Below are 226,187 nucleotides of genomic sequence, written 5' to 3' on the forward strand. Positions count from 1 at the left end.
ATGTGGGTGATAAAAACACTGCGATGTTGAAATAACGAGAATACCCGATGTATTATCTCACAACACTCTAGGAAAAACGTAAACAAAAGATTTTTGAATACTTTTCAGAAAGTAAATGCAGGGAAACAAAGGAATAATCAACACAACGTGAGTATAACTATTCTAGTTCCAAGTTTTGTAGTAGGGGGCGCTGCTAAGCGCTGTCAGTTATTCAAACCTCTAAAAAATATCACGAGTTGAATCAATCTTCATTTGTTTCGTGTGACAACATTAAATCCGTGTCCGACGTGTGCTTTTACGACTCCCCACAATCGTCGCAATGCAAAAACGCATTGCTCGAAGCCCGAACGCATCCTCACACGCAGAGATTTCACCGGAGACATCCCGAAGACATCGAACACGTTGGTAAACAGTAAATGTTCGCGCTTTAAATATTACGGCCGTTCATTCGTGCAGGAATCCGCATGATTTGGCATTACAGTAAAGTAGTAAACGCCACGCAATAACACAACACGGGGAAACGGGGCGCGCAAATAAATGTCCGGCGAGTTGTTAAAACACGCGCCGGAGCACACCGCGCGAAGAAGAGGAATCGTCGAAACCCAGGTGGAAGTGCGAAGAGATGCCAACCGGCGGTGTCGAGCAGTCGAGGAGTTCCCGGCGTGATTTATTGCTTTGTGAAGGCGATACCCGGCGAGCGTGCGAGGCCGCACGAGAACACCCAGACGAAGAATACGAGAGACACGCGTGGAATTTATCTTGTATTTGCTGCGAGAGGAGATACAAATTAAACGAGCTTCGAGATTGATAAGAATTTCTACTATCGTGGCAGCTATTAACATTTTTATGGTAAAGTTTTAGACAGCGAAGAGAAATAACTACTTTAACATACAAAAACTAAAGAAAAAACAATCATTTTTGCTTTCAGCATTTTTCGCATTTGAAAAAAACTTTAATAATTTAAATCAACATCCAAAATAACCAAATGATTAAAATTTATTATTTCAAATTTGATATGAAAATATGAAGATTAGAATATGAATTGCACCTGTGTTGACTTTCGTCTTGTTGGTGACCGTTAACGATCGTGTTATTACGAAAATTAATGGCTTCTAATTTTTCTAATGGCAAATCAAAAGTTTATAACCATAAATTTCATCAGCGCGCGTATGAATTATTCAAATTTTCGAATTTAAAAATTTAAAACTGATTTATGGCCTATCTCACGGTGGTACTACTATTTTTAAGCAATGAATCTACTTATCCACAACGTTTACATATTATAATTACAAAATTACCGCGTGAAACTTTAAATTACCTCATTTTAATATTAGATAATTCTAATACTTATCATTATTATAATGGAGTTATAATTTAATTAATATTGTAATTTATCAGTTACTAGCTTTTGCTCGCGACTTCGTTCTTGTAGTTTTTAGTAAAAATGTTGTTACTTTTTAATTTCTTGGACTTAGTATGTGTTTTTTCCATCAGTAAGTTTTGGAATTTTATTTTAAAGAAATGAGAAATGCTAATAATGTATTTTAGGGTAATTTCTCTAATATTTAAAACACTTTAGGTCATAATTTTTTGATATTTTAATAGTTATTCTGCTTTTCGGAACAAAGACTAATCCAACAAATCATAGATCATCAAAATCTGCCCAGTTGTTCTTGAGTTACCTATATGCGCTGTAACTAACACAACTTTATTTTATATATTTCTTATTATTTCTTATTAATTTTATTATGGATCAAGTTTAAATTCAGCAAATTAGGCTGTGTTGTCAATTATTTACTCTAAAAACAATAAAAAAGCAATTAAAAAAAAATCAAAATAATATCTTATTGTGATCAGAAAAATATAACTTTCGTATTTATATATAAACGAATTCAATAAGTTATTGTTTTGTGTGCAATTTTGAAAATTGGCCAGCCTTATTCTCTTCGAAGAGAAAAGTATTTATTTTCGTTAGTTATGCGCGTCATAAGTTACGACTAACAAGCCGCGCCAATACGGCATTAAAGTTTCCAATTAAATTCGCTCAATTATTTACGATCACACCGCAGCGGAGGCCTGAAAGGTGAGGTGTACCTACCGCACATATTTATGCGCGTTTATTTGCATTATTTCACTTTAAGCAAATTTATTATCATTTATCATACCCACATTTAATACAAACACACACGCAACACACCATGCCACACATCTTATACCCACGATAATGTTTTATTTTTCCTTTTTTTAGTTTTAAATTTTCGTGTGCATTGCACAAATGGCTCGAGAAATAAATCACTTACAGTTTCACAGTTTCAATTTGTTGCGCTTGTGTTTAAACGCACGTTAAACGACGAGTTACGAGTGTGTTAAGTGTGCGCAGCGCGAAGAAAGAAGAAAAGGTGCGAAGAATGAGCGCTCGCGGTGCGTTCGGAACGTGCCCACCCATTTCGATCGACGGGCAGCGCCGGCACGTCGTTTGTTTCACGTGTGCTTATTAATCGACGACTTATTACTGTGGGTTTTTGTTCATACCATACAGAGTGTAACAAACACACCCAATGATTATATATTTAAATTATCAACTGGAGATACTCAGACACTCAATAATATGATTCGCTTATGTTTACTTTTAAGGTTATATGCGGAATGACAACAAAGCGTGGGCGAAATGTTATTGCCTTCACGCTCCACCAACCAACCAACCAATCAACAAACAACGATTCCAATTGAAAATTCCGAATAACGCATTTGTAAATCGCAATATTGCAAATTGAAAATTGTTTCATTTACTATTTGCATTCGCAGAAACATAAATTAGAAACAGTTTGGAAACTTTGAAGTGCGTTTTTTTGTTTTAGGGAAAGTCGTACGTCAGGATGCATTTGAACTTAGCATGAAATTCGTGTTTCGTGCGCGCCTGCCTTAATTATACGAATCTGTGGCGATAAATCTCAATTTGTCGCTCGGCGCGCTGAGTGCGGCGCTAATATATGGCCGTTTTTCAATTAATTATCGCCGCACAACCACCCACCTACCCGTGAACCCACTGCGATGGTGGCAACAGGGTTTGACGTCCGTGCGGGCCCTGCACATTGCACACGCTGCAGTCGTAGATCATCTTTGAAGGAAATTTCCGTTTGGGTATTATTCTTCTTTTTCTTTTTATTTTCAATCATTTAAAGAGAGAAATTTAGTTTACAAATAGGCACCACAAAGATATTTATAAGAAAAATTGTTTTTTCGGTAAAATTCGTATCGTTTTCTTATCGAATTAATTCTAAATCACCTGTTAAATGATGTCAAATGACATAACCTTATCGAGCAAAATTTTTCATCTCTTTTAAACCAAAAATTAAATATTATAAAATTTGGAGAAAACATTTTTTAATCATAAATTTATCACAAGATTCTGGTAAATATTTTTCATTTTTGACGCGTGGTGGCGCTGGGAATTTGTACACTTTGCAAAACATAACCTCCATTATTACCTACCCAATATATTATATTTTATTTCTTGTGATATTTTTTATCTCTTTGTTTTTTTTTTTGCTAGGAAATGAGTTGACGTTTAGCGTCGTATAACAAACGAGCGTTTCACATGTTCGCCGGCAGTTTATTCCGGAATCCGGGCCGTTCATTCTCATTCCGCGTTTCGGCCGACCCGCCCGAAACAAATGGGGTTGCGTCGAATAAAATAACTTCTCGCAGGACGTTGGCATGCCCATTAAAACTCCAGTCGGACTTAAAACTTGCCTTGCAACTCGACGAGCTTAATAGGAAAAGTACAAAACGTTTTTCGTTTAATACTTTCGGTAATGTAATTCGACTTTAGACTTTCTCCGCGTTTGCATATCGACGTTGAAAACGAAATGAAAAACACAAAAAACTAAACTACACCAAAATGGCCATTTGAGATGTGGAAAGCATATAAAATACGCTTTTCTTATTAAACTTTTGTTTATCAAGTATATCAGCAACGGCTGTTTAGATTGAAATCTGTAATCGTTTTCGTTTATTATATTACACTTCGTGTTTTTTGCTTTCTTTTCTACGTCGATTAAATGACTCACATAATCGACAAACAAACAACGATTTCTTGTGTTTGTTTTATAAATTATGCTCATTTCCTTACTGGTAACGTAGTGCACGCAGTGTGAAGTAAATAATTGCCAGTTTTACGCGCGCATATAATCATCACAGCGTGTGCTCGCACGGGTCATAATTACACGCCATTTTTGCCATTTGCAATTTTTTGAATTTTTGTTTACCTTCGGACATATTTAACTGAAATTATTCATCTGCTAATTTATAAAGCAATGTTTACTTATGCAAATTTGAACAACGTGAAAACACTGCTTACTGCGAACTGAAACTGCGAAAGTAAGCAAAAACAAAACGTCCAAACATTTCAAGCCCGTGGGTGGTTCGTAAAAAACATGTGTTCGTCGAAAATTCACCGAATTCGATAAGCAATTTAATGCAAGCATGCATAATTGAGCAGTGCAGCCACGTTTGTTCTTGTTAAGTTTTGGTAATAACATAACGCTGTAATTATGAGCACGAGCGACTCAATAAAAAGTGCAAACGGGACAGCTGGTAAATACCATCGATAAATTGCATCCGGTGAACTGCATAAATGCGTGCTAATTACAATATTTACGCAGTAATAATTTAAAACAAAAAAATCTACACACTAAAAATGGCTGCTGTACAATATTTCGTGTGATTTGGGTTGCCTAGCATTAAAATAATATAAAATCTCTTTTTCGAGTTTTTGATGCAACATAATAGAAAGTCGAAAATCGAGATTACGATCACGAGCGTAATTTATGTGGGGTGTTAGGGTGTAAATATTCCGGACAATGGCGCCCCGCTGTGTTTTATTCGATTTCATCTCGATGCGTCGCGCGCTTGTCTCCTCCTCGTGATTATGAATTTCTCACTGCGCCCGTCCTCGTCTCGAACGTCGTGTTTTATTAATAATCAACTTATGTGTGCCACACACACAACACCTTAGCTATAGACACCAGCAGGCCAACAGCAATCATAAAATAAATAAATAGAATTAACACGAAAGACACAAGCACAGATTAAGATTAAGGAGACAACCAGGCACCAAGCGACACCAGATTTTAAAACAGTCAATGAAGCTGAGTAAGATCTATCTCTAGAATAATAAAGTATGATAAAATATAGATAATTGTTTAACATTCGAATTTTTAAAATTTTTCATTTTAGAAATTTTTTAAATTAAAATTAAAATTATTATTGATTGATTATTATCCATAATAATACTTCATTTGTTTTGTTGAATAAAGCGTAATTATAATCGTAATTAATTTAACATATAAACAATTGTTTCATATTTCATACTGCATTGTTGTTTTAATAATGTTTAATTAATCATCGGTTCAATAATAATAATTCAATAACTCTTTGTTCTTTGCAAAATTTCGCTTGTTATTATTTACGTCTCCAACATAAATTAAACTGATTAAAAATGTGTTGGTTTGTAAATGCAAAAGTGCAGTGTTGTCGCGTTGCAGGGTGTGCGTAAGTGTAAGTCATTCGCGCATGCGCCCCGCGCGTTGTTTATGCGTTAATGGTGTGTTAGCGTGTAATAAGTTAAAACCTATTAAAAGCGAACGAATTCCAATCACCATTGCGTATAATATATCCGTCGGAGTGCGCGCGCGCTCGCAATAAATATTTCAACTTGTTGGTGAACGAAAAATTGAAGTGCTTCGAATAATTTATTCAGAGGTGTATTAAAAACTGCACATAGAATTGTTTTATTCATTTTATTTGATAAATAATGAAAATTTTTAATTAAAATGTTTGTTTTGTAGGTTATGTAAGTTTTTGACATTTGTGTTGTGTCAACAGCGCCATCTGATGATGATATTGAGAAGTTCTCACTGTAAAATTAATGTTTCTAGGGGAAAAGAGTATAAATTCAATTAATACTCACCTGTGTTATTTCCAGATTGGTATACGAGCACACATAAGTCGCGCGCGTCGCCTAGATTTATACGACGAATGCGTTTTCTTTTCAATTTACGCGTGCCTCGCCACCACCGAAAGGTAGTCCTGGTTGTGCACTGCGCGTGTGGCATCATAAATAAAAACACGAAGCCGCTCATATACCGGAGGTGGGAAAACGCAGGTATTATAGAATAAATAAATAATTAAATAAATAACCGCTTGTTAGCGAAGTGTGTGGCACGCACCTCTCTCGCGACCGCGCTCGCCAATAAACAAAGACGGTAATAGGCAATTTGGTCGGCAGTGCAGCGATGCACGCGTTGCGCAACGAGTGTGAGCAGGACGCGCAATGGTCGCAGGGACTGAAGCGCGGCGATAAATAAACTGGCTAACAAGATGCTGTTACTCACGGGACTACCCCCCGAGGTGAAAAACACAAGAGCACATGAGGCGTGCGCATAAGAGATGCACACAAGATGCGCGTGGTATCCGAATGTGTTTACCATCAATATCAATACCGAGTTATAAACACTCGTATAGTACTACATATTTCGTGGGGATATGGTGTGTGACTGTGAGAGGTAAGGTATTAACTGGAAGGGTGGATAAATGTGTGAAAAGTGGAATGCATAATTCATTTGAAGAAAAAAAGTTTACTTTTGGCACAAATGAATTAAATCTGGAAAATTGTACTGAATTTGCCTATATTTACATTACTTTTATTATTTGCCGGTAGGTGGCAACACACGAGCATTAACAATAATCTATAATATGAAAATGAATCGCAAAATCTGTTGGTAAGCGCATAACTCAACAACGCCTAGACCAATTTGGACAATTCTTTTATTAAAATGTTTGTTAAAGTCCAAGGATGGTTTTTGCGGCGAGAAAAATTCGAATAATTGCCGGGAAAACCCTAGAGACAGCCCTTTTCATTAGGATAAAAGTTGGCATCGAGATTCAATCATAGTTATAGTTAAATAGTTGAATCCGAGATGGCGCGCTGAAGTGTATTATTAGCAACTCTTTATATAATTAATTTCTTTAAAATAAAATTACGAATCTTATTGATTGAATTAACACATAGGTACTATGTCTAGAACAAGAGAGTAAATTAATTAAAAAATTGAAATTATACTGAATTAGTGCCTATAAATAGAATACTTTTACTATTTGCTGTTAGACGGCAGCAAAAATCACACATAACCAATAAAATTGACTGTAATATTGTATTATTTTAATATTTTCTGAATGCTTTCGCTTTTTCGATCAAACATTAACCATAAAATTATCGACACGTTTTCGAAAATCGTTTTCACGCATCATTAATACTAAAAATAATTAAGTGCATCGCCAAGCACCAAATATCGATCTCCTTTCTATCAAATTTCTTCACATTTCGCTTATTTCTGGCGCTTCCGCATTGTAACTAAATTAAACGCATGCTCGATAATAAAGAGTGCATTTAAAATATTCATTCGGTGTTAATCGCCTGTCGAACACTAACCACTAATTGCCAATTGGTTCAATTTTACATTGACGACTTCCCGGCTTTCAAGGAGCACGTTCGACGCTCGATTTGTCTTCTTTGCCACGCCAGAATAGACAGACATTTAATTATATCGGCACTTAACCGCACAATAAACAGTTGTTTCATTGTTGTTGTTTTTTTCTTTGTTTCAACAGGTGCGCATTGACTGCCTCAGTTAAGTAGTTACCATAGATTACCTTCTGTTAATCGATGAATTGATGTGTTTAACTTTAAACGTGATGAGGTAGCGCTAACAGACAGAAGGTGGGCAACCGCCATTTAATTTTTTATTTAAGTAAAATGGTTTCAGGAAGCATTTTAAAAATTGATAGGATGAAAATGTCTTATACTAGATTTTGCTCGCGACAGGGTTTTTAGTAAAAATCTATTTAATTAAAAAGATTCACAATTTTATTTAAAAAAAATTGAGAATTGCCTTTTAGCGCCATCTGAGATTAAATTATTTAGTTATAATTATGGGTGAATTATTATAATAACTTTAATCTCTTATTTAACACCCTGTAAATCATAATTTTCGAATCCAACAAATCATAAATAATCAAAATATATCCAACCATTCTTGAGTTATCATTGTTGTAACTAACGCGACTTTGTTTTATGTTATACCTATAGATTAAGTTATTTCTGTTATAATTTTATGATGTACAGGTAGTGTACAATGCGCACGTGTGTAATCTGCAGACGTGTGCAGGCGTAATGAAGTAGCGACGCTGCGAGGGTGCAAAAACTAACCGACGCTAACTGAAAAACCTATTATTCTCGGCGGAGCTAATGTGACATGCTATTGTATGATGTGATGGGATAATATACCTACCTTGATGGTTTTAATTAACAAAGGCACGTGTAATACACGTGCATATAGTGCACTCACGCTACAATCAACACATTATCTACTGATTTTTTTCTTAAATTTTTTTGCAGAATATGTCTAGGTACTTTTATCAAAGATTTCATGTTATTATTGCAATTATGATACATGGGAATTGATTTACAATAACAAAACGCAACTATAGAAATAGATTATGATTGATGCATTTTATTAAAAAGGTGCCTAACTAATTAAATTTAGTTAATATTGTTTCTACTTCCACCTTTGAAACGCCAGTTTTTCAACGGTTTTGTGACACACAAAGATGTAGTTTAAATACGGACGGCCATGGACGTGACTAAAGTATTTTAGTCATGGGTGCAGCTTGCGTCAGTGCATTTGTCTACGGTGCAGCACAAGACCATACGAAATGCATGAATAAACAAAGAAACAAACTCATATTCGTATTCATAATATTAATTAGAATTTTGATAACTAAAAACAAGTTAAATGGTGGTACAATTACATTACATCGCTAGATACACTCCATTATTAATTTATGAAAAATATCAACTATATGAGTAAATTAATTTATAAATTAATTGGATGTTATGATCATAATGATGTTGATTGAATGTTTGAATGGAGTTATATTACATCATTATCTTAATTAGTTAATTAAATGCGTTTTGTGCCTAACAATAAAACCAATACAGACTATTTTATCATTTAATAGGTAAACAGATAATGCAAAACCAAACTAACAAATTGAAAAAGATCTTTTATTCAATTATTAAAACTGAATATTAATTTCTATCAAGTAAAATGATTATGAACTGCATTCGTTATTTCTAGTAGTAATACTAACAATAATTAAATAAATTTGTAAAAATGATACAGCTTCGTATTTGCATGTTGTGAATATTTTATGAAATGAGACATGGCGCTTTGTTTGTTTTAACAGTTGGAACTATAAATGAGCGAATATGTACACATGAATGTCAGACATAAATAAATTAATCACGTCATCTTGTAATCTTGTAATTGCATATCGAATTACATTAAATTGCAATTCAAGTATTGGATTACACTTTGGCACAACCGTAGACCACATTTGCACACCACGCCACAATCACAGATCAAAAATCAATAGAGTCCGACCGAAAGTGAATTTTAGCCGAAACCGAAACCGAAACCGAAATTTCGGCCCTGCAATCAGTTTCGGCCGAAACCGAAACCGAAACCGAAACTAATTTACATAAACATATTTTTCTACTTTTACCTACACATCGCCAGTTTTTCCACGTTTTTTAGATACATAATCCATTTCGGGAGTAAAGTACTCGTTTAGTCACTTGATACTTAATGTAGTATTAATATGAGCGAACTAAGATGGCAAGTAACGACCGCCATTAGCCGCGAAGTTAGCCGAGCGACGCACGACAATTCACGAAAAGTGAGTTTCGGTGCGGCCGAAACTTTCGGCCATTTTTGGCCGAAACCGAAACTGAAGCCGAAACTCGAATTCTTGGCCGAAACTGGCCGAAACCGAAACCGAAACCGAAATTTCGGTCGGTCTCTAAAAATCAACCAAACCACAATGGAAATAATAATCTAATAAAACAAAATCGTGTTAGTTACAGCATTTATAACTCAGGAACGGTTGAACAGATTTTGATTATCTTTTATTTGATGTATTTGTTTTCGCTTCAAATAGGAGAATAATGATTAAATTGTCAAAAATTATAGCTTAAATAGTGGTAAAGATGGGATGAAAATTGGTATAGAAATTCATAGTTACAACTAAATAATGCGAGATGGCGCTAAAGTGCATTATTAGCATTTTTCATTTCTTTTGAATTAAATTGCCAATCTTTTGATGGATTTGACACAAACTAGATTTTAAACAAAGTCAAACTAAAATTATTAACATTTATATTTAATAATTCCTATATTGGATTTTGTTATAATTCACCTATAGACACAAGATATTAAATCAGTAATCTCAAAACCGATAATTATGTAGGTATATCCAGAACGACGAGATGATGAGATGGGCGCGTTCCACTAATGTGTGATATGTGATGTGTGATGCTTTACACGCTTTATAGCATCCGACATGATCAACATGATCACTAACGCGTTTGATGAACAGCCACATGTTAAACAACCCATCAAAGAAAGAAGACTCTTCTGTTATTGAAACCATTGAGGCTAGTAACGTATCGTGATTTTAGAATGATGCATCATGTCAACATGCTTTTGGGATGTTCACAAATTGATATGTGTGTGCCTGCTGTCGCCAGATTAATAAACATGATATTTGATAGTCACATTTGTTATTGGTAGACTTGTTATATGTCGATATGACGAATTATTCTTTGTTTTAGTTATGTGTATGTATGTTTCCTATAAACTCTCAAACGTGTGCACTGAATTTGATTATATTTTCAGAGGATCTTTAGATTAGCTCAGGGATTAATGTTGTAAAGTTTTGTAGAGGAATTATAATTTTAAACATGAAAAATAAGGAATAAACGTTTATATGACAATTTTATTGATTTAAATGATTACAGGTGGCGCTAAAGTACAATATTTTTATTTATCATTTCTTTAAAATATAATTGAGAATCTTTTTGACAGAATTGGCTGTTTATTGGCTCAAAAAACGAAAAAGTATTTATTTGGCCTATTATTTAATAAAATATTGACAAGAGTAATAAAAATTAAACAGAAATATACTATAATTTCATGTGTTGAACTTTAATTTGCAACATTGTCAATCTAACCTCTAAAAATTTAGTTTGACATGGCAACACTGTTCTGTCAATTTAATTTCATGTTTTAGTTGTTCTTTAACCATGTAATAGTTCGTTTTTTCGATATAAAATGTGTTGAATAAGGATATTCATGTTTACGTGCATGTTTTCTATTCAATGATGAAACCTACAACGCGCTTTGGAATAATAGATTTTCAATAAACGAGGAAATAATAAATCAAGTCCGACGAACACGCCGTTAAGTGATATTAACAGGTAAAATTATAACGATGGACAAACCACAAAATGGGCATCGTACAAAAAAGAAAAAAAAGCAGAAACACAATAGCACAAGGGAGGTAGATACAAAAACAAAGCGAGAATGAATAAAAAAACATAATGATGAAAAAGAAAACATGTGAAACAAAATAGGAAGAGCCTAGGGATAGATAACAATTTGTTGCCACCGTGCTTTTTAATTTAATCTGATAGATTAAATGCCTTTTCGTGGCATGATGAAAGACCCGAGGATAATTTATGTGTTTATGAATTCTAAACGACTGGGTGGTGTGGAAAACTAATGAATATGATCAATTTTAATGAGGAGGTGAATTGTATATTTAAAACATTCAAATATTGTTTATTACGTACGCAAAATGTTTCCTTTTATTTATTAATGTAATACTGTTATTACAGGCAACAAGAAAACAATTTTTCGCCGTTATAAAATATTAAATCATTAATTATTCAACACGAAAAAATACTCCCTCAAATTGAATATGAATTTATTCGTATATAAATTCACAGCAGTCTATTGTTTTAAACGAGTGTGTTTTATATATCGCACCATCATGACACGAATGTTCCTCGAAGGCGGAGAAGCGTGAAGGCGATGAAAACCATGCTGGTGAATACTCTTTGACAATCTCGCGATTCTTCGGCTAGAAGAGTGAGTTTGGGCGATGGTTATGCCTAGAAATGTGAATCGTACGTGGCGATGTGGCGATGTGCGACCGCCTCCTTTTAACAGCGCGCCCGCAAGAAGCGGAGAGCGCGATCGCCTCGAATAATTTATGGTCCCACACCCTTCCGATTCTATTACGATAATTTTAACACCTGTACTTATGGTGAAATCGTTTTTAAGCGAAAATCACCCTTAATTATAGCGCCGGCTAAAAAGGTAATTGCCATGCCGCACTCGCAACAAGATACGCGTTACACCAACACGTCTCAAAACGCAAATATTATTACAAATTCATGCAACGGCTATAAGCAAACGGTGTGATGGTATGATCATCAATGGCGACACTAGTTGGGCTATAATATAAAAATGAATCGTGAAATCTGTTGGTAAGCGCATAACTCAACAACGCTTAGACCAATTAGGCCAATTCTTTTTTTTAAATGTTTGTTAAAGTCCAAGGATGGTTTTTACGGCGAAAATAATTTGAATAATTGCTGGGAAAACCCTAAAGACAGCCTTTTTCTATAGGATAAAAGTTGGCATTGAGATTCAATCATAGTTATAGTTAAATAGTTGAATCCGAGATGGCGCGCTGAAGTGCATTATTAGCAATTCGTGTTATAATTAATTTCTTTAAAATAAAATTGCGAATCTTATTGATAGAATTGACACATACTATGTCCAGAACAAGAGACTAAAACGAATTACATTTTTATTAAATTCTCCCTGTACGAAGTTTGTTTATTATATAAAGAACCTAATTAAACCTAATTAAATTCAGTGACTAATTAGTCTAAAACAATATTTATTGATTAGATATTTAGAAATTGACCGGTAATATTTAGCTGGTGTAATATTTAGTACATAATAATAATTTGATTGGAAACATATTTCTGGAAGTTAATGTTGTGTACACTTCGCCAATAGTTTTATAATGTTATTCAAAATGCACACAAACTGAAATTCCCTTGCGCAATTTGTAAAATGCGTGTCTTTATACCCGTTTGGCGTGCGAGCAGCGAATTACTTAACACGAACGTAAAAGCGTAATTAATAAAACTCTCAGCTCGTCGACGAGCCATAAAATCGCGTCATGATCGCCAACCAGCTGAAATTATCCTCGCATCCTTGAATCGCCGATTCGTCGTCTTCGTTCAGTCCTTTGGCGCGTTGCAAAGAGTTACGTGCTGCGTCCTCACGTGTTTTTATGCATTTAAATGTCCCATTTACGCGTTCTTTATTTTTCGTTCGCCTGCGCTCGCGTTTTTAGTGTTTTCCAAGTAGTTAGCCAGAGTTATTCCTCATTTCTTATTCTACGTCGGTTAAACTCACCAAACACGAAAGGAAGCTCAGAAAAAATGCATAATTGGAAAAGTTGAATGATAAATGATAAAGTTTAATATTAATACATATAATAAATTGTAATAAAATGGTGCAAAATGCAAAAAGGAAGAATTAATTATTTTAATCTAGATTTTCATAGGTTAATGATGATGTGTTTAAGTTAAATGACATTAAACAAATATAAATTGCACAAATGTAGCACGTAATATGTCGTGAGAACTGATAATTTTAATGCAATATAAGTTTAATTATTTTAAAAACAAAAAGACGATTATAATTTGTCTAGAGAATTAGTTTAGGAGAAAGATTGCTTGATTGAACAAGTTCAAACACGTTCGAATTTTAATAGCCTGCTAGCGATTGCTACGGACGTGTTAATGTTTTCTTTCAAGCGCATGTTCATGTTTCACTCTATTCACTCTATGTTAATGTTGATATTGTGATAACGCGCATGAAAAAGCGTTCCGAGATGTAATCGTGCGATTAATATTATAAATCGATTATAAACACACACAGAAATATATCTTATACGTGGTGTTGATAATAATTGTTGAATATAATACTAATATTACAAAGAGTATGTTTGTGACGCTTTCACGCAAAAACCACTCAGGCAATTTTGATAAATTTTGGTATAGATATATTTTGAACTTAGGAAAAGCAAATAGGGTACTTTTTGATGTAAAAATTTAACTAGAAGAGTGAAAAATAAGCGATTAAAGTTGATATGAAGATTCAATAATAGTTTTAGTTACATAATTCGAATCCAGATGGCGCTAAAGTGGAAATTATTAGTGGAATTTGAATAAAATCGTAATATAAACAAGAAACAAGAATATTTTTCATTAAAATTAACACTGAAGAAGTTTCTGGCAAAATCTTGTAATAATCCAATAATAAAATTGCAATTTACTTAACCTAACCTCCATAAAACTCACTTGAGTGTTATTTTTGTAGGCTGCTTAAAATTCAGTTTAAATTCGTTAATTAATAGCTGCATGGCGTGTACTTATTAGATATTTCGAGGCTTTCATTACCTGCTGGTTTGCGGTGCATGGACGAGTGGGGCACTAACAAGACGTTGAAATATTGAAATAACGAAGCAACCAAGCACACACACGCCTTAGCATCAGGTGTGCAACGCCAAGCGGGGCGCAGCACCTCGCGCTGGGTGTTGGAATGATTTATTAATCCGTTTTTTAATTAACGCCGCGGTTCATTATAACATTTATAAGCGTGTAACCGTGTAACAGCCAAACACGATTGTTCTGCGTGTGGCATTCGGCAGAAATTTAATTTCAGGGTAATTTTTAGGTTAAAAAAATATGAATTTACACGTTTTGCACATGAACCGAAAATTGTACATAACGTACAAATTGCAATATGAAGGTTATACTAGTATTTACAGATGAATTACACTCCGGGTAACAGGTATAATGAATCTGAAACGTAATAAATTTTAAAAACTAAATATTTGTATTGAAATTCCTGCAGGTCGGTAAGTGTGAGAATGATTACCACCAGGTTGTTCAGGTGTGCGCACACCGCCTCGTTATCGCCTGGGTCGTGAGGGCCTTCTCACATTTTCATCAGCTCGTATCGGCCGTCGGTGCTGCACACGGAATACGCGCTTGCTCGCATGACGCCGATTCGTGCCCGGCCACAGCACCCGGCTATCGGCGATCTATAACAGCCCATAATGAGTAGCCGCACCGTGGAATTGATTATGATTAATAGAAGGCGCGCTGCGCCGTTGATAGCGATGCGCTCAGCTTCATGCCACATCCCGGCGTAAACGATCTGCCTGCGCCTTCGAAACTTTTGATTTAACGCTCAATGTTAAGCGCTTGTGAATCTTATAACCCTCGGATGCAAATTCAGGGCAGAAAATTGATTTTTGTGTTGAAAAACACTCAAAAATCAATTTTTTAACCTAAAATTCACAGAGCGAAGCTTAACTTTGATACCAGATGGCGTTGACAACGAAAATTAATATTTTAGTTTATTTTACATGCAAAACAACATCTTTAGCACTCCAGGGTTAATTTCTGTATCGAAAACAACGCCATCACAATATTCTCAACAAGAGGAAGTGCAAGTAAAATTGATAAAATGCGAAAATCACCGCTTGCGTTTCATCCCCGGCAGGCATGACGTACTTAAGCTAAAAGACGATCGTTATTAAATTTAATATCAATGATGTTTATAAAAGGCGTTAAGTAGGCAAACGCCGACAGCGCGCGATTTACAATTCGCGCCATGTTTAGAAATTCGCCGCGATTTCCTCGTACGTTATAACATGGCGAATGAGTGTTTTCTGGTGTTGTTACCGCATCATTTTTATGAATCAAGCAATATTTCATTCTCTTCGTAAGCGGCCGGTTGAAGAGCGTCGTGCACTTCGATCGTGTCAATAATCACCGTTGTTATACTCACTCCCGATCTTCACACGTTTTCTGCATCGACGGCTTATAATTTGGTGGTCACGGTATCAATTTACAGCCATCTCCGGATAAAATCACGTAGTTTTTATTGGGTCAGCCCCGAAATCAATACAAACTATCATTTTACTATACTGGTTGTTGTATTAACGTGTGTAATAAACGATTAAAGCGGAATGATGCCCTCAAGACACACTTTTACACCGCTTTTCTTAAAATGTTTTATTTTTTGTAAAATTTTTTGATTATATCATCCTGTATATTAATATGTGTACTAAAGTTAACAGTACAAAGAGTTTCTTCTTGTTTTAATCATGTATTATTAAATTTCTAACAATTTTTGGTGAAGATTTCTTTATTACTCACACATAACGTTATATTACTCTACTAAAAAGTAGAAAAAATGCCCATATGATTATATTTTCTCACATTATTAATTAAATTAAAAACTTACATTAAGAACTTAATCGAGAAACAATTAATTTTTATATTCTAACTAATTTTGAACAACGAATGTGAGTTTTTTGTTGGTTTGTGACACTTTTACGCTTAAGCCACTCAACCAATATTGATAAACTTTGGTGTTGAGATCTTATTGATAAAGAAAAAGCAATTTGGCTACTTTTTGTTGCAAAATTATATTTTAAAACGGGTAAAATAAGGGATGAAAGCTTATATAGTGATTAAACACTAGTTAAAGTTGTATAATTTAACTCTAGGTGGCGCTAAAATGCCTCATTAATATTTCTTAGTTTTTTAAATTGAAAATGATATTTTTGTCGGTTTCTACTTTTATCAGGTCCAAAAGATTAAAAATTTCCTTTTAAATTATAATTTGGGCGTACACAATCGCAGACAAAAGTACGTGTAAACATTAAGATAAACAAAATTCTTCAACAATTATGTTATCGTATTGATTGTACACACACGAATATTGTTATGTTTTCATCAACAAAATTCTTCAAGATATGAAACATTTATGTAAATTTTAAACATTTAACACCCACAAAAAGCAAAAACATTCAACAATTCGACGATTCAACGAATTCAAGCGTGCATTGAAGATGCGATGTTATCATAATCACATAATGAGTCGGATGTAGTTGTTGAAAAATTCTTCACGCGTTTATCGCACACGATTCATCGTCGGAATCGGCGTTAATCACACGCTGAGTATCTTTATTCATTGCTATTTTGTGTACTCACATGGTAATTTCTGGAGTTATCATTAAATCTAAAATGCCGAAGATACAACGGTGATTTATAGTATATAACGCGCATTTTATTTAACAGTTTTAAACAGTAATAATTTATTACTATGTATTTATTTCTGCCTGAAAATAATATATTTTGATTATGATGCGACATCTCACGGATATATTACTGGACTGTAAGTATAAATACTAGGTTGGTGCGCCATCTGTTACTTATAATTTGAGAAGTGAATTCTTTTATATTTATTCAAATAATTCCATAATGATTATTGCATTTTCATTTTGAATGAATGCAGATTATGTATTATTAAAAACTCTATCGGACACAATTAAACTTTTTAGTTTGACTTCTTTCATTTATTGTGTAATTTTATTTTATTTTTTGCTGTCATGCAAACATCTGTTGACCTCAAGTTCATTTCCTATTTGTTGTTGTAGAACGCACATGTAAAATTACTAAAATTTTATAAAATGGGTAAAAAGAAAGGTTCCGCAAGTGGCTTAGGCCGCCAACTTATAAAGGACCGCTTCGGTGGCCCTAAACAACGTAAATTTGTTGCTGATAATTCAATGGTAAGCAAAAACAATTTTCTAACCTCACAGTTTAATTGAAACTGAAAATAATGATACAAATATTTAGTTAAAAATATTTTGACGGTGTTATATAGTTGCACACGACCGAAATCCAAGACGGATACGATTGGGGCAGGTTGAATCTACAATCAGTGACGGAAGAAAGTTCTTTTCAAGAATTCCTCTCAACTGCTGAACTTGCTGGCACAGAATTCCAAGCAGAAAAGCTAAATATCAAGTTTGTCAACCCTAGAAGCAATGTGGGTCTTTTATCTAAAGATGAAATGCAGCAGAAGGAGGAGCAACATCTTAAACATAAGGATATTGTCAAGATTCCTAGAAGACCTGCATGGGACTCCACTACAACCACAGAACAACTGCAAACTAATGAAAAAGAAGCATTTCTTGAATGGAGGAGATCACTTGCCAAGCTTCAAGAGGACCAGAAGTTATTACTCACTCCATATGAAAAGAACCTAGAGTTTTGGAGACAATTGTGGAGAGTTGTTGAGAGAAGTGATGTGGTTGTACAAATTGTTGATGCCAGAAATCCACTACTTTTCAGATGTGAAGATCTGGAAAAATATGTCAAAGAAGTCGGCAAGGACAAAGAGAATATGATTTTATTGAACAAGGCTGATTTTATGACAGATGAACAGAGACAAGTGTGGGCAGACTACTTTTCTGACCAGGGAGTGAGAGTGGCTTTCTTTTCAGCAAGATTAGCAAGTGAAAAGATTGATGAAGAGGAGGAGGAAGAAGAAGAAGATATAAAACAAGATAATACTTCATCAGAAGATGAAGAAGATGCAGGCAAAGATGAAGACCTTAAGACTGCAGTGCATCAACTTGCTGATAACATAACAGAAACTCTTGAAATGCTTAAAACTTCCATTTTAAAAGAAGATACAGATACAGATACAGAGGATGAAGAAGATGCAGAGAAAGATGTCAATGTTGATGAACTTAAGACTGCAGTTCAACAACTTGAAGACAGAGTTGAAAAAACTGCTGATAAACTAACAGAAACCCTGGAACAAGTTCAATCGGTCGTTTCAACACAGGCAGCAGATACACATATTCCAGATCATGAAAACAAGTCAATTAATTCAAATAAATTACTCACTAGAGAGGAGTTAATTGAATTATTCAGAAATTTTCATCACGGTCCCAAAGTAACTGAAGGAATCACAACAATCGGGTTGGTCGGTTATCCAAATGTGGGTAAGAGTTCGACAATAAATGCGTTGATGACGGTGAAAAAGTTTCCGTTTCCGCGACTCCTGGCAAAACAAAACACTTTCAAACCTTGTTTCTGGATAAGGATATTATGCTATGTGATTGCCCTGGTTTAGTGATGCCTAGTTTTGTATTCACCAAGGCAGAGATGGTAATAAACGGCATATTACCGATTGATCAGATGAAAGATCATGTTCCTCCGGTGAATTTGGTCTCTAGTTTGATTCCTAGACATGTTATCGAGTATCTTTATGGAATTATGTTGCCTCTGCCCATGGAAGGTGAAGATCCTGATAGGCCGCCGACATCGGAAGAGCTTTTAAATGCTTATGGATGTAAGACTATCACTTTTAACTTTAAATTACATATTTTTGTTTTTTAATTAATATTTTGTTTGATTTTTAAGATAATCGTGGGTTTATGACTGCTAACGGTCAACCTGATAATCCACGAAGTGCTCGATTTATTCTCAAGGACTACATCAACGGGAAATTATTGTATGTGCATGCGCCAGTTGGTGTAAAACAAGAAGAGTTTCACACCTTTCAAGAGCAAAGAAAAGTCGTATCCGAACGACATGTTCAACCGGCAAGAGAAGTCCGTGCAAGCAAAGTAAATATAAATTAATAAATAATTTTAATTAATAAACTGATTAATTCATATTAAAATTGTAGCCAAATAGATTAACAACTGAAGATTTGGATAAAATGTTCTTTAAAACTCAGCATCAAGGAGTGCACGCTAAGGGTGAGCGTGGAAAAGCAACAGGTCTGCCTGGAATGCTAGGCGGAGCTGCCGCGGGCACAAGCATGGAAAAACCGTGGAAAAAACTGCATAAACACGAGAATAAAAAGAAAAAGGAGAAACTGCGTCGTGTGTATCGCGAGTTAGATGAGCATTAATCAAACTTTAAAAAAAAATTACAAGGAATATTACAGATCACCTGCGATGTAATTTCGCTTGTAATATTATTACATATTAATAACCGTTTATATTATGTAAAATACATTCGATTTCGCACGTTAATTGTTACAATCTCGACGAGTTTAAATAATTTTCACATTTTGGTTCTTTTTGAAATAAGTCAGCAACATGGGACATGTTGTAAGTAATTAATAATTAAATTATGATCAAAAGAGGCAAAATTACTAGCTTTCTAGGCCACACAGGGAGGGACACGTGAAATATACCATTCAGATCATTTCGTTTTCAATCAATAGTGATTATCATCATAATTTTAAATCATTGTAAGCAAAGCCATGATATCGCGCAATTAATTTTTGTATAAATTTACAAAACCGCTGTGAAATATTGTTAATACTTGATGTATGTGGCCTAGCTACATCCGATTACATTCGCGTCAGTTAAAAACTATGCTGTGTAAGATGGGCCTTTTGCATTTTTCTTCAAAATCATGCAGGACTTCATCAATGTCATTGTCTAGATCTTCACTTTTCCTTAGCTGAAAATATTTTAAGAAAAACATAATTAGTTCTGAGTAATTTTGATTTGTTTATTAATATTTATTATTACCATTGAGCACAGATCTGAAATTAAAAATGCTCCAATTGTGGCCTCCTCCAAGTTATCCTGTATATCAAAATTAATAACATGCACAATGGTGTTGTCAACAGGTGTTCTGTTCTCCATGCATTCAAGCACTTGATCATAGACTCTCTCTTCACATGTGATTAGCACATGGAATTTATCATGGTTCTCTTGAAATCTCTCAGGTCTTGATTTGATTCTTCTATTTCTATCTAAGGTGTGCAACAGGCCATTCTGAGTATATCTGTAACAGATTTAGTGAAATTAGTATTGGTGTTAAACAATGATGATGATAGGAAATTTTACAATGATTTATCTTTGGACATTAGGTCTTGGTAGATCTCTTCATATGTGATTCCAAAGTCATAGATGTTGGGTTTATCTGCTGCAGAGCCTGGAAGCTTGACCTTGTCACCAGTGCCAAATGACTGCACCTGGAAACCTTTCTTGGCGAGGAAGTTGTGTGCCTCCATGCTGCGATTCATGTTGCTCGAACATATTACTGCGATGTGTAGATCATCGTCCATATTCGGTGCCATGGTTTAAATTTAATAGTTTTGTTTACAATTTAATAGTTATCTCGATGAGCTTACAGAGAATTTCTTAACCTATAAAGCGCTAATCGGCCGGAATTATGCTGCGTGAAGAGTGGCCTCTTCAGCAGCCTACAATAATAATAATTTTGCGTGTGATGAGAAAATTGTGTATAATGATTTGTTGGTGTTGTTGCCGAAATCGCAAAAATAAAATGTGTATTAAAAATGCAAATGATCGGGAAAAGATTTGGGAAGTCGACGCAATGCGTGACGAGGAATCATCTGACGTCGACAGATGACGGCTATCGAACCAACTGCAACGCACAAAAATCCCTAAATGTACTTTTACCAACTTTTGGCATAAATGAAATCAAATGTTTATCTTCTAATACTTATAAAATGTATACCTTCAAGTATCTTATCAAAATACAAAATAAAATATCTCAAATATAATTTATCATGACCAGTAAATATGTAGAAAGTTTTGCGGCGTTTACATATAATGTGACGTTTCAGAATTACACCAAAGTTACTAGATTTTTTATTGGTGCACTTGCAGAAGTAGTAGGGCAATGGCCGCCGCGGGCCGAGTTCGTGTCGATTCTTCTGTTTTGGTTTATGTTTATACAATTGTTGATAAATATTAGTGCAGCTCCAGTATTCTTCAAGCCGCATACGTAAGGTACGTGCGAAACCAGAGCAAATTTTCCAATATATCGCCTTGCCAACGCCTTTGTCGAAAAGCTTATATTTCACGGTCAAAGTGGCTCCACTCTTCCGAACATACGCATGATTCTACATGTAATTGTTTAAACAATCCGCGCATGAATGCCACAGGCGCGTAATTAATAGCACACCGTTGATTATTAGCGCCGTCACAATACGTTTCTTATCATACTCCTCGTTGCGATAATGTTTTTGCGAACAATTTAGGCGCACACACAAGAAACATTTTCAGCCTGTTTGTAATTTCTCGTTACTCGTTCCGCTCGGCTATTTTTAGGTAGGAAATCGAAACACAATTACGATGCAACTCAATATCACGAATGCATTTATTACAAGCAGAAGCAATTCGCAAACAGGTGTATTTATTAACAAAAATAATAATAAATAAGTGTAAACAACTACAGGTTGCCATAGCAACCAGATTTCTTCTAGAATCTTGTGTTGATCTAACAATGTTTAAGTTTTAAGTATAAATATTGATTAATTTTGTATTTGTTTGCCACTGTATCAAACCTTATCGATTCAAACGCATTCAGTGGCGGGTCGCACGTTGTTAAACTGTTTGACGACTCGATGCACAGTTCTGACATTAATGCCATTCGCCAGTAGTCGAGTGATGTTGCCAAGTGCAAGAGTTAAATCCGTTGCAACAGTTGTCTTCGCATCCATTAAGTAACTTCGTATGAAAACCTCCAACATCGACGGCAGCCACAACGAGGCAAAGGCCAAAATATATTTGCCAAGGACTTTCACTTGTTCTTCATTGTTTACTAGTTTCAGCTTGGTGTGAGTCACTTTGGCGTAGAAAATTGTCGCAAAATATGACAAAACAAACACAATCAGCGTGTGCAGCTTGATGGGCATCATCTCTAAACTGCATTTACGATTTGTTTGATGTGAGAGATTTATTTCTTCTTTTTTAGTAGGACTATTTGTAAATGCCTGCTTGAATTGGCGTGATTTTTCTATTTCTTCAGTGCTTTCCACTTTATCTTCGGGGACATCTTTACTATTTGTTGGTAATGTTTCTTTTAAAGTGTTTAAAGTATCCAAAATATTATACGGTGCTTGATTGCTTTCGGTTCCATTGATTTCAACAATTGTTGCGTTATTAGCATTATCTTGTAATTGTTGCATAATATCGTAAATGCGGTCGATTACATTGTCAATTTCCCTACTTTCATTCTGATTTACTTGAATATTAGTCACATTTAAAGGGTTTTCAATAATATTGATGATGTCGCTAGGTGAATCTGTGAATTGTGTGATGTCGAACAACAAATCCGCTTGTAATTCCGATGGCTTCATCGTCAAAGTGACGATTATTGCGTAAATAATTGGCAGGAACCATGCTAGGAGTACTTGCACAATCGATTTGAAGTCACGTTTCTTTGGTTCCGGTTCATCGTCGCTTTCATCGTTCTGCTTCGAGATGAAAACTTTGTCGTCATTTGCCGGGAGACTTTGTGATACTTGCGCACATGATTTACATTCAATTGTCGAATTGAATAAGGAAATAATGCCGTAAACGAAAGCGACTACTAGCATTATGTACTTGAAGTATACTTCATCGTACATGTTACAGTCTTCATCGTCAATGGTAGCAGGAGATGATCCTGATTGAGTATTTAATAACTCAGTCTCTGTTGACAATTCAACATCATCGAGTTCTCCTTTACGGAGTCTATTTCGTTTGGTGTGTTCTATTATTGTCTTGCCAAGTCGATTTATCGCTATGAGTTTACGAATTGAATTACCGCCTGCAACCGTTGAATTTTCGAAGCTTTTTTTGTAGTAATCAATGAATTCATTGAGTATTTCATTGGTATTTGAAATTATAGCACTTTCAGATGTGAATGTGACATTGGAGTCGCCATTCTGGAAGTTTTTCGGGTTGAATAAATCTCGTAGGGCTTTTTCTGCCACAGGATCGTATTGAGGTTGATTCAATGTTGCACTTGTATTTATTTCAATTGGTGGTGGAGTTGCCGGCGATATAGTTATTGTAATAGTTGAGTTTGTACCAATAATACATGCACAAACCACATAGAATATTCCCAGAATTAGTGTTGCTAATGCTTCTGAGATGTATAAAGGTGACATTTTAATGTGTTTCTTGCGAATGAGGGTGTAAGTCATGTACGCCAACACTGTTCCGCCAATTATTATTAGAATTATGCCAATAATCAAGTCAATGGTTAACATTTTGTTTATAAATTATATTTCACAATAATTTTATTGTTTGGAACACTGGTTACACTGGTGGCACTGAAGTAATTACTGTTTGGACCTCTTTTGAGTTGAGTTGAGTTCTGACAATGAATAACTGTTAAACTTGGCGATTACAATATTGCAAATGCATAAAAATACTTGATGTACAGAGTGACAATTGAACAATTCAAATTTTCAATTGGAATTAATGTTTTAGTGATATTATTGAATAATTGTTTGGAGCACGCTGTATAAAAACATTGAACATGATGATGAGGGTGACTTAACTGAACACACATTCTGTTATCACTGGACAACCTGCTGGTTGTTCCATTGTGGTGCTGTTGGAAGTTACGAGTCGTGAATGTACAGTTATTCCAAATTCCTAGTTGACTATAGTAGTTTATTTTGATTTTAGTACCTTATTTTCATAATTATATGCTGTTTTTTTTTCAGTAAATTTAGTTGCATATTTAATTTACTAGAATTTCTTCAATCAGCTTTCTCATATCTTTATTTTTTGTCATTCTATCCTATATAGAATGTTATTTTAAGTTTGTGCAATTGTTTATCATAAACAAATCAGAATTCTAGTTTTGCTCCCTCCTAATTACTGCGCATATCACGTTACGATCTATGCGTTGAGGTTAGTCGATTAAAATTTGCAATTGTGTTTCAGGCAAGATGCCGGTGCGTAGGTGCGCCGATCCTGTGAGCGTGCAGTATGTCTGGGACGCCATCAAGTCGTCAACCGTGCAGCGACAGACGACGGATGTGGCACGACTCGTGAAGATCATCCAGAAGTACGCGAATTGCAGTCAAGCGCAGGCCGAGCTTTACATTCAGCAGACGCTCGAGGATGATCTGATTCTCGAGGTGAAGCGCATCGCGCAGAAGGGGTCGAACGTTGGCACCGAGGTTGAGTCCTTCAAGATCAACCGACAGGAGGCCGGAGACTTGCAGACGGTACGCGGCTCCACTCTCATTATAAACTGCAAAACGTAACCGATCCGAGCGCGTATCGGCCAAAATAACTTAATTATCTGTGTGGTTTTGTAGCCCGCCGACGACGGTTACGACTGGTACTGCATCGAATGTCACTTGGCTGGAGACGTGATCACATGCGCCGGCTGCTATCATGTCTTCCACGCGGAGTGCTCGCGGAAGGCGAGTCGCAAGATCATGAATTTTCCTTCTCTCAACGTGCCGAAAGTCACACAGCCTTCGAATGATTCAAACACGCAAACAGCGACGAAAGCGGATACAGATAAAGATCCTCTGGCAGACGGGGACGCGGAGGGTAAGGAGAATGGGGATACCGAGGAGTCGAAAAACGATAAAGCCTTGAAAGATTCGGATAAGACTGATAATGCCGAAAGTGTTGACGGGAAGAAGAAGCCAGACGTGGAAAGTAAGAAGGACGATGCGCCAGTCAGCGTTAAGGATTACATTTATGACGAATCGCTGTGCAGCATTTGCAATATGAACAAATGCGACCCGGGAAGTGGCCTTGATATCGACGAGTTTAACTATTTACTGAGCTTTATTCTAACTCGAATTAAATCATGGGTAAGCATTGTCAAATCTTTTTAGAATCCAGTAATATTTCTGAGATGTTGCAGGTGCCAGATCATTTGACAAGTAATCTAAACGGTATGCTAAAACACGAGTGGTATACTCCGGCGGAGATGAGCTGGCGCGCCGGGCAATTGTTCTACACGCATATGGACATGGCAGCGGTGGAGCTAAAGATACGCACGAAGGACTACAAGAATTTCTCGCAGTTTAAGGCTGACGTGCTCACAATGTTGCATAATATTGACATTTTCCATGGCACAGAATCACAGGAACATGGCGCCGCTGAGTTTATGATCAGAGACATGGAGTACGACATCGCTGAGTTGCAGAACTGCGTTGATTGCTATCGTCATAGCAATGAGAAGATTAATCCAAAATGGTTTTGCTTGCCATGTCGAAAGCCTCATCGTTTGGTCTTTGCTAAACAGAAGGGATATCCGTATTGGCCGGCAAAGGTATAACATAGTTACATATTTTTAACTATTACTTATTTACTTATTTGTATATATTTTTGAAGGTGATTAAAGAAACTGATACAACGTTTGACGTGCGCTTCTTCGGTGGCAAGTACGAACGCGCGATTCTACCAAAGAACTGCGTGAAACCAATAACGACAAACATGTCGCAACTGCAAATCAAAAAGTCATCGGGTTTCAACAAGGCGATGGAGGAATTGAGATTGCACCAGCGATTGTTGGAGAATCCGAGCGAGGTTGCCGCAATCAAACTGACGCCGAAAGCTAGAGCGAAGCCAAAGCCCAAAAAGGCTGCGGCCCCGACGCTGAAGATTAATCAGAATCATAAACCTGCGTCTGTTGCAAATAAGTCAAATCTCTCGACTTTGTCGAATGTGTCACTTAATTCTTCTGCAATGTTGTCTACCAACACGAGTATGTCAAGCACGAGCGACGATGTTTACGAGTTTCACGATGATTTGGCAATTGACATCAACACGAAAGATGAGCCGAGGACGAGTAAAAGTCCTGTTAAAGCTGGGGGGAGTTAAAAGGAAAGTTTCATATCATGAAGAGGGTAAGTGTAATTTTAATTATGAATTTTAGTTGTTTATGTTATGATATGTAATTTGTAGTACCAGAAAAAACACGGAAATTATCATTGTCGACACCTGAAAAGACACCGCCGAAAACGGCCTCACCTCCAAAATCTCGCGACACTGATGTTATAAACATTTCGGATATTGATGACGATCGGGAGGGCTTCACCGAATTTCATGACCCTAGTCAGAATTTGGTCTCAAGTTCCACTGAGTTGTTACGAGAGGGCGAGGAACCTGGCATGCAAAAGTTAGACCAGCAGTATAGCGATGCGGTTGAGAAGGTAATACAAAGTTATGAAATAAATATTGTTATAATAATCAAATATTTTTAGATGAGGCGTAAATTGGAGCTATGTAAAGGCAACACTAAGCAGTTAATCGTCACCGCAATGGACTCGATGCAGGCGGAAATTGATCGAATACAGAACGAACATAACGAAACACTGAAAAGACTGTTTGAGTCACATAATGCGCAAATTTCCGAGACCAAAAAGAAACAATGGGTAAGTCCATTAACAGTCCATTACTTTTTTCGGTTTACTTATGTTCTTGTTTTCAGTGCTTCAATTGTGAGCAGGACGCGATTTATCATTGCTGCTGGAACACGACGTACTGTTCGCCGACATGCCAACAACAGCATTGGCAGGCCGAGCATAAGCAAGTTTGCAGGCGCAAGGATAAACGTTAGAGAAATACCTATACAATCTCGATGTAAAATTCAGTTGAAATCACAATGATATTTGATGGCGGGGCGCCAATAAGTCAATAAGTTGTGCCAGTCTAACACTTTGTCAACTTTTAGAAAACATTCAAAATAATTGCAACAATTGTAATATTTTAGCCAAAAATGTTATTTCTATCTAATTTTGACTTATCTTGGTTTTATAATTTTATTTATGTTGACTCAACGATTGTTGTTGATGTGTGTTATTTTCTGGCACGATTTGGTATATCATGGTACATGCTTTGTACAATTGGGGATGTTAAAGTTTGACTGCTGGGGGTGCCTACATAGGGTGCACAATATGCACACGTTTATGATAACATAAAACACATTTACTTATGGACGATTGATTTTCTGCTAGGACGCAGTTCATAACATAGTTGCAGCAAGTTATACAAATTAACTATTTTTTTGTCGCAATATTCTTTCCTATGTTTATAATTTGACTTTAGTTCCACTGTACGCAAAGAATTTGATCAATAACAAATAATTTTATAACTTGGAGTTGATATTAAGACATTTGATTGCAAGCAACCATTTGGGAAGTAGCATACTAATGTTATCAATTGCCTTGATGATTTATTATAAATGTATTGCAAATTATATAGTTAGTGACGAGTTGTACCTATGGGTATAGGTTTTAAGTACTTGGGAGTACATTTGGTTTGTATTCTCATCGATGTCTGATTATTTGGCAGATTATAACATGTTTTTTTTTTGAAAACTTGAAGTGATTTAATTCTAATATCCTGTAGAAAATTCAGACTTTTATTTCTTACAGAAATAAAGTAATTTTGATTATAGTTCTGGAATAGGGCGACAAAAGAAACCCACATCTTGTGAAAATTGATTTCAACGTTTCTGCTATCATAAAATGTTCGTAAAAAAGAAACAGAAGTTATGTTTTAAATTAAATTTTCTCTTAAGCCAGAACTGAACTTAAATTTAAATTAATTTTCGACAATGAGACATTTCTGTTGCAGAGTCATTGAATAGATAATCAAAATATTCTCCGCGTATCGGTGGATGTAGCCGCAGAGAAACGACAGGCACCAATATCCAGAAATTTATTTTACATCAGCTTAAAAATATAAAGTTAAAAATCTTAGATTTCTAAAATATTATGTGGAACGTAATTCCTAATTTCAGTATAAAATGTACATATGTATAGGAAAAGTATTGATATTTGCCCGCACACATCGCCCACAAAGGTATATCAGTCAAGCAACATTTATAATTATTACATTTCCATAATATTACTATCAAAATTAGACTGGATTTGATATATAATCCAACTTTCTATTTTGACTTCAATATAAACAAAAATGGCAAATCAGGGCACATTTTAAAAACACCAGCATATTCATCAAAGCAATATAAGATGAAAACACTCAAAATGCCTCATGAAAACTTGCCCATGATAAAATTATTCATTCACTTCTACAAACTCAACATTACTTAAATTATTAGCATTGTTTGTGTATTCATCCAGAAAGCAAAGCTGTCCAACACTTAATTCTTCTCCCAATTGCCTTAGAACAATTAAGATTTCCACCTTTAATTTATCAAAAGCTTCTTTGGTTATTTTGTTCAATTTGTACTCAGCTTCCAAACCAGTAAGCTTTTCTTTTAATTGCTGTGGTTCCATTTTTCCAAAGAGTTTAATAACTTCATTTGTGTTGAATGCACCAGATATGGCTGATTGGATAGCCTGTATATAAACATAACAAAAAAGTATTTATAACAATCTATTTTAAGCCTTATCAATACTTACAAGTTGCATAGCACCCATTGTGTTCACCAATGATATATCACCCTTTGCAAGTTTGGCTAAACTATCATTAAATTCCTGAAGTTGGTCCAGAGTGTCCTGTCGTGCTTCCTCATACTCTTCTGCATCTAGTTCGTCCCTATAGTATATTAAATCAATAATAAATAATCGATTATAACTTATTTCACAATAGTTAAATACTAACTTTGCTTCTTCCAAGTCTTTAAGTTGTTCAATCAGTCTATCCAATTGACTTTCCATGTTTTTCTTCAGGAGTTCCGTCTCATTTTTTCCGTGAGAAGTCATTTTTATGTATTTAAACACTTTAAACAAAGATTATGTTGTAATAGCCGCTGGTAAACCCCTGGAGTAAACAATATAAAATTCGTGGTTATGTTATTATTTTGAAAGTACAACTTTCAAATTTATAAAATCAGGTAGAAAGTGTGAAGAATAAATTCACATATTAATTTCCGTTTGTCGTACATTTTTTTTCACTTTATTAATCAAGTAATAACTACATACTAAACTTTGTACCGAAATACTATCTTATTATCAAACTCGTCTTTATAATTCTGACGACAGATGGCACTACCGTGTCAATAATAATATTTTCTCGAAAAGATAAATACAGATACGCATTCCAAACAAACCAATTATTATCTATGAAACACAGGTGTATCTCAAATATCACAAAAACATCATGTGACGCATTAGATAATACCACTAAAAAACAACTCTAAAGTGGGATTAAATCATTATTTAACACTCGATTGAATGAATGTTAATTTACGATAGTTTCGTGCATTTCATAGTTGCACGCCTAACGTGAACGAAACCTGCACCCCTTTTCGGATCACCCGAAGAGCAGTCTATCCGGGCAGGTGTGTGTCAGTTCAGTTCCCGGCGTTTTTCGGCGTTGTGCGCGGTATCACAATCGTTCTTGCGCCGGCAGCGCGGCGCGGGATACTCGCCGGCGCGAATACCGCGAATCATCTTCCGTCGCAGTCTCGTCGCGCTCGTGCTCCGGTCCGTGTCGTGCGCGGTCTCCCCCCGACGTCCCGCGATAGCGAGAGTGTAGCAGTGCGGATATCTGCGCGGCCCCCGGCGGCCGAAGAGTGCGCTGTGAGTGCGTGCGGGCGGTGGTAGTTTAGCGGCGGATACTTTTCTTCCTGCGATGGCGCTCGCGGGCGGCAAGATCGTCCGCAGGATCGGCACGATGTGTCGAATCGAACTCGTGCAGGGATTTCAACACGCCACGGCTAATTCTTCTTATTTAAATAACGTAAGTTAGTTAAGTTTCAACAAGCAAGCAACACAAAATACATTCATATTATTATTATTCTTGTTGTACAATATTAACACAACAAGTTTGTGATGAGTATTTTCACTGTTCCTGCAGGAGTTACACCCCTTTTGTTGCAGTCGGCAATGCGTACATCCCGGGCGCGTAGAAATGTGTCACGCACTTTCATTCAACAAATTATGTTTAATAACAATCATCGTGGTGCTTTTATTAAAACTATACAATGTTGAGGTTATGGGTGCATTTGTTTAAACAATCGTCAGACTAACTGGGTCATATTTTAATATTGTTTACACTTCAAAACCATTAGTGTTTCTTATCGATTAGTGTTTTTATTTTAAGTCGCAAGTTAATTTTTGCTGCTATTGATCAGTTTCGCTTTCATTTGTTGCCATTAGCTCTGTTTATGTGAGTATTCTTTCCACAATTCAACAATGTGAACAATTATTGAATTATTAATGAAGGTTTCGTTGATTGCAATTCGGAATGCTTTCATTTAGTAAAAATAGTTTCATTGATGTTAGTTATTTACGAAACTTTATTCGATTGATCATTAATGTGGGACAACGATAAGCTATCGATGATTTTATAGTAATTTCTCTACGCTATTAATTAAAACTTAAATCTAAATTATCAGTTAATGTCATGATGATAATACGAGTACTTAGTATACATTTCTTGAGGTTCTGCGTTGTTTATATTTTTCTGGATCAATTTGTCCGAGATTAATGCATATTTTTATAAATAATCTGAGTTTCTTGTCGATTGTCGGCGAAAGGTTAAAGAGGTTATAGCATAGCATGTCCAGAACCAGAATCTTACGCACACATGATCACGTCCGATGCGGCAATCAGCTGTAGTCAATGTCATGGAACTTGTTCTCTGCTGTGTGCTGTTGTTAAATAAATTGTACAATGTAATGTTAAATTGTTTAATCCCAAAGCCGCTTGACAGCTGCGTGCAGTTAAGTAAAAGTTGATTGTCAACTGGATGTGGTTTATTAAATCCGGGAGAAAATTAATTTTTAGTTATTTGCTTAATTATATTGTATTAATATATGAAAATTAATTTGGTTGTTTTAATTTACTTTCTTTTGACGTTTTGTTATGACGTATCGGGTTTGCCAGCATGATATAAGCCGTAATTGGAATTTATAACATTAGTAATGCGATTACGAGTCATAATGTTGCGTTCGTTTGTTTGGGTATGGTTGAGTTGGCAAAATGTTTGAAATTGACTCATTCTGTACATGGGATGAGTATTGTTTTAGTGATGAGTGATGATTGTGATAGTCCGGTTGTAGATTTATATTTATGATTTCATTCATATTTATTTACATATTTTTAAAGTTTATAATAATTTGGTTATACTAATATAGTCAGTGGTTTTATATAGTAGATTTGTACGTGTCTCTTAGTACAAATTTCTCAAGGTTAATTCAAATTGGAATGAATTTTTACAAAATATTATTAATTGATTAATTAATCGCGAACTAATAACTTTATTTTTAGTATTTGTTTTTAAATGAATCAGTGTTAAATTGTGAATCTGGTTATGCCTCATTTTTATTGATAACAGATTCCATTTATCAATTATTTATATGCCAATTTATGTACAATTATGAACTTATAATGTGGTAATACGAAAATAGTCAAAGTTTTTCTTTTTATATGAGGTTGTATATCACACTCTACAGTAGGTATGAAATAATAGTTGCAATCATTAAAAAGTGAATTTTTATTTAGTTTCATGGCATTATTAATTTATTACTCGAAAACTAATGAATTTTCTTTAAGTATTTCTTCAGAATTTTTTTCAGTGTTAAATTCTGAACAAATTTTTATTAAAAGTTAGAATCAATTTATGTCTAATTACGGCTGTTTACAAACATATTTTATAAAATGTTAATAACTTTTTGTAAAATACTTTGATCAACATATTCCTTGCTTATGTGGATCTAAAATTTAATTAGGAATATAATTTTAGTGAATCATCAGTATAACACAAGCAGTTTTTGAATAATTATTTATTCATTAATTATAGCAATGAACTGATAATTTATTTAGTGGAAGTAATACATTTAAAAAGTGAATTAAAATGATGCAACATTAGTTGATACCTATTTCAAACTAATTGAAAATCTATTAGATAGTGTATTCCCACAACATCTGCTACATTTTCCGAAATATGCACATATCTGTAATCTCTAAAAGCGTATAAGCTTTTAATCCACTCGATTGCCTCATGGTGGGTTTCCTGCCCTCATATAAAACTTTGCATTACGCTGTATATCCATATACGTAATATTAATCTATATTTTGTTATCAAGATAATTAAAACTCGCCGAATTATGTAATATTTTCACGAAACCCATTTATCTGGTATAGTATGCGTCATATTGCATCACGATTGATTCCGGTGATAAAACACCGCACATTCACCACTTTTATTATTAATCCGCGCATTTCCCGTACAATTAGGCGAATTATGACTTTTTTCATTACTCGGCGAGGGCACCCTCGAAAAATTACAACGTGCGCTAATTTACCTGTTCGTGAAGGTAATCAACTTACGCGCTGCTATCGATCTCTTTGTGTTTTCTTTCGCTATACGCGGATTTGAACAACGGCGTGTTCTTTTGGGAAAAAAGTTTTTCTGTTTCAACTCACAAGTTGTTCAATTTAATTAACCTAACCCGACGTGCGTATTCCTAGATGGTAGATATCTGTCGGAGTGGTTGGCTAATTGAGTTTGCAATTATTTATAACAAGTTACGAAAGCAATCAAAGTTGTAATCAGATAGAGACGGCATTGAAAGTACAACTTCCTCACATAAAATAATATATTATATTTAAGATAGATGAGTAGGTACATATTTTTTAGTAAGGAATATTATGTGACACTAGCGTTTGCCTGCGACTTCGTCCCAGTAGTGTTTAATAAAAATATAATTCGTTTCTACTCTCTTTGTTCTAGACATAGTATGTGTCAATTCTATCAATAAGATTCGCAATTTTATTTTAAATAAATTAATTATATAAAGAATTGCTAATAATGCACTTCAGCGCGCCATCTCGGATTCAACTATTTAACTATTACTATGATTGAATCTCAATGCCAACTTTTATCCTATAGAAAAGGGCTGTTATTCGAATTTTTCTTGCCGTAAGAACCATCCTTGGACTTTAACAAACAATTAAAAAAAAGAATTGGCCAAATTGGTCTAGGCGTTGTTGAGTTATGCGCTTACGAACAGATTTTGCGATTCATTTTTATATTATAGATTTAAGTTAGATAAGTAGATATTTTTTAGTTAGGAATATTATATGACGTTATCTTGAGATTTCCGCTTCTGTCGTTTCTGATGATATTGTCCCAAGGGAAGACGTATTTGAAGGGCGCACTTGGGATTTACATCCTCTTAGTGCTTACTTTGACTGAGCTGAATGTATTACTGTCGACTATGGTTGCTATAAGTCTCAAAGCTTTGGATAGACTTTATTTCCGATTAGCAACAAGTATCTTTCAGTCAAATAAATGTTTCATAGAAAAATATAAACTAAATATTCTCTTTACTCTATAGGATGTAAGGTGTGTCTTAAAATGAGCAAATATTAACTTAAAACATGTCAAAACTACAGTTAAGTTTATTGTCTTAATCAATATTAACCTTTTGTCTTGAAACTCAAATACTCCGAGTATAATGATAGAAAATGTTAATTCATCAAAATTTAGTTGATTTTAACTATATTATGAGGATAAATAATTCATCTCCCCACAAGTAGTAATTCTGGGAAGTTATTTCATGTATACAGCTTGTGCACCGTTGATCTACGCCCGCTAATTGCTCAAATTGCATTATTCAATTTGAACCGTTAACCAACTCACGTCGCCCCATTCGTGTTTGTCAATTATGCATCATACTTAGCGTCGTCATGTCAATCTCGAGTCTTCTCTTTCAAGTACAAGTACACACTACAAACGTAACATACGTAACTTTACCGTAAAAAGTTCAGAGAAAAACTTGGAAATATTTTTTATCTGTAAATAATACAAGTGTTTTGTTTGTTTGATTTGAAAAAAAGCAGGCTACTTGTACACACTTTACGTTAATGAATTAATTTACTTATATTGTAATGCATATTGTTTGCGCTCGTTGCGCAGCTGATTTAATTAGCCCGACTACAATGCGAACAAAACGCTACCGCGTTCATTAGAACCTTTTTGTATCCTTTGGGCTTTTGTTATCCGCGGAACTGATGATTCTCGGGTGGTTTCCTGCACGCGTTAGGGGATTTTCTCTTCTGTCTTCATCTTCATGGGACGCGTGCGCGTTTTTGCTCTGCGTGACGGTTGTAATGATATTTAAACTAAGACTATTAGGGTTTCTATTCAACATACATTAATCAACAGAAGTTGGTTGAGGATTGAGGTTAGATATCTCTGTTGTACATATTATTGTCCTTGAACAAATGGATGAAATGTATTTTCGAGAGTAAATTTGTGAATATGGGTTGTGAATTGCATTTAAGGATTTCACTGTTAGGGGAGGATGGTGGAGGATCTTGCGGTTTTGGCACCGAAGCGAAGGTCGTTTGAGCGGTTGTGGTCGGGCGTTTAATTTATGTGGGTACTGGAATAATGGAATAAAGATCATTTTGTTGGCAAGAAAATGAGATTTTTTCGAAATTAAAAATTTATGTGGTAAAAATGTTTTAATTCATTTTCTTTTTGTTTCAGGTTAAGTGCGTGCACAATAGATTAGTACTCAGACAATGTCGGCGTTTTGCCGCCACCGGGCCGGTGTCTAGTCCAAGTGAAAAACAAACTCTAACACAAGTGTGCAAGAAGGAGAATATCGCCCATCGGACGCCCTCGGCGGCGGCGAGCAGTAGTTCCTCATCTACTTCCTCCGATTCGGATTTTGATGAACAAGGTCAGTAAAAAAAAAAAAAAAACAAAGACAGAATTAAAATGGTTCCATGTAAATAGAGACGTAAACTTTGTTTTATTTGACTAGAAGTAAAACAAGGACATTTACTTAAATCAGAATCATTTATCTTTAAACTCTAGCGTAGATATATTCACTGAAAATTGGAGTATCCGATATCCTGGGTTATTTTTATCTTGTATCCTAAGAAAACATTTATAACTACGAACGTGATGTGAGAAATGACCAACCTGGAAGTACGAATAGAAGCAAAGAGGGACGACTCTTGAATGGAGTGACGTGTTCGTATCGCTCTCATTTATCCTATACACCGGGTGTTTTTATCTGAACACATGTCATAAATACACACACGTCGAATGTTAGCGTTGAGCGTATCTTCCACTCTTAGTGAGTACGCGTGCGTGAATTATTCAGTGGGGCCGAGATCGTCCAGCCAACTACGTGCGGATAAATAACCAAGGAGCCTGTTACTCTTAGTTTTTTGAGCATGTTGGGTTTGGGCATAAGTGTGGTTATAAAATTGGTGCATGCGCATACATATTGACGTTTTAATCTTGATCTGCTTTCTGCTTTTACTCACCTCAGGCTTAAAACATGGAATATTTTTTTATTAAACTTTATTTTATAAGGTCGTAAATAAGGGGCTTATGTTTGCTAGGTTTGCGGTTGGGGAATGACCCTAAACGACCCCAAGGGTTTCCTATGACAAGCTGCATAAATGACCAATCGTCAAGTACATTAACAAATATTTTTCAAGAAAAAAAAAGCAAAAAACTGAATTTCTAGTTAAATAAATGTTAAATTGATAAAATAATTTTAGTCCTGGAATAATGTTCAGCTAGTCTGCTCCACAAAGGAGACAGTTTCAGCGCGTGCGTATTTTATAATTAAGTAACTTTTGCACCGTTTAACTTTCCTGCGTCTGCATGAAAAGCATCAGGGAGCAATTAACGAAATTTAAAACTGTCAACATCGTAATTAAAACCATTCACTGATTTCAACCTGCATTTGTGTACGTTTGCCTCAAATAATTCCGGCTTTGAGCGATCCCGCGATCGGTGAAAGCGTTTGACATGTGAAATGCCTATTTGGAGAGCGTTGCCTGTCGCATTGGGACAGTGTTTATTTAAAGCCAGCTCGTAAAAATAACTGAAAAATAGGTTTTGCCGGAGGTGTTTGGCACGCGGGTATTTCGGGCGATTACAATTTCATTTAAATCAACTTTTCTACAGGTCATAAAGTTAATATAACGTGTTTGATTGTTTATTTTTACTTTTATGTGAATTGGTGAATAATTCAACTTGATTTCTAGTTGATATCTTTATTTTTCTTGGTGGTAGTTTATGATTTTGTCTAAATTTAAGGTTATATTGTATTATCTTGACCAGTGGCGTAGCTCTTATATATTTTAGAGACCAAAATAGAGAAAATTTTATTTTTTGCTTTTTTTCATTCATAAACCTACCAAAGGAAAGAAAAGTAAAATTGTAGATGTGAACTTGAGTTTTCCGCATCAATGCATAGTTTCAGTGATAGTTGAGGTTATGTTCATGCTTCCATTGAATTTACCTACCCACGCTATTTTTTTGCTCCAAACTTTCAATAACATTTAAAGTATTTGCCTTTTACTCTTTTTTTAACGGAAATAGAGAGTCCTTGCCAGTGCTCGATACACTGAGCTACACCACTGATCGCGACACATGAAAACGTCTGAGTAGAGCAAGTCAAACAACGTCGTCGACGAGAACAACCCAAAATTAGCAAATTTACTTTTCACATCCGCAACGATCACTCGGAGGTCTGCTTTGAGGAGCGCTTCTGCACAGTGCGAAACAAGGGTGCTTACTTTTGCAGTTTGCTTGCTCTGTGTGTACTAGGTCAATGGGATCTTGAGGGCGTTGGAGCAATTTACGGTTTGAGTTTGCAAGCGTCGTTAAAGTTCAATTTCAGGCGAAAATACTTCCAAACTACTCTTGATTGCGAAACAAAGCAATGCAATCTGCGACTAAAAATCGACGCTTTTAATTTTTGAAGCATTTTATGATTTCGCTTTAAATAAATCGTACGTGATCCAATTTTAAATTCGTTCAGCTCGTAAAACACGCTCTGCGAACATCCAAAAATACCGAAAACAGATTCGATGAATGTCCTAATTTCATCGCTTGCTACACATTACATTCGCATTCAGTTCAAATGTCTTATAAACTTTAACTTTATCAGATAGCATTGGTAATTACCTCCAGGTGAAAATATAAAGCCTTTCTGTCAGTGTTCGCATTTGTGAGTTGAAAGTCACTTTGGTAATGACGAGGCAAACGCTTTTTGGGCCGATATCTCGTTTATAAAACTCGCGTGAAAGTAGCGGACGTAATGCGTGTCTGGTGTGCGGCGTTTGCCCAGTCTCCTTTCATTTGCATCTATCGATTTTCGCAGGCGCGGCGCCGGCGACGGCTCGTGTACATTATGCATACGGCACGCACAGTCACAGCCACGGGTGCTGCCGTTGCCGCCGCCGCGCAACCGACAGGACAGTGGAACAGCAGGTCATGCACCATGCTCTCAGCATATTTGGAGGATACTTGTTACTGGAGTTTTCAGTGTTTCAGTGTTTCAGTGTTTTTCTTGTGGTTAACCCTGAAATATCAAATAATTCAAGCAAATTATCAGAAAGCAAAAAATAATTGGTTTTTTGAAAATTTTATCACAAAAAATACATTTCTGGCAATTTTTTAAAATAAAATCATATAAAAATCACATGTGTGAGTTGCGGTACAAGTTCTGAACATGAATTTTTCTCATTTGAACATTTTTCATTCACGAAATTTTTATTTTTTGTTTATTGATACAGCTCTGTATTTACAAACATCTTTTGATATTCCAGGGTTAAATTTAGGTTGTGCGTAACCGTGTAGCAGTGTTTCGTTTTCATTTTCGGTTTATCCCGCACTGTACGCTTGCCAGTTGCCATGTTTCACGTTTGCCCTCCATGCCAATGTTGTATGCGTAGGTGTAGCGCAAGATATGCATAATTCACGTTATACATGTTATATATTTTTGAGTTTACTGAAGCACCCGTTGCGATTATTAGATCTAAATTTGCATACGGCCACTGGACGTATATTTCTATTATGTTTGTGACAATTTTAATAACATTTGATTTTTAGATAAAGTTTAGACATACGCAATTAATTATTTATTAAAAACATCCTGTGAAATGTCAAGAATTGTATTCTTTTATATTAGTGAGTTGTGAAATATTTATATATCACTTAGCATTTTAAATTAGACATGAATTGTTCTTGAATTGATTCGAATTATTTATTCCTTGGACTTTAAAGGTATATCTTGATAATTTATTAATAGCAGTGTTTGAAAACATTTTTAATATACTTCATTCACATCGTGCCAAGTAATAATAGGGTTCTTTGCGCGCGTTGCGTGTTTAAGGGTTTAATAACCTTCTATGGTGGAGGCGCCACATGCGAAACTCTGAACACAATGTTGCGGGTCGCCGGATAATTTTCCATTTGTTTTCGATGCATATGCGCGGTGTGTTTCACGCGTCTATTTTCCTTTTCTGTTTTCGTTCTAATGACGATGCTATTTATTCGACGCTGGCGCTAGTAATGAAAATTTTACGTCGACGGAAATGTATTTATACAATGGAATGAAGACGAGAAAAAATTGCAAGAGTCACGCAGCTCTGAGGACACAGGAAAAGTTACACTGCTGTGTTTATTGAGAGTTGAGTATAATACTTGTACAACTATGAGGGAACTATGAGGAAACTACTACGTAGCAATAGGAAAGGTTTTCATTTGAGTTAGGAAACGAGGTGAGAATATTACTGGCGCGTTTGCATGCGATGGTTTGCTCGCCTGCTTTCTTGCACGTTTCAATTGTTACCCTACGTTGTGTTACAACTTGGGACACGTGGAGGTGAACGTGACAAATGCCAATGGGCAAATGTTACGAGCGCGCGCGTTTGGGAAATTGTCGCCATTTTGTCCATTAGCGAGCACGCACCGCAAATAAATATCGAAGGCGTAATTAATCGCTCTATCGGGGCCCGCATCTGCGATGGAAGGGTTGCGTGCGTGTGCACACGGGCAATTGCTAGTTTATTGCAGTTTAATCAAATTTAAGGGTTGATCGGTACGTTTATCGTGCATAGATTTCCAAAAAAATGTTAATTACATGAATTGCATTGATTATAATGATACTTGAATCATGCAATATTTAGTTTTTAGTTTTTACTAGTTTTTGTACGCGACTTCGTCTCGGTAGTGTTTAATAAAAATGTAATTCGTTTTTACTCTTTTGTTCTAGACATAGTGTGTGTCAATTCTATCAATTAGATTTGCAATTTTATTGTAAAGAAATTAATTATATAAAGAATTGCTAATAATGCACTTCCGCGCGGCATTTCGGATTCAACTATTTAACTATAACTATGATTGAATCTCAATGCCAACTTTTATTCTATAGAAAAAGGCTGTCTTTAGGGTTTTCCCGACAATTATTCGAATTTTTCACGCCGTAAAATCCATTCTTGGACATTAATAAACATTTTAAAACAAGAATTTGCCAAATAGGTCTAAGCGTTGTTGAGTTATGCGCTTACCAACAGATTTTGCGATTAATTTTTATATTATACGTACGAATTTTAATATTATACGAAACAAACCTGGTGTTATATGAAACTATATTAATCTTTGCTAGCACAATTGTTCCTCATTTATAAAACCCTAACAAGAAATTCTGGCAACTGCAACTTAAACTAAAAGTACCACATTTTTCAAAACTACCATGTAACAATTTTTTATACTTGTTGCCAAAACAAGCTGTGATAAACAATGTTGACTACAAACATTTCTTAACCAATTTGTTTAAGACACGTCCGCTGACCTTTTGGTCTTTTATTTTATTTTATCAAAACCCAACCGTTTTGTACCTTTGATAATGCGGGTAATAAACCAAGCCGACAGACAGCGAAGACTGAAGGTGAGGACGAGGGTGCGAAAAGGGTTCCGCCTCTCTACGAGTAGATTGCAAGCGCGTAGGTTTGAAATCGTTTCGAGGTTAGCGGACGTGCTAAATAAGGCCCAGCGGAAGATGTGCCACGATGATAAAGCTTGCGTCCACAATCTATATAATAACACCTTTGCGCCGCATCGCACCACAAGGACTATCCTTTAGATGTAGATAAGCAGATAAGTGGTGGTATATGTGAAGAGGATGTTTGCACTCTTCAATGACACAGTTTTTAAAGTGACACGATTTTGAAACGAAAATTTAAAATTCTACCGCAGCGATAAAAATTCACACGTTTTTCTTGCGCGGAGAAAAATATATATCTAGAGACTAGAAGAGAAAAAGTAAATCGACCACGATTTGACGATAAAATACTGCTACTATTTCTTTTACACGAATAAAAAAGCGAACAACCCGAGAAAGGACAAATGAATGAAATGAATGAATAAAACAATAGTCTGAGGAAATGTGTGCGGGAAATGCGCAAAAAAGCCAACGGAATGAAACCGCTCAAAAAGAGCAAACATGTGAAAATAAATGACTGCATTGCTTATTTTTTTCTTTGTTTCATGGGTGTTGTAGTCTGAACACATTATATAACATATTGCGCGAATGTTTTTCGAAAAAATTTCGGGAGTAGTTTTTATATCAAACAATTTACAAGACCATGAAACATGAAACATTAACCATACGGACATCAAAAGGCCATAAAAGTTGTTCGTGGCATTTCGTCACGTTTAGGTTTTTTTCTTTTTTTCATAGTCAACATTCAAAGGTTAGATATATCAGTGTCGTAGTATAGGGGGTGATGGTGGTGCTCTACACATTCTTCCAGTTCGCTTTAAAAAAATTATTTTAAAACATTTTTTATATTTTTTTGGGTAGGCAACCGAATATACGCCTAGAATGATACAGCTCAATCCCCCCTGAGTGCTATCCGTGCTTGCTACGCCACTGGATATAGATATACGTATAGAGTTTTTTTTTGCTATAAAATAGTTGGGTCTTTTGGGGTAAAAATGCGAATGGGTACTAAAACCTAAATATGATGTAAACTTAATGAGGATAGAAAGGTACTTACTGTCGTTTCGGCACAAGCACGTAAAACCTAACCTACAAGTAACATTTTGTGAATTACTTTACTAAACTTGGTTAACTTTAAGCGTCAAAAGTAAAAAAGCAATAATATAACTTTTAATAAACTTTATCGAATATCGAATAAATACCTAATAAATACATAATAAATTGAGTACCTATATATTACAAAACTTTTTATCTTTATTTGCTTAGGCGTGATTCAAGGTATTTACAAGCAACTGTTTCATAATTTTGTATTTTTTACCCACTTGAGATTTTTTAATTGGATATTGACGCAATATTTATAATGACGTAACATTACGCGCATGATTTTAAAATTTTCAAGTTTTATGTAAACATTGATTAATGATCAGCGTAAGTGATTGATTCGTCTGGTCAAGATCTACGTTGTAATGATTTGTTACTTTCGGTCTGCCTCACCCATTTTCCGCACTCATTTTTCACGATTAAAAATGCTGAGTAATGGAAAAACTCTGTTTATTTTCCGACAGGAAACGAGAGTATTATTTATTATTAAATTCCAATCTCAAACCACTGATATTGTAATTTGACAATTGAATTTTAAAAATAAGAAGAATAAATATTTTACTTCTTCAAATAATTGGTATAAATTTTGCGGAGAGACGAGTCGTTGCCTTTGTGAACATTGTAATTAAATAAGCAATGTGGAACTAGAGGAATTAAAGGAGAGGGAAACTAGGCTGTGGAATGTCGTCGCGAAACGAAAGCGCATCAATAAAGGAGCAATAAAGTCGTCTCAGACGAAAATTGAAGTCGTCGTTGTCATTAATTTCAGGAAATGGTAATTTTGACTTCTACCACGTGTCATCAGAAGTTAAACTATTGGAAAACTAGTGAAAGTTAAGAAATAAAACTTAATTTTATTTTGAATCAAATTTTGAGTTAAAAATATCATTAAATACTTGTAAAAACTCAGATTTGTAGAAGTTTAAAGTTAAAAAGTAATTGTAAATTAATTGAAACAACTAGTTGATGTATTTGACCGAAACATTGATATTGAAGTGGGTAAGATTTATGTCGAGTTTCAAGTAATGAAATTCTTCCACTGTGGGCAATGCCAAATCTCAAGCCCAAACCCAATTTGTTCTAATAGTTACAAGAGGAAGCAATCAGCGCCTTTGTAAGAATTGGTGGAGGCGCCGGGCATTGTATCGTTTGTCACTGATTACGCTCAAACGAAACTGTCGCAAAGCATCTCCTAATTGCAAACTAGGACTTTATCTTTAATTGCACATTTAAAAATACTGCTCACAATAACGGCAACTGTAGTCTGGACCAACTCGACGAAATGCTTAGCACTTGACTTGAAGAGAGAATACGACGCTTTTTCGCGTTCGCAATACGAAAATATAAATGGCACGTCAAAGAGTTTTATCTTTTGGCACGCGTACAAAAGCGCTCCCGACATCGAGCTGGCGTAACTGCGCCTGATGAACACACATTGCTCACGCATTTTCTTACGCATTGCGCGCACGTAGGGATAGTCACGATTTATTTATAACACCCGCGTTTTCGTTGCGCTTCGTTTTGACAAGTCTAGCGCAGCGCGGTGGCTTTTAACGGCGCGTTATTTATTTAGGTTGTGATTTTACTTGCAGAGTATGAGTATAACAGTCAAATAAAGTGTAATATAAGAAAATATTTTTTAAATATTGAGTTTTATTGCTGTCAGACTTAAAAAAAAAACATTTTTTGATTCTGTAAAATGACTTTTAAAGAAATATCATAAAAAATCCTTTTTGCTAATTTGCTGTTTTTTCTTACGTTTGTAATGTACTTTTTTATTACCTGAATGAGTGTGCGCCAATTAATTGAAGTACAATTTCCATTGCGCTTATTGTCACATACTCTTAAGAAGCGTTAGACGTCGAGGATACTTGACACCACTTCACTTGTTTATCGCATTTCATCCTCTTCCAGTATACAAATTACTATTACGCAGATAATAGTAGATAACAGAAATGTGTAATTCTGTGTGTTTTTTTTTAATTTATCTCATTTTTTTTTCTAAATAAAATTGTCTTTGAAGATTTTCCTTTTTCTTTGATCTTTCTGATTTTTTGTTCATTAATTATTGTTGTGTGAAATTAGTGGTAGAGTAATAGAGGTAAAATGTAGCAAAGATAATTGGAAGATTGCTCACAGTCATGATGAGCCACTAAATCATTTTGTTCTAATTTTAGCACTGAAAACGGAAGTGAAGCTTTGCGGGCTTGGTCTATTCGTGCGTAAATTTTTGTTTTTATCTCTGATTTACGAGTACAAACTAATAGCACAAGCAATTTTCTTTTCTTTTCGATCTTTTCTCTTCGTACTCTTATTCCTCTAATGTTACAAGTTACAAATTTTTGATACAGACATAAAAGGTCACGAATACGGCAGTTTGCCAAACACTGCTCACTAATATCTTTTCGCCGTTTCTATTCTATACACTTTTTCATTTTCACAATTCTTTGTGGCCTCTTGTAACTTAAGAAAGGAGGAAAACAGAAAAGTCGCTTCATATCTCTCATTTCGTATTACATCTTAACTTTTGTTTCACTTGTTATATCTGCATTATGGCGACGATGTCTGCGGGTGACCTGTTGGGGTGTTGGTGTGACTCATTTCTCCACTTCTCAATTTCTGGGAGTTGGAGTTGACTCTTGTCCTCTTCGCAGCCATGCTGTGTTTAGCGTTTTGGCATTCTCTGCTTTCCGGGCAACCAGTATTCGCGGAGCATCCGTTCCTCACAGGGTTTTCCGCCCTGTTGGCATGTGGCTGCGTTTCTCCAACCTCTGTCCTCGAGAGTCAAGGTCCATTGTTCGCTCGTTTGAGTTTTGGCGTATATATCTAGATGGGAATTTCCGAGTGGACTGCGAAGAGGAAGTGGGGCGTGAAGGACAATCAGAAAGTTATTGAAATTTATAGCATTTGAATGCTTTTTAATGTCTTGCTTTTTTGGCATTCTTGGTGATTATATTTCATTCCAACGAAAATAAATCAAATTATTTTGAAATAGAAGTTAGTAATTACTTATTTCTTCACTTTACTCTATGTTTGCACACTCGATGTTTCCGGTTCATTTAAATGCTAACTACGTCCAGGCAATCCTGGTCCTTTATTTCACCGGCCGACCGCAACGAATCGCCCAAGAGAAACCACAATCCGACAGTCAAACATTCATATAGATAACACAATTAGATCAGGGTAATTGGGATTGGCGTCGGTAGTATCTCAGAGCTAGCATGGCACCAGCATTGCATTAGTGAAACCATCAATGTTGATGGAATTGATGGAATTTCTATTTGTGTGGCAGTACTTTGGAAGCACACATGGAATTATTGCGCCGTTGCCATGTCATCCAATAGTAGGGTCAAGTATTACACATCCTAGTTAATATTATAAATGCGAATATGCGTTTATTTGAATGTTTGTGACGCTTTCATATAAAAACCAATGAATAAATTATGATAAATTTTGTTATGCAGGTATTGTTGACTAAGGATAATAAAATACACTACATTTTGTTGTTAAAATATAACTAGAAGAGTGTAATATAAGGAGAAATGAAAAATTATATGAAAATTCAATAATTGTTAGTTACACCATTTATAACTCAAGAACGGTTGGACAGATTTTGATGACCTATGATTTATTGGATTCATCTCAGTTCTGAATAGGAGAATAATTATTAAAATATTGGAAATTGTGATAAATATGGAATGAAAATTGGCAAATAATTTAATTTTTTGAATAAAATGGATTATCGAGTGCATTTTTAGTATTTTGCGGTTTTTAATAAAAAATTGAGGTCCAGTAAAGGACAATATTTCCAAAAAAAACAAAAAAATTATCTAATAACCGTGGTATTATTTAGAATGACGGGGCCACCAAACCTTCTCTGATATAAATAATAACATGAAATACAATAAATGTACTTCTGCACTTATCGAAACGATGAATGGAGAAAATACACCACTCGATTATATTTATCGTGAACAAGTATTACGTGGCTATTGATTTTCACTTGTTTCCACTACTACTCATACATCCCTAAGCTGATTCGTGTTCGGTTGAAATCTATTGCGTGCGCTGCTGATAGCGCACGTATTTCACGTGTTGCGCGCATTTCATGCATACAAATGTGTTAAGATTTTGCTCATCATTCACATGCCGCATGATACACACCATGATGGAAGTAGTAGTGGAAGGGTAGCAGTGGTAGGGTAGTGGCACTTCGGTTTGATTAATGCGCGCGGCACGCTGATTACATTCGTTGTGCAGATTATCATGAGTGTATTGAAGAGACGAATTTGCCATTGCCATTGAATTTTTGCGTTGTATGAATTAATGTCATTTAGGTATGGTTCTGATCACTGCATAAATTAATCAATTAGTATCAGTTTTGGTGAGCTTTGTATTTCGTTATTTGTTTCGATGTAAATTTATTAATGTGGTATATTGATTCGGGTAATTATTAATTACTGGATTAAAGATTTGTTTACAGTACAATTGTACATTGTAGTGATATATTATGATTGGAAATGAAAATATCTAAAATTGGTGGTTAGAATAGATTAAAATTTTACTAATTTTTCAATTTTGTGTCTTTCGGCAATTTTTTTTTGCACTAATATTGAGATATGGGTTACACTAAAAGTGTTTAACGACGTTTAGCCACGTGATGCTTACGTCATTTTCTAGCTGCGCAAAAGCGCAGGTGCAAGCCCCGCTACGTAAATAATGCCCTTAGATAAAGTACTTTTTCACGGCTCACGACTCATGGAACTTTTTGTTTCTAAAAATCGTGGAAAACTGGCTTATTTAGGTGGAAGTGTAAAAAATGTATTTATATACCAACTAAAACAATAATTTCGGCTTGAATATCTTATTCATGATGAATAATATATGTTCCCTAAAATCATAGGACATTCTTCCAAAAAAAACATGCTCATAATACTTTCTGAGTCATAAACCTTCAAAAATAGTATTTTGTGCACTAGTGAATATTTTATTACTGGTTTATTATCATTATATGAGTTAATGAATTATTTATTATTGATTTTATTAATTCTCCCAGTAAAACTTATGTTTATGAAGTATCCAATTGCACTTTCTGTGAAAAAGAAATTAACACCATTATAATGGCAATGAAAGTCAGATTAGATGTTTTAAATTTCAACCATTTCTTGAGTTTGTTCATTTGCAAGCCGCGGATAAGCATCGTAATTACATTTCTGTGTTTTTCCTTTAATTATACTCTAAAGGTTACCACCCTGCCGACTTGAAAGCCCGCGATATTTCCAAGTTTGTTTTATTCATTTTCTTCGCTACTCCACGGGCGTTATCTAAAAGGTAAACTCGTGTCAAGTTATATTGTGTATTTTTATGATGTGAAGTGGTGCGAATGAGAAATCGATAAAGGTCGCTCGCTTTCGCTTGGTTATTAATTAGGTTCATTGAAAATGTAGGGATATCGGGTGTATGTTTAGTGTTTGATTTGTTATCAGCTTTTATTCATAAGAATTAGCCATAACATTTCTTTAAAAAATTGAGGAACATTTATGTCTGTAATTGATTGATGTGAGACGATTGTTATTATTAATGTTAATAGTCGGTTCAATGAACTATGCGTAAATACAAACATGAATTCTACATAATTTTTATTATGACATGTTTGAGACGTTTGAGTAACTGTAATTTGTTATCAATGTAGCATTAATAATTTAGTAGTGTGTGTCCTTGAAGTATAAATATTTCAATCGATGTTGGCACAATAAATAATAACATGAAAGGATTCTTTAGTTAAAAAATAGTATTTATGCTCGTACTAATTTCTTCTAACAACTTGATTTGATTATAAAACAGTCTAAATAATTACTTTTTTCTTTCTTGGAGATATTATGTGTACATTCTGCTAATCTATAATATAAAAATGAATCGCAAAATATGTTGGTTAGCGCATAACTCCACAATGCCTAGACCAATTTGGCCAATTCTTTTTTTAAATATTCGTTGAAGTCCAAGGATGGTTTTTAAGGCGAGAAAAATTCAAATAATTGCTGGTAAAACCCTAAAATCAGCCCTTTCCAATAGGATAAAACTTGGCATTGAGATTCAATCATAGTTATAGTTAAATAGTGGAATCCGAGATGGGGCGCTGAAGTACATTATTAGCAATTCTTTATATAATTAATTTCTTTAAAATAAAATTGCAAATCTTATTGATAGAATTGATAGAATTATATTTTTACTAAACACTACGGGGACGATGTCAGGGGCAAAAGCTAGTATGTTATAAAATTTTAATTTAGAGATATGAGAAATGTTAATAATGCTTTTTTGCGCCATCTAGATATGAATTATATAATTATAACTACGATAAAATCTCCATATTCACTTTAATCTCTTATTTTATACTCTTGAAGTTAAAATTTTGTTACCAAACTTTACACGATTTTCCACTGGACTAATTTGAATATAGTCTCAACATTTCATCAAAATCGGATAAACCATTTTGGAGTATATAAATTACATACATACATATTTACATTTGTAATTATTTCAAACATTTTTATGTTGTTTTTGAACAACTTTTTCTTTTCTCTTTATGGTTTTAGGATCAAATTTAGTTTTTATATCTCCATTCTACCTTATGTCATTTTTACAGCATTTTTTTTATAGTTATGCGAGTTGGCAAAGTTGTAGGCCGTTCTGTTAACGACAGAATGGTATTTTAGTGGCAAAACCAAATCATACATTTTTCGAGTGCTTTTTCTTCTTTTGGTGAATGATATAAAAGGATAATAAAATTTAGAACAATGGCAGAGAGTGTGGTGCGTTTGCGACCCAAAGTGTCACTTTGCATATTGATCGCGAGTATGCCAGAGGCGTAAATCCACAGGGAGATCTATAACTGCCCTAACACATCATCCACACAAAATATTCCTCATATAATGTTCAGAATTGTTCAAATTTCAACTGATAAATAAAACGTAGCATAAAATGTGCGTATTTTGCATTAAATTTTTATCTTTTTATCGTTATAGTGCTTTTATAGTTTTGTTTTAAACACTATCTCAATTATTCGCAGTTTGTATTTGAAATTGTCCTTTTTATTATTCGGTAATTGTAATTGCACCATTAAAATACACCATTTTTACTACCCGATAGTAATAGAGATATTTTTATGTTGGGATTGCGAGTGAATGTTTATACATTTTGATCTTTTTATCAGGAGAAAAAAAAAGTTGTTATGCTAAGCATACAAGCTGATGCTGCAAAGGGTGGATTGAAGGATAACACCACAACACAAGGGCAACATTTACTGACCTTCATCTGTCACTCACGCACAGTTACTGTTCAACTCATTCATCTTTTCTTATATATGTTTTGGGTTTGCTGTTTTTCTTTTTTTCTGTTTTTGGCTTCTACTGAAAGTATTGATGTTTACTTCAGCTTTCATTCAAACTTTCACTCTTGTTTTCACTTTCTGTCTACATCAATATCATTTATTTCAATATATAGTTTCTTGGGAAGAGAAAAATGATGTTTTGGAGCTTTTTAGAAATTCTAGTCCAATTTCGAATTAATTTTCTTAATAACATAGAAGTTCACAAAAAGACTCAATGCATTTAATAGTTTTTTAAAAATCTATTTTTGAAATATTATATTTTAAGATATCTGTAATTTTGCGAAAAAAGCTATTATTTCGATATTTTTGCTTGTTATTTTTCAGCAACTTAGATGAAAATTAAAATGCATAAGAATATGGAAATCGTTCACAGATTTATTTTCCAATCAATTTCTTTAATTTATAAAAATCAGTACGAATATTTTGGATTTTGCCAAATTATTTGAAATATATTGATAAAAATTAGTGCAAATATTAAGTGCTGAGTATAGATTTAATCCGAATATCCTATAATTATTGCTTTTGAGGTTTACATCAATACCTATATCCACTAACAATGCACTGTTGACGTTATCTCAGCGTAGTATCGAGACGATGCATTGTTGATACTAGTATAACCACCATAATATTCCAATATTAGCCTACCGACATTGAATCGCAACATCACACGAGTCTCATTAAACGTAGGGGCGGGGGCGATATAATTCCATGCTGTCGATGTTGCTTTGATATCAGTACGAAATCGACACATCGGCGTGCGATAACGCGTCAAGTGACAGCCTACATCATCAACGCAACATATTGCACTGTACAGTTAATTAACCACTGCCGCGATAATTACCAGTTAAATTGATATATGAGGCTTTGATTATCGAAATCTATGAAAATCAATAATTATTATTATAGTGGAAAGCTTTTGGAAGTGATTACATCAAGCTAGGATTTTGCTTGGATTTTAGTTTTGGACATGATCCAAAAGCATACATAAACAAATTCATTCAATTTACTTAACTTTTCAATCACAAGTATACTCGAATCATTGCCGATTTGAAAAAATAAATAAAGTGGAATATTTAAAGAACATTTGGCAGAGATATTTGTTGATTTATCGTTAGTTTTTATACGAAAATTTGTTTTTTTGTTATTTTTCCCCGAAATGAATTGCGGTGAATGTTATCTCATCAATAATTTATTATTGACATTGCTGTAGTTGTACAATGTCAACATTTCAAGCGATTCCATTCTTACCCTTCTCTAAACCCCTTTACTAACCACTCTACTCGCTTTTCTTGTTTACTACCAACAGTTGAATCAGTTGCCAAGTCATGAATACATGCACAATCCTTAAACTGTTATCATAGGCTATATCATCGCATGCCTAAAATTTTGGTTTTGTTTTCTTATATTTTTCTTTCAAAATGTTTTGATTAACTGGGTCAAGGAAAGAAAACGACAAAATAAAATCTAATACCGATTATTCCATTATAGGGGAAGGGGGCAAAGTGGGCCCCTAAAGTGGGCCCTGGGGTAAAGTAAAGTGGGCCCCTGAAATTCAGGAGGCTTAAAAAATTGAGGGTCAAAGTGGGCCCCCTAAAATTTTTGATATATAAGATGAAGTTGCAAGAACAACTTATCCACAACAAATTCGAAGTAAGAAATAAAAAAAGAAAATAATATAAGCAAAAAATTGATACAAAGGTAAGAGCCTAATTTTTATGAGTGGGGCCCACTTTGCCCCATATTCTGAATTTTTTATTTTGATAGACACGTCTTATTAATATTGAATACTGAACAAGGATGTAAAAAATAGTGTAACGAGTAAAAAAAAGTAAACAAATTCCCTTTTTTCGCTTTTGGGGCCCACTTTGCCCCACCCTCCCCTACTAGCCATCTTTCTTGGGGTGATGACATATTTAGATGAAAATCAATAGAACCCAGGCTGGTTAACGCGTCAGGCTGCTTCTAAATATGATTAATTAATCAAGGACCTGAATAATATCTTTGTGTCTTCCTTCTACTATTCACTTCCTTGCTTTTCTGCATCTGTAAGATTTACAAACCACAATTGTTTGTATATATTTGTTATTTCCGACACAATCCACCACACAAATTTGTCCTTGTTTGTCCTTGACATCTTTCAGAAATTAGATCACCATCACCACACAAGTTAATTCCGTGTATATTTTTTATAAAGGGACTAGAGGAATTTAATTTCGGCGGAGATGGGTCAGTGATTTCATTAAGGTTGTTTTCTTACCGTCATTCGGGCAAATCCAAAGCACGTTCACCGACCGCGAAGGTTTTATTTTATCTTTGGTGGTTTGAGATGTACGAAAATACCTCAGAGGCATGCCTAATACATAAAAGGTTTGTTTTGACCACGGGAGAAGCTTTGGGTAATGGATTCGTTCACTGAGGACTGGGATAGTACCTGAAGGGTAGTTGTTGTGTTGAGTTTGGTTGTCCTCGGTCTGGACGAAGAAGGACTACCCAAAAAGGCTTAGGACTTTAGATTAGGATGCAAACTTTATAAGCTTTAGGGATTTTATAGTTAATTGATTTATTTTTTAAATGTAGGTGGATGAAATAAGTTCGGCGGTGTTAGGGTATTTATAATTCAGGGACAAAGGGATCTGCTTTTACGATCAGAAAATGCTTAGCAAGTTTTACGACGGTAGGGAGGAGTGACTTTGGAGGAAACCAGTACCTTTTTTACCCGTATATGAGAATCATTTTGGTGACATTTGATGCGGTAGTTTTTGAATAAAAGGCCTAAAACTGTTTTCAATAAAACAGCAATATCTATGAAAATATTAAATGCAAGACCCTGGAAAGTATATTGTTCTACAAAGAAATTAAATTTTGGTTTTGTTTATAAAAATGAATCGCAAAATCTGTTGGTAAGCGTATAACTGAACAACGCCTGGACCAATTTGGACAATTATTTTTTTTAAATGTTCGTTTTACTCCAAGGATAGTTTTTACGGCGAGAAAAATTTGAATAATTGCTGGGAAAACCCTAAAGACAACTCTTTTCTATAAGATAAAAGTTGGCATTGAGATTCAATCATAAATATAGTTAAATAGTTGAGTCCGAGATGGCGCGCTGAAGTGCATTATTAGCAATTCTTTATATAATTAATTTCTTTAAAAAAAATTGCGAATCTTATTGATAAAATTGACACATACTATGAGTACGTCTAGAACAAGAGAGTAAAAACGAATTACATTTTTATTAAACACTACCGGGACGAAATCATGGGCAAAAGCTAGTAATAAATTAAATATATCCCCGTTTATTTATTGTATATTTTTACAATTATTACAATTACAATTAATAATACATAAAATACATATATAAAATAAAATTTATATTTTGGGTGCTTGATACATATTTATATTTATTCATAAATCTAATAAATACTTATATAACATTTAAACAATTTATCAACAATGCTTTTCATAATCAATAATTTTATCATAATTATAATATATTAAAATTCGTTATTAGTGCATAATATGGTTAAAACAAGAAATACAAATAATTACAAATCATTAAAATAAGATATGAATGCGTTTTTAGATTTTAATATTTTCAAGAAATTTTTGGTCGTATTTTAGTTAGATTAAAAGCATATAATTAACGACTAGGGATTAATAACTAAATGCAATTAAATTTTCCACCGGAATATACTCCTTCGTGTTACTCTTGGCAATTTCCGTATTTTATTATTATTTTCGCCACAATCGCTTGCAAATCTTTATAGCCTTTCTTCGCACACCTTATTTACTTTCATTATTTATAGCTACTCTCTTCTAAATTGCCCTTAAATTCATATTTACTGCTTCTTGTTATTCGTTGTATTGAAATCTTATTAATGGTCGCCACGTGCAGTCATCAATTAGCCACCTCGTACGGTTCAAATTCCATCTCCTCGGTCTTTTTCGGTTTGATTTTAACTTTCTCGTAAAAATCATACGTCTTTGCTTTATGGTTATTGTGTGTGTACGTGATCCCGGAGTAGGTTTTGTTATCCTCGCGCATTTCACCCCACTGGATGAGTTTCTTCGCCTTCATTTCTTCGCCGATGATTTTCGGAGATTGGTTCACGCTGGTCACGTGCGTCACGTGGTTGACGTTGTTTGCGCCGTTCATGATATTGACGTTCATAGTGGCCATCAAAGGTTTATGACCATTTTCTTTTGGATGATTTAGTTTATTACCATTTGCGACTGGATGAGTATGTGCGTTGAGTTCGTTGATCATTTGGACGTTACTCTGTACATTCACTTCTTTGATAGACTCATTGATGTGATTCTTTTCGTTGATACTCTTTGTCAATGCGTTTTGCTTCTTGAGGTTATGTTCGTCTAAAATCTGCTTTTGTTTCATTATGAATTTCTTTCTGTATTCACTTAGATTCTTGGTTCCTACTAGCTCCAAACGTGAACTGCAACTGTTAGACTTAAGTAACTTAAACTTAACTCCTTGGTAGGAATTAGGTTCTTGATTTTGATTTGGTGGTGTTTCTTGGTTTACTGTTGAAACATCTCGGGTTTTATATTTGCATGCACAGTTACACTTGGGTTTCTGATTCTTTTGATTCTGAATCTCATCCATGATAGCTTTAGTCATGGCTTGTGGTTTACGTTTAGCTGTAACCCTTCCTCCATAGTAGGTTACAGATGTTCCGCATTCTCTGATTTTTTCTAGGATGTCTTCGCTTACATATTCACAACATACATCTGCTTCCTCATCATATTCATCATTTTCATCACATTCTGACATGTTGGAACTACCATCAGATGCTGAGCATCTATCTTTATCAGGATCTACAGGTCTGATGTACTGTACAGTTTGTTTGGTCAAAGCGTCTAGATGTTTAGAGCTTTGGGACCTAGGCATTTGACCTTCAAACATTTGCCTTACTTGTTTTACTGTATCAGGGTTAGGGAGTTCATCATCGTTGACTTCTCGGTTTACCCTGATTGGGTGATAGAAGAAGTGTTTCCTAAGACCAACACTTTCTATGTTTGATGGGGGTTTACCAGGAGTTCTGATGAATTTGGTCACTTTGTTTGTGTGATGTGCATTGTTAGATCCCACATATTGAATATTGGTTCTAATTGGTTCAATGATAACAATGTTGTTATCGATTAATAACTCTTGGAAGGAATAATCTTGTAAATATTGCATTAGGCCATCAAACTGTGATTCCTTGTCACATTTAGCGAAAATCTTCTTTTGGAATAAATCAGATTTTACTACTCTGTAACGGATATGATCAAATTCTGGTTCAATGGATTTTGATTTCTTTACAGCTGATTTTTCTTTTTCTTTACACTGATTTGCATCATTTGTTTCTTTTACCGTTTTAATATCTTTTTCCACTTTAGCAGCTGTTGGTATTGGAAGAGGATCATCATTCCTTACAATAATTTCCTCATATTTATCATCCTGTTCTATCAATTCCAGAGTGTTGGGGTTTAAGCTTTCAAATTGGTTATCAAAGTAGGGATTCTCAAGTAGTCCTTGTTTGTTTGTGGCTTTTTGGAGTTGTGCATCATTATTCTCGAAAAATTGCTTAGTCATCTGAACCCTTGATGGGGCTTTAGCTTCCGCATCAGATTCCTTCTTTTCATTGGGATCTGCTTCAAACTTCTTTTTGACTTCTTCGATTTTTGTTTGCATTCCGACTATTTTACATTTACCACGTTCTTTGGTCACGTCTTTAATGGGATCTTGCTTTTCTTCTTTTTGAGCAGCTTGAATCATTGATTCTTTTTCTTTTGGATCTTTACCAACCATACTCCCCCAGTAATTCCTCATGGTGTTGATTTTTGATTGGAATTCTTTATTTAACGTTCCATTGTTTATGTTAGACATTTTGGTATCTTCAATGAGTACCTCAACTTCTTTATCACGTTGAAATAATTCGTTAGTGTTGATTTCTTCTCCGTTTACAATAACTTTAGGATTTTTCTGTACCTCACCTTTAACACCGTTCAGTGTTTGATTTAATGTTTTCACTGCTTCAATAAAGTTCTTATCAGATTTATTCTTTTTAGCTTTGGGTATTTTCGAAATTTTAAGTTCAAAATCCACCGGAATGGAACTCCTTGCTGTAACGTCAAAATGATTACCAATATTAACTATGAACCGATTGGTAGACACGTCTGACGGGGATTTCTGAAGTTTTTCACACTTACGAAGTTTGCGATCGATCTTCTCGCACTTTTGCAAGTTCTTGCTCACGGTAATATCAGGCAATGAAAAGTATTGATTTTCAATTAAGTTGGTATTCTTCTTTCCGGATTTGATAACGTCTCCAACCGTAGTATCCTGGGTCGAATTAAAAGCTCTTGAAATTCGCTTACTCAAAAAGTTTTGCAAAGGCTTCTTGGAACCTTTCTGCGTCTCCAAAAATTCTTTAAGATAATTATGACTGTGTTTCTTTGCTTCCTTGACGTCGTCTTCGTCACTGGACGGCTTCTGTTGTTCGGGAACACTCACAACTGTTTTATAATCATCTGGTCGGTATTCCTCTTCAGCTTCTTCCTGCGGTGGGACTTGGATGCTTGTCTTGATCAAATCTTTGTCGGCAGCGAGCGCGGGAATTTCATCATATATAGGATTCGCTTCTATATTAGAGAATTCCGACTTGGACTCACTCTCCTCGTATGTGGTCCGCTCCTGATAATGATTCTGCTGCTGTTGTTGTTGCTGCTGTTGTTGTTGATAATGCGAATAGACTTGGGGTTCACCGCTGTAGTATACAGACTCTTCTTTTTCAGGACGTAGTTCTTGAATGATGGGTTCCTCTTCAATGTGTTGCGGTTGTTCCCTTTGTTGATGATTGGGCCTGGCCTCGTTGTTACTATCCGAACTGGTTCGCTCAACCGGTTCGTAGTATTTGGGGTCGTAATCGGACAAAGTTGAATCAGACTCGTAACCGTTGCTAGCACCAGCGAAATTTGGTAGACTACGTGGTTTCACATACGTTTCCGGTTCGGGATTATAATACGGGGTGTTACCTCTAATGGTACGTGGTTTACTCTGATGGTAATGCTCTTCTACTTTATCATAAAGTTGTGTTTTACTCAAAACAATATTCTCATCATAGGAAATATTGGTGCTTTCCGGATATAAAGAAGACTGACGATATTTAGAATCTCGTGTGAAGTTACCAACTGATACGTTGTCAGTGAACGAATGATCCGTGTCACATTTACTATCGGGGTAATAGTTTGGAAGGCTTAAACCACTGTCTTCCGTGTGGTGTTGCTGGTGGTGGTTGTTGTGGTGAGACGATACTTGTTGAGGTTGCGGCTTGTAGTTGGCAGCGTCGTGTTCCAGACTATCAATATCCGTTGTGGAATGTCTCAGGTGTCCAACCGAGGGTAAATATTGTGAAGATGACACGTCTTCGCGGTACTTAAACCCCGGTTGCTGTTGTGGAACAGCGTACTCTAATGGACCACGTGTCAATACACTCAAAGTACTGTGATCTGTATACAAGCTCTCGTGGCTTATGCCTCTCTGAAGGGAACTCCTTGAAGAGCTGAAATTTTTATATTATTTTAGATGCTTTTCAGAGAAAATAAATAAATAGTAAAATTATTGCTTACTTGTTGCAACGATCAATCAATTTTGCTCTTGGTATCAACTGTGATCTCCTTCGGGCGCGCGTCGGATTCGGGATGTCAAGATTAGTAAAAATATCCTCTCTGGATATAGCTAAACTGCGACTTCTTCTGAGCGTGGATTCGGTGGGTTTGTGGTCGCCGAGCGGATTTGAGGAAACGTTCTCTAAACTGCCTTGCAGTAACTTTTGGCGGTGGCGTTTGGTGTAGGTTTGATCTTTACGCCGCGAATGATGGCTGACTTGATGGTGGAGTAACGAGTGGTGGTTGCGATGGTCTTTTAGTGATGCGCGGTGGTTCAGGGCGTTCTCGCGGTCTAACCTACGAAAATAAAATAAATGTAAAATAATGTTGAATGTTTTGCGGAATACAATATTGATTTTGTGTTTTTTGTTGCAGGTGAGTTTTGGCTTCAGCGGTTACAGATGCCAGAATGTCTGCAAAGTTTTGGAGGTTGTTAATCACAGCCAGAAGCAAGTAATACGAGGTGGAGGAAAGGAAAAGTACGGTAGAATAATATTTTAACATTTAGGATTTGTTTTGGTGTTGGTTGGTGACGGGAACTTTCAAAACATTTTAAATTTATATATTTATCTATTTACATAAGAATATGAGAATTTATGTATGTATGTTCCTCATTAACACCATAACGACTGGATAGATTTTGATGAAAATTTCTGACAATCTTTAGATTAGTGTGGCGGTGAATCATGTAAAGTTTGGTAGCAAAATTATGCCTTGAAGGAGGCAAAATAAGGGATAATTCAAGTTGAGATGGCGTTAAAGTACATGATTTACATTTGTACCTTTTATATAAGAGAGATTTTATCATTTTTTAAATAGAAACTATAGTTTTATTAATGGATTTTGCGCATATTAAGCACAAAAATCAACTGAGTAATAATATAAGCTTTTTTAATCAAAATTTCCACAAACGAAGTCGCGGGCAAAAGATAATTTTTCCATAGAATATTGTTTCCAAATAAATGTCGATAGTTTTTAAATGAATGATTGCACCATAAATTTCTTATTTGTTTGGAGCTTTACTTTCAAGTTTGCTCACTTGATGAGAATTCTGTGAAACCTCAAGCAAACAGTATTGCAATTTTATTACAGCGCATTCACAATCATAAATTTTTAATATTGACTCTTTTTCTCTCTTCTCCCGGAAATATAAAATCGAGAATATTTTATGCAAATATCATTTAACATTTAATATTTAATAATTCAGTTCCTAGTGTCACATTCGCATTACAAAATTTACATTTGAGCGCATCGTCTCATGCAGTACTTTCACATCGTGCATACACACGTGTTCCGATTGTGCGCATAATAATCTTAAAACACATATTTTTTATGCAATCGATTACTTCATTGCGTTGCAACTTTCCATTGTGCAAATGAACGCCAATTCACACACAACTTCTCCTCTTCACTCATCCGTGAATCACTTTGCCAATCACTTTGGATTTTGTCTCGACTTGCAGCAATTTCATTTAATTTACTGCAATCGCATGCAACTTTATTACCACGGTGTCACGTTCATTTAATTACGTTATTTATACGTTTAATTTATACCTAAATATTGCTACCTATGTGTTATGGACGACGTAATTAAAAGGGAAAATAAATGACGAATCGTGAATTCTAATTGCGTTAAACGCGCCAGCGCATAATTCGCACGTCCCAGTAAATTGAATTAGCGCTTAATTAACACACAATCAAAAGTTACACTTGACTCGCGGTCGCGAGGATTTTCAACGATTGTGTTATAAAGTATAGATTCGAATGAGTGCGGCGGCGTCATGAACTTTGTTTGCATTTCGTACAGAGAATAAATTATCATATTTATCACGCAATTTGTGTGCTTCTGCGTACATTTTTTACATGAAAATAATTTTATATGGAAATAAATCTGGCACAAGGACCATTTGATCATCCGGCGTCGTGTTTTGCTATTTATTTGTTTTGGTAATTGAATCAGAGTAAAATTTACAAGTTACATAAATGTTATTTCATGGAAGTTTCCTTGAAAAGTTTTAAGTTTTAAGATTTTAAGATTTAATTTTATACTTTTCTGAATTTTTTGTCTATTCCATTAAAAAAAGGAAATGAAACCTTTAGTAAAAGCACGGAAATTAATTCCCCGGTTGTTGCATTTGTTCCCTTCATTGCGCTTAGTAACCGAGCAAGAAATCTTGTCATCGTGGTGAAATAAGCCGCATTGAAGTCAAAGTCCTTCTCGTTTTTTTCAAATTAAAAAAGTGTACTAATTCACAGACGCGGCAGGAAGAACGAGACACAACCTGGTCTTAGCGAAATTATTTTTGCAAGATATTAATTCCAAGAAATTGCCAACCTTGCGAGATTTAGGTTATTCTCCACGGAAAAATCTTTATTCGGCCATGTTCAGCTTGATGAGCAACTCAACTCTTTTTTTTTGTTCTCTTTCTTCTTTTTACTTCACTTTACTTCATTTGTTATAACAAGGACTTAGATGTTAAATGTTCGGCGAAGGTCGAATAAATGAGGCAGGAAAAGGACGCAGTTATGTTTGCGCGTGCGTCGCGACAGCACAAGTCGGAATCGCAAAGTGAAAAGGGAACGTAGACTGAAGCGTTAGTCTCAAAGAAACTCGTGACAAGAAAGAGCTTTACAATTTATTGATGCTACAGAGACAAATTTAGAATTTCATGGAGTAAATTGCTTGTTGGACTTGTCAAGGACATTGCTTTTAGCCGTTTACTTAGATTCGGAACAATTTAATGTTGATTTTGTACAAGAAATCGTCACGAATGATTAAATTCTGTTGCTAGGCTATTATGCAAAGTAAACCAGAGTAAATGCAATTTATACACACAAAAATATTTTACTAAAGTTACAAAAGTAAACTAAACTAAACTAAATTATCGTTTATAAATTTATATTACAGGATATTTAGTTTATCTTTCAGTGAATGTGCAATGAATTAAAATGTTGGAAATGTGGCAACTTCCATCTCTCTCGCTATTTACATCTATTAAAAGTTATTAAAAACACCTCGCGCGCGCACGGGTACAATTTATACCCGCCGGAAATGCGGAATACGTGTCGGCGCGCACGGAAATTCAATCTCTTCAATCTCGCCCCTCAACTTTTCCAATTTCGACTTCCGGCTCTGAGCTGCGAATGTCGAAGCGGTGCGAATGAGGGATGAGAATATGAACATGTGGCATAACTCATTCGGAGAGCTACATTTGGGCATATTTTCTACTGTGGCGCTGAAAGGGTTCACAACCCTTGTTATCACACCAATTTAGGAAATTATTAAGATTTATTACTCAATTTCATTGCCCTATATTTTTTATTTTAACAGGAACGTTAAAAATTGAATTTTAACAAAATTTTTGATTTTTTTTTAAATTTTACGTTTTTTAACATTCAGTATTTGATTTCGGGAAACTTCAAATACTCGTTTTTCAACTTTTAGCTTTGAACGTTACACACCACACACCATATCTTGATATCCTAATATTCACTAAGAGCATTTCCGAGTGTAAACCGCCGGAATTTTCAATTTCCACGTTTTATTGACTTCTCCAATTTCGTTTGAACTTTTTATTCTACTTTTAGTATTTACATTGAAATGAAAACTTTATTTAGCGTAATATTTGATTTTGATTTATTAATTAAATGCATGATATTTTCAAAGTTTATGACGTGTTTTTGAAATTATTCATTGTGGATTTTCATATTTTCACCGCACGTCATATTAAAGCCTACTTATTATTCATTAAATTTTTTCTTGTGATTTTTTATTGCCGCTGAAACTTTTAAGCGTGTACTTGAGTTATTTTCGCAATAAATATACAAATTGTGAAATTTGTTTCATATTACCACATTACAAGCTGATTTTTGTGTCTTTTGTCATTTTTATTGAATAAACCAGGCATAATTTGAAATTTAGTCGTGTCTAATTTGTCCAAGACTCGATTATATTCTTACATAATAGCAAAAGTTGCGATAGTTTTGAACATCCGACCAATTTTCTAGCAAACTTTATCCCATTAGCGACGGATTAATGTCATAACTTGTAATTTAATTCCTTTTGCGTTGCATATTTTCCAATTTTCTGATTTCATGCCATTGATGACACTGTGAAGTTTGTTCTTGTGGCTAATTTTGTTAGAATGGTTTTAGGTATGTTATAATTTTATACTTGCTGGAATAATGTCATAACAATACACTTATTGAACATTTGACGTAGTTATGGTGTTGGTCATTAGTGTCGCAAGATGGTGTTGATGTTGATGCGCGGAACATCAGCGCGTAAACACGATTACGCATTTTAATTGCTCGTTAAATTTATGTCAACAAAATTGAGTCGCAGCTGTGCGCCACCACTGGCATTAATCATAATAAATGTTCTTATGGACTTAATAAAGGTGGAGGGTAATAAAATTTAATTGTGTTTAATATATTTCAAGTATCTTTTAGTTATTTATGAGGAACAATGAAGTGTGATGGTCCAATCTACTATATAAAAATAAATCGCAAAATATGTTGGTAAGCGCATAACTCAACAACTTCTAAACGAATTTGGCCAATTCTTGTTTGAAAATGATCGGTAAAGTCCAAGGATGGTATTTACGGCGACAAAAATTTGAATAATTGCCGGGTGAACCCTAAAGACAGCCCTTTTCTCTAGGATAAAAGTTGGCATTGAGATTCAATCATAGTTATAGTTAAATAGTTGAATCCGAGATGGCGCGCTGATGTGCATTATTAGCAATTCTTTATATAATTAATTTCTTTAAAATAAAATTGCAAATCTTATTGATAGAATTGACAAAAGCTAGTTTATTATATATTTCGCTAAAGTTTTAAGATTTATGAAGGAAGGTAAAATGAAATTTGAAATTTAAAATATTATTTTGTATGTAATGAAATAACTGATATCAGGCTTTTATTTATTATTAAAATATGTTTGCTCTTCATAATATTCAATTTCATTTCATATTTCATCTCCCTGAATATGAAAAATTCAACTATAAGCAGTGAAAAGCATTTTTTTTTCATGTTTATTTTCCGCGTTTTTCCTATATAATGAAAAATGAATGCCGGCATAAAACTAGGATGGTGAGCAAATATTTATTTCATTTGCTGCGTGAATTTGATGCTACAACTTCCAATCATTTGCTTTTATAGGTAATCAATAGGTAGGTATTATCCTCGTCTCTTTTTCTCTCCCTTTTCTCTCCGTACCTTCATTAAATCCAACAACCATTTTCAACATTTTCTCACATTGTTTCAGCGTTCTTTATAATTCTCAGCGACAGATACGTTCTTTCAGTTCATAGGTTTTTATATTATCTCCGTATTTTTTGGTTTTCTTGTAACTATTGTTATTAAAAATGACATCAGCAGGTTTTTCTTTCGTATTCTCTTCGGTTAGTGATATTTTTCTTATTACTTTCCTTTAGTTTTCTTAGAAAGGTTTCGGGTTACACTTTGAGTGCGTTTTTATTATTTTCTGAGCTTATTATTCTGTATAAAAGGAAGAATAACTTCATCTCTTTGGGTTTAATGTGTGGTTATGTCTCATACACAAAAAATAACGTATTGAGTTGCGATATTTGATATATGCAACCAACTATACAATTTTGTTAATTCTTTGTCACAACACATAAAATAATCACTTAACTTAAGTTAAAAATAATTAGTTAATTGTTGGGTCATTAAACACTTTACTAATTTTACGCAATTTATTTTATGACCGCTTAATTTCGAAAATTTAAGAGAAATTTGCAAACAACTTAACGCGTGACCTGTACCAACCTGACAACTTTTCCTAGTTTAGAAATATTAATATATCACGTCTCACACTTTAAACCTCGTCAAAATTTACCTTCCACGTAAAATTTCACAATTTTTTACAACATGTATATATAAATTTTAAACAATTTAATTTTTGTAACTATTATTTAAGCTTTCACTTTAGAATATATACTATCAACTGACTATATAAGAACATTTAACATAAACATTCAGGAAAGGAAATTGAAAATGTAAAATTTAAATATTTACAGAGATTACAATGTGCACACATCCGACATTCCGGCTAATGACACAGATTTTATTATTGCAAAACTTTTAAACAATTGTTTGCTAATGTATATAAAATATCAATTCAAATGTGTATAATACAAGCCTTACGTCTCGTGTGGATTCCAGTTCTAATTATTACTTTATGCGTTTATGATTTTAATGTCTTTATTGTCTGCGGCACTCATTTTTAACACACATCAAAACCGTCCGATGTTCGTAACACTAAACAAAACACAAACGACTTGGGCGTGATGTTTACTTTACTTATAACTTGATTGTTGTTATATTACGCAATGTGATTGTCTTCGCTAGAAGACCATAAACTGTTCTACACTTAAGTTTAAAGGTGTAAAGAGTTTGTTTTTAACAATTTTTATTTTTTGCTGCGTCGCGTAATAATTTGCAGGTCGTGGCGAGTCGTGCGCCGTGTTTTCGATTTCACCGCGCGAGAGTCATCCACAAACTGACTCTCTGCGTGCCCATGCTACTACCTTTCTGCGTTTTTGCCCACCCATGATCACCGAACCATACCAAACTAAACAAAATAGGAGTAAATAGCCATAGCATGCAATTAGTGAGCCTTGCTATTGTCGTAAACTGCGTCATGTGGTATGTATGTATTCTTGGCGGAAGATCAGAAAGATGATAACTCTATCAAGTTTATCATCATTTGAGTAGGTATATGAATTATTCATTTTATATGTGATAGCTACTTGGGAAACTTTAATACCTGGTTTAATTTATTTTTTATTAAATTTTGGGAGTTTCCTGTTTTTGAGGTTTAATACCTATTGTTGTCGTATTAGTTACAATTTGTGGTTTAGTGTAAAAATTCTGTTCGTAAATGAACGATTTTTGCAGTTCTTTGACCGCGTTGTACACCGATGACACCGGCCATGCAAATCGTATACATTTTTTCGTTGTTTGTAATGAATTTGCACTTTCAATTGTTTGGATTGTCATGGTATCTTGCTTCTGTGGATTATATATCTACCTATATAGTTTTTGATGCAAATAAATAATAAAATGGAGATGGGCGAAAAAGTTGCCAATTCGTAGAAAAAGTCGAATATTTAATACTTGCAAGTAGTCGGCGACTAAAATCGACCAAGGTGGACCAAATATTTGGATAAATATTTTTATTTAAAATAAAATATGCTGCAAAATCTGTTGGTAAGCGCATAACTCAACAATGCCTAGACCAATTTGGCCAATTCTTTTTTTCAAATGTTTGCTAAAGTCCAAGGATGGTTTTTACGGTGAGAAAATTTCGAATAACTGCCGGGAAAACTCTAAAAACAGCCTTTTTCTATAGGATAAAAGTTGGCATTGAGATTCAATTATAGTTATAGTTAAATAGTTGAATCCGATATGGCGCGTTGAAGTGCAATATTAGCTATTCATTATATAATTAATTTCTTTAAAATAAAATTGCGAATCTTATTGATAGAATTGACACGTACTTTGTCTAGAACAAGAGAGTAAAAACGAATTACATTTTTATTAAACACTACCGGGACGAAGTCGCGGGCAAAATCTAGTTAAAAATAAATTCAAGATTAAATTATTTTACTAATATTGTCAGAAACAATAATTGCCTAGGTCTAATATTTAGTCGGCATATCTCTAATATAAAGTGAACTCTGGTACCTTTATATTTTTTATTAATTACGAGTACGCTGTGTTTGTTTCTGCTTGTGACCGTTTCCGACTTCTGCGGTTGACTCTCGCGCCGCGTGCATGGAAAGGGCGTCGAGGGACGACACAATGCGGTAACGGTTGTGTGCATCGTTCGCGTTTTCATTACAATAAGTGCGACGAAGCGTTCAGTCGAAAGGGAAATTCGTTGAATTCACATCGCACAACTCGGCTCAGCCTGTCGTGCGCAGATGACTCACGGGTTCAAAATTTAATTTGCTATATTCTAGTACCTCTAGTAACTACTAATTTACCACGCTCCATACACTATACACCTATGTTGGTGACATTAACCGTGCACAAAATTTGATGTTGTGGTTTAATACTTGCGTAGTTGAGGTATGTACTAATATTAGTAAGTACTTTGGTACTTAAATATCTACTAATAATTAAACGTAGTACTTATGTATAATGCGTACAATTATACAGTTAGATTTTATGCGTAAATGTGATTCTCTTGTGAATTTAATAAATTTAATTTTATTTCTGGAGTCACACGTTTGACGATAATTATTTTGCCGTTAATTAAATTTGTGGTATGGTGTGGCAGCTGAACCTGATGAAAAACGGTACCATATGTGCATGTCGGTTAAGCACACACTTTTATTGTAGTGAAGTAAAAAAAAGTACAAAAGTTTGGAAAAAAAATTAATTCCGGTTTTTGTTCGTGTTTTTATGAGACATGAAAAAATTTAAATCGATTTTAATACGCAAGCATCGAAACAGTTTTTTAATAAATTTTGCTAATTCTGTTCGAGTAAAAAAAAACTTCTTGAATTGTTTTTCTATAGGAACGTTTATATTTGAAAGTTTAGAGTTTCTGGTTTTTTTAGTAAAAAAGAGACTTAAGGGGATTTGTTCGTTTCTTTAACAGTTTCTTTGCTTTCCAGACGTTAAGCCGGAAGTCAATCGTTAACATTTATTTCAAAAAGTTTATTTAACTGCAAAATAACTTAATGAAATTATTATTTTTTCTTTTTTTAAGATTTTCTTCGCGAATTTATATAATTTCACAATTTTCACGCTTTTCCTGCTTTCTATACACTTCACTCTCTTTCTATGAAACATATTGTTTTGAACATATTTTGAAATTTTTTCAGGATAAAAAATGAATTTATTGAAAGTAAATTTATTTTCAATTTCGTATTTTTTTGCTATCACTTGTACGTCTTCTATTAAATATTCCCGTGATCGATTGACAACACACGCATGAGTAAATACGTACATAAAACGAAATAAATTGCTTTTTAATGACGTGTGTGGTATTCATCTTCTGTGCGCGTGCGCGCCCACGCTCTTCTACGCGAACAAACGAGCTTTGAAGTTCAGTTCAGCAATTTCATGAATTTTTAACCACCGCATGCGTTGCGCGTATTTCGTAAATTCCACGCGATGGAAGACAATTTTCGCGCTTCACATGAAGCCCACCCGCTTGATATCTGCGCGTTTTCTGACAATAGAAGAACAGCCAAGTTGGGTACACGACGCGAGCGCGCGCACTTCACCTTTTCGCACTCTTCGGCTGCGTCGTCTTGTAAATCGAGAGAAATTTGCGTTTTACATGCAATGCCGGATGCCGGAAAAGTACAACGCCGCAAACGAGGCGAGCACAAGGATACGCTAAGGTTGAAAAGTCAACTTGACGAAGTGAACTGCACGCCGGTTGTGCAGTCAAGCGTGGGATGCACTTTTGCATAAACTAAACAAGGCAATACTTTTAGGGGACTTATTTTGTACTCATGTTTGTGCATGTAATTTATTGTTCAATATGCAGGGACTTTTATTTAGTTTTTTATCGGAAATGTAGGAAAATAAATTCTAAAGTTGAAAATTCGGTCTAAAACTCGCAATTAGAATAATTGGAAACGATTCACTGGATTTTCCAAGATTTTAATTTTATTTTCACCCTCTTGAGACTTTATTTAATACAAGTTTATATATATTTTAACTTAGCACAATATGAACTGTTTAAAGTTTTAATATAGCTTTACTTAATAGTAAATTTATGTTTATTTGTTTGTTTGTAACGCTTTCACGGGAAAACCACTTTACTAATTTTGAAAAATTTTCATATAAAGATTTTCTTGTCCAAGAAAAATAACATAGGATACTTTTTGTCATAAAAAAACACCTTTGAAAGGTGTTAAACATGCGATTAAAGTTGAAATAAAGATTTAATCACAGTTATAGTTATATAATTTGAATGGAGATGGCGTAAAAGTGCAATTCTAATATTTTTCATTTCTAAATAAAAATTTACGGTACATAATAAGTCCAAGAAGCAAGAAAGGGAATAAAAACTAGTAACTTTATAAAATCTTAATTAAAATTACACCTTTTTAAATCGAATTTATTCCCATGCATAATCTAATTCCCCTTTTGGGTATTTCCCACTGCTTGGGGAGTTTTCTTAACGAACCAAGAGGAAGTTATGCAGGAAACGATTACATGAAATACACCGTTGTATTTGCTCTGGAAAATATCTGCTCCTTCATCAGAACGTGAGCTCATGTTCGTGCTGCTGCTGCTCCTACTCGTCTTTTTCACCATCCTGGAATATTCTTCCCAGGAATATGATATTCTCCGAGTTTTATTTGCGTTCAAAGTTAACATTTTATTTACCTCAATTTGCCGTCGACTTGCGTAATCACGCCAAGTCATTCCGGAATTAGAATCTCGTCTTGGAAATGATTACTTATTTCTTTTTTAATTCAATTTGTTTGCAGGCAATCAAATGCACGCCAGCAGCAGCACGTTATAAAGCGTTTTTATACGATTTTAAATAAATTGGTTTGTTATATAAGGATGCAGACGTAAAAACACAAACAAATCAGCACTGATTTACATGTTGAATCAAGTTTTTTGTCTGGCAAGTTAAACATTTAGATGGAATTTAATTGGTGAAGCATCAAAATGCAAATCATAAGTATAAAATATTTTTTAGCAATTGTATTAACTATAATATTAAAATGAATCACAAAATCTGTTGGTAAGCGTATAACTCCACAACGCCTAGACCAATTTAGCCAATTCTTTTTTTTAAATGTTCGTTAAAGTCCAAGGATGGTTTTTACGACAAGAAAAATTAGAATAATTGCAGGGAAAACCCTAAAGACAGCCCTTTTCTATAGGATTAAAGTTGGCATTGAGATTCAATCATTGTTATAGTTAAATAGTTGAATCCGAGATGGCGCGCTGATGTGCATTATTAGCAATTCTTTATATAATTAATTTCTTTAAAATAAAATTGCGAATCTTATTGATAGAATTGACACATACTATGTCTAGAACAACAGAGTAAAAACGAATTACATTTTTATTAAACACTACCGGGACGAAGTCGCGGGCAAAAAATAAAATAAATAAAATAAAAGAAAAAGTAATATAAACTGATTATACGAATTAAAACGTAATAAATAATGAGAAATGAATTTTAATCGAATGATACTTTCTTTTTCTTTGAATCACTACACACGTTATAAAACTTACAACATAATAAACAGTTATTTATTCTCTTTGCTTCTCTACTTCTAATTAGTTTTTTTTATTAGATAGTTTATTTTGCTGTTTGTTATAAACGACCTTGAAAACGGATTGATCAATGTCATTAAAGCAATATGAAGTAAATATAAAGTGATATAATGTGTAGTGCTCGTTAAAACTTTTGCTTTGTTTTGTTTCATCTTGTTACGCGTGCAAGTACCAACAAGTAGACATAATGATGTCCGCGTGTTGAAATAGAGACACGAATTTTCTTGTACAAATAAATTGACGTTGACATAACAAATCAATACACAACTGTTTGCATCCATTTATTTTTTATTCGAAATTAGTTTACTTGAATGTTGATATTCAATATTGAATTAAAATTGGTGGTAATTTGAGTGGTAGTATTGTAATAAAATTATGAATACGCACAATTGTAGCAAAAAAGCATCGAATGCGTGCGTGCATCATGAAATTCAATGAATACACACGCTATGGAATGCAATAACAGAATATATTTTGTTGGCCATGTTTGTTGAACTTCTTCGTGGCGCGTTTATGCAGCGGCCAGCCGACCGGAACGCTTCCAGCGCGGTCTGGTTGCCAGGATATCCGGATGGTCGTCCACAATCCGATCTCTGGATCCATCCGGATCGAAACACAACATGCAACAAGCGCTATAAATGCAAGTTCCACTGCAGTTTTCACCAATAATCAAATATAAATACTTTAAAAAATTGTGTAAATGATATTTTTTAGTTTGTCAGCCAAAAAATAAAAACAAATAGAAAAAACAAAGGGGAAAAGCTTTTTTGTGCCATGTTGTATCATAACCGTATTTTAATGATGGTGGTTTATGATTGCGCTTTGTTATTACGACAGGAAAAGGGCGTAAAATATTCTGCAGACTGCAACGTAATCTAACAAAGCGGAAAAACAAAATTTATAATTCATATAAGTTAAATAACTTGTCATCTGCGGTTTTACATGAAAATTCATATAATACATTCACTATAGGCAACTTATTGTGTTTCATCCACACATAAAAGTTACGTAATAAATGTATTTTTGGTTGCCTATGTAGTAATTAACTTTATTTCTACAACAAATTCACATTCAAATTTTTAATCAACTGAAAGACACAATTAGCTCCATGGGAAATGTCTGTAATCACCACTTAAAGTGCTATTACAAATCGGTTTTAGATTATAATTAACGCGTTTTGTCGTTAATCGATCGAAAACGACCGCACTTGCACACACTTCACACTCCACTGCATCCGTTTCTGTTCAGTTCGTAATCAGTGAGAACAAGCGAACATGGCAGTTGCCACCCCACACGCAGAAACAATTCCAACTGGTGAATAACATTCCGTTCGTTATGTTCTCATTTATGTTTCGCTTACTCATTATCGACATGCATGTCTGTGCATAAACGCTGCACATTAAGTTGCCTGCTTGCTCTGAATATTTCGGCTTTCACGCTTCGTATCATTTCTGAACGTTTGTGAACGTTTGTGATTCAGAATAAAATTAGGAATTTCGATGTGTGATGGATATCTAGTTTTGTAGGTGTGCTGATACATGCGATTTTAATTTCTAATTTAATTACTACTCAACCATCGAAAAGCGTTATATACGACGAGCACTTTGCAGTGTACTCTATTTAATTGCCAGCGCTAATTGGCGCTTTTTACTGTTGCTAAAGCAAATAGAGCGGACATAACGTATAACATGCACGATTCTCTTCCATATTCAACAAAATTATTAACATAACATGTGATCAAGCGACAATACTTATGTTATGCTATGTATTTAATGTGTGGTGTGTATTGGGTTGCATACAATACATCAACATATACGAAATTTATTGGCTAACATATTCAGAAAAGTTTTTTATATTTATATATTTTACAATAAAACACGTCGTGAAATTGTTTTCCCACACGTACGTGTTTTGTGTTATCAATTCTCCAATGTCGTGTGCGCATTGGCAGGAATTAGATTAAATTTCGAAAAATACGTGACACGATTGACAAGGGTTTTTACGTCGCACACAAGAGGGGAAAACCATTCGGTTCGAACAATATTATCCGTGATAGTCATTTCATGCTCTCGACTCGCTCGATATTTTCACCATTCATGTGTGAAATGAAGTTGTTAACCCTTTTATCAAACATCTGGACAAAGTGTACGTAATGATTTTTAGACATCAGTCAATCAGTTGTGATTTATGATTTTTTGAAATTAGTATTCCAGCGAACGTTTTCCTTTCATTTCGATTTTCTCTTGTAGAAAACACTCGGAAACAAATTGATATTTACTGCATGAAGTATGCGTATTGCAATCAACTGTGCACAGTAACTAAGAGTGTGAATTGTAATCCTAATCCAATGGATTACTGAAAGTGCCATCGATAAGTTTGTTTGCTTCGTGCGAAAGCTTTCGTAGAAATGCACGCGTACGAATTGAATTAATCGTAAATGCAGCGACTGATTTTCATTTAATTAACCTAATTGCATTCTCAATTTCTCAACGTCAATATATAACTGCGTGCATTCTACAATCTACGTTGGAATCAGACTTAATTTCACTCAGTTTTGATGCAGCTAGGATCAAATGCACTGCGAGAATAATATAATAACAATAACAAACGTTCTTGTTGAGAGAATTTGCGCACTTAAATTTGAATTCGTGAAATATGAATGTTGCAGGAAAAGGATATGCAATTGTTCGCGTTGGTTCATTGTGTCTGTTATGCGTTTATGCATTCATTTCAATGCGTTTTTCTCAGTGCATTTTCCAGCGTATTATTTGTTACAATTGTGTGCAAATTGTAAAGTAAAAAATTCACGACGATGGGAAATGTTTCAATAGGTTGAAATATAGATAGTTTTTATCTTTCAATGTCAGTAATTAATCTAGAAACATAGAAAAGTTTAACACTTGAGACAAATTGAATAAAAATAAATTTTATTTTGTTTTTTGTTGTTTTTCGGCGCATTTTGAGGTTTTAAATGCACAAAAAGCTTTAAAAACAATTTAATCTTGTTTGATATGAATAAACAAATACAAACAACAATATCCATTGATTGTTCTCTGAAATATGTGTTTATAAATCGTATTATATCTGTGATGTCCATAGACCGGAACGAAAACGATATTTTCTTCACGCTTCATTTTTTTTCTTCTTTTGAATGAAAATTTTCTTTTCTCCGCGCGTGTTTCGTATACTTATTTATAATCGGCTTGCGGTTGTCCACAGCATCATTGCGTATATGCACAAAGGATAAAAACGAAGTACACTTTAAGGTTAGAACTTGCAATGGAAGCTGCGCAGCAAATCCGCTTGTTGTTCGCGTTGTTTTCCGGCGTTCATGCGATATTTTCGTTTCCCGTTAGGCGGCGCAGCCTGGGCTTTTATCATTGTGGAAATTCCGCACGGATTTCCCATTCATTCGGCACGCCGTGCCGATGCGGCACAATAACAGCAAGGGGGCGTGGAGAGGCGGTGGAAAATAGCAAAATGGAAATAAGCCGCCGCCGTGTTGCGCGGAAAACGATGAAAAGGCGAGAGACCTCGAACCGGATAAATTAAAACTGCGCGAAGAGTACAAGCTGAACAAACATTTATCTACAACAAATATCGACAACAAAAAAAGCATTTAAGCGCAAATAACAAAAAAAAAACTAAAATCTCAAAATAAACAAAAATAATTTTTACTTGTTATTGAATTATTTATTGTGTTGAAAATGAATTTATGGAGACAAGGTGTATAATAATAGGAAAACAATACACGTGCAGCTAAGGAGGTTTTGATAGCGGAAACCCTTGGGCAAACAAATCACAATGAATTTACACTCGAATTATACAGAACTTTCTTGTTTGTTTCTTCTGTGGCGGACATGAAAATCACAAATCACGCTAAATGCTGAGGTAAGACAATTGCAAATAAAGTAATACTTTAGAAGAGAGTATTATAACTTTATTTATGGCCACAATATTTAATCATAAAATTATAATGAAAAGCTGAAACATGGGGCTCGAATAAATATAATATTTAATATAATATTCACGGTATGCTATAACTTGACTAACAAAAAGCTGTAAATCACGTAATGTGCATGTAATATAGGCTATTATAACCTGGAAAACTAAGTTTATGTTTAACAATTTAGAATACGTACGAAAATTGTGTTTTATTTTATTATTTTTGTTTTTTAAAGTCTTTTTATGCAATTTTTATGTTAATTTTCTTTAAACTTAAATTTTGCAATTAATATCTTTATTATTAATTATAATATTTTATTATTGGCAAAATTTATACACCTAATATATTTTTGCCGATATTAGTGGGTATTAAAATATTAAACTAGTTTATTGTGCACTAAAACTCCCATTAAATGAAAATTCCTTACTAATGAAATAGTTTTTCCAATATTTCCTTAAATCTTTATCTCCGAGTGGAAACTAATTAAGAAATTGTACATTTATGTTGAATGTTTTATGTTTTTGCTGCCAAATGTTGTCTGTTTTGCTTTATTTATTTTTAGCTTGCTGTTTTTTATTGTTTTTGTTTTATCGTTTGCATTTTTTTCGCATGGGTGTGTTGTAGGTCGCCTGAAGGCCGGGCGTTGCTTGTTGTTAGCCGGCGAAGGATGCGAACTCCTGGCGCGTCAGCGATTACAACCGCTCGAAGAATGCGTGCGGGAGCCGGGAGCATGTCCGCTTTCACCGTCGCCACCCTCCGCAGAACGCGTGCTTTTCGTGCAAAATTTACCTCATCCTTCATCAGATCCAGTGGATCCAAATGTTAACTATGACGTTGATGCAAAACTAGCTGCTAATCATTTATACAGGGTAAACAGGGTAACCAACTGTGATTTGGATCAAAGTGAGTATTAAATTGATATATAAATTAAATTCAGTTTGGGTATAAGACTGGCTTTTGTCCACGACATAGTTTTTAGTAATTAATGTTTACTTTGCTATTTTCGCGACTTTTGCGCCATCTCTAAATGATTTATTCAACTATTACTATGAATGAATCGTATTTCTTTATTTAAGGCCCTTTATATCATAATTTTTCGTAATATTTATTCGGCTATTTGGGGCGAAGACGAATTCAACAAATCATAAATCATGAAAATCTGTTCACTCGTTCTTGAGTTATAAATGATGTAACTAACGCTACTTGGTTTTATATAAGTGATAACATGACAAGAATTAAAGAGAGTTTTAATTTATACATTGAAGTTAAAAATACAAAATAATTTAAAAGAAATTTTCTGTTTTTTCTGTTAATTTCCTAACAAACCGAAACAAATTACATATTTTGTTGCAAATACGCGTTGTAAACCACTTCATCCATCATGCAAATTGTACCTACACTAAAATTCTATGCATGATGCATCATGCATCATGTTTCGACACGACGCAGCCTTCGACAGCACATCATTTAAACTCCAGTTTCAAGAAAACTTTAGTCCTAACATCACTACTACTCATACTCAGACTATTACTAGTGGTAAGGTAAACGCAACTTAAGAGTTCAGAGAATATCGCATAAGCTCTCGGCATGTGTGACAAAACGTTAAACAGACGTGCAAATTGTTAAAAGCTGTCGAAACGTTACAATGAAGACAACGGTACAATTTGCACATGTTTAAGCATTATAGTCACAACACGTAATACTTTATAGTACGAGTATTACATAATTAACAATTTTATTATTGTCAAACTGTAAATGATCTTAAAAAGGTTAATTATTAATTATATAATATTCGTATTTAATCATAAATGTTTATTGCGCGAAATTTCTTGTGTTTATATTTATTTATTACTTGAAAATTTAAACTGTAAACTCATTTTTATTTTTATTCTCTGGACAACAATCTGTTGGATGTTGATGTAGATGTAGTTGTAGTGGGCAGGTAGAAGATTATAAAATTGGATAATTGTAATGCCTACAACGGGAAATCATCATCTCAACCATCGAAAATTACTATAATTATGAAAGTGTATCAAAACGTTGGTACAACATGAAGATTGCGTACCTACTTAATTACATACGCATTTAGGATGATAGGATGAAGAAGAAGAAAAAATTGAATAATTAAGTTAAGTACAGAAATTAGGTATTTACTTGCACTCATTACAGTCGAGTTATAACATCTTCATATTAGTATTATTAGTGTTAGGATTAATGTTGGCGAAGGAGTAATTTTACTTTATACAGCGGTATATTAATATTGTAGGCACATTAGCTACATTTCAAAAATGTATATAGTTGTTTTAATGTTTAATTTGAGCGTGAGGGTAAATTTATATTTTTGGTAGATTTATTTCATTTTCTAACCATTGCATAAACAGCGCCGTAGGCAACTACGTAGGCATATGCTCCACCTCGTGACTAAAGCAGGTGATTAAAGTACTTTAGTCACGGCTTTGCCTGTTCGTATTTAAAATATCACTTTTTATCCCTAAACCTTGGAAAAACTGGCGCTTTAAAGGTGGAAGTAGAAAGAAATATTTAAAAAATTGACACACAATTATCAAATGTGATTTATCTTGGAAGCTTTTACATACGAGTATACTTACTATAAGAGTTATATCAGTTGCTTATATATGCCACTAGCGACCTCTTTTAGAATAAAAAAGAGACATGAAGTGTTTGGATTAAATTTTAATCTGCAATAGAAAGTTAATTTTCATTTTTCTTATGTGGATGACACTTTTATTGTTGCCATTTAATTAAGTCTTGAGTTATAAACATGTCGCCCGATTGAGATGTGCGCGTAAACGAATAAATAAAACTATTTGTCATATGTGTGCAGCGCAGTGACAACCGCCAACCTCCATATGATTATGCGCATTATTATATGGAAAGTATCATCCTCAAGCTTTGCGCCAAGAGACCAGATTAGATATTATTGCCAGTCTTTTGTATTTACGCATGCGAGCGACGATTAGACCCGTGGGGCATTGTATGCGTGGTGGCATTGTCGGAATTAATTGTGCGCTGTTGAAAATTACCGCTCTATTTTTCAACCAAGCGAGTGCAATGTATAATAAAATAAGAAAAAATGCACTTATAACTTTCATGTGGATATAGGTATGCAGAAATAATAAAAATATCAAATTATTTCAGGTAGCAGAATACAATTGGTATATTTATGTGAAGAAAGTTTTTTTTTAAGTCAAAATATTAGTTTTTGCATAACCTTTTTAATTTTTTTTGTTAACTTGGTTTAAATTAAATGTAAATATTGCATGTGCAATGAGTTCATGCAAGGTTTTCATAGATGAATGATTTGTGCAGTAAATAAATAATCAGAGTGGAGCAAGTTGCGCACGAAATGGCAACCATTCACATAGGAATAATCAGTCATCGTTCTTATTTTTATTCATTTACATTTTAATTTGGTTCAAAATATAGTAAATTAGCTTTTCTCGCGACATTCGCACCATCTCAGTTTGAATTATTTAACTATTGTTATGATTGAAGCTTTATTTAACTTTTATTCCTAGTTTTACACCTTGAAAACAATATTTATGACATTAAAAGTAGTCTATTTGCTTTTTCTTAGTACGAAATATTTCCGTACCAAAATTTATTAAAATTGATTCATTAGTTTTTGTGTGAAAGCGAAACAAACAAACAAACTCACTAATTTATATGCAAAAGTGAACATTGTACCATATTTTGATACTGTTTATAAATATCTTTTGTTTTTTTTTTCTTCAATTTTTTGAGAAAACCAACAATGATTGAGTCGCGGTACAAATATTAAAATATTTTTTTATTTAATGTACTCGAATTATTTTCAGTTTATATTTATAATTGGATTAAAATTGAAATTACTATTTAATAAATGGTCCTTTAATGTTAAATCTAAATTAAATGCATGGAATTGCTCCAATTATTATCACAATATGAAAATTAAACAGCAGCATGTTTTAGTTATTACTCTTGAACAATACAAATGTTTAATTAAATATATCTGCGAGTATATTATTAATGGAAATCCACGAATGGAATGAATGTGGTGCACGGCAAACGCGATTGAAATTAGCATTAAATTAAAATTGCACCGCGGCAAACAGTTTCCACTGTTGGAATTACCTACAAACGTACAAACAAATCTGCACTGTTCCAAATTGAATTTCAATATTTTGTACGACAGGTCGGGGGAGAGTAATTGCAAATCTCAAATTACCAACAACTCAGTATATCAATTTTCAATCCATATAAAATTATTATGTTTTCGTGATAAATTACTTAAAGTTTCCTTTGATAAATATTCTCCAGAATATTAATTACTAGCTTTTGCTTTGAACTACGTCGCGTATTTTATTGTAAAATTTTAATTAATTTATACTTTCTTGTTTTTTCTACCTTGAAAGTAATTTAATTTATATTTCAAAACTAGCTTTTGCCCGAGACTTCGTCCTGGTGGTGTTTAATAAAAATGTAATTCCTTTTTACGTTCATGTTCTAGACATAGAATGTGTCAATTCTATCAATAAGATTCGCAATTTTATTTAAAAAAAAATTATAAAGAATTGCTAATAATGCACTTCAGCGCGCCATCTCGGATTCAACTATTTAACTATAACTATGATTGAATCTTAATGCCAATTTTTATTCTATAGAAAAGGGCTGCCTTTAGGGTTTACCCGGCAATTATTCGAATTTTTCTCGCCGTAAAAAACATCCTTGGACTTTAACGAACCTTTTATAAAAAGAATTGGCCAAATTAGTCTAGGCCTTGTTGAGTTATGCTTACTAAAAAATTTTGCAATTCATTTTTATATTATAGAAGATTTAACACCCTTTAAATCACAATTTAATATATTTTAATATTTATTCTGATATTCGGATCGGAGACGAATGCAACAAATCATAGATCATCAAAATCTGTTCAGCCGTTCTTAAGTTATAATTATTGTAACTAACCTGACTATGTTTTAGTTATATAGATGTACAACTTTAGCAATATGTATGTCGACGGTGATTATTAATCCTTGATGATTATTAACATCAACTTCCTGTCGTTATCCGCATGCATCCAGCTTCATCTGTTTGAATCTTTAATTCGTCCTCCAGTAAATCTTACTTTGATCTTTATCAAGAAATATTGCACTGTATGAATATATATCTGCATCTTGCAGATGTGTATGATTATTACTATTTTAGCACTATGTGTTCATTAGTGTGAATGTTCAAGTAAAGTGCGGCTGGAAGAGAGTGATGAATTCATTATCATAGTCATCATCTTGTTACTTGAGAGTATGTTGTTCTTCTCTTAAAGTTAAACTTAGAGTGGATGTGTGCGTAGGCGACGACTAATGCATATTGCAGAGGCAATCTTGCAGTTTATGACTTTCAATTTAGTTTATGTGCGATTATCATGCAAGATCAAATCTTTCACGGCTTATTTCAACGTTATATTTAATTTTATCTGAAGAAAACTTGTTGGTTTCAAATGCCACAAAATATTTTTATTTCAAAACTCTTTAAAAATATATTTTTAGATAATTATGCACGGGAAATAATGCTAGATTGTATTTTGAGGGTATTTTGAGGTTATATAATCAAATTTTTAGGTTATTTAATATTAAAAATGGTTGAAAACGATTTTTTTCTTTTTATTTTGAAATCATTTTACTTTTTACCGTCATTCAACAACTATTGTCGATGGTTGATTGTAAATTGAGCAATTAAACGAACATGGCTTGCGTGCCCCTCTATCCGTCAGCAGAAACGGAAAATAATAGCATTAATAGCAGTCTAATTAAAAATGAAAAAAACGGTAAAGCGCGCTCCGTTTCTCCGATTGCTGCACACAGTAAACTAAAACATTGCACACACACTCAAGACAATATATTCACAATGTAAGACGTGTGGGTCTAGACTCACTGGTTGAAGGAAGGAAGTACATTTATAAATTCATTCCTCTCTGCATTCGCCGCGGCGTTGCAATTATGAATCGCGTTAATTATCGGTGTGCATTCTGTGACCGCTGCGGTGCACGATGCACAATTACTTGTAAACGCCGTACAAAGACATGAAAACGATGCCTGAGTGAGACCTATGTGTGTCCATCATCATCATCATCATCGGCGGTCGACTAGACGAAGAAGAAGATGACATTGACGTCTGTGAGTCGACGGCCACGCGAATTAACTGTAATTGTAGATAAAGCGTCGAAGGAGGCAAAAAAAAAAACAACTGATGTCTTCAATGCAACGGTTAGGAGGTGCATGGGCAAGTAGTAAAACCATCAACAATTGATGCACATGCAGAAGTAAAAGTAATAAAATTATTTAAGTATATTTCATAAACAGTTAAGTGTTGATTAAACTGCTGTGTTTTTATTGAGATACTAGCTTTTTCTTATTCTATCAATAAGATTCGCAATTTTATTTAAAAAAAATTAATTATATAAAGAATTGCTAATAATGCACTTCAGTGCGCCATCTCGGATTCAACTATTTAACTATAACTATGATTGAATCAGAATGCCAACTTTTATCCTATAGAAAAGGGGTGTCTTTAGGGTTTTCCCGGCAATTATTCGAATTTTTCTCGCCTTAAAAACCATGCTTGGACTTTAGCAAACATTAAAAAAAAATAATTAGCCAAATTGGTTTAGGCGTTGTTGAGTTATGCGCTTACTAACAGATTTTGCGATTTATTTTTGTATTATAGATATGGAGATTGAATGAATAAATAAATGGCAGCTTCATACTTTTTGACAGTTTTGACTGTTGTATCCCAAGTTAAAATTTCACCTGATGTCAAATTAAGTCAACCTACTACAACTTTAAAGTTTATACGAGTAAGAAGATCGATTTAAGTTGGCAAGAAGTAGAACTATTAAAACGTTCATGCGCGAGTTGTGCAACATTTCGAGCGTTCGTGCGGAATTCATTTCGACTCGCATCTGTTTCTCTACTATTCTACTCGTCTGCAACTTCTGTTACGGACCCCTTTGATACCGTACTGTATTTGTTTCAAGATGCAACTCGAACATGTTATGACTTTCCTATTATGGATTACCACGTGAAAGGAAACTACGAGTATTGAAAAACTTCTCTTGGGTATTGCTACGTTTCTAAAGTTATGTGATGCGATGTGATGACAAGTTCAAGGTTGTTTACATCCGCAATACAATTTTATAAATTTAATACTATTTATTTTTGATTGTTGTAGTATTAATTATTTTGTTTGGCAATTGACAAGTTTGGTATAATTTGTATGCAAGTTACGGATGCTTTCAATTTGAGGGGAAACCTTCTGTGAAATGCAAATTCAACGCGCAAATTGCACTGGAATATGCAAATTTGTGGGTGACTAAAAGTTTGAAACTGATGCAAGTTTATATTCTTGAGATACAACTTGTAAATTATTCACTAATTAATTAAAATGACAACTTAACTTTATTTTAAAGTAAGAGGTCGTGAAAATTGTTTGCGTTTTTGAATTCTTTTTACGTTTAGGTTTAATTTCGTACAGGAAGGAGTAACGCGAAAAAAATGCAAAACGTGACACGTTCAACAGTCCATTTTTGCCCGGTTTACTGTAAAAATGAATTATTGCAGTGAGTTATCAGCTGTACCGGGAAACTAACGTTTCGCATGCGCCCGGAAGTTTTAAAATGCAAACGCGCAAAATTCGCTTGTTTCTGACACGAACAGAAAAGAAAATTATTTACTAGTGATTCAATTGTTTTATTTTTTTATCTAGTAAACAAGCAAACAATTATTTTTGTGAGGTTTTATTTATTTTTTTCTTTTCGTACCTTCTTTTTCTTTGGCCCTTGGCAAAATTATGCTCCTCAAGCATCCAGAGCGCATCCTGCGCCTCGTGGACGAACCCATTCCGTTCGGGCTGCGGCGGTAGGCTGGGTCCGGCGCCTATTTTGAAGCACTTAAAGAACTCGCACTTCAACTTTGGGCGATTTTCGCAACTGCGTCAAATCCTAATCCAACTCGCACATAAACTTCAACACTTTTATTTATTATCGCACAAAATAACGCCGCAAAATCTTAAAACTTTATTTTATTTATTTTTGTTTTTACGCGATTTATTTTTCGCACACACCGCAAATATACACCTCGAAGAAGTGCGAAGAAGTGCTTCAGGTTGGACTTGCACAACGCGTGTGCCGATACGGCAGGCCGCTGCTTCCTCCTCGATGCGGCGCGCTTCTTCTTCTCCTTTCTTCGTGCCGCTTCACGCCGCTTCCACGCCGATCGGCCGGCGCTCGTCCGTAATAATATAATCTTCGACGAGAACGAGTGTGTTTAATTAATAGATATAACGTTTTCTTCTATGCTTTCTGCACTGGAGACTATTTGGAATAACGGCCGCCGCGGCGGACTCTACACACTCCAACACCGACATATTTTAAACGCATTATCTTTTGCGGACAATTCCGGTAAACGCACACTACAATTGATTAACTATTTCACTTTACAATGCTTAACGTGTGTTAAGATTAAGTTTGGTTATTCAGTTTCTACCAAATTTAATATTTTGTTGTGTTAACATCTAACGCCATCTGGTGGTCAATAGTTTAGAGTTTAAAATGGATAGGAATGAGGTTGTTTTTATGCGTATTTTGGCGAAAAATCTGCAAAAGAAATTTAGGCATTTTCCCATTTTCCAAACACAAATCCACTATGACATTTCCGCACGTGTTATCACCGCTTTCAGCGCAATATGTCGCTTTTCGCATGGAATTTTCATCTCGTCAATATTATATTGAAAATATAGATAACGCTGGAAATATTACACAAGCAAACACATTGAATGCGATTTTCTCAATAGGAGTGTCCAAAGTATGCAACTTGAGCTTGGAGCTCTTTGCAAAATGTGCAAAACGCTGCCCACCAACACTCACGCGCCGTGCGCACAAATATGTGACATTCACGTGCATGTATGCGGCTTTTGCTTGCGTGGCAAACATTACTCTGACCGTTTTGACTATAAAGAGGTCTGCGAAGGATTTCCACGTTTGGCGAAAACGAAGAAGGCGAGGTCATGATGAAATCTTCACGCTTATGGAGAGCTGGAATTGAATTATGGCAAAGTGGATGGAAAACGAAAAGAAAAGAGACACAAAGGAGAAGAAAAGTGTAGACGGTCGAGTGTTGGATGTGTTGGATGTTGTCAATTTAAAGTTGTTTGTAAAGAATCAGAAAAAAGAAAGAATCAATATTACTTATTATAAACTCGCTTTTGTCCACGACTTAGTTCCGGTAGTGTTTAATAAAAATGTAATTCGTTTTTACTCTCTTGTTCTAGACATAGTATGTGTCAATTCTATCAATAAGATTCGCAATTTTATTTTAAAGAAATTAATTATATAAAGAATTGCTTATAATGCACTTCAGCGCGCCATCTCGGATTCAACTATTTAACTATAACTATAATTGAATCTCAATGCCAACTTTTATCCTATAGATAGGGTTTTAGGGTTTTCCCAACAATTATTTGAATTTTTCTCGCCGTAAAAACCTTCCTTGGACTTCAACGAACATTTAAAAAAAAGAATTGGCCAAATTGTTCAATGCGTTATTGAGTTATGCGCTTACCAACAGATTTTACGATTCATTTTTATATCATAGATATATTTATATTTTCAATTATGTATTTATTATTAATCTACCAACCAACTTTTTATGCTAAATAGTTTCCACTTTATAACAGTTATGCTGATGATCGCAAATGCAAATGAAAATGCAAATCCTCGACATATCCGAGCGTTAAAATTAAAATTAAACTGCACATGTAACTTTTCATATTTCCCTCACTTTGTTTCTACTTTTTTTTTGCTCTCCGAATGCTATGCGAACTTTACGAGTTCAACTCGACTGCAATTAGGAACACATTAGGCCGCTGTGTTTTTTGGTGCAGGCGCGTTTTGAAGTCGAAGTCGAAGTCGCGTTTTTTCGGTCGGTTTGCCGCGCCAAGTGTTGTTGTGTTCTGGCTAAATAGGTGAAAATTAACGAGACTCAACGATAATAAGAGTATGACGGTTATTTGGACTATTATTATTCTTATTATAATCAAAGTAATAAGTAATTTATATTTTGGAGGCTTTGTATGCTTTGTTTAAGTCGATATTTCAGTTTAAAGTGATTATAAACATGTGGCACGCATTACTTTTACTCGTAAATTATTTCGAAGTAAGTAAGGCGTTAAACATACGAGTACGAGTATATAAAACCATATATGGAATAATTACCCAAGGAAAAATTAACACAAACAATTTAAATTAAATTAAAAATTAAAATTTTGATTTTAAAATCTTGATAAAAATTATTAACATAACTTTCTTGTATCATAAATTATTTTAGTTGTGCATATGAATATTTTGGATACCTACGATTCTGATTCGATTTTCGATTATTTTTGATATTGGGTCAAGGTTGCAGCCAATGCGGAAAATCCTGAAGGGTGAAGTTCTAAATATGTATTAGTCATTCGATGGAGAATGCGGGTTTGCGCAGAATGTTGAGATGTCAAAAAGTAGGACAATATTTGATTTAGGATAACATTTAGATAATATATATTTTCATGAACTGAACTTTTCGCCAGAAACTTTTTTATTTTTCAAGTTTTAATGGCGCTGCCACATTAAAAAAGCGTATTTTATTTTTGATTGTATAACAATGAGAGAATAAAATATTGATTTTTAAAGTTAGAATTGCTCCAACAATGGTTTTTGATTCGTATCTTACTTTCAGTAAACATATGGCAGTGATTTATAAATTGAATGTGAAGTTTCTATTTCGGTTCGGAGTCAAACCAATTTAAATTTAATACTTTCGGGTATAATTTTATATATTTATAAATATGAGCTTTCCATCATAGATAATCATCTTATTTTTATCACAATAAAAATAAAAAGTGTTATTGGAATATAAAGTTTAGTAATCTGTATATAAAAGAAGATTGTGTTAGTTACATCAGTTATAACTCAAGAACAGCTGGACAGATTTTGATGATCTATCATTTGTTACATTCGTTTATGTTTCGAATAGCAGAATAAATATTAAACCATTGAAAATTGTGATTGAAAGGGTTTAAAACAAGAGATTTCTGTGTGGTTGTCGTCTCTGCACGCGTTTCTGCCGAGTATGTAAATATGGGCCTGACTACTGCCTTGTAGATGGAAACTTTCGTCTCTGTTCTTAGATGTTTGTTGTCCCAAATCGTGTTCCTTAGGCATCCTGCTATTCTCAGGCCCTTTTCAACTTGCTCTGCTACTTCTTTTTCCACTCCTCCACTGCTGGATATGTTTATACCAAGATATCGGAACTCGCTCACTTGTTGTACGATTTGTCCATCGACTTCAAGTTTGCATCTTATTGGATGTGGTGCGATGACCATGCATTTGGTTTTTTCTGTTGCTATCTCCATGTTGAGGGCTTTGCTGGCAATGTTAAACTGGTGAATCATGCGTTGTAGGTTGTCTTCGCTATCGGAAATTAGCACGGCATCGTCCGCGTAGCACACAACTTTCAGCTCTTTCCCCCCCATCTGGTATCCTTTACAGCGTCGGACTCTTGCAATTATCTCTTCCATGATGAAGTTGAATAGCAGGGGGCTTAGGGAATCGCCTTGTCTTACCCCTGTTCCTACTTTTATGGGGCAAGAGATTAACATTGTTATATAGATTTGCTCATAGTTCTAGTTAAATATTTGAGTCCTAGATGGCGCTAATGTTCATTACTAGCTGTTCTCTTTTTTTAAATTATAATTGCCCATTTTATTGATAAAATTGACACCTACCACGTTCAAGAAACAAAAAAAAAACAATATTAATTAGTTTAAAAAAAAAAGTACAAAATTACTGACATAAGCTATATAAAAATATAAAGTGCTATTGTAATATGTAGTTAACTAATTTACCTTTAACCTAATCGATGGAAAATAAAGCGATGCATTTTAGTCATGATGAAATAATTTCCGTTGTTGGCCCAATGTCAATCAACTTTCAGCACGACTAACAGGTAGTTATTACGCCCATTTGATAATATTGCATTGTACCTACCTAAGCCAGGTCATTCTGTTAATAATTGTTTTCCAATATCTCTCTCTACATAAATGCGGAACCGTAATTACATGTCGATATACCTACTTACAATACGTTCGTACTTACAATAGCGAAATAAAGGCGATTCCATTGTGTTTTAGTATTACGCAGGGTGGGTTAATAAAGCTGTTTTAATGCGACGTGTATTGTACGCTTCCTGAATAGTGCACATTGTGCATGCTGAATATGCATACGGAGGACACGAAGAGTGAAACACGTGGACACGGAGGACACGAAGTGTGCCAAGGAGGTGTTGCGGCAAAGTGGCGCTGTTGCATGTTCATGATTTGGCGAATTGCTCGGAATAAAGGATATTGGCTGACGCTAAAGTTATTTCCGTTTGTTGAACACGGAATTGCACGGTTATTTTATAACACTATTGTCATTTTCATTTAACTTATTGATTTATTTCTGCGGGTTAAATTCTTAGTTGAATTTATATAATTTTTTTAAGAAAATCTATAAAATAAAAATGAATCACAAAATCTGTTGGTAAGCGTATAGCTCAACAACGCCTAGACCAATTTGGTCAATTCTTTTTTTTAAATGTTCGTTAAAGTCCAAGGATGGTTTTTACGGCGAGAAAAATTCGAATAATTGCCGAGAAAACCCTAAAGACAGCCTTTTTCTGTACAATAAAAGTTGGCTTTGACATTCAATCATAGTTATAGTTAAATAGTTGAATCCGAGATGGCGCGCTGGAGTGCATTAGTAGCAATTCTTTATATAATTAATTTCTTTAAAATAAAATTGCGAATCTTATTGGTAGAATTCACACATACTATGTCTAGAACAAGAGGGTAAAAACGAATTACATTTTTATTAACCACTACCGAGATGAAGTCGCGAGCAAAATCAAGTAGTAAATATAAACTAAACAAAAAAATTAAAAAAAAAATTGAAATCAAAATTTTCGTCAATATTAATTTCTTTATTATCTTTATTTATCAAACATACAATGTTTTAATATATAATTTTATAATAACGACAATTATAAATCGCCGTGCGCGTGAATATGTGGAAGAGATTAAGTAGAGTGTGTCCACAACGCGCATGGCTATGCTCATAATGCACATTATACACGCACATGAATATTTTAAAACCTACACAATGTTTTCATTAAACATTAATAATTTAAACAGTAAAAATATCATATTTATGCATTGATACACATTGTATATCGAAATCATATTGACGTTTATTAAATTAATATACAATAAAATATGTAAAAGAAAAATATTAAAACAGAACGAAACAAAAACAGAAGCAGAGAACGGATAAGCAGACAAGTGTGTCAAAATGGAATAATTCATGATTCAAGGCTCGTTATTGAAACGCGACTCTCAACTAATTAATTAGTCTAATCATATATTAACCACTGTGTACGAGTGTTATTCATGTGAATGATTGAATTTCTATTATTGTTGTTTTTCTTGTTGCAGAAGTGACGGTGGAGTATTGCCGGGGACTGCCTGTGGTGACGGTGCCGTTGCCGTCGCGACGCGAACGCTGCAAGTTCACGCTGAAGCCGATCACGAACAACGTCGGCGACCTTATCGCCATGCTGAAGAACGAGGACAAGGGCATCGATCGCGTCGTGGCCACCAGCATGGATGATACGCGGATAGGCGCCTCCAATACGATAGAGAATCTTTTGGAGGAGGACTTTAAACTCATCGTCAACGACCACTGCTATACGGTGCGCACTCCTAAACAGACGCGTATTACTGGCGAGGAAGCACAAAGGTAACTAACATTAATATTCCTTTCCGGGGAAATTTATAATATAAAAATGAATCGCAAAATCTGTTAGTAAGCGCATAACTCAACAAGGCCTCGACCAATTTGGTCAATTCTTTTTTTTAATGTTCGTTAAAGTCCAAGGATGGTTTTTACGGCGAGAAAAATTCGAATAATTGCCGGGAAAACCCTAAAGAAAGCCCATTTCTAAAGGATAAAAGTTGTCATTGAGATTCAATCATAGTTATAGTTAAATAGTTGAATCCGAGAGGGCACGCTGAAGTACATTATAAGCAATTCTTTATATAATTAATGTCTTTAAAATAAAATTGCGAATCTTATTGATAGAATTGACACATACTATGTCTAGAACAAGAGAGTAAACACGAATTACATTTTTATTAAACACTACCGGAACGAAGTCGCAGGCAAAAGCCTAGTGTAAAATATAAATTTGAATTTAGTTCACAATTAATTCAAAATTACATTTTAATCATTAATAAAATATAATATTCTATTAAACTCTTGTATTTTGCAGATTGAGTGATATTAAAACACTGATTAGCCAACTCTACGAAGCATTAAACGTGCAAGAACACAACATTCACACGGAAAAGACCATCACGGCGACAATAGAATCGCTACGCCAAGAACTGATGCCTTTGGAAGAAGTAAGTCATAAAAGTATTAAGCATCTACTTACTCGTACTCTCTTAACACAAAAAGAAAACATTTTAATTTGTCTACACATGAATTTCAATATAGTTTCAATCACATTACTTTTATTTAATATAAAATTAAATTGTTACATTCATCAAAGGTAAAAGTCATAGTTAAAATCTAAATATCGGCAATAGTTTATTTAATTGATTTTGATTTTTGTGTGCGCTTCTTTTTTTCACGCTGCAAATGTGTGCCTCACTCACTGTGCGTTGTTGTTCCTCTAAATAACACGAAACGAAACAAAAACAGGGCGTAAGTGTTCCTTCTGTTGTTAATCTCTATTTTGTTGTTATCTATTTTATGTTTGTTTATTAAGTTTTGCACTGTTTTTCTTTCGTCTGGAGTTAAATTTATTGAATTTTACATTTTTCATGTTCGTACTGTGTTCATTCAAGCTTCAAGTTTCTTATTCGATGTTCTTTTCTAAATATTGTTTGCATCTGTGTGTTTTATTGTTTGTTATTTGTTTTTGAGGTTAGTTCTTGGAACTTATCATAACACTCGTCGGTTTAGATAAGGGTAGACCATTTGCACGTGGCGCATTTCGTGTGGCAGATTTGATCTAGATTTTGGGATTGTCGGAAAGTAGAGCAAAAGCAAGTTTAGTGAATGGATGAAGGTTGAAAGCGGAAGGAAATCTGTAATTTGGCTCCTTTCCAAACGACAGTTAAGACTTTGAACTATATTGGACTACTTTGCAGATTTTCACATTTTCCGAACAAAACTGTTTTGGTGATAACTTCAGGGTAATTTCATTCGAATAGGTGTTTAAATTATTATATTATTCAAGTCTTAAATATAGGTGTATAACTGGTTGCCTAGCTTTGGAGGTTATTTCATGCTTATATTTAAGATTTTTAAATTTAAACACCCTCTATAAAGTTGTAGATCCAAACTTTTGAAACTTTTAAGACTTCTAACATATTCAGCTCCTGCTCGCAATTCCCCAAACTATAAAATTAACTCATCTGCGTGTACGTTTCCCGACTACCGATTAAATTTTAACTTTTCACCTTGCTGACGCTGCCGTCGTATATATTCACTGCTGTACGTCACAATCTCCACTCTAAAATTCTCGTCTTCTCAATTTTTATGCGTACATAAAACTATACGCGATCAAGATAAATGAAGTTGGAAAAGCTTAAAATTTTAAACGTTCTGCAAGCCAAGCTTAACAACTTAAAAACAGGTTACATACTAACACATACCGGAATTGGATGGCATGTTAGAGGAGGAATAAATCGATTGGTATGTTAAAAATGCACGACGTGCAGATTGAGAGGCGGTTAAGTGCAGGCCAACAGGAACAAAATAAACGTGTACAGAAAAAGCTTTACATGCGAAAGGGTAAAGGATATAATAGATCAGGAATTTCATCAATGACAGACAGGAAAAATTGGTTTTGCCCTCGACTGGTTGTCAACATACTGTGCAAATTTACATTTTTATTCATTTTTATTCCGGTTTGTTTTAATTTACTTTGCGTGTGACGGAAAAACGGTAAAATTACACCTGACACCGACAGTAAACGCAATTTCAATTGGAACCGGCGCTGATTCGTTTCGATTTTTCATTAAATCCCAATATACGCGCCCATTAAATCACAATTTCCGTTTTGCGCATTTAACTACCGAAAGCTTAGCTTGACATTTTTCATATTTGTTTTTAGAGATTGGCTTTTGTGTTTTTTATGCACTTGATTTTATTTTACAATATTTCAGTATCTAGTTTTTATCCACTTTCGACCATTTTTATTCTAACCTATCTTTTTAGTCTGTAGCGAATGTATATTTGATTATTTGTGTTTTTCTCTTTCAGGAGAAAGCTCGCCTTGACATGATAGCGCAACGAAAGTCGGAGTGGGTGTCATGGATCGGCATGGGGTTGATGTCTGTGCAGTTTGGCATTCTCGCGAGGCTCACGTGGTGGGAATACTCCTGGGACATTATGGAGCCGGTGACCTATTTTGTTACCTACGGCACCGCCATGGTGGGATACGCCTACTTTCTAGTCACTAAACAGGTAAGCAATAAAAAACAAGTCTTAAACAATTTTATTCGAAATATCACCTAAAACTAGACTATTATAGTATACAAATGCATATTTGGTTGCCTATATTCTGGTTAATATCTGATTTGATATTGTTGTTTGTAAAATAATTTCGTAACCGATGTAAACTAATCCGATTTAAATTTTCCATTTTATGAAAACTAAAGTTAAACAATTGCAAAGCCTTGGCGCTGTGTTAGCTTACTTGTGGTTTATTTTAACTTGCTTCGACTTTTCGCCGTGCACGCCGGCACGTTCGCATTTGTTGATATTTGCAAGCGTTACTAGTTGTGATATTGCATTTCGGTCGGAACACTTTATTATTCGGGTTCAGCTGGGGGATTAAAACTTGTGTCCTACATTCGTGAGGATGAGATGCATACACAAAAAGGAAGCGGAAGCAGTGGAAAGTGTCAAAATGGTCGCTTCTGGGCTACCGGACTACCGGCGTACGTGCTATCTGATATAAATGACACAGTTAAAAACTTCCGGTGTAATTTCAAGGTGTAAAATAATAACAATTGCTAAACACGCCATAAACGTCGAAGTTTTACAAGAATTGTCGAAAGTTACGAAAGTTGCAGGAGAGGCTGCGGAAAAGTTTTAAAAGCAAAAGCGGAAACTTCCATAAAACAACTGTAAAATTAATAATTTATATAGAAATTTAATTATTTCCTAAAACTTTGTTTATTTCTCTGTATTTAGAAGTTTATTCATATTTAGTTAGTGTCCAAAGTTTAATTTAAAGTTTAAGCGCTTAAGGTGCGAGCTTTCGATTTCCTACAACTGATTATGTGATTAGAACAATGGACGCCTGTATTTACGCATGGCCTAAGCACATAAATACAGCGAGATTTAGGGTTTGCGCTCAAAACGCTTCGGTCAGCTTTGCGTGCGTCGATAAAACATGCGAATCGCTCATTAGCAGTAAACGTGCATAAGAAACGCAAAGTCGAAAGACAGTAAGGCGGAAAGACGACGCGCCGCGTAAAATCAAACAAACGCGCGCTAATTAATGAATTATTTAACCTAATCGTTTCGCCACGCACTAGTTATGCTCGTGTTCTAGTCATGCCCGCCGTATTTGTACAACCAGTAGAAAATATTTCAATTTCAAGCTTTGCACAAACGAAATGTAGGCGTAAATTAAGATAATTAAAGAATTAAATGAATTAACATTCAAAATTGCATTGGGGGTGTTTCATTTTAGTTTATAGTTTATACTAATTGCATTAGTAATTAAGTTTCTTTTTTAAATTATGTTAACTTTTGCTCGCGACTTTGTCTCCACAGTTTTTAGTAGGAAATGTATTTGAGTTTTACTAATATCTGTCGATATCATCAATAAGATTTGCAAATTTATTTTAAATAAATTAATTATATAAGAATTGCTAATAATGCACTTCAGCCCGCCATCTTGGATTCAACTATTTAACTATAACTATGATTGAATCTCAATGCCCACTTTTATCCTATAGAAAATGCTGGCTTTATGATTTTCCCGGCAATTTTTCGAATTTTTTTCACCGTAAAAACAATCCTTGGACTTTAACGAACATTTAAAAAAAAGAATTGGCCAAATTGGTCAACACGTTGTTGAGTTATGCGCTTACCAACAGAATTTGCGATTCATTTTTATATTATAGATTCATCACGTTTTTAATCACAATTTCCGATATTTTAATACTTATTCTATTATTCCGGGAGTAGACGAATCCAAAAAATTAGAAATAATTAAAATCTGTCCAGCCGTTCTTAAGTTATAAATGGTGTAACTAACAAAACTCATTTTTTTTAGCCTATTTTTACTTATACACATTTTAAATCTTTAAATTATTATCTGTTGCAGGAATACGTATTGCAAGACTTTAAAGATCGACAGCAATTGTTGACAATGCACAAAAAGGCGAAGAAGGCCGGCCTGGACCTCGCCAAATACAACACGCTCAAGGAGCAGATCAGCCAGCTGGAGCGCGACCTCTACAAGCTGCAGAATCCGCTCAAACTACACATGCCCAAAGACAAACTGCTAGCGAAAGTGACGACGCCGACGTCGACCACACCGACCACGACGAAATAATCCCGTTGTAATAATCCTATAATTGTAAAACGTTGTTATTTATTCGTAGTTTTTTCCTAAGATTCGTGAGATTTGCGTCATTTTCGCAACGTCTGCAAGTCACACTCCTATTTCATTTTATTAATTCATTATAATGACGCCGCGCCATTTTGCGCATACTGCATTGCATCATGTTAATGGCGTCAAACTAAGGTTATGATACATTGAGAGTTAGGTTAGGATATTTAGCAAATTTAGATAGAAAAGATGCGCGAACGGATCGCCCAAGATTCACAACTAGATGAAAACGAGTGATAATGATAACGATAAAGATAATGATAGATAATGATTAAACGACGAGACAAGATTTCACCAAGAAATCTTGCGATGACTACAAACCAACCAACCAAATAAATACTAAACCACTATTAAAGGTTAAATTGATTCTTGACAAATATATTTAAATAGGATACTAGGAGATACATAATTTATAAATTAACGCGAGTGCTTGAGTCCAAATGGCGCTACAAGCAAGTAAATATAAAGTAAAAGTAAAATGGCGCCGGGACAATGATTTGACAGTTTTATCCTTGACTTATGTTCCTTTTAGTTGTAATTCTATTGTCAGCCATTTTGTATTATACTCATGGATTGTTTTGAGAGTTTGGAATTGTCTTAAATAAATTACCAAATGAAAACGTCAGTTTTTTTTTGTTTTAACGTTTTTTACATGAAAATAATCAATTTTTTTTACTAAAATCTAGATAATTTATGATTAATAGCCATGGTACTAACATTTAACCTCTAAAACCAATCAATCATTGTCCCAGAGACCTGATCGAGCGTTTTCCTTCGGAAATTCGGAAATTAATTTGTCACGGCAAATTATGAACGCAAACTACAAGTTAACAAGTCATTAATTATATTAACAAAACACACTGCTTGCAAAAAATACAAATAAAGAGAGTGTTAAAGCAAAAATATATTAATTTTGAACATGTTGATTTTGGTTTTAACCTCAAAATGTCACTTTCATAACCAAACGTTTAATGAAACTAAATATTAAAGGACTTTCAAAAGTGTAATATCAGTAAAATCGGCTTTAACGCTTTTATTCGACATGAAAATTTAATGTTCATATAGTTACCTGTCAGATAATGTTGATTAATTATTATTCGGAATGTTGAAAGTATTGAATTCTTAGCTGTGTAGTCTCTTCGATATGTAGGCACAAATCCGTCCTGATACATGAACTTATTAAGCTTAACGATTCGAACGACACTCACTTTGTATAGCGGGTGTTTGACGGCTTCATTAACTAACTTCTCGGCATTGAAAATCACATTGAAATATTCGGTAATTCAACTTAACAAAACGAAATTTACGCGCGACTCGAGCGAAATCTAAATTTTAACCTCAATCTTCAGCTAGAGTATTGAATTTTCAAACTTTTAGATTTTACAACTCTTCTACACTAAATAAATAGCGTAATTTATAGGTTAATTATTTATTTAAGTTGATATCATGTTCATTTATACTTGTACAAATGTAATAATGATAGGCAATCATCAAACGCGAACTGCAATTGTACTAGATTAACAATCACTTTAAATTTTAAGATTTTGACGTAAATAATTTTAATTTTTTAACATTTCAAACACAAAAGCACATTATTTACTGTGATGATTTAAAAATGAAGATTTTACTCAGGATAAGTAACAACCAACTAAGTTATTTGATTGATTTTGATTAAACTGTGCCAATTTAATGATGTTTTACGTTTTTTATCTTTAACTATCAGCACAAAGCACAAGATTAAATGCTTAAGATATAAAAATACGATAAACTTCCCTGCAATCACAAATCATTACATTGCACTCATCACAATTCACAAATCGGTATAATTAATAACTAAATAAACATTGAAAATCGTTGCGGAACTAATCATAGAAACTTTGAGCAATCATCTTCCAATTGTAATCGATGCTTCTATTACTAACTAGATACTGTTACTATTACTACATAATAATAATAATAATAATAATACCAATGAGACATTTACAAGTTTACACTCTAATACTTAATAAACGATTAATTACGAATTACCAATTACCAAATACGAACTATGAAATTAACAAATCATGAATCACTCTCTTAAATGACAACTAAAATGCTTACAATGACAAATTGTAAATTGCTGAATTTCTAATCACAAGTTAATCGCATACGCCTAATTTAAATGATGAAATACGATTACATAACTAAACGAAAGAATTGTAGGAGTATGAACTATGAAATAACGATGATACAGTTGCTGAGATTATTTTAAGGAATTATCACATTCGTATGAACGTAGATAGCGGTTCTAAACGATGATTAAAAGTAAAGTAAGAAAAGTTTATGAATATATAAATAATGCTGTTACGGATTTTTGCATATTATCAACGCGTGTTGTACTATTAACAAAAATGTTCGGATATCACTAAAAAGATTCCTAATTTTATATTTAATGCTAATTTATCTTAGATTTGACAATGATTGTTGATGTTTTTACTAATTTTGTGATCGGTTTTAGTGGTTTTTGTAATTGTTTCATGATTTATTCGAGTATAATTATCATTGTACATTATCATCCTGTAAAGAACACGCAAACAAATGAATATATTAAATTGTAATGTTTGTACATATTTTCGAAAGTCATGTTTACGAAGTAATTACATTTATTGTAACGATAATTAAACCAATTGTTGCCAATATTTGTTTAGTGGATAATTATTTTAAATTTAACCTAACTTTTGAATCAGTTTTTAGATTTAATGTAAAGGTTCGTGAAAAGTGCATTCGTGGCGCTAGGGTCGATGCGCATAAATGTGTTGCATATGCAGTAACCTAACTTTTTTGTTGAACGGCGAATCAACAACAGAGAAGCAGGTAAGTTTATATATAGTCTTTTTCACGTATCTGAAAACAGTAACTATTATTCTATTATTATCAAAACATTATATATTTAACTTAAATTTGAATTTGTTTTTAGATTCATGTAAAGCGCATGCGTGGCGTGAGTGTCGATGTGTATAGACTATGAGCACGTTTAGTAACCTAACTTTTTTGTTGAAAGACGAATCAACATAAGAAAATCAAGTAAGTTTATGCCTAGAATTTTCCACGTTTCTAAATAACAGTAACTAATATACCTATAAAAACAACAACATACTTCTAGGACTAAAATAACAATGTTATTTTTATAACTTTTTCCGATTCACTACATACACCATTGTGAGAATGCAATGGCGAAGAATAAAGCGATAGCGACGTGCGCAAGAATACTTTTCCATTTTGCAACGATAGACGATAGACATTTCCGCTCGGATACCGAGTCGTTGTATGCCATTCGAGTTGGTGGAGTGTAGTGTTGTCAGCTTAATCTTTCAGCTTCGCGTGGCGTCTCTCACGAGCCTCACGAGCGAATCCGCGGGGATAAAACTCTGAACGCAATGTAACAGTTGCTACCACCACGACCATTACCACAACCACAATCGCCCTCGTCGTTTCGGCTGCAACAACGCCTGATATTCTTCAGTCGGTAGTTCTCCGAGGATTTCAAGGACGGAACACAATTCAATACGTTGCAGACGGCTATAGCAATAGGAAAGTACTTTATTGCTCGGATGTGTTTGTGGAGTGGAAAAGGGGTATAGGAAAATGTAAGTGCAATTGAATTCAATTCAGTTGAATAGTTTTTTTTTTCTTTTATTTTTGGAGCATTACAGTTGCGATCTTTATGAAACGCGAGACATTAAAATGGTAAATCATTTAGCAACATTGTTCAGCAAGTTAAGATGTACAATGCGCAGAGATAACGTATTTTTATCTCTTTTGGCAAGGAGCCAAAGAGTTAGAATTGTTGAAAACATCTTTTCGTGCAATGCATCTTTATCTCAATCTAAAACTTGGTTTATTAATGCATTTTTTGGTAAATTACCTGGTTGTAACAAAAGTTGACACCTTACAACATGTAATAAGGCAGGATTTTCTGTGAATAGTGTGAACATTCACATTGTTACCACCTTCCAATAGCGATCGTTGGGATTAGGCTGGCATTGTGAACGTGCATTGAAAGTTAAGTCGAACAATACTCCCTGGCATAAACTCCTGTCGACATTGTGTGCATGAATAGGATAACTAGACTATCGTCATAAACTTCATGCACTATAGGGTTTTTTATATTAACTTCTGGGGCGTCACCAAGATTCATAACTTTTTTTCATTAACTTTACTGGATATCAATGCAGCGCGTAAAATTGATTATATTCATCTTCTGATTCTTTATTGCTTTATTCAGAATGACAATCAAAATTTGATGAGGTTTCTTGCAATATGCTTATGACAGATAATTCCTAGGTAACCCCTTGCGACTTTACCTGTAAGGAAAAGGTGAGGTGCCCCTTTGTCAAAGACGCCAACTTATAAGGGATAATCTGCATGCTTAGGGACTTAAATCCCCACTACCAATCTCAGGTACAAGCATATCCCTTACCTGCCCAACCAACTGATAGTAACGCTACCCCCACTCCTCCTGTGCACCCCACTCTAATTTTAGGGTTGCCCGCAGGTATAAAAGGACAATTTGAAATGACCACAGTGCTTAGTCGTGCAGTATAGTCGCAGTTTTATAGGTTCTTCTCTCTTTGAGGGTATAAGACAATAAGACAATAAGACATTCTCATTATCAAACTTATTCTCTGGTGTGGTTAATTCTCTCATTTTATTAATTTTGAAGTTTCTGTCAATTAAAATAAAATCTCCTTGTGAATGCTGAGTCTTACAGTATTAAAAATGAGAACTTTTAATATTATTTAAGGCTTTTTTTTTATTTCAATTACTTTGATCGATTTTTCGCTGATTTAGCCTTTGGCGTCTGTGGGTTGAGCAAGGGATAATTGAATGGCAGCACAATTGCTCCGGAAATGCAATCGTGCAAATCGTGCTTGCAAACGCCTGTCAAATTCACTTCCGATGCCATTGTTTTAACTATCTTAAACCTACTCGAAGATATCGATTTACCATCAATTGACGTCTCTACACTAGAAGATTTATTCGTTTCTGATTTCAAGCGTAAAACTGCTATACGATTTTTAATTTACTGCAAGTCTTGTTACTCATGGTTGAAAAAATGTTAAGAACGGAAATCGTCAAGTATTCATATGGGTGATAAAAAGTTGAGAGTTAATCTGATTGCGTGATTTGGATTAATCCGACGTGAACGAACCAGGTTTCTCCATTTCCGGCACTCTTTCGACAGCTTTACGTTTGCCGAGGTTTAAAATCGTGAATTCTAGGATTGTACGTGTCGGGAATATGTATTTCGTTCCGCGAAGTTGGATCTACTAGGATTTAAAAGTAATGCTTTCATAGTTTATGCACTCGAAGGATATTGATCTTACGTTAGTTTAGTACAATATTTATAGAAGTTTTAAAAGCATTATATTTGAACTTTGCTTTTATTTTCTTGTTGGGACCCAGATTTATTTATAGGATATTGTAAACCATTTATGTATTTATTATAAGTTTATAAGTTCTCTAGTGATGAAAAAGTTTTGCTTTATTGATTCCACAAGTAATTGCTAGAATATTCCTAGTATGATTGGTTGCCTAGAGTGAAACTCGTATTCAATTTTTTGTTGCGTTCTGATTGGCCAGGAGTGTATACCGCGCATGCAGCTGTTTGAACTGACTCATACGCAAACGTGAGTCTGGTGAACCGTTGTCTTGTCGGCGATTTTCATTTTTATTCCGCAATTTTACAATAAGTATACCTTAATCCTTCACCGAAATGGCTCTGGACGCTGAGAAAGTCGATCACTTTGACTCTCTGTTCCTCTCAATTGCTCAACATCATCCCAACGGCGCTTCGCAGGTGAGATTACAAAAACATGATTTTCTAACCTTAAATTACAATCTTCAACTGTCCCAATCTGTTTTTTGCTAAAATTTTATCACTACTTCATAGCTCCTCGACACATTTGTGAGTTTCCTAGCGAGAAAAACAGACTTTTTTACCGGCGGCAGTGAAGGGCAATGGGAACAGGTAATGTCTTTGTTGCTCTTGCTCCTAAAACATGTTAAATCAATACAAACATTTGATTATAGCTTGTGATGCAAACATTCAGAAACCATGAAAAAACATGCATTGATAGAAAAAAGCAAGAATTGCAGGAGAGAAAGAAGCAAGAGGAGAAGAAAAAGGCACAAGCAGCTAAGAAAGCAGCTGCAGCTTCAGTGAATTTATCTGATGAGGCTAAAATTGTAGAGTTGACTGATGACCAAGCTGAGCAATTACAAAAAGAAATTGATGCAAAGAAAGGACCAGCAGATGGTGCAGGTTCAAGCTCAGGTGAACCTATGGAAACAAGCCCAAGTGTATCTCAGAAGGTTCCTGATGATGATGAGGATGAATCTGAAAGGGGGAAGATGAAACCTAATGCTGGGAATGGGGCTGATATGGAGAAATACAAGTGGACACAGACTCTTCAGGATATTGAGGTATTGTGTTGCTTTATTTCCTTGATAACTTTATTTTCCATGTTTGCAATGATGCGTGAGAAGTTGCATATGTTAAAACTTCGCAAATGAATTAAATTCATAGGTAACTTTTTATTTGAGCATCTTGCTCTAATATGGCGTTAATGAAATTGATCGAACATACATTTTAAAAATTTATTTTTAAAAATCTCACATGAAAAGTCAAAATGTGGATTTGGTTTACAAAAAATCTTCAAAAAAGTCTTATTGCTAACATCAAATATCACAGTACACAATATTAAGAACATTGGCGTTTGCGCTTATAAAAACGTGCTCGAATCGCTTCTCATCAGTGGTAAAATAAGAATTTGGTCGCACGATATTAATTAATTTCGAATACTTTGACTAATTATACAACTAGAAACTAAAACATGACTAAGCCTACATTAAATACAGTTTAAATACGTCCAGCGTTCGATTTGATCCAGCATCATCTTCATCATCGACGGCGAATCTTCGACGTTTAGTAAATTTGTTTTAAATAATTTATTAGTGCAGCCGGTTAAGCTCATTGGTAACTAATTGGTTTCTAATGCCACTAATACGACATTCTCTTCGCTCTCACTAAAAACAAATAAGATTAGTTCAAATAAGTTTTGTAAGCAAATTATAAAATGTATAGTGCTTACTTTCAAGTAGAAAAACGGCCGTAATTATTCCTATAGTAAAGATGGCTGACATGGTGACAACGAGAACGGAGAGCTGATGCTTCTTGCAGAAGCTCCGCGTCCGCACCTGCGGCCGACTGTTGACGTTAACGACGGTGAAGTGCATGGAGCTGGCGATTGAGGCCGCATCAGCGTCCACTTTTTTGCACTCATCGGCGGTGGGTAACTTGAGAGCCGCTTCACGTGAGGCATCCAAACTACCGGTACTCTCCAGGTAGTATTTGATGTTCTCGTTGCGCGTTGAGGGCGAAGTCCCAGCCATGCCCGGCGACTGTTGCGTTGCTTTGTGGATGTGTGCGAGATTCGCTGCCGTCAACAATAATGATCCTGATCTTGCACTCTGCAAGTGTAAAGGAGAATCCATGATTAAATTATTATGTTTAAATGTTACGAGTACGTATTGACGACTGTTGGTGACACCACGTACTCATTAGTTCTTCGTGGTAATTTAGGCGTAATTCTGGGGAAATTGACGCGTGCGTTAATTGTTTATTTTTTAAACGACGCGGATGCCTTGAACCGCACGACGACCGCTCGCAGTAATGAATCAAAGTGAAATCAATTTGTGGCTGAGGACACCTTTGTTGTATTAAAAATAGCGCGACGTGTAAATGATTAGTATACGAGTAAAGCGCGTAAATTTGGAATTTTGTGAGTGGTTGACGGTTTTTAAGCGAGTTTTAAGTGGTTTTGATGCGCATGTTGGGTAATTACGCGCATTTTCCTTCCGGATTTTATAATTTACTTCCAGCTGTTAATTTAACTACAATTTGGTAACAAATTACCTGTGTACTGTTCGTGCTGCCCGATGTGGAGCCCTGCGAACTGTTAGAGCTGCGAGCTAGTGTGGGTCGTGGTATATGCCAACTCTGCATGAGATCTGCTGAAGTCTGAAGAAGAAATAAACATTGTTCTTTTTAATAATCGTGGATTATTCAAATTAGTTAATCAATGACAAAATTTTGTTTCTAACAATAGTTGAGTATAAATTTAATTTAATTTATATAAATATAAACAGTATTATTGTTTATAAATATTTGAATATTATTTATACTAATGCGAGAGTCAAGGTTGTTAAAAATTTGAAAAAGTTTTGAGGCCGCGCCTGCAACCTACCCAAATATTTCTATTTACATGAACTAATTTTATTCGTTATTGTTATTTTTTGTGTGATTATATCATTAGCTCATAATGCATGATACACACATTTGTTTCGTGTTGTGGCCATCGAGTGTCTTTTATTGACTAGATTTTTTGCTTTCAAGTTTTTCGACTTTTGTATGTGAGAATGTTCTACATATCGCTCGTGTTTCCTTATGAAAAAGTTGCGCCTCCACTTTTTGCATCACGCTTGTCGCTTGTCTCATGGCACATGCCTCACATCATAACGATATTTCGTCCAATTAATAAATAATGATCGGCTTTATTCGAGACAAAACAGCAGTCGCGCGCAAAACCGAAAGTTTAAGGTCTATGTCGACCGAACTAAGTGGCTATTTGCGATTAATAATTAATAAACGCTATTATGTATTCCGAATGAACGCGGTAAATTCAGTTCCTTCAGTATTCAGCGCAATTAAAATTAAAAAAGCGCATAAAATATGAGCCGCATAAAATTATTGATGTGTTATTGCTATATTTGAGCGCTGATTTCAATTTAAGATGATTATTATCGGAGATTGTTTATGGCCATCGAGCATTCATCTGACGGATGAAGTATGGATAATTTTTATGAGTACGCGGAACAGTTTTGTATTGCATTGCATTATGATAATCTTTTTATTATTAATTAAATTAATCACAAAATTTATAATACTTTTATTGTGTTGAGTTTTAGAGGTAATTAGCATTGAAATGTCAAAATTTTATCCGTGGACTGAACTATTTCTAATGGGATTGGATTCATTACATTGGAATGTCTAAAATTGTATGAGCTAAAAGTTTAGCAATTTGAGTAAACATGATTTTAACTGTAAAGCCAATTTATAACATTTTGAATTCTCTTAGGTTTTGCTCATGTTGGAAATAGTTTAGATAAATATTTTTACATTTTACATTTTCACATATAGTGCGAGAATATTTAAAATTCTTCGGCATATAAATGAAAAACTCGATATAAAAAGTTTTCCTAAAATGTGTTTAATATAATATTATGAATTTTGTTTTGATAGGATTTGGAAATAGTTTTTAATCAAGTGTTAATGTTCAATTTGATCTGAACAACGAAATATTAACAATTTTTGATCTATAATTTTATATTATATTTGTTTCTAAGATATAATACTTAAATTTCGAAAACTCATCAATAACTAGATTATATAATCGTGTTTGTTATTCAAGCACTTATTTTTTTAATCAAATGTGCAAATATTATTGTCACGCTTGATTTTTTCCTACTTCTTGCAAGATCTTGAAGGTAGTCAGGTGTGTATCACAAACATGCGCTTTGAGCATTTATTTGTTTGTTTAGTTGACCAAACAAACCGACTACCGCATTTGCATTTTATTCAACCAGGAAATTTTTACGCCGTTACATCACACGATTATGTATTTAGTGAATCGTGGGCAATGTAACACTGACACCAAAGGTGTCGTCGAGAAATTATAACTTGTATTATTTTATCGAAATAGCATTTTGACAAAATTGCGTAAAATTAACAACGCCAAAATTGAAGAAATGAAGAATTGCTGGTGTTGATTTATGTTCCTATCACTGAACACGCGCACACACACATTGACAATACCAATATGAAAATGGTGTGTTATTCAATTTAAATAATTTCTAAAATATGTTTTGTGTTGAATAAAATACGCTTTCTAAACAACGAAATGCGTATATTTGGGGTCTTTAATTTTGTAGTTTTAACCAATTTCACGTGTAAGAATCTTTTCTTCCGTTATTTGGTTATTTTATTTGTTTTGCGCATTGCAACATGAAGTGTAGGAAATTTTACAATCGTTATGGCACTTCCACGGCTTTCTTTTGATTACGCGCCTAATGCCAAAGCTAATTTGCCTCGATTACGTGATACTTGTTGAGTTGTGGACATTGCACGTGTCGATTTTTTAAAAATTTATTGGTAAACATTATTACACTCCATGGCTACAGACAAAAACTTAAAACAAAACGAACAAGATCACGGTTCTATCTCAGTTATTTTTTTAGTTTTACGCATTGGTGCACACACGAATTGCATGTGGAACGTGTTGATAGAAGTCGTAACACATTACGCTCGTAATTCATGTTGAAATATTGAAGAGAATAAATTCGTGAATTAAAAAATTAAAGGTGATGCCGAAGGCACCGCGTAAATAAAGAAACGGTGCGTACGTGTGTACTGTGAGATTTATCTCGCACATTAATTTAAGTTGTGTACGCATTTTGTTTTGTTGTGTGGATGATAAAAGACGCAAAATATCTCGGGGTATATGTCGAGCGGTGCGATTCAAGTTGGGTTTGGTCCTTGAAACTCCAGCGCATACTGGATGGATGCTTGGGCTTCAATTGCGCTGGATAATGCGTTCTTAAATAGTCTGCGTAAATCAAATTCCTCAGATATTACGCCGACACGCATCAATATTGCTAATTGGCTAAATGAAATAAACGAGTTGTGTGGGAAGGACTGCTTAAAGACACAATAATATTTTTTAGATTGCGTGAAAATTGAATGTGCCACTTAATTTTTCCTAGCTCTATCAACGTGTTTTAAATATTAGCCGTTATCCGTAATTTAGCGCCCTCTCTGATTCATTTATTTAGACATAATTATGTTTAAATCTTTATTCTAATTTTCATCTTTTTTTTAACACTCTTCAAATCAAAAATTTCGACATTTTAATAGTTATTCAATTATTCGGGATGGGGACGAATGTAGTAAATCATAGATCATCAAAATCTGTTTAGTCGTTCTTGAGTTATAAATGTTGTAACTAACACAACATTGTTTTATCAATTTTGAATCTTTGAATCATTTCATGGATATCAATCAGTTTTATATCAAAGATAACGAATTTAAATCAATATAACAAATTCCCATATTAATTGTTTGTATATATATATGTAAAACATAAATTAATTTTGGTTTATGAATGAATGACGACTCATATGCATCACGGAAAATATTTACGTTTACACTGAATGCGAATTAATTGATCGATTATCGCAACGAGGCGTGCGCGTGTCGTAGTTGTGACATTGACAGAGTACTTCGCGGTATTGCAGAGTATCCGGGACAAGTCTTGCGCGATTCATTCTCTTGCGGATTCGAGTACACTAAAAGTCTTTGGACTTTCATCACACTTCAAATGACTGCGCACATTATGTGTCAATGTAAATATGAGATTGTGCACTATGACTATTTGTAGGTACTTATATCGCTAATTATTGTTGTTGTGTCAATACGGAATACGCGTGTGTTGCCTAGTAATTGAATTGCGTATTCTGTATTGATTAAGTCGAGTGGTTGAATCAAGTGTTGCACAATTTCTTAGCGAGAACGCACATGTGTGGCCTTAAACTCGACCTTAACATTTTTTAAACGTTCGTATTGTCAGACATTCTTTTTTCGAGAATTATTCATTCATTGAATTATCAAAAATTTGAAAATTGTCTTTGGTAATTAAAATTTATAATCATTACGTTCTTTTCTGCTTCAGATTCTAGTTAATTATTGAAATTTATATAAAATTTCCCCAAGTATTAATTATTTCTTCTTATTTTTGCATTTAAACAATTTTCAACATAAATGATGTTGTTATTAAACCTAGTAATGCAACAATTAACTAACCATGTTATTGAATAGGTTGTCAGTTAAAATTTCGTAATTTTTGGCCTCTGAATTTGAATACGTTTTCAATCACACTCTCTGCACATTCAATTAATTTAGCTAAGTGCACAGCATGAGTTGTTAATGTCACTGCGCAAGGTAACGATGTTCCCAAAAACTTCTAAAACTTTCGAGAACAATGCGCTTCCGAAACTTATCAACAATGAAACGGACATTGTTGTTTCCTGCCATATGAAACCACTTTATGATTATGTCTTGTTAGTATTCTCTGTATAATTATTATCCACTGTGGAATATAACGTGATAATGAACCATAAACACACGTGTATATCTTAATCGATTTTATTCGACCAGAAATCCTTGTCGTCTGATTAGGCGCGCTGCGAAATTTATTGCACATAACGCGCGCGCACGTGTCGTGTCTGATAAGTACAGCGCGTAATTTACAAATTGTTTGCAATTATTTTCTTTAAAGCGTCCGCGGCGCTTTGTCCATTTGCGCCATTATTCGCAACATCACTTAAATGTCATTTACTTACAACGAGATTCACACCCGGTAAACAAACGCCAGCAATTAGATGTACTTACAAGTGCGTCGACGGCGATTTGTGCGAAATGTGTAAGATGATAATTTTACAAGGAAATTGAGGAAGGAAGAGCATTGAAAATAGCATTGAAACATCTTTTGCACAGGTTATGATTTACTAATTTGGTCAAAGTGTTTTTTTTTTCTTTTTTTGTATCTCAGTTGTTATAATTACAATAGTAGTTGTTTATTTACACCTGATGAGTGTATTTTATTTTTATGGACAAATTCACGAGTGATAAAAATGGCTACAAGTGCATTAAAATTAAAATTGTTGAAAAGACGAATTTATTTGCATAGTAATCAAGGTTTTTTTGGTTGATGTTGCAAAAGGTGACATGAGAATTGACGCCAATGACCGTCATACATTTTAAATAACCGCATAGTTGGCATATTCATATTCATACCCTTATTTCGTGTTGTGTGATATTTACATTTTTAACGTTTGTCTTTTATTTTAATTGGCCAGGTGGTCGTGAACCCATGAATTGTGAATTTTAGCACTTGCAATCAACACTTTCATTGTTTTATGTCAATATCAGCCGCACGTAGTTGGCTAATTTGTTAATTTACACACTCTGTTCGTTTTAATTTGAATATTGTAAAAAGTAACCGAGAACAAACGATGCGATTGTTTTTTTTTGTTGCTACTTAATCTTTATTGCAAAGCTATTTAAGGAAATGTATTAGTTAACTGAGAATTTCGTTGGATAAGTGTTAAATAGATATTGTCAATTAAAATTTTAATTAAATGCAAATTTTTAATTTAGCGAAATATAATTGATGGTGATCGTGAATGTTTGCGGACGACCATGAATTTAGTTGTTTGTTTTTAGTTGACCAACTGTTTGCAGGACAGTTCGGTTTACTTTGCGACCACTTCAACTACATATAGATTAATTACGTAATGCGATACCTGCGAAGGCGATCGAGACTTCCGCACCCAGGCGATATTCAATATTTGTTTAACATTCATTCAAACACAAAAAATAGCGAAATTGAAATATTTCAATAAACGTGTTTAGAATTGCAACAAATATCAATTTTTAAATAATAAAATTTGAATTCAATGTCAAATAGATGCGCTGAACCTATAAAAATTAATTTAATCCGTAACTTAATTGAAATATTGAAATTTATTTAACGAATTTATGTTCTTTGTTTCAGGTGAGTGCTGATGATATATATATCTACTGCTTGGGTATGGATATAAACATAAATTTGCAATTTTACGAGCATGCGCCGCGTTTAACGATTTTTCGATTGGCGATTAAGTGCTCATAGCGGTGAGTTTTTTTGCTTTGTTTTGTTCGAAATCGTTCTTGATTTTACTTTCATATGCCGGTAATAAGTGTTTTAGTTATTATACCATTGGTAAACTATGTTTACAGGTTTGTTTGTTTAAGATATTTTAAATTTAATCATCGGTTTTATTAACGCAAAACGTGCAGTTATGAAAGGAAGCAAAAACTGGACGTGATTGAACTCTAGTTAATAGGTTCAGTTCCCTTTTTAAGGTGTGACGATCACAAATACCTAAACATAGCTACCTTTACCTTGAAAATAAAACAAATTAAGAGAACAAGTTCTTTTTATTTCTTAGATTGTAAAGGTTTAGGAACTTATAATAAGTTTTTTCTATTGCCAATTAGAATGGGTAGTTGTTTCAAGGCGTAATTTGTCATCCGAGCGAAAAAAATGGAAAACTAATGTACATCATTCGCGATTTATTAATTTGCACGCTCTCGACGCGATCGCTTCTTATGGCATTTTGTGAAACGTCCGTTATTCATTTGTGTGCATGTATTACGCGACGGAATCGGTAGAATCTCCGAGCATGGAATCTGCTTTGAATGAATGCTACGGATGAATATTCATAAAGGTTACAATTAACCTACTTTGTGGGCAATTAATTAATTGCATGTTACTGATGCGCGATTTTTACTAATTCTTTAGTCCTCCCAGACATCTCATTGTAATAAATTATTACAACAAGTTGAAAATTTCTATTGATCTATTCGGAATCATTTTGTATTATAAACTATGAATAACATGAATGTTTAAAGATGTTATATAACTTTGAGTGCATAATTATTGATGAATTTCATTTATTCGCAATTTAGATGTTGAATTATCGTTTTTAATTATGCGATTAGCTTTGATATAAGATGTAAATTCTGAGATGAAAGTTATTCAAATGTTCTAATTGCTATAATTGCAGTAATTAGAGCTCCGCTAGCAACAAGTCACGTGTCTGAATAATCGCGAGTTTCCAAGTCTTGTTTCAATGTGCAAACAAAGTAAAAGTATGTACAATTCGAACAGCTGATAGCCTGCATACTGTGTATGTATTTGCATAAATTGATATTAACGTTCACCGATATCTAAGTTTATGATTGTTTATAGCACTGTTTTTACTTTTGCATAGGCATAGTTTTTAATTGGTGCGAATTGGATTGTTCCGAAAGCAGTGGGTAGCATTATTGAAAGGTTTAAACATGATTTTAAATATCATATCAATTATGACATTTTGTTATCCGCAACAATTCAGTAAATAGATATACTTGCAATAGGTTTGCTTTTAATTACGTAATTTTAATATAATTTGCAAAAATCAAAAAATTTAATTTTTTTTTAAATTTAATTTTTATCTATCATAAATAAATTTAAGTAATTAATTAGTTACTGAATTCATACAGTTTGATCATGAAATGTTTCTTTTTTTGTATTTTCGGTTCTTTTTGATTTTTAATTATCTGTTGCTTCTGTTATTCTGCTATTTGAATGGATCTAATGAATTCAAAGTCTAAAAATTGAAAATTTAAGATTCGCTAATTTTAGGATCGCTGACAGTTCCATAATCATTAAGAATAAAAATTGACCGAATTCACAATAATAACCAACATTTTATTAGATAGAAAAACGAAAATCTTATTTTATATCTTTTCTCATCATATTTTCGTAATACTTTGTCGTTTGTTTTTCGATTACATTCTATTTTATGTATGCAAACCGCGTTTACATGAAACACAGTTAAATAAACCTCTTCAACTCTTTGGCGAAACGCAAGAAGAAGGTTGTTTGTTAGTCTTGCACGGTTCGCAAGACTCACTCTCTGCACACGCTGCACGTTTCAAAGGTGAAGTTCAATGCGATTGCGAATGCGGCTCGCAACATAATAAAACTGGAAGAAAACCACGCACGTATGCCACATCATAACGCATTCATATGTCCTCTGTGCGCGTACATTTGAACCTGAGTTTGTTTATGCGGGTGTTCATTGTATGTATAAAACTAGTATGCCTCGTACTTGGCGAAGAAGTGTGGAACTGTGGAAGCATGCGAAAGACAAAAGGCCCGCACGCGGCAAGGATACGCGTCGCTCCCAAACTGGGAACGTAAACACTCACAACAACCGAAAACAAAAATCTATTGAGCAATTCGGCCTTACCGGGTCTTTCTTCTGCGTTTTTAACGCATTGAAAACACACTCATTGGTGATTTCACGAGACTAATGAGCACACTACGTTTAATAATCGTGTTTAAATTAAATTAGACGTTTTTAATGTTTTCGATGGGAAAAATGATGTGTGGGGCAATTTCGAAATTAAATAGTCGCGTACTTTCAATTATATTTTCGTTAATCATTTGAAAAATTTGTTAAATTGAAATTAAATTATTACGACAAAATTTATAATGACGAGCATAATTTCTACTATTATTATTTTGATCGTTAAAGCGGTATTTTTAGAGATAAGAGATAATCGCTGAGTGTACGCGCACTCTACTTTGAATTAGCATTGGAACATATGATAATTAGACGAGCGCGTCCAAGCGAATAGACGTTGACCTTGCAAGGCCGTAATTATCCATCGTCCTAAAGAATCCGATTTTATTATATTGTCGTTAAATTAAAGTTATTCGAAACGAAACGTACTTTGACAGAATAACAAATATCTCATACTTATATATAAAAAAATAGATTTAGTACCGCAAAAAGCAAAAATAAATACCAGCTGAGCTGTCAGTATTCAAATATTTATAGAATGAAAAAAAAAAACTAAGTAAAAAGTCAATTATGATTATTCAGAAATTAAAAAAGTGGTATTTACATAAAATTCTGCGTAGCACTGGTAGTAGGTAGTTAAGTTTTTTGGTAATTAATTTATATTATGCAATACTCCTACAAAGGTATTTAAGTAATATATTTAAGAAGTTTTTTCTTATTATTGATACTTATTGGTCAAGGTATCAGCCAAGCAATCATGTGTTGTCTTGTATCATATGATTGGAATTTTAATTTGTTGGTTTCTAATTAATTTTGAATGTTTTTAGATTGGTAGCAAAACGTGATACATACATTCAAATAATATGAAAATGCTTTATAATTTCAATTAATTATTTATTAATATAATAGATTATTTAATGAATTACGAAATTTAGAGGATACTTAACGATTGCCTATACTAATTTTGTAACGGCTCGAAAGTCAAGTGAAACTTTAATGCGAATTTTATGTAAAAAAACTATACTAAACAAACCGATTGTTACAATAATGCACACACAGCTGTTAATATTTACTGTTGTTTGCTGTTTGTCAGATTGTCGGTTGCGTTTCATACAAATAGAAATTTATTTTCAATGAACCAATGCAATATTTCCGGTTGTAGAATAATTTTTTGATTAACTTACGCTCGAATTTGGAATGTAGCCCTTATTTTCCGTCATGTTTGCGGGAGGCGCGTATTTTAAATTAATTTCGTCTGCGCGTCGCGAAATTCTATAAAACACCCAGCCACCACCGCACCAAATCCAAATCGTAATCGAAGCACCCGACCGAACACACCACTCTCTCCGGACTCTACGCGGATACTGTGCGCAGCATCCCACCGCGCGTTTGTTTAAATAGTTTCGGTGGGTATGTGCAGGTAAATCGCGAGACACCCAGACCCATGCGGACGCACGCGGTGTCCGCGAACGTGAACGTGTGCCGCGAGCGGCGAATGCGAGCCAACTTCGATGCGCATCGAAGAAGTAACCTGTTGGTGGGTGAAACATGAAAATTCAAAGTTACACATTGTAGTAATATGTGTTTAGGCATATTTTCTGTGATAATATTGAAAATTGTTCTGCAAGGGCATTAATTATTGAAGTTTATAATTTCTGTTTGATTTTTTATTTTAATATTACTTTTATTAATTGTCAAAAATACTGCTTTGCAGACTAAATACATGAAGAACGTAATCTTTATGTACCTGTTATGTTAGTGATAAAAATATCTTGTTTAAGGGTCGTTCGAGCAAGATAATTAAAAATTTGTTAATTTCACTAATTGTACAAATATTAGTCTGCGGTTTTCTAAATTAAGATAAAATCTATCAGTCTTGAATTTCCCATAAAACTGGAGAATAGTAAATTGTAGTTGTGATAAACCTTTAAATTCACCCACAACTTGCAATTTACAAAGTAAATACAAGCTGCATGTTAAATTGTCGATCGTTATTTACAATTCATATTCAAATTGTCTTGTCTAGCTTGAAGTGCTTCACCGACACGACTGTTCGAGTGATATTGTTGCACCTACAATCGGTGATCTGCGTAGGCAAACTGTAACTCCACGGTTGCACGGAGATTGCCAATAGGCGAGTAGTGACGATGTAAAAGGATTTAAAAGGACTCTAACGAACAACGGAAAAGTCACTTCCTCATTTTACATTTTACATCTGATATTTTACATTCTGCATTCCCCATTCGGTGCATGATTGAATATACTAACTACTAAATATTGCTGTATACGACACGACACGCTAAATTGACTTCGATGTCTTATACACGAGTATGTATAGTATGACTTGTATGTTTGGACGGTTTAATAAATTGTCTTTATGCATAACACGACAAACAATACGCGATACGGAAAAGTTGAATTCTTGCGAATTCATACACGCGATACGACTTTGATTCGATATATCTTGCATGCTCGCATAGCGTCATAGCGCACATTCATTTTTATCGATTGGGATTACAGGACGCAGCGGGACATAAATTCGTTTCGCGAGTGCAACTCACGATTTGCATGCGTATGAATTATTGCAAGCCCCGGCTTACGATCGATACACGTCGATGCATGTAATATTGTCAGTTAGGAAGTTCAGATGCCGTCAGACTAAAGGACTTTTGATTAATTGCAGAGTCTTGTTACTTTGTTATTTATGACTGTTTTAATTGAAATCTTGCAAATGAGCTTAGCATGCACGCATTGCGCACACGATGAAAATTGAAATCAGGATAAAAATCGGCGTGACAGGTGTTTAGCACGAACAGGAAAGCAATCGGAAACGGACGGATGTTATTAATTAATGAATTTTCATGCGTAATTGTTGTGGTTTTTAATTTTGATTCGCAAAGTTTAAGGTTAGGGCTTGCCAGCCGGGTAAAATGCGGACGAGAAACATTAATCATTCTCGTCATTAATTTAATTTAAAACATTTCAACAATTTCGCATAAAAACCGACAAGAATTGTTAAATTTCTTGTAAAAAAAAACGTAGAAATGTCTTTGGAATATAAATGCGGCGCCAGGTTCTTGTTGAATGTTTGAACTTGACAATAAAAAACAAATAAATTGTTTACAAGCTGTTGTTCGCCGAAAAACCGTTAGTAGTTAATTGGCGAACATCATTTATGTTTGTTTACAGAATGTCAAAATTTGCCAATAGTTTTTTGATCGGATCGAACGTTAGTTATTAAAAATTAATATTGTTGTGTCTGAAGTTGATGACATTGAATGTAGTTTTGTGATTGTATACAGTATAAGCAAATTTTAAATTTTGAAGTTTATTTAATTCCATGCTAAATGTTAGTGGGAATTTGTATTACTGTATATTTATAATGTGCTTTAATGGGAATGCTTGATGAGTCACAGTGTCATCTTCAACTTGAAAAATGTGTGTGTTAGTTTATGTACGAGTACAGCTCAACCGGAATGGACGTTCCCGAAATTAACGTATTATATTTTTATGTTTTTCGAGAAACATGGAATTATGTTGAGGATAAGTCATGTTTCATGGTGTCGAAAGCAAAGAAAATTAAAAAGGTTTTTCCATGTCGCATAAAAATAACTCGTAAATTTTTCCTATTTTATAACCGGATACTAAAAATAAAAACGCAATGTTTTGAAACTTTATTGTTTGTGACTGTTAAATATGAACTTAGAATCATCATCGAGCACTGCATGAACTTTATACTTAACTATGTTTGCTATAAATTAATTAGGGACTCACTACCTATACCAATAATATAATTTCTTCTTTATTGCTTACCTGAGTGAGCACTTATGTAAATTGATTATCGTGAATGCTTGTACTTCCGTATTGCTATTGAATTGCCAATTGGCTTGGTGAAACGAAATTGTATGCCACAATTACGATGGCATTTGTGTTCGTGTGTTTGTGTGTAAGTGTGTGTGTGCTTTTGGAATTTCCGATTTGTTTAACACAATGCTCATTGCGCGACTCGCGAACGCGCTTCATCGATCAATCGCTCGTTTTGTTCGCGAATTCATCAATGGCGCGCGCGCGAGTGTACACTCACGCACGCTCGGCTAATAACGAGTCAATCGAGGTGAATTATTAAGCACAATTATATCTACACACTCATTTATGATTGTGTTGGTATATGCGCAAAGTTGTTTCTGTAGAGGTTTCAATCGTGAATTGTGTTGGATCAACGGTTGATCGGTATGGGAAATTTTCTTCGCATATCTTTTGATAGGAAAAGGTTACATTTTTGAATGCCCGAATTTATTATTTTTTAAGGTTTCAGTACAGTTCACGCTTGATACGGTTGATAAAATTTTTTGATTTGATGTTAAAACAATTGAAGTACCTCAAACTTTTTGTTAAAATCTTTTGTAAGCTGATATTAGAAGCAATCACTCTGGTCTAAATTTGAATTCAAGTCTTACGCTGCATTTACTGGTGTTTTGTTTAATCGTGACGGGTTTTTCTTATAACGTGACGAGTAACCCCCAAAAATTGAAAAAAAAACGAACTTAAGTTAAATGCATTTCCCTAAAAATAAAAATGTAGGAAACACAACTTAAAAAATCAGAAGATATCGATTTATTTAGGGCTAATTTGTTGTTAAAATGAGTCATGTTTTTAAGACACTATACTGTATTAACTTTTTTTCATTACACTGCTTTTTTTTAACTTTTATCTATTACGTACTTCTGTGTCCTGTTCGATCTCATATATTGAATTTAAAAAACAGTTCCAAATTAATGACGTTTGATTGATCACTTGACCTTTGTCGAATATTTTTTAACGCGCACTAATAACGTTCTGTTTCGACTGTTTGCAAGACCAGATTCGCTTCCGAATTCTTTCGCTTTCTGAGCCGGTTATTTTTAGACCTCTTTGTTATGGAGATTAGATTGCACGACTTTTTATTCTACCGAAGCAATGTCAAACTACTAGGAAAAAAGTGTCGATTTTTTATGACGCTATAAATAAAGCTTATCTATTTTATCATTGTTTTCAATAAATATTTCTATTTTATTACAACAGTTACATTAAACAGTTTGAACTATGTGAAATGATTCAATTAGGATCGGAATGCTTCTTTAGCTAACAATAAATGTCCACATTTAACATTTACTTAAATTCAGGAAGTTAATTCCTATGAATGTTGGCGTTAAATATTGATAGATGTACATTAAATAATATTTGATTGTCAAAGACAAACATACATGTACTTTTCGAAGTATTCGGTTATCTATTGACACGCGAAACTAATAAATTTTGTGTTTGACAAACTTGTATTCAAGTATTGTATTAATTTCATCACTTTTACATTCCCAGAAGGCCGAATTACAGTGTTTTTTGCATTCTATTTTGCTATTATCACTTCATATTTAATTTGCTTATTTATTACTTTATTAATGTCGAATATATCGATAATTTGCCTGTTGACTTATTTCTTAATACAATCTACGTCTAATTTTGTCTATTCATGGTAAGGCATTTTAGAACTGATGTTGATTATACGATCATTAATGCAAACCGATAATGTTCGTAGTTGTAGAACTAGTAGTAAGGCATTTCTTCCGGTTCCTGATACATTCATGCATTAGGTTTGATAGTGTAACATGCATTAACAAAATTATATTTAATTCAACGATTAAAAAAAGTGTTAACATTTTTTTCGTTCGAATTAAATTTTAATATATCACTTTTGATGGACAGTCAATCAATATATATGTAGCTCGTATTTTTTAATGATTTTTATTATTTATTTATTTATTATAGTATAGTATGAAGGATATAAATTTGTGTGAAGATGTAAGGATGCGCGAAGGATGTTTGGATTGTTAGCTATTAATAATAATTTACCCTTGAAAATAAGAGCTTGCGTGATTTATTGTTGCGATTTTTCTGCGTTTTGCCGCTATCTTTGGAATGTGGATGCGGATGGATAATAATTTATTTCTGCGGCGTGCATTCCGTCTTCTAAGCTCTAAGCAAAGTAACTAAAACCACTCAAGCTGTATGCAATGTGTAATTTTTCATCGTTGTACACGTTATTAATTTATGTAATTGTTTCAATTGATGTTTTCACGTTTTTCTTCGGTTTTGATGTGAACATCGTGCGCAGCAAATTGAAAAAATTAAACATTTTCATTAGGAAAAACCCGTGTTGAAGATTAATTTTATTTTTACGCTTTTATGTAGACTAAATACTGATCGGAATGTTGAACGACTCTTTAAAATCGTATTAAGATCAATCGCGTTCGGCTGATAATTATCATTATCATCGGCATCGACAGCGTGATATAAGGATGTAAAACAGGATCTGTAACAAGACAACGGGCGCGTTTGTGGCCGCCTCGATCGAGTTTGGCTGCGCTCGCTGTTTGTTCTGAATTAATGTTTAATGTTTAACGTCTTACGTTGGTGGCGATACGAGTGCGGGCACATCTGTGGCGCGTAGCCTGTCTGCGCGAATAAGTAACATTCATTGCATCTCATTGCCTTATGAAAAGCGATCATAAATATCAACAGCAGCGCAAAACAAGTCGGGATAAAATTCACGCGCAAGAACGATCGAGCTTGCATGTATCTTCGGCTTACAATCGATGGTAGTAAGTATTTTTTAAACGGTGTTTACACGAAGCTACCGGTTGTTTATAAATATTTTTAGCCTGGTGAAAATTTACAGAAGGTGAAAAGAGTCGGAATTTATTGTAAGGTATTTTTAATTATCGAATAAAATTAAAAATAAAATTACTTAAATACTTTTTATAACCTGCAGAAAATCACCACAAATTTGAATGAGCAGATGGTTGCAAAATAATACATACATTAAAAATTATGTGACGCTTGCAAGTGTGACAAATTTATAGAAGCGTCGGTTGTGACCAAATAAAAATGTAAATTTACACGAAATGAACATTGATAGTTTTCGTCCATGAGCGAATGAATGAGTGAGTATACGCAACAGATAACCGCAAACATTTACATACACTGACACTGCTTCAATCGCGGATACACATTGCAGTGACAATTGATTGTTGTTGTTGTTTAAAAGAGTTCGAGGGAGTACCGGAACTTGAAACGTGCCAGCTACACACGACAGTCAACCATATTCTTACATCATAATGTATTGCGTGCTACTGATTTACGTATTTGCGTATTTAACTTAAGGACAATTGGTTTTTATTAATTTTACTTGACTACAAGTAATTAATTTAAAAAACATTTTTTCTTTTAATATTAAACCTGTGTTTGGTGATTTTAATGCACGTATTGTTGTATAGTTGTCATTTCGTGTAATGTATCGATTCAATTTTCTTTTATCGCAGTTCTAATTCGATTTGGTGTTACTATTAATAGCGCTTGTGACGCGATTTAGGTCAATGTCATCAATAGAATCCACAATGTTGTACACACATTTGTTGTACATTTTTGTTGTTTTCTGTTTGCTTGTGCATTGAAAATGCGCGCGAGATGCATGTCGAGATGCTAATGTCTACATGGAAATGTAATTAAGTAAGTCCGATTATGTGCACTCAAATCGCCGGACGCAGAAAACAAAAACAAATTGGACACAGTCTGTCTCAGCAAGCAATAATATATGTGCCATCCATGATGTCCGTCCCTTGTACGGAATTAAATTACGAGCTTGAGCTTTCATGAACTTTAAGAAATTAATTCTCATTAAGTAAATTCCGAGGCGTGTGCAATTCGAGTGTGATATCTGATGAGTGCAGAAATGTGACGATCAACAAGTTCAAGTTATATTAATAGCACGATATAATTTAAATTTAAATTAGCATTAATTTAGCAGTTTTCAAGAGAAATAAATCTTAAGAAATATTATACACATTCAGTCACTAAATAAAATTAGTCTACAGAGATATAATTTATTAAATGGGCTAATTAACACCCGCTAATTAGCATAGTAGAGTGGCCACTTCCGTTCTTTAATATTTTTCAGATAAAAAAAACTGTTTAAATTGATGTCATTGCGTGTTTAATAAAACAAAAATACGGAAATAATTAAATGTAAAACAAATAAATCTCCCTAATGAATCACTATTATTTTTAAACATCTAATAGACAATACCATTGAGCTAAAAGCATTATTTACTTATATGTTTTTATTCTAATTGCAATTATTATTGTCTGTACCTACGCAGGCGATAAAAAAATGATGAAATCACACTTGAAGATGAAATTGTGATTAAATGATTAAAAGTGCATTTAGCATTGCTAATCAAACACGATCCGCTCGTTTGTTGCGCAAAGTTCTTGTAATCGTCACTAATAGACGATTCATCATAATGATCTCTATTACTATATCTGCGCGTATGTGTATTTATATTTATTTCTTTATTGATATTTCTGCAAGTGTATTAGTTGCACGATTGTGCACCCATGACGTAAACGACGCGACGTGCACGAGTTTCTTCAAGTTTGAAGTTAAAGACCTACTCGCGCGAAGATGATGATGATGATGATGAGAGTCGAGCGCACGCGCAACCGTGCAAAATGCACGCGGCGCGCAATCGTTTAATAATATAATCGACAGTCAGAAATGCAATGAGATGTTATTTTCTATGATATTGAAAGCTGGAAAGCCAATATCAGATGTGTTATGATTGCACATTGCGCATTTTCAAGAGGTTAAGTTGCAGTCTTCAGAAGCAGTTTTTCATGGTGAAGTGAGGTTAGTAGTTAATGTAATTGCGATTCGTGCATGCAGTCGCTACAACAGTTGGATGCATTTTTGTTATTATTGTTTCGTTGTGCGGTCGTTCTGGGTCGATTGGTGTAATAATCGGCTGAGATTGCGCCCTGCGCGACGTATCGAATCGATGATGATGAATGTTCTGAGTGAGGTTATGAAATTGACATATCAATGTTTCTTTGCAAGGGTAAACGATAGTACAAATAATTAATGTAATTGCCTAATGTAATATTATTTAAAGGCAACTATTGTAATCTTACTTATTACAGCGGTTTTAGTTTAATTGGTGCAATTAGATGGCGCTAGAGTATATATTATTTTTGTTTTGTACTGAATAGTATTTATTACATTTCTATTTCTACAAAAATTATTAATTTAATTTATTTTTGTAAGTTGTACCAATGGACTTAAGATACAAAAGTAAATGAATATTCCGCACTGTTGGCAAGTGCGCAGGCTCCGCCCGGTGAATAAAGCTTTACTGACTGCCTTGGCCGTTCGTGTTTAAAGTACCACTTTTTGTTTCTAAAAACCGTGGAAAAACTGGCATTTTTAAGGTGGAAGTAAAAAAACAACAAAAGTCATCTTAATTTAAAAATCCATTGAAATTAACTTTGAAATGCTTCGTGCAGCATTGTTGCACTATTCTACTATTCAACTGTCACACGGCGAAGTACACAATATTGTCAATTATATCTAATGGCATTAACCTTACCGAGAAAATGTTTGTCTTCTTACTTGTCTAGATTTTATTTTCGATATTTTCAATACGAAACAAATCCAAAAAATCAAGGAAAATTAAAATCACTGTTATGTTATAATGCTACGTTTTAATTTAGAATTGAAGCTAAAATAAACATTTTCACTTTATAGTGAAAATAAAATGCACTTGTTCATTGCCTATTTGCACATTGCTGCGAGTGTTAATGAGCCGTGAAACGATAAAACTTAAACTTTTAAACGCATATAATAATAATTTTATGCAATCATTGTTTTCTTGTTCCCATTATAAATAATCATTCAGCTTTGCAATTGCGTCCATAAACTAGTCTACAAACGAGTGTAAAAAACGTTAACATGTTTAAAATTAAACTGTTAAACTGCTTCGTTTTTTATCCTCTTTTTACCAGCGGAACAACGCACAAGATGCAAACTTCAAGCAGTTCGCATGCGGTGGTGGTGGTGACTCGTGACCGCCTCATGCGTGCTTAAATTGTAAATTATTACAAAAACGGCGATAAAAATCCACTCCGACGTATAATTACATAATTATATTTAAATAAGTAATCGCTATGACGTCGAACCACCGAAATAGTGACGTAAACTGTAACGATTTTCGTAGGATTTTGCTTTAAATTCAATTCTTGAATATGCGAAAATTACCTACCCATGAGAACCGAATACATTTTTTGGTGGTAACGGTTCTTAGAAGTTCAACCTGCTTTATAGACGTCCACATAATTGTTCATTAGGCGAAGACCTTTGCGATTTACACGTGTTTCATGTTTTCTTGTAATTTCATGACGTAAGTAAAACGCGTACATGGTTCAAACAATTAAACTAAATAATAAAATTAGATTTTATTTTTTTACATAAAATGTATGCAGGTAATAATAATTTATTGCTTACTTTGTTACAATATTTACATAGCATATATAAAATATTTTATTTTATGGACAAATATTTTAATAGGTAATTATGCAAAGCCTCTGTTTGAGTCTGGCTGAATAATAAATTAATAAATTCTGCATATGGGACGGCACAGTAAACGCTGCAATTTAATGCATCAAATCATGTTACATGTGTTTATAGTGCAGACGTCAATTCCTGTATTCACTTGCTTAACATGAAAAGTGTTTCTAATATTGCATTTTGCATTATTCATGTTTATTCATGAGTGCTCAAGTTTTATAATCGAATTCCTGTCTGATTAAGTACTGTGGAATCATTAAGTGGTTTGATGATCTGATCAGCTGGTTGATTAGTTTATTTGTCTGGTAGCATAACTCTTCTTGGTTAACTTTTGCGTTTTTTTGCAATTTTATCATTATCATTGATTTTCTATGTATAGAAAAACGTTTGGTTTAAACCTTAACCCGTATAATAATTACTCAAAAGAAGATTTTTACGTTATTATTTTCAAATCTAAAGATTCAGATTACAACAGTTTAAAGTCTATGTATAAAATTAACGCTTGCACGTGTGATGAACACCTTGAAAACGCTGTAAGACAATGAATGGGTCGGTTTCATACCTTTTCGGTATGTAGGTTACCACGAACCACGAGAGATTCCACGCATTGAAATCACTCACTTCCACACCGTGTGGCATTCATTCACTTAATTTCAATTTCAGTTTTCACACTCTCATTGAGTGATGAACAATCAAAAATATTCAAATATTCGCAGTTTTGCACTTTCAGACGAAATCGAAAACTTTTTGATGCTTGTTGCATAAAGGTCGTTGCGAAATTTGTCAGGATGTTTGAATAACGGTATTATTTGCATCTGCGTATAATACAAATAAATATTTGTTAAATAATCTTGAAATTGATGGAATGCATTGTTGAGATAAAAACTTTAAGGATTTACAGTTCACGTCTACAATTAAATGTCGAAATAAGTACTTAAATATTGATTTATTTGTAGATATTATCTCACTTTAAGTATCCATCTGCATCTATGTTTTATTTTTAATTTTAGTGTTTTGCTCCTGTCTTAAATTGTTTAATTACAATGGATCTTCAATGAGATCATTGATGTGTCCGGCTGATTACCTTGTTAAAGTATTTAAATTAGCAGCGAAAACAAAGCACGATAAAAAAGCAAAAGTAAATGAGTTATAAATCATTATACGTCTTGCTGATCTATATATAAATACACAGATAGGACAACCAACATTGAAGCATATTACGCCGCAATATATTTAAATAACTATTAATTATGTATAGGTAGTAAAATAATTATTTTTGATTTTACATCCGCATCGGCGTAGGTATTTATTTTTGGTTTGAAAATCAGCAGGTTATTACAGCACATTTTGTTTAGACACGGTTAAGTTTAAATTGGCGCATGCGCAGCATGTTAACTTGTTTTAAACATACCGTAACGCGCCTACACAATAAAAGTCGCCCGCAAACTGCAGATTCTTGCGGGGCGCGCCAAGATCCGGCATAGGCGAACGACCTTTCCACTTTACAAGCTTTTATCTTGTCCAGGCGATCGGTAAAATCGCTCACTGAATACATTTGTTGAATAAGATGACCAATAAAACAAACAACTCATGTTACAATGCTACAATGCAATCGGATTGTTTTAAACTTGACGACTGTTTAAAAGTTAAACGTGTAAATATTGTTACTTAATGTTCACTGTAAGTCAACTGAAGCGAGCTGAGAGTTGAATAAGTTAATTAAATTTGCATTTACATAAGTCCTATTCATGTCTGTAAGATGTACGGACATAACATAATAAGAACTGACCTAACGCATGTCCGCCGATTCAACGCGGATCAACATCATTGTCCCACTTTGCTCGCACCAGCACCAGCAGCCGGTAAGGAGCGCGCGAGCTTTGATGGAGATTTGCATTGTAAATGAGCCTTGCTGCTTATTAGATAACGAAAGGAAGAGGTAATTTACGAGCGATGTCACCGTGTCAAACGGTATCGCGATGATGTCCGCCCGTCTCGCGTCGCGCTTTTCTTTTTCAATTGTGCACATGTAAGAAATTGAAGATGTAACATGGCGTAACACAAGTCACAAGGCAACTTGGTTAAATCTTAATAAGGTTTAGATTTGAATAAATATTATTGTGTATACATGGTGTTTTCGCAAATAATTTGTTATTGCCGATGTTATGCAATATAGGTGTTTGTTATCCAAGCACGTAGAGTACTTCCACGTATGTTTTGTTAATGAAACCGAATGAAGCTGAAAATGAAACTTGTGGCCGACGACGGCGAAGGCATTGGCCGTGTGTGCGCCAAACAAGAATAACTGAATACCAACTGAGCGGCTATGAATAAACTATAGACTATTCTCATTTTAATTCTTATTTGTATTCCGTTCTACAATAGGCCATGCGCGAAAAGGCAAGCACATTCGCAGGCAACTGTGAAATAGGTCAAGTATTCGGGTTTGCGTTTGAACACTCACATTATAAGCGTGAATGAGTACAGAATATGGCAGCAAGTAAATCATTTGCTGCAAGTTGCATCGTTAATAATAATTGGATATACTCATATAAATCAATAGTTTACATTAAATTAAGTAAATATTAATTGGCATACATTTGGAGTGAATTAATTGATTGTAGGGAATTAAGCACAAAGGAAAATGTATTTATTGGGGTAAAGTGCTCGTTCTGTGTGAATTTGAGGACTAAACTAAAATACCACAGCTGAAAGTAAAATTTAGATAATCTGGCTGTTTACACGAAATATAATGAGCAAAACTCGAGAAGAAATGGAAATTGTTTCAACCGCTGATAATTTTACGAAGAATTTGATTATAATTAATCTATAATATTAAAATGAATCGCAAAATCTGTTGGTAAGCGCATAACTCAACAACGCCCGGACCAATTTGGATAATTCTTTTTTTAAATGTTCGTTAAAGGCCAAGGATAGTTTTTTTGGCGAGAAAAATTCGAATAATTGCCGGAAAAACCCTAAAGGCAGCTCTTTTCTATAGGATAAATGTGGGTATTGAGATGCAATCATAGTTATAGTTAAATAGTTGAATCCGTGATGGCGCGCTAAAGTGCTGTATTATCAATTCTTTATAATATAATTAATTTGTTTAAAATAAAATTGCAAATCCTATTGATAGAATTGAAAGAAAGTAAAAACGAATAACATTTTTACAAAACACTACCGGGACCAAGTCGCGTGCAAAATCTAGGTATTTAATAATTTTAAAAGTTTACGTTAAAATTTCTATTTTATTACACAAATTTTGAGTGTTAACATGCGCCGAGCCAGGAATTTATATATCAATCGCATATACAGTTAGAATGTGTTTGATTAATAATATTAATTGCAGTGGATGCGAATATAATAAATAGTGAACACTACAAATCATCATTGCTGTCATCCTGTAATCGTAAATTTACGAGTAAGTTACTGTACCGATTGCGATTGTCGAGGCGATAAATCCGTGCTAATTATTTCATGCACGGATGAAGCAGAAAAACCATGATTGATTTCTGCAGCGTGTCGAATGGATCGCCTGCAAAGAGCGTCGGTTGTCGATTAAATCATCGATGAAATATTCGCGAAATTCGCAGAATCGAGACCGGCAGCATTAGCGGCGTGCGTTCGGCTCGAGGCTAAAAGCATTTTAAAGCGCGCGCGCTCGCTAGAATGATTGTACAAAATTTAATATAATAATAACTACCTGTACGCGCGTAGATAGTTTGTAATTGCAAAATGAATACTTCCTAAATCCTGGAGCAAATAGTAAGAAATGCTTGAAGAACAACGTATGAATATAATTACCACTACACGAGTGAAATCACTTTTCTTATCATTTAATAGTATTTATTGATTTATTTTTACTCATTATGTCAAATGGTGATTGCTATCGCTGCAGGTGTAATAATGATTTGTGTGTTTGATGAGTATAACCTTGACTTTCGTAATTCTAGCGCTTCGCTTTGATTTTTATAGTTTTTTTTTGTGGTAATTTAATTTGTTACATATTACTCACAGGTCTCACCTGTTCATGTTTCTGCGATTTGCATAAAATATACACACCGCCTTTTCGCCAGGAATTTACATTTGTTAATACGGTTAATTAATTAGCAGCCGCAGCGTTTTAAGTCGACTCAAGTTGCATCGAGTTGAAGCGTATAGCAACAAGCATCTTAAAAAGTTTATCTTGCGTTAGCAATTCGCAAGAGTGAAGTACTTACCAACAAGTACCAGTTTCTTTATGAGCATTAAGTCGCCGGTTTTGTATCGATTAATTTGTTCCTTTTTTTCGGACGAGTTCTGTGCATTCATTAAGTTTACTTAGTTCATTAGTGTTATCTAAATAAATAAATTTAATTTAAATTGACTATTTCGCGCGTTGTTATCTGTTTTATGAAATTTATTAATTGTTTAAAATTAATTTCTTTATGATATTACATATTTCGATTCGGTGTCTATGTGCAAATGAAGCACTTGCGACAGTTTATGGTTTTTATCTCAACGTTTAGCTGTCTTAGCCGATTGCACCAGGTGTGCAATTTGCGCGCCGTTATTAAGACACCATTGCACGTGAACAAAAGTTCCAAGCGTGTCTCTTAAGCGAGTTTAAAGTGCGAAACAATGTTGGGAATTGCAGTCGCATCATCAACACTCTTGGCATTATCTCGCTACATTTCTCACACCCGACAAACTTGATTTAAATTTCATCTCGACGGACGGCCGAGTGAAAAATGGAACGCAACATTGACAATGATTTTTTAAGCTGAAAATAACACAGCGAGAGTGGTAATACAGGCGAGCGGGATTTTTTTCCTTCTGCTTTGTGGTTGGTTGTTTTGCGCCGTTGGGAATTTTATTCGAGTCGCTTGGAACTTTTTGCGAAAAGTGTTTCTTTTTTTGTTGGTTGTTGTCGGGTTGATGCTGCTTTGTTTCTCTCGGCATGGGCTACGCACAAGAGTGTATGTATAGTCTTTGTTGGGCTTGGCCGCAGTTAGAGTCGTTTGTCGCGCGTCGCGGTTTTTGCGACTCACCACCGTGAGCGGGTTCGTAAAGAAAAGAAGCGACCGAATCGGACGACCTTCGGGCCGCTCGTCGTAAACTTGCGGCACTTGCGCGAAAAGGTGGAAGAAAAGTTTTACGTGCGTACGCACTGCACCGCATGCATCATCGGGAGATAAATAATCACATCGTGTTTAATAAATGTTTACAATCTGTAATTATTGGTCAAATTTGCATACAAATATAATTTTTTATTCAATTAATGTAAGAATTAAAAATTATGTTTAGCATTAAACCAGCAACAGTACTACACTTTTTTTTTCTACTTTTGGGTTTATTTTAGTTGTGATAAATTAATTTATACTTTGATTTTTATAGTTTTATTGTGGTTTTTAATATGAGTGGTGTGTTAGTTAAAACATTTATAACTCAAGGACGACTGTACAGATTTTGATTATCTATGATTTGTTTCATTTGTCTCCTTCCGGAATAGCAGAATAACTTTTAAAATATAGAAAATTAAAATTTTAAATAAAGGATGAAAATCGACATATTATTAGCATTTCTTATTTCATTAAAATTATCGACACATACTAGATTTTTAACAAGAAAGTAAAAATTAATCACATTTTTACTAGAAACTACGGGCACGAATTCATTGACAAAAGCTAGTAGATAATAAGGAACTAACTGAATAAATAGAATTTTATATGATAAAGATGTTTATGACTAAAGTGCTATTCCAGTTAAATATTTCGAAACGAAACAAGGCCAATGGTAATGATCAGCGATATTGGTAAATTGAATTATTACGATTGCGTTTCCTCTGATTGCGCGGCATCTCATCATCTTGCGCCTTGCTGTTCTTAATAGACCGAGCTGGCTAACCGCCACAGGTGAGAGCCAAATGAACTTTATTGTTTGCGATTAATGCAAACACGCTTCGACTATTAGCCTCAAGAACGTTCACAGTGCACACTGCACACACACACACATGGTCGACACATATTTCTCATGCGAATCATTCTGATTGGGAAATTGTTTGGAGTCCTGAGTAAAAAAATGTGGTACAACTTACCTTTGACATGAATTCCATTTGTTTTTTCAACTTTATATGCACTATAATCACCTTAAAATAAATTTTTGTTGGTCTTTCTTTGTGAAACTCGAAATTGAACTAAAATATTGTACCTTCGTGATTAACGAAGTTGATGTCAAAGTAAGGTTTGAAAAGATAAGTGGGGTTTACGTTTGCGTCGTGTGTGCATCACATCGGTAATGAATGAGTGATAAAATTCCGATGAAATTTCGTATTCCGTATGAATAAAGCCGGCGACGACGGCGTTCTTGCGAAACGGTCAACATTGACCCGGTGCCTGACTGTCCGATACCTTGTCGAATGCAAATAGAATCTCATACGTACATTAAATTAAAAACTATCCGTTAGACTTCGCTAAAGTAACAAAAATCTATTAGTAAACATGCTAAAAAGAATGCGAATGATTGTTTAAAGTTATTTTAATGATGATATTATCCTTGAAGACGGCGGAAAAGAGTAAGCTAATTTCACCACTGCACTCGAGATCGACACCGATGAAAGATCAAAGTAACATGGCGTGCGATTGCAATGAAATCGTGTGTTGATGAGAAATCGATTAATTTTTCATCATCCTGATTGCGAATGGTGCTGATTTAATCGAATCAAATTTCCTATTTTACTTCACCGTAGCTGTTGAAATGGCAAAGACAATGTGATGCAAAAGTACTCAACATTGCCAAAGGAGACTTGCGTGCGGCTCGACACGAGGCATGTGCACTTCATTCAGATATTGCTCCATAACTAATAAAACCCACCGAGCAACGCACGCGCGGCCTTGCACAGATTTTAACCCGGATTTGCGTTTAGCAACCATCTGCATCGTGTACAGTTTATGTACCTACGTTTAAATGCAATGTCCGACTTGACATCGTCGATGTTATGCTATGGTGCAATAGACTCGCAACGAAACATTATTCATCGTTATCGAATTTAAATCCTTCATTATAATAACTTTAACATAGAAAAACTTTTTAACAAGGTGTTTGTACCACAAGCTTCATGCTTTATGTTTAGAAATTTCCCAGCAATTAACATTGGAAGTCTTTAGTTGGTGTTGATCTTGCCTGGATGTTAAACTTAATTGATTTAATTGTTTGTGAGTGATTAAGACGCGCGCACACGTTATATCAACGTGCGTAATCGATAAATTGCTAGTGCGAATGTGCCTAATGGCGGTGGACGTGCGTGGCGTTGGCAGGCGGTACATTAATCACCGTAATGATACCCACTGCTGGTGCTTAACCTCATGTGAAGTAGGTTTACTTCTGGAAAAATCTTTGTGGAGTTCTTTAAAAATACGCGCACGAAACGCAATGCAATGCAATGCCGCAAGCTCAAGGATCGCGCCAAGGCTGCTCAAATATAATCTAAGAATTCGAAACAAAAATTTTCGTATTATTCTAATTGTTATATTGTTTATTTTCAGTTACGCGTCCCTCTCAACATAAATTTCCGCGCAAAACAAAAAGATCTGGTTGTTAATTTCACCAAACGCCACCTGACAGCTGGTATCAAAGGTCAGGAGCCAATCATCGATGACGATTTCCCGCATGAAATCAAATTGGAAGAAAGCACTTGGGTTATCGAAGACGGTAAGTCACTGCTCTTCAACTTTGAGAAGATCAACAAGATGAATTGGTGGTCGAAGATTGTCGTCTCTGATCCGGAGATTAGCACTAAAAAAATAAATCCGGAGCCGAGCAAATTGAGCGATTTAGATGGCGAGACTCGCGGGCTCGTTGAAAAGATGATGTATGATCAACGACAGAAAGAAATGGGTCTCCCGACCAGTGATGAACAGAAAAAGCAGGACGTACTACAGAAGTAGGTTTATAACGTATATTCTGTGATGCTTTATTAATATTTGACGTTTTAGGTTTATGCAACAACATCCGGAAATGGATTTCTCCAAATGCAAGTTCAATTGAAGGAGATAATACGATGGTTAAGTATGGTGGTTACATTTTTTTACATCAAGTTTCATGTGTTTTGATAGTGAAACATTTGAAACACATTTAAAAAAATTCTTTATTTTCTTTGCACCCATGATTCTTATCGATATTAAATGCTTTGAAAAATACATCTCTGATGTGTGGTCAATATAATATCTGATTCAACAATAATAATAAAAAAGAGAACCAATCAAGTAATGGATCACATGCGATAAACACTTTGACGCCAACTGTGTTATCACACAAGTTGCCGGTGAGTTGTTTGTTTGCGTGGTGATGATTGGTGTTACAGAATATTATATTCGCGCAGGAAGTGGATGAAGAGTGAAATTAGCAACACGCCGATTGACACTCCTGCGCCCAAAAGATACATGAATTTGTTGGTGTCGGTCGGTAGAGATGGCAGTGGTAAATCATTGCTGTCGCGACTTGCCATTTCACTGTAGTAAACGCTCAAATCTAACAAGAAACGTTTTTATTTTATATTTATTATTAATATTTATTAATGTACATATGAAAATTGAATATTCGTTAGAATAGTTACCTGCTTGACCTTCAGGGTCTTTAATCGCATGTTTTGTTGCAATCTGAACGTCCAATACATCTTGAAAAGACATCTGCGCTTCCTGCGCCCCTTCGCCTGGGAATAAATAATCGGAAAGACTGACATTGCCGTGTGGTAATGGTATTTGTACTCGTCTTGGTGGTTCATGCAGACTGCACGTATCTATTGCACACGGATAAAAATATTTAACAAATAATTTCATATTATATTAATTAAGGGCTACTAACCATTGAGGAAACCTCCCTCCCCTTCGGTTAATGAATCGAAATGCATGATTAGTCTTGACTGGAAACTCCTAACAATATCTTCAATGATTGCCCGTGAAGCTACTTCAAATGTTGTGTTTGGGTGCAGCCATACTGAACTTGCAATATGACCTAAAATTCTAATGCTTCCAGCATTGTCTGTTATATCCATTTCAGGCATAATTTTGGAGGTCTGGAAAATGGAAAATCTAACTTCAAATATTATTACAATTTTGTTTAATTATGTATTTACTCACAGTTGGTAAAAGTAATGCAACATTAATGATTTTGTGGTCTTCAGTAATATCATCCTCTTGATGTAATATTTTACTCAATCTCCTGGTTTTGTGCTTGCAATCTATCATATCTGAAGAATTTACCAGTTGCCCATCAAAAATAAACACTGCACTCTTCAAGCTGGTGTTGAGACTGCCTGTAATAGTCTATAATACAATGTTATGATAATTACTGAAAGCAAACAGAGTAAATAACTTACTTTAAGCTGATTCTTCAATGATGTTGCATTCTTTTCTTTCACAACAGGTTTCATTAAGTTGTTAAAATCAAACTTGCACTCCAACTGACACCATTGCATCTCCTTCTCACTGAAGGTGAAATTAACTGGATGCATGCTCCCACTGTTGATGTTTACTGTATGAGCTTCAAAACTAGAGCCCTTGTTATTAAAATGCACAATTATCCTCTCATTACTGTTTGCATGATTGCCATACAACCATGGGGAGTTACCAAGCTGAGCTTGCACATGCTGCAATATTGTAATCAACTTCTTGTTGATTGGCTTGAAAATGTTCTCTTCTGTGATGAAGAATAAGCCAAGAATGTATAACCCACCAGGAAGCATTCTTGTTGTGTGCATGGCATGATCAGCAACAGATAATTCTGGTATCTGTGAGACTTTTGAAATATTTTGATTTGTTTGTTGTTCTGTTGTGTTCAACGATGTACGAGCAAAATGAAGAATGTAATCCTTTTCATCTGCGGGCTAAAAGTGAACGATTTTTGAAGTTCTGGTTTGATTTGTTTGGTGAACATATGTTTCGGACGTTTATGCGTACCTGACCTATAATTAATCCAAAAGAACATTTTTCTTTTTTTGCAAGATTCTGGACGTATTCCTGCAGGGTGCTAGGTGCAATAGTTTTTCGCACCATTGCGGAAGTTCACAAATAATTTAAACGATAAAGAATCGACGTGTTAAATAGAGATGGTCATGACAGGTAATCACCCAATTTAAACATAGGTTAGAAAATTAAGAACATGAGTAGATCATATAAATGCATTCGGTGTAGATACGTCCAGATACGTCGTTTCGAATATTTATTACATTACATTTGCAAAACTTTGTACGTTAAAGATTTCATGTTGAACTTATACAAATCAATTTAATATTCACCAATATTTATTTATTTATTTCTCGTAAAACTAATGTTTTTCAATATACCTAGTTGTTATGATAACTTATATGATCGACAATGGTTTTGCTTCTTTACCGAGTGTATTCTATAGTTTAAACAAATTCTAATTCTTTAAAACAAAATTACGATAATCCATGATTTTATTTTTGGGGTTTTCTTCTCTAAAAATGATAAAATTTACGTAAATGAGTAACAACAAACATTTACCTATTTACATAAAAATCTTATCTCTGTTTTCACACTTTGTACAATTATTTGCCGAGTGGGTCCGACAGGAAACTGCATTACCCAGGTATTCCATATGTTCGCCGCGTTGTGAAGTTGCGGTCGTGCCGACACACGCGGCTCGAAGTTATTTATTGCTCATTAAAGTTAAATTAATTATAAACGTTTAGTTAACCCACTCAGGATGGCCGACGAAAACGGTGAAAAACTATCCAAAAAGTAAGTCGCCCCATTCTACATTATTAAACAAATTGCAACTTTCTTATGCGTGTAATACGTTCATAACCTCTGTGATCAAAGAATCCTTAATTCTTTGCGAACTTGTTTGAAAAATGTTAAAACTAATGAACGCGCTCACGCGTACTTGTGCAAATCATAATGCCACTACTGCCTTACGGACTAATTCACTACGATTCATGTCTAAAAGGTATGTAGTCATTTGTTTTGCTTATCTTTTTGTGCTTAAAATGATGCAATAGTTAACAATATTTATTTTTCAGTGAACTGAAGAGGCGCATGAAGGCCGAACAGAAAGCCAAAGAGAAAGCAGACAAGGCCGCTTCTCAACCGGCAGTTGCTGAAACACCCGGCGTGGTTAAAGTCAAGAAGGAGAATGAAGAAGAAATCAGCCCAAATGAGTATTTTGCACTTAGGTCAGCTGCAGTCTCAAATCTCAAGAGTCTTGGTGGTGACCAACATCCATACCCACATAAATTTCATGTATCAACATCTTTGGAAAAATTCATTGCTGATTACAGCAATTTGAATGATGGTGAAGTACGCGAAAATGAACCACTTAGTGTGGCTGGACGTGTTCACGCAATTCGAGAATCCGGCGCAAAATTAATTTTCTACGACGTTCGCGGCGAAGGTCTTAAAATTCAAGTAATGGCCACAGCGCGCGGTTATTACAATGAGGAGAAATTCGCTGAAGATACAGGTAAAATCCGCCGTGGTGATATTATTGGCGTTGAAGGTTTGCCAACCAAAACCAAGAAAGGCGAGTTGTCCGTGATGCCCAAAAAGATTAAACTCCTGAGTCCTTGTTTGCATATGCTGCCGCATTTGCACTTTGGTTTAAAGGACAAAGAAACACGATTTAGGCAGAGATATCTTGATCTTATTTTGAACAATCGCGTTAGGGACATCTTCCAAGTACGAGCGAAAATCATCGCTTATGTACGTCGCTTTTTAGACGGATTGGGATTCTTGGAGGTCGAGACACCAATGATGAACATGATCGCCGGTGGTGCAACTGCCAAACCTTTCGTGACGCACCACAACGACCTCAACATGGATTTATACATGCGTATCGCACCAGAGTTGTATCATAAAATGTTGGTTGTTGGTGGTTTCGATCGAGTCTACGAGATCGGAAGACAGTTTCGTAATGAAGGTATTGATTTAACGCACAATCCTGAGTTTACCACCTGCGAGTTTTACATGGCGTACGCCGATTACAACGACCTTATCACTATTACCGAAACGATGGTAGCGGGCATGGTTTATTCTATCCATAATAGTTACAAGGTCAAGTATCATCCGGATGGACCGGACGGTCAAGAATACGAAATTGATTTCACTCCGCCCTTCAAACGTATCCCGATGATTCCTGCTTTGGAAGCCGCGCTTAAAGTTAAGTTCCCACCGGCGGAAGATATCAGCTCAGACGCGACAAATAAATTACTGAGTGATCTTTGTACCAAGCACCAGGTGGAATGCCCTGCGCCTCGAACAACTGCACGATTGCTGGATAAACTTGTCGGGGAGTTTATTGAAGACACATGCATCAATCCCGCATTTATAACTGAGCATCCGCAAATTATGAGTCCGCTAGCCAAGTGGCATCGGTCCATTCCCGGCCTGACGGAGCGATTTGAATTGTTTGTTATGAAGAAAGAGATTTGCAATGCGTACACCGAGTTGAATGATCCAGTGGTGCAAAGGCAGCGTTTTGAACAACAGGCGAAAGATAAGGCTGCGGGTGATGACGAGGCGCAACTTGTAGATGAGACGTTCTGCAATGCGTTGGAGTATGGTTTGCCACCAACGGCAGGATGGGGTATGGGTATTGATAGGCTCACCATGTTCCTGACGGACAACAATAACATCAAGGAGGTGCTGCTTTTCCCTGCGATGAAACCAGACGATCCCAATAAGCCCAAGGAAGACGCAGAGGCTGGTACTGCTGCTATTAAAACTGAACCTTGAAAATGACACCAGAAGGAAGGTAAATGATGTGGAAAAATAAAGGAAAATCATGGTTAATTGCAATCAATGCTTAAATTTTTCACTAGAAGATGAGGATCACTAGTTTTTAACTAATTTCTTTTTAAGTAGTTTTTAATAACTTTATTTCCTTTATTTTACTTAAAAGTACGCCCGCCGGTTTTGGTTCGCATTCAATCACACCCGCAAATGTTAAACCCCATGGTGCAGAAGCAGCGTTAGCAATCGTCCTCCTGCTCCTGATTATCACTGGTCATAGTTGAGTTGTAGTGTTCGCCCAGCCGATAAAGATGGCGATGATAAGTTAGAATAAGCGGTTCACCATCAAACTGCTCGCCTTGTATCGTTGGCGGGCCGATTGCTTGAATTATTTTAATAGGGCACTTGAGCACGTTTGAAATCGCACGCAATTCCAACTGCCCGCCCCAGAGTTTTGTATTCGCTACATCATTACAATACTTTTCGAACTGGGGCTCATCGACTGGCTCCTCATTATCATTGTACATAAATGGGAGAAATTCGTCTTTGTTGTCTCTAATGAACAACGCGGTGAGTTTACGCAAATCTGGCACTTTATACGACTGCCGACCGGTCACTTCCAGCTGGTGTTTGATAGAACAATACAAACAGTTGCCATCTGCAGGAACATTATGAATCTGAAGTCCTAGTTCCTTTAAACTTTTGTTGATCGAATTTAATTCGGTCACACGAGGTCCGCTGCGGTTGACTTCCTCTTGTTCCTGAATACGTTTATTACGCTCCTTGTTCTCGTTCTCCTTTTTATTGCGACGCCGTTGGGCTCGTGTTAGACGGCCTTCTCCATGACTAGATTCCTCCTCATTCATGTCATGTTCAGTCTCATTGAGTGAGTTTGAGTTGTTTTCTTGATTGTTGGTCGTCTCACCGCCATTGTCGATATCGTTGGTGATGATACAGACTTCCGACTGGTTCAGCGCGTTTAATTCCTGTTTGTGGCGTGCATCGAGATCGTCCTCAAGCTTGGCAATCTCTTCGGTGACTTCTTTTTTACGCTTCTTGTCATTTTTGGGTATCGCTTTTTTGAGGGCGGTGATTTTAGCTTGGAGATCCTTTTTCTCCTGCCGGTGACGTGCCTGCAGCGCTTCCTCGCTACTAATATCTTCGCCTTCCATTCGCGAGCCGGGCGGGTTTAAAATGTATAATGTATAAACGAGATAAACGGGTAAACCGGGAGCAATTTCGTGACGGACTAGTTCGACTAGTTACATTAGGGCAGCATTCGTTTTTCAGACTCTAGTTTTGCGAGGTTAAGCTGGCGTGAGCGTACGATGTGTTGCATAATATGTATTTAATATTTTTAAATACTAAAACTAAAAATACTATTTAGAATTTGTGCCCATCTTTTACTTTTGAAAAATTTATTATTTTAGTTGTAAAATTTTAGTTTAGGTATCGATGATGTAACATGTTTTAAATCGTAAACCTAATTTTTAGTCAAACACACTCATGTGATAGACTTTTTAAGTAATAACTTTATTATCTTTGGTATAGTTATAAAACTTGGCTTGGAATAACTATGCACATATGATGTAGATAATATACTTTCGTTTACATTTTTTAAATGTTTGGGAGATAGTGTCATTTACATGCATACTCGATGACGCGCAACATTACAATTATTTGCTAGTGCATTGCACTCGCTAATAAATTTAGCTCGACATGCACATTAGTTCACAGTCGTGCTTTCTTTGCTGTATCGCGAAGCCGACTTTAATAAGCTTACCTGTGACACCTGTGCGTTAACTGGATTTGTTCCGCACTTTCCGGGGAGCTAGCTGGGTAATCGTCCTGCGTTCATTCGCTTCATTCCAAGTTTGTGCTGGTTATCAACACGATGGTCGATCGTAGAATTGAGTCAAAATTTGCTCGAAAATTCGAAAGACCGCACACAAAAGAGCAAAATATCGAACAAAAAGTTGTTAGTCTTGCCGAAGTTGCCGCTCACTGCCATTGGGACGATTGTTGGATTGTAATATACGACCGCGTTTATGATATCACGACTTTTCTTACTCAAGTAAGATAAATTTACATGAAAAGAAGTGCAATTTAATTTTAATTTAATTTAAATGTTTGTAGCATCCAGCTGGAATGGAAATTTTATTGGAACATGCGGGTTGTGATGCAACATTTGCTTTTCTCAGCTCCGGACACTCTAAAACCGCAATAAAAATGCTCTCGCAATTTTTGATCGGGACATTGCCGAGCGAAGAGCGTTTATTTTCCAACGATAAATAACATCGGACTGTCGGTAATCCGATAACTCCTCGCAACTTTGTGACACGCAACAGCTTTGCGCGTTCGATATACAAACCAAGAAACAAAAATCAATGCGTGTATTGCTGCTGTATTTTGATATCAAATTACGTTAATCACATCGACTTACATTTACGTTCACATCGAGTCACGTTTACATGCACGCGTTACATAAACACGTAAGAATGTATGTAAATAACTTTTGTTTTGGTTTATTTATAGCAAGTTATATGTGCTTAAAGTTTTGAGAATATCATCAGCTTTGCAATTAGAGTTTGTTCCACTGCGAAATTTGAAAGCATTGTGAGTTTTCAACAACTCAACTCATAAAGCGGAATGTGTTCATCTTTGGAGAAGATTATCGACAATTTGACCATCGTCAGTGCAATTTGTACTTGTGTCGGCGAGTACGCACGAACGCATTATAAATGCACCAAGCTAAAATCAAAAAGGCGCCGATCATGTATATACGTATCACAGTCGATTCCTCCGGCATGTGGCATCGGCTCCATGAGTAGTTGTTCGGCGTGAAGAGAAACTGAAACAATAAAGAACACAATGAGAAATAAATGTACATCACAAATGTAAATGTTTTCTTACTAAGGAATAAGTTGGATTATTCTTATTTCTCCAACTAAAACTGGGAACGGTGATCTCTAAACCCTCGCCATTAGCAAGTGGCAGCACACAACCATGATGTGTGTGTCCGGAAAGCGCTAGTCGAGGATGCAGTTGATTCAAGAGTTGAAATGTTGATTCCTGACTTAGACATTCCCAACGCTCGCGAAATCTCTCTTTCTTTACAGGCATGTGTGCAGAGTCCGGTTCGTTGCAGTCCATATCGGATTGCCGGTACAATGGAAAATGCTAAAAACATAATGATGAATAACACCTGAAAACACTAAATATGTTTATATATTTACTTGTAATAATATAGGCCGACTAAACTTGTTCAATTTGGCAATCTTATCACATTTCCCATAGTTAATACCTTTACTGCATTTCAAAATTTGTTCGATTTTTGTTATTTGTTGTTCAGCAGGCCTGCATAGAAAACAGCCATCGCCTTCCAGCGCCATGCTGTTAAGCAACACAAAGTGATTGCCGCGAAGTGAAAACATCGACACAGGCGGAGAATTAAAAGCACTCACGAATCGCTCATTCAAATATGGGCTTATACTATAAAAATTTTAAATAAGCTAGAGTTGTAGGTATTTATAGTAAAAAGTAACTCACCCATAATGAAAGCCAATATCATGATTACCTACAATCACATGCATGTTGGTCCCACTTGGAACAGAAAATAGACTATAAAACCTCTTGACATAGTACTCAAACTTATCCTTGCTGCAAAATAATCCTTCATCAGTGATGTCACCCAAAACAAATACCAGATCTGGACTGTGTAAAGTCATGGCGGTTTGAAAAGCTCGGTACATCTGCCATTCCCGACGTAATTTATCAAACCAATGTCCATGTCTTGACCCCAAGAGGTGGGTGTCTGCCAAGACCATAACTCGAACTGGTTTCTCCTCATATAAGGGAATATCTGAATCAACATTCTCTTCCTTTAAATCCGCGTATGTGCACTAAAAAACGTTATCTATTATAATAACTTATGACTAAAGTATTATTTATTCAGGGGTTTGATACTCACATTCTTCTGCACCAGATAATAGATCAAATATTCACACAACCCAAAGAGAGCGACGATCATACAGAAGGTTTGCAGCAAGAAATGTTTATTTGGATACATTTGCCGCATTTGGAGCTGTTGATACCGTCGGAAAGTAGGGAAAACCCAGCGCTAACTACAGACTAAAAGCATTTACCTTCTAAGGGTGATGGGATGAGTGGAGCCAATGGGATAGCAAAGTGAACTGATGTGCTTATCATGACACCTGATAAAAATTTTAAATGACTGGGTATTAACAGAGAGGTACATAAATCATTACAAGTAGTTTATTTACTTGGCACAATCCTATCAGCCTATAAATGTGAGTATAATGAAACAATTCAAAATCCATTTAGTTAGGTTAAGAATATATAAATAAATATTGACAAGAAGTGGATACAGTTTGTTTTCAGGCTGGAATGGCGTTAAAATTCATTCAAAGTTGCTCAAAACTGCTGGAAATCACCAGAATCTCTGGAGTTTCCTTAACGAATCATTATAGTGGTAAAGTACAAATAAAACTCTTCCCAAGGAAACCAACAACAAAAGAAGATATTCATAATTTCCAAGAGAACAAAGCTACTGTGGTGGAAACTTTAGAAAATTTATTAAGCAAGTTATTATAAAGTAATCACATTTTAAATTTAATTTACATTTAGTATTGTTGTAGATATTCGTAAATTTACTGCAGTTGACTTGATAACACAGCAGAGAAAACTATATCAAGTCACTGCCCACATATTAACAAGAAATCACAAAATTTTACAAACACATGGCATCAAAAATGCAACAATTATCAAACATCCTGATATTCTTGCTGCTCAACCCCCAGCCTTATTACAAGAAAATCTCAATCTCATTAAAGATCTACCATTTGAACTTGATGATGTAGTTTATTTGGCTGCTCTTGATCATTTTCAACTTAGGCATTTGTTGATGAAGCAGAATTTTCTGCCTAAAGTTGATGTCTTAATTAGGAAGTTAGAGGTAATTAACTTGTTAATTATCCATATCCAGTTTGTTTCTCAATGAAATATTTTCAGGCTACTATTGATGAAATAATGGTTGCATTTGTAAAACGTCCGTTTTTGTGTAAAATGTCGTTGGCCAAGACTGAAGAAAACATTAATTTGTTAAAAGGTATTAATCATCATATATTTAGATGTTAAGCACTAGTTTTAAAAACGTATTTTCCATTTGTTTGTAGCAAACCAAGTCAGCAATGCTGATATTATCAAAGATTGGTGGGTGCTTCAATATTCCCCAAAATTAATCAGCGAACGAATGTCTATTGCGAAGAAAAACAATCTCGATCCAATTAAAACATGGATGGTACGATGTACACCAGATATTTTAGAAAGGTAGACTTTTAGTAACATTTGATAATAAAACAAAATATATTTTGTGTGTATATTTATAGATATATACAGCGTCGTAGTGACAATAAACTAGTGCTAGGCGATAATACGCAGGTGGAGTATCTGTCAAATCAACTACAGTGCACCTCCGAGGAAGCAAAGGCGCTGACATTGAAGTTGCCTGCTCTTGAAAGCAAGAGCATGAAAAAAATGAAAGAGATAATTGACTTTCTGTATGCAGAGGGATTCAAGCCGTATCATATTCGCCGGGTGCCGAAGATCCTACTGCACAGCGTACAAACAACGAAGAAGCGCATCCGAGAATTGGAGCGACAAGGTGTGAAGATGGATAGTCTTTATATGCTTACAAAAAGCCAGCGCCAGTACATGCAGTACTATCAAGCACTCGTGAAAAGTAACGCGAATAAAGTCAAGAAAGTTCAGGATTCAAGTAAGCAATTAGATCTCTGAATATATTGATTTTAATAATAAAACTGATAATAAATTACGCCTGGGGGTGTTTTGTCCGCACGCTTGTAGATGTTGTGTTGAAGTAGATGAAGAGGATGGTTGCCGATAGACGTGTTTGCAAGTCCTGCTGGTTTAAATCATGCGCCCATTCAACTCGTCCCCAATGACCCAACTAGAAAATTTATTTTATACATTATTTTGTTTACATCTTAAAAGGTAGGTGATATACATACCTGAAATTCTTCTTCAAGTCGCGAGAGCAAAACTGCTTTCTCAGTTGGAATAAAGCGCTCCACTGCTGCGAGTGTTAATATTACCGATTTTAATGTATCAACACCGTAAACAAAACCTATAACAAAAATTACACATGTCATCAATTTATTCTGATTTAAAAAATCACAGCAATTTCTTTTACCATTAATGGCAGCAAAGTTATGAGACATCAAATACCGCGAAATTGATGCTTTAGTTGCTTCCGGTACAACAGGCCCACCAATATCCCTGGATTTCTGAATATCCACTTGGAATTTGTCACAAAACCACTGAATTATTGGATCCCACTCTTTCACTTGGAATTTATATAGGTCATCATCTTCCTGCAAAATTCATGAGCATTGTAATTTCAATCTAAAATCATTTAATTTAAATTTGTGATTAACTTACTCCAGATTGAAATAGAACAGTGTCTGTGTCCATATAATTAGTTATATAGTTTACCAAATCTAACTTATTAAAATTATTTGGATTATCTATAGCAGTGTTACATAGTGTACTCTGAAAGCATATTAGTTAATTATTGTATTTGGCTTTAACATTTTGTTACTGGACTTTACCAGATGCATAGAGGCTTGATTAATATTCTGTTTCTGGGCATCCCATTCTGCTGCAACTCCTAATGCAAGTGGTTCACTATCCACTATAAAGGGATTTCCTTTTGGTGTTTTCAATTTGCGTTGATCTAGTGTTACTTCAAATTTACCATTACTCTGTAAGATGCCCGTTCGTTTGTAAAAACGTTTTCTAGTGGCTGAATTCATAAAACAGGATAAATATGAGCTTTATTTTAGTTTGCAACTTAGGTTATAAATAATAGTTCCGGAAAATTATTACCGTAATTTTGTATAGAGTTGTTCCAAGCAAGGGGGGCATTTTTTCGTAGTAATTGACTTGGATTAGATATTGTTAAACGCTGGAAAATGGACAAACACGCCTTCCCGAACATTTTCTCACTGAATTTGAACTTGAACAGCGAGACAACCAGGAAAGAAACCAGAAACAGTTACAGTGTGTTTGTGAATTCAAAAATTAATAATATATAGCTGGGTATCAATGTTGCTATAAGGAATTGACAAATTTTGTATTCATACTTATATTCAAAATGGTATTTATACATACTTATTTATGTCAGTAACTTTACTTAAATCTTTTGTTCAAATTCCGTAAAGTATAATTATATTATACTTTCAAAAATAATTGGTAGATGTCGATAGGTGTATGTTTTCAGAGTTGATACATTGCTTGTGGTATATTGCGATCGAGCATACCATACGCTATACCTGCGTGTAAAGATATCCAACCTCAATTCAAAATTTATTTCTTTTCGTTAGTTACGAGAAACAACAACTTACAAATTAAACAAACAAAAATAAATTTAAAGCATTAGTATTCGATAAATATGAGTGATTCATAATGGTTTGGTTAAATCGTGTACTGTTATACGCCACAAAGCCTAAAAAACCGCTGCGTGCATACAAGAAGACTGGTTTTCTTGATTCAATTCGAATTTATGTGAAAGCAGGAGCTGGGGGCCATGGCCTTCCAAAGTAATATAATAATTTAATCTTGTATACTAATGTTAAGTCTTAACACAATCTTATTTTGTTTAAGATTTGGTGGAATTGGTGGCCAAGGAGGCAATGTGGTAATGATTGCTGATGAAAACTTAAGCCTTAATGATGTTGTGAAACAACACAAAACTAAACGTCTAGTTGCTGTAAATGGCAAGAATAGCAGTCACAACTTTATTCTTGGACCTCCAGGTGCAGATGCCACAATGCAAGTGCCTGTGGGGGTGTCAGTTTATACTGATGAAGGCAAAAACCTTGGTAAGATAGTGTTTTATGTCATGAATTATTGCCTTGTAATGTTATTATAATAAATTTAGGAGAGCTGAATGAAGCAGGTCAGCAGTTAATAGTTGCCAGAGGTGGACCTGGAGGACATCCAAAGAATGGATTTCTTGGTGTAATTGGTCAAGCTCGTTCCGTTCGCCTGGATTTAAAACTAATAGCAGACATTGGTTTGGTGGGTTTTCCTAATGCTGGCAAGTCCACCTTATTAAAAGCTGTCTCCCATGCACGACCAAAGATTGCAAGCTACCCATTCACGACAATAAAACCTAATGTTGGCCAGTTAATGTATAAAGATCTGAGGCAAATTTCCATGGCGGATTTACCGGGTCTTATAGAAGGTGCGCACATGAACAAAGGAATGGGTCATAGGTTCTTGAAGCATGTTGAGCGGACAAAACTTCTTTTATTAGTTGTCGATATTAACGGTTTCCAATTAAGTCCTCAGCATGAGCATAGAAACTGTTTGGATACCATTGTCCTGTTAAACAAAGAATTAGAAATGTACAAGAAAGACTTGATAGACAAGCCATCAATGGTTATTATCAATAAAATGGACTCAGAAGGCGCGCAGGAAAAATATAATCAAGTAGTTGATAAGATTAGACATCTCGATGAAGCCATAATGGACTATCCGGAAGAGTTTCGACCGGAGAGAACGTTAAAGTTTGACGAAATTGTGCCGCTTGTAGCTAAACAGAGAGATGATGAACCAAAAATTGGTGCTAGCATTGAATACGTAAAGGATCGCTTAAGGAAACTTCTTGATGTGCATGCACTACCCGACCAAGGGAAGCAAATTGATGAGGATGTTAAGTTGAAGAGTAAGTTGGAAGGAGAACTGGTTGAGCGCGCGAGAAAACTTGTATAGCACTAATTCGAATTAAAGTAAGTAAATTGTTTTATGTAGTACATATGAGAATGTATTGGAATATGTTTCTTATATATTGTTATCTATCAAGTCCGTCCCGCCATTTTGGCTAATTCTATGTCTTCTGGCGTTTGTGGCACCTCGATTCCTTTTAAACGCACCCACTTACAACTTATATTTGCGGCCTGCACTTGTGGTATTAAATTCACACCTAGGGGAGATGACTTTCGAATGTGGATTGATTCATAGTCGGTGGTGATGTCACAATTTGTTTGCCACCTAATTTAAAAGATAAATCAACGTGGAATTCTTAAAATGAAGAGAAAAAAAATCAAACTTACTTTTCAACACCGTTCCAAGCAATCATTATACCATTGTCCGTACATAATTTTGGTTCAGGTCGATGAAGCGTGTACCCAAGTTCAGTACAAACAATTTGCAAGCCTCTATTAATAAAATTGTTGCATGCGACGCCACCAGATACCACCTTCAATTAAATAATTATAAAGCAATCTAGATTGTAAATATTGTAAACTTACGAGTTGATTATTGGTTGCAAGTCCGTGCAACTTGCAAAATTCCATCGCTCTTTGCACCCTGTGACACAAATGTCTCGTAATTGTAACTTGCAGAGCAGCGGCCAAATTGTACGCATTAGGAATAACTTCATCCGGTGCCAGATCAAATTCTTTCTCTTCTTTCATTATTTTCCGTTGAACGACATTCTTCAAACCAGCAAAACTAAAGTTACAGTCTTTATACTGTAGCATTGGAGCGGACATACGATGTTGCAGAGGATCCGTAGCTCTACTTGCGCTGACTTCCATTGCTTGACCGCCAGACATTGAGGAAAACTCGGGTAGATTGCGAAGTTTCATCCGTCTTGCCAACTTAAGAAAATAATTCCTTCCATAAAAAGGAAAATTTGTATATTGCTCCTAACACTTACTTTATCAAATGCCTCACCAGGTGCATCATCTATACTTTGTCCTAATAAGAAAAACTCTCTAACTGACTTTGCCACAGCTAACAGGCAATGTCCACCACTGATAAGCAATACCAGGAAAGGAAATTGAATTTCTTTTCTCATTCGGATTGTTAATGCATGTGCTTCCATGTGATGTATTGGAATCAGTGGTTTTTGGTGCTTTCTGGCTATATGTTTTGCATATTTTGTACCAATTTGCAAAGATAATGGTAATCCTTAAAATAGTTACAATGAATAATTAAAAATAATGATGTATTTATTTATGAATTACCTGGCTGTGTTGTAACTGCAATTGCATCAATGTCATTTAAAGAATATTTTCCCAATGCCCTTTCAACAACACTGGCAATGTTTTTCCTGTGGTGTTCTTCAGCAATTGGTGGAATAATTCCACCATGCCTGTAAACCTTTGTTTAGTTTTCTTACATATAAATATATTATAAACCTACTGTAAATGTATGTGTTCTTGGGATTGCAGTGCTTCTCCAAGAATAGTGCCTTCATGATCAACAATAGCACAGCCAGTATCATCACAAGAGGTTTCTATTCCAAGAATTGTACATGGTCGGAAATCTTTATGAAGACTTCTTACCACGTATGATAAGGCATTTCTTGCTGCAGGTGAATTAACAATGCATTTATAAGATCTTAACATTATTTATTAATGTAATAATAATCGAACAGTTTCATAAACAATTTCAAAAATAGAAGGGTAAATCCAGTGAGGTTATAACACCGCACATACATAGCACTGAACGTAGATTGGTTATATGTATGTGCTAATTTTGTAGTAATTAATAGAATAGTACAAATTTAATTTTTTTTAATATTTAAAAGACGCTTCTAAAAGATTCTGCTTCATGTGTACTAAATCAATTATCTCAGTAACTAACTAAACAAACTAATGGAGACAAAAAGTAACGGAAAATATTAAAACATTTATTTATATTAGTTATACAATTAATTTATCAAAATACAGTGCCTGTTCAGAGAAACACAGAAGAAAAATGTAGGTATATACTAATATAGTCATGTAAATACCATGCTGTAAATCGGGCAATCTTTCATTATTTTTAATAATCTACATTTCGGGACTCCTACCTGTATCATTCAGAGATGGCACTAGCATGAACTAAAAATCATAAAATAGAATTGTATTGTTTACTTTTATAAATGCGGACTTTCGGCACAAGAATTGTGTTTGTTTTAAACACAATTTACTTTCTTATCGCTTCCGCCGCGTGGAATGCAACGCATGAGATTCCCGAGTGTCGTCGTTGAAATCCCCTCACGCTGCATGCAGAATATATGCAATTCGTGCTCAAGGTCGCGTGCGATCGACGCGCGGGTTTTGCGCAACCCTTACTTTCTTATCGTAAACTGTCGAATCCTTGCTTGCTCGGCTACAGCATGCGCTGTCGATGGTTTACAGCCAGTTTCGTGCCGGTCGCTTGTTGGTCTAGGCGTGTTTTGACCGTCTCGTATTGTTCGGATTGTTCGGATTTGTGATTTCTAAATTTGCATTATATTCGATCATCAATCGACTATTTAATTTTAACTTGCGGTTATAGTATGTTGTTTGTTGTTTGCCACTTGTGCGTTTATTGTCCGGCCAATTTTTGATCGCGCTCAAAGTGTGAATCGGTTACATATTAACATGTTGATTTATTTATCATTAGGGTGACACATTGTGCTGATGTAAGTAATTTTAAACGTAACAACATAGATTGTTTTTTGTCCGCTGTGGGTTTTACCTTATGTTTTCATTTTTTATTTACAGTATTTGCCGTGGCTTGGAGTCCGATGCCTTTCCAATTGGTAAGTTTATAATTCAATTATATTTTTCGGTTTTATTTCTGCGTCGAACATTAGTTTGAATTTACGTAGTTCTTTTATATCGCGTTCCACCGCGAGTTGGAAAGACACAGAATAGTCGCGTGCCCTGCTGCTGCATCTATGAATTAACTGTTTAGTCTTTCCTTCGCTAACAAAAGCGCAAAAATTGTACTTAAAGATGAAACTTTGCGGAATTATCTGATTGGGAAAATAAAAGAGATCGAAAATTATTCATAAGTAAAAAATGCTAAAGGCAGTTCGTGTTAGATTTCACCGAAATGTTTATGAAAGTTTAGGAAATTCTGTATAAGACACGATAATAAAATATATAAATTTCGTGGAGTAAAAGTTCAGAAATTGATATGAAGTAAAAATCGTATAATGAATTTATATTTCTTGTTTATCTTGTTTGTGTATAAACAATTTTTTTGTGCCATCTCCTCATACTTCATACCAATCTAGAATACTTGGGTTGTAGTGATAATGTTGTGCGACATTTTTAACTTATAAATGTATTTTCACTGAGAGCGTTATTTAGTCTAGTTGCACTGGTTAAATTGAGGAATCTACAATTGTTTCGCCGGTGAGGGCATCGTCAGGACTCCAGGATCCAGGATCAGGATCCAACTTTAACTCGTTGCGTTCCCAGTATTCCGTAATGTTCGTCCTAAACAAATCGCGATCCAAGACGTCACTCTTGCAAATCCCAAATTCTGTCAGGTCGTTCTTGATTTGTTTTGTGAGGTTGTTGTCACTTTTGTATCTCAGGATTCCGTCGAAGATCTTTTTATCATTTGTTGTTATTATAATAAACATAATTTTTGCATATAATTCGTACTGTCGCAAGTGTTCATATAGGTTCAATAGTCGTATGTGTCAATAGTTACGGTATTTTTTTGCCGTCGGTGGAAGGAAGATAGATAGCTTATAGTTTTTAGTTTTTATTGGTCCAAGTGATTTTAGTCGGTTATTTTGAACTTTTTAATGCGATTTCGCACTATCGCCTAACTGTATTTGTTTGTGTATTTGTGTTGTGTTGTGTGTATTTGTATTTGTTTGTGTTTGTTTATAAATTGCTTCTTTTATACACTCCTGTTCGTAATACGTACATCCTTATGTCATTTCGCACGAACTAGGCGTCCACAAACTTTAGCGGGGTATCTAGTGATGTAGAATTAAATTCTTCGTCGGGTTGTATTTGTTTGTTGCAAGAATTAGACCTACAACCTGCGAAAATTTGTATTAAAGGGTGATATTTTCAACCATTTTCGTGCAATGTGGTTATTTTTTTGGGTTTGCACGGGGTCTAGGCGGCTCAATAACTTCAGCGCGGCGTAGACAGATGCAGAATTAAATTCTCCGTCGGCTTCTGCTCGTTTGTTGCAGTAATTCGACCTGCAACTCGCGAAAATTTGTATAAAAGAGTGATATTTTTTTACCCCTTTTCGTGCAATTTTTGTATTTTCTTGGGTTTGCACGCGGTCTAGGAGGCTCAATAGCTTCAGTCCGGCGTAGAAGGATGCAGAATTAAATTCTTCGTTGGGTTGAATTTGTCTGTTGTAGGAATTCGACCTACAACTTGCGAAAATTTGCTTATAAAGGTGATTTTGCTGTTCTTTTTATGCAATGTCTGTATTTTTCGGGTTTGCACGCGGTCTAGGCGGGTCAGTAACTTCAGCGCGGCGTAGAAAGATGCAGAATTAAATTCTCCGTCTGGTTGTATTTGTTTAGGGCACCGTATGATGGTAACTGTAGAAGTGACTCCATTCAGGGCACCGCATGAAGGTAGTGGTGGAAGTGACTTGATTCAGGGTACCGTATGAAGGTAGTGGTAGAAGTGACTCGATTCAGGGCACCGTATAAAGGTAGCGGTAGAAGTGAGTCGTTTCAAGGCAACGTATGAAGGTAGCGGTAGAAGTGACTCGATTCAGGGCACCGTATGGTGGTAACGGTAGAAGTGACTCCATTCAGAGCACCGTATGATGGTAGCGGTAGAAGTGATTCCACTCAGGGCACCGTATTAAGGTAGCGGTAGAAATGACTTGATTCAGAGCACCGTATGAAGGTAGCGGTAGAAGTGACTCGATTCAGGGTACCGTATGATGGTAGCGGTAGAAGTGACTAGATTCAGGGCACCGTATGAAGGTGGCTGTTGAAGTGACTCGTTTCAGGGCACCATATGAAGGTAGCGGTAGAAGTGACTCGATTCATGGTACCGTATGAAGGTAGCGGTAGAAGTGACCTGATTCTGGGCACCGTATGAAGGTAGCGGTGGATTTGGCCTGATAGAGGTGGTCTCCGACAGAAAATAAAATAAATGAATGAATATTTAGACGATTTTCTTAACTGTAATGATATAGGTATGTAATTTGAGAAGTAAATTACTAGAGAAGTAAAATTTGAATGTTTTTATGCTTTTTTTGTAGTTTATAAAGAGATTTGATGCAATTTTAAAGGAAATATGTGATTTTATGACGATTATATACTCTTATCGACTATTTATGCAGCGTGTAATGTTTATTTAATGTTGAATTGATGAATATTATTTGCATTAAAATTACAAAATTTATTTAATTTATTTTGAATTAATACTTTCTAACGACATCAACATTTGAAGTTTTGAGTTATTTGTAAAAATTGCTATTCGTTTGGACAGGGTGGTGCATGCGCAAGAACGTGCACGTGTGACACACGGTCACTGCCGTTTAAATGCGTGACCATTCACCACTCACACATAGCCAATCACTCACTGCCTCATATGCACACCACACTTTTTGATACACTTTGTATTTTCTTGAGGTACTTAGAAGTAACCTCAGATGGCACAATGATGCATGTTTTCGTTAAACATCTGCAGTATTTTGTTAATGATTAATTGCGTGTTTAATATTCATAATTTTGTGTAAATATGTGTGCGTTTGCTGCAGGGGCGTAGCTACCGCCGTATTTGCCGTATCAATTATACGGGGCCCCGGGCCACGGGGGCCCCTAATGTGTGTAAGGAAAAACCTTTACCTCCATATAAGGGCCTCCAAAAATTTTTATACGGGGCCCCGACAAGGTACGCTACGCCGCTGGTTTGCTGTGTACATTCGAAATGCATATTGTTGCCATTTTGTTTCCCGTCTAGGGCTTCACACGAGACGAGGGTGGACGAGACTATCAACAGTAGGTATCGTCTCGGTCTCGGTATCATCTCGTAAAAGCGATACGAGACCGAGACGATACGAGAAAAGTCTCGCGATACCCGTGAAGCCTTTGTTCTTATAATTTTTTTTTTCACATTTAATGGTTTTAAGTGTAAAGAAAACATTGAAGATCTTTGCAGTTCAAAAGTTTAGTCATTTAATTACTCCAAAAATACATACATATCACAATATCACAATATTATTAATATTATTAAGTTGTCTACAAAATATTGTCATCATGAACACTTTTTCGTCCCGGACTATAGCATAAATTTTATTTGACAAGATCTATTATATACCCTTGCCCAGTGAATACAATACTTTTGCTGTTCATATATTTGCTTCAAGAAGTACAGAAAAACACAAAAATATGTCCCCGGATGTATAAACAAAGACAAAATTTTCATAAAACTTTCAAAAAGTCAAAAAGGTCATGATATTCGGTTACTGACTTGTTCTTTTGAATATACAAAAGAAATATTTCACAGATGGTCATATATTGGATTTCATATATTGGCCCTTTTCTCATTTTACTAATATCAACTTCATAAAAAAAATTTCACGAGACCAAAAACGAGACTCGGACTGTGGTCTCGCTATCGCCGAGAAATTGATAAAACACGTCTCGTCTCGGTATCGTCTCGCTTTTCCGAGACGAGAACGAGACGATACGGGAAAAGTCTCGGTATCGCGTGAAGCCCTATTCCCGTCATTAGGAGAACCCTTCGTACTTGAGTAACTTATATCTGACTTGCGCTTCTCAGCACAGAATGTTTTGTTATCTCCGATGTTTGAATATAATATTATTTATGCGATGTTTTTATTTTACCTTGTGTTTTCTTTTAATTGCAGTACTTGCTGTGCCCTAACAATGAGCACTGCATTGGTAAATTTATATTAAGTTATATTATTCGGTCAAATGTTTTATGACCATCGTGTTGCAATAGCCCGCGAATTAAAGGTACCTTGTCTATTTTAATTGCGGGTAATATAGAAAACGAAGGAAACGACAAAACTTGCCTATCTCGGGAACCCTTTGTCATATTTTTTGTTTTTCCTTTATTTTATGATAGGACAAGAGTGCATTTTTAAAATACACCCCTGAACCCACGCGAAATCCCGTTAACTGCCTTAAAATGGCCGCCAAAGTTAGACCTTGTTAGTCCGTGTTTATTTTTCAATACCTTCGCGAACGTAAACAACTGTTATCTTGAGCGAGTTTACACCGACGAGTGTTGCACTGATACATTGAAATTATTTAACATTAACAGTAACGCGAGTTATATTGATAGTTGTGTGTATACGCACTTGTACTCGTTGCGCTAGGAATTGTAGTTTTTTTTATTACAACACGCGAACGCGGTCTTACTGTAAGTTCGGATTAATTTTGTTACATGTGGAATTTAATTGTGTATCTCCCTGTATCGAAATATATTGCGAGAAAATTCCGTAACGCGAGTTATATTGATAGTTGTGTGTATACACACTTGTACTCGTTGCGCTAGGAATTGTAGTTTTTTATAATAACACGCGAACGCGGTCTTACTGTAAGTTTGGAATAATTTTTTTAGATGCGGAATTTAATTCTATATCTCCCTGTATCGAAATTTATTGCGAGAAAATTCCGTAACGCGAGTTATATTGATAGTTGTGTGTATACACACTTGTACTCATTGCGCTAGGAATTGTGGTTTTTTTATTATAACACGCGAAAACGATCTTACTGTAAGGTCGGAATAATTTTCATAGATACTGAATTTAATTCTGTATCTCCCTGTATCAAAATTTATTGCGAGAAAATTCCGTAACGCGAGTTATATTGATAGTTGTGTGTAAACACACTTGTACTCGTTGCGCTAGGAATTGTAGTTTTTTTATTATAACACGCCAACGCGGGCTTACTGTAAGTTTGAAATAATTTTCTTACATGCGGAATTTAATTGTGTATGTCCCTGTATCGAAATTTATTGCGAGAAAATTCCGTAACGCGAGTTATATTGATAATTGTGTGTATACGCACTTGTACTCGTTGCGCTAGGAATTGAAGTTTTTTTTATTATAACACGCGAACGCGGTCTTACTGTAAGTTCGAAATAATTTTGCGCAGTACCGGCTTTAGGGCATAGCGCGGTTGGGCGACCGCCCAGTGGCGCCGGACTTTAAGGGGCGCCGACTCGCACTTGCCTCGCACTCGATTGAAGTGACTCGTGTTCAGGGCACCGTAAGAAGGTAGCGATAGAAGTAACTCGTGTTCAGGGCACCGTTCGAAGGTAGCGGTAGTGAGTCATATTTATAAAATATAAAATATTTAAATATAAAATATATAAATTCTGCTATTTGGAATTGAAGAAAAAAACTGGGAAAAGGGGGCCGTACCACCTCTTGTATTTTTTTGTTATGAAATTTTTTCATTTCTTTTTTCTTCCGATTCTAATACTTCCGATTTTTATACTTTATTATATAGCGAATATTTAAATTTGTCGCGATGTTGTGAACATCAATTATTTAATTAAATTATTTATTTAACTTATTTCAATATTGTGAATTTTTACTTTCGTCTTCTCCAGTACGTGTTTACCACTACGTTTGTTTATAGACAACTTTTTTGTTCGACTGACGTGTTTTATCGCGATATACCTGCCTTGTACAAGGCGACGCGCCGCGCACACGACAGTCGTTTCACCGCGTGGTCCGCGAACGTGTCTCTCAAACCGCCACGCGTTTTGAGGTTGTGATTGGTTTAACCGTAGTGTATTCTTTCGGTCATCGGCAAATATTTGCAACGGACACGTGTGGCTGTTTTGTGTGATGATTTGTGGCTGTTAGAATCTTCTTTAGTGTGAAAGTATCCGTTAATCTGCGCGCGAAGTTTCTGTTGATAGAATATATTCCAGGATAGAAAATCACCTCATCAATGCTTAGGTAGGTGTGTAATTAATTTTTTTTTCACGAAAAGTTAAGGCGGTTTAACTTATTAAATTTGAGAGATCAACATGTTGATGCATGATTTAATTATTACAAACACGGTTTTTAAAATTATGTGAGGATTATTAAAATGACAATATTCATGTGGCCGACCACGTTCATTTTGCTATCGGCCGTCGGCTTGGTTATCTTTTCGCTGAAGACGTGAACGTTTTTAATCGATTCGCACTTCTTAGCATCATTAACTTAAGTTTCTTGAAGTTTCTTGTTGACCTAGTAAAATCTTGTACGTTGAATAGTTGTTCGTTTTTGTAGTCTTCGTACATCTTAATATTTACAAAGAAATAGTTATTTTTTATCGTATTTACCGACTGAATTGCTACGCGCCGTCGCTTGCCGTCTGTTAATTTAGATGTTTTCCGCCGGATATTCTATTAATTTATGATTAGGTATACTTCACCCATCGGTTACTTTGTGCAGTTGATGTTATCATCAATTAATACATATATACACAATATACTAAAATGTGAGTGTTTTATTTTCGTAGCACCTGCTTGCTTGATTTTGTATTAAAATATTGTTGTGTATTTGTAAATTTCCGTCTTCATGTTGTGAATATTGACTCCCTTTGTAGTTTCTAAAATTTTCATTTCGTAACACCCTGTATATTAGTTTTCTCAACACTACGTAGAAAATCGCCTGTATTTGTGAGTTTTGAATTTGAATTTGAGATTTTCTTTCTGAAACACCCTGTATATTCATTTTCCCTGGTGCCCGTGAAAATTTTGCTTCAACTGTTATTTTTAGTGTTTTCCTCATTGCCCTTTGAATTTTCTTTTTGTGACACCCTGTATATTAGTTTCCCAGAACCTCGGGCGAAAAACGAATGTTATTTGTAGTTTTGAGAGTTTTTTGTTTGCACTTTAAATTTTCCTTTTGTAACACCCTGTATATTTATTTCCATTTTCAATCACCTAGAAAATTGGCTATTTACTAATTTCATTATACCGGTATAACTTTATGAAGTAGTATTGGCTGGCATGTGCGCGGCTAAGCAGGTCGTAAGTCCTGTTTCAATATGGCGACATGTATTCTGTTGACTTGTAAAATCTAAACTTGTATTCTATTATTAATAAAGAAATAGTAAGATATATTGACTTCTTTGATTTGTATGTTTGACTTCTCATCATTTCAGAAACAGGTCTCTAAGAGAGTTCCCTTTCTCAGGGGATGATCCCCTCTATAAAAATTGTTAAGGTAACCAGTATGATTTGTGTACTCCTTCTTTCATTTCAGCTACAGGTCGGAACATGTAAGAATATTTTTAAGTGTCCCCTCTCTTGGGGCGACTTAAAACTTAGAAATATTTGAACAAGATCTTATAAGGATTGTCCTTATAAGGAGTTCCCTCTCTCTGGGGGTGATCCCCCACCATAAAAATTGTTGATATGCCTTATAATTCCGGGGATGAAGCGCAGAGACATCGTAGCTGTAGGATGGGCCGGGAGCAATGGACGCACCGAAGCAGGGACTGTCTAACGACACGGGCCAAAAAATTTAAAATCTGATCCCTCTCCCCTGCTGTTCTCTTTCTTCTATTTCCTCCTATTCTTCTCTACTCTGTTCTCTTCCTTCTCTACTCTTCTCTAGTACCCCTCCTTCTTCTTCTTCTATTTCTCTGTTCCCACTTCTCCACTTACTATCTTATTTCCCTTATTGCCTTCACTTGTATTTCAATTTCTCCTATATTTCGTTACAATTCAGATATGCAACCCAAATAGCACCTGATATTTTTATATTTGAGAAAAATGCCTTCTATACCTGAGTTTCGATCCGTGTCTACTAGCAAGCTAGCAGGTGCACGTACCCACTCGACCACCGAGTGTTTTTACAATTTGTATTTGATTCTTCTATTTATGTTTCTACCTTATTCAACTTTTTAAAAACAACAACACAAGCCGCAGCTATGTTCCGCTTGCTCCATGCGCATAAGATTTATATGCAATATGACTTAAGACGTCAATACTGAAAACGCCAAAGGGGATACCACAAAGAAATATGCATGAGATTATAATTTTACATTGTGTTCTATTGACAATAATAATAATACATACATTTTTTAAATAGAAAAATATCGACAGCTAGAAAATTCGGAAGTAATAAAAACTTGCCTTAAAGTCGCATCTCCAACACTTCACCTATAGATATTTTAGAAACTCCATTCGTACATTCACAAACTTCTTATTTGGACATCAAAGTTGTTCATGTGCTGAAATCAATTATATATCCAAGTTATTCCTATGTGCGAAACGATAACTGAATGGCGACGGACACGCGCACTCAGATAAACCGAGAATTAATTCACGATTGATAAACACAGCAGCATGCAATCACGCTTGTAAACCCTGGTCACCCCCGATTCTGGTATATGCCGTCGATTGCTTAATGAATATAAACCAATTTACTTAAATATGATCTGAAGTAACAGGACTAGTTGTGATGAACACGCGCGCCTTACTCGATGCCCGGAATTAAACTGCGTGTGCAGCAAAATGCATACAGCCAGCTGCGACAACACGAGGTCACAGTATTGCGCGATACGTTCGCTGATCGCGACAAAACATTGTTTACATACAAGACTCGCGCGTACATATCTTTACATAGCAAGCAGCGCCTGTTTTTGTACTACTAGCGCACTAGGCAAAATTTCTACAGAGCTCAACTGGAAATCTTGAATCCCAAGGCCTCAATATTTTGACAATGACAATTTACGATTAATACTTCCAGATACTCAAAAGTATTAAAATCGAGTCAGGAAAACGTGAAATACTGGCCGTTTTCCACCGCAACTTTTCAAAAATGACGAAAATTGCAGAAGTTTGAGAGTGATTTAAAGGCACTTCCCGACCCTTGAGGGTGACTGAATATAGTCCATTAGATTAAATAACTCTTCTTCTATCACCTGAAGTAAACAAAATTAAAAACCAGTCAAAGAAACGCGAGATACAGACCATTTTCCACCGCAACTTTTCAAAAATGACAAAAATTGCTGAAGTTTGAGATTGATTTAAGAGAATTTCCCGGCCCAAGAGGGTAACTGAATGTAGTCCATAAGATTAAAGAACTCTTCTTTTATCACCTGAAGCAAACAGAATTAAAATCCAGTCAAGAAAACGCGAGATACAGACCATTTTCCACCGCAACTTTTCAAAAATGACTTTAAAATAAAGATTTAAATAGAAAAATATCAAAAGCTGGCAAATTCGGAAGTAGTAAAAACTTGCCTTAAAATACTCGCATCTCCATTTCACCTGTAGATAATGCAAACTCGATTCGTGCATTCACAAACTTCTTGTCTGGGCATCAAAGTTGTCCATTTGCTGGAATTAATTATTTATCCAAGTTAAACGATAACTGAATGCCGACGGACACACGCGCACATGTGAACCGAGAATTAATCCACGATTGATAAACACAACAGCATGCAATCACGCTTGTAAAACCCAGGTCACCCCCGATTCTGGTATATGCCGTTGATTGCTTAATGAATATAAACCAATTTACTTAAATATGATCTGAAGTAACAGGACTAGTTGCGATGAACACGCGTGCCTCACTCGATGTCCGGAATTGAACTACGAGTACGTGTGCAGCAAAATGCGTACAGCCAACTGCGACAACACGAAGTCACTCGCGCGTACAAATCTTTACTATGTATGGATACTACCATCCTTTCCCGGATTCCACGCAGAACATTGTCCATGTTCCCGGGACAAAATAGCAAACACAAGGACACAGATAGACCGCAATTAAACGAAATAATATAACAACATACGGTGCAAGACGTTGCAGGTACATGCTACCTGTATATCGCAAGCGTGCAGTGTAAACAAGTTGATAGTACACGGTCATCTTGCATCACGCACAATAAACTCAAATCAAAATTAACGATTGTGTATATTCGACACCCTCTTATACACTAATAAATCACTAAACACGTAAGTAATAACTAAATTCAGTCGATGGACAATCGAAATGTACGGAATTTACCAAATTACAAACTCAAACTAATATGAACACCCGCGAAAAACACGTCCGAATCCACGATCGGCACAAAACTGCGCTGAGCACACCACGCAGCGCATTCAGCAACGGCGCATAAGGATTATCGCATACCCTGCGCGCACACCGCAATAAAACGCGCACTATTTGCAACAAACAAGGTCGTATGCAGGATGGCCAACTCAAGGAATGCGACTAGAAAACTTTCGTATGCAAAATAGTATTAAGGGTTCAAAACAATGCTCTACTCCTGCTCTACTCCTGCTCTAGCACATACTAAGCGACTTGGTTTTAATACAACAAATTTCATAATTTTTTACGGTAGAAGAACTGTTTTCCGACAATTTAATTATTTTTCCATTATAATTTTGATGGAATACTATCTAATCAAACCGATATTTGGATAGTTTCCAGATTGAATTGCGAGAAATTGAATGTGCACCGCATGAAACAGGAGTTATTAGGTATTTGTCCGTACTTACTTGGGCTTCTGTTCGCGTCGAAATGTCTCGCGGCGAACTGGCCGCGGCGAAATGTCGTGCACCCTAGTGTGAGACCCATGCAGAGCGATGTGCAGCGAATGCATCGGGCATGGACATCATTGTATTGTAAACGGATATAAGTAATTTATTTAGTTCCTGTTTGTGAATAATATATTTACAGTTGAAACTGCATTGGCGAACCGCCCACTGTAGCGCTGCTCTGAGAATTTGCATCATGGATTGGGAACAATAAAACGCTCGAGGTTGTTTCAAAATATCAATAAACAGTTGATTCCGATATCAGTTCAACTTGTGACCTCTTACTTTAACACAGTGCTTTCAGCAAATGAATACTAGTCTCGAGTGAAAACGAATTAATGTAAATTCTTTTTTTAACCCCAAATACAGCCAAAGTACAAAAGACTTTCAGTTAGTTGAATATACCAAAGAACAAAATGCTACTAAATAAATACTCGTTATTGCCATTACTTTTTCTAATACTCATAAATGAAAGCACCAATGGATACAAACCAGTTTTCTTACTGCATGGTATTATGACTGGTGATGAGAGTATGGAACTTATTAAAAATACCATTGCTGAGGTAAGTACAACAAATTTAAGCACAAACACTTAATTAATAATATCATCAAATAGAAACATCCTGGAACAATTCTGTACAACTGTGGCCGTTTCGGAGGATGGTCAAGTCTGGATAATATGTGGTATCAAGTGCAACAAATAGGAGCAGATCTAATGAATATCTCATCATTACATCCAGAAGGTATCAATTTGTTGGGTTATTCTCAGGGCGCATTGCTAGCGCGAGCCGTACTGCAAGCGTTTCCAGAGCATGGTGTGCATAATTTTATTTCACTTAGTGGTCCACAAGCTGGACAATATGGAAGTGAGTAATCAATTTAGCGTTCTTTGTAAGTTACCAGATGCATAAATAATGTGTACATTCATGTATAAAATAAACATGATCATTTCCAGCAAATTTTCTGCACATTATCTTTCCTGGATACGCATTGGAAACGGCCTACGAATTATTCTACTCTCGAATAGGCCAACATACATCAGTTGGTAATTATTGGAACGATCCATACCATCAAGAGTTGTACTATTCTTACTCACAATTTTTACCATTTGTAAACAATGAAATATTGACAAACCGGAGCAGTCAGTTCAAAGAAGGACTCGTGAAGTTGAAACAACTGGTGCTGATTGGTGGACCCGACGATAACGTCATCACACCATGGCAATCAAGGTAAGAATTGAAATATTGATAAATTTTTAATAAAACCATAAGGAAATCTTTTTTAAAGTCAATTTGGTTATTACGATGACAATATGACCGTAATAAATCTCACGGAGCGTGATATATACACCAATGATACAATAGGTTTGAAAACATTGAAGAAACAAGGCAAATTGAAGATCATCACTGTGCCTGGTGTAAATCACTTCATGTGGCATCTGAATGAAAGCCTAGTGGAGAATTATATGCTGCCATATTTGGATTAACATTGTTACAATCCACTAGTCTTGAATTCCAAAATTGGGGCCAAAGCTTAACTTACGTTTAAAAGGGATGGCCGTCATCTAATAGTTATTTTTAGTTGTGACTTGCTTGCTCTCTATTGTTTGTAATCTTGTGTGAGTTTCTAAGGGCAACAAAGAGATTAATAAATAAATTAAGCACCAAAATGTGTCATTCAACAATATCATCCATTCTTACAATAAATAAATATTACATTTTAATTAAGTTACTTAAAAACGAAGAAGAATATGTAGTTGATTGCACCGCCTCTCGCACGCGAGGGCGCGCGTTCCTTACAAGTATAAAACTAAAGTGTTTACTCGCGTAAAATTTCGACGCGTCCGCTCGAAAAGAAAGCCAACAAAGAGACACCCGTCAATTGTACTAGGTATGTACAAATGGTTCATAATTACATTAGATAATTTGATTTATCAATTCAACTATTGGTGCAAATTTAATTGTTATTACTCATACTTATTACTGATTACAGCTGATTCCGCTACACCCAGTGAGCGCGTCGCGACGGTAACCAAAAAAATCGCAAAGATCGCCGAGTCGAAAAACGTTAATACTTATCTTTCGCGAAATAGATATTAGCGCAACGCGATTTACAAGTGCGTAGCGTCGTCCAAAAGGCTAGCAACCTCCTTGAGATGCTGTGCCTTGCTGCCGGTGGCGGGGCTGGCGGCTGTTGGTCTGCCGATGTAGCTAGAAACAAGACAAAGCAAACAAATTAAAACCTAAATTTTATCACTTTCAACGACGCCTACCACATAAAATCGAAGAGCAAAGGACGTGCAAAAATAATAATAAATAAATATTGCGTTGAAGAAATGAAGTAACCATGGAATAAGAAACCTCACCCGATTTCGCGTGGCTCAGGTTCAGTCTCGGATTTTGGTTCAGGTTTTGGTTCCGGTTTGCTACCGAACAACGAACTGAACCAACCTCCCTTCTGCGGCTGACTGTAAATTATTATACGCCGAATGTTACTTCATTTCCAGTAGACGTCGGAAAAGTTATAATGATCACAGAGAGAGAGAAATTAGAATTAAATGACTTACTTAACGTCGCGGGAGCCAGTCAGGGCGGTGTAGAAGCGGGGCTGGACGTAAGTCCATGCACCTTGGTTCTTGTGTTCTTCCTGCGCCCAGAAGATCTTGGCATTGGGGTATTTAGCGCATTCAGCTTTCACTAAATCGTATGGGAACGGCGAAATCTGTAATAAACACCAAGAATAAATACTTTTTTACACAAACATCAAAATTTAATGTTAACACACCTGTTCAACACGAGCAATCGAAATATCCTTGCTGAGTCCTCTTTCATCACGAGCCTTCTTCAGGTCGTAGTACACTTTACCAGAGCAGAACAACAATTTCTTGACACCGTCGGGATTGGCTGCGCTTTCTCCAGCATCAACAATAACTCTCTTGAATTCAGTGCCCTCCTTCATGTCATCAAAACTGCTCCTGGCCTCGGGGTGACGCAGCAAGCTCTTTGGCGTCATGATGATCAGGGGCTTTCGGAAAGGCAACGCAATCTGTCTACGCAGGATGTGGAACAGGTTGGCGGGTGTGGTGCAATTGGCAACAATCCAGTTAATATCATGCAACTGCCTGACGGCAAACTCGTCCGACTCAGGTGGGAAATAGTCGGGGTCATCAGAGGACATCTGCAAGAAGCGTTCGAGGCGAGCGCTTGAATGCTCGGGACCCATACCCTCAAGGGCATGAGGCAACAGCATAACAAGACCGCTTTGACGCACCCACTTGGCTTGGCCTGACGAGATAAACTGATCGATGATGCACTGAGCGGTGTTGTTAAAGTCACCAAACTGTGCCTCCCAGATAACCAAAGCATTGGGGTTGGTCATGGAGAAACCAAGTTCAAAACCAAGAACACCGAATTCGGAAAGCGAGCTGTTGCATACAGTGTAAGGAGCTTGATCAGGATACAGGTTGCACAATGGCCGGTAGGTGGCTTTGTCTACGTTTTGATGGTGGAGAACATGGTGACGATGCGAGAAGGTACCACGTTCGACGTCCTGACCAGAAAGGCGCACATGGATACCCTCCTTGAGGAGGGAACCAAAGGCCATGGCTTCGCCAAGGGCCCAGTCGGTCATGCGGTTTTCAACCATTTCCATGCGTGCCTTCAGAATACGTTCAACACCTAAAATATATTTTATTAGATTATCATTATTATCTGATAAATATGAATCAGCGTACCTTTGTGAATGACAAATTCAGCTGCATTCGGTGGTGGGGATGAGAACCTCTTGCCGATGTGGACAAGAGTATCTTCGATTACGCCAGTGGGGCTGGCTTTCAAGGGGTCCTTACCCTCGAAAAAGCCGGACCATGGGCTGTCCAACCAATCCTTGTACTTGATGTGAGTTTCTTCACGAGCCTTTTCAAGTGCTTCTTCGCAAATTTTTTCGTATTTATCCTTGACGTCTTTGACCTAGAAAAAGAAGTTACATGAGTATAACCAATTAATTATACAATTTACAATAACATACTTCTTCGGGGGTAACAGCGCCTTCGGCAATCAATTGCTCGGAGTACTTTTCCAGCGCGGGCTTGGTCTTCTTGATCTTTCTGTACATCAAGGGTTGAGTAAACATGGGTTCGTCGATTTCGTTGTGTCCATTGCGACGATAGCACACCAAATCAATAACGACATCCTTGTGGAAAGTCGCGCGCCATTCAGCGGCGATGTTACACACGTGCATCACGCTCTCCGGGTCATCGGAGTTAACGTGGAAGATTGGTGCATTGACGACGCGTGCGACATCCGTGCAGTATGGCGACGAACGCGAGTGACGCGGGTCGGTGGTGAAACCAATTTGGTTGTTGACGACAATATGCACGGTGCCATGCGTGGTGTAGTCTGGCAAGTCTGACAAGTGCATTGTCTCGTAGACGATGCCCTGGCCGGCAAAAGCGGCATCACCGTGCAGCAAGATAGACATGACTTTCTTGCCCTCACCATCACCGCGGTAGAACTGTTCGGCACGGGTCTTGCCCTGAACAATAGGATCAGCGGCTTCCAGATGAGATGGATTGGCGACGACGGCCAGACGGATGTTCTTGTTTGTCACGCGGTTCAATCTAAATGCAATTTAAATATTTAAATCCTGATTGACATAATCACAATTTAACTTACCGTTCAATGTAAGTACCCAAATGGTATTTGACATCGCCGGAACCGTCGTCGGCTGCTTCCAATCCAGCAAACTGGGTGAAGATTTGACTGAGTGGTTTGCGGCAAACGTTGGCAAGTACATTCAAACGACCACGGTGAGGCATTCCCATGACGATGCTCTCCACACCAAACTCAGTACTCCTGTCGATGACTTGTTTCATCGCTGGAATCAGGATTTCACAGCCTTCCAGACCGAAACGTTTCTCTGAAGACCATTTACGGGCCAGGAAACTTTCAAAACTGCCAAGAAATTAATAAAAATCCGTTATTTACCGTGAAAAATCATCATATCTAAGTTTATATCTCACCCAGCGGCTCTGGTAAGACGCGCGAGGATCAACCTCTTCTGTTCGTTGGTGGGATTCATAATCCCGGGTGTTTCCAACCGCTGCCTGATCCAGTTGCACTGTTCCAAGCTGTTGATGAACATAAACTCCACGCCGATGTGCCGGCAATAGGTCAGCTCAAGACGACGCAGAATCTCCCTCAGCGGTAGGGCCTTATCCTTGCCGCCGATGAAAGTGGTGGACGGCAGCTTGAAAGTCCTGTCCATGTCGGTCTCCTCTGTGATGACAAAGCCAACGTACATTTAAACCACGCACATATCGAGCTAAACGTGGGCTCACGGTCAGCCAAAAGTTTGAAACGAACGCATATCTGAGGTGGTTGGTGGTGTGTTATAGTGTATTGAAAAGAAGGTAACAAACCAAACAGACGAGACCGAAGAAACAAAAGCACTTACGACTCATTACCTCAGGTTGATCACCGTCGCCTATCTCAATCTCACTCCACAAGTCAAAAAGGAAGAAAAAGAAAAGAAAATGTAAGCTTACGTTGTGCTAAATGCCGCACCTGCTTCACCAATTCTTGGCTGTATGTTCTTGATGGGCCATCTCGGACTGGCGTATACGATTCACAAAACGATTACAAAAGGGCGGATAGCGGAAAATAAATCAACAAAACAAAATCATAGAAGACGAGCATAACAGTGTTAGGTGCACAGAGAATTGTGAGTTGGCGTGAGTAGACAAGCATGATGTGATTGTGCCACATACTGAATACTTAAACAATTCTTACGTTCAAAACAAATAAATCATTATTTCATATTAAAAAAAAAACAACATAGTAAAATTATTGAATAAAAACACTTACTTTATGACTTGATTATGAATATAAAAAATATTCAGTATGTGAAATGCACGTAAATATTTACAAGTGCATTTGGTGTGAGAAGGTGAGAAGTAACCCTTACCAAAGTTGTAGTGCGAATAAAGCAGCTCCGGGGGCGTTTTATCGTCCAAGTCTGCACTGTTGATCTCCAGCGGGTCCAGCTTAGCTATGTGGTGGCCGCGTATCTAAAACGCCATCACCTTAACAACCCTCTAGCCATCAAACAAGGTTATGTGCGCCGGGTGGCGGAAATGTATATTTTCCACACGGCTATCGCACATATCACGCTCTCAATGTTCACGCAAAAATACAAAACACAATAAAACCATAAGTCTATCTAATCAAATTACCACAGCAATAACATCAACTTACAGTACATATAAGACATTCCACTATGTTAGTAAAATACAACACATATATAGATGATAGAAAGCGATAAAACATACACGCACACAAAAAGCGGCCAATTTAAGAAAGTCAAAGCCAATGATTAGATTGTTAGTAATGTGCTCAGAATTTTCGAACAAATTGTCTAGGTTTAGAAGTGACGTTCGTTCACATGTTTCAAACTTTTTCTCACTGACCCACCTATAGTTTTGCATCGAATTTTGAAATTCGGCTGTGTTTAAAATTTGTGTGGAGTTAGTAAATGCGCACCTAGTTTATGTTGGCGTATGATTTCGTCCGGAGGACCTCCGAACCGATCCGAAATGGTCGTCTTGCGGTCGGTGTACATGATACCGATGGGGTCAAGCAGCGCCACCAAGTGACCACGGGACTGTGTTCGACATGCATCAGCAAATAAACAAAGAGAGAAATTAAATTTTTCACTTGGTTATATGGCAAACTTCAAAATGGTTGAATCCACGAATTGCACAAATGTAAATATGATTTGTGTTTAAATGGCCCATGTTGAATGATTCCACGTGCAATTGCAGAGTAATTGCTCAATCATGCGGCTATTATCATTCTAATCTATTGTTCGAAGAACGGAATTTAAGTGAGGACGACAATAAACATAAATTTGCCAACCTGCGCAGTTGAATAATATGTGTTTTGTTCTTTCCACACTTAATTTCCCATGCTAAATTTTGCTAGAAATCCTTTTATAGTTATTAAGATAATAATTTTGATTTTAGTAATTAAAACTTGTTAATAGCCTCGATCTAGTTCTAAATTATTATTCTTGACTTTTAGATTCGTCACTAATAATGCCCAAATTAAAATTCCCATTGAATTGGCACAAAAAGATAAATAAACATCGATATATCTGTGCTAATAAAAGCGACACATTTCATTCGCAGCCAAGAGTGTCACAAAACACAGGGGGCAAATATAATCGTCAAAATCATCCGCTAAAATCATCTATAAATAACAATGCGGAAAAATAAAATGAAGGGAGTGTGTACACACAAAATTTGTAACGATGCCAACGCCTCTCACATGTTTACACACCTATTATTAAACCCAAATGTGCGCAAAAGTCATCAATGCACCGCGAAAACAATTGCAACAGTTTCATATACATTCTCTGATTGTACGTGAAAATGTAAACGTGCGACATCAATTGAAATGCGAAACCAGCGACAATGAATACCGGCATTCATGTTTCCCTCATTGACCTTGGCTCAGAAAACAATTAACATGCTTTGCGGTGCAATCATGTGATCGGCGTGCTTGCGCTTGTTTCAGAAGCGCAACCATCAAATTAAATGTGTCGAAACACAAGTAATGCGTGCCAATAATTCCGACACCGTGCGACAAACTGCACATTTTTAATCGGCGTGGGAACACGATGAGAACCCGGGTGAATTGTATAGGGTACCTGATAACTGCGGATGATGGCCTGTACGGCAAGGTGATCATCGATGACTTTATCACTGACAGGAGCGCCAAGGCTAACTCCACCGGACAAACTCGGCAAGAGCGATGAAATCGCTACTTCGTTGCGGCCCGGTAGCCCTAATGACGGCGGCGCTTGATAACCGCCTCCACCTTGGGAATTCCTGAAGTACGAATCCCATGACTAAAAACATAATTTAATTAGTAAACAATCAACATGTATTTTGCACTAAATTAAAAAGAATACGTCTAGAAAAGTTATCCAACTGTTTGCTTTATCATATGTGTTGAATCACATGCTTGATAATGATAACAATTGTAACTTAATCTAGGCATAGATAAGAATTTTGCTTGCACAATATGTGCAATTTAAAAGTCAGATTTGAGCAAATTCTAGAAGTGAACTTACAGCATGGACACTGCTTGGATCTGCAAGCCATGCATTGTACATGTCCTCAACATATGAAGTCGAACTGCCGTTGAGGAAGGGCTCGGATGCCGCCGGCGTGGTGTATTCGCGCAGCGGAGCCACACAGAGGACCGACGGGCCATTCTTGCGCGCGAGCAACCACGCGCCCAATTTTTGGCCCTGCGGACCCGTCAGGGTCTTGAAGATTGTCCGTGCCCTGTGCATTCTGCAACCGACAAATCACATCAACACCACTTAACAACAATCACAGAACGAAATTAATAACAAATGATTTTATTCTTAAAATGGTTGGTTTAGTAAGTCCGCACTGAAGAAGTTAAGCAAATCCTAACCTATATGAATGTCTTAATGCAAATTTAAGTAGGTTAACGATTAGCGAACGATTTAATTGTTTATAAACGCACTTTCTAATAAATATCGCTGTCGTACCTTCGCTTGCCTCAGCCGCACAGTATCCGAACTTGTATGTTAAATATTACGAAACGTACTTTACGTCACCGCGACTAATTTTAAACTGAATTGTCGAAACTGGAAGCAGTCGCACGTTCGGCCGACGCGGGCAATCTTGGCAGCCGGGCGAGCCGGGCTGTCGCGTGTCAAACTCGACGAAATCGCCTTCGTGTGCCTCCGTGCATAACGAACAAAGACGACGTCAACCGGCGCCGCACGAGTGCGAGCGAGATACGCACTTCATATTTTTCATTCTTGCACTACTTTGCACTCTGCAATCAGGGAAAAGTGCAAAAAAAAGTTGCGACTTTGTACGCTGGAATGCTCTATGCGTCAGTATGAAATCGTGCGATAAGTTGTGCCACTTCAGGTCGGCGGAGCGCAACAGCATAATCAATAAACACGACAAATACGCTCGGCGGAAAAACTTACATAACGCAAAAATTCGATTACTATTAGGTGCAGGATGCAAATCACAGAGTTACATGGCGTTTAAATGCTGCTACGGTTAGATGCGCATATGGGGTGGTGTCTGCTGTGGAGCGTGCGTTATTGCATTCACTGTGCAGGACGCCGGGGAGGAAAATTCGGGAGGTGCGTTTTTTTACCTTGGTGCGGTCTGCGATGTTACCTCAGCCACTGACTGTGCGCGGCGTGCGGGCGACGGCCAGTGCACACTAGGTCACTAGCGCACCGATCGCAAGGTGGCCGCCTTTATAACTATCCAGCGTATGTCTGGCATCTTTGTAATTTCCATTCGACACGATCGCCTAAAGGCGTAGCTGGCGGGATATGACCGTCTACAGTTTACGTCTGGTCACTCATTATCACCCGTAGTGCATAATTATGCAAATAAATATTGTTGTTAAATTAACAAACAAGCAGAGAGTAGTGACCTCTGATATAGGCAACTTACAATACACATTCTAGAATAAAATCGGCCGCAACAATTTAATTTGGCACAATTTTTATTATTATCTACGACTCATGGTAATTAATGCGAAACTGTAAAGTTGTAAAATCACAGATTTTTCTACGCAGTGAAAAAACCTGAAAATTATTTGTTAGCGGGAATCAAAATTAGTTATATTAGTGTACAAATTTTATGTCCAGCGTCACCTACATAATGGGCAATTGTCGCACAAATTGCTTGATTGCACATGATTGTTTCCTTTTGTGCATGATGCTAAAAGAACAATTCGGTAGTATCTTCTATTGTCACCAATTTGATCTCATGATTCGATGTGATTATGCGGGAAATAGTGGGTAAAATGAAAAACCCAAGAAGTCGTAATGAGTGAGTAATACAATAATTACATATATCAGTACAAATGTTGACTGGTAACTGGTAGCAGTCAAAGAGAATGTCCGAAACGCACATAATGTTCAAGCAATCGCAATACAAACATATTCAACAACGGAAATTCAAGCTGCTATCTGTGGTGACATAATTCTTATTCACATATTTGAGTGGATTAATAAAATCTCGCATGTGGCTGACTCTCGAGTTTGATTGCTCGAAACATTCGCGTGCGTCTACCATCTTTCGCCCTCTTCCCCCTCACTTTGGTTATTGCCAATTCAAATCGCGAGCGTTCTTGCAACGCTCAGTGTAACAATCAATTTGTACATCAAGAACATAACTTATGCAATATGACTGCGCTACCGGTTACACAACAGGCGCAACGCAAACAGCCATTTTGTTCACAGGTTTGCATTTTTGGTTCGACGCAATATGGCGGCGTTGTTGCGCCTGCCTTAAACCGGCGCGGTTTTAGCTTTACATTTTTGTTTACGTTTTATAAGTTTACAATAATACAATTATACAGGCAACGTGAATACATGGATACACATATCACAAAGATACATTATACAATAATTACAAGTTACAGTGATTAATTCCAACATATACGTAGCGCATTGCGTCACAGTCACAACCAAGAAAAATGACGACGCCTTCTTCAACATAAATAAGTTGTGTTCAAGTAACATTATCATGTGAAAAATTGTCGAATATTGTCATTCTCGTACGTACGCAGCCATTTTTCTTCGCCACGAGTGGATTTTCAGCGAAAAAACTAATAATACATATTTGAACATTGATAAGTTAACATCGAAAAGTGAACAACCACTTGCGTACAAATTCAACAATGAAACAATGACTCAACATGATATGTGTGCAAATTATGCGTACGCAAAGTTGCATTCTGCGCTGTAAAATTCGTTATGTATAACAAGTGAGCAATTACTAAACGTTTTCGTTGAACTCTGAAAGTTTCATAATGTCTAGATATGACATTCGGTTGTACGAATAGATTTTATTCATCGATTCTTCGATTGTCTCATCTTCCCTCCTCGTGTGTAATCGTTTCTGCTTTGAATCCTCAATCATTATGCCACCGCCATTTTGTTTGTGATCGTCAGCTCTTGTTTTGCGGCTCGTTAATAAACTTTTTGGCACATATGAATGTGCTAAACGTAAGCTACACATAACATTAATGATCGACTTAATAACAAATAATATTTACAAGAGATGATCATCGTTTATAGCCCTCCGCTCGACGCGTCATTAATTTCCACTTTCCCTTCGCTCTCAATAATGGATACAAACAAGCCTAATAGTAACTAATAGTAATAATGGTGAATCACAGTATTATTTCGCGGAAATAAATTGGAAAAACATTGATAAAACAGAAACTTAATTAAATACACGATTAATAATATAAAAGAAAGCCAACGCTCAGCGTTTATAACAACTTGTTTTCCGCCATGGTGGAAGACAACGAATCGTGCAAACGCCGGCAACCAATCGAACATTCCTGATTTACAAGTGGGTGATTGGTTGCCTACATTAAAATGAAAACAATATTTATATTCGTCGTCTTCATTTAGGGCGGAAAACATTTCTGTGAATAATGTACATATAACAATGCGATTCACGACTCATTCTTAGAAAATTATTATGTACACTTAAATATAATTTATAGTTTTTTTTGTTACACGAGGATAACAAGAATTAAAATTGTAAAAGTATTTCGACTAGAATCTAGTGTGTCATTTGCATAATTCTTCTGCCTTTCAGATTTTCCCATGAAAAAAATCGGTCGTCTCATTCACATTGCCACGTGTCAAACTTCATAGTCATATTAAAAAAAAACACGTGCCGATAGACGCTTGCAACGTCCACCGAACGCAATAAACTTTCAAACGCGTGCAAAACATATCGCGCACTCATCAAACTCTCATAAGTTTAAACAATCAATAAAGCCTCAGGTATAAATAACAAGCACTGGTATATGTTGGCTTTGGAATGAGAGAATTCCTTTCTCCGGTATCCGCCCTTACGTAGTTCAATATTTCACATTTGCTTTTGATTTCGTTAGTATTATGTTTCTTTTCTTTTTCTTTGTTAGCATGGCTTTCGTGGCATAGTTGATTGCCTACGGCATATCTTGCTATATTCTTAGTTTCCTTGCAGCCATTTTGTTTTTAGTTTAGTTTCGAGTTAAAGCTTTCAATTTCTTCCTCACTTACAATTGCCATTTGCAGAGACATTACGAGATTATCCAGCCTGTTCGCATTTTGCATTGCAGCACAAACAAAATAAAATCGCTCGTTACACATTTCTGCATGGATATATAAATAGCTATAGTATATGTTATTATTTTCATATTCGTTACTATTTAGCACGTCATAGATGCATCTAGCTACTCGTTGCACTACTCTACCGTCTCCTACACGAATGATACAAGTGACGAGGCGCGTCAAGAGGACAACATCCTTCCCGCCTGTCCGCAAAGAGTTTGATGTACGAAGAATGGTGCTCCAGGCGCAGGTGTGTAATGTTAGGTCGTGTGTCAAGTGTGTATTTATGCGGGTGTGGGATGCGTCGATGAAGTTCGACTCGTTGTGTGCACGTCTACATTTGTTCGGCGGCGAAGCCGTAAACTTCCAACACGCGAATCTCAAAATCGCCGGTCTTACACAGCGGCGGATTATTGAAGGTCTGGCAGCGGTCCGTTTTGCCATAGCGGATGTTTTCGTCCATCCATATTGCTTGACCCTCACTACAATAATAAATCAAATTATAGTATATGAAAATATATAGTTGTAGATTTAGTTAAGATTGCAACATACCCGCCGCCAATGGTGATCATCTTAGAATCCGCAGCCATAAACAACTCAGCCGCATGTCCCAGAGTATTCTCGCCCTCCATGCCTACCCAAGGATATTTCGCTCGTTCGGGATACAAGGAAAACAAGAATGTCTCCCCTGTACCAAAGTACGCCTGGCGGTTTCCGCGATCGTCTTTTAGATTGCGTTCGCCCCATTTCGACGAACAGTATGCTCCAAAAATCTAAAAATACATAAATATTTAGTAAGTATTTAATAAATTAAAAAAAAAAACACTTTTTTTTATAAATCTGCACTTACTTCATTATTGATAGTCTTGATCATCAACAGCGTCGGTTCGTGTTGTTCCACGCGCACGTAGAACGTCGTCAGTGAGCAGCCATGCTCCTCAGTAGTATACAGCAGAATGGGTTGGTACATGGTGATCCGTACAGGTAGCCATGACCACAACGCCAACAGCTAGAGAACCATAGAACATGCGTACCCGTGAGCGAAATTTGTCGTCATTCAATGTGTTCAAATGCAAAATGGCGTATACGCCTGGTAAGCAGCCACATTCACATGATACAAAAACAACTAAATAAATTCTACTTTCATGCACAAATCATTACTACACTACTGGACAAAAACAAAACATAGCATATAAATTAACTTAAAATCGGCACAATCACAAAACGCAAAATATAAACGATTATCGTTAATTAAAGTTATGCGGCGAGTAAGGTCGTGCGGGACGTGCAGGTGTGCGCGTCGACGATGAAAAGCGCCACAGGCGAAGACAAACAACGAGGTTTAATCATAATTAAACTGGTTTAAATGGTAAGCAAAGCGGCGAACGTACGATTTCAACGAGATCTCCAACAAAACAAATGTACGAATAAAAATAATACATACTGCAACAGGTAGGATTGGATGCATACTAACTCTTTGTACGGCGAGCGCATGCTTGGTAGCGTTTATCTTAGTCTAAAAAAGCAAAAGAAAGAAGAAAGAAAAAAAAAACAATATAAGCACAAAATCAAGAAATAAAAAATGCGCAATATGCGTATAAATCGATTATAATAATATGTATGCAGAATAATAACAAGCAATATTGAAATGAATCAGGATGAATAAAAAATTGCGATAATGTGCCTCAGCAGCGGTCGCAGACGTCACCAGCGATACGGAAAGCCGCGCGCCGCGTGACCTACGCGAATACCAATGATCCAACGCAGGAGACGACAACAAAGAGATGAATAAAAAAATCACAATAAACATGCGCGAAGAAAGAAAAAAAGTGAACGCACTCTCGACGCGTCGCGCGCGTCTGACGCTGAGTGCTAGACGATAAAAATTAACGCCATGATGCGATGCGCGTCTCGCACGTCCACTTCAGGGCGTTAATATGCGTCCTGCGTCATCGTGCAAAAACGCAAATTTTAACCAAAGTACAACGCGTTGAGTGGTGTGTACAAGGAAAACTAATTTCACAATGCAGGGACGAGAAAGAAAATAGCGCATTTATATCGCAAAATAAAAGCATTTCTATGTTCTTATATACAGGGTACACAAAAAACAGAAACTAAGAAAAGAATTTGAACATTGTTTACGCCTGTAAATGGTGTTTATGCATCAGATAACTTACGTCCTGACTATCTAATATTTGCGAACGTATGTTCTGCACAGGATAAACACCGACGGCCACCGTGCGCGGCCCGGGCGTATGCTCGCCCTGTCGGAGGATAATCACAAGCAGCAGAAGGACAAACATTAGAAACGCCGTTAGTACAGTACATTATAGAGATTAGACAAACACCACCAATGTACAAAAAAAAAATGGTTGAATGTGGAATGACGTCACAAGCAGTCGGCACGCAAAACGTATAGAATTACAAATTACAAGATACAACTTGATATAAAAGAGAGCAATGCGTTGTTATCCCCAAGTCCCGAGTCAATATTAGTTCGTCGCACCCAAGGCAGTGAGAGAGCGAAAAAAAAAACTAGATAAACGTACGTCTTGTTGTGGGTCAATATTTAACAACAACGTCGATGCTAATTCGCTATTGTTAGTAATAACATCGACAGAGCGAAGCACGAACGTGGCACCGTCTTCGTTGACAACATCGCCTTCTAGGTCAGTTGGGATTCGCTATAATTGGTAACGACAAGCAAGTGCTTGGTGGTTAGTTTTTCATGTGGTAAGCGTTATTCGAGAGACCCAAGGCATGAAAATCAATATGAGCGTAATAGCACTGTTTAGTCGCGGCTGTTGAGAGACTTTGAAAAGCATTTTTTCATTGAAAGCAAACCCAGCAGGAATGCAAGAATACCCCAATAAATAAAAAGAGAAAAAATTCCAAACGAACAAATCATGACTCATGACAACAAAAGCAAATATGGTACAATGAGACATCTTGTGATATATATTTTTTACGAATTTCAATTAAATCACGCACACTGTGGTTTCATTGCCTCTGTTGATCAACAACAACTATTTGCGTTATATTTAAACAAATCGATTTGTTATTCGTTTCCTTCAGAGGCGCGCGACGACGCGCTGGCGACAGCACCGCGCGGAGAGAAGTTATTTCAGGTTCAGCTGCGGAAAATTCAATGTTAGTCCGACCGAAATACAAATGAAAACACCTTTCGTTGCCAAAAAATAAAAAAGCGTCCGCGGAATGCGCCCGAGATGCATATTATTTACAACAAAAACGCCGCGAATCTCACCGCTAAATACGTAAACAAATAAAATTATAATTGGCTCAAAATATTAGATGACTATTAATAGAGAGTAAAAAACAAGACAATATAGATTTGCACGCAACGCGATAATATAGTTGTTGTATCAACAAGTGAAATCAGTGAGCGTGATTTTCGAAATCAAATGATGCATGGTTAAGATGAAAGCGCAACGTCTGAGCAACGAGCGATCAAATAAACCAATACAATTACCATTTCATTGTAAATCTCTTCGGACACCTTCTGAAAATTTAAAAACCAAATTTTTTGCTAAAGCATACTTTGCTGTACAAATTAATGTGAAAGAAATGAGAAATGGCGAAGAAGTTGATGAAAAAATAACAAAACCAAAAACTTAATTTTGTAACTTTTTCTACATGATACAAGAATGATTATATCAACAAAATGTAAAAGTATGAAATACTACCATCACCAATATTTGAAAATAGAAAAAAAGAGTCGCCGAAAAACGTAAAATCAAGAGCAACAAATTAATTACAAAGAAAATGAATATTTACACGTATCTACAAATTAAAAATGTTCTTTTAATAAAAACAACCCGCAACCCTCTGGCGGCAAGATAATGCAAAATGTGCGCCCACCACCACCATATTTTCGACCAGTTTCCAAACGCATCGGCAGGATTAAGCTATTAACAATGTCGACGCGTGCGCCTCGCTCGATTAACTTTTATTGCCTTTTATTATACCATTCATTGCCATATTTACGTTTGCGCGTCGTATCCAACCACGAACACGAACTGTTCGCTCGGCGCAAACATGATAAAACTACTATCAGCGACGGTAGGTCGATGTATAAAACAATTGACAACTAGTACCATCTAGATGTCAGTACTAGTCACTGATTATCCTGATTGAAAATGACGCTGGAAATGTTTGATAATCACCTACCTCGCGTATCGTTAGCGTGTGCGAAACCATCTGGATGTTGTTCTGGCTCTGGCTGTTGGGCAGATTCTCATTCGACCGCGACCGCACCATCGGCCCCGATCGTATCACAGTCTTGCTCTGCAGTATCATCTCAGTCCGGATGAAGACGCGCGATATGTACGAGGAGCTCAGCCCGCGTATTCCAAACGCCGCCTTCAGCACCTGAAAAATATCCACAAAACAAAAATAGAAATAAAAATAGAAAATCAATACTACACGCATATAAAACAAAGTCGTGTTAGTTACAACATTTATAACTCAAGAACGGATGGACAGATTTTGATGATCTATGATTTTTTAGATACGTTTTGGTCCAGAACAGGAAAATAACTACTAAAATATCAAAAATTATGATTTATAGAGTGTAAAAAAAGGATGAAAATTGATATGAAGTTTCAAGCATAGTTATAGTTAAATAATTGAATCCTAGATGGCGTTAAAGTGCATTATTAGCACTTCTCACTAGATCCAAGAAACAATAATTAATTTAAAATTAAATTAAACTAAAAATTACGGAGACTAGTATATAATAAATAGTGGCCTACTTTGTTTGGTGGTATGGTGATCTCTTTCAAGAATTTGGTGAGCGCAGCGTCAATGCCGTTCTTCTGAATGTCGGCAGACCATTCGGCGCCGCCAGCCGTCGACGTCGACGATGTGTGCTTGTGAAACAGGACTAGGATGGCCATCGCTACTCTATATAATACCTGGAAACATAAACACATCATAATAATTCAATATGCAATTGTGGTTGTCTATATTAACTGCTATTCCGCAGTGTTTTCATACGTAAACACAGGATTTGGCGTCGGGTGTGAATCGAGCAAGTGCGAACGTTCGGCATTTGCCAAGATAACGCGAAAATAGCACACGATTTCATATTAATAGAGAGGAGAAGAGAGCGATCATGTGCTGCTTACTTGGCGGGCATCCGACAATAGTTTATGTAATTTCATTTGTACGCGCACATTGAAATTACACATTACATAAATTGTACGGACAAGAATAGCGCGCACTCATACAGGAAGAGATTGAAAACGGGAAGTCGGTATGAAATCACCTCTCGATTTGGTATCAACCTGCTTTATTTGCATTGCTTACCTTAATACCTTCGTGGAAAAAACAGTCCATGACGCGCACGAGATGCGTAAACGGCAGCCCTTGCAGCACCCACCATATCCAGTCCATGTAGATGCGCTCCACGCGTGAGCTAGGGCATTGTCTCTGGAGGTGCACGGCTGCGGCCTTCTAAAACAAAACGACTGTGTTACGACCACTTGAAAAAGACAAATATTTACAAAAAACAAAGTCGTGTTAGTTACATCACTTATAACTCAAGAACGGCTGCATAGATTTTGATTATCTATGATTTGTTGGATTCGTTTCTGCCCCGAAAGGCAGAATAACTATTAAAATATCAAAAACTCTTACTTAAAGAATGTTAAGTGAATTAAAAAAAAAATGCGATTCTTAGTAAAGAAATTAATATATACTAGATCCTGAACATAAAAATAAAAGTTAATTACTGGGATAATGCCGCGTAAACGCAAGTAAAAACTAAATAAAATTCCTGGCCCAGATTTTAAACTGCCGTTTAAAAAATTCACCAATTTTTAATATTTAGGTATATATTCCGCCAGCAATTACACACAAGGACGAACATTATAATAATTGCATTGTTTTTCTCTACGCAAAAATATGTTAAAAATAAACTTTAAAAAGATTACATTACAATTGATAACATAATAAATGACAAGTGTAGAAAATAGTTTTTGCCACCGCTTAGTAACGTTGCAGCAACTCCACAACATGTGATTATCGCAAATTCGCACACACGTAATACATGTAATTTGCAATTGGAAGTCAGCGGTGGTGGCAGCGCCGGCGTAATTGAACAATCACACGAAATTGTAAATAAATTGTGCGCAGACACTGCTCTTCCACCCCGCCACCATCACCAGCGGCCTGCACCAGCGTGAATAGCTAAATAAAATAAATGTTAGTGAAGGTCGGACGGATTTTTTAATCCGCATAAATTACCAGTAATCTTTGTAAGTCGCGCGATCGTACTAGGTCCGCGCGAACGCGGCGCGGCTATCATCTCCATCAAGAAAACGATGAGCGACGCTCTCAAGTGTTAAAAATGCGACATTAATGCTGCATGAGACATTAAACCATTCACGATCTACCTACGTCCTATTACACTTAACGCACTAATGCACACTTAATCCTGGACGAATGAAAGTCACCGACTCCTCCTCACTTGCCAAAATGTTCAGTTTAACAATGCGAGGATATTGTACGTAGAAGAAGCATGATATGAATACAGAGTAACTAAAGATTAGAGATGCAGTCGTAAAATAAAAATTCAAGCGAGAAAATGGACGTAAAACTGTAAAATTTTATTACAGTTAAAGTTTATTAGCGAAAAAACAATGACTAAAAATTTAAAAATGTCTGTAAGTTTTTAGGACAATGATGGTTGCATATAATAAAGAAAATAACTAGGATTCCTAGCTAATATTATAAATGCAACTGTGGTTTTGTATGTTTGTTAAGGTTTCACGCAAAACCACTTAAAACAATTTCAAGAAATTTTTATATGAAGAAATATGTGATCAAGAAAATGCAGCTAGGTTACTTTTTTTGTAGAAAATATATCTTATTCTGGCTATAAAGAAAAGTTGCGTTAGTTACACCATATAGAACTCAAAAAAGTCATCTCCACCCAGAATAGTAGATTAATTATTAAAATATCAAAAATTATAACTTACAGGGTATTAAAAAAGAGATGAACGTTGGTATAGATATTAAATCATAATTATAGCTAAATAATTGAATCCGAGATGGCGCGAAAGTAAATTACAAACATGTCTAAAATCTTTAAATTAAAATTTCCATCTTATTTACAAAATCCACACATAATAGGTCCACAAGCAACAAGAAAACGCTTAATTAGTTGGACAACTTTTTATTGAAATTTACCAGAATACGAGCGAAAGCTAATAAAATATTAAACTGCAATGCTCTAGTGATTATGTCAACTAAACTTAGTACAAATTCAAGATGGCCTCCATTATAAATTTCAATTTAAAATGCATTCAAACGACGTTTTGTATATGAACATCTCGCCGAGCTTCATTAACACGCTTGGAGCGCTGGTATCGCGTTTATTGTGTTTACTGGATTATACTAATTGTAACTGCAAACAACAAACGCGCACCAGCCTCGGCGTCAAGTCCAACTCCCAAGACCAAAAACACAACATCCACACACATACAAGCTTAATCGTATCAAATCAGTAAGCCACTAAGTAAGTACCCGACTAACTCAGTTACTCACTTACTGAAACACACAAGAAGCATTCGCTCCATGCGCTCCTGCTGCTCATAACCGCCTCGTTGGGGTTCGGCTTCCCTGTCGAGGAGCAAAATACAATACGGATGACAACAGTATGTGCGCTCGAGTGCAAATCACGACCACGAATATACCGCACACAAACAAGCGACGCGTCGAGTGCCGGCGACTAAAACGAATCGAGATAGGCGAGAGATTGTTGTGCGCAACGCGCACTCAACACACGGCTTACACATTACGTACGCTCTGCTCTCAGTGTACTCGTATATGCGCAGTGCATTCACCCTGATTAATTTTTTAAAACAAACTCACCGCAGAGCAGAAACAATCGATGCGGCTTGTTGCGCGCTGGCGGCCTTGAGGCGGCCGATTTCGTATTTACTCACGGATGCAACAGTGCACACACGAACGCAAAAGCTGCAAAAACAACAGCTACATTCATTAAATTAACGAAATGGATGACGGCTACGCTGAAACAATGAGACGGAATGCAACAGACCGCAACAAGAGAATTTATTCGGTTTATATTTAACTCAATGAAACTCATATCCCTGGAGTGCACAAGTCAATTGAAACTTTTCACAACAAATCGATTAATTAAAATTTCAAAAAAATCAAAGCATAATACTTGAAATTTCATATCAATACAATATTTGTTTCTCATTTACACCTATGTCTCTACAGAAAAATTCAAATCAAACCGATTAACATTGACCTATTAAAGTATTCGATAATTTACACTAATTTTAAACAAAAATAGCATCATAATAACTAGTCCACATCGTTCCGTGTATATTTTTACAAACACACACAATTTAATTGTGCCCACCGTCAAGGCCATGCGGCGCACGACTTGTAAGTATCATATTTTTCGTCTCCACAGAGAGCACATGCTACCCGATTCGCACGTAACAAAAACGTGCATGTTATCAAAACGTAATTACACGATTAGATCACACAACCGGCTGGCTGGGCGACGCAAATTCATGTAAGCACACGAAACGCGCCCGGCGTGCGCTATGCAACAATCGCAACCGGCGCGAATAATTAACAACGCACGTGATGTCTGACGTCGCCGTTCATTCACATAACACACACTCAACGCTGCTGACATTACAAGCGCACACACTTTCATTATAAGCTCGCGTCACGATTTATAAGTTAGTAATCATTTTACTATCAAACTAATTGCGAACGTCATATCGAACGAAAAATATCGAACGTAATTCGCACTTAATACATTTCAATTGTTTTGTTTGGGTTTTTAGATTTTGTTGTGATCATACGCGCTTTTTTTTACGCTTTGTTTAGTTGCGATTGTGTAATCACAAGTTGGTTTAAACTATTCGCCGCGCGCTCGGGGAACATAGAGACGTGGTGACGATAACCTCACCGTTATCGCTATCTACTTCACACAAACGTGCAATAAAAATTGTCGAAAAAATCATGTGTTTGTCAAGTGCGAGAGATGCACACACGGCGACTATTTATAGACATTGTTGTATGAGCGCGAAATGTTAATGTTTGATTTAACAACAAATAAAGAAAATAATCCACACAAACATTTCACCAACATTCAAGTTTAGTGGGCGATAAATTACCAACCGAACGGTTCAATTAATAGTTGGTTTTGATACATTGCAAACATAGAGTAAATTTAATGTTTAATATAAATGTGTACATGATTTGTAATCAGTGTTTGTTTGTTTTGAGTGGGTTATGTTTTTATACTTGCGATAACGGTAGACACACATCGTGAAATCAATAATAATATAATTCGATTAGGCGTGATAAATCTGCCACTGGGTATTTAATTCATCAATAAATATTATGTAGGTAATAATTCATATTTTGTAAGGTAATAATATTAATGAATATAATTTTTATATAGGTACTGTAGGATTGAACGGCTAATATTCGAGAGCCTTTCGGACGAAAGAGAACACTTCAAGTGCATTAGGGCTATAAAGACGAGACGCCATTTTTGAACCAGTTATCATTTAGAAGTTTTAGACGTCGGGTGTGCGGGAGTTGTTCCAAGATTTAACTGACTTTATTTTGTATAATTTTGATATTTTTGCCGATTTTACTGTTCTACATATTCATGTTCATTAAATTATTATCATCTAACTGCCAAAAGTCCACTTTATTATTATTTGTATTAACATTCCTACAGTACCTACATAAAAATACTTATTTGTATCTGAAAAACAATTTTTACAGATTTTATCAATTTTTAATTTGTTAGATTTATCTCCGCACCGAATACAAAATTAATATTAAACAACGGAAATTTTTTTCTGATAAGGAAAATTTATAATAAACTAGCTTTTGCACACGACTTCGTCCCGGTAGTGTTTAATAAAAATGTAATTAGTTTTTACTCTCTTGTTCTAGACATAGTATGTGTCAATTCTATCAATAAGATTCGCAATTTTATTTTAAAGAAATTAATTATATAAAGAATTGCTAATAATGCACTACAGCGCGCCATCTCGGATTCAACTATTTAACTATAACTATGATTGAATCTGAATGCCAACTTTTATCCTATAGAAAAGACTATCTTTAGGGGTTTCCCAACAATTTTTCAAATTTTTCTCGCAGTAAAAACATCCTAAGACTTCAACGAACATTAAAAACAAGAATTGGCCAAATTGATCTAGGCGTTGTTGAGTTACGCGCTTACCAACAGATTTTGCGATTCATTTTTATATTATCGATATTGTGTACTTTTTCGGGTGGTTGTGGAATCAGAGTAGGTATGCAACTGGTTCGCGAGTAATTTCAATTCGCATATAAGGTAAATACCTTTCCTGTCACGTGAAATCAGATGAATTTCAATGTTATTTAGAGCCTATTACTAAGCGACTGAATGTTTTCGAGTGGGACTACACATAAAAAGAGTACTTTTGCATTGCACCTTGCAAGGCTGTATAAGCAACTATTATCGCAACATGAGAAATTAATTTCTCATTCTCTATGATACGATATATTTGCAAATGCAACAAATTTAGAATTTTAGTAGATATTCAAGTTTCTAGAAATAAACTATTTCGGGATAAACGTTTTAAATTTAATTTTGAGTATTACCTAATTATCATATATTAACAACAAAAATGTATTAAATTATGATAACAAGTAAATTAGTGATTAGTTATGTATAAAAATGAGACTGACACTTACCACGTGCTTTTTGCAAATCTGCATCACAGTCTTCCACGTCACCTCATGAAGAGACTTTGTCTGCGTAATAAACTGCTTCTTTTTAGATGACACCAGACTCGTTATGCAATGGTAGCACTCCTCCTCTGCAAAAAACAAAACAAACACATCAGTCAAAAATCACTCGAAATGCCACACATATATTTAATTTTAGAATGCCATATAGCGATGCCATTACACCAATCATGGTCCAGATTTTTTACGATCGTAAATATTCCATCAAAACCTAAACTTTAATCGAAGCATAACATATTTCCTACAATAACATGATATGTAATTATAGAGTGTTTCATAGAAATCATAGAAACTGTAAATAATTCAAACGATTGCAGTATGGATTCCCATTCACATAGATTTATGTGTTTGGCAACACCGAAAATCTATTTTTTTCCTATGCTTGCTAGTAGCGTAGCTTTGTTGAAAATCATCGTTTTCATTGCATGAAACCAAAACAAAGGCAGTGTGTTTCTGATACACGCGTCATATGAAAACTGAACACACTGCCATTGCCATTCGCCGACCGAAAAGCTTGAGCTTTCACAACGTGCCGCTCCGCCGCGGAATGGAAACAGTCAACACGAAGCAGCGGACGGACACGCGAGTGGTTTATATATTTTGGCCGTGCGCCAAATTAATAATGTAAAAATGAGCAAAGTGTGCGATTCCGGAGCGCGTATTTGAATTTTCCACTTTTCGTGGATTATATCCACGACGATTCAAGATGTTGAAAGTGCGACTTAAAGACTCATGCGTCTGTTTGCGTTTCGTTAATGTTATTACTTCCTCACAATTACCCAGTGAATAAACGCCGTATGTGAAACGGCCGCTTTGTGGCTTGACTAATCGACCGGATAGTATTAACGCAATTTCTAGAAACATCGAAAACATTTCATTAAAAATAAAAATTAATTCGAAAATAACATCGCGCCTTTCAAACAAAATTTAGATATACCAAGGACATAAATATTATTGTTATTTATCAAGGAGCTGACAAACAAATGTCAATCTGCAAATCAACAATTTAAATTAATCTAGAATATTTTAAATAACTGAAAATAAAAATTGATAATATTTTAACACAAATAGCTAGAAAACGGCGAGAGAAGTACATCCACCGTAAAAATATTATATTTACCAACACAAACCTTAAAAAAATTATATAAGTACCTTTTAAATAGTATATACCACTATTATCATGTCTTCCCAACTTGATAAATAGTGATGTGAACAATTTATATGATTAAATTAAACATCTACCGCCATCTAACAAATATTCACGGAACAATAAACAGGTGAAAATTAAAACTTAATTTCTAATAATAGTACAGTCATTTGGTGCTAAAAACGTGGTTGCTTGGAAAATAGTGCGGGATTGTTGAAAATTGGTATTCATATAGATTTCGAGGTGCTCTTTACGAATTTCAACTTTGCCACCTCGTATCTTGTTCGCTCGAGCCACCATCTTGGAAAAATGGTGTCAAAAACAGTTTTTGACCATACCTCCTTTCCGACTCATTTTACGATAAACATATCTATATAATAAATTAAACTAGAGAAAATTTCCTATAATTTATGTAAGTACCTTTTCATGTAAAATTAATAGTTTTAGCGTACGGGCGCCACAAAGTCTACTTCAACATTCGTTTTGTCAAAAACTCATTTCCAGGTCATCATGACTGCTATTTTTGCTTGCTATGATTTGAGGGTGCTCCTGCACCCCCTCGCTTGTTTGAAACTTTTGCCGGCCGAGTTTACTTTTGTTTCATTATTTCTTCATTGAGTCATTATTTGATATTTATTGTTCTGAATAGTCGTGTTGTTTGCAGTTTTGATGCCATGGTTGATAACGTAAATTGTTTTCTTTTGTAAAACTCCATTGCAAGATAGTGAAGTGATTGAGCATTAAAAGAAAGGATAATAAGGGTAAACTTTTAGAGGGATTGAGATCGGTAGTTGTTCACGAGATATGTCGGAAACGATATAATAATGAGAAACTAATCATTGAGTTTAAAAAAGGAAGTGTTGTCACGACTTTTCAACCACAACTGCGATCCACGTGCCCAACATTCTCATTTAAAGATAATTGTTTTTTGTACGCTGCTGAAATAACAGCAGAATTTATAGCGAAATAAAAACGGACGCATTTGAGTGATCGAAATATTGTGTATAGCGTACATAAATTATCGATGAAAACACTATTTCAGAACGTCCTAGAGCACGTAATGATGATTGGGGTAGAGCGATTGTTGAATGCCTCGAGCGTGTTTATGATTTGGTCGCAGCCAATGCACAGTATCACAATTCGTGCATGTTATCGGCGAAGATGTAGATCTTCTTATTCTTTTAACGGCACTATCAATGTGTTCAAACATACAACATATTTGCTAAAACCAGAAAAAGGAAAAATTTTGCAACAAATCTATTCAACCAAAAGCATGATCAAACAGCGGCAGATCACATATTATTCTTACACGCTTTTTGTGGCTGTGATACAACATCTGCACTATTTCATCAAGGAAAATTAAAATGTATTAATGTACATTCGTTCAGAACTTATCACCAAGTTAAGTAGTAGTATTGGAATGAACTAAATGCAGAACAATGGGGATGAAAAAGAAACAAGAATGGGCTAATTCCTGTCACCACACTTGAGCCCCCAGCCCCCGAAACATTGTTAAAACTAATATCTTGCAAATGCAAAAAGGGATGTCAGAAAGCCTGCGGCTTTAGAAAGACTGGAATGAAGTGCTCCGTTATCTGAACAAATTGCAGTGGTACCTGTGACAATTCGCAAGTTCCATCACAAGATAGCGATGAAGAGGAAGAAACGATTACCGTTTTTGAGCACACGTACGATGAACTCGAGAACCAAGATTGCATTGAAAACGATAATCCCATCACGGATAGTATGGAAGAAATTTTTCCCTGTGATATTTCGATCGGTCCTGAAGACAATTAACGCAGAACACTTGATCTATCGCGAAGAGCGTATCGGAAGACAATCCATTAAATTTTGGATTAGTGCGTGTGGATTAGGCCTACTGAGGAAACCACGATAAAAAAACAAACGCGCCACGTACTCTACCTCATGGTGGTGTGGAAATGAGTTTTGGCAAAATTAATGTTGAAGTAGATTTTGCGGCGCCCGTACGCTAAAACTATTAATTTTACAAGAAAAGGTACTTACATAAATTATAGGAAAATTTCTCTAGTTTAATTTATTATATAGATATATTTATCGTAAAATGAGTCGGACAGGAGATATGGTCAAAAACTGTTTTTGACACCATTTTTCCAAGATGGTGGCTCGAGCGAACAAGATACGAGGTGGCAAAGTTGAAATTCGTAAAGAGCACCTCGAAATCTATATGAATACCAATTTTCAACAATCCCGCACTATTTTCCAAGCAAAACTACCAAATGACTGGGCTATAAGTTCCCGATAAAAATAGTTATCAGGAAGCTAATAACTAAAATGTAAAATATTTGTTAAATAAATATTTCCCAAAATAATCGATTAGACCACTCTAAACTATATTTCTAGGCAACTTTACGACTCAACATTTCCACATCTAAACTTGGCACTCACGCTGTGTGCAAATAAAATTATGAACAATCGCATTGCACCCGTGTGCGCCTTACAAACAGTTCGTAGTATCGCACGCGCATTTGACTCCCGAACCTAATTACTCATGCACACATTTTGGCAAAGCACGAGCGCAAATTGCTATGGTCAAATGCACGCCACCGCAAGTAGCACGCACTTTGTTTGCTCTACAAGTGTGCACCGAGAATGCGACAACGGCGGTGGCGGCGATAATAAGACGCAAAAAACAAATCAAACCATAAACACACACACAGCGCTTAATGAATGCTCGCATGCAAGACGCCGGCCAAGAGACTTCGCAAACAATAGACATAAATTAAAAGCGTTCATTAACAATGGATCTCGCGCTAGCAATAATTCATACTTAGATAAACACACGACTCGTGTTTAGGAAGTTTGGATCGGATGTGCGCGCATCGCGGGCGAGTTTGATTCGGTTGAAACTTGTTTGTGCAAAAACTGGCTCTGGATGGATTACTAGTCACTACAGCACATAATATGTGCACTGTGTGTGGGTATTAATAAAGCCACAAATAGTTTTCGCGTCGTGCGCTTGCGAATCATGCGAGATGAGAGATGTGCGGTGAAAAAAAAAAGATATAATTTGCACTCGGAAAAAAGCACGCGCGCCGCTGCGGGTTATTTTTAGCCACGCCGAAAAGCGTCCTCGGCAGCGCGGCATCCCAATCCCAAGTTAAGTTGGAATTCGTGTTTGGTGAATTACACACTCTCGCACGTAGGTACGAGTATGTAAGTAGGTTCATACCGAAACGCAAGCACGCATCATAATGCATAGTCATCATCATCGGGCATCACCCACGATGTGATTACATCAGGCATCATACGAGGGTAATCACAATTCGCCGTTCCGCATGAACAGCAACCGCACATCCGCCAACATAACCTATAATTGATCCTTGATCTTCAACATTTTTTTTTAATTTTATTGATTTTTTTAATTGTAATTTTAAGAAAAACTATTAAAATTTCCACAAATTCTTTACGAAAATTATGAAAATATAGCGATTATGAGTTTAATAAACTTTAATTACTTAATTCAATTACATGTCATTGAATTTGGCAAGAAATTGACTAAAATAATGACTCAAAATAAGTAAATAAGCAAAGATGACACACGTGAAATATGAAAATGACATAAAATGAGTCCTGCTTGTGCGAGTATAGCGCACATAATATTTTGGCGTGCAAAACACGCTAAACTTGGCATTCCATGTTGACATTCGTTATTAGTCCGTGCATCATCGCCATGTGCTCGTATTTTTAAACCGCGCCGTACTCACTACATGTGCGTATACACGAACACCTACCATACGAGTGAGTACAAACACCGAGTTGTTGGTCCACTTGTTATTTAATTTCGGCACAATGTAGAGAAAATCCCAGGCGGTATTAATTTGCCAAAAAATCGTTTAAAAAACCGCAGAATGTTTTTGCCAAGTACATAATTCACATGAGACAATGCAAACGTTGTAATTATCTATCGCCAGCACGTAAAATATTTACTGCCCAATACAAACACAAATAATTATTCAGTAATAAATTATTCAATATTGTGCGCTTGCATTAATTCATTATTCTTTAATAGCGGTGGCTGTAAGACTGTTATCTTATTTAAATTGTGCTAATTTTAGGCAGTGTATCAACGACGAAACGCGCAATCTGTCAATGTGTGTACCTTGCGTCGTAAAAAGCTTACAATGTTCCAGAGTGTTCGATAAGCGCCGCGTTTGCGACGAACGTGATTTGAGACAAAAGTATGTGCGGTGCGTGCTTGTCAGGCCAGGCAGCTGCATCTCGCAGGTAGTAAGTAGCGAATTAAAGTCATGTGCGGACCACACGGAATTGTTTTTTAGTTTAACAATGCGTCACAAGTTTTTCTACCTTTTCTTGGTAGTCTCTTTCAAAAGTCCCATGTTTTAGTATTATTTTTTTATCAATATTTCTATTATAAACGAAACAATATAAAAATGCAAGCACTTTAGCGCCATCACAGTTTGTATTATATAACTATAACTATAATATATAATATTACTAGCTTTTGCCCGCGATTTCGTCCCGGGAGTGTTTAATAAAAATGTAATTCGTTTTTACTCCCTTGTTCTAGACATAGTATGTGTCAATTCTATCAATAAGAATCGCAATTTTATTTTAAAGAAATTAATTATATAAAGAATTGCTAATAATGCACATCAGCGCGCCATCTCGGATTCAACTATTTAACTATAACTATGATTGGATCTTAATGCCAATTTTTATCCTATAGAAAAGAGCTGTCTTTAGGGTCTTCCCGGCAATTATTCGAATTTTTCTCGCCGTAAGAACCATCCTTGGACTTAAACAAACATTTTTTAAAAATAATTAAACAAATTGGCCGAAGCGTTGTTGAGTTATGCGCTTTCCAACAAATTTTATTTTTCAACGTTTATGCTTTGCACATCTTTTGTTTCCGGAAACCACATGAGTCAAGCCATTTTTATGCAGTGACACTCAATAGAAACCTAAAATAAATCTATTTTTACTATGTAAATACCCAATAAAACAAATTAACAAAATGAACATCAACAGTATCATGCTGTTGTAGCTGATATCAAATATTGAACAGTGGCCTTCAAAAATATTCTGTGTACATAGTTTATCATCAATACTGATGTTAGTACATGCAAAATAAATAATAAACAAGTACCTACGGAATATTTTCTTCCTACACATAAAAAAGCACACACAAAAAATAAAACCGAAAGTGAATGACGACAGAAAAAAAAAACTAAACCGATAATATCCTGAGCGCTGTGCTCTCAGTGAATTTATTCCAGACGAATGCAGGTTGATTCGACGCCTAATTGTTAATCGATCGTCAAGTCATTATGATTCACATCAGTGCCTGAATACCAACCGCGTCATGTTGGATATCATTTCGAGCAAAGTACAAACACGAGCGTCAAAAAGCAAAAAAAGCGTAAGATATAGCGATACCGATCTCTAAAGAAATAAAAATCATCAGTTAATTCTATTAGCTCCATTTATACCTACCAAACAGATACTGAATTGGTTCTCAATAGGAATATAATTGTTTTTAGAACTAACATGACGATGAATAAACACAATACCGGCTTATAAAGCTTGATCAAGCATGACATTGATTTTGCATCGTCGCCTGTTCAATCAAGTTTACACGATTAGTAACGCTTACAGTCATATTAATATTAATACATAAATTTACTAAATATTGCACAACTCTCTTCGGTGATTACAAGTTGTAATTCCATATAATTTAAGTATAATCTAGAAAGAAATATTTTACAATGTGTAAAATGAGTCATTAACGAAATTCCTGCTTTTCGACCGTAAACATAATTTCACACATTCGTATGACGTAATTTTAAATGTTTCAGATATTAGTATCATATTTATGGATGTCTCCATTATGATGATAAATAAATATAGCGAAATTGTATGTTAATGAATTATTACATGTTTCATTGCAAAATTAAATGATTACCAATTACCATAAAAATAATGTAAACATAAATGCATAATTGGCATTTTACGTAGTAATTATTATTCAACATACCTGGATATTTTTAAACTGGAAACAATTAAATTGAGCATAAGATACGCGTACTCGCGCGAATTGAGCTATTTCGCAAGCACTTGCCCAATGTGTGTTGATAATAAACTTTATTAATTTAACGTGTTTTGTTGAAGGAAAAGAAATGAAAAGCACTTTTTCTAATGCCAATTTAAACAAACTGAATAAACACTACAAATTCCAAAGAAATTGAAAACGTAATCGCTTGTTATTACATACCTACTAGATATTTCCACATGTTTATATTACTACACATTTATAAACAAGTCGGTAAATATTTGCTCTTTCATTCACGAGAAGAACTAATTTCCTTACAGTGTGATAAGTTATGATACGTTGGTGAAATTAAAATTAGATACTTTTTATGACTTTCCAGTTCATGTCGTAAAAAAAATTACGTCCACACCTTGTCACTTCATGTAAACGCTACTTTCCGCTCACAATTTGCTTAATTACGCATAGATGACGAACGCCAGCGCGCTTTCCGTATGATTAATTATCGATAGAAACATTTCAATTTCTTCGTTCTCGTCGCGTTTCTCCGAAACCACCTCTCGGCCTGCGCTTGGTTTCTAGCGTGAGTAAGAGACCTAATTTTCAGAAAATTTCAAGGTGAACTAATTGTTAAATCGTAAAATATAAAAATACGATGCCTGAAAATTTAGAATTTAAATTCTTAGGACATTAGTTTCCTGTTTACTGGTTTAGATTTATGCAAAGACGCAACGTGCGCAGTATTTTTCGATGACACACGTGACACAGTTTTGTGTCATCAAATAATTTCCACAGAAAGTAAACAACATTCTCACATTATATACCTACCACAAAAATTGCATATTTAAATATATCATTTTCCGGTGTTTTAGTAACATTACCAATGATTATCAACAAAATTAAGTACACTTAAGTATACTTACTTCCTAATATTGCAAAAATATGTTTTAATAGTAAGCCAGAAAATAAATTTATAAATTTTTAGAGACTTAAAATGTTAATTAATATAATAAGTACGAATGTAAGTATGTTTGTTTATTTTTCTACTTCCAACTTTAATGAGTCAGTTTTTCCACGCAAAAAATGGTACTTTGAATAAAGTACTTTACTCACAGGCAATATTCACTTGACGGAGCTTATGCCTGTGCATTTGCCTACGGTGCAGCACAAGACCATATAAAATGCCATACATTTTTACATTTTTTCATGTTTCGTGTTTAAAGTACAACTTTTTGTGTCTAAAAACCGCGGAAAAAACTGCCGTTTTAAATTAAATGGAATTAGAAAAATGCATTATTTTTACTTCCCATGTTTTTAAATCAAAATTGACACATCGACTGATTCAGCCCATAATACGCATAAAAAAAAAGAAAATAATTAGTTTAACCCCTTTTATATTAAAATAAACGCGTACAAAATTATAGAAGCTACTTCCTTATAAACACCGCTGGAAAAAACCAATCGTACAATACCTCGGCGTCAACCTCATAAAATCAATACGAGTTTAATATTTATCATTCATGCAGAGCGCATACATACATAAATGTTTGATGAAAAATCCATATTATACGAATAGTATACCCAGACCAAAACCTAATAATTGTATAGTAGTAAAACCTTCCCATTACGCCATTATTACGTAACAATAGTACCTACACACACCGAAAACATTTTCGTACACCTGCATTACTGCACGTACTATGTTCTCTTTATTGATGACCCACCATTCACTGATTGAATATTTAATGTTCGTAATAAAAAGCGCCGAGTCTTTTGATAACGTCGTGCGCGCTGCTATCGTGCTCATGTTTGTTTTCAAATTTTAATTGAAATCATTAAATATTATACTGACATTATTCGCATCGCTGGCGTTACGAAATGTTCACTAGTCGCATTGCGCGGTCAGACACAACAAACATAAACAAACTCTCAATGGACACACACTCACTCTCATTATATATACGCACATTAAACTTAATAACAACTTTGAGCAATTTATGTTTGTTATTCCACTATAATGAAAACTTTGTAATTAAATGTCGTCGCGCTGCAGCTTGGATCCGTTTCAATCAAGATTAAGTGTGGATAATAAATGGCTAAAATTAGGTTTACGAGAAAGTTTAAAACATTTGGCGAAAATCTACGAATAAAATTTACTAGGTAACCGGTAACCAGAGCCAATAATTTAAATGTATTTTGGTGCAAACATTTAACCGTGTTTTACGGCGTATTTTTTTTCTATTAACACGAACGAGTTATTGAAAATTTCTTCAATGTTCGCTCCGCGTTTGATTTCGTTAGTGTGCTTTATTTTTCAACAAGTCGTGCTTGGCTAAGTTCAAGAAAGCATGCAATCCAAGTGCACGCGCAATGCAGTGCGGTGAAAGTTTTACATCTCGATTGCACTCTTTAATCGGCGATGGATGCAAAAGTCGCAATGCAATTTGTGCACCGAGCAAGACCATACAACTAGTGACGGGCGGTGTAAAGCGTTTCGGATTTAATAAGCGCCGCTTACTTGCCATGCCGCGTGTAATTACTCGTCTTGTCTTTTATCTTCGCATCGGCAGCGAATCGCGAATGCCATTTCAATCAGAAAGATCAGATTTTTCGCCGAGTGTTAACATGCAGGAAACGATTGATTTAAGCACGTCTTCCTTCTTTCAATGACATTGATAAATTATGACGTACGCATGTTTTCAATGTAAAAATATGTTATTACTCATTGTTCCACTTGAAAAGTGAAAATAACAATTAAATAAATCAAAATTTAGTGTTAACACCACATTCTCGGTATTCAAGAAGCCTCCAAATGACAAAACAAGTAATAAACGTAAAAAACAAGTAATAAAACTAATTATGAATCGCGTTCCCGTCATGCATCCAGTCAGCAAGATCTACGAAAAACACGAATGAGGCGGCGGCATCGCATTACACCCGCCTCGCATGCAATGAAACAATGCCGCTAATCATTCGTCAATTGCAACAGCACACCGCCCGACGCGCTAACGCGCAGTCTGTACAAACAAACGACGCACAAACATCCCGATAAAAATATGCCACCGCGTTAAACCGCACATACACACTCAACATACGAAAATTAGGTTCGACATTGCAATGTGCTCGCATCAACAGGTTGCATCCTGGAATATTGATGATTCAAGATTGGAAAATTCCAAAACACAACCAATCGAAAAGCCGAAAATAAAAATTTCAAGAGTGACATACGCAACATCTTCACCAATAAATTCAAGTGTCATTAACTTTATTATCGCGCCATTGAAACCTTAATAGTATAACAAAACATGATTTAACGCCTTAATCAGCATTGTGTGCGCGCGCTGACGGCCCAATAAACGCGGAACATTGAAACATTGGACGTGCATGTGCCGAGAAATGATGCGCTATCGCTGTCTTCCTGATGTCAATAACTAATAACAACACTGATAACGATGCCAACGTGTTAACCATTGTTCGGAAACATTTATTATATGATGCCTGGCTTTTTTCGAGCGGCCAACATGAGAGGGAATTCGATAGCGCGCGCGCGCGCGGTGCATTTTCCAGCCGGAATAATTGTTTACATATTCTAGCTGTGGTAAAGCATTTGTTTACACAAAGCCCTGAGGAATGCCAATAGTAAAAGAGTTTAATTATAGCAAAGTCAATTACAACCTCAACTTGAAATTAAATATCTAGGAACATAAATATATTAAAAGATAGCTGAAATATTTAAATTCTATTGTATCCTTATCTTCTATAATATAAAAATGAATCGCAAAAATGGTTGGTAAGAGCATAACTCAACAACGCCTAGACCAATTTGCCCAATTCTTTTTTTAAATGTTCGTTAATGTCCAAGGATGGTTTTTACGACGAGAAAAATTCGAATAATTGCCGGGAAAACCCAAAAAACTGCCTTTTTCTATAAGATAAAAGTTGGCATTAAGATTAAATCATAGTATAGTTAAATAGTTGAATTCGAGATGGCGCGTTAAAGTGCATTATTAGCCATTCTTTAAATTAATTTCTTTAAAATAAAATAGCGAATCTTATTGAGAGAATTGACCCATACTATATCAAGAACAAGAGAGAAAAACGAATTACATTTTGATTAAACACAACCGGAACGAAATCGCAGGCAAAAGCTAGTTTTTAAATAAATACCCTAAGAATTAACCTGTCGAACATTCTGGAAAATATAATGCAGGTTACGCATTACGGCGCAGTTCTTGCAAGATGAAACAAGTTGAAACATGTTTCAGCATAGATTTGATTAGAAATTTGCAGAAAAGTACCAAAGTAATCACCTGATATATACAGGGTGTATTTTTACGAAGATAATTATGATATAAGGAGTAAATTCATATCTCCTCCTCGTGCTATCAATCAAATATTTACAATATTGAAAGATAACATCAAATAAAAATCAAATGTGCAACTCACCACTTAAATAATGCAGAAGCAGCGCACAAATGGGATAAATACTCGGACTGTAGACGATGTCCGGACACGCATAGCCCAAGACGGAAACAACGCGATCAGCAATACTACTGCCCTTCTGTGTAAGATGATAACTGTGGCAGTGCCCAGGTTCCACAAAGGGTGGCAGACTGATAGGCCGGTCCGGCAGTTCCGTCGAGCCAAACACCTGCGTCACCATATCCCAATAAAACCCATCGGCCATATCGCTCTTGCTGTTGTGATGCTGCAGACACAACGCGGACCATAGCTCACGGCGCACCGGGTGATCAGCCGGCCAGGCATTCGTACGTAACAGCATCTTCACCTCTGTGTTCTTGCCTTGTGTCAGCAACGTCTGCACCTCGGCGGCGGTTCTTAATGGTTTACCGGCGGAAGCAGGCGATGCCGGTGCTAACTGCGGCACTCGAGCTACATCCACGTGCGGCGAAAACGCCGGGTGTTCAGCCTCGTGCTCCATGACCGACGGCATCGTCGGCATGTCACCACTTGCAGGTCTCCCCCTGGGCGCGCCTCAAATAGCAAACGCGTCGTAGTTCTTGTGGTGAGTGTGAAGAGTCGCGTTGCGTCGGACACGGCGTCCACACGCCCCTGCTTATGTCAAATCTTGAAACATGATTAAACCTGTGCAGGAAGAAATGTACGTTAGTTGCGTAAGTCTCAACATTTTTAGATCTACTGTTTGCATTCTTGGGTTAAACTAGTTGACACAACACAGCACACCGAATACAAAATTGAATGTAATTGACTGCCAGGCGTTGTGAAGTGATTTTTGGTTGTGTATACTCACGTCGATCGAATGGATTAATAATGACGAGTGTGTCCGATGTTCGCAAACGACTGCATTTGCACGGCACGTATCACTACCACAGAGTTCCGCCAAAATTCCACGCGCACAAGCGAAGGGTTACTCCGGCACGGCCGCGGCACGCGCACGTCGATAATCCCACTGCGCGCCGCTGGTCAACGAATCTTGGGTTGTACACTCGCGCGTCGCCCGGTCGTATTTACCAACATCGACGATATAATACGCGTTTTGATTGTAGTCGCCCTTGCGCGCTGCGCGCCTTTGGTGCCTCTTTTTTTTTTGGTTCAGCTTCTTGTCGGGCGCACGGTTCTCAGCTGGCGGCCGGACCCGTCGTACTTGCGATACTGATTCGCGGCGAGTCTAGGAGAGCCTGACGAGGAGACGGCTCTCGGCGCACACGCACATGCAAGCGGCGGCGGTGTGAGCGGGACGCGGTAATGATTGCGGCGGTGTACACACACGGCTTACGTGAGCGGGTGTTGAGCGGGACTGCGCGGCGCGCTGCGAACTGCGGCGATTGCAAGGTTTGGGACTTCGGGCGAGTTCGTGACGTTGCCGAACGTGTGTTACATTTCCAATATGTTTGAAAGCAGGGAAACGCTCTCGTTTGTATTCACACGAATTGGATTGTGTAAAACACGCGGCCGTGTTTACCTCTTCGATAGTTTTGCAAAGTCGGGCGAGTGTCACGCGCTCGCGAGTCACGCGACTTTTCCTGCTACAAGAGTTTTACCATAGGCAACCTAATAAACAACAGCATGATGATACATAATGTCAAAAAGACAATTTCAAAAGTTATCAACTTTATCGCATGTTATAAATGCCTATTAAAACTGTAAATGGTCAAGTAAGTATATTCTAAGTCTATTTATTCAATTTAAATAATCAATTCCTTATTGTGTTTGTATAGGATTTTTACAATTATGAGATAAAAGATGCCCGAATACTCGAACAGGATGCCCATAGGAATCGCGATTCGAAAGGTCTCTCGAATCGCATCAAAGAAGATTATGATACAGTTCGGCAACGCAAGAAACTGGGCAAATGTAAAAGATTTCGTAAGTTTCTTTATAACAAAGAAAATAAGACATCGTGTAACCGCGCAGGCAAACATTGGGGTAAATACATTAATAAAACTACATTAAATTGTTATTTTAACCGATTAATTTTAGGAGCCCTAATATTCTACTATGCGTTTTTCTTTGGTATTCTTTTCCTGTTGTTTTTTTGCTACTTTTACGGCATCAATAGATCTATGACATTCTATGCATCGGATACGTTATTACCAGCCGAAAAAAAGTTCCACGTGTCCGCCATTCCAAGTAAAACATACCGCCATTTTGAATCAAATCTAAACCTTAACAGAATGCTTAATTTATTTATTAACAATTGAGTTTTTTTAAGCGTTCACTTTTGTGCCACTTTCCGTTAATAATTATCCTCATCCTTTGGTCTGGTATAAAATGCACGGCACAGACACACCAAGTAATCGTCGAGGTGATTCATATGTTGATGCAATAAGACAATATTACAAATCACAAGCGACCTTATGTGCTAAAGAAAAAAATAAAGCTTGTCATGTTCATCCTAGTTTCTACGGGCCGTGCGGTAGGGGTAACTTTGGATATGATGATCAGAAGCCATGTTTACTTATGAAGTTAAACACAGCAAGTTACAAATTTAATGTAAAAATAAAACAATATTTTCATTAACTGTTTGTATAGAGGAGTGGTTGGCGGCCGGATGCTTATCATTCAATGCACAAGGTACCCACATCAATGCCTAAAGAGTTAAGAGACAACATTGATCTCAACAGAGAGGTAAAATGGTAGAAGTTTGGTAAATAGCAAATTAATAAATATTTTGCAATTATTACAGACATTGTGCATGTTTTGTGCTGGTGCAACGTCCTATGATGAGAGGAAAATTGGAAAAGTTACGTTTTACCCGGAACCGTGTTATAATGATTCTTCGTTTCCATTTTCTCAGGGACCAATTGATGCAAATCCGACAATTGCAATTCAATTGAAACAAATACAACGTAATTATTTACTTATGAATGTTAATAATAGTTCTATGAAACTATAAAAAGAATTTTAGCTGGATACGTTGTTGAATTATCTTGTCAATTATTTGGGTCGCAGGCTGAAGGTACAGGAGAACACAGACAGTCTGTTTTTATATATGTTGGTATAAAATAAATAGATTTTAAATAAATCAAAGTAGGTGTATATTGTTGTCATGACTTATAATTGTAATCGGTGAATGATACTTGTTAATAATTAATATTTCGCTACTAATCATGTCAGACGACGAGAAACCTTCACCTGAAGACAAGCAAGAAGAAAAAGACCATGCAGATGAAAACCCAGTTGATCCAAACTCTCAGGAACAAATTCCAAGTGGATCTCAACCGAAACCCAATCAATCTGATGATTTATCACGAGAGAATTCCAAACAAAAGCAACCGCTCCGTGGGCAAGTTGAACAGTTCAGACCACATCGGATAAGTGTCGCAGAAGAACAACAGCCGCAAGAAGATGATGAAAATTTGGCGTTGCTCAAAGGCGTGCCACAATCGCATAAACCAGAAGCTTCTGCGTATACCAAACTGGTGGATGCTGATTCTGTGATAGATGTGGAAGGTACTTCCGGTTTGGATTTGATTGCATCGGACTCGTCCGGGATTCCCCGCACACCGAGCTTAGAAAAGAAGCAGCCGCCTGCACGCGGGCAGTGTTGGAGCAAGTTTAAGAAGTATGTTTACAACAATGAAAACAATGCCTATTGTAACAGAAGTATTTCTAATTGGTGTAAGTTGAAAATTATGACAATATTGTTATTGTTTCTGAATTTAAATTATTATTTCGATTTACAGGTGCGATATGTACATATTACTTCTGGATTATTATTATTTTCTTGGCTGTGTTCATGCTTTATATTTTGACATTCATATGGCGAGACAGTGAGAATAAGTCGCCTGCTCTTTTGAAGATTACCATTATGCCCGATCCGAATCCTGGTAATAAATTATACTCATTTTAAAATAGAGACCATAATCGAAATTATTATATATTACATAGCTTTAGCGATTGTTCCATTGGATACCAAAAACGGTGACATGTTACTTTGGTACAAGTCTACAGGTCCAGGCAATTACCGAAAACCGCAGGATAGTATTAATGATATAACAGGATTCCTTGCAAGTAATGAATTCTATTTGTCGAAATAAAATGTGTACTTAATTAATTTATGATGACGTGTTATAGAACAAGAATTGACTTGTCACCAACAGAAACTGCTTCAAAAGCCATGTCCCTTTGAACGGGCTGAATTTGGACCATGTGCTTACAAGGATTATGGTTATGATAAGAATAAGCCATGCATATTTTTAAAATTGAATAATGTAAATATGTGGATAGCAAAATAGTATTTTATGTGAGATTATTAACATATTTGAATAATATTTTTGTCATTAAGCTATTCACATGGATGCCTGCGCCCATCCCAAAAAATACCGAATTTGGGCCGGAAATTTCAAAGAAATTAGTGAAGAAAATTCTTAACGAGACTCCAAGCCATGTAAGAAATTCAATAATTCATCAGAAATAATTTTATTCTCTAAAAACGCGCAGCGGAAAATATATAGGCAACCCAAATTATCATTAGTGTTAATTTACTTCTAAAGTTCTTTAAAAACAGTTGATTACAATTAAAATTCACTATTTGGTTAATATTTGTACTTGTAAAATGTAAAAAACGTTTACAAAAAGTGTTTCCGCCCGGGTTCGAACCGGGGACCTTCCGCGTGTTAGGCGGATGTGATAACCAACTACACCACGGAAACAGCTGCTAGCATAACTCACAACATAGCAGCATGATATAAAAATTTATTTATAAATCCCCAATTCTCTTCTAATTTAGAACGTTTATGTGGATTGCCGCGGAGAAACTCTTTATGATCAACAATACCTTGGAAATATTAAATATTATCCCGAACAAGCCTTCGATGTTAAACATTTTCCCGCCACAAAAGAAACAAAAACGAATCCATTGGTTGCCATTAAACTGAATAACATCCAAGGTAATGTAAAGTCAAAAATATCTAGTACATATTAAAATAAATTAATATTCTTGCAGCTGGACATGTCATTCAAATCCATTGCACCCTACTCGCAGGGAACATCAAGGACAAAGCTAATTCCAATATTAAACTCACAGTTTATATCGAGTGAGATACATTTGTTCTTATTTAATAATAATCTGGTAGATGAGTCAATTTTTGCGTTTTGTCATCTTGTACGAGCCGTGTCGATAGACATGATGCTTCTGCAATGGCTGAAAGCGCGTTGGCAAATTGGCAGGATGTCGTTGTTTAAGTAAGGCATCAATTTCATGAGAAAAATAAACGTTTGCGTCGTGAGTGGACGTGTGTGCCATGGTCACGCAGTTTCTTCAATGGCCGTCTCTTTAATCGGCGACAAACGTGGCGTAATCGTAATGGCAGACGCGTGTTTTTATTGTACAATTTATGATCTCGTTTCTTGCAACAACTTCAAAGCTGAAAAAATTAACATAATTAATTTACACCTACCAGAATTAAGTTTAAAACAAAATTTCAGATAAAATTAAATTAAAACCTGTTTAAACTGATTTTCTGGCTGCAATTTAATCACAGGTGGAAAATGGTCGCCATGTTGACAATGGCGCATTGTTAAGCTCTGCTAACATCAAGGTGAAGCGCACTGGTTCAGACGCATTATTATCAGCGCATGCAAAAATGTTGCGACATTAACTCGTGCATGTTGATCCATAAATCTGCTTATCATGTTATCACTAGGTGAAATTTCAGCAGTCTGAAGGTGGACCACTACAGATTGTGCAACTAAATTGCCATCGCTGTTATTTTCCATCGATTTGCAGAAATAGTCCCCTGAAGAAACACAAGTGTTAATTCGCGTAGGTCCAGTAGGCGGGTAAAGAGATGGTTATGCAACGCAACAATGGCAGGCAATTTGGATAATTTGGGCCGGCCAGCGACAAGGATGTGCTTCATATAGCGCGCGGGCAGCAAACGAAATCATTTAATTTCCGGGCGGGCGCGACATAATCGCGAGCACTGAATGCCAGGCGAGCCGCATTCAGTTGTCCCGACGACCTTCTCCGGGCAAGAAGAACTTGCGGGTGTACGGTGCGTGCACGCAGTACGCACTTTTATTTGCGCGTGTGATACGACGAAAAGTGCGCGCACAAAAAAACTTTGGAAACTTTAGATTTTACAGCAAAAATGCCGCAAAATAACAGCATCAAGAATCGGCAGGGGTCCGTGGTGGAGAAGCAGGAGGACCTGTTGCACATGCAAACTTCTTACTACATCAAACAAGAAGATATGAAGCTTTCGGACAAGGAGAAACTCAAAAGGTTTATATGGAATCCTGTGAACAGGCAGGTCATGGGAAGGAATCTTACCAGTTGGTGTAAGTTTAAAACTAAAAGCAAAACATAGGCAACTAAAACTACGCAAAATTAAATACTACATTTTGGGTTGCCTACATTAACTTCACTTAAGTAATATTTCATTTACCACAAGATATTTACCATTTAATCATAAATATACAATTTATACTAATGCGAAAGTATATTATTGTGAATCTATTGTTAAACTCGCTGTTATCACGAATTTTAATGCAGATATGATAGTTTATGTCCGTTTGAGTCATAAATTAAGCCCACTTAATCCAGCTTTTCGCTTATACAAGTGCAAGAAAGAAAAAGCACTGCCGTTGACCCACGTATATATAAACGCTACTATGGCAACGCTGGACGCCCGACCTCGCCTACCTGTTTTCATTAGATAGAGTATGAGTAACGTTGGTTAGTGCAGTGAAGTTTACCGAAGCCACGCCAAATGCATTCCGTCCACTAGTTTTATAAACTTTATATACGCTTCGATAGTCTTAGGTTTTGTACGAATTTTTATACCGCGTTTACACTTAGAATAATTAAATATTAAAGAGACAGTAAGGTAACAATGACGGCGTCACCTAAATTCTCCAAGAAGGGCCATAGGTGGGGCTACAACAAGGAAGATGGGACTTATTACGGAAGAGATAAAAGAAGTTGGGGTAAGGCAATAAAAATGAATTTATTTAGGGGATAGATGAATAGTTTATAACTTAGGCGGGAAATATTATTGTTGTTATTGGTAGAAATTGAAGGAATGTGATAATAAAATGTGCGTTTGATGGTAAACTGTCTGATGACACCTGTTTCTTGTACAATTGTCGTTTATATTTAATACTATTGTCTTAAAACGCGTAAAATTTAGTAGGAATTATAATGTTTAGGAATAAGGAGGAATTATCGGAAATCGATGAGTAAACAGTGAGGAAAACGTGCTTTTTGTTTATTTTATTAGCGTCGACGCCTTAATTAGGACCAACGATGGACGATCACAACAAATGTGAACCGCGTTGTTACTGTAGGCAACTCTTCACACTCGAACTTTTTAAACAGACTTCATTCAAGTTATATGTATGCGTTGGTCATTATTTGCAATAGTTATTTGTTTATGAATAAACAAAATGTTACCTTTTTTTTGTTTTGTTTTTCATAGCAAAAATTAGTTTGTTCTACATGGTCTTCTATGGAATGCTGGCCGCCCTAGTAGCGATCTGCATGTGGGTATTCTTCCAAACACTAGACCCACGTATTCCAAAATGGCAGATGGAAGGTTCCATAATCGGGACCAATCCTGGTTTGGGTTTCCGACCCATGCCAACGGATGACAACGCCGAGTCGACGTTGATCTGGTTCGAAGGATCAAACAAAACAAACTACGTAAAGTGGGTGGACAATCTAATGGGATATTTAGACAGTAAGAAAAATATCAAAAAATATCCCATAAAATGAAAAACAATCACATTCCTGATTTTTGTTTTGATACAGACCAATTGATATATTGCTTATATTTATACATTTATTCTAGTCAGTGATAAAATACAAAAAATAAATTTTCTCCTTAGAATACTACACTCCTGGTAAAACAGAAAAGGGTACCGCCTCAATTCGTAGATGCAGCTACACGCATCCCCCGCAACGCGGTCAAGTGTGTGACTTCGATGTGCGTCTATGGGAAGAGTGCAGTCCTGACAAATTCTTCAATTACCATCGCAACGCGCCATGCATCTTCCTTAAGTTAAACCGTATCTATGGCTGGATTCCACAATTCTACAACGATCCCAATGATTTACCCGAAGAAATGCCCGATCAATTAAAACAACACATTCGCAGCGTAAAACCTGAGGAGGTAGCAAAATTTACAATTGTATGATAATCATAGCATAAATAATCTAATGGAATATTTTCCAAAACAGAGAGACACCATCTGGATCAGTTGCGAGGGTGAAAACCCCGCAGACATTGAATACCTCGGTCCTATTCGTTACTTCCCGAAGGTGCAAGGATTCCCAGGATATTACTATCCGTTCGAAAACACCGAGGGTTACCTCAGTCCGTTGGTAGCCGTACAATTCGAACGACCTCTTGGTAAGGACCCTACTCTATCATTCAATAAAAATGTAATTTACATTGTAAACTAAATTTATATCAATATTTTCCAGCCGGGATTGTCATAAACATTGAGTGCAAGGCGTGGGCAAAGAACGTCAAGCACAGTCGGGCCGATCGGACCGGTTCGGTGCACTTCGAGCTTCTCATAGACTAAGCCCTCCGCCACCGCATGTATATCAGTATAATCATGGAGAAAACCGAAGAATACAACATATCACACATTCCCAGGTAAACAACACGCACAAATCTGAAGCAATCCGCATGCGTGGTGCATTGATAATTTATAGATCTGTAAGTACATGTAGGTAGATAGTCTTCTCGCGAGTCTTTTCGGGTACGACTCGACTTCATTCGAATATTGTTTATATTCACCGCGCTTAAGTCCTGAAGCACCAACTCGATTCCAGATCTGATTACTGTCGATATCATGGAAGTAAACGTGCCTTACAAGATGTAAACAGCGATGGTAATCGAATTTTAGGGACGTAAATGTGTTCTCTATTTTATTAACTAATTTAAAAAAAATGAAAGAAAATGTTCTGTGTGTTTTATTTTGTTGTTGTGTAGTTGTTAACGAAGATGCTGTAAATACTCTTACGAGGAAACGAGAAACGAGCTATTTATATACAGGAAAATGTAAAAACTATGAGATTGCTATCGAATACATCGAACCGTGGAGTGTTACTTGAGTATATAAAGATATATGGAGCAAATTGTATTTTTCTAGTTTATGTATAAATGCATTGAAAGTCGAGTCAAAATAATAAAGAAACTATGTAGTACAATCGTATTGTTTTCTAATTTTAACCTTAGAAAATATTCTCATTTAAAAATCATCAACATTGCAATGTTTGCTGCAATAAAATAAACAACAACTAGAATATAAATCCCAGATTTAACGAAATGCGCTAAAATTTTATCGGTTTCTCTACTAAGCAAACTTTATGTCGCTTTTACTGCCCCGTCTCGATCATTACGACTTTATAAATTACTGCCAATAAAGTGGGTGGAGCGCGTTGCAAATAAAATTTATCCCCGCGCTGGTACCACCTTATTATCGACACACACGTCTTCATAAATTACTCCGCAATCACACCCCTCGCCTCCCAAAAGCACAAAGAATCTTCCGTAAAACTTTAATTAAAATGTTCGGGCATGCGTGTCTTTGTTTTTAATTACTACGCATGAATGGATTTCCTGTTCAACGTATGACGTCTATACGTTTCTGCGAATTGCATTGGTGATGGTCAGGGACTTATTTGTCGAAGGTGAAGGCGAGCGCAGAAAAATTTAAGCGAAGAAATTGCGCAAAAAGAGCAGGAAAATCGCGTGACCTTGTGCGACGTGCGAACGCGCGTCTTCAGCCCGCCCGCGGAGCAAAAAGTTCGCGGACGCCTGCGATGCGATTCTTCCTTCGATTCGATCGCGCCGATGGATTTTCAAAGTCAACAACTTGGCGTCGCATTCTTCTGGCTCGCAGTTTACACGGCACCGGTAATTGATCATACAGTACGTTCACAACTTAATTATACAAGCAATAATTTCGTAGATGTAAGGGTTTATTCCGTCCTTACCAATTTTTATGATGTGCTAAAATGCCTAAACTCATTTTCCAAAAGTTGGGTCCATTTTATTAAAGTTGGTCCTCCAGGAAATTTAAATTTGCAAAAATTTATTTTCCACACAGGATAATGTTGATTTTTTTAAAAACATAAAAAAAATGACAAATTCCAAATTAAGGACTACTAAGTAATAAAAACAAAATATGAAAAGAAATAAAAATGAAGTGTGAACAAACTGTAGAAAACTAGTATCACAACCCGTACGCATAACGACGGATAACGCGCAAATAAAAACGCATGCAGGTACTTACCGGCCGAACGCACATGATCAACAAGTAAGGTGCAATTGCCCTGCTGCGCGCCTCTCGCTCAAGTTCAAAGACAAAATGGCGGCGTGGACAGCGGCCGGTGGACAGTCGACACCAGAAGACAACAAAAAAAGCTCACCCTGTGCGTATATGGGTGCGGCACCAGTATATAAAGCTCGCGCCGAGGGACGCCGTCTCCGAAGACGATTTTCGCGCGACGTGGCGAGTACTGGTGCACCAGCAGCGCCCGCAAGTGCAAACAAACATCTTACCATTACCAAGCAATCAATACGCGAGCTGAAACGAAGATGAAACTGTTAACATTCACATCGATACTCTTCTTGGCGGTTGGTTTGGATGCCAAGCCGGGACTTCTTGCTCCGGTGCTGTTGTCCAGCTCACAATACCATACGCAGGACCAACTGGGTCAATATTCCTATGGTTACTCAAATCCACAGTCGGCGAAGGCAGAGGTCAAGACTGCGGATGGTATCACTCAAGGCAGCTACAGTTATGTCGACGCCGAAGGCAAACTGCAATCTGTTCATTACACTTCCGATGAAATCAATGGCTTCCGTGTAGCGGCAACGAATCTTCCGGCACCTGTGTTGCCCCTGGTTGCGCCTACCTCCATTGTCCAGCATGACACCATCGACGTAAGCGTCAAAGCAAAACCTGCCGAAGAACAGCAAGAAAATCAAGAGCAATTGATTCAGTTCGATCATCAACAAGATGAACAAGCTAATGAACAACGCGCAAAACCACTACCCCTGGAACGTTCGCAACCAACCGTACAAACGCAAACTACAACTATTCACACACAAGCATTGCCGATATTGAGAACTTCTTTGCTCACCTATCATTCCCCAGCATTGCTACCAACAGTTGCTCATTTGGGTGCTCCAGGATTTGCATACAGCTATGGTTATGGCTATCCGCAATACGCTTATGTAAATCATCTCACACCGATTGCATACTCACAGCACATAACCTCACATGTGCCTGCACCAGCGCAGTTGCCTATAGTTCAGACGGAAACACCTGAGGTGGCGCGCGCGAGAGCCGAACACATCAAGGCGCATGAACAGGCCAAGGCACGGAATCTGTAAACTGCAAGTTTTAATATTTTTTCGCACGTGCGATGAACATGTTTGGGAATCCTAATTTTATGGTGATTATACTGTCTTTCGGGGTGGGATATAATGGTTCTTGGCTCGTCCTGTGACGGGGTACAATATTTTTGACTGAGCACTAACTTTACGTTTATGTTTTTTTGTATGTATCAACGAAGCTAACACTTGAAACAATAAAGGAACTTTGTGGAAGAAAATGTAAAATATGTGTTTCTTTTTTAAATTCGATGTTAACTTGGTTGCATATATCACATAAGAAAAATCACGCAAAACAAAAACTTGTGTTCTTTTAAACAAAATTCTCATGCAAAACACTTTGTCAACGTGAATTACTTCATATTCAAAGAATCACGTGACATGTGTTTGCTGAAAGTTTACTAAGTTTATCAGAAAAAATTGGTAAACCAATCTTTTGTTTTGTGTAATTCAATATTATGGCAAATTGAATCGCTAGGAATTTATAATCTTTCCGGTAGCATATACACCTCGTAGTTTCAACAAATGCTAATATTACGACATTGTTTACGTTTACCCGTTTACGTTATTAAACGTTCCAGCACGTTTTGATCGACGCGACACCGGTGCTCGCATAAGCCGCATCTAACCAGTTTGGACTGCAGCGGACCGACAAGAACTTGCTTCGGTTCGGAAAAAAAATCCAATTGGATTTATGGTGTTCCATACCCCATACCGTCGAATAAAAGAAGTACGGAGAAAGAAAGAAAGAAAGAAGTGTTTTTAGACAGGCAATCTTATCGCCATTTTAAAGATATTCTTCTGAGATTATTATTGATGTGTGAATATACGCAGAAGACACATGTGTATGTGTAAAATTAAAATTGATGTTATGATTAGCACGAAAGTACTAATATTGACATACAATGTTGCAATGTTTGGTTGATAGCGGATTAAACCAGAACTTCAACAAATCAGTTAACATTAATCAAAGTATTTACTTTTAAACAATGTGAAAATGATGCGTTGCCGTGGTGTTCGGAAGTTGAACTGCAACTCAAACATTGAAGTAAAATAGAAAGAAACAATTTTCACTTTGATATTAGTAATGTTAGTGTTCGATAGTTTAGTAAAGCTTTAAACATATAAACATATATAAACAAATTTGAAATTAACTTTAAACGCTTGAAACGAATGTTTTAGTTTTATGTTATAGCTCAACTTAACCGCTGGCATAAAGCATAACCGAAAAAAATACTCATCAAATTTTATCGTAAACTTTGGCGCACGTTTGCTTGCGAAACTTGGCAACTAAAAATATACCTGCGTTGCAAAGTCTGCGCAAATGTATAGGCGTAACCTACATAAAAATGTCTGCCCGGGAAATTTTTTGAAGATCACAGATAGGATATAAATACCCAAGAAGTATGCAAACTCGTGCCAATTATTTATTAACAAATAATTAATAACTACAAGTTCTAGAATCGAAGAAATTACGAGAAATTGCTTGTTCCTAACACAGTTCCAATTTATTATATATACTTAACAATGATAACAATAAATTGTTATCAGTTTTGTGTTGCCATGTTATCAATTAATCTAATTGCACCGATGTGAAATTACTTGATTAACTTTGATGTACTAAACCCTAAGCAAAGAAGAACCCTGCACTAAGTATCGATTAGCAATCAATTGAGATGAGACGATTGCCTGCTGTTTTATAGCGTTAATCAGTTATAGACGATATCAGTCAAAATGGCGCGGGAGGCGAGACAAATTGCACCTATGCTGGAGCAACCAGTTGTACACACATTGCACAACTAAGTAAAATATGAGTAATAAGTCTAAAAACAACAATCATTGACAAACCAAGATAATACTATACCACAAGAAGAGCGTGACAATTAATAACTGGAATAATTTTATTATCAGGAGAATTATAACTAGAAATGTGACTCAGAAAATTGCAACATGTTTTATACATAGTTAATCATCAATTGCATGTTGGAAAGTAATGACCTCTAGTGGCAAGTAGCTATTAAAGTTGATCCCGATTTTTTTTGCACTATTTCATGGCAATTGTCAAAAATAACCTAAAAATTAATAAAATAATAATATTCACACAAATTAAGAAAAAAACATATGTTTAAAACTAATGTATTCCTTAAAAATCTTATTTATCAAGAATATTAACTCAAAAATAGCCAAAAATAAATACAAATGATATTCACTAGTTGCGAATGATTGTGGTGGCGCTGTGGTCGTTACCGAACGGTTTGGTTTGAAAGAGAAGTAACGCGCCAAGTCAAAATAGTCCCGCAGTCGACGTCGAAACGCGATCACGAAAACGCGCGATCGGACTCGGTTGTGGGTGCACGCGGGAAAAAGTTTGGTGAATACGAAATTGTAATTCAAATTTAAGTGCGGACCAAACAAAAACAAATTCAACAAAATGGCTATGCGTGGCAAGGAAAGTGAAAATGGCGTATACGAATTTCCGTATATGAAGCCCCCACAACGAAGCGCATGGGAGTCCTTTAGAACTGGCTGCTACGACTCGAAAAACGGTACCGTCCTGGGCCGTAACGGAAAAAGCTGGGGTAAATTAAATTTAAACACAAAAAATAATCACGTTTGAAACTGCTGGTGCAATATTAGAAGTGTGTGTAGTTATTAATGACAACCACATGTTTGTTATATAATGCGCTTATCATCAGGCTACGTCAAAGGAAAATTGTAACTGATAACAAAACAAAAATTCATCGCATTGCTTTCAAGCAATGTAAAAGTTAAGTAAAGTTAAAAAGTTTGTAACATCCGAATAAATTTTACTTAAAATCCGCTTTAAAATAAATGACATTGAATAAAATTGGCAGTAGTCCGCAATTTCTGTTAATAGCATCAGATAAGTTTTAAAATATACGCCACGATCCTTATTAAAACAAAAATATTGAATGAAAAATTGTTAATCATTTAATTATGCATAATAAGTCATAAATATTGAACGTTTTGTTATCGACCTCGACGATTCGTAAAGCAATAAATTGCCGCGTCGAACATTTAAACAACAAAACATGGCGGGGATGTCTTTGCAAATAGCGTGACCAATAGGTAAAGATATGTATCATGGCGCATTGTCATTCGGGGAAAATATTATTAATTTGCTTGTTTGCCGAAGTTGTTTGGGACTTTTTTCTAACACAAAAGAATACAGTGTGTTTAAACAAGCACAAAACACAGAGATGACAATGCCACCTTCTATATGGGCATATTTCGTGAATGGTAACCGCACATTAGCAAATGGCCGACCTTACACAACGACAATATGAACAATGTGTGCCACAAGTGGTATGAAAAGCCATAATAAGCAGAAAAACGTTTGGAATTTCTATTGCTATCTGCTACCGCTATCAATCAAATGTCGGTCAAGCAGCAGTCCGGTTTCGACACGTTGTTTACATTGATAAACAAAAACTCCACTCCGTTCGGGTTCGGAAATGGCGATTACTTGTTATTCACTGCCGCGACAAGAGACGTAGACAACTTGCGCTGCACGTCATAATTAATTATTTGCTGTAATCTGCACGTCTAGACTTGAAGTCGTACATAATGTGTAATTTTGTCACTCATTTTATATTCATGAGCATTGACGCGCAAGTCGAAAGTGCAAATTTGTGCAAATTCGATCAGTCATGCGCGGCGAATAGTGTAATGGCTGCATTGACGTGGAAAAGGTGTCAAAATGCAGAGCGTGCGAGAAAAAAATCATTGCACACGAGTCATTACACAATTTCACAATAACAATTGTTACAAATCACAGGTACAAAAACATGAATTACACAGAATTCTCATTTAAAAATCAGGTTATAAAAGAGAACGTCACCATAGCAACGGTATTACAACCGCGCGAAATTTAAATTCACGAATAAATTGAAAATCAATTCAACTATTTATTAGATAAGATAACATAGCACGTGTTCGATATTTTCTGTTAATGTGCAAATAAATCCCACCCTTTTGATGCTCATCGTATGGTGCTGTGCTGATTTGGCGAAAATAATCGCAATACAATGTATCTCATTACACAGAGCCGAGTAAATAATACGATAAACACTAGCGTTGTGTTATGATGAAAGAACGAGCGCCTTGGGAAAATTATATAATACCAACGGCGAATTTCATTATCAGCTGGATGCCATGTGCCACGACCAGCATATGTGCGATATGCTCAGATCAAATTACACTGGGCACAATGTTATCAAGCATATTCATGAATATTCTATATAAGTATATATTACTATAGGTACACATTAATGCTTTTGCAAAGTTGGTATAAATACGTTGATAAGGATTCATGATGTCGTGATTTGTGAAACCTTTTTTCGACGAAACGAAAAAAACGCGTTGCGTAACGAATAAATTGTCATTGACCTTCGTCAATTAATCGCTCCAACGACGATGTGGGCTCGCACGTTACGGCGCAGGTTAATTAGCCTCGAATTAATTCACAGCACACCCGCTAAGCTGTTTAATCAACTAACAAAACTACTAAGCAACAAGTATTCGTTTTCAGACAATGCAAAATCTTTTTTTTGTCAAAATTTTTGATTATGTATTGAAGAATGAGAGTGGAGCAACCATCACATGTTTCCGTTTTATGTAACACGTGTTGTCTGAATACCAGTTTTTTTTTTTTGTCATCTGGTTTACTCTGAGAGCATATATGAGAACTGGACTGGACTGTGTTCTTATTTGCGTTTACATCTTTAGTCGTTGGCAGGCGAAGTGAAGATTTTACATTACGTGATGGACCTGTTGAACCCTGTGTGAGCTCGTTTTTTTTGCAGGCGTGCTTACCTTCGTTGTTTCATCCATTTCAATATATTGCTTGACTCGTTTTGGTTTCTTTTGTCCGCGGCCCCTTTTTCGGCGCTCGAACTTGAATCCAAGGCTATTTGCGTTTCAAGAGCTTCCTTCAAACACTTTGCAAACTACGAAACTAAATAGATTCTATAAAAGACTAAACACGTGTGTCCTTCCTTCCTGATGTGACTTTGGATTTGAATTTCAAACATTTGTTGTTGCTTTGTTGGACAATATTTGGGATTGAAAAAGATTTTTCTTAATTTTATTTATACGTGATATTAAATTACATTTTTTGATTTGAGTTTGATGTTTCGCCTCGTGGGCCAAAAATATCACGTATAAATAAAATACTTATTCTTTAATAAATATAAATTCAATAAGTTGTAGTTTTGACATTGAAGCCTTTGAAGTTTTTGGTTCAATTGCCTTCTTGATGATCTTGAACTCGAGATTAAAGCGAAATATCAAAACGAAATTATTATCGAATTAGTAAAAACACGCACTTAAAAAAACATGCACGCAAACTTAAGAAAAACTTGATAAATACACCTTTTCATATTTGATTTACTCCTAAATGTTGTGATTTAAAAACTGACAGGATGACGCAGCGAAATGAAAATTTAAATGGAGATGAAGTAAACTGCTCAGATAACGGCTGAATTAGAAGTTGGAAAGTTACTGGCTTACACTTCCCAGGTAGAAACGAGTAATCAGTTTTACCTTCTCTTTCTTATACCTAATTTTGTTTCAATAATTGATATTTTCCTCTTTCTTTAAAAAAAAGATGCACGCTCTTGAAGCAACAGCTGTTTAAATCAGTTCATACCAGTTCAAAACTGGACTATCCAACTCTTTACAATATAACAATACACATGAAAGCAGAAAACAAATAAAAGTTGAAAATATGTAATATCATTTCATAAATCAATATGTAATTTCTTTCCCTTAATGTCGGTTACCAAGTCATACTGTTTTTTTTTTTTATTATGAAAAGTATATTTCTCAATCACTGAACACTTAAGTGCGTTTGTGTTAGTTTGGAAAAAGCCATTAATCCATTACAGTTCTCTAGTTCATAATATAATTGCGTCACTACGTAAATATTTACCTAATTAATTGATTACTCTGCACTTGTGCCAGTACCGCCATTTTATTCGTTGCCGTGTGCTCATCTGTAAGCAAACTGTCTCTGTGTGTTTTTCGAAAGGTCCGCAAACAACGTGTACAGGTGGTGTGCAGGTTGTCGTAGTTCATGTTATCGCTGGAAAATTGTTACATTTAGACAAAACAATAAATTGAGGCAATAGTACTTACCTTATCGCTTTATTATTCAAACAGAGTAATATGAACATGTACAATCAGATCGTTTATTTGGGGTTTATTAGGTTATTTGGGGTTTATTAGGTGATTCTAACCTTAAATTACCCATAGTACGGAATACTGAATCCAGTGTTGCCATTTAAGTTGGTAACACTGGAAATTGTGCAGAAATTTAAAAATAAATATTAAGAGATGAGCAATATCGTCACATCTAATTCAGTATTTTAGCAACAATTTCAATTAGCGTATCATTGGAATTTCCTCATTTTAGAAATGTAATACATTTCGGTTTACATTTCCTGTTGGCCCCACAATTTTAATTAATTGTGTGGTTGGCTATGAGCAACTGAGCAGTGTCAGTAACTTTCCACTAAAAACAATATTTTTTTTAATAAGCTAACTTTATGATTGACGTTATAAATTCATTGCAAGTGAATTTTCTCGTTTCTACACTGAATTGCATAACAATCGGAATAATAATATGCCGTGTTGTAACCACGAACAGTGTGACTGCACACGTTCATTACCTGCCTGATTATGCCACATATTTATTCCACGTGTGCGTCAATCAACTTTCCGATCGACCTGACTTGTTGTGTCAATATAGTAAAAAAATCGTAGGTGTATGCACAATTCGCTACGATTTTCACACAAAACAATGAACAATTGGCAAAACACATTAAAAAAATCAATTTAAATAACTACCTAAATATTATTCAACTTAGGTTATGCTAGGTTAGGTTGTACGAATCCAATTAGGAGAATCGGCGGGCGTTCGCAATGTCGGCATAAATTACAACGTCACCGACTGGCGGTTAAGTCGTCTTATTATTTAGCACTTTGTGTGCGTTCGATTTATTATCATCATGCGCTTACCTGTACACCGGCGATACCTTGAAATAACTGGTTTGAACCCAATGCAGCAGAGTAACGCGAACGCGAAGCGGAGCGCAAACACGCGACATCGATACCAATACGAATTTACGAATACGTGTGGTGTACACAAATATGATACGCTCACCTATACGTGCACAGTCGGCGTAAAAAACGTCAAGGTGTGCGCGCAGGTAAATCAACAGACACTGGGTCGACTACATATCTCGGACTTATGCTGGACTAATGATCTTCAAACAGATCATTCTTTAGATGTATAGGATTATTAGGAGTGTGTGTTTGTGTACTCGTTTAATTAGCCATTGGCCGGCAGCGCGAGAAAATATTAATTGATGTAAAACACGCAAGATGTTTAATTTGGCGATTTGTTAAGTTTTTCGAAATTGTTTTCGAATTTTATTTGGCGCTGTTATTGCGTGCTTGAAATTATTATCTAGTGTTGTGTACGGTTAAAAGCATTGAACACTTTGGTATCATGTTCCTATATGCAATCCAACCTAATCTATCAGTTTCAAACAACGGCGATTAAAGAATCAATGAAGTCGTCACGGTGTCGTGTTCAGGGCTCTGTCAATGCCAAACAGTAAATTGTTTTTTAAATGGTCTTTTTCCACCGTTTATGTATGAAATTGAGATCGATTTGAGTTTAATCTTAAGTAGTGTATTACTGGAGTTATAGTTAATTTTATTGATAATTAATATTGATTTTATTAATAAGTGATTTTTTTGGGCCTATTTGCCAAATTCGCCAATAAAATTCTTAATTTTAACTTAAATGACAAAAGAAGTTAATATTGTACATAAGCGCCATCTCAGGTTGAATAATATGACTAAAACTATGATTAAATGGCCGTACCAACTTTTATTCTTTTTTTTTTTTTCGCCTTTTAAGTTATATTTTTGCAACAAAATGTAGCCTACATGCTTTCTTTTGATCATAAATATTTCTATACTAAAATTTATCAAATATAATGATTGAGTGATATTTGAGTGAAAACGTCACAAACAAACAAAAAACTCAAATTATTTCAAAAAATTACTAACTACAAATATTTTGTTGATAAAATTATTGCACATATAGTTAGAAACAACTAAAATTTAATTTTTCGAAAGGAAAAATTGAAAAAAAACATATTTTTACAATCAGAATTTAGTACTGAACAAATTTTAAATAAAAAAAAAATATAAGACGATTGGTTTACCACTGATTCATTAATAACAGTAATCATCCAATTATTATTCTTGCGCCTTGTAGTGATGCTTTAATCACCGGCAATGATTGATATTTAATTGTTTGTGAATATGTAGAATCCAGACATAATTATAACAATTAAAACCTCAATCATGAACAAGGCGTAGAAAATGTGCACGCTGAATATTTCTGGTTGGCATTTGAATGTCCGCCTTATAGTAGGTACCTAGCTTTATATAATAACAAATATAATTGACGTTATTGAAAATAAATTTCTTTCCTTATGCTAACGCTGAATCACGTTGGAAAATGTGATGAAACCTTGCACAACGCACAACTCAAAACGCAACCGCTTGTAACGCACGTCAATGATGGCGGTCTTTTTTTAAAATGTTCGAAGAAAGGAGCACAACATGCGCTGGGCAATGCGAGTCAAAGCGAGCGCAATGTGTTTTTCATTTTGGCCCGACAGACCGCGTGCGTGTGCACGTCACGGGCTTTAAATCGGTGCCGTACCAAAAATACATCTTCCCGAAATAACGTCTCAAAAACACATATATACCTACGTACAACACTCTTATATATACATAACTTGTCTAATGTTTTACGTAGGTATGAATGCGTCGAGATACTTTAATTTTAATACATTTCTCTTCTTAATTTAACCAAACTCTAACATATCGTCATGTTAGGTTATGGTATTCATGTATAGAGTATGTTTGACTGCATATATTAAAAGAATTAAATTGTAACATGTGCATTTTTTTTTAAATTTCAGCTCAAATTTTATTCTTCTATCTAATATTTTACGCTGTATTGGCGGCGTTATTTTCGATATGCATGAAGGGATTACTCTCAACCATTGACGAGCGTGAACCCAAATGGAAGATGGATAGTAGTCTGATTGGTAATAATCCCGGTCTGGGTTTCCGCCCTATTTCAAATCGCACTGAGGAAGGTTCGCTGATCTGGTTTAACTCACGCAATGCTACCAGCATTCAAAAGTGGGTGGGCTTCACTGAAGATTTCATGCAACGTAAGTGATATTGTATTGAAAAATGAATTAAGTAGTAATAATTAATTATTTTTTTATTCTATTGTAGCCTACAGGGAAGCCAGCACGGGTAAGAACCGTGTAATCTGCGATTTCGACAAGATGCCCACTGGTGATCAAGTGTGTCATGTGGATCTCGATAAGTTCGGAGCTTGTGGTCCAAAGAACCATTATGGTTTCAATAGCTCATCACCTTGTATTTTCCTTAAATTAAACAGGGTACGTGGTTTAAAATCAAATTTGTTATTTTGTAATAAAGTAGATTTTGCCTGCGACTTCGTCTCGGTAGTGTTTAATAATAATGTAATTCGGTTTTACTCTCTTATTCTACACATAGTATGTGTCAATTCTATCAATAAAATTTGCAATTTTATTTTAAAGAAATTAATTATATAAAGAATTGCTAATAATGCACTTCAGCGCGCCATCTCGGATTCAACTATTTAACTATAACTATGAGTGAATTTCAATGCCAACTTTTATCCTATAGAAAAAAGCTGTCTTTAGGGTTTTCCCGGCAATTATTCGAATTTTTCTCGCCGTGAAAACCATCCTAGGAATTTGACGAACATTTAAAAAAAAAGTTGGCCAAATTGGTTTAGGGGTTGTTGAGTTATGCGCTTTCCAACGGATTTTGCGATTAATTTTTGTATTATAGATGTTACGAAGTGACAAGCCTTTTACATTTGGAAACTTTTTGTTGTTTTTTTTTTCTAATGTTCTTCATAATACCCTTGGAAACATGTGTAGAAAATTTCATCAAAGTAGGTCGAGTCGTTTTTGCGTGAAAGCGTAACTAACAAACTTTTGCAATATATATATAAAGATTATATTTTTTAGATTTTCGATTGGGTTCCGGATTACTATGATGACCCCAAAAACTTGCCCGAAAATATGCCTCAACAATTAAAGGACAAAATCGTAGGACTTCCTCCTAGCGTAAGGCCACAATACAAAATGAACTATAATAATATATTTAATCATTTAATTCATTTGACAACAGCAACGTAAACAAGTATGGGTCAGCTGTATTGGCGAACATCCTGCCGATAAGGAACACGTCAGTCAATTCGAATATCTCCCTTCGCAGGGATTTCCATCATATTACTACCCTTACAGGAACGCCCCTGGTTATCTTAGCCCAATTGTAGCTGTACAGATTCGTCAACCTACACGTAAGTAAACCCCCACATAATTTATTCCCAGTTTTTATTAATGTATTTTTTACTTTGTAGCAAATGTCCTCATCAACATCGAATGCAGATCGTGGGCGAAAAACATCAACTATCGCGGTGGTAATCAACGCGAAGGATCTGTACGTTTCGAAATTATGCGTGATATATAAACCACGCCTGCAATTGATACACCACCGCCATAATCAGCTAAGCACCGCCCACGCCATCCAAAGCATGTTGTTAATGAAGAACAAAACTGTCGGTCGGAGCTTTTTGCTTTTACAGACACGGGCAGCCGATATAAAATATGTGCTAATTTTTGAAACCGTTACGAGTGCCTATCATAATATTCGTTTGCAGACGAAACAAAAAGATGTTGTACATTAGTGTAATTAATAACTGTCCCAAGAGAAATTATTTATCATTTTACCTCGTCGTGTTTGTTTGTGTAGCCTAGATAGTAAGATTTGTGAACGATAATATGTACCAATACCAATGTATTTTAATTTAATGCGCAGATGATGATTATCACTTAATTTCTAAACGATTGTCATTGTTTCCACGCGTGCAAAGCACATGAATGCAACTTGTGTTTCGAGTAGTGTGTAGTTTGTAACTTGTACAGTATAGTCTCAACAATCCGGAAGTTAATTTAAAACGATTGTAATATACTATATTAACATATATTTTTATGTGGATTTAAACGAGATGTATTTTAGGCGTTCCGGATTGCAGAGAATATACGTTAGTTATTTAATGAAGTATACTAGATGCTGTTAATTATTGTACGAAAACCGCAGGGCATGCGAGTGCCTATTTTTATTATTTAGTTTGTATGCGAATTGTACAATTAGGTTGTGATTATTTGTTATATTTAATTACTTTACAACAAAGAATGTCAGAAAATAAAGCAGAATGCCTTTGTGATTGAAATTGTTGAATTTAATTATTAATACCCAAAATTTACTTATGCTCTGGACCCATAAGCGAAATCAGCCAAGAAAAGTCTCGATTATAATTAGAAGAAATAAAAAATGCCAATAATGAACTTTAGTGTTATTTTCACTCGAATTATTAAACTATTGATCTGATTGTATCTTTACACCAACTTTTATCTCTTATTTTACACCCTTCCGGTTATGTTTTTACAACAAAAAATAGCCTATTTGATTTTCCTTGCTCGAAAATATCGCTATACGAAAATGTATCAAAATTAATTGACTGATTTTTGCGTGAAAGCGTCATAAATATACAAACAAACAGATACACATTTATAAAATTAGTTCTCTGGCCGGAAATTCATCATGACTGGTCTATATGTGTCATCTGTATCATTAAAACATACTTTTAAAAATATATATGGTGCGATGAGTAATATTGCCTAATATAGTTCAGTGTGACATTTAAATTTCTCTTTCGGTAGAAGTATTCTTGTAGCTCATGTTTAATTAATTAACGAATTGTGCGTTATTATGAATATAACAAAAACGAAATATTAATAAAAGAAAATGAAGAAATTAAACGTCACTTTCTGGATAATGGACACCCGCCTTCAAATTAGAAATCTTTAATCAATCACAAAATGACCTATTCTTTTGTCACCTAAGCTTTACAGTTGACTAAACAAATGATGACATTGTTGACAGCACTAATATGCGCCGTATAAAATATGTGATTATCTACCTCGCTTCCACAAAACATATACTTTCCTACTGGTAGCATCAACATGTCAAATTCCACAGTAATTATTCTACAAATTATTGAAGTCTTGTTATTTATAAGCATTTTAAATGTTTTCACATTTTCTCAAAAACTCAATCAAAAAGCTGCCTATAACATTTTCAGCCCCATTGATATTACATTTGCAAGTAAATGCATTGTAAATGTAACGCAAGAAACTGTAAAACCGAAACATATGGTAACAATTTTAAATAGCAACATAACCAAAGAACCCGGCTATTCTCTAATGTCTACAGTGACTAAGATGCTGCATAAAATGACAGACCACTATACAGTCTGCTACGAAATCACAAACGGAACTCTTCTCAATTTTCAATCATTTGCAAAATGCATTGAAAATTGCAATTCAAAGAATGAAACCACAAAAATCTATAAACATTTTTTCAAAAATCCGAGAAAAACACAAATGTACCTTGTTTTCATCGATAGTCTTGAAGACTTTTACGAGAACCTAATGAGAATTGAATCTATGAAAACATATAATATTTCCGCGGAGTTTTTTCTTGTTTATACAAATTTACATCAAAATACTAAAGATCTGGCACAGGATATTCTTCAAATAACTTATGACAAATCAAAATTTGCAACCACATTGTTAATTCCATCTAAAAAAGACGTGTTTGAGTTGTACACGTTTGATTTGTTTGCACAAGAAGCAAAATACTGTGCCACACAACCTGTGCTCACCTTACTTAACACATGCAATCGTGGAAATTTTAACCTCAAAGTATACAGACATGTAACAGACTACTCTAGATTAAATTGTTCAATCAGAGTAGCTTTGATGCATTTTCCTCCGTATGTAATATCAAGGAACCATGGTGTCGAAGTTTTAATTCTTCATTTAATTGAAAAGCATCTCAACGTATCCTTTGAAAAGTCTTATCACAATATAGCCGGAAGTTGGGGTTATAAAATGAAAGATGGCAACTGGTCCGGATTACTTAATACATTGTATTATGATCGATTTATGATCGGAGCTGGAGCCGTTTCGTATATAGAAGACAGACTAATTGACTTTGACTACTCTTTGGATTTCTTCTCTGAAAAAATGTTTTGGATCGCACCAACTGCAAATCTCGTAGAGAAGTGGAAACTCCTCTTAATTATATTTAAATGGTCTACTTGGCTCAGTCTTTTGGCCAGTTTAATATTAATTACACTACTGCTATGGTTTTCAAGTAATCGTGGAACTGGAACGCTGGATAAAAGTTTTAAAAAATTTCCAGCCGCCATTTTGACTACAGTCCAAGTTACAATTTCTATCCCAGCAGGCAGGCAACCACGCATGTTAGCCAACCGTATACTATTTATTTCCTATGCGTTCTTTATAATTCTCGTTGCATCATTTTACCAAAGTGCGTTAATAACTGTTTTAACAGAACCTAAATACGAACATCAAATTTCCTCCGATGAAGAGGTCGTAGAGAGTTCTTTGACTATAGGAGGAATACGGAATTTCAAAGCTTTCTTTAATATTTCGCACAGTCATAGAGCAATGGTGATTCATAATAAATACACATATTATACAGAAGATGAAGGTATGGAGTACTGGATGAAGCGTGTAGCTAAAGGTGAAGCTCTTACCATTCAAGGAGAGTTCTTCACAAAGTTTTACCAAAAGTTAAAACTACCAGAGTTGACCAATGAAGATGGTTCATCTAAATTATACATTATCGCAAATGACGATGATGTGGTCATAATAGACACATATAGATTTATATTTTCAAAGAATTTCTTTCTCAAAACACAAATTAATGGTGTTATAGAACATTTAATTAATGGAGGATTTATTAATTTATGGGCTAAGTACTATGTTCATTATTATCAAGGAGAATTGACAATGGATGAATATGAGCAGAATTATGATAATCATGAAGTTGTGCTCACAATGAAACACTTGGAAGGGGCATTTACTTTAATACTCTTTGGTAATTTCCTTGGAATGTGTGCGTTTATCATTGAGTTGTTAATCTATGTATACAAAACAAAGTCGCGATAGTTACAGCAATTATAACTCAAGAACGGCTTCAGAGATTTTAATGATCTATGATTTGTTGGATTTATCTCTGTTTTGAAAAGCAGAACAACTATTAAAGTATAAAAATTTGTTATTTAAATAGTGTTAAATATTTGATGAAAATTGGTATTGGTCTTCATGAATTAAAAATGTTCTTGTTGTATAACTAAGTGTTAATAAAATTTCCTCAAAACCTATCTAACAAATTGATTGTTTAATAATAAATCAGTTTTATTTTTTTAGTTAAGTGGCGGATAGCAAAGTGTTGCTGTTTTAATAACAAGTGTGTTATATTATTATATAAAATCAATAAGATTCAACTGAAGAAAGAAGATATAGCGAAGAAAACCGAGGGAACTAAATGTATTATTCTAAAAATGTTTTGAAATATCTTATCAGTATTATCATCTAACATATTTGATTGTACTTGTAAATTGATCAATTGTTTTGAAAAATAAATGTTATGTAAGTGTTTCCTCATAAAATATATAATATAAAATATATATCCATCGACCATGCACAAATCACGTCGTTTTCTATTCGTTAACATGTCGAATCCTGTTAAAATTTCACTACAACTTATAAAATTGTTCACTGTTTTCAATTATTTCAATTTAATATTCGCCCAAAATATTAATACTAACGAAATCTTCACCATTCCAAGCACAATTGATATTAAATTTGCAAGTAATTGCATCTGGAATGTAACACGAGAAACATCAAAAGGCAAGCAATTGATTACTATTTTCAATGGCAACATAACCAAAGAACCAGGCTACTCTATCATATCTACAGTGACCAAGATGCTACAAAAAATGACAGATCACTATACTGTTTATTATGAAATCACCAATGGAACTGAACACCAGTTTCCATCATTTGAAAAATGCATCGAAACCTGCAACTCGAAAAATAAAACCGAAAGAATTTGCAAGAGGTATTTTATAACCACACGACGAACCCAAATGTATCTTATATTCATCGACAATCTCCAAGACTTTAATAATAGCATGAAAAGAATTGAATATTTGAGAGGATATAATATCTCCGCTGAATTTCTTCTCATCTATACAAATTTACCTCACAATACTACAGATCTGGCACAAGATATATTAGACATAACTTACGAAAACTCAAAATTTACAACCAGATTGTTAATACCTGCCTCTAAAGATGTTTTTGAATTGTACACGTTGGATTTATTCGCGAAAGAATCAAAATACTGCGCTACTCAACCCGTGTTAACTTTACTTAATACATGTACACAAGGAAATTTTAACCTTAAAATGTATCATGTTGAGAGAGGTTTTAGTCGTCTCAACTGTACAATTCAAGCAATTGCAATGCATTTTCCACCGTTTGTTATCTCACCGGAAGATGGCGTTGAGATATTAATTCTAAACGAAATAGAAAACCGTTATAATGTAACATTTGAAAAGGCTTACCATAGCATTGCTGGAAGTTGGGGCTTCAAAAAGAAAGATGGCAGTTGGTCAGGGTTACTTACTAAACTATACAAACAGCGTTTCAAGATTGGACTTGGGGCTGTTTCATATTCAGCAGACCGAAGACTGGATTTTCACTATTCGGACAATTTCTTTTCCGAGAAAATGTTCTGGGTAGTTCCAAGTGCGCACCGTCTAGAGAGATGGAAACTATTATTAATTATATTCAAATGGACAACCTGGATTGTATTGCTTGTATTTTTACTGCTGATTGCTGTTCTTCTCTGGTTTTCAAGTATTGTCCAATCTTCTTTGAACAAATCTGCAGATAGAAGATATACAAAATTTGGATTCACGATTTTAACCATATTTCAATTATTCATCTATCTCTCAACTGCTAGGCAACCCAATATGCTACCCAACCGTATACTTTACATTTCCTACAGCATTTTTATGATGATTGTCGGAGCATGTTACCAAAGTGCTATGATTAATGTTTTGACAAATCCCCAGTGTGCACATCAAATTTCCTCCTACGGCGAGGTTGTTCAAAGTAATTTGATTGTTGGAGGTGTGCGAAATTTCAAATCCATCTTCGATAATCCCCATATTCCCCGGGCAAGTGTAATTTATAATAAGTACACATATTATACTGATGATGAAGGCATGGAATACTGGACAAATCGTGTTGCTAAAGGAGAGGCAATTACAATTCAAGGAGAATTTTTCACAAAGTATTATAAGTTGGTACCTGAGTTGACCAATCACGACGGATCATCTAAAATATACATAATAACAAATGATGATGATGTGGTGCTTGTTGACACATACAGATTTATCTATTCGAAGAATTTCTTTCTGAGAGCACAAATTAATACTGTTATTAAACAATTAGTTAATGCAGGTTTTATAAATTTTTGGGCGAAATACTACATTTATCGATATCAGGGGCATTGGGCTGGCCATGCTCATGATCATGTACATGGGAATAGCCATGATCACGATCATAAACATGATGTTGTGCTTACGTTGAATCACTTGGAAGGCGCATTTGGTTTGTGGTTCATTGGTAATATCTTTGGAGTGTGTGCGTTGGTTTTTGAGTGGCTAATTGGAAAAGTTGCAAAAATACCAAATTAGACAAAGAAATGTATATGTAAAATAAATTGGTTCCGCAGTACTGACTTGTTTTACATTAAAACTTGTACATTGTGTATATTTGGTGGCCTATGTTAAAATACCTTACGTAACAGTTTGTTTATCCGCCATCGCCGACTGCGATGTGATGAATTTAGAAACTCGCCAGATGTCGCCATATAACCATATTCCCGTCCTTCCCGTGCGACGATAAAATTCCCGCTGCGGCAGGCAGGTCTTTGGCGTCATAAATCGGGCAGTCCGTTCGTGCGCGTTCCAGGCGTGTGGGTTCGATCGAAGCGCAGACCGCGAAACCGGCGCGCGCGCAGCGCCACCGTCGCTCCTCGAAGGACGAGCGCCGCCGCGGTTGCCGCCACCGCCACCCCCAGCGCCGCGACGCCAGTTCCAGTGGGCAGCGCGGGTCGTGACGCACGCACGCACTTGGTAACGCGAGAAGGGCAGCACACGAGTAGCGCAGCAGCCGGAAAGGGTGCAGAATCAGCCGCCAGCCAGCCAGCCAGCAGCCAAGATGTCGGATAAGAAGTCCGAGTATTATACGCGCCCGCCAAAGCTGGGCAAATGGGAGGGCTTCAAGCAGTTCCTGTGGAACTCGGAGACCTCGCAATTCATGGGCCGCACCGGCTCCAGCTGGGGTGAGTACATGCTCACACATCAACCATGGACTGACCCAGAATATCCTCACAAATATTTAAATACGCTGTTAGTTCTATGGCTTAAAAAACGGTCAAATTCTATGAAGGCCAAAGAGATTTACAAAAAATATCGATTTTTGTCGTTAATCATTACATAATCCTCGAAATTTTACCCCACAACTTATCAAACACTCTGTATGAATACAGAAATGCATCTTATTTAAGAATTTTCATTTATCTTTTCTGGTAAAATCTTACATAACTTTTCCTGATTGGAAAATCAATTTTTAGTGTCCCCCGACCTGTCAAAAGTAGCCCAGATTTACACAATCACCCTAATATCCCAATGAGTGGAACACACGGAACAAAATTAAAAATTAAATTTTCATTTATTATTCGCGCCAATCCTCTGGCGAAAATGTGGTAACCGTTACGTAACGCGCGAAATTTCCATCCTTTCCGTCCATTATTCGCAGCAGCAGCAGCGGAGATGTAGAAATGTCGAAATGTCACAGCGCGTGCGCGCTGCACAATGGCGGAAGAGCGGCAGCCGCCGTCGATTAGGGACGACGCCCCGCGCCTCCACACGGCCACCCGCATCGGGTCGATTTTCGTTCTGACGCTGGCTGCCTCTCTCTTATTTTCCACCCCTTTTCTCTCTTCCTTCCGACCTCACCACACGCATACATATGCAATAAGGACAAACACATTGCTAAAATGGGGTTGAAATAGAAAACGAATATTGAGTTATGTGCGGTGCGGCGTTATCCTTGAAGTGAAGGAAAAATGTTATTACACTGGATTTTGCTTCAGATTAAGACCAGGATTAGAATTATATTGACGAGGACAAGAATTGCGAATAATCAATAAAATTGATTGAAACTATTTGATGAAATTAAATATTATACCAATAGAAAAAGTTTTTTTGAAAAGATTTGCTCACAAATTGCTCTGAGAGGACCCAAAGGAAACGTAGAAGTAGAAACTACTTGACATCCTGATATCTTCATGAATATATAAAGATGTAAAAGTGGCAAAAGTTTGCTAAACAAATTTATCCCCGAATTTGAATTTCTGCGGGGAACACTTTACACTTTCCTCTTTAACTGTCAGTCGTAAACCAATTTCAAAAAAATGCAATTATTTAAACGTTTAAAACAAAAATAAACTGAAATAGGCATCAAAAATTAATGGCACGTGTAAATATTTAACTCTAATATTACGAGCACGAAGCAAAACTAATTTTCCAATTCGAATTTCAATTAGGGACCGCGTCATCGTTGTACTTGTCGAAACTTGCATGCATCATTGGTCGTATTGATTTATCGCTGTGTTATTTCTCCTTTCGTTAAGCTCCTGCCTTCCGATACTTACATTTTAATACGTTTCAGTTACTCAAAATCAAAAATTTATTCCCACAGCGATAAGAATTGTTTAAATAACATTTTTTCAAGTTCCAACTTTCTGTGATATTTCACTAAAGAAACGAGACTCAAGCATAGCCGTCATCGTTATCGTTATCGTCAAGATCACTATCACTTAAGTATATTTAACGAACTCAAATCGATTTAATGTGAAATGTCTGACATGTAACCAAAGTGCATTTAAGTAAACATTACGTCGGGAGTAAGCACCAGACGAAACACTAATAAGTACTAATCGACTTCGTTTACTGTTGTTCGATGCTGTTCCACTTCGAAGTTGTTCGAAACCAGTGTTGGCGACACTTTCGCACAACTATTTTAAACATCTTTCGAAAAAGCAATAAACTTTTCTATACACCATCGGGTACACTCGTGTGTTTACGATTTCAGTTTGTTATAACTTTGTCATGCTGTAAATCGCACCATTAAACGGCAATGTGTTCCCGATTTACTTCATTTTCAAGTAGAAAGCATACATATATTCGTTCGACATTACCATTTAGTTGATGAGGCAGTCAATGTTTTTCACATTTAACTTTTATTAGCGCGTGATTTATTGATCAATCACGTGCGCTTCTATAACGAAACTTTGAAGTCTATCGTAGCATCCAATCGATTTTAAACAGATAAACTTTATATTTTTCGTAGGTACTTGTTTGTTATTTCGAGAGCGCAGATCATTAAACCACGATTGACAAATTTCATCGTTGATGAGTTATTAACGTCAATCGTCCGTGTGCGGACGTCGCGTCGAACGCGTCAATCATTAATCACTCGTTCTGGAAACGCCTCCCAATCGATGGGTTATTAATAATTACGGATATCCATAGTATTTCTATAAATAGTCTCGGGATTTTCCTGAAATGTTTTCGATTATATTCCTAAATATTATAAAATCTATTACAGTTTTAGTAAATATTTCTTACATAAAGGTTATGGTCTTGTCACAGCGGCCATTTTGTATTTTCAAGGTCAATTTTCAATGAATTTCTAAGCCTTCTTGTATGCTTTTTATGCTGTTGCGTATGCATACTTTCCGCTTGCAGGTTATCGTGAATAATGTGCGTGAAAGTGTCCTTTTGCATGTGCTTACCGTATACGCGCACGAAACAGATAGCCACCGTTATGCGTTATTGCGATAAGTCGGAGTTATCGATTTCGGTGCCGGCGGCGCCGAGGGGCGAGCGCCGCGCGGTGGCGTGCGGTTGTGCCGACGGGTGCCAGGGCATCGGCGCCCTCCGACAAACTGTGCAAACGCACGCAAAGGACTCCACCATCATCGCCCTAATGCCTTCTCACTCATCAACACTGTCGTTCACCACTTTCTCCCAGTACTCGACTTAACTTGCACCAGTTTCGCACTTGCAGTGTATATTTAGGTTATAATTTAACCTCCGAAATTGCTAGTCACCAGAAAGTTATATAGATGTCAGTAGTCTTTCTTTCTTTTGCAATGGTAGGCAACTATTGCGACATTCGATTTGAATGGATTCATAGTTGCACAAAAGCGAAAAACGTGCGAAAGATTGCCACTTTGGCATACAATGTTTGACACAATGCTTGTGTGTGCGTTTAAAACGGAACAAACAGCCACTACAAAGTGGATGGAAAGTTGCCACTCGGCGACAAACGTCCCGACGCCCAGATGCTCGAATGCACATTTTGCTCGTGGCGCGCCGCGCATGCAAATTAATGACGAGATAGTCGACCCACTGACACACTAATGTTAAGTAATTATATATATTTTAAAATATACCCACGGCCATTTTAGCTAAACATTTAGGTTATTTTATATACAAATATGTCATGTATTTTTCTTTGAGTGGTTTATACAGACAATTACAGGACAAAGAATTCAAAATATAAAATTTGCAACTCATACTTCTTCCTACCAATTATAACTTTTATAAAAAAAGTTGTTTTTATTATAAATATTTATTATTGTCAATATTATTAACACACTTCGCTTAGTTAACCTTTTTTCGTTGCATTTCGTTGACATATGACCATTTCATGTTTGCCTATTGTTAACTCTTGAATATTGAATGAGCACTCCTCGTAAACACGCTCGTATGAATGTAAATTAAAACGAAAAGATCTAGCAATTAAGTCGCACGCAATCGCATCACGCCGAGCGTTATATCATAAAAAAAAGTCCCCCGCCTATGTCCCCAACGTCTATTTTCTGTTTTTCTGTACCTGTTATTACCTATTACATTATTACATTATTACGTAATTTTGTAATTTGTACCAGCACGAATGTATGCTCATCATTAAAAACTCATACAGCCAAGTTGTGATATAAATAAATCCAATAAATATCAACAAAATTGTTGTAAAACATGACAAAAATAACTAGTAATACTAAGTTTACAAATCCCAGTTGTGATTATCGTGCAATATTAAAATATTGAACGACAAAATAACGCTGGATGTATTTTACGACACATCAGAACAAAACATTAAGAAAAAAGAACGAAACGTAAGACGTGATCGTAGTTTAGTGCCATAGAAACACATAAAAGGCTGAAATCCAACAAGCAATAAAATCCTAGTACGCGTATTCCCATCGGAAGGCCATGAATGAATAATGTAATCCAGCTAAGATCAACAAAACCAACCATAACCAACAATATTAAGAAATCACATTTTGAGGTTAATAAAAATAACCGAATACTGAAATTTCCTAAAACGATACCATAGATGATGTAATTGTTTCCGAACAGACGGCAGACACATTGCATAACATTATTACAATCACAAAATGTAAATATAAATTACCGCACATGCTTAACATATTTATCGTAATATAATTTAGTAATTATCATCTACAGGGTACTAAATTGATGAAAATTGTTGAAAATAAAAAATTAAATTGACTTTTACAAATTAATTAATGCAACACTGTAAATAAATACGTAATATTTCAGTGATTAATTGATTTGTGTCTGTATAAAGTTGTTGTTGCTCGCTATGACACACAAAAGGTCACGATTGTTTATCAATGTGCTAGTGTCTCATACAATACGATAATGATATTGATGAAGCGACTGCAGCGGTCACGATTGCACATAACAATGGCTACTTTTATTAACGATATCTCATGGTGCAAACCTTTAGTATTTTGGTGAGCCGATCGCGTTAACATGTCGTTGGATCCGATGCAAGCAATAATTTCACGTTCAGGCATTGATTAAATTTTGTGCCAAAAATTTATACAACTGTGTAGAATCAGAACAAAAGTCGTTAACGAACTTTGAAGTATTAAAAATGGCTGACAAGATAGTGGAGAAAGTGCCAAAACCAATTGTTTATAGTGGATTTGCATATCGTAGTGAGTAACATTAAAATAATTAGCGATTCGCCAGTAGATGGAGGCATAATTTAACTTGGGTAAATGTGAAATTAATAATTGAATAATCACCATGTTTCACGCAGAGCTAATTAAAACTGGGGCGTAATTAAAACGGCTTGTCATTTTGTTAATTTTCAAATTAACATGTATACAAAGTTGACAACTTTTCGGACACCTATTTTCTCACATAACCTCAATTTAAGTTTTTGTATAAATCATTTCTAATGTGCTTTGTTTAACACGTTAAGGACGGCGTGTACCACCGGTGGTACACACGAGTCTGGTCTGTGGGACGGCGTGTACCACCGGTGGTACACGGCTCATTTGAAACGAGACTTATTCATTTTTGACTACGCCACTGGTTAGGTTATATCTTCTCCTCGTTTCACCTATACAATCAGGGCCTTGCATCTTTGTCATCAAATGTGTCACTCAGATTACATATTATAATAAATAGTGACCGACCAAAGTTTCAGTTTTGGCTTCAAATTTGGTTTCGGCCAAAAATTGGCTGAAACTTTTGGCAGAACCGAAACTCAGTGTTCGTGAATTATCGTGCGTCGTTCGGCTAACTCGCGCCTAGTCGTGGTCGTCACTTGACATCTCAGTTCGCACATAGTTTCGGTCGGACTCTAAAGATAAAGGCATTCATTACAAAGAAAATAAATAAATGGCGACGCAACTGCAAAAACAATCGCTTTTTGATACAGCAATGCATAACCACCAGTGGCGCACAGCTGAATTAATTAGACGGAGTTGAAAATGCTCAAACGCCGCCCGATGCGACAGCACCCAAAACCGCGCCGTCCTCAACGTGTTAAAGTCTAATAATATGGGATAAACCACACGCTAGGTACGTGAAAAAATGCCGAAAGGCAGAAAAGAGACCGGCACGGCGGCTCGACGCCGCCATTATTGATCCTGCTGTTTTTCCCCCTTGGCTTTATGTAACCAAACATACGCGCAGCGAAATCGTACGAAGCTTGGCGAAGCCTTAACCTACTTTTTCACGCATTGAAGCGCGCTATATTTTTATTGCAAACAATAAAATGCATTTAATGAATGTCACAGCGACGATGAAGACTAATGTGGCTTATTGTGTTGTTTGCAGCCAAAATCCTGCTTTTCTACGTACTTTTCTACGCCGCTCTGATAGGCTTCTTCGCCGCGATGCTGGCCGTATTCTATCAGACCCTCGACGCGAAGAAACCCAAATGGATGTTGGATGAATCCCTCATCGGTAGTAATCCAGGTAAGGCTATATAATACAAATACGATTTGTAGGGGATTCACATAATTTGCTTTATTTTTTCATATAGGGTTGGGCTTCAGGCCGATGCCACCAGACAGCAACGTGGAGAGTACGCTCATTTGGTACAAATCAAACGACCGAGGCAATGTACAATACTGGCAGGAGGAGTTGACCAACTTCTTGGAGGTGAATTACAAAAAGGAGAAACTACCGCACGCCTCCAACATCGAGAACTGCGCTGGCAAGCAGGAACCGGAACCGGGACGTGTTTGTGATGTGGCAATGGACAACAAATGGGCGCCGTGTCTCGCACGTGACGGATTTAACTACAATTCGAGCATCGGTGGGCCGTGTATCTTCCTCAAGCTAAACAAGATTTACGGCTGGAAACCAGAATACTACAACAATACTGGTCTCCCACCTAATATGCCACCACATCTCAAGGAGCAGCTGCAGAACATGAACTACGGGCCCAATGAATATGCGGTAGGTATTTTTATATTTAATTATATCTAAAGTTTGAAAGTTAGAATGATTTTGAATGTGTTTGTTGATTGATGTGTATGTTGGGTTGCAGCACAAATTTGTGTGGGTCACTTGTGAGGGTGAGAATCCGGCTGATATCGAAAACATCGGCCCGATTCAGTTCTTCCCATCGGCGGGCTTCTCCGGCAAGTACTTCCCGTTCATGAATCAGGACGGCTATCTCAGCCCACTTGTCGCCGTATACTTTGAGAAACCTACACGTGAGTACACCTAACCTAACCTAATCTAAAATTTGAACCGGTCTAATGGCGATGGTGATTATTTCCAGGGGGTGTCTTGATAAATATCGAATGCAAGGCGTGGGCGCGAAACATTTACCACGATCGTGTCGATCGCCGCGGCTCGGTGCACTTCGAACTGATGGTCGATTAAGCTACTCGCCGCCGCCGCGAGCAGCGAGCAGCGAGCGAACGGCAGAAGAACGCCGCCGACAACGCATCATCCTCCCCGCGCACGTATTACATCATTGTTTAAAAACTCAACAACCGACAAAACTCAACGCACCAGCTCGAAGCATACCAAACACGCTGAAGCCCAACAACATTCATCAACACGAACAACATCGGACAAAACGAAGGGCGTTGAGTCATTTTAGGGCTTTAACAACTGCCATCTTACTCAAATTGTTAAAATATTACTAATAGTAACGAAAAAACAAAACAAACAAAAAAATAACTAAGATTAACGAAGAACAAATGAAAGATGAGCGGAGAAAATGTTGACAACTGAACATCTGAACAATATTTTTTTCGTTTCTAGCGCGTATAAAAACGAAAGAGCAGGTTTAAGAGAAATACCTTCGTAGTGCATATAAAATAAATTTTTAATTAAATTACCAGTAAAAAACAAACAGGAAACCATCACCTTTGTGAACAAAATGCAACAACCAATAAGAACAAATGAAACAAAACATACTAAACAAATTAAATTACCAATTAATTAATAAATCTTAATAAGTCTTAAGAAGCGTGACGGTCTAGCTAGGATTAGATAACATACAAACTAAAATTACTAATTAATTAGTTGAAGTTCAAAACTATTTCAGAAACAGAGAAAAACGCAGGAGAATAATGCAAAGTCGTGAGGATACTGTCGAGTAGGCAACCAACCATTCACACAAACAGAAGACACACGATTTCACTAATTGTAATAAATCCAAAAAAAAAAATGTAATGAAAACAAAAAAAACGTAGACGACTTTGTCAGAAAATGTAAGAATTTAAGAAACGATGTAAATGCGCAAAACAAATGCAAAACGAACGACGCACGCGGTGCGTTGCAAAACACACACACACGAAGGTTCAATGTATAAACCAATTGAGAAACCAAAAAAAAAAAGAGGAGGACATAATTCTGCCATCTGCCATCGTACTTACTTACACATTCGTTTTGGTAGTACGTTTAGTGATTACAAATGTAAGACAAAATAAAAACACATTAATAAGAAGATGGCGGCGCGCCATCCGTGTTCGAGGGCGCGACGCGTTTTCGTCAGGTTAGAGATTACGAGATTATTCGCTTATTACTTATTAATATTAACGATGATAAACTGGATGAAATCGTGAACAAATCGTGTCGCTACAACCTATTTAGCTACTATTACTTAGGACAAATGATGTTTTGTTTACGAAACGCGAACGAAACAAAAGTGTTATTTATGAAGCATAGAGGAGTGCGTGATGTATGCAACCAAATGTACACGCGTACACGCCCCATACACACAACACACACTCATATACAAAACACACACCACACACACTTGCTATGCGCCTGCGCGCTGTGTATAAAATTACAATGTAAAAGTAAGGTTAATTGCATACAACAAACAAGCGAACGTTGATACAAAAACGCGGCACGTTTTACCGGTATGATTTTCTCGTTTCGAATCGAAATGCAAACAAACAGCACGAATACCAAAGATAAAACGCAGAGCATATACACTAGGCGAGAAATAACAAATACGAGATAATTTATTGTTACCCTAATTATTATGTGTATAAAATAATAACAAAGAACTAATAAGAGGATGAATGAGATAAATAATATGTATTAAGATGTGTGAGACGATTTTGCGACAACCGAAACAAACGAACAACCAAACAAGAAACAAGCAAGCAAAACAAATCTAATTAATACTTAACACTAAACTAAATATGGTGAAAATATTGCAAATATTTGAAGAAAATGAGAAATGATAATAGACGAAATATTATACTATTATTAAGTGTTTGTTGAGAAATAATAAATATCTAAATACGAAACAATTGAAACCAAACCACAACCGAGGGACGATTCGAGAATTGTTTTCTGTTCGTTCGCACACTCACACAACACACACGCCGTACGATTATTATTATTCGCATTGGTTCATCAAGTTTTGCTTTTAAGCGATTAGTTTGCAACGTATCACGCTTTCGGTTTTGATCTTGTTTGATTCGTTCGACTCGTGCGTTGCAAGACGATTTACGATTGGTTTAGTTTAAGGGTTGATGGAACACAGGACATGAAAAGACATGCGCGTTGCGATATCGTTGAATGTTATAATGCAAAACAAAAATGAGTAAAATTTAGCAATTAATCTAGGTGAAAAGTAAAAAATAATATTTAATGAAGAAAAAAAAACGTTAGAAACTGCCCGGCCATTCGTTCATTGTTCATAAAGTATATATATATTTGCTCATCGTTTGGTTTCGAGCGTGTCTTGCGTTCGATCTGGTTTTCGTTTGCGTTCTTGCGTCGACATTTATTGTTTTCGTTGATGAAATGCGTACGTAGTTTTACTTTACGTAGCATTTAATTACATTAGTTAACGATGACTATGTTATGTGTATTGCAATTTGCCAAAATGCAATAAATAAAGAGCGCAAAAAAAACTTTAAAAAATATATCGTGCAGCTTCTTTAAGCAGAAATAAAACACATTATTCGTTTAACTAGGTTTTTGATTCCTGGCAATATAATAATACTAGTTTTTGCCCGCGACTTCGTTCCGGTAGTGTTTAACGCATTGTGTCAACGCTATCAATAAGATTCGCAATTGTATTTTAAAGAAATTAATTATATAAAGAATTGCTAATAATGCACTTCAGCGCGCCATCTCGGATTCAACTATTTAACTATAACTATGATTGAATCTCAATGCCAACTTTTATCCTATAGAAAAGGGCTGTCTTTAGGGTTTTCCCGACAGTTATTCGAGTTTTTCTCGCCGTAAAAACCATCCTTGAACTATAACAAACATTTAAAAAAAGAATTGGCCAAATTGGTTTAGGTGTTGTTGAGTTATGCGCTTACCAACAGATTTTGCGATTCATTTTTATATTATAGATAATGGGTGTTAGGTGTTACGCCAGTTATTACAACACAACCAAAAATCTTTAATTTTTCAAATTTATCTTCGGCCTGAATTGAAGATTAATCGGATAACTTTAAGAAGAAAAAATATTAGAGAAAGATTCAAAAGCTTAGATCTTTGTAACATATTTAACACTATTGTATATTTCTTTATAACTTTAGGAGTTAATTCAGAAAGTAGTGCAGTGCAATAATGCTACGTTGAGTTTGGTTAAAATACCGTATGTCAATCCTTGTTCACTTAGTTTATCATCAGTCTATCAGAGGGCGCTCAAGAAAAAATGTATGCAAACAGCACAAAATGAAAATTGCAACACTGGGTAAACTGTGATGACAGATTAGCAACCATCACAACTACTGCACTATAAAAATGATATTTCTTCATTTAAAAAAAGGTAGGTGTAATGCAATTAAATAAAATAGAGATAAAAGGAAAAAATACTCCGCCCATAATAAACCTTTTCTCCTTAAATGTTATTTTCTGCCACAAATGAAACTTGATACTTAAATATTCGTTTGATCTATTTAAAGTATGCGCTGTACACGATAATCATTCACGTGTGTATACAATTTTCATTGTTCTACCATTAAAATAACAAAACAAAAAAATGAATCACAAATGTTTTCGCCTGGACAAAACATGGAAAACACAGAATAGTATTGT

General features: G+C 35.7%; 24 protein-coding genes, 3 long non-coding RNA genes and 1 other non-coding gene across 53 annotated transcripts; 13 read left to right on the forward strand and 15 right to left on the reverse strand.

The window, feature by feature from the left end:
* The first annotated feature begins 17,442 nt into the window (after positions 1–17,442).
* Positions 17,443–20,381, forward strand: LOC135796526 (large subunit GTPase 1 homolog). Its single transcript, XM_065308578.1, is given in 5 exon segments — positions 17,443–17,640; positions 17,736–18,903; positions 18,906–19,214; positions 19,286–19,491; positions 19,554–20,381. Coding segments are annotated over 5 exon segments (2,013 nt in total). The 5' UTR covers positions 17,443–17,538; the 3' UTR covers positions 19,782–20,381.
* On the reverse strand, positions 19,812–21,253 carry LOC135796527 (RNA polymerase II subunit A C-terminal domain phosphatase SSU72-like). Its single transcript, XM_065308579.1, has 3 exons — positions 20,734–21,253; positions 20,413–20,671; positions 19,812–20,341 (listed from the first exon to the last, which is right to left on the reverse strand). Exons 1-3 carry the CDS (start codon positions 20,964–20,966, stop codon positions 20,240–20,242), a joined length of 594 nt encoding a protein of 197 aa, XP_065164651.1. The 5' UTR covers positions 20,967–21,253; the 3' UTR covers positions 19,812–20,239.
* Positions 21,254–21,496: 243 nt separating this feature from the next.
* On the forward strand, positions 21,497–27,983 carry LOC135796530 (zinc finger MYND domain-containing protein 11-like). Its single transcript, XM_065308584.1, is given in 9 exon segments — positions 21,497–21,645; positions 24,580–24,866; positions 24,960–25,469; positions 25,523–25,933; positions 25,996–26,464; positions 26,466–26,510; positions 26,569–26,816; positions 26,868–27,038; positions 27,095–27,983. Coding segments are annotated over 8 exon segments (2,265 nt in total). The 5' UTR covers positions 21,497–21,645; positions 24,580–24,584; the 3' UTR covers positions 27,224–27,983.
* Positions 27,984–28,311: 328 nt separating this feature from the next.
* Positions 28,312–29,531, reverse strand: LOC135796529 (protein LZIC-like). Its single transcript, XM_065308583.1, has 3 exons — positions 29,236–29,531; positions 29,034–29,169; positions 28,312–28,970 (listed from the first exon to the last, which is right to left on the reverse strand). The coding sequence occupies exons 1-3, from the start codon at positions 29,334–29,336 to the stop codon at positions 28,686–28,688; spliced, it is 522 nt and encodes a 173-aa protein (XP_065164655.1). The 5' UTR covers positions 29,337–29,531; the 3' UTR covers positions 28,312–28,685.
* Positions 29,532–29,838: 307 nt separating this feature from the next.
* Positions 29,839–93,190, forward strand: MCU (mitochondrial calcium uniporter). 2 transcript variants are annotated; one of them, XM_065308581.1, is made up of 7 exons: positions 29,839–30,315; positions 35,077–35,272; positions 72,367–72,645; positions 85,306–85,609; positions 86,142–86,274; positions 88,145–88,348; positions 90,225–93,190. In XM_065308581.1, the coding sequence occupies exons 1-7, from the start codon at positions 30,208–30,210 to the stop codon at positions 90,453–90,455; spliced, it is 1,455 nt and encodes a 484-aa protein (XP_065164653.1). In that variant the 5' UTR covers positions 29,839–30,207; the 3' UTR covers positions 90,456–93,190. The 2 variants fall into 2 exon arrangements, with proteins under 2 accessions (XP_065164653.1, XP_065164654.1); XM_065308582.1 differs by lacking the exon at positions 72,367–72,645 and having other exon boundaries at positions 29,870–30,315.
* On the reverse strand, positions 52,113–55,922 carry LOC135795386 (protein javelin-like). The gene is made up of 2 exons (XM_065307064.1): positions 55,915–55,922; positions 52,113–55,873 (listed from the first exon to the last, which is right to left on the reverse strand). The coding sequence occupies exons 1-2, from the start codon at positions 55,920–55,922 to the stop codon at positions 52,735–52,737; spliced, it is 3,147 nt and encodes a 1,048-aa protein (XP_065163136.1). The 3' UTR covers positions 52,113–52,734.
* Positions 93,191–96,131: 2,941 nt separating the features above from the next.
* Positions 96,132–125,180, forward strand: nudC (nuclear distribution C, dynein complex regulator). Its single transcript, XM_065307848.1, has 5 exons — positions 96,132–96,351; positions 96,445–96,522; positions 96,585–96,977; positions 124,527–124,924; positions 124,977–125,180. The coding sequence occupies exons 1-5, from the start codon at positions 96,268–96,270 to the stop codon at positions 125,026–125,028; spliced, it is 1,005 nt and encodes a 334-aa protein (XP_065163920.1). The 5' UTR covers positions 96,132–96,267; the 3' UTR covers positions 125,029–125,180.
* LOC135796000 (uncharacterized) lies at positions 97,138–107,961 on the reverse strand. The gene is made up of 4 exons (XM_065307855.1): positions 107,750–107,961; positions 98,470–98,574; positions 97,646–98,024; positions 97,138–97,580 (listed from the first exon to the last, which is right to left on the reverse strand). Exons 1-4 carry the CDS (start codon positions 107,783–107,785, stop codon positions 97,555–97,557), a joined length of 546 nt encoding a protein of 181 aa, XP_065163927.1. The 5' UTR covers positions 107,786–107,961; the 3' UTR covers positions 97,138–97,554.
* LOC135795991 (protein odr-4 homolog) lies at positions 125,111–127,130 on the reverse strand. The gene is made up of 6 exons (XM_065307840.1): positions 126,939–127,130; positions 126,359–126,865; positions 126,120–126,305; positions 125,845–126,055; positions 125,597–125,779; positions 125,111–125,511 (listed from the first exon to the last, which is right to left on the reverse strand). The coding sequence occupies exons 1-6, from the start codon at positions 127,032–127,034 to the stop codon at positions 125,339–125,341; spliced, it is 1,356 nt and encodes a 451-aa protein (XP_065163912.1). The 5' UTR covers positions 127,035–127,130; the 3' UTR covers positions 125,111–125,338.
* A 452-nt stretch (positions 127,131–127,582) lies between these two features.
* On the forward strand, positions 127,583–129,797 carry LysRS (Lysyl-tRNA synthetase). 2 transcript variants are annotated; one of them, XM_065307839.1, is made up of 2 exons: positions 127,583–127,742; positions 128,024–129,797. In XM_065307839.1, the coding sequence occupies exons 1-2, from the start codon at positions 127,708–127,710 to the stop codon at positions 129,732–129,734; spliced, it is 1,746 nt and encodes a 581-aa protein (XP_065163911.1). In that variant the 5' UTR covers positions 127,583–127,707; the 3' UTR covers positions 129,735–129,797. The 2 variants fall into 2 exon arrangements, with proteins under 2 accessions (XP_065163911.1, XP_065163910.1); XM_065307838.1 differs by lacking the exon at positions 127,583–127,742 and adding an exon at positions 127,749–127,950.
* Positions 129,798–129,860: 63 nt separating this feature from the next.
* Positions 129,861–131,086, reverse strand: LOC135795998 (deubiquitinase OTUD6B). The gene has a single exon (XM_065307849.1). The coding sequence runs from the start codon at positions 130,901–130,903 to the stop codon at positions 129,971–129,973; it is 933 nt and encodes a 310-aa protein (XP_065163921.1). The 5' UTR covers positions 130,904–131,086; the 3' UTR covers positions 129,861–129,970.
* A 1,033-nt stretch (positions 131,087–132,119) lies between these two features.
* On the reverse strand, positions 132,120–133,837 carry PGAP5 (Per1-like protein PGAP5). The gene is made up of 5 exons (XM_065307846.1): positions 133,702–133,837; positions 133,281–133,633; positions 132,968–133,223; positions 132,645–132,911; positions 132,120–132,582 (listed from the first exon to the last, which is right to left on the reverse strand). Exons 1-5 carry the CDS (start codon positions 133,807–133,809, stop codon positions 132,424–132,426), a joined length of 1,143 nt encoding a protein of 380 aa, XP_065163918.1. The 5' UTR covers positions 133,810–133,837; the 3' UTR covers positions 132,120–132,423.
* Positions 133,838–133,898: 61 nt separating this feature from the next.
* Positions 133,899–136,298, forward strand: mTTF (mitochondrial transcription termination factor). Of its 2 annotated transcripts, none has more exons than XM_065307844.1 (7): positions 133,899–134,041; positions 134,113–134,331; positions 134,390–134,706; positions 134,763–134,859; positions 134,927–135,080; positions 135,140–135,528; positions 135,618–136,298. In XM_065307844.1, the coding sequence occupies exons 2-7, from the start codon at positions 134,139–134,141 to the stop codon at positions 135,632–135,634; spliced, it is 1,167 nt and encodes a 388-aa protein (XP_065163916.1). In that variant the 5' UTR covers positions 133,899–134,041; positions 134,113–134,138; the 3' UTR covers positions 135,635–136,298. The 2 variants fall into 2 exon arrangements, with proteins under 2 accessions (XP_065163916.1, XP_065163917.1); XM_065307845.1 differs by having other exon boundaries at positions 133,901–134,041; positions 134,122–134,331.
* Positions 135,542–137,045, reverse strand: l(2)k14505 (ATP synthase mitochondrial F1 complex assembly factor 2 homolog l(2)k14505). 5 transcript variants are annotated; one of them, XM_065307854.1, is made up of 6 exons: positions 136,944–137,045; positions 136,659–136,788; positions 136,382–136,534; positions 136,212–136,322; positions 135,782–136,144; positions 135,542–135,720 (listed from the first exon to the last, which is right to left on the reverse strand). In XM_065307854.1, the coding sequence occupies exons 2-6, from the start codon at positions 136,695–136,697 to the stop codon at positions 135,583–135,585; spliced, it is 804 nt and encodes a 267-aa protein (XP_065163926.1). In that variant the 5' UTR covers positions 136,698–136,788; positions 136,944–137,045; the 3' UTR covers positions 135,542–135,582. The 5 variants fall into 5 exon arrangements, with proteins under 5 accessions (XP_065163926.1, XP_065163923.1, XP_065163924.1 ...); XM_065307851.1 differs by having other exon boundaries at positions 136,382–136,575; positions 136,944–137,042; XM_065307852.1 differs by lacking the exon at positions 136,944–137,045 and having other exon boundaries at positions 135,782–135,897; positions 135,964–136,144; positions 136,382–136,575; positions 136,659–136,837.
* Positions 137,046–137,068: 23 nt separating this feature from the next.
* On the forward strand, positions 137,069–140,700 carry LOC135795993 (GTP-binding protein 10 homolog). 2 transcript variants are annotated; one of them, XM_065307843.1, is made up of 4 exons: positions 137,069–137,371; positions 137,436–137,653; positions 137,713–138,565; positions 140,015–140,700. In XM_065307843.1, the coding sequence occupies exons 1-3, from the start codon at positions 137,238–137,240 to the stop codon at positions 138,546–138,548; spliced, it is 1,188 nt and encodes a 395-aa protein (XP_065163915.1). In that variant the 5' UTR covers positions 137,069–137,237; the 3' UTR covers positions 138,549–138,565; positions 140,015–140,700. The 2 variants fall into 2 exon arrangements, with proteins under 2 accessions (XP_065163915.1, XP_065163914.1); XM_065307842.1 differs by lacking the exon at positions 140,015–140,700 and having other exon boundaries at positions 137,713–138,638.
* On the reverse strand, positions 138,575–140,191 carry Tcs4 (Threonyl-carbamoyl synthesis 4). Its single transcript, XM_065307841.1, has 6 exons — positions 139,986–140,191; positions 139,808–139,935; positions 139,498–139,751; positions 139,088–139,438; positions 138,890–139,035; positions 138,575–138,827 (listed from the first exon to the last, which is right to left on the reverse strand). The coding sequence occupies exons 1-6, from the start codon at positions 140,189–140,191 to the stop codon at positions 138,635–138,637; spliced, it is 1,278 nt and encodes a 425-aa protein (XP_065163913.1). The 3' UTR covers positions 138,575–138,634.
* Positions 140,701–149,553: 8,853 nt separating the features above from the next.
* Positions 149,554–151,976, reverse strand: LOC135795911 (uncharacterized). The gene is made up of 2 exons (XR_010549181.1): positions 150,497–151,976; positions 149,554–150,447 (listed from the first exon to the last, which is right to left on the reverse strand). It is a non-coding gene; the product is annotated as an uncharacterized lncRNA (long non-coding RNA).
* A 24-nt stretch (positions 151,977–152,000) lies between these two features.
* Ppt2 (palmitoyl-protein thioesterase 2) lies at positions 152,001–153,737 on the forward strand. The gene is made up of 5 exons (XM_065307734.1): positions 152,001–152,155; positions 152,211–152,631; positions 152,685–152,934; positions 153,024–153,297; positions 153,356–153,737. Exons 2-5 carry the CDS (start codon positions 152,485–152,487, stop codon positions 153,552–153,554), a joined length of 870 nt encoding a protein of 289 aa, XP_065163806.1. The 5' UTR covers positions 152,001–152,155; positions 152,211–152,484; the 3' UTR covers positions 153,555–153,737.
* Positions 153,738–153,739: 2 nt separating this feature from the next.
* On the reverse strand, positions 153,740–161,436 carry Ogdh (oxoglutarate dehydrogenase Nc73EF). 8 transcript variants are annotated; one of them, XM_065307716.1, is made up of 13 exons: positions 161,281–161,436; positions 160,202–160,427; positions 159,776–159,976; positions 158,033–158,135; positions 157,614–157,679; positions 157,089–157,344; positions 156,742–157,020; positions 156,095–156,686; positions 155,802–156,036; positions 154,853–155,745; positions 154,635–154,789; positions 154,434–154,535; positions 153,740–154,278 (listed from the first exon to the last, which is right to left on the reverse strand). In XM_065307716.1, exons 2-13 carry the CDS (start codon positions 160,424–160,426, stop codon positions 154,179–154,181), a joined length of 3,207 nt encoding a protein of 1,068 aa, XP_065163788.1. In that variant the 5' UTR covers position 160,427; positions 161,281–161,436; the 3' UTR covers positions 153,740–154,178. The 8 variants fall into 8 exon arrangements, with proteins under 8 accessions (XP_065163788.1, XP_065163789.1, XP_065163790.1 ...); XM_065307717.1 differs by lacking the exon at positions 161,281–161,436 and adding an exon at positions 160,652–160,806; XM_065307718.1 differs by lacking the exon at positions 161,281–161,436 and adding an exon at positions 160,627–160,645.
* Positions 161,437–164,457: 3,021 nt separating this feature from the next.
* On the reverse strand, positions 164,458–187,240 carry sky (GTPase-activating protein skywalker). Of its 6 annotated transcripts, XM_065307730.1 has the most exons (10): positions 186,724–187,240; positions 175,028–175,152; positions 169,586–169,732; positions 169,030–169,191; positions 168,446–168,646; positions 167,748–167,777; positions 166,435–166,521; positions 165,108–165,266; positions 164,810–165,030; positions 164,458–164,739 (listed from the first exon to the last, which is right to left on the reverse strand). In XM_065307730.1, the coding sequence occupies exons 1-10, from the start codon at positions 187,238–187,240 to the stop codon at positions 164,592–164,594; spliced, it is 1,797 nt and encodes a 598-aa protein (XP_065163802.1). In that variant the 3' UTR covers positions 164,458–164,591. The 6 variants fall into 6 exon arrangements, with proteins under 6 accessions (XP_065163802.1, XP_065163797.1, XP_065163798.1 ...); XM_065307725.1 differs by lacking the exons at positions 166,435–166,521; positions 167,748–167,777 and adding an exon at positions 166,807–166,941 and having other exon boundaries at positions 169,586–169,729; XM_065307726.1 differs by lacking the exon at positions 167,748–167,777.
* Positions 187,241–188,163: 923 nt separating this feature from the next.
* On the forward strand, positions 188,164–192,026 carry LOC135795907 (uncharacterized). The gene is made up of 12 exons (XM_065307731.1): positions 188,164–188,414; positions 188,478–188,625; positions 189,292–189,387; positions 189,446–189,608; positions 189,668–189,718; positions 189,877–190,380; positions 190,446–190,589; positions 190,651–190,773; positions 190,837–190,973; positions 191,048–191,149; positions 191,492–191,651; positions 191,708–192,026. Exons 2-12 carry the CDS (start codon positions 188,503–188,505, stop codon positions 191,800–191,802), a joined length of 1,698 nt encoding a protein of 565 aa, XP_065163803.1. The 5' UTR covers positions 188,164–188,414; positions 188,478–188,502; the 3' UTR covers positions 191,803–192,026.
* Positions 191,341–191,414, reverse strand: TRNAV-AAC (transfer RNA valine (anticodon AAC)). The gene has a single exon. It is a non-coding gene; the product is annotated as a tRNA-Val (tRNA).
* Positions 192,027–192,487: 461 nt separating the features above from the next.
* On the forward strand, positions 192,488–195,924 carry LOC135795908 (sodium/potassium-transporting ATPase subunit beta-2-like). Of its 4 annotated transcripts, none has more exons than XR_010549179.1 (6): positions 192,488–193,044; positions 194,184–194,444; positions 194,593–194,876; positions 194,944–195,115; positions 195,190–195,367; positions 195,445–195,924. XR_010549179.1 is itself a non-coding variant. In XM_065307732.1 (5 exons), exons 1-5 carry the CDS (start codon positions 192,855–192,857, stop codon positions 195,291–195,293), a joined length of 1,011 nt encoding a protein of 336 aa, XP_065163804.1. In that variant the 5' UTR covers positions 192,488–192,854; the 3' UTR covers positions 195,294–195,924. The 4 variants fall into 4 exon arrangements, 2 of the variants coding, with proteins under 2 accessions (XP_065163804.1, XP_065163805.1); XR_010549180.1 differs by having other exon boundaries at positions 195,547–195,924; XM_065307732.1 differs by having other exon boundaries at positions 195,190–195,924.
* Positions 195,925–197,200: 1,276 nt separating this feature from the next.
* On the forward strand, positions 197,201–198,346 carry LOC135796213 (uncharacterized). Its single transcript, XM_065308142.1, has one exon. The coding sequence runs from the start codon at positions 197,318–197,320 to the stop codon at positions 198,116–198,118; it is 801 nt and encodes a 266-aa protein (XP_065164214.1). The 5' UTR covers positions 197,201–197,317; the 3' UTR covers positions 198,119–198,346.
* A 2,054-nt stretch (positions 198,347–200,400) lies between these two features.
* Positions 200,401–209,531, forward strand: LOC135795631 (sodium/potassium-transporting ATPase subunit beta-1-like). Its single transcript, XM_065307381.1, has 6 exons — positions 200,401–200,697; positions 207,148–207,405; positions 207,473–207,642; positions 208,264–208,362; positions 208,427–208,598; positions 208,659–209,531. The coding sequence occupies exons 1-6, from the start codon at positions 200,550–200,552 to the stop codon at positions 208,766–208,768; spliced, it is 957 nt and encodes a 318-aa protein (XP_065163453.1). The 5' UTR covers positions 200,401–200,549; the 3' UTR covers positions 208,769–209,531.
* LOC135795632 (uncharacterized) lies at positions 203,915–204,354 on the reverse strand. The gene is made up of 2 exons (XR_010549100.1): positions 204,278–204,354; positions 203,915–204,224 (listed from the first exon to the last, which is right to left on the reverse strand). It is a non-coding gene; the product is annotated as an uncharacterized lncRNA (long non-coding RNA).
* Positions 209,532–215,225: 5,694 nt separating the features above from the next.
* Positions 215,226–225,055, forward strand: nrv3 (nervana 3). 3 transcript variants are annotated; one of them, XM_065307281.1, is made up of 5 exons: positions 215,226–215,593; positions 221,484–221,624; positions 221,692–222,110; positions 222,202–222,370; positions 222,439–225,055. In XM_065307281.1, the coding sequence occupies exons 1-5, from the start codon at positions 215,470–215,472 to the stop codon at positions 222,540–222,542; spliced, it is 957 nt and encodes a 318-aa protein (XP_065163353.1). In that variant the 5' UTR covers positions 215,226–215,469; the 3' UTR covers positions 222,543–225,055. The 3 variants fall into 3 exon arrangements, with proteins under 3 accessions (XP_065163353.1, XP_065163354.1, XP_065163356.1); XM_065307282.1 differs by lacking the exon at positions 215,226–215,593 and adding an exon at positions 220,117–220,351; XM_065307284.1 differs by lacking the exon at positions 215,226–215,593 and adding an exon at positions 220,309–220,410.
* LOC135795569 (uncharacterized) lies at positions 217,138–218,339 on the reverse strand. Its single transcript, XR_010549090.1, has 2 exons — positions 217,944–218,339; positions 217,138–217,875 (listed from the first exon to the last, which is right to left on the reverse strand). It is a non-coding gene; the product is annotated as an uncharacterized lncRNA (long non-coding RNA).
* Positions 225,056–226,187: the final 1,132 nt, after the last annotated feature.

Source organism: Atheta coriaria, unplaced genomic scaffold, assembly GCF_025399875.1.
Source record: "Atheta coriaria isolate IRGN ID8LTWV9N9 unplaced genomic scaffold, Caltech_Dcor_3.1 hic_scaffold_7_pilon, whole genome shotgun sequence".
Taxonomy (NCBI): domain Eukaryota; kingdom Metazoa; phylum Arthropoda; class Insecta; order Coleoptera; family Staphylinidae; genus Dalotia; species Dalotia coriaria.

What these genes read in the sequence shown, in the direction of transcription:
- LOC135796527 (XM_065308579.1), bottom strand. Translation starts at nt 20,966, where the DNA reads ATGGCACCGAATATGGACGATGATCTACACATCGCAGTAATATGTTCG. An exon ending in ATGTCCAAAGATAAATCATT is followed by an intron (nt 20,672 to 20,733) that starts GTAAAATTTCCT and finishes AATCTGTTACAG; the next exon opens with ATATACTCAGAATGGCCTGT. An exon ending in TTTCAGATCTGTGCTCAATG is followed by an intron (nt 20,342 to 20,412) that starts GTAATAATAAAT and finishes AAATATTTTCAG; the next exon opens with CTAAGGAAAAGTGAAGATCT.
- LOC135796529 (XM_065308583.1), bottom strand. Translation starts at nt 29,336, where the DNA reads ATGACTTCTCACGGAAAAAATGAGACGGAACTCCTGAAGAAAAACATG. An exon ending in AAAGACTTGGAAGAAGCAAA is followed by an intron (nt 29,170 to 29,235) that starts GTTAGTATTTAA and finishes AATATACTATAG; the next exon opens with GGACGAACTAGATGCAGAAG. An exon ending in CAATGGGTGCTATGCAACTT is followed by an intron (nt 28,971 to 29,033) that starts GTAAGTATTGAT and finishes GTTTATATACAG; the next exon opens with GCTATCCAATCAGCCATATC.
- MCU (XM_065308581.1), top strand. Translation starts at nt 30,208, where the DNA reads ATGGCGCTCGCGGGCGGCAAGATCGTCCGCAGGATCGGCACGATGTGT. An exon ending in CAACTGTGATTTGGATCAAA is followed by an intron (nt 72,646 to 85,305) that starts GTGAGTATTAAA and finishes TTCTTGTTGCAG; the next exon opens with AAGTGACGGTGGAGTATTGC. An exon ending in ACTTTCTAGTCACTAAACAG is followed by an intron (nt 88,349 to 90,224) that starts GTAAGCAATAAA and finishes TATCTGTTGCAG; the next exon opens with GAATACGTATTGCAAGACTT.
- nudC (XM_065307848.1), top strand. Translation starts at nt 96,268, where the DNA reads ATGGCTCTGGACGCTGAGAAAGTCGATCACTTTGACTCTCTGTTCCTC. An exon ending in GTGAAGGGCAATGGGAACAG is followed by an intron (nt 96,523 to 96,584) that starts GTAATGTCTTTG and finishes ATTTGATTATAG; the next exon opens with CTTGTGATGCAAACATTCAG. An exon ending in AAGCAGGACGTACTACAGAA is followed by an intron (nt 124,925 to 124,976) that starts GTAGGTTTATAA and finishes TTGACGTTTTAG; the next exon opens with GTTTATGCAACAACATCCGG.
- LOC135796000 (XM_065307855.1), bottom strand. Translation starts at nt 107,785, where the DNA reads ATGACGGAAAATAAGGGCTACATTCCAAATTCGAGC. An exon ending in GCAGCACGAACAGTACACAG is followed by an intron (nt 98,025 to 98,469) that starts GTAATTTGTTAC and finishes TTACACTTGCAG; the next exon opens with AGTGCAAGATCAGGATCATT. An exon ending in GGCCGTTTTTCTACTTGAAA is followed by an intron (nt 97,581 to 97,645) that starts GTAAGCACTATA and finishes ATTTGTTTTTAG; the next exon opens with TGAGAGCGAAGAGAATGTCG.
- LOC135795991 (XM_065307840.1), bottom strand. Translation starts at nt 127,034, where the DNA reads ATGGTGCGAAAAACTATTGCACCTAGCACCCTGCAGGAATACGTCCAG. An exon ending in TTGCATTACTTTTACCAACT is followed by an intron (nt 126,056 to 126,119) that starts GTGAGTAAATAC and finishes TCCATTTTCCAG; the next exon opens with ACCTCCAAAATTATGCCTGA. An exon ending in GGAGGGAGGTTTCCTCAATG is followed by an intron (nt 125,780 to 125,844) that starts GTTAGTAGCCCT and finishes CGTGTGCAATAG; the next exon opens with ATACGTGCAGTCTGCATGAA.
- LysRS (XM_065307838.1), top strand. Translation starts at nt 127,856, where the DNA reads ATGTTAAAACTAATGAACGCGCTCACGCGTACTTGTGCAAATCATAAT. An exon ending in CTACGATTCATGTCTAAAAG is followed by an intron (nt 127,951 to 128,023) that starts GTATGTAGTCAT and finishes TTTATTTTTCAG; the next exon opens with TGAACTGAAGAGGCGCATGA.
- LOC135795998 (XM_065307849.1), bottom strand. Translation starts at nt 130,903, where the DNA reads ATGGAAGGCGAAGATATTAGTAGCGAGGAAGCGCTGCAGGCACGTCAC.
- PGAP5 (XM_065307846.1), bottom strand. Translation starts at nt 133,809, where the DNA reads ATGCGGCAAATGTATCCAAATAAACATTTCTTGCTGCAAACCTTCTGT. An exon ending in ATTATCTGGTGCAGAAGAAT is followed by an intron (nt 133,634 to 133,701) that starts GTGAGTATCAAA and finishes AACGTTTTTTAG; the next exon opens with TGCACATACGCGGATTTAAA. An exon ending in GATATTGGCTTTCATTATGG is followed by an intron (nt 133,224 to 133,280) that starts GTGAGTTACTTT and finishes AAATTTTTATAG; the next exon opens with TATAAGCCCATATTTGAATG.
- mTTF (XM_065307844.1), top strand. Translation starts at nt 134,139, where the DNA reads ATGGCGTTAAAATTCATTCAAAGTTGCTCAAAACTGCTGGAAATCACC. An exon ending in AACTTTAGAAAATTTATTAA is followed by an intron (nt 134,332 to 134,389) that starts GCAAGTTATTAT and finishes GTATTGTTGTAG; the next exon opens with ATATTCGTAAATTTACTGCA. An exon ending in TCTTAATTAGGAAGTTAGAG is followed by an intron (nt 134,707 to 134,762) that starts GTAATTAACTTG and finishes AAATATTTTCAG; the next exon opens with GCTACTATTGATGAAATAAT.
- LOC135795993 (XM_065307843.1), top strand. Translation starts at nt 137,238, where the DNA reads ATGGTTTGGTTAAATCGTGTACTGTTATACGCCACAAAGCCTAAAAAA. An exon ending in GGGGGCCATGGCCTTCCAAA is followed by an intron (nt 137,372 to 137,435) that starts GTAATATAATAA and finishes ATTTTGTTTAAG; the next exon opens with ATTTGGTGGAATTGGTGGCC. An exon ending in TGATGAAGGCAAAAACCTTG is followed by an intron (nt 137,654 to 137,712) that starts GTAAGATAGTGT and finishes TAATAAATTTAG; the next exon opens with GAGAGCTGAATGAAGCAGGT.
- Tcs4 (XM_065307841.1), bottom strand. Translation starts at nt 140,191, where the DNA reads ATGTTAAGATCTTATAAATGCATTGTTAATTCACCTGCAGCAAGAAAT. An exon ending in CTGGTGAGGCATTTGATAAA is followed by an intron (nt 139,439 to 139,497) that starts GTAAGTGTTAGG and finishes TATTTTCTTAAG; the next exon opens with TTGGCAAGACGGATGAAACT. An exon ending in TTGCAACCAATAATCAACTC is followed by an intron (nt 139,036 to 139,087) that starts GTAAGTTTACAA and finishes ATTTAATTGAAG; the next exon opens with GTGGTATCTGGTGGCGTCGC.
- Ppt2 (XM_065307734.1), top strand. Translation starts at nt 152,485, where the DNA reads ATGCTACTAAATAAATACTCGTTATTGCCATTACTTTTTCTAATACTC. An exon ending in TTAAAAATACCATTGCTGAG is followed by an intron (nt 152,632 to 152,684) that starts GTAAGTACAACA and finishes ATCATCAAATAG; the next exon opens with AAACATCCTGGAACAATTCT. An exon ending in ACAAGCTGGACAATATGGAA is followed by an intron (nt 152,935 to 153,023) that starts GTGAGTAATCAA and finishes GATCATTTCCAG; the next exon opens with CAAATTTTCTGCACATTATC.
- Ogdh (XM_065307716.1), bottom strand. Translation starts at nt 160,426, where the DNA reads ATGCACAGGGCACGGACAATCTTCAAGACCCTGACGGGTCCGCAGGGC. An exon ending in CCATCATCCGCAGTTATCAG is followed by an intron (nt 158,136 to 159,775) that starts GTACCCTATACA and finishes ATGGCGTTTTAG; the next exon opens with ATACGCGGCCACCACATAGC. An exon ending in GGTGCGGCATTTAGCACAAC is followed by an intron (nt 157,345 to 157,613) that starts GTAAGCTTACAT and finishes TTGTCATCACAG; the next exon opens with AGGAGACCGACATGGACAGG.
- sky (XM_065307724.1), bottom strand. Translation starts at nt 187,240, where the DNA reads ATGCCGACGATGCCGTCGGTCATGGAGCACGAGGCTGAACACCCGGCG. An exon ending in GCTTCTGCATTATTTAAGTG is followed by an intron (nt 175,153 to 186,723) that starts GTGAGTTGCACA and finishes TGTTTTTTGCAG; the next exon opens with AGGAGGAGTGCTACCATTGC. An exon ending in ATATTGACCCACAACAAGAC is followed by an intron (nt 165,267 to 166,806) that starts GTACGTTTATCT and finishes ATGGTTCTCTAG; the next exon opens with CTGTTGGCGTTGTGGTCATG.
- LOC135795907 (XM_065307731.1), top strand. Translation starts at nt 188,503, where the DNA reads ATGCCCGAATACTCGAACAGGATGCCCATAGGAATCGCGATTCGAAAG. An exon ending in GGGCAAATGTAAAAGATTTC is followed by an intron (nt 188,626 to 189,291) that starts GTAAGTTTCTTT and finishes CTGTTTGTATAG; the next exon opens with AGGAGTGGTTGGCGGCCGGA. An exon ending in TATAACAGGATTCCTTGCAA is followed by an intron (nt 190,774 to 190,836) that starts GTAATGAATTCT and finishes GACGTGTTATAG; the next exon opens with AACAAGAATTGACTTGTCAC.
- LOC135795908 (XM_065307732.1), top strand. Translation starts at nt 192,855, where the DNA reads ATGCCGCAAAATAACAGCATCAAGAATCGGCAGGGGTCCGTGGTGGAG. An exon ending in TCTAATGGGATATTTAGACA is followed by an intron (nt 194,445 to 194,592) that starts GTAAGAAAAATA and finishes TTTTCTCCTTAG; the next exon opens with AATACTACACTCCTGGTAAA. An exon ending in GCAGCGTAAAACCTGAGGAG is followed by an intron (nt 194,877 to 194,943) that starts GTAGCAAAATTT and finishes TTTCCAAAACAG; the next exon opens with AGAGACACCATCTGGATCAG.
- LOC135796213 (XM_065308142.1), top strand. Translation starts at nt 197,318, where the DNA reads ATGAAACTGTTAACATTCACATCGATACTCTTCTTGGCGGTTGGTTTG.
- LOC135795631 (XM_065307381.1), top strand. Translation starts at nt 200,550, where the DNA reads ATGGCTATGCGTGGCAAGGAAAGTGAAAATGGCGTATACGAATTTCCG. An exon ending in CCGTAACGGAAAAAGCTGGG is followed by an intron (nt 200,698 to 207,147) that starts GTAAATTAAATT and finishes TTTAAATTTCAG; the next exon opens with CTCAAATTTTATTCTTCTAT. An exon ending in CACTGAAGATTTCATGCAAC is followed by an intron (nt 207,406 to 207,472) that starts GTAAGTGATATT and finishes ATTCTATTGTAG; the next exon opens with CCTACAGGGAAGCCAGCACG.
- nrv3 (XM_065307281.1), top strand. Translation starts at nt 215,470, where the DNA reads ATGTCGGATAAGAAGTCCGAGTATTATACGCGCCCGCCAAAGCTGGGC. An exon ending in CCGCACCGGCTCCAGCTGGG is followed by an intron (nt 215,594 to 221,483) that starts GTGAGTACATGC and finishes TGTTGTTTGCAG; the next exon opens with CCAAAATCCTGCTTTTCTAC. An exon ending in CCTCATCGGTAGTAATCCAG is followed by an intron (nt 221,625 to 221,691) that starts GTAAGGCTATAT and finishes TTTTTCATATAG; the next exon opens with GGTTGGGCTTCAGGCCGATG.